This window comes from Aquarana catesbeiana, linkage group LG11, assembly GCF_042186555.1.
Source record: "Aquarana catesbeiana isolate 2022-GZ linkage group LG11, ASM4218655v1, whole genome shotgun sequence".
In the NCBI taxonomy this organism is placed as follows: Eukaryota; Metazoa; Chordata; class Amphibia; order Anura; family Ranidae; genus Aquarana; species Aquarana catesbeiana.
Window position 1 is genome coordinate 42,254,432 of NC_133334.1, and position 288,358 is coordinate 42,542,789.

Genomic DNA, 288,358 nt, shown 5'->3' on the forward strand with positions numbered 1-288,358 from the left:
CCAGCAGGTGGCTGAAAAACAACCTTAGAACATGGCGTCTGTCCCATAAATACCCCCTTTCCAGAATGCAACTCGGAGGACCACCTCCACCGAGCTTGTCTCCGAGACAGAGGAGCATCTATACACTTCGACACGTTGCCTTTCCAACACTGACCAGTGGCAACAGTGACACCCTCCGGTCAGCATGGAAGCACACACAACATCAGCCAAGCTGGAACAGAGGCGAACTTTTAACCTTCCTAACACACAATTTACTAAATTTACCTAATCTACGGTAGATTGCAAATCTACCAGCGCTACATATATATACTATATATATATTAGACATGTGCACTGACAAAAAATTCAAAAAATTCAATTGTTTAATTTTTTTTTTGCTTTTTCAAACTTCCGAATTTCTGAATTTAGAATTTCTAAAATTTAGCAATTTCCGAATTTCAAATTTCCAAAATTTCACATTTCTGAATTTCCAATTTCCGAATTTCCAATTTCTGAATTTCCAATTTCCGCAATTTCGAATTTCCCAATTTCCGAAATTTCCAATTTCCGAAAAATTTCCAATTTCCGAAACTTCTAATTTCGGAATTTCCAAAATAACTAAATTTTCGAAATTTCTGAATTTCGAATTTTCTAATTTCCAAATTTCCGAAATTGAAAAATTCGGAAATTAACAAATTTTTCAAAATTCGTTAAAAAACTAATTCGGAACTAAACGAATTGCACATGTCTAATTAATATATATATATATATATATATATATATATATATATATATATATATATATATATATATATATATATATATATAAACTGTGTCCAGCAGCACCCGCCCCCCCAGCAGACTCAGCTGTAACTCGGTGCATGCCAAACCCCCTGCCCTCCTTATTACAGCTCACCTGCTCACAGCTCACCTCAGCACCTCGGGCGGCGGTGGACACCCCCATTGCAATCTGCCACCCCCCTCTTATTACCGCGCCATTTCAGGGCCAGGGCGGGTGGCTCCGTCCCTGGTACTCGTGGAGAATAGATAGCTGCTCAGCAGAGCAGTAATGCGAGAGGAGGAGGAAATCACAGGCCAGGTGCGGCCGTGACGCTGGAGGTGTTCCGGCAAAAAAAAAAAAAAAAAAACTGCCAAAGGAGGCCAGGGCTTTCGCTACACTTGGGATGGTGTCACCCCTCCAGCAGGTGTCACCCGGGTGTGGGCCGCACCCCCCACACCCCCATAGTGACGCCACTGCTTACACCGGAGACAAGACTTCCTGCTTTATTGTTCTTAACTGCTTGACGACCAGCCACTGTCATTATATTGCGGCAGGTTGGCACAGCTGTGCGAAACGCCGTAGGTGTACGTCGGCCGCTTTCAGATCTTTAGGGAGTGCACGTCCACAGCGTAACACCAGAGCTGATGTGCATGGCCAGTGGCCGCAATGACCGCGACCCGCGATCGCTCCACAGAGAGCCGCAACAGGGATCTGTCAATGTAAACAGACAGATCCCCATTCTGACAGGGGAGTAGAGAGAGATCTGCTGTTCCTAGCGATCAGGAAAAACGATCTTTCTCCTCCTCCAGGCAGTCCCATCCCCCCCACAGATAGAAACACCTCCCAGGGAACACATTTAACCCCTTGATCGCCCCCTGTGGGAAAAAAAAGGACATAAACTTTGTTTGGGTACAGTGTCGCACTACCGTGCAATTGTCAGTTAAAGCGACGCAGTGCCGCATCGCAAAAAATGGCCTGGTCATTAAGGGGGCAAATCCTTCCAGGCCTTGAGTGGTTAAAGTGGAACTAAACCCTCCTATCCTTTTCAGCCAAGGAAGCAGCCATCTTGGCCACTGTTTGACCTGCAACTTCCATGATGCTGCACATGTGATCAGTTATTATACCAGCCATTGGATGGTTTGACAGTTTGTTTGAGAGCATAAGCAAATGTGACAGTTAGCATTTCTGGCATGCCGGGAATGTAACAGTTTTTAGAAACTGTTAAATTGATGGGTTTAGTTCCGCTTTAAAGCGGAACTCATCTGTAACTGAGCAACACAAACTGAAAACTGTTTATTTCATTTTTTTTGTAAGTTCTGAGAAAATTACTCAGAACCCCCAAACAGTGTTTTCAGTTTGTGGTGCTCAGTTACAGTTGCGTTCCACTTTAAAGCAGAACTAAACTCATCAATTTAACAGTTTCTAAAAACAGTTACATTCCCGGCATGCAGGAATGCTAACTGTCATAATATATATATATATTAAAATAGACCATAGAGAATAAAATGACCGACATTGCAATTTTTTATGTCACACTGTACTTGCGCAGCAATTTTTCAAACGCAATTTTTTGGGGAAAAAAAAAACACTTTTATGAATTAAAAAAAGAAAAAAACAGTTAAGTTTGCCCAATTTTTTTGTATAATGTGAAAGATGATGTTACGCCGAGTAAATAGATACCTAACATGTCACGCTTTAAAATTGCACACACTCGTGGAATAGCGCCAAACTTTAGTACTTAAACACCTGCATAGGCTACGCTTTAAATTTTTTTACAGGTTACTATTTTAGAGTTACAGAGGAGGATTGGTCCTCGAATTATTGCTCTCGCTCTAACATTCGTGGTGATACCTCACATGAATGTCGTTTACATATGTGGGTCGTGACTTACGTATGTATCTGCTTCTGCCTGCGAGCACGAGGGGACGGGGGCGCTTTCATTTTTTCTTTTTTTTTCTTTAATTGTTTATTTTATTTTAATTTTAAAAATTTACACTTTCCCTTTAAATCTTTTTTTTTTTTTGATTCCTATTACAAGGAATGTAAGCATCCCTTGTATTAGGAATAGGACATGACAGGTCCTCTTTACAGTGAGATCTGCGGTCTATAAGTTCCTACATCTCGCCTGTAGGCTGGAAAGCCTAAGAGCAAAATAAAAAAACGATCTCGGCTTCCCAACCGAAAAAACTTACATTTGCAGAGACCGGACATCATAACGTCACGCCCGGCCTCCGAAGGTCATAGAGATTGCGGGGGACCATCTGGTCTGCTGTATCCTTTATGGTAAATGGCCACCGGTGGCTGATTCATTCTCTGACTCGCCGAATGCATGGGCGAACCAGTAGAAGCACCAGAGGGTGGCAGGAGGGGCTGCTATGAACAGCCGCTATGATTGTTTTTATGGTGCAGAGAATCGCCGGCAGAAAAAATACATCATTCAGGTATCTCCACTAAAAGCCCAGGACGTCATATGACATTCAGTGCTATGGAAGTGGTTAATATTCAAAGCAAACTTCCCCATCTATGTCTCCATGCTTTATTTTGTTGGGGAAATCACTTTGGAAAACAGCCCCCTGGGATATCTACCTGCAGCAATCAAGTAGCATTTACTTCCTGAAATCCATCTGCCCTTAGCTCAGGCATGCAGCTGGAGGGTGTGCTAAGCTGAGAAAGCCCCTTCTCCCATACCTCCCAACATTTTGAGATGGGAATGAGGGACACCTACTAGCAAACGTATGTGGGCATAGGACACGCTCCTGCCACGCCCCTTAAATGGGACATAACCCCCCAAAAAAAGGGTTTATTAAATCCACAAGGGCTTTTTTTTTACCACCAATATTCCTTTATATTGGCTTTTAAAATAGACAAATGCAGCAATTTAGAATTTGTATGAAGAATTTAGCACTGGGAAACACTTTTTGAAATATAAAAAGTGCATTTTATATACATCTATATAGATCAGACCAAAATGAGAGACAAATGAGGAGGATTGAGGGACAGAGGGACATTGCTCCAAATCAGGGACAGTCTCTCGAAATCAGGGACAGTTGGGAGCTATGCCTTCTCCCCTTCTACAGATTAAGGAGAAAAACAATGCCCATGAAGACTTCTGGAATGAATGACAGCATTTGGGCCTAGGCTAGAAACCAGGAAGTACCTGAAAGAAAAGTAAAAAAAAGTTTAAAACAAGTGAATATAATATACCTTTCTACCTATTTACTAATGCTAGCAGCACAAGGATTAAACCTAGTTAGTGTTGATTGAGAGAGCTCAGTTCCGCGTTAGGGATATGCCTACCCTTCACTTGCTAGACTAAGCCCGTTTCCTGCAATGCATTTGTCTGTTTTAATAGTTGTGTACTGATCTTAAAATCAATAATTATTTTTAAATGCTTTTCACTCTTTTATCATTTTATTGCTTTCAAAATGAAAATAAAACCATCGGAATTTTCCAAGATGACCTGTAAGGGCCTTTAACCCTTTCGCTGCCAGACCCCATTTTTTTCCCTCTGATCTCTCACCTGTTCCTGACTTGGACTTCTCTGGATCCCTATATTTCTCCGGCTCCGGTTCAGGTAGTCTCTGGGGTAGGCCTCAACCATGGCCGTGGGAAGCCTTCACATAGCCCACCTTCCTCTGGACAGGTGCAACAGGGATAGGTGTAGAAATCAAAGTAATGTCCGCTGATGAAGTAGTGACAGCGGTATCTCCCTTAGGAACACTCTTGGTGGCAACAGACGAAATCACGGCCTGTCGTTCTCCAGAAGCAATAGTAGCAGCTTCTACTGTGGCAATACCTGTAGCCCAGTCCACCCAATAAGCACAGGGCGACGTAGTAGGTCGCTCCACTATGAACAAATATTCTCCGCACTGCAAACAACGACCAAATGGACGGAGATGTATGGCCAGTCCTTTACACTTGTGGCAAAGCATGCCCAGCCCTTCAATATCTCCGACTGTATAGAGAACAAACCTCCCCTGCGGTTTCAGACGAATACCGGTATTTGTCAGCAAGATTCCGGTCGGCATAGCACCCGCAGCGGCACTCGTAGGGAACATCCTAGGTCCCACAGTTGGCTGTATCAATGAAAAAGACATGGCCGCAATCTGATCTTCTCAGCGCGATCACAAGGCCTCTCTTCTTCTCTGGCACCAACACACACACACGCGTCCCACGCGGTAACAAGAAGGCTAGGCTCCTCCCACTTGTTCTTCTGATCACGTAGCTCCCGGGCTTTTACTTCTCACCCACAGCCTACGCAGTCAGAAATAAAGTCCTGCAACTTTAACCCCTTCTTCTCCTGAAAAATGACAATGTCCAGTAATTTATTCCAACGTAAACTCCCGGTGAAATACTTCTCAGGGTTGCGGGAGGTTGACGGCTAACAAATCCTGGACAACGCCCCCACATGTATCAATAACTCTCGGTGGAGCTGCTGGTTTAAAGCGGGCTGTTACTGTCACCTTCTTTACCTCTATTTCACCGGAACCGGGTCTAAGGTCCTGTTGAGTTTACCATATACACTGTAGGCACCGGACACTTGAGTATCTTTTCCCATGCTTTAATAAACGTAAATTGCAGGAAGTAGCAGAAAAGAGGTAGAAGGAAAGTTGCAGGGAAGCTCAAATACCTTTTCTTAATGTTCTTTGTGTAGTGTTAGGGATTGAAACTTGTAGCTGAATATACTCTCTCTGTAGAGTTGAATCTTTGCCCGCCTGGATAGGTTTCTCTCACTAACCTAGCAGCCAATATGCAGCACGAACAAAAGTCTCTGCCACAGACTTGATTGAAACAAAACCCGTACGATTCTCTGCCACAGGATGTATTGGTTCTCGATGAACAACGAACACAGCACCAGGACCTTTAAGCCAACCCGGCAGTGCTATGTGGTAGAATTACTTTAGGATACGTCCTCCAACTGAGACACCAGGCCCCTCTCCAGACCAGCACTCTGCATGATCCTTCCATGACGGGTCCTCCCCTGGGATCTTCTCAGTTGTCCAGCTTCTTCACACAGGATAGACAGCCCAGGACCATTCCTCTGCAGCTGTAGTAGGCCCCAGACAAGCCTCTGGGCCCACCCACATGCCGCAGCGCCACGGGCCTCCCGATCGGAGGACCACGAGGTAGTACTCTTAGCGCATACCTGTCGGCCAGGAGGGTAGCATTAGGGATTGAAACTTGTAGCTGAATATGCTCTCTCTGTAGAGTTGAATCTTTGCCCGCCTGGATAGGTTTCTCTCACTAACCTAGCAGCCAGTATGCAGCACGAACAAAAGTCTCTGCCACAGACTTGATTGAAACAAAACCCGTACGATCCTCTGCCACAGGATGTATTGGTTCTCGATGAACAATGAACACAGCACCAGGACCTTTAAGCCAACCTGGCTAGCGCATACCTGTCGGCCAGGAGGGCCAGCAGGTGGAACGAAACGAACCCCTGAAACATGGCGTCTGTCCCATAAATACCCTCTGCCAGAATGCAAATCGGAGGACCACCTCCACCGAGTTATCTCCGGGACAGAGGAGCACTTATACACTTCAACGTGTTGCCTTTCCAACACCAGCCCATAGTAACAACGACACCCACAGGCACAGTGCGAAATTACATGCAACTCAGCCAAGCTGGAACAGAGGCAAATCTGACCATGTATGAACAGATAACCCACTAAATTTACCTATCAGCAGTAGATTAAAAATCTACCAGCGCTACATTTACATTGTAGCAAAGTGTCATTTCTTCAGTGTTGTTACATGAAAAGGTATAATAAAATATTTACAAAAATGTGAGGGGTGTACTCAGTTTTGTGAGATCCTGTAGCTATACCATTATATAGTAGAAGATCATTGCTGGGTTGTAATAAAGAAGGAACAAAATGAAAGAGCATGGTGAGCCATCTAGTGTCTAATTTATAAACTGCAACTGGTAATAGACAAAGTCTACACGTTTTATATTCTTTTTTCATGTATTTTTTTTTTTAATTAGAGAATTTTAAAACATAAGACAACTGTACAGCTTGTAAGCTTGGAGTCTAAGTACATGTTGGTACATTGCAGACATTAAATGAAAACAATTCATGAACAATTAGTGAAAGTCCAAAAAAAGTGAATGATGTGTTCCAATATTTAAAGTGCAGTCGTGCTCCAAATCTCAAGGTGCGCCACACTCCGTCCTCTGTCTCCCACTCACCGGAGGGAATGGACCCCTAGCTTTTCAGTCTGGGGGTCATTCAGGCTTTGATATGTTGGCCAGGGATGGCTGAGAGACATCAATGTACCAAGAAGATCTCCAGTGTTTATAACCATCACATGTGGATCATGATGCCCAAAATAATGAAAAGAGAAGGAACCATAGTGAAGTACTGTTAACCAAAGAATTTATTTCGCAAGTGGACAGGTACTTACAAACTGAAGGTTAAAAATAGGCATGGATTCAGCAACAGTTTAAAACAGCAAGCAAACACCACCAGCGTGCGTTCCACCCCGAAAACTGGAAGTGACGTCTTGTGGATTAGGAACCGGAAATTCCGTCAAATCCATGAGACGTCACTTCCGGGTTTTCGGGTGGAACGCACGCTGGCATCGTTTTCTTGCTGTTTTAAACTGTTGCTGGTCAAATTTCTTATCTTTTACCTATACAGCAAGCTTTATATTTTACATGGTATACTGAAGAAAGTACAGGTCTGATTTAAAGTGGAACTAAACCCATCAATGTAATGGTTTTAAAAAAAACAGATACAGTATATTCCCGGCATGCTGGGAATGCTAACTTTCACATTTGCTTATGTTCTCAAACAAACTGTGAAACCATCCAATGGCTGGTGTTATAAAGGATCACATGTGCAGCACCATGGCAGTTGCAGATCAAACAGAGACATGGGCGTCCGCAGGTAGGGGCAAGGGGGGCAATCGCCCCCCTGGAATCGTCAAGAAGGTGTTGCAGTTGCCAGCTGCAGTGTCCACCATGGCCGCCACTGACTTTTTCTGGGTCAGCTGGCTGCTCTCTGTCCTGACACATCTGATGTCCCTCCCTCACCTGCGGCCTGATCATGAGATGGCTTGGCCGCTTGGCAGCTCGGCCATTCTGCCGCTCCTCTTCAGTGATTGGCTGCCTGCCTGTGTATGTATTCTGTAGATCCAGCTGGCAGCCGGCACCACCCACTCAGTGAAGTCAGTGGCCGAGCCGCTGAGTGATACGCTGCCTGTGCCTACTCATTATCACATCACAGGAAATCCTAACCTGAAGTGAGTGGCATATACAGTGGCAAACAAGTTTTTTTGAAAAAACAAACAAACATGTTTCATAGTTTGTTATAAAATTTTGCAAATGGATATTTTTTTTCCTTCATTGATATTTACTGATGGGCTGCACAGATGGGCACAAATAAGGCAACATTGATAGGCACTGATAAGTCAGGACTAATGGGCCCTGGTGGGTGGCACTAATGGGTGGCACTGATGAGTGGAACTGATGTGTGACACTGATGGGCACTGGTAGGTGTTATTGATGGGCACTGGTAGGTGGCACTGATGGGCACTGGTAGGTGGTATTGATAGGCAGCACTGGTGATGAGGCACTGATTGGTGACATTTATAGGTGGCACTGTGGGCACTGATAGGTGGCGCTGGTGGGCACTGGTAGGCGGCACTGTTGTGCACTGGTAGGTGGCACAGGTGGGCACAGAAGCCTCTGCAAAGGCTCTCTATGATTGGGACTGATGTCCCTCTCACAGCCGCCGGTGATTGGCTTTTTTATTTCTCCTCACGCTGCCAGTGTGAGGATAAAAAATAGCCGATTTCCGGCTCTGTTTACATCACATGATCAGCTGTCATTGGCTGACAGCTGATCACGTGGTAAGGGGTCGGGATCGACCCCTTACTCCGATCTGTGATCAGCCAAGTCTCATAGACTCACTGATCACAGAGTGTGCCGCGTGCGCCCTGCAGGGGGGCGCTCAGGCCGCTCGAGCACAGGAGGACGTCTATGGACGCTCTCCCGGAAAAGTAGGTCCGCGCTGCAGCCATCTTTCGGCTATAGCGCAGACGGGAAGAGGTTAAGTTAAGTTCTGCAATAAACAATTAGATAAAGCTTGTAAATGAATAAATAAGAAAACCTTACTATCTTTTTTGGGTTAGTTCACCCCTTTTCCCAAAAAATGAAAAGATTAACAAACTCACTACACCCTCTCCACCCCCGCTACACTAATCTCTATGGATCTGATCCTTCAGACGGATGGAAAATATGGTCACTGTCCGTCTGTATTTCACAGACAGGATCGGATAGGATAGGGGCGTGTGTCAGCGGACATGTCACCCTGCCCAAAAAGCATTGCCTGGTGTGAGAGAACTGGGAATTAGGGAGCAGGGTCTATGGTGCATCCAAGGCTTAAGTTGGATCATACTATGTAGGACGTAGGTGGGCAAACCCATAGGTTATTTTTAATATAAATATGTAAATTTGTACTTTAAAGATGAATTCCAGGTATGATAATTGTTCCATCAGCCCAGTTTGGATCAGTGTAAGTTTGTATGTACCATACATCGGTTGCAGATCATGTGGTATACTCATGCTTTAATCTTTTTGTTTATTTGGGTTTGGGACCGTGCATTCACTCTTGCATCCTTGGACCCTTTGTATATAAAGAGCCAAATAGGCATGTAAATTAAATCTCATTGGCAGGGGATCCAATTTGAACACCGTCTCCAGGGGGTCTAATACCACCTCTTATGCCCTGTACACACGATCGGACATTGATCGGACATTCCGACAACAAAATCCGTGGATTTTTTCCGACGGATATTGGCTCAAACTTGTCTTGCATACACACGGTCACACAAAGTTGTCAGAAAATCTGATCGGTCTGAACGCGGTGACGTAAAACACGTACGACGGGACTATAAACGGAGCAGTAGCCAATAGCTTTCATCCTTAATTTATTCTGAGCATGCGTGGCACTTTGTGAGTCGCATTTGTGTACACACGATCGGAATTTAACCGATCGGATTTTGTTGTCGGAAAATTTTATATAAAAAGTCCGATGAAGCCCACACACGATCGGAATTTCCGACAACACAATCCAATCGCACTTTTTCCGTCGGAAAATCCGACCATGTGTACAGGGCATTAGTCTCCAGACAAGAACTGCTTATTAACCCATCCAGTGGCTCAAAGTAGTTCACCATGCCATTAAAGCAAGTCAGGGAAACTCAAATAGTGTAAAACTGTATAACTTTTTAATTATATTACAAAAATTACACTACTCACAAGGTTAAAAAATTACAAGCGCTTAGTAAGAAATACCCTTCCCAAGAATCGATCCAAACACTTCACAAAGTACAAGAGAGCGTGGTGACGTCAGGTGCATAAGCTCCGCCCTACACACTCTCGTCAAAGCTGACGTCACTCAAGCATAATAGATAGGGGTGTATGAGAACGATTGGGTACAATATCCAGGAATGTTAAATAGTAAATTACTACCAAGTGAATGCACACAGGAGGTGTGCAAAATACAAAAGCAATAACCATAGGATAAAAACAATAACAAGTCCTGATACTAGAAAGTTCATAAGTTGCTGGGTGCCAGGGTTGGGCTCAGCCCTTCCTTCTCAGAGCTCTGTGCTCAGCTGTCGATTAATTGCCAGCACTCTTCATTCCACAGTGACTCAACTGGTCTTCATTTCCTGCTCGTCAGCTAGCTATTTAAACTGCATGGATCAGATCTTCTGTGCCTTCGCCTTGGTCAACATATCTGGACTCACTCTGCTGTGTTTTACTGTGAAAGACTTTTGCCTGGCTGACTTCCCTTCTGGTTCCTGATCCTGTTTGCTGCACCCAACTTTGCTGATCTCTGGACTCCTGTTTCTCTGGCTTGTTCTGATTACCTGTCCTGGTTACCGAACTCTGGCTATGTTTTGATTATGTTTGCTCTGTTTATACCATTTTATTAAATAGTGTGATTTTTTTACTGCACTTCTGTCTCAGTCTGATTCATGGTTCCTGACACTGGGATAATCCTAAAAATTAGGGTCACTGTGAAGGCGGCCAGCTGTCAGAGTAGAAGAAGTCTCTGAAATTTTTCTCTCTCCTTTCCGTCACTCCTACATGGCTGTCAAATATTAAAATGCGGTTGTGTCCGTGCAGCCACTGCGTCTGCATCTACCTCTATAGGCTGCCTGCATGCAGTTTGGGGCGGATGCAAGTGCAAAAACAAAGGCAACCTGCACGCAGGATGGGTGAGAGCGCTGATCTGAACAAAGACTTAGGGCTTGTTCACACTAGCTTTAGTCTCTGAAGAGAAAACAGGGTTTAGATCGCTCTTCAGAGAGCATTTGACTGCTTTACCCCTAGAACCCTGTGCTAGCGTGCTGCAACTGCACGCATTGCATGCCTGCTGCAAGTGACAGGGACTATAATGCCTGCTGGGACTGCGAAACAAAGCGCCATGGCATGTGTACATCTCAGACTGTTGCCTCTGCAGCTAAACAGAGAGTGGTGGAGGGGCGGTAAAAACGCACATTTTACCAACCCTCCAGCTTCAGTTTGAATGAACCCAGTACATGCCTAGTGAGGGGTAGGTCTGACCTCAGTAAAGGATATGAATACTAATATAAAGGAGAAGTGTCTGGGTACTGACTGTTCTGTCTCTAGGACAGAGAGCTAAACCTTTCTGCTCTATAAACTCCAGATAACATATTTCTTTGATCTTAGATTTATTGGAACAAGCCAGGTGAAACTACAAATTGATAAAATAAACATCAATCAGTACAATTTTGCATATAATAAAGGAACAATGCACTATAACACAGAATGAGATAACATGAACTCACTTTTTAAGTTCGCTGAGGGGTGATGGCAAGGGATTGAAGAAAACATGCCTTCTTGTAGATTCTTAAAAGGAAGCTGAGTCATTTCCTCTAGAAAATTCTCCCAGAGTGCACTGGTTCCTAACAACTTTATTAACACGTTCTAAGAAAATACAATATGTAACTTCTACAAACAGCAAAGCTATACCAGAAAGGGAACAGTAGGTGGCGCCTGCGCTCTGCAGTTAACTAACTTGGGGTACATCAAGATAACTCAACATGTTATTTCAGGCACATAAACATAAGTAAACTGAATAGAGCCCCGGTGGGCAGAACATTGACAACACTTGGCAGATCAGCCATTTCATTAGCGGCATGTCCACACTGTCACTGGGGCTCAGGAAGTCAGGAAAGGTTAGAACAGTGGCGGCCGCTCCATTAGGGTTGCAGGGGCCGCCCCCCTAGTCCACGCTCCTGGCCTCTAATCTACATGCAGGGCGCGGACACATGGATTTCAATGTTTTTTTGAACCATGGGATTAGAGCCTCAGGCTCTTATTGGCTTCAAAAAAGGGTGGGCTCGGGGCGCAGAGCACTGTGCCCTGAGCTCACCCAGTTGTGTGACAATAGCGAATTAATATTCACTATTGTCCTCCTGCTTCTCCCGGCCAATCAGGAAGCAGGTCTTAAGACCCGATTGGCCGAGAAGAGAAGCGACCATATTGGTCAGGAGCAGGGGGGGAGCCGGGAAGGAGACACGGGGGAAGTCGTCAAAGCTGCTTGCGGAACTGATGGGCAGACAGACGGACTGATCGATTGAGCAACCAAACGAATGGGGAGGGGTTGGGTGGTTTGTTTTCCGTCCCCCCCAAAAAATAGAGCACCAGCCACCACTGGGTTAGAAACACATCTGTAATTGAAGGATATGGAAGATATTGTAAGACTTCATACTTACAGATGTACAGGAGCTGCACAGTGCACAGGGCCTGTGCAATGCCTCCCCTAGGATCCGTTGCTGCCATATACAATTGCCCATGGAGATGAATAGGAAGTGACAGTGTGCATTTTGAGCTAGACATGTGCGGTTTGTTTCATTCCGAATTGAAATTCAGACGAATTTCTCGTTATTTGGAAATTCGGATGTATCCAAATTCTCAAATTACAACAGTAACGAATTTAAACTAACTTCGGACGAAATTCGAATTTGAATAGTTTGGGAATCGAATTCAAATAGTTTTCGAATTTGAATAGATTTCAAATTTGAATAGTTTTCGAATTTGAATCAATCATTTTTCAATCGAATTTGAATTTCCGAAGAGAATAAAACAAAATAGAAAAAAAGGAATAGAATAGAAAAAAATATACAGTGGAACCTTGGATTACGAGCATAATCCATTCCAGGAGAATGCTTGTAATCCATAGCACTCGCATGTCAAAGCGAGTTTCCCCATAGAAGTCAGTGGAAACAAAGATAATTTGTTCCGCACTGACTTCTATTGCATGCAGTACTGTGTTTGGCCAGAGGTTGGAGGGGGGGGGCGGCGCTGGAGAGCCTTGTAAATACTCGGGGACAGCTCGGATGAACTTGGAAAACCTCGGAAAGGCTCGGAAACACTCAGAAACTGAGTATTTCCGAGTGTTTCCGAACAGCTCCAAGTGTCACCGGCGCCCCCATACCTCTGGCCAAATGCGGTACTGCACACCCCATTAGCTTGAATTCTGCTTGTTTTGCGAGACAACTCTCGCAAACCGAGTCAGAATTTTAAAAAACAGTTGCTCATCTTTCAAAACGCTTGTTAACCGCGTTAATCGTAAACCAAGCTTCCAATGTAATAGAATTGAAAAGATCAGAATACAAAATAAAAGAATAGAAAAAAATAGAATAGAAAATATAGGGATAGCACAGAAAATAAAAGAATAGAACAGAAAAGAATAGAGTAAAACAGTACAAAATAGAAAATAAAATAAAAGAATAGCATAAAATAGAATAGAAAATAAAAGAATAGCATAATAGAATAGAATAGAATAAAAAATAGAATGGAATCTAAAAAATATAACCATCTTCTGAAACTTGAATTTTAAATAGAATAATATTGAATTTGAATACAATAGAAAATAATAAAATAGAAAAAAGAAATGAAATAGCATAAAAAAGAATAGAATAGAAAAAAAAGAATAGACTAGAATAACATAGAAAGAATATAACCTTTTTCTGAATTTTGAACAGAATAAATTCAAATTTGAATAGAATAGAAAAGAATAGAGTAAAAAATAAAATAAGATAATATACTAGAAAATAATAGAATAAACAATAGAAAAGAATAGAAGAGAAAGAATATAACTGTTTTCCACAAATTGAATTTTTGAATAGAATAAGGCCCCTTTCACACCTGGGCGGGGGCAACGTTGGCTATTTTTAGCGGTGCTTTACCATCGTAATTGCGGAGGTATTCGGCTGCTAGCTGGGCACTTTTAACACCTGCTGGCAGACCTAAAAGGGTTAAAACCACCTGAAAAGCGCTGCAGTAGCGCTTTGTCTGCGTTATAGCCGTGCTGCCCCATTGATTTCAATGGGCAGGAGCGGTGGAGGAGCAGTATACACACCGCTCCTTCACCACTCCAAAGATGCTGCTAGCAGGACTTTTTTTACCATCCTGCCAGCGCACCGCTGAAGAGACAGGAGCGGCTCTTTCAGGGCGCTTTGCAGGCGCTATTTTTAGCACTGTAGCGCCTGCAAAGCGCCCCAGTGTGAAAGGGGTCTAAATTCGAATTTGAATAGAATAGAAAAGAATATAATAGAAAAGAATAGAATAGAATAGAAAAAAAACAATATAATAGAACGGAATAGAAAAAATATAACCATCTTCCAAAATTCGAATTTCAAATAGAATAATTTTGATTTCGAATGGAATTTGACTTTGAATTGATTAATATTTTCTGAATTTGGAAAATGCAAATTGATTCAAATTTGGATAAACAAAACAAATTCAACTAATTGAACTAAACAAATTCATGTAAATACCAAATCTAAAGGAAACAAATGTTTTCATTCTGCATGTCTATTTGGAGAACACATCGGTCTGCATGTAGGCGTTTTACATAACGCACAACCGTTTCTTCCCATGCGTCTTAATGGACGCCTGAACTCAGTACCAGCAGGTTCTGGGGGAGGCGTTACCCAGGGCCCCCCCGTGTGTCCATATGCATGAAGCCTTATTGATCACATGTACGCTTTTTATTGCTTTTCTATGTTTATTGAGAAGACTCTTTCAGTCGCTGGCTGGGGGAACACTTTATATACTTTAGCTCTTCCCCTGTCTACACAAAGCGAGCTCGGGCTGCAATTGATATCAGCAAACAAAGACAGCTAGCAGCCATGGATGCTCAGTGAGGCTTCCCTTGTGTGAAGGATGCTGTCACCATGACAACCAGGGAATACCCCGCCGCCATTGCGGATAAGGGCAGCAGCCATTCAGTACTATGGCCGGGCCTCAGTACAGTGGGCGGGGACCTGGGACGTCACCGCTCAGCTGCTCGGCTCCTGATCCTATTCCAAGATGGCTGCCGCTGGGATCTGAGCTGCAGGTTGTGGGCAGAGAGCGTGTGATGGCAGCAGACCCCCCCCCAATGTGTGACCCGGATATGAGGCTGTAGTGGGGCCCCGGGGCCCAGGTAAGGAGGGGGGCTGGGTAGGTGGGATATGGTGGTTGTATAAGAACTTGTTCAGGTAATACAGGTAGTCACAGGCCTGAGGGGGGGAGGTGGAAGAGATCCTCCCATACATACACATTCCTCAGTCAGCCTGAGGAACTACAACCACCAACGTGGCATGCCAGCTGCTGGTCCAATGGCTGTGGCACTACAAGTCCCAGCATGGCCTGACAGACGGGTACACTGCAGGAGAGGGCAGCCAGGAACAGGCTGAGGAACTACAACCCCCAGCATGGCGAGCAGAGCGAGCGCGGAGGATTATGGGAGATGGGGCATTACAGGTCCATGCGTAGTGTGACCTTTATACAGTGTCTGAGGAACTACAGGTCCCAGAATGCCATGAGAGTCAGGCACACCAGATGGCAGCCAGGAGCGCGTCGGGGAACTACAACCCCCAGCATGGCAAGCAGGAAGGATTATGGGAGACGGGGCGTTATAGGTTCATGAATGGTGTGACAGCCGGAGGTGACCTTTATGCAGTATCTGAGGAACTATAGGTCTCAGCATGGAATGACAGCCCCTGATGCTTCATGTCTAGGTTTGGGGTGTCAGCCTGGAAGGGGGATATAAAGTGTCAGCAAGGCATGACAGCCTGAGGGAACAGTGTCTGAGGAACTACAAGTCCCAGCATGCCATGACAGCCTGTCCTGATGTGAGATCCCAGCCTGGGGCATTACAGGTCCGTGCGTGGTGTGACAGCCAGGCGTGAGCCTTAGTATACAGCGTCTGAGGAACTACAGATCCCAGCATGCCATGACAGTCTGTGGCTCTACATATCCTGAGATCTCAGCCTGGGGCTACTTCTGCAGGTGGAATATAAAGTGCCAGCGTGGCATGACAGCCTGGGGGGTAGGCATTAGTCATTCAGTGCCTGAGGAACTACAGATCCCAGCATGCCATGACAGCCTGTGACTCCTGGCTTGGGATCCCAGAATTGGGGCTACTTCCGAAGGGGGAACATAAAGTCTCACCAAAATTTGACAGTCAAAAGTGACCCTTAATTGTACAATGCCGAAGTAACTACAGGTTCCAGCATGCCTTGGCAACCTGTGACAGCATATATATAAAGCTGGAGCTGTCCTTGGAGGTGTGACATCGGATGTCAAACTTTGTTGAGACTTAAATGTACAGTGTCCGTGGAGCTACAGTTCCCAGCATGCCATGACAGTCTACATATATCAGCCTGGAGCTGTCCTTGAAGGTGTACCATTGAGTCTCAGCAAAGCACGACAGCCAGAAGTCACTCTTTTTTTTTTTTTAATACAATGCCCCAGGAACTACAGATCTCAGCGGGCAATGACAACCGGTGACTCCCAATATCCCGTCCTGAGATGTCAGCCTGGAGCTATGTCTGAAGATAGACTATAAAGTCACAGTGGGCCATGACAGCCAGGAGTAAACCTTAGTACTATGATGTCTGAGGAACTACAAGCCCCAGCATACCAGGACAACCTGTGACGGCATATATCAGCCTGGAGCTGTCCTTGGAGGTGTAACGTGGTCACTTTTGGCTGTCACACTTTGCGGAGACTTAGTTGTACAGTGCCTGCAGAACTAGCATGCCATGACAACCTGTAACTCCCCATATCTATCCAGACTCAGGACATCAGTCTGGAGCTACACGTTGAACATAAAGACTCAGCATGACACAAAAATGTTTGAGGAACTACAGGTCCCAGCATGCCATCTGTAACTTTACATATATCAGCCTGGAACTGTATCATTAAGTCTCTGCAAAGCATGACAGCCAGCAGTTACTCAGGACAATCTGTGACTCCCCATATCTCAGCCTGGGATGTCAGCCTGGGGCTACTTCTGAAGATAGACTGTAACGTCACAGCAGGGCATGCCAGCCAGGGGTAAGCTTTAATTCTATGATGTCTGAGGGACTACAGGTCCCAGCATGCCACGATTACCTGTGACTCCCCATGACCCAGCCTGCAGCCTTTAATCCTCATTTGGGCACAACCACCAAGAATAACCCTTACTGTATCTGTACCATGGTGTGGCAAAGTGATGGCCGGAGCTTACCCTTCTACAATGTCCAAAGAACTACAGGTCCCAGCATGCCATGATAACCTGTGACTCCCCAAGTCCCAGCCTAGAGCTGCCTCTGGGGTGGGAGCATGAAGTCTCAGTTGGGAACAACCAATCGGGGGTTACCCTAACTGTATCATGGTTGTGGTACTACAGTTCCAGCATGGTATGGCCATCCCTGACACTACCTGGCCAGTCTGGAGCAGTATCTGAAGATGTTCCATAAATTCTCTGCATGGAATTAGAGCCCAAGGTGACCCTTAGTTATGCAATGTTTGAGGAACCACAAATCCTAGCATGCCATGACAGCCTGTGACTCTACATAACCCCATCCTGAGATGTTAGCTTGGAGGTACTTCTATAAGTAGACTGTACAGTGGCAGCATGGCATGACAGCCAAGAGATAAACCCCAACAGGTCATGTTTTCAGGATTTCCCTCAGATGAAACGACTGTGGTGATTACTAAGGCAGTAAAACTGATCAAATCACCTGTGCATAATAATGGTAAGTCTGAAAACATGACCTGTTGGGGCGCCTTGAGGACTGGCGTTGAGAAACACTGACCTATATAATGACCATAGGCAATGTGAGCCATAGTCTGGATCCGCATGCTAACAAGTCCTGGAAAAGCCTGGCATTCAAGTGCCATATATGCCAGTATATTATATATGAGGCCCCCAGTGACAACATTACCAGATCTAATTTTGGTGGTCACCATAACAATTCCGCATACATATCAATCATTCCCCACTCTCAAAGTGTAAGTTCAGAAGAAACACATTTTAGTTTTGGATAGAATGGGGAAGAATTAGAACCCCTATTGAGTTTTTAAAGTTATCTGGGGATCAGTTAGAGAGTTTTCCCCTCACTTCCTGTCTTCTGACAACGTTTTACCAAACGGGAAGGGAGGAGAACTCTCCAATAACACTGGGCTTTGTTTTTTGTTTTTTTTTGTTTTTACTAGCCACTTAATGACCGCCCCATAGTAGCTTTACTGCTACAGGGTGGGCGCTCTGCACAGAATGGTGTATACATACGTGATTCTGCTTTTCCAGGTAGGGGGCGCACACGCTGCTGGTGTACCGCTTCTGCTGTAATTAGTCACAACAGAAGCTGATCAGCAGGTGCCAGGCCAATCGATGCCCGCTGGCACCCGCTGACTGGTGTGGAGACGCACAGGACAGAGCTTTGCCTATGTAAACAATGCAGAGCTCTGTCCTGTCAGTTGGGATGTGCTGGATTTTGTTTCCCTGCAAAGCAGGGAATAAATATCCACACATGATGTAAAAAAAAAATAGATGAATGCTGCGCTTGTATCCACTATTATAGAAATATGACTAAATAAACAGCAGCTAGCACAATATTGTTGAAATAGCAATAGAGAAAATCATAAGAGTGGTGCAGCGCTTAAAAAAACAAAAACAATTAGTTCATAGTAAATGAATCCAAGGAGGGTGTTCAAAACTTTTCACACCAAGGGTGATTAAAGGAGGAAGAAACCATTACGAAACACAGCTGTTTACCCACCTCAGTGGACCCTCATTACAAAGGTCACACACGCATTAGATAATCAAGGAAGCCCTTCAATTTCCATACATTCCAATCAGGGTAAACCACAAGAACACAGATAAAGCTGCCCCAGTCTCCGCTTTTCCACTTCAAATACTCCAGTAATTGCCCCCATGGATTAGTTCATTCCATATAAAAAGGGATAAACCTCATGGTGCAGTATATCAAAAATAGGTTTATTGAGTTGAAAAAGAGATATACACTCGCATGCTCCGCATAAAAACAGGCTTTTTTTAGTTGTAATATCCAGTGTTCCCCACCAACAAGATGGACGCCACATCCCTGCATACACCAGCGTCACGCTGCCATCTCCTCCCTACGCGTTTCATCATAGAATGACGTTGTCAGGGGCAGGATACAAGACAGTGTGAGCTGCTTAGGCTTTGAAGGAGTGCTAATCCTCTCCACACCTGTGAGTGCTGGCTGAGGAAGGGGCTCGTCCCGGCTCCTAACATCAATATAGAAGAAGAAGCATGTCCTGTACACCACACATCCTCACCGCCTATGTTAACCCCTAAACGCTCACACCACCGCATTGCAGGGTGTGGCTTCAATAGGTTGTGTGATAAGAAGCATGTCCCGTAAGCCGCACATTGAGGCAGACCTGCTGTGAAGTGGTGTATGGCAACCTCAGCCTGGGCTCCAACCAGGCCATGGCCCAAACACGTTTCGCCCCGCTTCTCTATGCTCCATAATTAAAGTGATTGTAAAGGTTTGTTTTTTTGATAACAAACATGTCATACTTGCCTCCTCTGTGCAAGGGTTTTTCACAGAGTTGCCCCAATCCTCCTTTTCTGGGGTGCCCCGGCGGCACTCCTGGCCCCTCCTCTATTGGATGCCCCCACAGAGAGCCAATCTCCCTGGGGGACACCCGTACGGGCGAGCTCCAGGGTCCTGCTGCTGCGTCCATTGACTCAGACAGCAGGACTCGCCCCCTTGCTCCCGTGTCAGTGGATTTGATTAACAGTAGGAGTCAATGTTTCCTGCTGCTATCAATCTATCCAATGAGGACCCGAGACAGCGGCCGGAGCTGCTGTGCTCGTCCCCGAACGATCGTGTTCAGGTAAGAAAAAGGGGGCTCTGGAGGGCATCTGCAGTACAGAAGGTTACTCACCTTAATGCATAGGTGGAAAACCTTGAGACTTTACAACTCCTTTAGCCACTTGCCAACTTGGCCATGTAAAAAAATGTCCTCGGTTGGCAGTGGAATACCAGGATTATGGCTGCAGCAATATGCCATAACCATGTTCTTGTTTTTTTTTCAGCCGGAAATTCTCTAACCAATAAAAGTGGTCCTAGCAGTGAATTTGCCAATGGATCACTTTTAGAAGCGGATTGAGGGGTACACACCCCCCCCCCCCCCCTACTGCTTCCCAGTGGTTATCGGGCTTCTTATTGACCCCAGATCTCTGCATTAAGAGGACCTGTCACTGCTTATTTCTATCAGAAGGAATGTTTACATTTCTTGTGATAGGAATAAAAGTGATCAACATTTGTATTAAACGGAAAGTGTAAAAATAAAAAAAAATGTAATAAAAGAAATAATAATAAAAAAAAAAAAGTAAAGCACCCCCGTGCTCATGCGCAGTGGTGAGTGCATATGTAGGTCACGCCCACATATGTAAACAATGTTCAAACCACACGTGAGGTTTCGCTGCAAATGTCAGAGCGAGAGCAATAATTCTAGCCCTAGATCTCCTCTGTAACTCTAAACCGGTAACCTGTAGAAATTTTTAAAGCATCGGCTATGGAAATTCTTAAGTACCGTAGTTTGCTTCCTTTCCGAGAGCATGTACAATTTTAAAGCATGACGTCTTAGGTATCTATTTACTTCATCTTTCATATTTTACAAAATTGGGTTATATATTTTATTTTTTTTAATTCAGTAAAGTATATTATTTCCCAAAAAAATGTAGTTTTAAAAACCGCTGCGCAAATACTGTGTGACATAAACAATTGCAACGATTGCCATTTTATTCTGTAGGGTCTCTGCTAAAAAATTTTTATATATATATATATATATATATATATATATTTATAAATAAATAATGTATCGGGGTTCTAAGAAATTTTCTAGCAAAAAAAACATTGATTTTTACAGATATGAGCGAAGTGTCAGAAACGGCCCGGTTGGCAAATGGTTAAGCTCCGAAGGGCGTAGCGGAATGTGTTGGGGGCGTGGCCTGGTTGAAGTCCAGACTTAGGTGGCCATGCACCACTTCACAGAGGATCTGCTTTGATGTGCGGCTTACGGGACATGCTTCTTATCCCACAACCCGTTGAAGCCCTACAATGCGGTAGTGCGAGCGTTTAGGGGTTAACATAGGTGGTGAGGAGGTAACATACCAACTCCTCACCACCTGTCAGATGCCCTCTGAAAAGCGATCTACCGCAGATTGCACTTAAGAGGGCTGCCTCAAGTGTAAACAAACTCTAAATGCTCACCACTGCAGGCATTATCTGTACTATATCTAAAGCTGCCCATAGATCAGGTTTTTTTGGGGTTTTTTTTTTTTCCCTATTAGCCAGTTGGCTGATCAGAAAAAAATGAAGAGATTCCTCCATCCATCCTCCTCCCCGCTGTGCTTTTGTATTCTGACAGCGGGGACTTCTTCGCTGTCGGAATACACTGATTGGCCTACAGCTGATTGGCTGCAGTGCTGATCGAAGAAGAATTTTCCAGCGATCCCGATTGTTAGTTTGACTTATTTCTAGCGGTAACGGCCAAAGACGGATCGACATTCGGTCCTTACTGAATCAAGTGGGAAGCCCCATGTAAAGCAAACCAGAGGGTGACCGCGCCTGCAGCCGTTCTCATGCATTCGGACGTGCAGCAGTTACCTGTGGATAATGGGCACTGGGTACAAATGGCTTGCGCCCGTTGCCGATCATCCACAGGCAATCATTGCAGCTCTGATTACATGTGATTTGCTGCGGGTGCTGTCATTGCTTTGCATTGGGCTTCCCACTTGTATCTGTTTGCAGAAACCTGCTAAGTTTTCCACAGAAGTCTGCCTGAAACTGACATGTGAATGAGGCCCAATGCCTGAAATTGACTAACTTGCTGAGATGCTTGATGAATTTCCAGCAGAAATAGAAGGCTCCTAGATTATCCTGACTGGTGCCATCATTCTATATCCCCCCCCTTATATAGTATAGCAGCAGGACCCCGGATGAGTGCAGAACCAGAATAGATGTGGTGGAAGTCCTTGCAGCGGGGTGATAAGCATTGTTCAGGCTATTTCTATTCTCCTGATTGTAGGACAGCTGCAGAATAATCCTCTACCCACACAAGTCTTTTCAGCTGTCACTGTGGGAGACATGATGGAGAGAACGAATGAACAGAATTAGATTTGCATGACTTGCTTTGGTGGGCTGTACAGATTCTTCGCACTCCCAGACCTCAGCGAGGACAATTCATGGTCCCTGTTGTCATTGACTCGTCCATATATTTCATAGTGACGTTGCTTTACGGCCTGTTATTTGTTGTAAGGTGGACGATGCTGTGGAGCATTTTATGCAGCAATTTGCGTTAATGACAGCAGAACATTAATCAGTTCACTTTTCCTGCAGATGGGTGGCTGTGCTGTGACGTGTTTAGCATGGTAAGAGATTAGAGAAGGAGGATGCTGTTTCCTGTAGAGAACTGGCAGAACTAGTTAAGCTGCGTTTTTAAACAGCGTTGTCCTTGCAGTTTACATTTAAAAGAGGTCCTGCTGGTTTGGAAAGGCCTTGTTCATCTGGTTGCAGCAGGGTGGGTTTGATTTAAATCAACTCGATTTTCATCATCATTTTTAAAGAGCAACTCTCATCTCTGTCCCGCAGCGGCTCCTCCTCCTCGCTGTTGACTCACCGACAGTTCCATTCACTTTAATGGGACAGCTGGTGATGCGGCAGTGACACAACAAGGTGAGGGACATGGCGGCAGCAGGTGAGTGGATGCCCGCTAGCGGGAGCTGCCATGCTGCCATTTTGCTCCTTAAATGATTTAAAGGATCGTTTTTTGTTTTTTTTTAAATAACAGACATGTCATACTTGCTTCCACTGTGCAGCTCATTTTGCACAGAGTGGCCCCAAACATCCTCTTCTGGGGTCCCCAGCTGCCCTCACGGCTCCTCCCCGCACCAGATAACCCCCTAGGAGAAGCGCTCTCCGGGGGGGGGGGGGGTGTTACCTTGCGGGCGCACTCCCGAGTCTAGCATTTGCGTCCATAGACACGAATGCCGGACTCGGCCCCGTGTCATTGGATTTGATTGACAGCAGCGGGAGCCAATGGCTGCACTGCTATCAATCTACCCAATCAGGACACAAGACACCAGCTAGAGCTTGTGTGCTCGTCCCTGGGGCGGAAAAGACCGGGTTCAGGTAAGTAATAGGGGGCTCTGGGGGGCTGCAGCATGAGAGAAGGTTTTTCACCTTACTGCATAGAATGTATTTTGGGGTGTAATTTGTGGTATGCATATGCTGTATGTGAGAAATAACCTGATAATATGACAATTTTGTGAAAAAAAAAAAAATCTTGATTTTGCAAAGAATTGTGGGAAAAAATGACAACTTCAAAAAACTCATCATGCATCTTTCTAAATACCTTGGAATGTCTTCTTTCCAAAAAGGGGTCATTTGGGGGTATTTGTACTTTTCTGGCTTGTTACTGCCGGTTCACACAGGGGCGACTTGTCAGGCGACCTAGCCGCCTGACAAGTCACCTCCCGTTCTGTACAATGGAACCGTTCTAATAGGAGCGACACAAGTCACTCCGACTTAGAAAAAGGTTCCTGTACTACTTTGGGGGCAACTTGGGGCGACTTGCATAGACTTCTATACAGAAGTCGTTTTGCAAGTCGCCGTGGCAGTCGTGTGCAGGTCGCCTCGGTGAGGCGACCTGCTAGTCGTGCTGCCCCTGTGTGAACCGGGGCTTAGTGCCGGTTCACACTACCGCGACTTGGGATCCGACTTGTCAGACCTCAAGTCGCCCCAAGTCGCTTGACATCTGAAAGTCCATGTAAGTGAATGAGAGCCGTCTATATGTACGCTACTGAAGTCGCTCCGACTTCAGAAAAGGTCCCTGTACTACTTCAAGGCGACTTGTAGGCGACTTGTACCCATTGATTTCAATGGAAGTCGCCTACAAGTCGGATCGTGGTCTATAGTGAAGCGACTTCACAGGAAGAGAAGATGTTTTTTTCAAGCAAACCCCTCCCTCCCCCAGAGCGGATTGTAGTTTGATTGGCCACTGGAAAGTCGCCTGTCCTGGAGGCGACTTGAAGTCGCCTTGTAAGTCGCCCCAAGTCGCGCTGAAGTCGCGCTGAAGTCGCCTTGCTAAGTCGCGCTGTAAGTCGTGTTGCCCCTGTGTGAACCAGCGCTTAGGGTCTCAAGAAATGAGATAGGCCGTCAGTACTTCAGGTGTGATCAATTTTCAGAGATTGGCACCATAGCTTGTGGACTCTATAACTTTCACAAAGACCAAATAATATACACCGATTTGGGTTATTTTTACCAAAGATATGTAGCGGTATAAATTTTGGCCAAAATATATGAAGAAAAAATTACTAATTTGCAAAATTTTATAACAGAAACGAAGAAAAATGCATTTTTTACAGAATTTTTGGTCTTTTTTCTTTTATAGCGCAAAAAATAAAGAACCCAGCAGTGATTAAATACCACCAAAAGAAAGCTCTATTTGTGTGAAAAAAAGGACAAAAAATTCATTTGGGTACAGTGTTGCATGTCTGAGTAATTGTCATTCAAAGTGTGAGAGCGCTGAAAATTGGTCTGGTTATTAAGGGGGTTTAAGTGCCCAGTGGTCAAGTAGTTAATAGAAACCTGTCTTTAGATAGATTTTTACTCCAAAAGCATTTTATTAAAATAGGATAAAAATCAAAAAAATCTGGTTTAAATTGATTTTTATCCACCCTTTACCCTTTTACCTATCTTTAAAATGCAGCTGGAAAGTTTTTTTTTTTCTTTTTTTATTTGTGTTGGATATAGTGGGAAAGGGTTAGAACCTGTCAGATTTTTACTGTTGTCTGGGGCCAAGTTGGAGAGATTTACTATCGCTGTCAATTTTGGTAAAATTATTACAAGAAAGGAAACCTGCAGCACAGGGACACCTTTAGAAACCATGGTGCTCCATTCACACTTGTGCGACTTGTCATGCAACTTTGGACAGCAAAGTTGCATGACAAGTCATTCCCCATGTTTTCCAATGATACTCGTTCATATATGCGGGACTTAGAGCCCTTGCACACTGGGGCGGGGGGCGGCGTCGGCGGTAAAACGCCGCTATTATTAGCGGCGTTTTACCGTCGGTATGCGGCCGCTAGCGGGGCGGTTTTACCCCCCACTAGCGGCCGAGAAAGGGTTAAATACCACCGCAAAGCGCCTCTGCAGAGGCACTTTGCCGGCGGTATAGCCGCGCTGTCCCATTGATTTCAATGGGCAGGAGCAGTAAATGAGCGGTATACACACTGCTCCTTCACCGCTCCGAAGATGCTGCTGGCAGGACTTTTTTTACCGTCCTGCCAGCGCATCGCTCCAGTGTGCAAGCCCTCGGGGCTTTCACACTGGAATGAAAGCAGCGGCACTTTTGGGGCGGTTTGCAGGCGCTATTATTAGCGCAATAGCGCCTGCAAACCGCCCCAGTGTGCAAGGGCTCTTAAAGTTGCATTTTTCAACTTATCGATATCGGTCAGAAACGTACCGATACTGATATTTGGTCAGGCCTCCTCCCCCTGTCCCTGCTCAGCACTCGCTGCAGTCTCTGCCAATCTCTGTCAGCGGTGTAGCGGGCAGCAGAGAGATGATGACATCTGTCACTGCCTGCCTCGCATCACCGCTGTGACAAGCTGCATATGGGTGGCAGGTGACAGTGGCAAGTGTTGTCTGGGGCCAAGTTGGAGAGATTTACTATCGCTGTCAATTTTGGTGACATTACCAGAAAGGAAACCAGAGAAAATCTGCAGCACAGGGACACCTTTAGAAACCATGGTGCCCCGCACAACCTACCTAACATGGACAACCCCATAGCAACCCCCACCCTCCAGCACAGGCTCTATTCATACTTGGGCGACTTGTCATGCAACTTTGGACACCATAGTTGCATGACAAGTCGTTCCCCATGTTTTCCAATGATACTTGTTCATATATGCCGGACCTAAAGTTGCAGCAACTTCACAGTAGTTCATGCACAACTTTGGTCTGACTTTCATGCAACTTGAGGGCCATAGACTTTAATGTTAACCCTGAACCAGTGTTCTACAGTGCAACTTGAGTGCAACAGTTGTCCATTATCACTGCTCAAAGCCAAAGTCATATGCAAGCTGCACTCATCAAAAATTGGGTCAAGGTTGCGCTCCAATGTCGGCGCAACTTTGAAGTTACAAAAGTGTGAATGGAGGCGCGGCCGATATGCACATTTTTCAAATTATCCGTATCGGTCAGAAACGTACCGATAATACTGATATTTGGTTAGACCTCCTCCCCCTGTCCCCGCGCAGCACTCGCTGCAGTCTCTGCCAATCTCTGCTAGAGGTGCAGTGGGCAGCAGAGAGATGAAGACATCTCTCACTGCCCGCCTCGCATCACCTCTGTGGCAAGCGACAAGCTGCATCTGGGTGGCAGGTGACAGTGGCAAGTGACACGCTGCATCTTGAGCAAGCAGCTTGCAATGGGGGCACCTGAGCAGGCTCGCTCCCAAGCCACGGCTCTGCATGTCCATTCACACACACAGCTGCAGCTCCCCCCCCCCCCCCCCCCCCCTCCATTGTCTCACTGGCTGTGATTGAGCCAATAGCTCCTGCTGCTGTCTTAGTCCGTGAGGGGTGAGAGTCTCCGGAGAGCCAAGGCTCTTGCGCACGACAGTGGATGTAAATTTTGCGTGGGGGGGGGATTGCCCCCACGGAGAGCCGCTTTCCAAGAATCCAAGGGCCCGAGTCCTGCTGCTGCGTCCATGTGTCACTGGATTTGATTGACATCAGCGGGAGCCAATGCTGCTATCAATCTGTCCAATGAGGACCTGAGACAGCGTCTGGAGCTGCTGGGCTCGTTCTGGTCGCTGGTAAGATCAGGTTCAGGTAAGTACAAAGGGGGGCTTTGTGGAGGTGCTGCAATACAGGAGGTTTTTCACCTTAATGCATAAAATGCATTAAGGTGAAAAAACACGAGGGTTTACAACCCCTTTTAACCCTTGCACTGTTTGCACAGCCCAGTATTTAGTTGCCCAGAGTTGGACTTTAATCTAGCTAAATACATTCCAGGTTCATCAACACAATAGGTATTCAATGTCTTGCTTTTTGTTACCTGAGTAGAAAAGCCTGTCCCCTGCCAGCGTGCTGCAAAGTGGGAAGCAGTGATCTCTCTGCAGAGGTCTGACATGCCTATTGCTTTAAAGAGCAAAAAATATATAGAAGCATTGATGTGTAGCAGTGCTTTAATAGCAGTGATCTCTAGTAGTCCCATGTAATGTGTCTCCAGTCTATGACTGTTTCCTGAAGTATATCCAGAAAGTTGGCCGCCATTGCCTTAGGGGTTTAGTCTCACGATCTCTGCTGAGGGTTATCCGCACTGAACTCGGATTACCTTTTATTCAGAGAAATCATGTGACCAGATACAATAGGCTTTTGGTTCCTAATCATAAGTTTAGGAGGGGGCTGGTGCTGCGTAGTCAGGTGAGGACGTATTTCTGCTCTGGTATTGCACTTTATTTCTCCATCATAGGAAGACAGTGAACATAGACGTGTGATTCAATGTATAGGTCACTATGGATGAAGAAATTGTCGCCTATATCAAGTAATCACATTCTCTCATTCTGCGCCAACAGAAACCAATTTTTTTTTAAATTTTGGCAGATTGATAAATGGGGCTCGTTGTGTACTGTTGATGTAGATTTGTGCTATAAAGAATTGTTGCTGTCAATAGCACTTTCTTTTATAATGAAAAATTTCCCCAGGCATCGCTGACGGGATTGATTCTTTTATCCCCCCCGCAGTGTAATTATATGTGGCATCTGATTGGAGGAGGCAGGTATTTATTTTCCAGTCTCTGATAGTGAGTGATGAGTGCAGAGATTACAGATTATATCACCGCCTGTTCCTGAGAGATCCTATACACACCAGATAATGATGGGTTTGGCGGGGGGGGGGGGGGGGGGGGGGGAATAGACATTATTTAACTAATATGGTGTTTATTGTGTCACTCATTACAATGACGGAAGGTAATACGGCTTCATCTCACCTGCAGGAAGGCCGGCTGGGTTTTAGGAGACGGATGTGCAGAGATTTTCTTTCACTAACTGGTGTACATAATGGGGAATTTTTATACGATTTTATAATTGGGGGAATCTGTCGTCCTGTCCATGTGGACCAGAGTGACAGCGAGGTTGATTTACCAAAACTAGAGAGTGCAAAATCTGGTGCAGCTGTGCATGGTAGCCAATCAGCTTCTAACATCCGCTTGTTCAATTAACCACTTCAGCCCCGGAAGGATTTATCCCCTTTCCTGACCAGAGCACTTTTTACGATACGGCACTGCGTCGCTTTAGCTGACAGTTGCGCGGTCGTGCGAACAAAATTGACGTCCTTTTTTTTTTTCTTCTCACAATTAGAGCTTTCTTTTGGTGGTATTTGATCACCTCTGCGGTTTTTATTTTTTGTGCTATAAACAAAGAAAGAGCGACAGTTTTGAAAAAAAAAAAAAAGCCATTTTTTTGCTATAATAAATATCCCCCAAAAAATATATATAAAAAAAAAATAATTCTTTCTCAATTTAGGCCGATATGTATTCTACATATTTTTGGTTAAAAAAACAACAACCTCGAAATCAGCGTTTGGTTTGCGCAAAAGTTATAGCGTTAGATTTATGGCATTTTTATTATTAGCAATGGTGACGATCTGCGATTTTTAATGTAACTGCGACATTATGGCGGACACCTCGGACACTTTTGACACTATTTTGGGACCATTGTCATTTATACAGCGATCAGTACTATAAAAATGCATGGATTACTGTGTAAATGACACTGGCAGAGAAGGGGTTAAACACTAGGGGCGATCAAGAGGTTAAGTGTGTCCTAGGGAGTGATTCTAACTGTGTGGGGGGGGGGGGTTGTCTCACTAGAACATGACAGAGATCACTGCTCCCGATGACAGGGAGCGGTAGATCCTTGTCATGTTGCTAGGCAGAACAGGGAAATGGCTCGTTTACATAGGCATCTCCCCGTTCTGCCGCTCTGTGATACGATCGCGGGCCCTCGGCGGACATTGAGTCTGCAGGGCACGCTCACGGAGTATGTGGCGGGTGCGCGCGCCCCCACTATGCCGCAATTTAAAGGGGACGTACCTGCACGCCCATTTGCCCAGCCGTGCCATTGTGCCGACGTACATCGTCGTGTGCTGGTCGGCAAGGGGTTAAGCTTTGACAAGAAAAAACTGGAAGCTGATTGGTTTCTATGCAGAGTTGTACCAGATTTTGCACTCTCCAGTTTTAGTAAATCAACCTCGATGTCTCTGCAGGAGACACCCCCCCTATCACCGTATACTCGCATTCTGCTTCCTTGCAGCTTCTTGCTACCCAGGCAGCACTGAAATCAGCTGTGTTGGCAACAGGGGTAAGCGGTGATATCCCTCCCCACGTCATGGTCAAGGAACCTTTTCAAAAACAACTCCCCCCAGCCACCTCCTGTACTGCAAGGGTTACTTGTTTGTTTAGTCTACGGGTGTAGAGCAACGGTCTCCAAATATTCTTTACTGTCCTTCAGACTTTAGGGGGGCCGCACTGTGGCCAGTGGAAGTAGAAAATACTCCAGCATCAGTGGGGGTAAAAAAACAATTACATAGTGCTTGTAGTCAGGAAGAATAGTGTCTCATCATTAGTGGAAGGAATAGTGCCTAATTGTGCATATCAGTGGGAGGAATGCTCCATTGCTGTTGTTGGTTGGAGGAAAAGTGCCCCATCATTGGTGTCACTGGAAGGAAAAAATTGCCTATTGTGGGTGTCGATGGGAGGAATAGTGCCCCAAGGGCCGGATAAAGGCAAGCAAAGGGCCGCATTCGGCCCACGGGCCACAGTTTGGAGACCACTGGTGTAGAGGATTAGGAAGTCAATACTTACCTTTATTCCTCACCCCAGCAGGCTCCCTCAGGTTGCACTGCAGTCGCCTGCCCATACCATACAGAGTTAGGGCTTGTTTACACCTGCTGTTGGTGGGGGCTAGGCAAAAAGGCTAATTTTTTTATATAAAAAGAAATAATAAATGCACATGATTTTGCAGGTAAAAAAAGTGAAATTTATAATTTTTTTACATTGCAGCCTGCAAAGCATTGCACCCCCAATCAGTGGATCGCAGGTGCAATGCCAGGCTCCAGTCTGCCTGTACCTCCCTTACATTTAGACAGGCTGCATTTACACCTGGGCATTTTTGAATCGCGGTCAGATTTGCCATGATTCTGCCTGCAATTTCATAATGCCCAGGTGTGAATGACAAATCGCACAACATACATTTCAGATGCCATTCATTTGAATGGCATCTAAAAACGCAGCGCAGTACTGCTGTGATTGTCACGCAATAAATCACGCTGCAATCACGCCAAACTGGATCGTGTGAAGCATGTCGTCCAGAAGAACCACTGAACTTTTTTTTTTTGGGTGACAAGCTTCACGCAATGCGGTTTGCCACAGGAGAACCGCACCACATTTTTAGGTGCCATTCAAATTAATGGCATCTGAAATGTGCCTTGTGAAATTTCTCATTCTCACCTGGCCGCTTTGAGATCGCGGTCAGAACTGTGGCAAATCTGCTTGCGATTTAGAACGCCCAGCTGTGCGTGTAGCCTTACCGACTGTGAGGGTGCACATCAGTGCTCTGGAAGTTCATTGAGAATTACAAGACATCTGCTGCACTGGCAGGTGGGACTCTCTCATTCATTCACTGAACTCTGTGAATGAATTGATGCAACTGTGTGGGCTGAGCTGCTGTTTTTAAAATGTGATAACGGGTGTGGGGAGAGGAACCCCCACCTGCTGTCACGGGGCGGGGGGGGGATGCGGGGGACTGTTCCAAAGTAACATGTTATAAAGGGTGAACCTATCCTTTAACTGCTCCCCTTTAGCTGGGAAGGCAGCGGCTGGGAGTGTACACATGCTGCAGCCCTTCTTCTCAGCTTTGTGGCCGGTGGTGCAAAGGGCAATACTGCAGCCGCACATAACGAACATGGATGCAGCAAGCTAGTCCAGCATTTAGGGGTTAAAACAAGTCATGGGGAGGTGATACAACACCTGTAAAATGCTCTATGTAAAGCATTCCAAATGTGGATCGCTCTTCAGACAGCAAAGCACATGTAATGGAGGCCTTAATGTCCTAAAATTGTAGGTTCTGATGCTTCGGCTTCGGCTCACATTTATAACTATGAAGCAGAGTGGAAAGGTCTGTATAGTTTGGAATGGTATGGTAGGAATGTTTTATAGTGTGTAATAAAAGGATAATTGTATTCTTTGAAAACTCTGGCTGGTAGTTAATGAATGACGTGTAATCACAGTTTTGTCTGAATGGATGTAGGGAGTATATTCTGTAGTGATTTCTCCCAGCAAACATCATCTCGGTTTTTCCTGGAAGCGGGGAAGGATACAAAAGTTTGATATAAGCGTGACATCTTTTATGTGCATTTCAGATTGGAAAATTAAACAACTGCTAAAGAATATGAAGACTGTAGCTTTCAGTACAAAAGAAGCCGGTTGAAAACCACAGTACTTGCCCTATAGGAGTCTTTACAATTATGGCTGGGGAAGGGGGTGGTAAAAACAAGCAGTTGATTTTCATTAGCAGCAATGACAGCCGCAAGTGTAAACGAGCCCGAAAAAAAAAAATGAGGCTTACCTATAGGTACTAGGGAATCAGGATGCACCGATACCATTTTTTATACGACGAGTACGAATAGCGATACTTTTTTTTTTTTTACTCGCCGATACCAATTACCGATACCTACCGCAACTGTTTTGTTTTCACTTCAGCTGTCAGCAATGGTGGTACAAAGCATTTACAAAATGAAATACAAATGAAATAGATTTTTTTTTTTTTTTAATGTTGCACTTTTTCAATGTGAAATGTGTAAATATATGTTAATCTATATGTGTAAAAATATTCACCAACAAAGCAAACAAAAAAAAGTTTTAATTGTTTATCGTTCATAAAATAGACATGAATAAAAAAAAAAGCAGGAAAATAATTAAATGGAGGAGAATAGGGAGTAAATTAAGGGGTTAAACAGAGGAACATTTGTTCATCCCTTTGATCTGCAGATGAAGAAACAGAAAGATTCAAAAAGAAACAATATTTTTTTTTATGTTAGTGTTTCAGCAGCTGAACAATGTTGTTAATAAACATGGCTGCTTTTTTTTTTGACAGCTCCAATTACCGGACCTCTTTAACACTTCAGCTGTCAACAGGGGAGACCCACTGACAGCTCCAAGAACCGAGCCTGAAAGTATCAGTTTCAGGTATCTGTGCATTTGCACTACTACCGATACTTGTGCAAATACTCAGTATCGGCACCGATACTAGTATCGGTGCAACCCTAATAGGTACTGTAAATATCTCCTAAACGTGCGCCGTTTAGGAGATATGTACATTACATGCAGCAAGTGACATTACTGGCACTTGTGCTCTGGCCAGCAATGCTGTTCCTTCCTGAGCCCTGTGCCGTAACCGGCGGCTCAAGCACAGGAGTGACGTTATCGTGACTCTGGCCAGTAACAGAGCCAGAGCCTGTGAACACGGAAGGAAGACGGGAGCCCGCTGCAGGACTGAGATCTCGGGGCGGGGGGGGCTTTGTTTTAAGTTAAGTTCAACAAAATGTGCTAGTATGCGTTGCTAGCACATTATGCCTTTACTTTGCAAAAAAAAAAAGTCTAGCGATTTACAACTGCTTTAAGAACACTTTACATGTTCCAACCGTTTTCCTGCTGCACACAGGTTTTTAACCTTCTTGCATAGAATGCAGGAAGGTAAAAAATCCTGAGCCTTTAAAATCACTTTAAGGCAGCCATAAGACGGAGTTTTTCTTTCCTGCAACCACTGACTGTGTTGATGGGGAGATCCCACCCATGGAGCCATTGTGTACCCCCAGCGGGGTGTAAGGGGGTGGGAGCCGTCCCCAACTGAAGAATACAGTGATTACTGCTAGCGGCTATAATAGACATGAAATATAAACAAAGCATATCCCTCTATAGTGTGTACTTCTCTCAATAAAGAGCACTAAGTGTCATTTTTGTCTACTATCAGCTTGAATCACTTCTGGCAAGTCTAAATGACACCAAGAAAAAAAAAAAAGGTTACGGGTGGAAACTCCAGTACTCAGCCCGTGATTGAAAGCCTCAGCTTTGTCCCTGTGTGTTTTGTGAAGGGGGGGTGTCCCTTCCCTCCCCTCCAATCAACTCTCCTCACTGAGCTCTGCAGAGTGTAACTTTATCTCTCCGCACCCTTTTTTTTTTTTTTTTTTTTCCTGACCGCTCAGACAAACTTTATACATTCTGGGATGAATAATGAAGGGGTATAGAGTGGAGAAGACTGCAGATAAACGAGTACAACCTATGTAGGAGGATTTGTTTATTCTCTGTGTATCACCTGAGACCAGTCACTTCACTGGGTATATGTAAGGGATTACAACCATTTTATCTTAGAGGGTACAGTGTTCTGATTGAGCTGCCTGCCCACTCAAATGCAGGACAGATGTCCGCACCGAAGATGGGTTTAGTTGCTATAGTGATTGGATATGCTTACAGGTAATCCCCTTTAAAGCATCTCTCTATGTTCTCTGTGTATTGATCTTGTATGGCTATGTTGTGCATTAAAGTGCTCCTTTACCTCAGTGTTGGCCTTTATTACAAAAACACATCAATTGCTTGGGTAACAAACAGTTGCCTTTCTTGCCAACCCTCAATGACAAGCCAGCAGCGTATTGACAGTTTGTGTTTTATCTTGCAGTGCCCATCTGACATAATGTGGAATTGGTACTCTGGGGATGGATCGCAACCCTCTGCAGCAGTAAGTGAATATCCAAGAATTAAATTGTGACTCATGCCAGGCAACATAATGCCCCAGTTATCATGTCCAGGAACGGTTTTATCTGGCAGAAACTTTGCACTGCACAAATTCTTCTCATTCAGCCATTGCGTTATGTGGCTGCATAGTTACTGGAAAGTGAAAGCTCCATGTAAGTGTGTTTCTTTTGCGGATTGTGTGTCACTGTGGACTGCTAGTCTATATTGGCACAATAACTATTCCCACTCTTGGGTAATTGCTCCCTGAAAATAATCTCCAGACAGTAAAATCATAATTTAAAAATCTTGGGCTTGTGTATGGTCCTACCTTACCCTTCACGGCTGTCAGGAATTTTGATTTACACTTTGTCTGCATTTTAATAGAGCCTGGGGAGAAGATCTGGAAATTCAATTTTAACAGGATTCTGGAGATGGGCTTTAAAGTGTAACTCCACTTTCGTGGGTGAAAAAATAATATACAATTGCGATATAAGTCGTATTTTAATTAAATGTTATTAAAAATGACCTTTCCTTTTCAATCTGCAGCCGCTGTAATGTTCTATAAATGCAAAGCAATATGGCTACCTGGAGTTGTTATATACACAGAATGTGTACTGAACACTCCCCAGAAACATAATTTCCTGCTTGTGTGATTGGCTCACCAATTTTCCCAGAAGTCTGTCCAAGATACAAGTCAGATTTCAGGCATCTCCTGCAATAGGAACAGTTGTAAAGGGATGCAGGCCCAGCAGATTTCCTTGTTCTCTGCAGCTGCCACAGCTGACTGATAATTCTGAAACCACTCCCATTAGACAGACTCAGTACAGAGGCACAGACAAACACACAGGGATTTCTTCAGAATAACGAAAAGTAGGAATCTGCAACAAAGGTTGTTATAATCCTTGCAATGTACATATATCAGCCAGAGGGGAATATTATTTTTTTTTTTTTTTTCTCAACAAAAGTGGAGTTACGCTTTAAGTATTTGCATAAAGTTGGGTTTATGTATCCCACTCCTTCTACCCATAAGCTTACAAAGCTGACTTTCCCACTGCATGCCTGATATCAACTTTTAGTATGCATTTTGGGTTATTTCTCCATCTATATTAAAGATGGTTTCATGCTTCCTTCTAGTTTTTTCTAATGTTATGCATGCCATAGATACCGGTAGTTATTACAGGCTTTGCCCAGTTTTGCTGCCCCTGAAAAACATCTTTATTTAGATTACAGTTGAATTACATGCATTTCCGAAATTGTGCTGGTTTAGTTAATAAAAGGGAGCAAAGGTCAGTGCTCAATAACTCACAGCAACCCATACTAAATCACTTTAAAAACACTATGCCTAAATAGATTTTGATTGGTTGCCACTAAGATTGCACTTTGCAGCTTTTTCTTGAATAACATCTGATTTGAATGAAGCGCCGGCAAAACTTATTTTAGATAAAAGGGGATTTTGCGAGCCACAATGGTATATTGCCTCAAATGTGGAAATCACTTAGCTGCCCGCGCAGAACACGTTTCATATGCCGTGCAATACAATGTATACAAAAGATACGCTGCGCTAAGGTGAAAATATCAAACAAATATCTCTCTCTCTCTCTCTCTCTCTCTCTCTCTCTCTCTATATCTATAGATATATATATATACATACATATGAGGTATATATATATATATATATATATATATATAAAACAAGTGATTTTAAAGTGCAATGTGTAAATAATATACTAGATGTATACCATTAGAATGAGAGTAGCGATTACTGAACTACTACCTGTATATATAATGGATGAAAAATCATTTATATAGTCTGATATGTACCGTGTAAAGAAAAATAAATAACAAAAAAATAAATATATATATATCTCACAGTGATAAGTGCCAAGTGCCACACAATGAGTGTGACTATCAAATCCAAGATGTGGTACGTGATTATTAAAGTCCAATATATGAAAGAAATGCACATAAAGTCCATAAAAACAGTTCATAAAAAATCCAACGTGCGTGCATTAATCTTAGTGCTTAGTGCTCAGAATTCCATGCTCAAGTGCCATCCAGTGACCCCCCGGGGACAGCAGCTCACCTCAGAGCATGCGACTCAGCTGTGAGATTGAGTCTAAACACACTTATGAGCCATCCCACGGCTCAGTGATGGAATCCAGATGCACAGTTTTCAGCAGCAAGTCCACAGTTAGGAATAAAGGAAAATAAAAACTGGATAATGTGATATAGTTTATAAATATTTATTATAATAGAAGCTCCCTACATTAGGGTACTCACATTTGCAAGGTGCGTGAGTGCACCAATCTGATAACAGTCTCCAAAGTTTGCCTCAAAGTTTGCCTGTCAGGAGGGATAAGCTGTGCATCGCATCTCAGTGGAGTGAAAGGCTCCGTGCTCCGTCCTGGCCCTTCCCCTAAACTTAAAAAACGTAAAAAACTTATTTTAGTTTTGTCCATATGGTGTAGTTAAAGTAGAACTCCAGGCAAAATACAAAAGTTCCCCAAATAAATCTTAAGCTTTTCTCAATATACATGTAAATATGCAATTTGTAATCTCACCACCTTTTCTATGTTTGTACTTTTTGATCTTGCGAGTACTGCTATTGTGGCCTCATTTCCTGTACTGGGTTGACAAAGCCACATTAGCACTTCTGAATCTGTATCATTGTCCAATCTTTTTCTCCCCATTCAGCTATGTGGTGAATGCTATGACGTCATCACGTCACCATGCCCATCTTCAGAGGTGTTGTCAGCCAGCCCTCCAAAGCGCCTCTCTACATTCAGCTATGTGATGATGCCATCACATAACCGCATCCATCTTTACAACATTATCGGCCAACCCTCCAACCTCTTCCCTCCAATCATCTATGCGGTGATGTCATCACATCATTGTGTCCATCTTTACAAAGGGATTCTCAGCCAACCCTTCAAACTAGGGATGCACCGATACCATTTACCATTACTCGCCAATACCAATGACCGATACCTACCGAAACTGTTCTGTTTTAACTTCAGCTGTCAGCAATGGTACAAAGCATTGAAAAGTTGTTTACAAAAGAAATAGATTTTTTTTTAATTTAGCGCTTTTTCAATGTGAAATGTGTAAATATATGTTAATATATATATGTAACAGGCATTTCAAGTCTCCCGGAAGATTCGGGAGACTCCCGCAGTTCTGTGGCAGCTCCCGCACACCCGCAAGCGCCTTCCGATCTCCCGGGAATGATCGGTGCGGCGGGGATCAGCTGTGATCACCGATCTCCTTTGTTTAGATTTTTAGCTGACAGCCGCTTCTCCTTCTCTTCCTCCCGCGGCTGTCAGCTAAAAAGCTATACAGGGAGATCGGTGATCACAGCTGTCCCTCCAGCCACACCGATCATCCCCAGCTGCTCTGTGTGCTCCTCCCGGGCCCCCTCCATGTCCTTCTCTGCACCCCCCTTGTTCTCCTCTGGCCCCCCCCCCCCATCCCCCGCAGCCGGCTCCCCTCCTCTCCTACCGGCTGCGGAGGGAACTAGTTAATGGACACAGCGAGCGAGATCGCTCCTCTGATAAATGAGCAGAGTAAACTGTGTTTTACTCTTCTCAGTTTATGAATGGACAGGAGCCTCTGTCTCCTGTTCATTCATCTTTAGTGCCGAGAAAGGGAGGGAGAATATGTGTCCTCAGTCCCTTTGTCTGTCTCAAAGGGGAGATGTCAGGGGTCTGTTTAGACCCCTGACATCTCACCAAAGCCCCCCCAAAAATATAAAAAAAAAATTCTAAAAAAATGAAAACTACTGACATCACTCTCCCCTGTCCTACCTACCAACACTGTCCACTGCCCCAACCCCCTCCCCCCCAAAAAGCATTGTGGAAAAAAAAACAAAACAAATTAAATTGTAAAAAAAAGTCAATTATTAAAAAAAAAAAAAAAACTACTGACACCGTCCACATACCATCCACCCCCACCCCCTTCCTCAGAAGCACTGTGAAAAAATATTGAAAAAGTGATTTAAATAATATTTAATAATAATTTAATTAATTTAATTCCTGAAATGAGTTTCTGCAGGTTGGGATGTCTGATGTAAAAATATTCACTAACAAAGCAAACAAAAAAAAAGTTTAATTGTTTATCTTTTTATAAAATAGACGTAAAAAAAAGCAGGAAAATAATTAAATGGAGGAGAATAGGGAGTTAATTGAGACTGATTAGAGTAAATTAAGGGTTATTAATGGGACATTTGTTCATCCCATTGATCTGCAGATGAAGAAACAGAAATATACAAAAAGAAACCATGTTTCTTTTTATTTTAGTGTTTCAGGGCTGAGGAAAGTTGTTAATAAATTGCCGGCTGTTATTTATTTATTTATTTTGACAGCTCCAATTACCGGACTTCTTTAACACAGGGGAGACCCACTGACAGCTCAGAGAGCCGAGCCTGAAAGTATCGGTTTCAGGTATCGGTGCATTTGCACGAGTACCGATACTTGTGCAAATACTCGGTATCGATACCAATACTAGTATCGGTGCAACCCTACATCAAACCTCTTCTCCCCATTCAGCTGTGTGGTGACATCATCACATCTCTGCGATGTGTTGTCATCCAGCAGACAGTTTACTTTCTGTTCTGCTCCTTCTCCTATCTTCAGTGTCATAACACCTGCCAACTGACCCAACAGGAAGAAGAGAGTGAAAGGTATCTGCAGTCACGTGAACTGGATTAAAAGAAAAAAATCAAGGTTTTTACAAGTTTTTATTTATATAAAGTGTCTCTGAATACCAATAACAATAAAGATCTTAGTAATTGGTGATTAATTTGGTTAGTAGACTTTGTGGATACTTGCCTTCTACTTTTAATGCAGGAGAAATATGGAACTAATCTCTGATTACCTTGTGTTTTTGTAGGGCTCTGACAATCCCACTGCTGGCACCATGTCAGTGGCAGATCTATCGGAGCAGCTGGCACAGACTCAGCAGCTGGTGGTACAGCTGAAAGATCTGATCAGAGAGAAAGACAATGACCTGCGCAAGAAGGATCAGCAGCTCAAGGTCTGTTCTTACAGTGGTAATAGCTGTGGAATGAATGGGTTCGTAAGCAGAATATTTTGCTTATAAGCAGATTATGTGACATTTTTGCAGCGGTGTGTGTAATGAGTACATATGACAATGCAGTTAGTATACGCTCAGCTTGTAGGCTGAATTTACAGTATCTCACAAAAGTGAGTACACCCCTCACATTTTTGTAAATATTTTATTACATCTTTTTATGTGACAAAACTGAAGAAGTAACACTTTGCTACAATGTAAAGTAGTGAGTGTACAGCTTGTATAACAGTGTAAATTTGGTGTCCACTAAAAATAACTCAACACACAGCCATTAATGTCTAAACCGCTGAGAAAAAAAAAAGTGAGTACACCCCTAAGTGAAAATGTCCAAATTGTGCCCAATTAGCCATTTTCCCTCCCTGGTGTCATGTGACTCAATAGTGTTACAAGATCTCATGTGTGAATGAGGAGCAGGTGTGTTAAATTTGGTGTTATCGCTCTCACTCTCTTACTGGTCACTGGAAGTTCAACATGGCACCTCATGGCAAAGAACTCTCTGAGGATCTGAAAAAAAAGAATTGTTGCTCACATAAAGATGGCCTAGGCTATAAGAAGATTGGAAAGACCCTGAAACTAGCTGCAGCATGGTGGCCAAGACCATACAGCGGTTTAACAGGACAGGTTCCACTCAGAACAGGCCTCGCTATGGTCAACCAAAGAAGTTGCGTGCACGTGCTCAGCGTCATATCCAGAGGTTGTCTTTGGGACGTATGAGTGCTGCCAGCATTGCTGCAGAGCTTAAAGGGGGGGGGGGGTCAGCCTGTCAGTGTTCAGACCATACGCTGCACACTGCAACAAATTGGTCTGCTTGGATGTCGTCCCAGAAGGAAGCCTCTTTTAAAGGTGATGCAGAAGAAAGCCTGCAAACAGTTTGCTGAAGACAAGCAGACTAAGGACATGGATTACTGGAACCATGTCCTGTGGTCTGATGAGACCAAGATAAACTTATTTGGTTCAGATGGTGTTAAGCGTGTGTGGCGGCAACCAGGTGAGGAGTACAAAGACAAGTGTGTCTTGTCTACCGTCAAGCATGGAGGTTGGAGTGTCATGGTCTGGGGCTGCGTGAGTACTGCCGGCACTGGGGAGCTACAGTTCATTGAGGGGAACCATGAATGCCAACATGTACTGTGACATACTGAAGCAGAGCATGATCCCCTCCCTTTGGAGGGCAGGGCAGTCTCCATCTTTTAGTCTCCATCAGGGGCATGTGTGTGAGGGTGACAACACTGGAGCATAATTGGGGGGCAGTTGTCACCCCATTAATTGCGGTGGCTGACAATAACGTTTATGACATAATCATTATTTGTTCGTTTAATGAAAGCTGCAGATTAAAAAAAAAAAGTCAAAAGGAAAAGACTGGCTGCACTTCATGCACTAGTACCGTTCTTCATCTGGACAACATGAATCTGGGACCTACTGATGAATTTAACCCAAAAAGCTGGAGGTAATCATAGATCTTGAAGGTTAAGGACAGCATTTTGGGTGAAAAACCTCTGGGGAGGTCCTAGTCAGGGACACTCTATTCATGTTGTCCAGATGAATAAGTTTACTAATGTTTGAATTTTCTTTGGAGTGTAGCTGGTCTATTCCTTTAGTTTTGTGCAGTCTGTGGGGAGTAGAATGAGCGCCTGCTTTCCTTCAGAACCCAATCTTCCATCAAAGGATAAGTTCACCTTCGGGAACATGTTCCATCTGGTTTAGAGGGTGGAACATATAACATGTTCCCGCTTCTGCAGCCAGGGATCCACTGCCTCTGTGTGACAGCAGTATGGGGAGAAGTTCCCTGTACCAGCTGTCACTTTTTGAAAAGAGCGTAGCCGTGTGCATCATCATTCAGAGAAAAGATATACCTGTTCTCAAATCCCAATAGCTTGTACATGTATTTGAACTATCAGGTGCTAAAGGGGTGTGACCACATAATAACACTACAATTTCTGGATGGACCATCTGCACATTGCTACCCCCTTCCCAGCAAACTATGAAAAGCAGGGATATTTAGTTCACATATATTGCAATACAAGTTTAAGCAGACCAACAGCGTCAAAGTATTAGTAGTAGCAAGGCAGTGTGGGAAGGCCAGAAGAGGGATTACTTTGTCGCAGTTGGTCAGCTTAAACATGTATTGCAATGTATGTGAACTAAACATCCATGTTTTTCATTGCATAGTTTGCTGGGAAGGGGGTAGCAGCGTGTAGAGGGTCCATCCAGAATTAATTCACAGAGTTCTGTGAATAAATGAGCTACAAGTCCCGACATCCTTTGCGGATGTTGGCTTGAAGTTCTCAATGAGCTACCACGGCGCTGTTGAACTCTGTGGTAGTTCATTGATTTTACCTGTCAATGTTATACTGTTTGGCCATACGATGTACGGGCAGACAGCTCACACTGACAATCTGCAGTAGTCCTGCATGGCACCAACAATCTGCTGATCACTGGTGCAATGCTTTCCAGGCTCCTAAAAAAAAAATTTAAAAAAAAAGCAAATTTTTTATATCTGCCACTTGTACCTACAAGTAAGCCTATAATAAGGCTTACCTGTAGGTACTGTGAATATCTCCTAAACTTGCATAGTTTAGGAAATATTCAGAGTGCATGTAGGCGATGACATCATCGGTGCGTGCACTCCTTAAGGTCCGGCTTACAGTGCGGTGTTCTGTCAAAAACTCCAACCCATCAAAAACTCCAACTGCGTCATTTATGGAAGTCGTTTTTGACGAGTTGGCTGTATTGCCCATGCACGAGAGCGCTGCGGGCACGTGCACAAGTTTGTCACGTAAAAGGCATCAAATACACCAACTGCTCTCGCCGCTGCAACGCGCTTGCGCGTACTGCATATCACAGACTAAAAGAATGCCATCAAATACTCCAGCTGAACTTGCCGCAGCGCGCCTGCGTGGGGACAATGATAGAAACCCCTGTCAGATCTTCAACATTTTGAACTGATAAAATAATCTACAGAACAATGTGTGGATATGTATGCGAGTAGTTCTACAAATAAATCAAATACAATTACAGATGGCTGTATACCTGCGCAGGCGCACTGCTGCGATTTCAGTTGGAGTATTTGATGAGATTCTTTTAGGCTGTGAAAAGAAAGGCGTGCTGCGGTGGCGAGAGCAGTTGGTCTATTTGGCTTTTACGTGACAATCTGACATGCAGAAGAAACCCCTTCTTGTGCTCGCGTATGGGCAGTACACCCATCTATGACGCGGTTGGAGATTTTGTCAGAACACCGGACCTTCAGAGCCCATGCCGGAAACTATTTATTTTAAGTCAAGATAGGCTAAATTGTATTAATTTGGTTTTTGGAGTATATGATCTCCATTTATATAACAAGCTTTGGTTTTTATACAATAAAAAACAGCTAGATATCAAGTTTGATTTTAAGGTGAATTATTGAAGAAAGCTTGATATTAGTACCAGCCTAGGATTGTATCTGCTTTCCAATATATTTATGATATTTCTGGTGTATTATTTACTATTATGTGTCCCAAAACAATCAGAAGCAATGTATGAACTTGTGTTGCTTGTTAGCTGTTAGATAAAGCTGCATACCCACAGTGCCAGGTTCACTTCACATTCATGTGATAATGCTATGCAGGAGGAAAAGGAATCATCAGAAGCCAAGGTCTCTAAGGCCAAGCTCCAGAGCAAAGCCAAGATTGCATCATTAACTTCTCAACTAGAAGAACTTAAGAAGCAGGTGGCTTCACCCGGGACACCAGGAAAGAAATCTGAGAACAAAAACAAAAAGGTAAGCGTTTTCCTGGAGCTTTCCAAGTGCTGCTAAGCCTAAAATGACCTTTCAGGTATTTAACTGCTTCTCTGACCAGGAATTCTGGGAGGAACAATGGGACCTGTGTGAAATATTAACATACTACACCAAATGTTATATTAGTGTTGTAAGATAATATCCCTTTCTTTTCATACATCAGGGAACACAGAGCCATAGTAATTACTATGTGGGTTATAGGCCACCTTTAGGTGATGGACACTGGCACGCCCTAAGACAAGAAGTGCACTCCCCTATATAACCCCTCCCACTACTGGGAGTATTCCGTTTTTTCAATGAATGAATTGGTCTATCCCCCAACATGAGAAATCAAGACACTGGAACAACTGAAATGCCACCTCTTAAAGAGGAAGTAAACCCTGGTAGGTTTTACTTCCGCTTTATTTCCCTGCAAAGGTAAAGCATAATGGGCTACTTACCTGACACAGAAGCCCTTGCTGTCGCTGTTGTCCCCACGAGCAGGGAGCTTACATCTTCGCCCCTCCTCCTTCCGGGGCAGCGAACTCCGGCTCTGTGACTGGAGTCACGTGACGTCACTCCCGCCAGTCACGGCTTGACCCCTATTGGAAACGGCACGATGTGTCCTTTCTAAAGGGCAGATGCGCTGATGACTTCGGCAATCGTTTTTTTAGTAAATATCTCCAAAACCGTGGAGGTTTAGGAGATATTTCAAGCACCTACAGGTAAGTCTTAATATAAAACTGGTCTATATTAATTTGTAAATCCCAAAGAAATTAATATAAGCGGCGCTATTATTAATATAGGCTTACCTGTAGGTAAAAGTGGTTGTACCGGGTCTACAGCCACTTTAACCACTTAAGGACCGCCTAACGCCGATTTACGTCGGCAAGGCGGCACGGGCAGGCAAAATCACGTACATGTACGTGATTTGCCTCTCGCGGGTGGGGGGTCCGATCGGACCCCCCCCCGGTGCCCGAAGCGGTCCCGTTCTGTTCCCCGGCGATCCGAGATGAGGGGGAGGCCATCCGTTCGTGGCCCCCCCCTCGCGATCGCCGCCGGCCAATGGGAACACTCCTTTGCTGCTGTATGCTAAACAGCAGCAAAGGAAATGATGTCATCTCCCCTCGGCTCGGTAGTTTCCGTTCCAGCGCCGAGGGGAGAAGACATCAATGTGAGTGCACAACACACACACACACAGTAGAACATGCCAGGCATACAAAACACCCCGATCCCCCCCCCCGATCGCCCCCCGATCCCCCCCCAATCACCCCCCCCCCCTGTCACAAACTGACACCAGCAGGTTTTTTTTTTTTTTTTTTTTCTGATTACTGCATAGTGTCAGTTTGTGACAGTTACAGTGTTGGGACAGTGAGTATTACCCCCCTTTAGGTCTAGGGTACCCCCCTAACCCCCCCTAATAAAGTTTTAACCCCTTGATCACCCCCCGTCACCAGTGTTGCTAAGCGATCATTTTTCTGATCGCTGTATTAGTGTCGCTGGTGACGCTAGTTAGTGAGGTAAATATTTAGGTTCGCCGTCAGCGTTTTATAGTGACAGGGACCCCCATATACTACCTAATAAATATTTTAACCCCTTGATTGCCCCCTAGTTAACCCTTTCACCACTGATCACCGTATAACCGTTACGGGTGACGCAGGTTAGTTCGTTTATTTTTTATAGTGTCAGGGCACCCGCCGTTTATTACCTAATAAAGGTTTAGCCCCCTGATCGCCCGGCGGTGATATGCGTCGCCCCAGGCAGCGTCAGATTAGCGCCAGTACCGCTAACACCCACGCACGCAGCATGCGCCTCCCTTAGTGGTATAGTATCTGATCGGATCAATATCTGATCTGATCAGATCTATACTAGCGTCCCCAGCAGTTTAGGGTTCCCAAAAACACAGTGTTAGCGGGATCAGCCCAGATACCCGCTAGCACCTGCGTTTTGCCCCTCCGCCCAGCCCACCCAAGTGCAGTATCGATCGATCACTGTCACTTACAAAACACTAAACGCATAACTGCAGCGTTCGCAGAGTCAGGCCTGATCCCTGCGATCGCTAACAGTTTTTTTGGTAGCATTTTGGTGAACTGGCAAGCAAGCACCAGGCAGCGTCAGGTTAGCGCCAGTACCGCTAACACCCACGCACGCACCGTACACCTCCCCTTAGTGGTATAGTATCTGATCGGATCAATATCTGATCCGATCAGATCTATACTAGCGTCCCCAGCAGTTTAGGGTTCCCAAAAACGCAGTGTTAGCGGGATCAGCCCAGATACCTGCTAGCACCTGCGTTGTGCCCCTCCGCCCGGCCCAGCCCAGCCCACCCAAGTGCAGTATCGATCGATCACTGACACTTACAAGGCACTAAACGCATAACTGCAGCGTTCGCAGAGTCAGGCCTGATCCCTGCGATCGCTAACAGTTTTTTTGGTAGCATTTTGGTGAACTAGCAAGCACCGGCCCCAGGCAGCGTCAGGTTAGCGCCAGTACCACTAACACCCACGCACGCAGCATACGCCTCCTTTAGTGGTATAGTATCTGAACGGATCAATATCTGATCCGATCAGATCTATACTAGCGTCCCCAGCAGTTTAGGGTTCCCAAAAACGCAGTGTTAGCGGGATCAGCCCAGATACCTGTTAGCACCTGCGTTTTGCCCCTCCGCCCGGCCCAGTCCAGCCCACCCAAGTGCAGTATTGATCGATCACTGTCACTTACAAAACACTAAACGCATAACTGCAGCGTTCGCAGAGTCAGGCCTGATCCCTGCGATCGCTAACAGTTTTTTTGGAAGCTTTTTATTGAACTGGCAAGCACCAGCGGCCTAGTACACCCCGGTCGTAGTCAAACCAGCACTGCAGTAACACTTGGTGACGTGGCGAGTCCCATAAGTGCAGTTCAAGCTGGTGAGGTGGCAAGCACAAGTAGTGTCCCGCTGCCACCAAAAAGACAAACACAGGCCCGTCGTGCCCATAGTGCCCTTCCTGCTGCATTCGCCAATCCTAATTGGGAACCCACCACTTCTGCAGCGCCCGTACTTCCCCCATTCACATCCCCCAAGGAAATGCAGTCGGCTGCATGAGAAGCATTTTTATGTGCTCCCGAGTACCCCTACCCAACGAACCCCCCCCAAAAAGATGTTGTGTCTGCAGCAAACGCGGATATAGGCGTGACACCCGCTATTATTGTCCCTCCTGTCCTGACAATCCTGGTCTTTGCATTGGTGAATGTTTTGAACGCTACCATACACTAGTTGAGTATTAGCGTAGGGTACAGCATTGCACAGACTAGGCACACTTTCACAGGGTCTCCCAAGATGCCATCGCATTTTGAGAGACCCGAACCTGGAACCGGTTACAGTTATAAAAGTTAGTTACAAAAAAAGTGTAAAAAAAAAAAAAAATATATATAAAATAAAAAAAAATAGTTGTCGTTTTATTGTTCTCTCTCTCTATTCTCTCTCTCTATTGTTCTGCTCTTTTTTTACTGTATTCTATTCTGCAGTGTTTTATTGTTATTGTTATTGTTATTGTTATTATGTTTTATCATGTTTGTTTTTCAGGTATGTAATTATTTATACTTTATTGTTTACTGTGCTTTATTGTTAACCATTTTTTTGTCTTCAGGTACGCCATTCACAACTTTGAGTGGTTATACCAGAATGATGCCTGCAGGTTTAGGTATCATCTTGGTATCATTCTTTTCAGCCAGCGGTCGGCTTTCATGTAAAAGCAATCCTAGCGGCTAATTAGCCTCTAGACTGCCTTTACAAGCCGTGGGAGGGAATGCCCCCCCCCCCCCCACCGTCTTCCGTGTTTTTCTCTGGCTCTCCTGTCTCAACAGGGAACCTGAGAATGCAGCCGGTGATTCAGCCAGCTGACCATAGAGCTGATCAGAGACAAGAGTGGCTCCAAACATCTCTATGGCCTAAGAAACCGGAAGCTACGAGCATTTTATGACTTAGATTTCGCCGGATGTAAATAGCGCCATTGGGAAATTGGGGAAGCATTTTATCACACCGATCTTGGTGTCATCAGATGCTTTGAGGGCAGAGGAGAGATCTAGGGTCTAATAGACCCCAATTTTTTCAAAAAAGAGTACCTGTCACTACCTATTGCTATCATAGGGGATATTTACATTCCCCGAGATAACAATAAAAATGATTTAAAAAAAAAAAAAATGAAAGGAACAGTTTAAAAATAAGATAAAAAAGCAAAAAAATAATAAAGAAAAAAAAAAAAAAAAAAAAAAAGCACCCCTGTCGCCCCCTGCTCTTGCGCTAAGGCGAACGCAAGCGGCGGTCTGTCGTCAAACGTAAACAGCAATTGCACCATGCATGTGAGGTATCGCTGCGAAGGTCAGATCGAGGGCAGTAATTTTTGCAGTAGACCTCCTCTGTAGATCTAAAGTGGTAACCTGTAAAGGCTTTTAAAGGCTTTTAAAAATGTATTTATTTTGTTGCCACTGCACGTTTGTGCGCAATTGTAAAGCATGTCATGTTTGGTATCCATGTACTCGGTCTAAGATCATCTTTTTTATTTCATCAAACATTTGGGCAATATAGTGTGTTTTAGTGCATTAAAATTTAAAAAAGTGTGTTTTTTCCCCAAAAAATGCGTTTGAAAAATCGCTGCGCAAATACTGTGTGAAAAAAAAAAATGAAACACCCACCATTTTAATCTGTAGGGCATTTGCTTTAAAAAAATATATAATGTTTGGGGGTTCAAAGTAATTTTCTTGCAAAAAAAAAAAAACTTTTTCATGTAAAAAATAAGTGTCAGAAAGGGCTTTGTCTTCAAGTGGTTAGAAGAGTGGGTGATGTGTGACATAAGCTTCTAAATGTTGTGCATAAAATGCCAGGACAGTTCAAAACCCCCCCAAATGACCCCATTTTGGAAAGTAGACACCCCAAGCTATTTGCTGAGAGGCATGTCGAGTCCATGGAATATTTTATATTGCGACACAAGTTGCGGGAAAGAGACACATTTTTTTTTTTTTTTTTTGCACAAAGTTGTCACTAAATGATATATTGCTCAAACATGCCATGGGAATATGTGAAATTACACCCCAAAATACATTCTGCTGCTTCTCCTGAGTACGGGGATACCATATGTGTGAGACTTTTTGGGAGCCTAGCCGCGTACGGGACCCCGAAAACCAAGCACCGCCTTCAGGCTTTCTAAGGGGCGTGAATTTTTGATTTCACTCTTCACTGCCTATCACAGTTTCGGAGGCCATGGAATGCCCAGGTGGCACAAAACCCCCCCAAATGACCCCATTTTGGAAAGTAGACACCCCAAGCTATTTGCTGAGAGGTATAGTGAGTATTTTGCAGACCTCACTTTTTGTCACAAAGTTTTGAAATTTGAAAAAAGAAAAAAAAAAAAAGTTTTTTCTTGTCTTTCTTCATTTTCAAAAACAAATGAGAGCTGCAAAATACTCACCATGCCTCTCAGCAAATAGCTTGGGGTGTCTACTTTCCAAAATGGGGTCATTTGGGGGGGGGGGTTGTGCCACCTGGGCATTCCATGGCCTCCGAAACGGTGTTAGGCAGTGAAGAGTAAAATCAAAAATTCACGCCCTTAAAAACGCTGAAGGCGGTGATTGGTTTTCGGGGCCCCGTACGCGGCTAGGCTCCCAAAAAGTCCCACACATGTGGTATCCCCATACTCAGGAGAAGCAGCTAAATGTATTTTGGGGTGCAATTCCACATAGGCCCATGGCCTGTGTGAGCAATATATCATTTAGTGACAACTTTGTGCAAAAAAAAAAAAAAAAAAAAAAAAAGTGTCACTTTCCCGCAACTTGTGTCAAAATATAAAATATTCCATGGACTCAATATGCCTCTCAGCAAATAGCTTGGGGTGTCTACTTTCCAAAATGGGGTCATTTGGGGGGGGGTTGTGCCACCTGGGCATTCCATGGCCTCCGAAACTGTGATAGGCAGTGAAGAGTGAAATCAAAAAGTTACACCCTTAGAAATCCTGAAGGCGGTGATTGGTTTTCGGGGTCCCATACGCGGCTAGGCTCCCAAAAAGTCCCACACATGTGGTATCCCCGTACTCAGGAGAAGTAGCTGAATATATTTTGGGGTGCAATTCCACATAGGCCCATGGCCTGTGTGAGCAATATATCATTTAGTGACAACTTTTTGTAAATATTTTTTTTTTTTTTTTTTTTTTTTTTTTTTTTTGTCATTATTCAATCACTTGGGACAAAAAAAATAAATATTCAATGGGTTCAACATGCCTATCAGCAATTTCCTTGGGGTGTCTACTTTCCAAAATGGGGTCATTTGGGGGGGTTTTGTACTGCCCTGCCATTTTAGCACCTCAAGAAATGACATAGGCAGTCATAAAATAAAAGCTGTGTAAATTCCAGAAAATGTACCCTAGTTTGTAGACGCTATAACTTTTGCGCAAACCAATAAATATACGCTTATTGACATTTTTTTTACCAAAGACATGTGGCCGAATACATTTTGGCCTAAATGTATGACTAAAATTGAGTTTATTGGATTTTTTTTATAACAAAAAGTAGAAAATATCATTTTTTTTCAAAATTTTCGGTCTTTTTCCGTTTATAGCGCAAAAAATAAAAACTGCAGAAGTGATCAAATACCATCAAAAGAAAGCTCTATTTGTGGGAAGAAAAGGATGCAAATTTCGTTTGGGTACAGCATTGCATAACCGCGCAATTAGCAGTTAAAGCGACGCAGTGCCAAATTGGAAAAAGACCTCTGGTCCTTAGGCAGCATAATGGTCCGGGGCTCAAGTGGTTAAGAGGAACTAAACTGTGTTTTCTAGGCCTAAGAACCTCATGTTGCTTTTTTTTGAGCACAGGCTCCAGTGTTCCCGTTAGGCTCCCTGCATCTGATCTCTTCCCCTTTACTGATTTTATCATTCCTTGTTCTGCACTGTTTATCTTTGTGTCAGTGATGCTACCCTGATGACTGATCCACAGAATGAATAAAGCAGACGCTGGGAAATCCTTGCATCTCAGGTCCCCAGGTACAGTTTTCTCACCAGCAAGGAGAGCATTGAACAGCACAGTAATGACATCTCCAATTCTGGTGAGACTAGCAGGTAGAGGCAGCAGCCTTAGATCTCACTAAAAACATGAAGCAGAGGGGGCACAGGCCTTGCGCATTATCCTTAGTCTAATAAATATAGAGGTAAGTAACATACTCACAAACAAACATTTGTAACTTAGCTTGTCATAAAACCATTAGCTCAAGTCTACGTAGGAGTGCCCACATCTCAAAGGACTATATTGCAGTACCAAAGGCTAATGCGTTTTGAGGTTTCCCTCTTCCTCCGAGCCAATAGGTACTTTGGACAAGCTATGTTACAAGCGTTTGGGAGTATGATACTTACCCCTGTATTTATTAAAAGACATTTACTAAGGATTGTGTGCTAGGCCTGTGTGGCCTCTGTTTTGTTTAATGTTTTTAGTGTTGTGAGACTTCTCCAGTCTTTGAAGGGAAGCGAGGTGTGTGTTATCCTTCCAGATGTGTCTGGCCAAGAGACTATAATTGCGTTTGGGGCCCACTACTTGGCGCAGGAGATCGAACATTGAGAATTCTAAAGTGCCTTAGATCTCACACTGCAGATATACAACTATGAGGATGTAAGACAGAGTAAAGCTGGATACACACTATACAATTTTCTTGTACAATTTTCCTTTAGATTTACCAAAACCATATAATATAAGGTCAAACCTAAACGCTTTCAATTTGTACGCAATCAGCCAGGCCCTTGCACTACATAGCTGAAGGTAAATCTAAAGGAAATTGAACAACACAAACTGTATAATGTGTATCCAGCTTTTTTTTTTTTTTTTTCAAGGAAGGATTCAGAACAAAAGGTATGGGGTGTCATTGCAGGTGTTCGTAGCAAAAAACAGTTGTTTGCATCATTTCCATTATTTGGTTCCGTCCACTAAATTATCCTACAAGATAGATTTTATAAATTTAAAGTGGTTCTAAGGGATGCTTTTTTAAAATAAGAAGTTATACTTGCTTGCTCTGTGCAATACCTTACCTTTTCTTTGGCGGTCCCCCTCCACCTTTTCTGCTCTGCGGGTGCCTCGAAAGCAAGCCATGCAGGTGCACTCCCATGATGGGTTGTGTGTGCCCATAGACACATACAGCGCTGGTAAGCCGTGCCACCTGCTCCCTCCTCACAGGAGTTTGAGTGACAGCAGCGGAAGCCTATGTCTCTTGTGAGACCACAAAGTAGAGGAGTGGTGCTGCAGTAGTGATGGGAGCCACATAGATGTGATGTGATGGGATAGGAAGGGGAGGAGGGAAACGGTCAGTGGGATGTTTTTTCCTTAATGTTAGGAATGCATTAAGGTAAAAAACAGACTTTTTAGAACCACTTTAAGTAGCGACATGTGGTTTGTTAAAGCAATTCTGTTGCTAGGTGGAGAAATTTATAGCTTCAGCCACCTGAAAATGCTTTTATATTTATCTGTCTAGTGGGAGGTATGTTGAAATTTTGCCTGCAGTAGTGATGCTGGGGTTGGTGAGGGTAACATGCTATCCATCACACCCAGAAGAATCTGATAGTAGGGCCAGAGCTTTTCAAGAGAGCTAAGCTTCAATGCACCACCCACTGCAGAGGTAAACCTAAAACGTCTTCTTTTATAGAAGGCTATAGCTGTAAATAATCCCACCTGGCAACAGGGTCACTTTTAAATAGTTTGAGGCTAGGACTGCATTGAATACCCAAAAGCAACAAAGCTCGCTGACGTCACAGAGCCGGTCCAGGCTTCGGAAAGATCGTAACCATATGGCCGGGATCCGCCCACATGCCTGGACCGCCACCCGGCTCAGCCTCTCAGCGAGCCATAGAGAGCCTGTGCCGGTCACTCCCACCCCCTCCCCAGCGCTCCAGTGAGAGCTGAGAGCCATCAACTCTCCGCTCGGGGAGCTCTGAGAACCAAGCGATCGGTGGTGTTTGATTGCTCGGTTCTCAGTCTTAGAGCTGGCGGGGTTACAAATGCATCCACCTAGGTAAGTAAACATTCCAATACTTCTCTTTTTAAAGTCTAATGCCGCGTACACACGGTCGGACTTTTCGGCTACAAAAGTCCGACGGACAATCCGATCGTGTGTGGGCTTCCCCGGACTTTCAGTGGACTTTTCCAGCCACAAATCTGACAGACTTTAGATTCGGAACATGCTTCAAATCTTTACGTTGTAACTCTGCCGGATCCAGAAATACGCTCGTTTGTATGCTAGTCCGACAGACAAAAACCCACGCTAGGGCAGCTATTGGCTACTGACTATCAACTTCCTCATTTTAGTCCGGTGTACGTCATCACGTACGAATCCGTCGGACTTTTGTGTGATCGTGTGTAGGCAAGTCTGGTCGTTAGAAAGTCTGTTGAAAGTCCGCCGAAAGTCTGTCGGACTTTTGTAGCTGAAAAGTCCGACCGTGTGTACGCGGCATTAGAAAAAGAAAACTGACAAACTAGGCTGTTTTATTGCAATAAAACAAACTTAACTGCCTGTTCTCAGTTTTCTGTAGAATGAAAACTGAATGCAGGTCAATTGACATTCCTGGGTCAATGCTTATTTGCTGGGATTCATGAACTCCCACATTGGCTAATTGGGAGATAGCTAAAGATCGGCAACCAGAAGAAGCTTAGGAGAAAATGCCATCCCTTACGGACCTCATGGGCATTGGACCTTTGGAGCAGCGGCAACTATTTTGGACTTTAGTTTCATTTTAACTATTGCAACTGTCATTGTTCAGTGCAAGTCTGAGCTTGTTGTGTCACAGTGCACTACAATTTGCAGTGGTGAGCAGATAACAATGTCCACTCTTCACTATAAATGTTCCCTATGGATAACCCAGATGTCTGTGTTGCTTGAAGTTGATAGAAGGGCCACATATAACAGACAATCTTAGCTCCTCTAGCATTGCTTTGTCAGTCACTTATGTCAATGTATTAAAAATTGTAAGGTAGATAACTTTCTTTCTTAATTATTTATCTGCGGTCACATGACCACTAACCCGTTACCTGCCCTTTCTCTCTGCGCAGTGGGTGTGGACTTTTTAGGAAATTATATCATAGGAGGAAGTTATCTATTGCTGAATTAGACTTGCTACCTGCTCCCAAAATCCAGAAACTGAACTGTTGGGACTGATCTTTATGTGGCACTGTCGGAGCTTGTGCGCATTTGCATTGGAGAAGGCATTGATGTATGTTCATAATTGACAGCCGCACAGTGCGGGGCCAACAACGCAGGGATGTCTTCAGTGGGAGCCAGGAGGTTTTTTTTTTTTGTTTTTTTTTTTGTTTTGTTTTTTTAGATCTTTTTAGGTATGACCTAGACATACTACTTTCTTTGTGGAATATGAAAATATAATAATAAAATAAATGGGGTTACACGGAATGGAATTTTCGGATCATGCCACGTTCTGTCACTTCACAGTGTACATTTGGTAACAACCAAGGTACTGAGAGATATAAAAATGAGAAGGGCTGAAAAATATGCAGACAATGAACCAATAAAATGATAGAAAAAGGAGCAAACATAATCCGTGCCATTATTTCTCATAACCCATCAGTCTGAGGTAGCTTTATACAGTACTAGAAGGATTAGAAGCTCACGCTGTAGACACAGGTAAAATGGAAAACCAATCTACGTTGAGGATGTTATTGATAAAGAATGTGACTCTCCTACTATATGAGATGACATATGAGGCTAGGGGTGGCCAAAATTTTTTTAGAAAAATATGGTCCAGGTGGGTGGACTCATCTGAAACAAGGGAAGACCGCCCCGTTGGGGACTAAAGTCTTGTACCTGTATGATCTTTGTGCAAGTGGAGTACTCCGTATGCCTGATACCTCTGCTACCCTAGAGTACTGTAGAGCTCTGGTATTGTTTTTTTGATGATGGGGTGGGTTGGGGTTCACTCTGGTGTGTTTTTGTTTTCTGTGTGTGTTCCTGTTTTTTTTTGTTTCTCTTATATAAATATTACAATTAAATACACAGGAATGCTATATGCGATTATGGTAACTGTGCTATTCTATATTAGTTGAGGCTCTTTGTAAATGTCCTATGGGAATGTAGAAGCAGGTACGGTAGGAGTATTGGATGGTCTGGATGTTGGTATTAAATTGTAACTTGGCTATGCATTTTTTGCTATGTACAACTTTGCCAACTGTATATTGTTTGCTGTATAAATACTTGCATATGGCAATAAAAAACCTGTTTCTAAAAAAAAAGAAAAAAAAAAAAAAGAAAAGGAATGTGACTACATAATTATCACAGCCAAGCTACCACTCTCTGCCATAAAAGGAAACATAAACAAGAAGCTGATAGTGTCCTGGTGGGATGCGAGCCCAACAATCAATGGTATTTATGCCTTCAGCATATCCCTGTGGTCTAGCAATCTGAAAAACAAGGGTGTAAATAGACTGAACTCCTACCTGAGTTAGCTGTCTAAGGCTTCTACTAGGGGAGTTCAGGGTGGCATCTGGTCTAGGTTCCCTAGCGTTTGCATTTGAGGTATAATGCATCCAGGTAGCCCATTGTTAAGGCATTCACATTTATCCTTACAGGTGGCTATCCAGTCCTCAGTATCCATATTATATATTATCCTTTTCTAATAAATCAGTATAAGGTGTGCTTAGCTACATTAGGTAGATGTGGTACAGAGCCAGGAGTTTTAATGGTTCTAGAAAGCATTGTTGGCCTTCCTCTGGAAATATAACACGCAGCTGAAACCTGTCAGGGTCAACAGGTATTTACAATTGGATATGAAAGAGGTAAAATCTGTCCATAATATCAGCTTTTTTTTTTTTTTTTTTTTAGGGTATACACTATGAATTTTTGATTTTGGCAGGAGAAAATTAAAAAAAAAAAGTTTAGATTCTTAAGGCATCTATACGTTTTTGTTTTGTCCCAGGGTCCTGGAGAAGGAGAGCAGGAGAATGCCTCTGCAAATCGAGGGAAGATTCTAGTGTTGCGGAAACGAGTGGAAGAATTGGAATCTCAATTGGCAACAAAAAATGAGGCACTGCAAAAAAAGGTTTCTGTGATAATTCGTGGTATAAAATGTCAGCGTTAATAAGATGTTTTCTTTGTTGTTTGGTTACTTGTTTGGAGCCTTTAGAATATAAGTCTGTAAAAGGATAGTATTTGCTTTAGAACTTTGGGGCATCCAGTGGGTACTTCCAGAGTTATGACTTTAACCAGAATGGTACTATCTAGTGTGGTATCCAACAGTAGCTTAGCACTGGTTTTCCCACTACGGTGTGGCTAAATCTGTCCTCTAAATTTCATTTCAGGAGGCAGAGCTAGAAGCACAACTTCTGCGTGGGTCTGAAATGGATGCCATGCTTGTGACCAAGGATAAAAAATTGGCTGAAAAGGAAGCATACATTGTTGACCTGCAGATATCTGCGGCTTCACATCTCTCTCAAGATGCAGTCGTTGCAGACGTAAATGTGAAGGTACGGTGTGTGTTTTCCCCATAGACTTGTAAATCGTATAGTAGTTAATGCTTACATTAATATTCCTAATACGTTGTAGCAAGACAGTTGCCTTGCTGTGAAGTTTAATTAAAAATGATCATTGCATGTTTTTATTGTGGAACAAGCAGTCTTCATGTTTATCCTATCTGTTATCCAGAGCCCAGCATCCTCACAAGATTCCAACCAGGACCTGCAGATCCTCATCCATAACCTGAACAGGAAGGTGGGAGAAAGTGAAGAGAAGTACAGCCTCCTTCGTGAGCAGACAGAAAGCTTGAAAGCTCTTCTTAACAAAGAGAAGAGCCAATTTCAGGAGAAGGAGGCAATGTACACGGAAAATGTGAGTGATCTCTTCAGGCTGTTTACTTGTGATCACTATACATATACGCTTTTAAAGTGAACCTATCGTTAAAGATTAACTCCAGGCGCAAACATTTTCATTTAGGTATTTTCCTAAACGCCTTTCTTCCTTAACCCCTAGGTGGACAGGAACAGTTAGGAAATATGAAATATCCATAACCTATAACAAGCAAGAGACTGTCTTAGCCCACCAGGCTCTATCTATACAGGTGCATTTCAAAAAATTCGTCAAAAAGTTAATTTATTTCAAGTAATTCAATTCAAAAAGTGAAACTCATATTATTATATAGATTCGTTACACACACATTGATATAGTTCAAGCTTTTCTTTATTTTAATTTTGATGATTATGGATTACAGCTAGTAAAAACCCCAAATTCAGTATCTCAGGCAATTAGAATATTACATAAGGCCAATAAAAAAAAGATTTTTAATACAGAAATGTTGGCCTACTGAAAAGTTTGTCCATGTACAGTATAATATGCACTCAATAAGGAGTTTCACTTTTTGAATTGAATTTCTGAAATAAATGAACTTTTTGATGATTTTCTAATTTTTTGACATGCACCTGTAACTACAATTTCTCTTGTGGGTGAAATGACACACTTCACATGAATAAATGTGGCATAAGTCGACATTACCAAATCACATTATTATTTTTTTCTTTAAAAGTGCCCTTTATCATGAACCAAAAAGTGTTAAATTTCCTCCATCCCACATAGTCTGGTTGAAAAAAAAAGACACAGCCTCTCAATCCAGTTGCTCATTCCCACTTCCCGGATGCTTTTACTGTTTGCCTTTACATTTTGAAAAATATTTTGTTTGTATTAAGGTGAAAAGTGATGTTTTGTTCCCCTGTACGGGACCACTTTGTCGTCCTTTTCTTCAAGCCTGTAGTCTGGCATTGTTTTTCTCAATAAAAATTATTGTACCAGAAAAAAAGACACAAAGTCCATCTAGTTCAACCAATAAAATAGGGAAAACAAAAAAAATTGTATTTTATTTTGCTATCCTATTTACACAATCCCATACCCACATTTGATCCACCAGAGGAAGGCTGAAACCCCAGCAAAGTATGATCCAATTTGCTCCAGCAGGGGAAAATATTCCTTCCTCCGAGAGGCAATCAGATGTTCCCTGGATAAACTTTACCTATAAATGTTAGTATCCAGTTATATTATGTACATTTAGGAAAGAATCCAGGCCTTTTTTACAGCAATCTTCTAAACTGGCCAGAACCACCTCTGGAGGTAGTCTATTCCACATTTTCACAGCTCTTTCCTCCAGACGTAAAAGAGTGCCCCCTTTTTCCTCTGTGATGACCTTAAAGCGAATAACTGAACACAGAGTTCACTATATGGACCACTTATGTATTTATACATGTTGATCATATCCTCCCTAAGGAAGTGTTCACACGATGGCGCAGAGATGTCAGTTTTTCTGCACGCATTCTGCAAGGGCTCAAAAAAAAAAAAAAATTAATAAAATAAAAATAAACAATGATTCTGTATGTGCTTTGTTCACACCACACCGTGCATATTTTTTTTTCTGCACAGGAATCTGCAACGTGTGCGCAGTTTTCTGCATGGGAAAAAAACTGACATGACATCCACATTGGTGAGGATAGGGCACATAACTGAGGTGCATAAAAACTGAGGTACACTGATGTGAAACTGATGTAAACTGATAGTTTCTCATCGGTTCCCAAAAGTTTTCATGCATGTATGGTGTGAACGAACCCTTAATCTCCTTATCTCAAGAGAGAATAAATTCAGTTCCTCTAATCTTTCCTCATAGCTGAGCTTCTCCATGCCTCTTATCAGTTTGGTTGCCCTTCTCTGCACTTTCTCCAGTTCCCCGATATCCTTTTTGTGAATTGGTACCCAAAACTGAACTACATATTCCAGATGAGGGTCTTACTAATGATTTGTACAGGGGCAGAATGATATCTTTCACACAGCCTAGGTTACATTTTCTTTGGCTACCAGTCATTAGAAACTGCAGTCTTCTTTAGCCCAGTAAGGCACAAAGGATTATAACCTGCATATGTCATGAGCAAATATGACAGCTCCATTGTACAAGCATGTTCAGGAAGTCCCCGAGTTACAAACACAATAGGGACTGTAAGTTTACATTTGTAAGTGTAACGTTCGCCTGTGCATGGATGCCCACACATGTGCCGGGCGCATGTTATGTTATCTGGGGCTCTTCTGGCCATATGCAGTACATGTAGTACTGCAGTATGGGATGTGTCCGGAGGTTTTCAGGACGAGCGTGGAGCACAAGTGGCCGGCATTTGAGGCCATTCGTAACTCGGGTGTCCGTAACTCGGGGACTGCCTGTATAGAATGAGGGTCTTTTAATGCATTATCGCACATTGATAAGATTGTGTGAATGAACTGGGTTGTGCTGCTCTTTGGTACCACACAGCCTCCTGTCAGAATCTTGCCCATCTGATTACACACACATCTACTGCACTCTCAGTTGAATCCTATTGGGAGTTATACGTATGTTAGGGTAAAATGAACATATACACGCTGACAGATGGCAAATTTGCTTCATTCATTTAAAATTTTTGTACTGTTGAAAAAGCTTTTTGAAAACAAAATTTATTTTTCTTTTTTTTTTTTTTAATGCAGTTCTCTTGTTTAACATTGTCTGTGTTCTTCTATTATTTAATTTTATATTATGCTGCATTAATTTATAAGATTTTTCATGGATGCTACATAAAACCAATGTTTGCATTTATGATCCATGATTCCAGATTCGGGTATATCAGAATATGATTCTGGAAAAGGAGAAAGAGATGAAGGAGTTATCGCAGAAACACGATCAGGAGATATTCAAGCTTGCTGCTAAATCTGATGCCACCGCCGACCTTCACCAGGTATACTGTGTGCCAAAATTGGAAATCCTGATGCCACGTGGCAGTAAAACATTTTGTTTATTTTGAAGATAAGTTTTTTGTAAGATGCTTTTATGGGGATCACCATAGGCTGGTATGAAGTAAAATGTGTTAGCATCACTCCAAGAGAAAGGCGTTACCCTACATTATTTCACATTATTTCTCTCTCCTGTCTCCCTTCTACTTAAAAAGAGGTGTTTTGTTATGATCCTCACTGTAGAGATTTCCCATCACTTTCTGCCCTGATAGTAAATGAGAAGTCTCTCCAGTTGGGTCAATGACTGCAGTAAAAACGTATAAAGCAAAAAATAACAGAAAGGAGCGCCTAACTTGAATGTAAGAGTCCAAATCCCTTTAATGATAACAAATAAATATAAGGACGCCAAATAACAAAATGAGTGCCTAAACCTATATAGAACAATATAAGGCTGCTGGCCCTTTAATAGTATCAACCGCACTATAGTGATAATCAAGATAAAAAGAAAAAGTAAGGCGCTGCCCCTTAACCACTTGCCAGCCAGCTCACGCACATTTACGGTGGCAGGCTGGTTCGTTCCCGTGAATACCTGTACGTTGACTCCTTTAAAAACCAAATAGCAGGCAAGCGTGCACCCTACGTGGCGGGGGACTCGATGCTTGTGGCTGGCCACCCCCCATCGTGGGCATGAGAGCCAGAACCGGGGATCTGTGTATGTGAACACACAAATCCCTGTTCTGACAGGGGAGGAGAGACAGATCTGCTGTTCCTAGTAATTAGGAACAGCGATATGCCTCCTCCTCCAGTCAGTCCTATTCCCCCCCCCCTCCCAGTTAGAAACACTCATAAAGGAACACATTTAACCCCTTGATTGCCCCCTAGTATTAACCCCTTCCCTGCCAGTGACATTTATACAGTAATCAGTGGCTATTTTTAGCTCTGATCGCTGTATAAATGTCAATGGTCCCAAAAAAGTATCCGATCTGTCAATCGCAATGTCGCAGTCCCGCTAAAAATCGATGATCGCTGCCATTACTAGTAAAGAAACAAAAAAAAAAGTGCTATAAATCTATCCCTTATTTTGTAGATGCTATAACTTTTGCGCAAACCAATCAATATACGCTTATTGCGATTTTTTTTTTTTTTCAAAAAAATTTGGGGAATTTTTATTATAGTAAAAAGTAAAAAATTGTTTTAGTTTTTTTTTCAAAATTGTCGGTCTTTATTTGTTTATAAAAAAACGCACAGGTGATCACATACCACCAAAAGAAAGCGCTATTTTCCTTATAAAAAAAGGACGTAAGATTTTATTTGGGTACAGCGTCGCACGACCGCAGAATTGTCAGTTAAATCGACGCAGTGCCAAATCGCAAAAAATGGCCTGGTCATTAAGGGGAAAAATCTTCAGGGGCTGAAGTGGTTAAAATCAGCCTAAAATGTGTAATCTATTACATCTTTGAAAACCTGTGTCAGCAACAATCTAGAAATAAAGTAATACAAAAAAATGCAATAGTGTCAGAGCAAATAATCAATAGCATAAATAGTCCATATATCTTTAAGGATAGCCAAACACGCGCTCCTTCAGGAATTATAGTGTTTAAATCTTCCAATGACTTTGCTCCACCAAGTGAAAAAAATATTTATGTATATGTGCTCACCAGAACCTTTCAGCCACCAAGTGACCATCAAGCAGAAAGTAAACAGATCCAATTCTCCAGCAGCTCTCCACACTCCCACTTTGCAACACTATAATAAAATGCTCCAGGAGAGACCACAAGAGGATAATACAGTGAGGGGAAAAAGTATTTGATCCCCTGTTAATTTTGTACATTTGCCCACTGACAAAGAAATGATCAGTCTATAATTTTATTGGTAGGTTTGTTTTAAGAGTGAGATACAGAATGACAACAAAAATATCCAGAAAAACTCATTTAAAAAAAGTTATAAATTGATTTGCATTTTGATGAGTGAAATAAGTATTTGATCTTCTATCAATCAGCAAGATTTCTGGCTCCCAGGTGTCTTCTATACAGGTAACAAGCTGAGATTAGGAGCACTCTCTTAAAGGGAGTGCTCCTAATCTCAGCTTGTTACCTGTATAAAAAACACCTGTCCACAAAAGCAACGGATCGATCAGATTCCAATCTCTCCACCAAGATCAAAGAGCTGTCTAAGGATGTCAGGGACAAGATTGTAGACCTACACAAGGCTGGAATGGGCTTCAAGACCATCACCAAGCAGCTTGGTGAGAGGGTGATAACAGTGTGATTATTGGCAAATGGAAGAAACACAAAATGACTGTCAATCTCCATCGATCTGGGGCTGCATGCAAGCTCTCACTTCGTGAAGTTTTAATGATCATGAGAACGGTGAGGAATCAGCCCAGAACTACGCGGGAGAATCTTGTCAATGATCTCAAGGCAGCTGGGACCATAGTCACCAAGAAAACAATTGGTAACACACTACGCTGCGAAGGACTGAAATCCTGCAGTGCCCGAAAGAAAGGCCCCCCTGCTCAAGAAAGCACATGTACAGTCCCTTCTGAAGTTTACTAATGAATATCTGAATGATTCTGAGGAGAACTGGGTGAAAGTGTTGTGGTCAGATGAGACCAAAATCAAGCTCTTTGGCATCAACTCAACTCGCCCTGTCATTAGTAAGACCTCATCTGGAATATGCAGTTCAGTTTTTGGGCACAAGTTCTCAAAAAGGTTATCGGGGAACTGGAGAAAGTATAGAAAAGGGCAATCAAGCTGATAAGAGGCATGGAGGAACTCCGTTATGAGGAAAGGTTAGAGGAACTGAATATATTTTCTCTGGAGAAGAGGAGATTAAGGGGTGATGTGGTCCATATGTATAAATACATAAGTGGTCCATATAGTGAACTTTGTTTTGAGTTATTCACTTTAAGGTCATCACAGAGGACAAGGAGGCTCTCTACGTCTAGAGGAAAAAAGATTTAATCTCCAACAATGGAAATGTTTCTTCACAATAAGAGCTGTGAAAATGTGGAATAGACTCCCTCCAGAAGTAGTTCTGGCTAGTAGATTGCTTTTAAAAAGGCCTGGATTCTTTCCTTAATGTACATAATATAACTGAGTACTGACATTTATATGTAAGGTTGATCCAGGGAAAATCTGATTGCCTCTCGGGGGATCAGGAAGGAACTTTTTTCCCTGCTGTAGCAAATTGGATCATGCTTTGCTGGGGTTATTTGCCTTCCTCTGGATCAACTGTGGGTGAAGGAATGTGTATATGGGATTGTAGGTTTTTTTTTTTTTTTTTTTTTTTTTTTCTTGAACTGAATGAACCTGTGACTTTCAACCTGACTAACGATGTAACTATGACTGCTGCCTATGACCCCAAGAACACCATTTCCACCATCAAACATAGAGATGGAACATTATGCTTGGGGGGTGTTTTTCTGCTAAGGGGAAAGGACAACTTCACCACGTCAAAGGGACAACGATGGACGGGGCCATGTACCATCAAATTTTGCATGAGACCCTCCTTCCCTCAGCCAGGGCATTGAAAATGGGTCGTGGATGGGTATTCCAGCATGACAATGACCCTAACACTTGGCCAAGGCAACAAAGGAGTGGCTCAAGAAGAAGCACATTAAGATCCTGGAGTGGCCTAGCCAGTCTCCAGACCTTAATCCCATAGAAAATATGTGAAGGTGAGCTGAAGGTTCGAGTTACCAAACAGCCTGGTGGCCAACTACAAGACACGTCTGACCTCTGTCATTGCCAACAAGGGTTTTGCCATCAAGTAGAAAGTCATGTTTTGGGAAGGGGTCAAATACTTATTTCACTCATTAAAATGCAAATCAATTTTATAACTTTTTTTAAATGCATTTTTCTGTTTTTGTTGTTGTTGTTCTGTCTCACTGTTAAAATAAACCTACTATTAAAATTATAGACTGATCATTTATTTGTCATGGGGGCAAATGTACAAAATCAGCAGGGGATCAAATACTTTTTTCCCTCACTGTATATAGTGTAGTATGTTTAATTGTAGAAAAAAGCTCATAACAGAATAAAATAATTGCACTCACAATATCATAGTATAATTGCGTGCTTAACATGTGCAGCTTCCAGCTGTCTTTAACTGTCGGGTCGCTGTATAAAAGCATTGCATGGATGTTCAAGGGAGTGTCCCAGCGAATGTATGAGACTGGTATTTCAATGCATTTCACATGTAGTCGTGAAGTGGATCTGTTCACTTTCTGCTTGATGGTCTCTTGGTGGCTGAAAGTTTCTGGTGAGCACATATACATATCTTTTTTCATTTGGTGTAGCACAGTAATTGGAACATTTGAGCACTATAATTCCTGAAGGAACACGGTGTTTGGCTATCCTTAAAGATATACCGACTTTTTATGCTATGGATTATTTGCTCTGACACTTTATTGCATTTTTTGCACTACTCAAATCCCTTTTAATGGTTTACAGTTAAAAAAAAAAAAAAAAAACTGCCATCGCATTTCAGGAGCCAAAGACATTTTACCTTCACAAGGGTTTCTGAGGTCTTTCCTATATTAATTTGTGTAGAAGAGGTGTTTCTGAATTTGGGGAGTCGGTAACCAGTAGCTCCAGCATTGAAGTAAAGATCTTTCATTGACATGAACACATTGTCTCCACTGGTTACTGAGTCCCCCGATCCAGTACCACCTTTTCTACACTGATTAATACAGAAAAGCCTTTATTTCAGTTCAATACATTTAGGATTTTATCTCCAGCTCTGATGGAGCTAAAGAACAGCAGAGGGCGTAATCTAAGTGTAGTAAAAACTTGTATTGATTAAAAAAACAACAAATGGTAATTCACATGTGAATGGTTTAAAAAGCGCTTATCATAAGATCTCAGCCTGGTAAGGTTGTCCTCTTAGTAGCGGCTGAAGACAGGAGCCCAGTCCAGATTATGTATTCACCGCCGCTTGCCTGCTCTGCTCAGGATGATGAGGAATTCTTGACAGCCCAGAGAACACAGGAGTGATGTCAGGCGCTGGGAGGCTTCAAGGTGGGACTGCTATACCTTCTGAGGCTGCCCTGCCTCTTTCTCAAGCCTGCTCCTTCCAAACACTGATCTACACTATATTACCAAAAGTATTGGGACGCCCTGCCTTTACACGCATAAAACTTTAATGGGGTCTTAGTCTGTAGGGTCCAATATTGAGTTGGTCCACCCTTTGCAGCTATAACAGCTTCAACTCTTCTGGGAAGGCTGTCCACAAGGTTTAGGAGTGTGTCTATGGGAACGTTTGATCATTCTTTCAGAAGTCCATTTGTGAGGTCAGGCACTGATGTGGAAGAGAAGGCCTGGCTTGCAGTCTCCGCTCTAATTCATCCCAAAGGTGTTCTATCAGTTTGAGGTCAGGACTCTGTGCAAGCCAGTCTAGTTCCTCCACCCAAACTCGCTCATCCATGTCTTTATGGACCTTGCTTTGTGCACTGGTCCAAATCATTTGGTGGAGGGGGGGATTATGGTGTGGGGTTGTTTTTCAGGGGTGGTTGGGCTTGGCCCCTTAGTTCCAGTGAAGGGAACTCTTAAGGCATCAGTGTACCAAGACATTTTGGACAATTTCATTCTCCCAACTTTGTGGGAACAATTTGGGGATGGCCCCTTCCTATGCCATCATGACTGCATACCAGTGCCCAAAGCAAAGTCCATAAAGACATGGATGAGCGAGTTTGGGGAGGAGGAACTTGACTAGCCTGCAAGAATGCAAGAATTTTTTTTTCTGATGTCTCTTCATGTAATTGGTGCAGATTTTACAATAGGGAAGCCGCCCTTTGATTTTTATATAGGATCTTCTGTCTTTTAACAGCTGCTCAAGGCACTGAAACAGAAGCTGCATGAGGAAGAAGAGGTGTTATCAGGGAAGAATCAGGTGATTGATGTTTTACAAAAGGAGCTGGATAATAAAGATCAACAGATCGCTGTAAGTAGCTGAATTTCCCACAGTAATGGGATGATGTATGGGCTTTCTTTAATAACGTGGTGTATAGGGCATGAGATTTGTAGTTATTTTATTCTAGCCAATCACATATCTGCTTACCAAAGTCTCACTGTTAAAGTGGTTGTAAACCTCAGACATGAAATATTAACAAAGCATATGCTTCTATAGTGTGTACATGCTTCTATAGTGTGTACTTGTCTCAACCCAGAGCACTAGGTGTCATGTCTGCTGTTTCGTTCTTTCCAGTTTTCCTGACACAAAGACATAAATTGGCCACAGATGAGGGACCTCCAGCTGATTGACAGCCTCAGCTTTGTTCCTGTGAGTTGTGTGAAGGGGGGGAGTGGTCTCTTCCCCCCTATCGGCTTTCAGAGCTCTCCTCACTGGGCTCTGCAATGTGTAACTTCAGTTTTCCGCCCCCTTTTTTTCCCTGAATTTTCGGATGAAGATTGCAGATAAACAGGTACAACTTATGTAGGAGAATTTGTTTCATCGCTTGTGTATCACCTGAGGCCAGTCACTCCACTGGGTGTATGTAAGGGTTTACAACCACTTTAAAGGATACGTTCACCTTTTCAGAAGAAAAATAAATGCACATTTTTTTGCAGGTAAAAAAATGTGCATTTAATAATTTTTTTAATTTTATTATTTTTATTAATTTTTGTTGCAGGAGCCTGTAAAGCACTGCACCAACGATCAGCAAATTACTGATGCCATGCAGGTCTCCTGCAGACCTGTCAGTGTATTGGCTTCCTCTTACGAGGACACTAAAAGACTATAACTTAATATGCAATCTAAATGTTATACGATGGATTCAAATATGTTGAGACATTTCTTCCCTAAAGTGCTTAAATAAATGAAGCGTGCTTGGTTTATTGTGACTTTACCCATATTTATAAGAAAGGTTTATACAGGTTCTGCACTGATTGCTGATTATGTCTTGTTGCAGCAGAGAGATGTATGTATTACATAACCTCAGGTACAGCCTCCTCTCCAGCAAAAACAGAACAATGGGCAGCACAGTAGTGACATCACCAAATTTCATGAAACTAGCCAGAGTTAACCCTGCCTCACTGATGATATACAGCTAGACACTCTAGCTAGACACGGAGTACACTGCTATGTTTTTAGGTACATTTTTCAGGGTGCTGCTTGGTTACATTTGAAGTGATATCAATGGAAAGATTTTTTTTTTTTCATAACAAACATGTCCTACTTACCTGCTCTGTGCAGTGGTTTTGCACAGAGCAGCCTCAATCCTCTTCTCTGGTCCTCCGCCAGCGCTCCTGGCCCCTCCCTACTGCCGTGTGCCTCCATAACGAGCAGCTTGCTGTGGGGGCTCTCGAGCATGCTCGCGCTCACTCTTCACTTTCTGAGTTCTGGTACATTTCTAGTTAGCCCCCTGGTGTTTAGTTTATTTCCTTTGTGCTTTCATAGTGTCATGATTTCAACCTAAGATAGTTGGCCTTGGAATGTGCACCATCAATGAGATTAAACAGATGCTCCCGCTGCTGTCCTTGGCATTGAGGAGGTAGAGACCTGGGAGAGGTGCTGCTCTCGTGTACATGGTTGGATTGAGATGGGGCTTGGGTAAGTATTGTGGGGGCTGGGGTGGGTGGGGGAATTTGTACACACAGAAGATTTTTTACCTTCATGCATTTAATGCACAAAGGTAAAAAAAAACCTTGAGCCTTTACAACCACTTTGACATTTTTAAATATTCCTTATAAGATAGCTAATCTTCTTTCTGAGTTCTGGTCCATATCTAATTAGCCCACCCGTGTTTAGTTTATTTCCTTTGTGCTTTCATAGTGTCATGATTTTAACCTAAGATAGCTGGCTTTTGAATGTGCACCATCAATGATTTTAAACAGTAGATGACTCCTTTGATATTGTAGGAAATGAATGAAAGATGCAGACGTCTGCTGTCAGAAAAAGAGAACCTCCAGTCTAAACTGGATGCAGAAAAGCACATAATGAGAGCTCAGCTCAAGGACATGATGGAGAGACATGAGACAGAAACGCGTACGCTGAATGACCACCACAGTAAGACACTGCTAGATATCCAGGAAAAGCACGAAGTGGAAATAAAGGAGAAATTCCAGACTATCCAACAACTTCAGGAACAAATGCAAGGCCTGGTGAGCCCAGGAACTGGATCCCATGAGACGGCAGATAAGGAAATGATCAAGTTACAAGGTAATGAATTTCTTACATGATCAATATTTGTTATCTGTAGGAACTATTTAAATTATAACTAAAGACATTTTTTTTTAAATTTTGTATAGAGTGGAGAGGGATTGTAACATCTCTCCAGGTTTTTATTGCTTTCTGTGACCCCATAAGAGAGATTCCCCCTCTCTCTATTTGTCCGCTGACAGAGCTTTCATCTTCACCCGATCTTCCTTTTGGGTTTGCAGACTCCGGCTGTCTGACTGGCTGAGCTGCGCTGACGTCACTCCCTCGCATGTGCACAGGAGTCACTGTTTACGACACAGACCTCTGAAGGAACGGCATAGTATGCCGTTCCTTCAGAGTGCATGTGCCGGCTGAGTGCAACACTGGCTGCTGCTCAGTTGAGTGTCTCCTAAAACAGTGCACGTTTAGGAGATATTCAATTTACCTATAGGTTATCTTTATTACAATATAAAAAATATGTAAGTTGCGCTAATCAATCATTTTAAACCAATAAAAATGATTCAAATTGATTTGAAAACCATCCACAAGTGATGTGATATATAATCCTGATGTCATTCCACACCGTCCACCACATAGTGATTGTTAAAACATCAGTGCCTCCACCAGCAGCTGAATGGCTCGCTTACCAGCTCCAATTGATCCCTCACTACAAGGGTTCATATGCGCCTATGGCTTTAGCCCAGCCAAGGCCTTTATCTGGGTCCGGATGGTCTCCTGTACAGGATTACCCCTTAGCACCGTATTAGATAAAAGGATTTCTGCAGAAGGCTTTTTTTTTTTTCTCTCTTGGCACCAACGTTCCAGCACCTCCTGGAATCACTGAAATTACTTTACTACCACTTTAAAAGAGAAGTATGGATTTTGTACATTCTTGCTTCTGAATTCTTTATCTTGTGGCCCTGCCTGTCTGTGTTTAACATTCCAGAACTGGAACTGAAGAGTCCTTATAAAGGCTTCAACAAAGATGCTTGATGCTTGCTGAAAGCTTTGCAGAAGCCTGTGTGATTAGGCCTAACATAACACACTTTTCACGGCATAAAGGTGGTTATTAAAATACGTACTTTAGTTCCTACATTTAGGTTGTAACTGCACATTCACAATGAATTAGAAGACCTCTTCTAAATCACCAAGTGAGGCACCTGCAACGAAGGACATATATTTAGATTTTAGAGAAACAATTTGTGATGCTTCTACTACCTGCTTTTCTATGACCACCTCTAGAGGGTAATATAGAATCCACTCTGACAGAGGTTGTAAGGCTCCATTCACATTTGGCATTTTGTGATCTCTGTCAGAATCTCTGCGATTCTGCCTGCAATCTCAAATCACATTGCAATCGCAAGACGCATGTTTCGGTGCCATTGATTTTCAGTGGCACCTAAAATGCAAAGCTTAAGCAGGGGACCCCAGAAGAGGAGATTTGGAGATGCTCTGCAATACCATTTAACAGGTAAGTATAAAACGTTTGTTTTAATTTAAAAATAAAAAGTAGCTCTACAATCAATTTAAGCTGACTAAGTGGCTATCTCCTGGGATAAGGCTATAAAGTAAATAGCAGGATGTACACACACAGCTAGGGGGGGCAACAGGCCATGTTGCTGGATATGGGATTTATCTTCTGGAAAGGTAATCCATATTATTGGCATATTTTTCTGCAGGCTGCAGGGGCAAGTACCAATCTATAGTTTATAATGAAAATGCTGCATTCTTAAACTGCTAACCTACTAAAAACTCAACTTTCTTTTTCTTTTCTTTTTTTGTTTCAGAGAAAGTAAAGTTGAAGACTGAAGAGGCAAGTAAATCAGAGGCTAAATTCCTTAAAATGAAGGCATGGTCAAAGTCCAGAATCAGGCAACTGGAAGAAGAACTAAAAATTGTACAAGTACCCCTATCATTTGCCCTGTTTTGAGCTGTTCTCTTCTGCCTGATTCTTTCATCTGGTAGAATCTGTATATTTGGATTCTCCAGTAATATCGCTGTCCCTCTATTCATCCAACATTCACTCTTGTACAGCAGTATATCCTATATAGTTTACTCTGTGTTCAAAAACCAAGTTTTTTTTTATCCTTATTATAACTGTTAACTCTTATTTTGTTTGTAGACTGAAGCAAAGAACCAGGAGTTGTCGCAGTTGAGCGCTCAGGTTGCAGAGCTGGAAGAAGATAAGAGAGATTTGGAGATGAAGCTTCAATCTGTGGCTGACTTGCAGGCATTCAATGGTAAATATGTGAATCTGGAAGAGTGTGTGTTTGTTTTTTGTTTTTTTGTGTGTTTTTTTACAAGTTTGTTCAGTTTTAAATCTATTGGGTATCCCTAACTGCAAAACCCTAGGCCGAACAAAGATTTTGACACCTTGTAGTATTGCCACTTGTCTTGTTGCATTTACTATGGTATACAAAAAAAAAAACGTTATAGTGGGGGCAGTAGAAGTTTGTTACGGCTGATGGAACGTCTGGAAACTCAAGCACAGAGTTCTTCCTGGTGTCCGAAAGGCATAAACTATTTGGTGGTTTAATTTTCCAATTAGTACTTTGACAGTGCAGGGCAAACTAAAAAAGCTCCAACCTCTGATTCTTAAAGTGGAGTTCCACCCACATTTCACATTTTGCGCCTCCACCTTTGTGATAACTGTACCATTTGTGATTGGACGCTGTTAGGGCAAAGGCCTCTCTAAAGTAAAATATAAAGGTAGCAAAGGTGCATATGTACCATCATCCAGAAATCAATATCAAAAAGGCGGTTGGAAGCCTGATCCCCAGTCAGGCGACGAAGAATGGGGCATATTGGACTATTACGGTACAGTAATTAAGGGTAACCATAAGAGCAAGTAACAACAGTAATAAAAATTATAATTCATTTATTGATGCAACGGACAGGACATGGTAATACAAGAACATTTAATAAAAGTACAGGCATATCACCAATGGATTCGATAGTATACAGTACAGCACAAAATCTCAGATATCATATTCCTCGACTAGTTTCGCGGACACAATCCGCTTCATCAGGAGGTTATCTGGAGATAAGTTTTTCTGACTAAACAGTCTGAACCTGACAATTAAAAATATACAAGATTTATAAAGATACATTATCATACAATTATTATTCCAGCATCAAATTATACAAATAGGTAATGAAAATAGGGGAGGGGGAGGGGGGAGAGAGCGAATCTGCTTACCCAGGTCCCAGCAGACCCCAGGCGCAAGGCCCCAACACCAACGAATGATCTCCCACGGCAGCCTGGGGGAGCTAACAAGATAACAGGATAGTAAGGATAAGTGTATATCGGAATTAAGGTAACCCAGGTTGCCATATACAAAAGGAGGTGATATATCAATTGGTGAGTATAGAGAGGGGGTGATGACAAGGGGGGTTGAGTGAAATTGTGAAGGATATCAATAATTGAAAGCGTATTATGTAAGGCATAAAAGATTACAGGGTGACCAACCAAATAGGAAAAGGCAGTGGTAAACGAGGCATAAAGTGTTATATGGGTGGAAGGGTAAACAAAAGAGGAAATGGGGCCGTGGAAAGAGAGGGGAGTGGAGGTGGAGAGGGGGATAGGGGAGTGGGGAGGAAGGGTAGTAGGGGATGGAAGGGAGTAGGGGGGGGAGGGAGGGGGAAGGGAAGGAAAGAGGAAGAGGGGGGAAAGGAAAGGAGGCGGGGGAAAAAGAATGAAAGGGTGGAGGGGGATGGGGAGAGAAAGGGGGAAAAAAGAGAAGGGGGGGGGAAAGAGGGGGAGGGAAGGCAGAGGGTGGGATAGAAGGTAAGAGGGGAGGGGGGAGGGGAGAGTGAGGAGGGGGGGGATGCAACAATGTGAACATATGGGTGAATAGGGGGCAAAAAATACCTGATAATAGTCAAAGCATGGAAGGGTTCCCGAAGGGGACACCCTGCCAGGGACTGGTTCCATAATAAGGTAAAAAAGAGGGTAATAATGAGGACTGCAAGCAATGGGCAACCACAAACCAGGGCATGTAAACCTAAGCCTAGGCCAGCTGCAAGGTAAAATACAGTAGTTTAGAGATACATGATGTTAGTGCCCAGGGGTATGGGACTTAGGTAGAAGGGTGGGTGGGTACTTACCATAAACTTGTACCAGGCTGGTTGAGGTAAAGGCACCCAAGAGCAGCAGACCGAACCGTCCGGTTAGCAGGCATAGCCCGCTATAAATAGCTCCCAACCCTGCGACGCTGCGCCGCACGTCAATGGGACGCCAGCGCATGACGTCACAGGGTCAGAGGTTCCACACGGCGCGCGCGCGAAGAGATCGCGCGCGCACGCATGCGCACCGGCCGCAAGGCCAAGGGGACACCGTCCCAGCCAAGGCCGGTGCAAGAGGAGGGGGCGGTCCCGTGTAGGAGGCCGATCCCTCCACCAGGGACCTCACCAGGCCGCCGCGGGAGAACACAGGGGGAGGGGCCCGCGCCGGCACTAGAAGCCAGGACCAGGACTGGGGAAGCAGAGGTCTCAGTAGAACAAATTGTGAAAACAATAATATGGGGTTGATAAAGCATAATAGAAGTAGAAACAAAATTGGAAAAAACTGAAAGGCTTTATTCAGGTGAACTAGGGATGGTAATACCCTAGATACCGGTGCAGTAATCCCACAGAGACATAAACCCATAACACCTAATTGCATGATATGCATATAAGTTAAGGAGGGCCAAAGACAATGCCACATGATTGGGTAAAAACATGTGGATAGAGGGCGGGTAGCCAGGGTAAGGGTGTCTGGCCGACCTATTGGGCATCTGTCTCGGAGGGTTGCATCGGGGCTAAAAATTAGCCATAAAGTAATATCAAGGGGTAAAATTGCGTATGCTAGAGGCCCCCCCAACAACACACAAAATTGTGTGTCAGTGGGGGTTGATTAAAATTGAGGGGTGGAACAGATGGGGTCCGCATGGTGGGGGGCATTGGTGGCCCTTCCACTAAGACAGCCTACCCAGGTGTCCCACTCGACAAAAAAAACGGGTGTGTTATCCACCCAATGTATACAATTAGGGCAAAGGCCTCTCTAAAGTAAAATATAAAGGTAGCAAAGGTGCATATGTACCATCATCCAGAAATCAATATCAAAAAGGCGGTTGGAAGCCTGATCCCCAGTCAGGCGACCAAGAATGGGGCATATTGGACTATTACGGTACAGTAATTAAGGGTAACCATAAGAGCAAGTAACAACAGTAATAAAAATTATAATTCATTTATTGATGCAACGGACAGGACATGGTAATACAAGAACATTTAATAAAAGTACAGGCATATCACCAATGGATTCGATAGTATACAGTACAGCACAAAATCTCAGATATCATATTCCTCGACTAGTTTCGCGGACACAATCCGCTTCATCAGGAGGTTATCTGGAGATAAGTTTTTCTGACTAAACAGTCTGAACCTGACAATTAAAAATATACAAGATTTATAAAGATACATTAACATACAATTATTATTCCAGCATCAAATTATACAAATAGGTAATGAAAATAGGGGAGGGGGAGGGGGGAGAGAGCGAATCTGCTTACCCAGGTCCCAGCAGACCCCAGGCGCAAGGCCCCAACACCAACGAATGATCTCCCACGGCAGCCTGGGGGAGCTAACAAGATAACAGGATAGTAAGGATAAGTGTATATCGGAATTAAGGTAACCCAGGTTGCCATATACAAAAGGAGGTGATATATCAATTGGTGAGTATAGAGAGGGGGTGATGACAAGGGGGGTTGAGTGAAATTGTGAAGGATATCAATAATTGAAAGCGTATTATGTAAGGCAAAAAGGTTACAGGGTGACCAACCAAATAGGAAAAGGCAGTGGTAAACGAGGCATAAAGTGTTATATGGGTGGAAGGGTAAACAAAAGAGGAAATGGGGCCGTGGAAAGAGAGGGGAGTGGAGGTGGAGAGGGGGATAGGGGAGTGGGGAGGAAGGGTAGTAGGGGATGGAAGGGAGTAGGGGGGGGAGGGAGGGGGAAGGGAAGGAAAGAGGAAGAGGGGGGAAAGGAAAGGAGGCGGGGGAAAAAGAATGAAAGGGTGGAGGGGGATGGGGAGAGAAAGGGGGAAAAAAAGAGAAGGGGGGGGGGAAAGAGGGGGAGGGAAGGCAGAGGGTGGGATAGAAGGTAAGAGGGGAGGGGGGAGGGGAGAGTGAGGAGGGGGGGGATGCAACAATGTGAACATATGGGTGAATAGGGGGCAAAAAGTACCTGATAATAGTCAAAGCATGGAAGGGTTCCCGAAGGGGACACCCTGCCAGGGACTGGTTCCATAATAAGGTAAAAAAGAGGGTAATAATGAGGACTGCAAGCAATGGGCAACCACAAACCAGGGCATGTAAACCTAAGCCTAGGCCAGCTGCAAGGTAAAATACAGTAGTTTAGAGATACATGATGTTAGTGCCCAGGGGTATGGGACTTAGGTAGAAGGGTGGGTGGGTACTTACCATAAACTTGTACCAGGCTGGTTGAGGTAAAGGCACCCAAGAGCAGCAGACCGAACCGTCCGGTTAGCAGGCATAGCCCGCTATAAATAGCTCCCAACCCTGTGACGCTGCGCCGCACGTCAATGGGACGCCAGCGCATGACGTCACAGGGTCAGAGGTTCCACACGGCGCGCGCGCGAAGAGATCGCGCGCGCACGCATGCGCACCGGCCGCAAGGCCAAGGGGACACCGTCCCAGCCAAGGCCGGTGCAAGAGGAGGGGGCGGTCCCGTGTAGGAGGCCGATCCCTCCACCAGGGACCTCACCAGGCCGCCGCGGGAGAACACAGGGGGAGGGGCCCGCGCCGGCACTAGAAGCCAGGACCAGGACTGGGGAAGCAGAGGTCTCAGTAGAACAAATTGTGAAAACAATAATATGGGGTTGATAAAGCATAATAGAAGTAGAAACAAAATTGGAAAAAACTGAAAGGCTTTATTCAGGTGAACTAGGGATGGTAATACCCTAGATACCGGTGCAGTAATCCCACAGAGACATAAACCCATAACACCTAATTGCATGATATGCATATAAGTTAAGGAGGGCCAAAGACAATGCCACATGATTGGGTAAAAACATGTGGATAGAGGGCGGGTAGCCAGGGTAAGGGTGTCTGGCCGACCTATTGGGCATCTGTCTCGGAGGGTTGCATCGGGGCTAAAAATTAGCCATAAAGTAATATCAAGGGGTAAAATTGCGTATGCTAGAGGCCCCCCCAACAACACACAAAATTGTGTGTCAGTGGGGGTTGATTAAAATTGAGGGGTGGAACAGATGGGGTCCGCATGGTGGGGGGCATTGGTGGCCCTTCCACTAAGACAGCCTACCCAGGTGTCCCACTCGACAAAAAAAAAAAAAAAAAAAAAAAAAAAAAAAAAAAATTTTGGACGCTGTAATCTATGTACCTTATTTTGAAGGTAAAAGCTCGGCTTCCGCTGTACCTTGCCGCAGTGAGGTACGTCATTTCCGCCTGCGCGTTGGCTCCTGGGATATGAGTGTTCTCAATCCCAGGAGTCAATAGGCAGCCTCTGCTTTTATGTGCTATTTCCAAAGCCACGCTTTGTACGCAGAGCACATGAGATCGGGAGGTGCATGCTGGGTAGCAAGCAGCGCCGTATCCCAGAAGGAGGAACGAGTGGGTCTTCAGATGCCCACACTGAAGATGGAACTGCGTTTCTCTGGGGACAGCTGACTGTTTTTTTTTTTTTTAAAAGGGATGATAAAAACGTACATTTATTACTAGTACCATTATGTATAGGATTAGTCGCAAGTATCACGTGGGTGTTATTTAAAAAAAAAAAAAAAAAGCTGGAAGTCTACTTTAAATCTTGCATAGAATGAACCCCCTCCCCCCAGCTAAGTGACCAAATCCCCAATTATCCGCACTGTAACATGGGAGGAATAGTCATTTCTTTTCAAAGCACTGGGCATCTCTTTCCCTCAGTAGCCAAAAAGAACATAAGGGGAGCGAATGGAAAAAGTATTGAGTCACATTAAGCTTTGAAAATGTGATGTATCCAGTAACTTGAAGCTCTTGCTTGCTGTGTAATATACCTGTACTTGAAAAATCAGGCCTTCTTTGATTTTAGTTCTTTTTGCAATCCATTAGAGCAACTCCTGGCCAAACTTGTACTTTATGAAGAACAGCAAAGAAAACTGCAGGCCGACCTGGAGCAAGTTACAAAGAGAGCAGATTCCCAGGTAAACCTCTTCTATGTCATACTGTATTTGACTTTTTATTTACTTATTTACTGTGCCTCGCAAAATTGGGCTAAATTAGCAGGCATTTATAATGGATTGAGGAAAATCTTGAAATATGCATGATTACTTTTTGTTGTTATTGTCTGCATATTTCACACAGACATGTAGAATATAAAAAAATAAATAAAAAATTAGGGCACTTTGTCAGCACTATTGTTGATGTAGGGTTGCAGAGGCTCTACACATCAGCTCACTCCTTCAGTCTCCTCACACATTACTTATTTAGTAACAGACATATTAGATTGGATGTCACATCACTTCCTCAAACTCCATCCAAAACCGAGCTCATACTTTTTTCCTCCCCCTGTGCCCCTTCACCTTAGCTCTTTAGCTATGATTAAGCACCTTTTGGTGTGAAATGTGTTAGCTATACGTGTTGGTACATGTGTACTTAGATGCCTTGGACCTCTGTTTTTTTTTTAATGAAATAAAAGGTGAATGTATGCGGTTGTCCAGCATATTTTTGTTTCTATGCCACTGTTGAAACCAGAGCCAACACCCATCTCAACTCAGAGACAGCTGATCCGAGGAGAGGTAATTGTTTTAGAGCGGTAATCTTTTGTTTTTGCCCCTTCCCCTAACTTCTCCATCAAAATCAGCCGCTCAACTATCAACCCGTCCATGCGCACCAAGGTTCTAGATGTAATACTGGACTCTGAACTATCCTTTCTGCCCCATATCCAATCACTGTCCAAAGCTTGCTGCCTCAACCTCTGCAACATTTCCAAAATACGCCCCTTCCTAACCAATGTCACCACAAAGCTCTTAATTCACTCCCTGGTCATCTCCCGCCTGGACTACTGCAACTCCCTTCTCATTGGTTTACCTTTACATAGTCTATCCCCCCCTCAGTCCATCATGAATGCTGCTGCCAGAATCATCCACCTTACCAACTGCTCAGTGTCTGCTACCCCTCTACTAATCCCTCCACTTGCTTCCACTCACACCTTCAACAAATTTACCACTCAACAAATAAAATTCAAGATACAAACAACTTACAAAGCCATCCACAACTCTGCCCCCAGCTACATCACAAACCTTGTCTCCAAATACCAACCAAATTGTTCTTTGAGCAGACCTCCTGCTCTCTAGTTCCCTTGTCCTCTACTCCCATGCTCGCCTCCAAGACTTTTCCAGTGTCTCTCCCATCCTCTGGAACTCCCTACCCCAATCTGTCCAACTGTCTCCCACTGTGTCCACTTTCAGACAGTCCCTGAAAACTCAACTCTTCAGAGAGGCCTACCCAGCCTCCACCTAACAATTGGAACTTCAGTCATTTTTTTCAACTTTCCATCTATTAAATCTTCTGCCCTTGTTGTTTCAACTTTGGATGGTAAAACATTTTTTTTCCGCCAGTAAATACCTTATACAGCCCACTTCCTGTTTCTTGTCTGGTCATTAGCCTAAGCTTATGACATCATGCACAGCTCTCTCTCCCTCTTGTGAGAGTTTGCCAGGAAGGGAGGAGGGATGAGTCGTAAGAGGGCCAATGAGAACTGGTGGTGTGCCTCTGTGTGTTTGTGTAAATCCAGGAAGTGAACAGACAGCAGCTTCAGCTGCCCACAGTTAAAATGGTTGCAGCCAGACTCAGTGGAGGGAGATTTCTGCAGAATATTTGGCAAGTACAGAATCCACAGAATCTGCATATAAAATAATATGCAAAGTGGTTGGAGGGAAGCTTCAGACTGACTGGTTTCAGAACAGGGACTGGGAATTTAAATCTATTGGTCAGCATAACAGTGACATGGAGTTGTGTTACACCATCAGCATACTTTTGTTACGGTTGCAGACCAGCGAGTCAGGCAGCGTTGATGAGATGCAGCACCAGCTCCTGGAATGGCATGAGATGAGCTCAGAGAGTGACATAACACCGGAGCAGGAGCGGGAAGAGACGTCTGCTATGGCTCTTAGGATGGCACAGATAGAAGAGGAGCGAGAAGGTAAATTCTCCTATTTCCAACTCATGATAAAATGTCACTGTTCAGTTACATGTGTCTGGATGTGGGCCATATACTGTCCATTATCTTTCACTGAGCTCATTTCCTAAGTGCTGGGTATCACTTTCTCACAGCTGTAGAGAACAGACAGAGGCTTGCCTTTACTAGCGTCCCATCGATCAGTTCGCAGAGCAGTGTTGGTTAATAGGCAGCGGTTTTTCCTTTAAGAAATTAAATAATCATCCTAGAATTTAGCAGTTGAGTTTTATCCAAGTGGAAAGATATGCCCGTGTAATGTGATCATGCATTATCAAGATCTTTAAAAAAAAAAAAAAAAACTAAGCTTATTCTGTAGTCATAACATGCATGGACTGTCTGAGCACCCTGTAATATCTATGGGTTACTTTAGTGTGTATGTCTGGGCAAAATAAAAAGCACCTGTTAAAACCTGCCTAAAATCCGGGGACCTCCAAACGTCCCATAGTAAGTTTATAACTCTACCTCTACTGTGTTGAAATAGCAACAGGGTTGTCAGCCCTGTCCAATTCTCGTCTGCTGGATTTCAGGACACCCTCCCTCCCTTCTTCTCTTCATGGTGTGTTCTGTAGTCCAGCGAGAGAGAACTGGCTGACATCGCTGCCTGGGATTTTGGTGCAGCAGAATTAGCATTGTCAACTCACTACAGGAAGATAGGAGATTTCTGGCAGGTATTTTTTTTTTCTTCCATTGAGGGTCACAGGAAGTCTCAAAGAATAAGTTCATCTTAAGGGTTAGGCTGAAACATATTCCAGCTCTTGCCCCTTTGCCCCCTGATCCCCTTCTCCTGGGATGTTCCTTTCATTGTCTTAATGTTGTTTGGGCTTTCAGAGTCTCTGGGCTTCTTTCAGCTTATTGTCGTCCCAGTTAGACCCTGAGAGGGTGCATCAGCTTCCCATTGCACCATATATCGATAGCTTCCTCCAAGCTTATAGTCTCAAGGATTGAGTTCCATCCTTTCCTGTCAAGATGCACACTACTAGATCTGTGAGTGCTTCTTGGGCTTTTCTAGATTAGGAAACTGTTTCTCAAATTTTCAAGTTTGCCATGTGTTCTCAAAGTTCTACCAGGTTGATGTTTCAGGCTGGGTTCACACTAGGTTCCCCGCATCCAATTCGCAATAGCAGGAGATTGTGACCGGCTCTCTATGAAGCCGGTTCACACATATCCGCAGCGGCTCCGATGTGATTTGCGCAGGAACGCTGTGTGTCTTTGTTCCGTTTCAGGTCCGAATTCAGCCAAAAATTCGGGCTGAAATCGGACCTGAAACGGTGAAAGAAGACACACTGGACCCCTGCTGTGAGCCGCTGTGTGCTCATATGTGAACCCAGCCTCAACCTCATCTCATAGCTTTGAGCATTAGGTCCTTCAGACCGCTGTTTAAGCTACAGGCAGTCCCTAGTTCTGTTGCTTTTTTTATGGGCCTGTTAGGGTTTGTTTGCTGTGTTCCCCATACCAATCCTTTGGACTGCTTTTTGATTTATGCTTTCCTGTGCCTCCAAGTGGACGAGAAAAAAAAAAAAAGATTTTTGTATTCATCATAAAACAAATTTTATAACGTCCATTGAGGCACACAGGTCTCTCCATTCTATGATCCTGTTATTGGTACTTTTAAGCATGAAACTGCCGCTCCCCATAGCCGGTCCTAATATGGATGTATACATGTGAAATCCTCAGTCAATGCCGCTCCATTTTTTTTTTCATATCTTCCTTTTTTATTTTTTTCATTTTTTTACACACCCAATTTTCACTCATACACGCACTGTTTATTTTTCACACATTTCATTCATGCACATTCATTTGCACTCTCAAAATTCATTGCATTTCAAAATATTTCTTATTTTGTTTAATTTTTTTTCACTTTGTAGTCTTTATCTTCTCTGCTTTTTTTCATCCACTCAGGAGGTAGCTTCACTTTATTTCTCACACCTTATCAACATATCTCTCATTGCAATCACATGCACATGTGTCACACTTACATTCATCACGGCCGATGATGCGTAAATTATATTATCCTGCTCTCACTCCCTACCCCTATGATTAAGCCCGGATGGATGAGGCGAAAAATGTCAGGGGGGCGTGGTCTGAAGGGAGCGGCACTGACTCAGGCTTTCTATCAGTGGCGGCTGGTGCTCTATAATATTTTTTTTGGGGGGGGGGGGGGGCGCAAAAACAACACCAGCCCCACATTTACCCCATCTAGCAGCTTTGGCTCCTACCTGCGTCTCCTCCTCGGTGACTTAACCCTGCGTCTCCGCACCACGAGCCCACACTTTTTTAAAGCCAGTTAAAGCCTCAGGCTCTAATCATGTGCTTAAAAAAAAACAAAACATTGAAATACATGCATGTAGATTAGGGGCCGGATGCATGGGTAGGGGAGCTGCACCCCTAATGGACGGGCCACCACTGCTTTCCACAATAAGGAGGGGCTGCTCACTGGATGAGTTTTTCTTATGTTTGCATCCTTGCTATCCTGAGTGCCGATGGAGCTCTACAGCCTGAAGCGGCACCACCAACTTCTTATGACCTAATGTTCTTGATACTGCTTTGCTGCAAAACTGAGGCACGCTGGTAGTAGAAGGGTTTATACCCAGGTTTGGCCTGCATTTTTTTAATTTGCCAGTGTCTAGGCCTTCTGTAGGCAGCAGTATAACGCAGAGGTTTAAGACTTGCTGTGTTCCCAAAGGACTCCAAGAAAAGGATTTTACAGTAAGCACAAAAATCCTACTTATGTACTTTTAAAAGAGACAAAGCATAGGAAAGTGTATGGGTGTTGCAGAGTTGTACCGAATGTGTGTTTTTTTTTTTTTTTTTTGCCCAGACATTCAATATGAAAAATATATTGGACCCATAGAAAAGGTGCTGCACGACTGTGGTATTATTATTATATTATTATTATGTGGATTTTTATACTGGCCAAAATTGTCACTTTTTAAAAGAGTGTAAGAACTCCAAGGTGTTCAAGTGGAATAGTCTCTTTAAACCTCAAATATGAACAAAGCATACCCCTCTATAGTGTGCACTTGTCTCAATCTAGAGCACTAAGTGTCATTTCAGTCTGCTGCCTCATTCCTCTGTTATCAGCACAAGTTACAAGTTTTCATGGCACCAAGATAAAAATGGTGACAGGGGAGGGATTTCCAGCTGATTGAGAGCATCAGCTCTGTTCCTGTGTACAGTGTGGAGGGGGGGGGGGGTGTCCCTCCCTTCCCTCCAATCAACTCTCAGAGCTCTCCTCATTGAGCTCTGCAGTGTGTAATTTCAGCTTTCCTACCCTCTTTTTTTTTTTAGATTTCCCAGACTAGCTTATAAATTCAGCACTTTGGATGTAGAGAAGACTGGAGATAAACAATTACAACTTATCTTGCAAGATTTATTTAGTCTCTGTCCCTTCACTGGGGATATATAAGGGTTTACAACCACTTTAAATCTCCTTAGTTCCCGTGGCTCTCGCTGGTTCCTCTTGCTGACCTTCAAGAAACTGTTGATTCCTGTAATGATTTGGAGGTCAGCAGCTTGAACAATTAAGTGCAGCTTGGGACCCAGAAACCAGTTACTTCCGGGAAGCGTCCATATTTCAGCAGACTTCAGAAGGCCATTCCACTTGAACAAAGTTTAGAGGGTGCAGACAGCAGGAAAGGAAAGATATGTTTTGGTCAGTATAAAAATTAAGGATGAGCTCAGGTGTGTTCGCAAACAGCATGTGCAGAGCCCGCCAGGAAGTTGGCACTGCACAGCGCTAATCGCAGGCAGTGAGACATTTCCCAATCTCTGCAGCCGCACATCGGGACAATGTCTCACTGCTTGTGATTAGTGCTCCGCAGTGCCGACTTCCTGGTGGGCTCTGCATGTGCTGTTTGCGAACACGCCGGAGCTCATCCTTAATAAGAATCATGAAGATGTGGGATCAACACAATGGTAGGAGAGGTTCGGAGCAGCTTCCTGCTTTTTTCATTGCAGCTTTCCTTTATATAGGAGAAGGTCATTTTATTTCAGTTCGGCAGATAAATGTGCAGCAGCCTTAGTCCAAATGGAGGATTTTCAGGGTTGTTTATGTATAGCACTTATTTTATGATCATACTCACCTAATTTCTGTCTAAAATTGTATTTTTATCTTAATGCAAAAATCAACATAACTGTGGTGCTGGGGCTTTAACACGTAGTGCTAGTTCTCTAATGCATCCTATTTCTAGGTCTGCCTTCACTAAATCACTGTAGAATACCAAGGTCTGCTTCATAAGAGGCCCTGTCACCTTTAAGATATTAGTCAATTAATCAGTCTGATGCTCGTCATTTAATTTTCATTCATATATATATATATATATATATATATATATATCCAAATTGTTGGCTTAAAATCTAACCCACAGAGCCTCTTGGGAACAAGCCTTCTACGTGCCTCCTTTATCCCCCTTAGCAAAGCCATTTTGTAAAATCATCGCCTGCCTGGCATTGTTTAATGCAGAGTGAACGCAGAGGCTGAGCAGTAGCCTACAGCTTGCGCTACACAGAAAATTTTTAGTAGCTTGAGCTTGCTGCTAAATCACTAGGAATAGCAATTACTAAATGGACGTGCATCTTACTCCAAAGGAAGCTTTTTGTTCCGAGTAGCATATAATAGCTGTTTTTGTCTTATTGTGCTACTTTATGCAAATAACATACCATCTGAGACCCAGTCTGTATATATAGTATAGGCAACTTACTGATTTGACAAGATCCACATGCAGAATCAGCTCACTAAGAAGACTTGGCATTACAAGGTTTTATTTTTGGGTTTTTCTTGTTATTTCTTGTTATTCTTTATCCAAGTCTAGCTCTGCTGGGGTGGATATCAAAGCAGAAGCATAGCGGGGCTGGGAGTGTACAGCCGTGGCCAAAAGTTTTGAGAATGACACAAATTTTAAAGCGGTTGTATACCCTATTTTTTTAACTTTTACCTACAGGTAAAATCAATATCTCCTAAACCTGTATGGTTTAGAAGATATTTACTTTGCATGCAGGTGCTAAAGTCAGCGGCGCATGCGCTGTGAAGGCCCAGCTGATGCTGCCGGACCGTGCCGGGAAAAAGACTCCCGTGCGCAACCCACTCACAGCGCCGGAGCCGCGATACCCGGAAGAAACGCTGAAGAAACATGTTGGTTCCCTTGGCGTGGACCACGATCAGATGTTGAGGCCTTGTAAGGTGAGTATTTCATAATGAGCTAGTATGCGCTCCATACTAGCTCATTATACCTTTGCCTTGCAGGTTTTTTTGTTTAAAAAAAAAAGTGCGGGTATACAACCGCTTTAATTTTTATAAAGTCTGCTGCTTCAGTGTTTTTGGATCTTTTTGTCAGATGTTACTATGGTATACTGAAGTATAACTACAAGCATTTCATAAGTGTCAAAGGCTTTTATTGACAATTATATTAAGTTTATGCAAAGTCAATATTTGCAGTGTTGACCCTTCTTTTTCAAGACTTCTGCAATTCACCCTGGCATGCTGTCAATCAACTTCTGGACTGTATCCTGACTGATGGCAGCCCATTCTTGTATAATCAATGCTTGAAGTTTGTCAGAATCTGTGGGTTTTTTTTTTTTGTTCAGCCGCCTCTTGAGGATTGACCACAAGTTCTCAATGGGATTAAGGTCTAGGGAGTTATCTGGCCATGGACCCAAAATTTGGATGTTTTGTTTCCCAAGCCACGTCTTATGGCAAGGTGCTCCATCATGCTGGAAAAGGCATTTTTCCTCACCAAACTGTTCTTGGATGGTTGGGAGAAGTTGCTCTCGGAGGATGTTTTTGTACCATTCTTTATTCATGGCTGTGTTCTTAGGCAAAATTGTGAGTGAGCCCACTCCCTTGGCTGAGAAGCAACCCCATACACGAATGGTCTCAGGGTGCTTTACTGTTGGCATGACACAGGACTGATGGTAGCGCTCACCTTTTCTTCTCTGGAGAAGGTTTTTTCCAGATTCCCCAAACAATCGGAAAGGGGATTCATCAGAGAAAATTACTTTACCCCAATCCTCAGCTGTCCAATCCCTGTACCTTTTGCAGAATATCAGTCTGTCCCTGGTGTTTTTCCTGGAGAGAAGTGGCTGCTTTGCTACCCTTCTTGACGCCAGGCCATCCTCCAGAAGTCTTCGCCTCACTGTGTGTACAGATGCACTCACACCTGCCTGCTGTCATTCCTGAGCTAACTCTGCACTGGTGGTGCCCTGATCCCACAGCTGAATCAACTGTAGTCCTGGAGCTTGCTGGACTTTCTTGGGCGCCCTGAAGCCTTCTTCAGAAATGCAGTGGAAATGTTTATGAGATTTTCATGGCAAAGAGGGACTTTGCAGTTAATTCCAATTTATCCGATCACTCCTTATAACATTCTGGCGTATATGAAAATTGCCATCATAAAAACTGAGGCAGCAGACTTTGTAAAAATTAATATTTGTGTCATTCTCAAAACTTTTGGTCACAGCTGTATAGCTCAGCTCTAAGCTTAACTAATGTCATACAGGAATGGGGGGGGGAGGTAAGATCAATCATGTGTGATTGATCGATACAGGTTGTTACTGCATGCTATGTTAGTAGCTTACACCATAAGGAGCCATTGGTTCCATCAGCCCGTGATATAACTACCAGCAAGTGGTTCAGTCTCTAAGTAACTAGAGATTTACACCAGTCAGCCATAACGTTATCACCACTGGCAGGTTGAGTGAATAACATTTATTACAATGGCAGCTGAAATTCAGTGGGATATAGTAGGCAGCAAGTAAACATGTTGTCCCTGAAGTCGATGTTTTAAAAGCAGAAAAAAATGGGCATCATAGTTTGTTGTGTATGGGGCTGTGGGTACAATAGGACACAACCTGACAGCACTTTTAAAGCAGAACTCCAGCCAAAAATAATAGGATAAAAACAAAAAGCCCATTAAAAAAAAAATGAAATCAACTGTGGCTGTAATGTTCACCTTTGATCCTGCAGTATTTTTTCTGCCACTTGATGTCCTCAGTCACAAAACCAGCAAAGTTCAACCCGGGAACCTCTGATTCCAGTTTGTCCTGGAACCACCCCCAGCTTGTGACTGGACAGTAAAAGGAGAAGCAGCACAGTTATGCACTTGTCTCTCTAGCACTGTTTTCCCCTTCCATGAGCATGCTGCTTGTGAGCATGTTACCTAATTGGCTCTTTGTGCTGCTTCTTCCTCGCACTCCAGCCCAGCTATACATACTGTATAATGATTAATGATTACAGAGCCACATTCACTTGTGTCTTTTAAATCTGCCATTCCTTACTCTCTTACTCTATTAAAAATGAAAATAAACGTTGGCTTTAGACATACCTTTTAGTGTTTTAGAAGATGGCTTTCTGAGGTGGATTGAGGTAATTTTAGTAAGAAGATCGTTGTATTGCAGTGGCACGTAGGATGCATGTCCCAAAATTGTAGATAAAAATCCATAGCTGAAAGTTTGGACAGTTTTCTATGGAAAGAGGCTTCAGATTTAGAAACTTGTATCACATTGATGAGTATGATATTTTAAAATGGACAGGTTATCTCTTGAGAATTCCACCTTTATCACACTTAGTAGAATCCACAGTAGTATATCAATAACTAATATATAAATCTTGTTGGTATAGCTGTTCGAACCAAGCATGTTTCCCATTTCTTTTCTTTTTTTGTTTTGTTTCACCATTAAATGAGCCCAAACGCTCAGCATTGCTCCACTCCATCCTTCTACCCCACACTGTGATTTGGTCAGCCACCGAGAACATAGTTTCCCATCAGTTTTGTGCATGCAGGTTCCTTCTCATCAAGCTGGCTGGTGCTGTACTGCTGATGCGTTCCCCTTAGAGCTTTATCTGGAGTGGGAAACAGCCAGCAGTGCAGAGCTGGCCACAGCACACAAGTCGTCTGCTTTTTTTTTTTTTTTTTTTTACCTTTCTGTTTAACATCCTAACCAGTTCTTTGTCCTCCGTTTATGATTCTGTCTAACTTCTAGTTTTTCCAACTCATCCCTGTCTTGTCTGCTTGGTATGAATCGATTGTGCTTGCAGGGGAGTATAAATTCATGCAGTGTGATTCTCTAACAAAAGAGTCTGTCGATGAAATTAAATTTTGAATCTGGTGTATTGCCCTGAAACCTTGATGTACGACTTTATTTTATAATTTGTGGCATCTGATCCGGCACTTGTGAAACTAAGGAGGCCATGCACAACAATTCTGTTGGAGAACCACTTTTAAGTCTGCATCCATTTTTAAAAGCAGAAGCGAGATCTGTGCAGCCGCTGAGTTCAGCTATAATTTAAAGGAAGACATTTTTGATTCAACTCAGGACCAGCTGTCTGCAGGTACATGTGGCGGCAGTTTTGTTCCCTGATTTGGTATCAATACAATTATTCTGCTATTACAAACTGAATTGATGTTTGTCATATTGTATCAGTACATTTATAGATGTCTCACCTAAGCCTACTGGACACCTACGTGTAAACACTGTATATTAAAGGCTAGTCCAAATTTCATACCATGTTATATTTTACACCCATATTTAGGGTGTAACCTGGTGCCAAGTAACCTTGCCCCCTCTTATAGAGCCTGGGGTTTCTTCTCCACAGCAGCTGCTCTCACTTTGAATTTTGCCCAGCTTGTGCATTGGTCTGCTTGCACAGCTGTGTTATTCATTCACAGAGATCTGTGAACGAATAAACTACAAATCCCATCTGCCACCTCACCAGAGAGACTTGTAGTTATCATTGAAACACAAATGTAGTGATCACACTCATAGTCCACTGACACTTCCTCCAGCTCCATAACCAAAAGTATGGACACTGAGCTGGAGGAAAAGTCTGCAGGAGTCTGTCCATTGCTTTGTTCTCAGTCTTAGAGCCAGCGGGATACAGATGCAGCATCGGACCAATGCTGCATCCACCTAGGTAAGTCTAATTCTTAAAAAAAAATACTTTTTAAGTTGTAAGTGTATCTATGGGCAAAAACAAAAATTGCATTTATAATGCAGACTGTCAAAAGCATTAACACAGCTGTTTTTATTTTTTCAGAGTCCTATTTGTAACAGTGTTATTGCCTGTTAATTCTGCCAGTAGATCCAAAAAAAAAAAAAGAGTCTGATTGTACTAAAGTCGATCAATCTATCAACTTCTGTACAACCAGCCTGCCCATAGACGGCTTGAAATTTAGCTGGTTCCTATTGACCTGGCCGAATTGTAATCCATCTGTGGCTGGCTTAAAGTGGTTGTAAGCCCTCTCATATACCCAGTGAAGTGAATAGCTTCAGGTGATACACAGAGATAAAACAAATGCTCCTGCACAGGTTTTACTTGTTTATCTGCAGTCTTCTAATTCTCTATAACCCTTTCCAAAGGGCAGATTTGTGATAAAATCCTTCTGCATCCATGATGAGCAGAGAGGAGGGATGGGGGAGCTGCAGTTGGTTTGTAAGAGCTGATTGGAGGAAAGGGACATCCCGCCTCCACGCACAGCACAGGAACGAAGGAACATACAGAGCTGTGTTCTGAATAGACAAGCTGTGCGCTGAGCTCTCCTCCCTGTCACAAATTGATCTTGTGTTGGAGGAACGAGGCACCAGAGAGAAACGACACTTAGAGCTTTGGAGATAGACAAGTAAACAGCACGGATATATGTGCTTTGTTCAGGTTTACAACCACATTAAAGGATAAGTTCACCTTTCCTTTAAAAAAAAATAAAATATATGCACATCTTTTTGCAAGTAAAAAAAATGTGCATTTATTACTTTTTTACACTGGAGCCTGTAAAGCATTGCACCAGCAATCAGCAGATTGGGGGTGCAATGCCAGGATCCTTCAGACTCTCGGTACACTGTCTGCCCATACATCCGATACAGGCAGGTAGTTACTGAATTGCAGGAGGAATCGACGAACTACAAGGACACTCGCCAGCGCCCTCTCAGTTTATTAAGAACGACAAGCCGTCGGCCTTGGTGGCCGATGGTACTTGTAGTTTATTTATTCACAGAACTCTGAATGAATGATGTGGCCGTGTGGACAGAGCCCCACAAAACTGCACTGTTTTTAAATTGTGACAGTAGGTGCAGAGAGGGGATCTCCCACCCACTGTCACAGGGAGGGGGGCATAGGGGGCAGAAGAGGCAGGAGCTGGAATATTGTTGCATGTTCCACCCTAAATACGGGTTGAACATGTAACATGTTCCAAAGGTGAACTTTAGTCTTTAACTCCATGTCTACTGCCACTATTTTTTTTTTTCAACTATTATTCTGATTGACTGAGATGAAGAGCGTGATGTCATCCATATTTTGGGCTGTCCCCAGAATAGGAATGGTGGGGAAATCTTCCAATGGGGACACTAGTGCTGGTGACAACCAGGGATTCCCTCACTTTGGAGGGATTTCCTCTCACTTTTCCTTTTTGGCTATGGGACAGGAAATGAAGGAAAATCTCCCCAAAAGGACACAGATGGCAAAAGAAAAACTGACAGGGGTTATAACCCTCCCTTACTTTTTTTTCCTAAAAAATTTGCAAAACTGACACGTTTCTGCATCACAATCGTAATATGATTGGGTGGGGGGGGGGTGTATTTGCAAGATAGATTTAGATAGACACTGTTCTAATGGGGCTTGAACTAAGCAAAACACATCTCGCTTCTGTTTCAGTAATTTGTTTCCCCCAAGCTTTGCATGATAAATATTACTCACCAGATTAATATTTTTTCAGATCACAAAACAGATGGGAATGTACTTTCTACCATTGTAGAATTTTTTTTCTCCAACAAAATTCACTTTTCACTGCTAATGTGTGACTTTAAAATGATCTATAGTTATTTCCATCACAAAAAAGTCAAATTGTTATCGAGTAATTACATTGTTTGACGCCTTGTATCCCAGTCATGTAACTTCCTCTGAATTAACAGACATTGTTTGCTGCACTAAAAATGAGATTTATTTTTTATGTGCATACGATGCTGAATAATCATCTGTATTGATCTGATCCTGTGTACTTCCCTCTAATTGACTGAATTATTTAATGTGCACGTGGTAACAGTTTTTGCAAGGCAAGTCCAGGTTGCTGTTTGGCAAAATATGGCACGGTTTTGTCAAAGAGCTCTTTGGTGACTTGTGTAGTGTGCTGTGTGGCTAGGGGGAAACTCACAAGATGAATGAGCTGGGGTTGGTAGTGTGGGCTGGTTGAGCTTTGATGTAAAAAAAAAAAAAATACTGCTTTTCCTGTGGCACAAAACTGATTGAGGATGACTGGTTCTTTCCTGGCTGCTCCGATCCAGCCATGGACTCAGGGCAGGTGGAACTGGAGGAGGAGCTGAGCGCAGCGGGGAAAATGAGACCACCACGGAGGAAAGGAAGCAGAGGAGTCACCAAACTGCAGGTCAGTTCTTACATTCTCTGTTTTTCTTAAAAAAATGCTTAAAATGTTACTAAACCCAGGACCCTGCATTAATTATATCTGGTCTCCCACAGTACACGGAAATGCAATTATTTTATATCTGCAAAAGGGGCCAGCCTGAAGTGATCTAGATCTCCTAAACTGACGATTTTGTGTCTTTTGGCTTTTTTTTTTTTTTTTTTTTTTTTGCCTAAGCCCCGAAAGGCACCTCAGTAAAAGCCATTGTGTCCATGCACACATAGACTTTATAGGCATTTAGAAGCAACAAAGTTTGGAAGAAGCCAAAGCTCCATCTCCTGAATGCAGAAGAATCACGTTTAGGAGAGGAGATTTTGGGCATTAAAAAAAAAAAAAAAACGCTAAATGCAGTTAAACTTGTCTAAACGCGCATTTAGTGCTTGAGTGTTCATTTCAATGGCCAGAATAAATTAAAATTCTGGACAATTAAATAAATGCCCAAATCTCTGCTGAACGCGTCTTCATGCGTTTGAAAAAATTGAGAGGCGCTTTTGGGCACAAAAAAAAAAAAAAAAAAAGAAAAGGGAAATGCAGTTAAACCCATCTAAACGCCCCTAGGCCACTAGGCGCATTTAGTGCTTGAGCGGTCATTTCAATGGCCAGAATAAATTGCAATTCTGTAATTCTATTTTCTCCTGTCAGGATAAACAGCGTTTACAATAAACCAATGCATGTGAGGTCTTCAAGAAAGCTTTCTAAATACATTTTTTGTGGTTCGTAAAGCAGCAATGTGACCATTGTAAATTTTATTATCGATGGATCGTGAGGGATGGGGTAAAGACTACTTTGCTTACCCAGATAAAACAGTGACCTCCTCCTTGTTGCCCATTGTTTTGCTGCATTGCCGTTTTCTGTATGGGATCCACTGCCACTCAGTGTGGAAAGAGCAAGGCTATGGGCAGTATTTTTGCAAGCTGAATTATATCTTTCAATGCTACTCCGGGTCTGAACCTGTAGATTGTATTGACAGAATACAGCAGGAAACTGTGAAATAGGAAAGGAGATTGGCAGGATCACCGGGTAGTTCTTCATCTTTGAAAGCTAAAGCTATCAAGGATATCATGTTGTAAAGCGCTGCACAAACTGTTGGCGCAATGTAAATCCTAATATAAAAGTTTTAAAGGAAAAAGAGTGTTTTTTTTGTGCGGTAACATTCTATTTTGAACCCATCCTGATTTCACCTAAAAAAAACAAGTGGGCTTATAGAGAATGCAAGAGGATGACCAATAGAGAGAAAATGCAACTATATTTCAAAAAAAGGATTTAGAACAGGATGAACTTTGATTGTGCCTCAGAGGAGTATAATAAAAAATATACACATACTGAAATTTATAGAAAACTATACAAATTTTATTCATCTGCCATACGAAAAAATCTTCTAAGAATGAGCAGGTTAAAAAGGAGATACAATTTTGGAATTTTGAAGTCAGGGTGTGCCAGTCCCAAACACACTAAAGGAGATATGGCCTACGTGTTTCGCGGACATTTTCGCTTCCTCAGGGCCTTGAGGGTAGCAGCACAGTAGATATCATATAAATTCTAGAAATATCAATGAACAATATATAAGAAACTTGATATATTGAGAACTTAAGTTACTTATATACTGTTCATTGATATTTCTAGAATTTATATGATATCTACTGTGCTGCTACCCTCAAGGCCCTGACGAAGCGGAACTGTCTGCAAAACGCGTAGGGCATATCTCCTTTACTGTGTTTGGGACTGGCACATGTATGACTTCAAAATTCCAAAATTGTATCTCATTTTTAACCTGTTCATTCTTAGGAGATTTGTATGGCAGATGAAAAGTTTGTATAGTTTTCTATAAATTTCAGTATATGTAAATTTTTTATTATACTCCTCTGAGGCACAATCAAAGTCGCGTCCTGTTCTAAATCCTTTTTTTAAAAATAGTTGCATACTCTTAGGGGATGGTGCCTCTGCAGGAGTACCTGTGACTCCACGTCTACCCCAACCTCTATACAATAGGGAGAAAAATAATCACAATCATTTTACAAATCCTACTCTTCTTTTTTTTTTTTTCTGCCAAGTAGAGCCTACTATGTCTGAAACCTAACTGTTTTCTGCTTAATTTAGGATGAATACAATTATGGCAGCAAGAGTTTTGAAGAACAGAGCCTTACCATGGAGAGCAGCGATACCATAGAGGGCGAGAACATGGGAGGTTGGTGGCCTGAATTCGGTTCTCCTAACTCAGGTGTGACCCCACTAGACAGTTTATTGCCCTCTTGTCTGTCCCACCCAGCAGACAAGGGCCGGAGCATGCACTGCGTCACCTCGTGCCTTTTTTGTCCACTCCTTTTTGGTTTGGGTTTTTTTTTGTAAACTAACAGCTCGTTGAGTATTGGTTCCTAACGTTTTAAAGGGACACTATCTCTAGAATAAGGAAACATTTGGCAGTACTGTACATACAAAAATACATATTTTATTAGTATATTTTTCTTTAGTGCAGATCAGATTTGATAAAAAAAATCTAATGTTTTAGTAATTTGTTAATAACATAGATGTTTAGATATGAAAGCTAGGTTCAGTGACTAGGCCTTCCATGCATTTCTGTTTGTAGTAATTTTTCCAGTGGTGTGGTACTTCAGTAAAACCAAGTGTTTTTAGATGTGTAGTGTTAAATTAGTAAGGATTCCTCCATTCTGAGTCCTTGAGAGATAGATACACCAGGGCGGATCAATCCATCCAGCAACTCTCCAAGGTCAGATCATTGCATTAGATAGACTAAAGCTGTCCATACACTGATCATATTCTGCCAGTTCAGCAGGGACTGGTCGAATTTAGATCAATGTGTGGCAGCCCCTGCTCGACAGAAGTCGATCAAAGGATTGGCTTCTCTCGAGCAGGGATGGCCATTCATTGGGGGGCACTCCTCATCTACCTCATGTGTGTCGATGGAGGAATCTGTTAATTTGATTTTCTTTCTTCTTTCTTTTATTCAGTCCGCTACCTAAATGGAAAAAACAAACCACCTATGGGCAACTTTACCATTTCATTAGGTTAAAATAATATGCCTGATTGTGAGCTGAAGTGAACGCCTTAAAGTGTTTCCAATGGCAGAAGTTTTTTTTACCTTAATGCATTCTATGCATTAAGGTAAAAAACCTTCTGGGTACAGCAGTTCCTCCCCCCAGCCCCACTTATACTTTCCTGAGCCCCATCTCGATCCAGCGATGTGCGTGAGAGCAGTGGCTCTCCTGGATCTCTGTCTCCTCATTGGCTTACACAGCAAGGGGAGCCATTGGCTCCTGCTGTTGTCAATCACAGCCAATAAGCCAATTAGGAGAGAGTGGGAGGTGGGGCCAAGCCACGCTCCATGTGTGAGTAACAATGTCCATTCATGGGAGCACACCTGCTCGAATGCCCCCATGGCAAGCTGCTTGTTAGTGGGGTGCACTCGGCAGGGGGGAGCCAGGACCACCAGTGGGGGACCCAAAAAGAAGAGGATCGGGGCTGCTCTGTGCAATGGTAAGTATAACATGTTTGTTTATTTTTTTTTAGTGTAAACCTTTAGAGCCACTTTAAAGCAAAGGGCAATGTAATATAGTATAATACTACTTAAACATTTGCTACATGTGCTATAAGTGTACGTCTGAAAAAAACAAAAACATATGCAGTACATCTCTAGAATACATGCATATGTCTGCATGTTTTATCCTTTAAAAAATGCTACAGGTACAGAAAATACATGTTTATTTTTTTTGTAATCCAGTGAGCTCCTCAATTCCTATTTGAAAGGACAACACAGTGTCTCTACCACACTAAATTCGCAAAAAGGGTTGTCAGCCCTGCCTGTTGGACTATAGACCACCCCTTATATTATGGCAATGCAGCAGTTGGTGGATTGGGGGGGGGGGATTCTTTGGTTAAGCAGGCAGAGCTGATAAACCTGGTTGGGATTTCAGTGCAGAGTCTGCTCCATCGATAAGTCAGGTGCTCACTGGATTCTGGTGGGTCATCAGCTATTTCTCTGTACTAGCCACATTAAAAATAAAAAATGTGCATGCATTGCAGAGCTGTACTACAAATGTTTCTATGCCCTGACACACATTTTGAGTCACACAAGAGTTGTTTGGCAGGGAAGAAGGTCCTCAGTCCTTGATTATATGATTTAGTTCCCACAAAGTATGATGTCACATAGTTAAATTAAAAGAAGACAAAAGTCTATTGAGTTCAACCAGTAGAAATAAAACGTAAATACATTGAAAACCTCCATAAACAGAACCCCATATCCACGTTGATTAAGAAGGTGAAAAAACACTATAAAGCATAGTCCAATTTGCAACAACAGGGCACAAAAATGCTTCCTGATCAACAATCCTGGATATATACTGGATCAATAGTCTCTGGTGTTCTTACTTATAAATTTCCATCATTTATAACTAAATATACCATTAAGCAGCTGTACGGGAATTGGCTTCTGAATAAACAACAAATGGGAAATGAAACTGATATTATATATGCAAAATAGACATTTATAGACAAACCATAGTACTAATTTTGGTATGAACACTGATGATCGATAGTGTCCCTTTAAACTAGTTTATTTTGTGAATATTATTTTGCTCATTTGTTCTGTTTTTTTTTTCTTTTTTTAATTTTGAGGCATGTGCAAGCTGGATGAACTGCCTAGTTTGGCTCATTGGTATTGTGCAGCATTTCTTGTGGGTCTGGTAATGTTTTGTCTCCACTGTTGTACGCTAGGCTCACTGCTGAATATGCTTCCACTTCTCTGTGTGTCGGTGAAGGTAAAGTACAATTTATTAGGGCAGATGGGTGACATTTACGGAGCTGGGTGTCTAGTCAGATCAAATAATGCCCCCACCCTTGATTTTTAAAATTTTTTTCCAAGAAAAAAATCCACCCAACGCTGAAAATGTCAGTGATTTAGATTTGCAAGTTTGTGTTTCTGTAACCTACTTTATTACTGATAACAATCCTCTAAAGATTCCATGACACCATTTCAGGTATCAAACATGAAAAGTTATGTACAGCCAAAATTGTTTGTGCTTTAATAGTGTAGGGAAAGGTTAAAACTCCTATCGGAGGGTTTGTTTTCTCTGTCCCTCTTTCGGTCTTGGAGAAGCAACAGGGAATGAGAGGAAATCTGCCAAAAGTTAAGACGGCCAAACATGGATCAAAATTTGGCCAGTTCAGCAGGCTGATCAACCTCTGTACAACCACCCTGTTGGATTTTCCCCACTCAATCAGTGCTGACAGCTACAGCTGGTAGTGCTGATCAGTGTATTCTGATGGCGAGGGAAGTCTCCCCACTGTAATAGTACAATAGCTAAGCGGGGAGGATCCCCCCATCCACATTGAGTGTGTGGATGGGGGAATCAAGTACTCTTCTATGGACTGTCTTGGGCTAAAGCTGGCCATAGATTATGCAACAGGTATGCATAGGTTGCCGGACAGAAGATCGCTCGATTTCCCCATCAACACCATCAGTGTTGTTGGGGGAATCCCTCCTGCGGAGCTCTTGTGTTCTCCCTGTGGGGAGCCATCCCTGCTTGGAGAGCACAGTAATTTGGCAGTAATCGCATGCTAATAATCCAACATGCTGGTTGTACCCAAATCAGTCAACGGAATAACTAGGGTAAATCAGCCTGCCCATAGATGGATCGAATCTCTGCCAGTCCCTGCTGAACCGGCCAAGATTCGATCCATCTATGGTCGGCTTACGTTCATTCAGAGGCGGCTCTAGACTTTGTGAGGCCTTAGGCAAAACTTAGACATGAGGCCCCACTGTATTATGAACTGTATTAGGAGTGTACAGTATAGGGGAGTGGACAGTACAGGGGGTAGGTAAGTGGGCATAATAAAGATATATTTTCCTCAAGCAGAGCTGCACAGGAAAACTGCTCTCACAGATCCTACCTGTTCTGGTAGGAAGAAAGAAAGAAGGAAGGAAAGAAGGAAGGAAAGAAGGAAGGAAAGAAGGAAGGAAAGAAGGAAGGAAAGAAAGAAGGAAAGAAAGACAGATGGACAGGAAAGAAAGACAGATGGACAGGAAAGAAAGAGAAAGAAAGAAAGAAAGAAAGAGCATCCCCTACATCAGTGTACTCACTTGGAGGCAGGAGGGACTGGATGGATGGATGGATCAGACTCCCCTTTTCCTGGGTTCCAGCTTGAATCTTCCCGCCCACACATCCCCTTCTCTGAGGCAGAGCAGAGAACACTGCCGAGGAGAGTGGGCGGGGCAGACACAGGAGGAGAGGGCGGGAGGAGGAGGAGCAGAAGCTCTCTCTCCTCTTCTGTCTGGCTGTGCGGGCAGCAGGGGGAGGGGGGAGATCTGTCAGAGCTCTACTGAGCGGCTCTCCCTCCCTGTCTGTGATCCGGAGATGTATGTGAGCTCCGATCACACACATCTCACTCACAGCCTGTTATCTCTCCCTGTAGCAGGGCGAGGGGACTCAGGACGGAGATCTCTGCTGCTGAACGAGGCGGCTCTCTAATTAGGTAAACGAGCCAGCTGTGCGAGGCCCCTATGACTGCGAGGCCTGAGGCCACCGCCTATTTCGCCTAATTAGAGAGCCGCCTCTGCGTTCATCTCTTGGCGGTTGCTAAATAAATGCATGTCCTGATCAATGATTTACCCACATTTTGGCCTTTACATACCATTTAAAGGCACATTCTAGTTCAGACAGAACACGAGTCACAGCCCCACCCAATGCACAAATCAGGGATGACATTTGTGGGGTGCTGGCTATTATTTATCTGATAAATTGCCAGGAACTAGCAGTAAAGCAAATAAAAATACAAGCAGAGCTCAGTTATCAGCATTATACTAGAAGCTAGACAATACCTAATAAACATGCAGTAATGTAATGACAACTTGCTGCATGTGTTTTTTACACATGTGTTTACATGTGCTTTTAATATGAAAAATGTTTCCATTTAAAATGTACTGTTCAATTTTTGTTTATGTAAAGGAAAAAACACTCAATGTCAATTTCTATATTTTGGCAGACATTAAACCACACAAATACTTATTAGTGTGCCTGCCATTTATTTTAAAGGGCCTGCATAACACATAATAAACTAAACCTATCATGGTAGACCTATGACTGCCATTGTTCAGTTTGTTATGAATATACTAGTTACTGTGCTATGTCTGGTCGCAGACATGCATGCAGGAAATGAAAGTCAGAATAATGGCAGGATTCTTGGTATGCTCTGGGGCTCATTTATTAAGAGAGAGGATTTTTCTGTCCCCTGTCTGTTATACTTCACAGTACTCGCATTATAACGCAGCCTGCCCATTCCTAAGAGGCGGGTCATTATATACAGCCTGCAGCAAAGAGAAAACCTTGTGATTGGAGGAGAAACTGTTCATGTGTGCTGCCAGAAAAAAAAGGATCAGCTTTTGGTTTTTGGCCACCCTGAGGTGCATTGGGAGCTCATTTAAAATAAACGGGCTGCCTTAACACAGAGCACATTAAGGTTCAACGTAATACTGCATTTAACATGCGTGTCTTACCCCACTGGACAAGTGCTAGAGAGTGAGATTTCTACTTAAAATGCACTTTCATAAAATAATCACAACTTTCAAAAGAGGTAATAGAAATGATGCAGAGAAGTTCACAATATTTTATATATTTTCAGTTCTCACTGTATGTAAGCAATTTATTCTATATATTGTAAGTCGCGTTCTACTTTTCTGTGCATGCTTATGTGATTGCTGTTCAATTTGCTTTGCAAATGTGCGGCTGTAAGTTCTTTTTATTGGCTTTCTAGACTTTGGTTTTTTATGAGTTGCAAGCTTTATTTTAATGTAATACTTTATATTAACGTATTAATTGATTGATAGAAAGGATTGTAGCTTTGTGAACTACCTCCATGTCTTGGATGCTGATGCACTGCTTTCAGATTCTGGTCCACATGAATGATGAAACTTGTGCCAATGCATCTCCATCTGTTGGGAGTCAAGGCCATCATAGTGGGGAGATCAGTTGCTTGTGGAGAACAATAAAAACTTGTCTTGTGAGAATTACACAAACTGCCATTGCTGACATTTCCTTTACAAAAATACACGCTTGTATGCAAAGCAAATGGCTTCAATGTGAATTGCTAAATCAACACAAGCATGCAGATCAGAAATTCGGGAATTATTGGCTACATGTTTGTTCTGAGTAAAGAATACATTTTCAGGGTCAAGTCAGCAATGGTAGCTTGTGGTTTTCCTTTTATAACTGTTTTTCTTCAAAGCAAGGCTACAGATGTCACTTGGGCTGAGACTTTTAAGCATTTGAGACATGGCTTTGCATTGTTTACATGCTATGTTTACTTCCCCACTAGATTAACACAGCATAGTCCTTCTTAAGGATAATTCCACTCAGTCGTGTAAAGTCAACCTTGGATGACATCCATTGTGTTCAGAAACCCCTTAAGCTGGCTTAGGCAGGCCATAGATGGTGCAAATTTCTTTCCTCCAACCACGGATTGCAGGAAAGAAATTTGCATTATTCCCCCATCGGCACAGACAGCGCTGACAGGGGAATCCCTCCTGCCGAGATATTGTGTTCTCCTGGTGGGTGTGGTGGGGTTAGCTGTCCCGCCGGGAGGCAACCATGATTATTGCTGATAGCTAATCTCAAGTAAATCCGGCAGGCTGGTTGTACCCAATTTGATCGATTTAACTTGGTACATTCAGCCTGCCCATACACCGTTCGAATCTCAGCCTGTTCTTGCTGAACCACTGAGATTCGAACCAACTATGGTTGGCCGTTTTTATTTTCTTATTTTTATTCAGCCAGCGAACAAAAAAAAAAAAGATTTATCTATCCACACCAATGAGGTGGATATTGTTATTATTATTGTACAGGATTTATATAGCGCCAACAGTTTATGTAGCGCTTTACAACTTGAGGGTAGACAGTACAAATACAATACACTTTGATACAGTAGGAATCAGAGGGCCCTGCTCCTTAGAGCTTACAATCTAAGAGGGAAGGTCAAGAGATACAAGAGGTAATAACTGTGGGTGATGTGCTGATTGAGAAGATAAATGTACAGTTGTTAGGTGGGGGCCAGATAGGCTTCTCTGAAGAGATGAGTTTTCAGGGATCGTCTGAAAGTGGATAAAGTAGGAGAAAATCGGACAGATTGGGGTAGAGCATTCCAGAGGATGGGGGAGGCTCTGGAGAAGTCCTGAAGGCGAGCATGGGATGAGGTGACAAGGGAGTTTGAGAGCAGGAGGTCTTGGGAGGAGCGAAGAGAACGATTAGGTTGGTATTTTGTGACTAGGTTAGAGATGTAGCTGGGGGCCAGGTTGTGGATGGCTTTGTAAGTTATAGTTAGTATCTTGAATTTAATTCGTTGACTGAGTGGCAGCCAATGGAGGGATTGGCAGAGGGGTGTAGCAGACGCTGAGCGGTTTGTGAGGTGGATGAGCCTGGCAGCAGCATTCATGACGGACTGAAGTGGGGATAGCCTATTTAGAGGTAAACCAATGAGGAGGGAGTTGCAGTAGTCGAGGCGGGAGATGACCAGAGAGTGGATTAGAAGCTTTGTGGTGACATTGGTTAGGAAGGGCGTATCTTGGAGATGTTGCGGAGATTGAGGCGGCAAGTTTTGGATAGTGATAGAATGTGGGGTCGAAAGTTAGTTCAGAGTCCAGGATTACACCTAGGACCTTGGTGTGGGGAGATGGGTTGATAGTTGAGCCGTTGATATTGACAGGGAAATCAGGGGAAGTGGCACCTGAGGGAGGAAATATCATGAGCTCGGTATAGAGGAATATATATGGATAGAGGAATTTCCGCAGCCAGGACATTGTATTCTGACAACGGGACTTGCCACTGTCCGAATGCACTGATCAGTGGTTGATCATGGAAAGTTTTCCAGCATGTTCCTTTGATAGAAGTCGATGTTGACCAGGGATGGTCCCTGCTGAGCCAGCTGAATTTTAATCCCTCTATGGCCAGCTTAAAGTGGTTCTAAAAACTTTTTTTTTTTTACCTTAATGCATTCTGTGCATTAAGGCAAAAACCTTCTGTGCTGCAGAATCCCCTGCAGCTCCCCCTATACTTACCTGAGCAGGATCTCGATTCAGCATTGCTCAAGAGAGTAGAGGCTCCCTCCGCTGGGGCAGATTAGTAGAAGCTGGAGCCATTGGCTCCTGTTGCTGTCAATCAAATTCAGTGACAAGGGAGTAGGGGCAGGACCAAGCTGCCCTGTTTGTGTAAATGGACGAAGATAGGGCAGTTCAGAAGTGAGCACGCACGAGTGCCCCCTTAGCAAACTGCTTTCTAGGAGGGCAATCGCCAAAGGGGAGGAGCCAGGAGTGTCGGCGGTGGGGCTCCTGAAAAGGATCGGGGCTGCTCTGTGCAAAACCATTGCACAGAGCAGGTAACTATGACGTTTATTTTTTTAATAAAAAATAAATAAATCGAAGCTTTAACAACACTTTAAAGCCCTCTCCCCCTTTACTTACCCGATCCAGATCTCGATCCACCACTGTGCATGAGAGCAGAGGCTCTCTCAACTCTTTCCCTCCTCATTGGCGCAGACACAGCAGCAGGGAGCCATTGGCTCCTGCTGCTGTTAATCACAGCCAGTGATGAGGGGCGGAGCCAAGACATGCTTTGTTTGTCTTATGGACACACAGAGTGGGGCTCGGGAGGGAGCACACACAAGTGCCTCTATCGAAAGCGGCTTGCTATGGGGGCGCTCTGTGGAGGGGGGGAGCCAGAAGCAGCAGCGGGGCCCCTGAGAAGAGGGTCGGGGCTACTCTGTTCAAGCAGGTATGCATAGCCTGTTTATTTTAATTTAAAACGGAATACAAGCTTCACAATCACTTTAAGTCACTTAAAGAGAACCAGTAGTTCAGTAATAAACAAAATACTGTGGAGAAGCAGTAGTTTTGAGGTTCATCTAGCCGTGTGTGTTGTTTCACAGTCAAAGTGTGGTGTATTTCTAGCTAGGACACATTTTTAGTTAATTGCTTTGTCACTAGAATTCATTTTATGAAAAAGATACAGAAAATGTTGGAATAGCCAACGTTGTAGCCTTTTTCAGTGAAATAGATGGTGATGGGAAATCTTACAATTAGGTTAACAAAAAAGATACAGGAACTGTTCTGAGGGTATATCTCTGTACTTTGAATATATCTTCTATTACTTTCTGCTGTGTGTCTAGAACAGGAAGTTAAAGGAAATCCTAAACTCTGATGTTGCACATGCAATGACGGTTGAGTGCTTGTATGTGAATTTTTTTTTCCCCTCTAAATTCTTCAGGCTTGCGTGCTGTTGTGGAAGAGCTAGAGCTGGAAAGAAACCAGCTTCAGGAGCAGATCATGACACTGGAGGAGCGATGCCAGGAGCTAGAGGACAGGCTACAGCTGCAGCTTCGTATTGAAAATTTACAGGTATGTTTTTGTAGTAATCATGCACATGGGTGACTGCACAATGGAGGTTTTCATATGAGTAATCTGGAGCATGATGCACCTTGATTTTATCCACACTGAGAAAGAGCCTGTTTTGTCCTACTTTTGCTGCATCATTGTGTAGTTCATCACTTTTAGCTTAAAGTATACCTAAAGGCAATTTTTTTAAAATTTTGGATAGAGTAGAGAGGGATTAGACTGCTTGTCAGGTTTTATTGCGGTCTGTGCCCCGTTAGAGGTTCGCCCCCTCTATTTTGCCCTATTTACCATTCTCGAAAGTGAAAGTAAAGAAAAATGCCAAGTTTTGGGTTGTGCCAAGAACAGTAAAAAGGGGGAAATGTTTCAGTGGGGACACTAGTTCTGGGGACCCTAAGGAATTCCCTTAACTTGCAGGGATTTCCTCTCAATTCCTGTTTGGCTAGGGGACAAGAAGTGAAGGGAAATCTCTTTAATGGGACACAAATGGCGAAAAAAAAAAAAAATTCTGTCGGAGGTTATAACCCTCCCTTGCTCTATCCAAAAGAAGAAAAAAAAGTCTTGCCTATAACTCTACTTTAAGTATGAAGTCCTTCGATACCTGCCTTTCCTCTAATACAGGTGACCAATCACTAGCTGAGCTTTCTGCCTCATTTTCTTTGTCTTGTAATCGCGCCTTTTAATACAGGTAACATTTGATGTAGATGAAGAGACGCTTCCCTTCTCCAAGGTGTGTGTTTGGCGTATAGGGTGAAAGTAACACCATATGATCTGTGTGTGTCGCACTTATTTCGTATGCACTGTTCCCATATACACTTCATGGGCAAGAGTTTGTGGGCCCTTCACCACTCACATCTACACGATATGAGCAAAAGTATGTGGAAGCCCCTCCGAATTACTACATTTAGTTGTTTCCAGTGAAGGGTACTCAATTCTACAGTATACAGAGACATTTTAGACAATTGTGCATTTTCACCCTTGTGGCAGCAGGAAGGCCCGTTTCTGTTCCACCTTGAATGTATCCCTGTGTACGAAGCCAGGTCCATAAGGATATGGTTTGGCAAGTTGTTTTTTGTTTTTTTTTTTTGTTTTTTTTGTGGAGGAACTGGAGTGGACTGCAAAGAGTCATAACCTCAACCCTACTGAACACTTCTTAAATGAATGGGAACACCAAATACAAGCCAAGTCATCATTTTCATAATTGGTGCCTGACCTCATAAATGGTGTATTGGGTGCATAGTCAGAAATTCCAACACAAACACTTCAAAATCTCGTGGAACACTGTAGACTGGTAGAGGTGGTGGAGAGAGAGCTCTATAATAAAGCAGAACTATACTGCATCTGAGCGCTGCAAAGCAAAAATGCTGTTTTGATACATTTTTTATATTCAGAGCAAATTCCCCCAAAAATCCATGTCTCCATGCTTTATTTTGACAAGAAATCACTTTGAAAAACCCCACCTAGTATTTCTGGTCATGGCCATCTTGAGGAAGGGCAGATGATTCATGTAGCATTGACTTTCTGCCCAGGCATACAAGCAGGAGGGCAAGCTTAGCTGAGAAAGGACTCCTAGGATGTATGACATCATTTAACTAGGCAAGAAACCAGGAAGTAACTGAAGAAACTTAAGAAAAGTAAATATGATACACTTTCCTATTTATTTACTAATGCTATTAGCATAAGGATTAAAAATCGTCAATGTTGATTGAGAGCATGAATTTTCACTTTAATGTCTGTGGTTTCAAAAAAAGAATGTCCAACAAGCTCATATAGATGTGATGATCAGATCCCCACAAACTTTTGGCCGTAGAGTGTTGCTGTGCTTTGCTTTGCTTATAACACGTTTGATGCTACCTGTCAAAACAGAGTTTTTGTGACAAGCGGCTTAGATTTAACAGCCCCTCTTTAATCAAACATGCCTACCATGAAATAAAGTTGTGCTCATAACCTGCTTGATTATTGAAGCCATGAGCACTGTGTATGCGCAAGAAGCATGTGAGCACCTCCAGTAATACACATCTTTGAAAGCAAAACGTCAAACAAACAGAATTATTTTGGTGGAGGGGGGCAGAAGAGAAATAGGAAGTTTAGTTGGGCCCCTCCTGGTCTTTATGTACTGGTAGAGGCCCTGCACTTTATTGTTCTCCCCTGTACTTCTGTCAGCTGGACCATTATTGTGTAACTGCTTAGCCGTACAATGCATGGCCAAACAGCTTACACACACAGCCTGCAAGAGCCCTGCATTGCACCCATGTTCTGCTGATCGTGGGTGCAATGTTTTCCAGGCTCCCAGTAAAAAATGAATAAATGCACTTTTTTTTTTTACCTGCAAAAAGATGTGCATTTATAATTTTTTTTTTTTTTTCTTAAAGGTGAACTTATCCTTTTAACCATTGCACCACAGTTGAGCCCCACTGCAAGGTGGAATTTTCAGATTTCCTTTAGTTAGGCTTTAAGGACACCCAGGCTGATAAGGCCTCATATGCAGTTATTTAATCTTGACTTGTAAGATCAAGCAGCTGTTTTCAAAACATTTAACAAGCCTTGGGGCCAATAAAGTACTTTTAGATCCAGTTTGAGAGTGCTGCCTATAGCTATAAATACATTTTTATCAGTCTTCCGCAGGCTTTTAACAAACGTCAAGCTGCAGACATGCATACAAAGGCCAAAATGCGCAGTGTGTGCCATATAAAACAGCAAAGGTTATATACATGGATAGAATCCTTAAACACAGCTTTAAAACTGGCAGTTTAGGCTTTGCTTAAATTAGAGTTAAAATATTATCCACATAATGAAAAAAAGAAGATGAAACAAGGTTGGCATTGCCCTTTATGCCCATTTTTATAAAAGAAATAAAATAGCCGTACATGGCTCGAAATTCAGCCTGGCTTGACAAAAGTAGATTTAAAAATTGACAGCCAGGTGTCAAATGATTGGCCAGATTGGCAGTGCCTGCATCTAATTAGAGATGTGCAAGATGAAAATAATTTGTTTAATTTCGGATTCGGTCATTAAGTTAATAATTTTGTTTTCTTAAATAAACAAGGTATTTGAAAAAAACAAGAAAAACTCATTCACCATTGCACCAAAGAAAAAAATAAGCGAAAAAAGTCCTGAGAAAATAAAATGGTGAAAAAAAGCCGTTGCTTGTGAATGATAAACTGATGAACCTAATCACTTAAAAACTAAAAGTGAACAGCAGCACTAAAATATCAAACAATTAATTGTAGTGATGAAACATAGCAAACATAATAAACATCAATATGTGTTATAAAGGTGTTAAATTCTTAAAGCTAACACAGTAAACCAAAGAAAAATGGTGTAGTAAATAGAAAAATAATGTGTAAAAGTCCACAAAGAAATCACAAAAAGTAGTGCAAAAGATGCCAAAGTGCAGATCTGATCACCCTTTGGAGGATCGCTTCCATGCACTTTGGCATCTTTCGCAATAATATTTTGTTTTCTTTGTGGACTTTTACACATTTTTCTATTTTCTACACCATTTTTTCTTTGGTTTACCATGTTGGCTTTAAGAGTTTAACACCTTTATAACACATATTGATGTTTACTATGTATGCTATGTTTCATCACTACAATTGTTTTTTTCATATTTTAGCACTGCTGTTCACTTTTAGTTTTTAAGTGATTAGGTTCAGTAATTTTGTTTTGTCATATTTGTTATGTTAGAATGATTTGTTTTCGGATTTAATTTTGTATATTCAAATTTGTTTCACATATTCGTTATTTTCAAATTGATTCAAAATTCATTTGAATTTAAAAATGGAAACCTATTGCAAGAAATATAGTTGTGAAATAAGATGATGATTCCTACTTAGGCTGCTTAATAGAATAGAAAAGAATAAAATAGAATAGAAAATATGGGAAGCCTAAAATAATAAGGCTGTCATCTGTGCAGAAGTGGAGAGAAAATCATCCGTTGGGGACAGCTGCCTGAGGCTGGATTCACACCTATGCATTTTTAGTGCTTTTTGCATTTTGCAGATTTGCACTACGGAACGTATTCCATAGGAAACCATGTTATATGGACTGTAGTGCAAACTGCAAAATGCAAAAAGCACTAAAAATGCATAGGTGTGAATCTAGCCTAAGAGAGTGTATTTTTCCCTCACTTTGGGAAGATTTTTTTCTTGTCACCAGCATAGAAATTGAAGCCATTTCCTACCCCTATCCAAAACCTTGATGGAGATGCACTTGAATTTTTCCAATATGAGCAATTTAGTGAAGGCTAATAGAAAAAAAGGGACCACATCTCTTTTAAAGGCTTTTTTTCCTCTATGTGGATGGCATATTTGATCAAAGAATGGTCTTTCAGGACTAGACAGTAGTTTGAGTTTGTGGTTTTAATTGGATTTTAACACAACATTTGAATATGAAGCACTGTTGATAATTTGTGGTATTAAAATTTTCTTTAAATTTATTGTGTTTGCCCAGTTTATATTTTTTAAAAGTGTGATGTATGAACAGCAAACAGTTCTGGTTACATCCATTTTCCTTGTCAAAGATGAGGAAGCTAGATTACTTTTCCTTTCGAAACCTCTTAATATTGTGAAGAGTACTCCTGGTTGTTCTGTAGTCTGGTGAGGGGTTTACACTCAGGACGTTACCTCTTTTTCTCGGTTTCTTGAACTTCCCTTTTTTCAACAACACGGGTGATAAATGTTTGGTTTGTGATCTGTTTTGTGGCCAGGCTTAAAGAAACTTTGAATTCCTTTTTGTTTCAGGGTGAAAATGAGCGGCTGCAGTTACAAGTCTCCCAGATGCGACATCAGCAGACCCAAGAGTCTGAAAAACACCATGATCTCATATCCACCTTGAATGACCAACTTAAAGGGTATGTCCCCACAAATGTTATCACTTTGGGTAATAGAAGTTGCGTCAATAGAATTCTGTTTTGTATTGGAGTAAGGAAATGCCAGTACCTAATTGAGCAAATGGTGCTGCCTTTATTTATTTGTGTCTCTTGGGCTTTAGTCATGAGAGTTAATTACGGATGATCCTTTACTGGTCTTAAGACTGGCAGTAGTTGTGTTTAGTGTGATTTTATATCCTTAGGATATGAAATGATTTTTGTGTGTGTGTTTTCGTGTTTACTATACATACAATTTCTTGCCCCACATCAAAGGGACTAAATATATACATTTATTAACCTGCAGCCACTAAGGGCCTTAATAACCTGTTTGTGCGTAGACTAAAATAAGGTTTAAGCTACCGCTCACCCAACCTGATCCATGTAGACTGTGTATGGTGGCCTCAGCCAGAGCTGCTCCATTGACCACACCCCCTGATGTGTTTTGCTCCGCCCATTGGGGCTCAGTCAGGTGGGAGGCAAGAACAGGACGAGAGAACTTGTGCATTATCAGCCATGAAAGCAAGTGAACAAATGGTGTGTCTTATTAATGTGATGATGGGAATGTTTGTGAAGTGGGAAAAAAACATGAGAAATGAAAGAATAAAGTGAAAAAAAGATAAAACTAAGAGCTTAATAATAAGAATAAAGGAAAATGACGAAAAATAAAAGTAAAAATAAGATTAATAAAGAAAAATATAAAAATAAAGTTATGAGGTGAAAATAAAAAATAAATAAAATCAAGAATTATTATAGGAAGACTACATACACTGCTATGTGAATAAGACCTGTGTATTCATAAATATTAAAGTTTCCTTCACACTATTTTCCTGCCACTATTTGCAAATTTACAGATTGTAAGATTGAAAAAATATCTTGTGTAGCGAAAGCTTATAGCTAGTTCTGGTCAGTAGATGGCATTGGGACAAAATTAAGCACGGGTTACTCTCGAGCCAAAATTATTTTTAAGATTTGAGAGGGAGGAAGATGTGAAGTTTAAAGGGGTTGTAAAGGCAGAAGGTTTTTTTTTTTTTTATCTTCATGCATTCTATGCATGAAGATAAAAAGCCTTCTGTTTGCAGCAGCCCCCCTAATACTTACCTGAGCCAGGTCTCTATCCAGCGATGCCTTGGCCATCCGGGACTCCCCTCCTCATTGGCTGAGACACAGTAGCGGCGCAATTGGCTCCTGCTGCTGTCAATCAAAGACGGCCAATGAGGAGAGAGAGGGGACGGGGCCTGAACCGCAGCTCCGTGTCTGAATGAATACATGGAGATGCGTTTCGTCTCAGGTGCACCCCATAGCAAGTTGCTTGCGTGGAGGCACTCAAAGGGAGGGAGGGGCCAGGAGAGCCGAAAAGATCGGAGAAGAGGAAGATCTGGGCTGCTCTGTGCATAATCACTGCACAGGGCAGGTAAGTATAACATGTTTGTTATTTTTATTGAGAAAAAAAAAAAAGAGACTTTGCAATCATTTTAACTCACAACAGAGACCTCACTAGTGCAGTAGGACTTGGGGTTGGGAAAAGGACTTTGCTGCAACAATAAAGAGCATTTTATGGTCAGTACAAAAATTCTGTTTTTCGGAAGGCAACCTAAAATTTCAGCCTCCTTATTTCCTCAAGACAGGTTTCCTAAAGTGAAACTTTAGGGGGGAAAAAAAATTGGCACACTGTATTTTTAATGCAGGGGAGAAGCTAACGGGGTAGCTCCAGGACATGACAGTGCTGGAGAGAAGTGAATATAGTTCTTTACAGTGCTTTAAGACTCTTGTTAGTAACCTCTGTACCATTACACAAAAACTTGAATGTGGAATATTTCTTAGTTTGACCAATAGGAATGCGTTTCTTGAGAATTCTCTTGTGGAAAAAGAGCAAACTATCCTGGAAGCAACATCACGGCTGGATCAGCTAGGAGCAGTGAGGAAAGCTTTGCAAGAAAAAGAGACTGCAAACAAAGAGCTCCTAGAGAAGCTGGACGAGTCTGAGCATCAGGTCAGCCATATATTACATTTATGGGATTGGTTCCACCTTAATTGTCCCTCTGTATGCTCTGTCCATGCTTTGTCTTATCTTGTTAAGAGATCAGAGATCATTGCTAAAATTTGTTATATATGTGTGTAAATTAACTCTTTAATGTAGAACTTTGAGTAAATATCAAATTTGGCCTTATTTATTTACTATCATTAATTATTAATATTTTTAAAGCATAAGTGCAGAAAAAAAAACATAAATATATTTTCTTAAAATTTAACTCAAACCCCCGAATGTGCGCCAGCCCGCCACATCCTTCATACTAGGGTTGTCCCGATACCGATACTAGTATCGGTATCGGCACCAATACCAAGCATTTGCCCAAGTACTTGTACTCGGGCAAATGCTCCCGATGCTTCCACCGATACTATGACAGTCAGCGGTGATTGGCGCGTGGGGGAGTTACAAGCTTCTCCCCCCGCAGCTTTCAGCTGCTTTAGTGACATACAGCGGTGATCGGTGCTTGTAACTCCCCCACACACGATCACCGCTGACTGTCACCTCATCCCCCTTAGTCCCCCTCCGTTCCTCTGTCCCCCTCCGCTGTCCTGCTCCGTTGCTCTGTCCCCCTCCGTTCCTCTGTCCCCCTCCGCTGTCCTGCTCCGTTGCTCTGTCCCCCTCCGTTCCTCTGACCCCCTCCGCTGTCCTCCTTCTTTGCTCTGTCCCCCTCCGTTGCTCTGTCCCCCTCCGCTGTCCCCATCCGTTCCGGCTTTCCGCTGTCCCCCTCTCTCTTCCTCTGTCCCCTCCGTTCTGCTGTCTCTCCACTGTGTGAATGGACAGAGTCAGCTGACTCTGTCTCTTCACATAACTGAAACATTGTAATCACCTGTGATTACGATGTGTCAGTTTATGAATGGATAGGAGCTGCTGTCTTCTCTCCATTCATTGTCAGTGCAGCTGAGGCTGCAGAGAAAGGGACTGGGGAATCTCTATCCTCGGTCTCTTTCTCTGTCTCAAGGGGAGATATCAGAGGTCTGTTAAGACCCCTGATATCTCACCAAAGCCCCCCAACAGGGCTGATTAAAAAAAAAAAACACACATAGTGCAATAAAGAATAAAAAAAAAAATTAAATTGTAAAAAATAATAAATGTAAATGAAAAAAAAACACACACACACACCGTTCACTCCCCCCCCCCCCCTAAAAAAAGCACTGTCACGTGACATTAAAAAAAAGTATCGGTAATCGGTATCGGCGAGTACTTGAAAAAAAGTATCGGTACTTGTACTCGGTCCTAAAAAAGTGGTATCGGGACAACCCTACTTCATACTATGCAGTACTGTTGATCCTGCATTGTATGTGATTGCGTTGGCAAGCAGTGTAGCACGTAGAGTGAGCTGCAAGGTGCTATACAGGGCTATCATCTGGAAGATGATCTGCAGCTGTATCAGCTAATGGCCCTTCCTTGGGCCCTGAGCATTGTGGACCTTTTCACTGGAGTCTAATCAACAATTTAAACTATGTGTTATGGCCATACGTGGCTCCTACCACCTCCTAAGGCATCATTTTTACTGTGTGAAAAGTGCTTGCATTTCTCCCAGGCCCCACTAGGGACTGTCATAGTACTGTGCAGGTTTCAGATTCCTAAGCCAGTGCATGCATGCACCATCTTTAATCTTGGCACATGGAGGGCTGACACAGAACTGCTCTGTTGGTAGTATTTCACAGTTTCACATTATGTTGTGTATTGACCCAAATAACCTAGACCCTCACCGCCATTGTCCCTGCTAATCTGCAGTGGGTTGTGAGTAATCTTTATTAGCAACACCTCACTGTATTCTGTTTTTCTCTTCAGCGGCTTGTGGTGGCTTAATGGCCCCTACTACTCCACAATGTTCTGCGAGTAATTCACATTGCCAGTATCTCACTAGGTACTATTGGTACAACAGCATTTGGCATCCTAGTCTTGTAGTCTGGTGGTGGTGGTTTTGCAGTCAGTGGTCCTGCAGTCTATAGTCCTAGGCATGAACTGCCCTCCTTTTGTTCTATAGTCATTTTTTTTTAGTTTAGTTGGTTACATAGCGTTGCCTTACATCCTGTGGTGACACAGTTACAAATGTCTTTTTTCCCCCTTTCTGATATGCAAATGGTCTGTGAGTATCCCTTGCAGGATTGTTCCATTTGCTCTATATTGAATATCATCCTGTGGTTCTGAACTGCTGATGGCCATTGGGCTCTTCTGTTCTGTGGTCAGTCAGTGGGTAACCTTTGCTGGTGCTGTCTTACTTTCTGTTGATATAACAATTCATGCTGGCCTAGGCATGCATGGGCTTTGACGCCTACTGCACTGCAGTGGGTTGGGGAGTATCCTCTTTTGCTACAGTTCCTCTGGGTCCAGTTAGTACAGCAATATTTGATGCCCTTCTCAGGCGACGCCATGCCCCCCCCCCCCCCCCCCACTGCTCTGCAGCAGGTCTGTGTATAGTTGTTGGTACTTTGGCCTGTGGTGGCTTCATCACAGCCATTCCAGGACAGGTTATGGTGCCCTGGCCATGGTTGACTTTGTCCCTCCCTTGTGGAGGGCCTCCAGTGTTTCCATTTTACTCAGTCACTGTTCCCTCCGCTGCAGCTGAGTCCTGAGCCCACTCTTTTGGTGCAGTCTTGCTTATGTGTGGGTGTGTTTTCCATTGACTATCTCGATATTGTGGGGTATCTCTCCACGTTACGTAGTCTCAGATTGCGTGAGTCTCAGTCAATCTGTCATTTTCTCTCCTCTGTTTCTTTCTACAGCCTCTGTTCTTCTGAGGCCAATGCAGAAGTGTACCATGTCCCATCAGATGAGTTGGTATGAGGGAATGTTTTGTCTACGGGCATATTCTCTAGACCTGCAGGTCATTTATGTTGGCGACTTAGGCCTTCTCTAGTCCTTTTATAGTTCTTATCCCTCACTCATCTCCAGTCTCCAGAAGTAGTCTGGATCTACGGTGGGTCTTGGAGCATTCTAAGGTCTAGTCTCAGTCTTAGTGATTCTTTTCAGGGGGCTGTTTGCCCTCTCCTCTTGGTGGAGGTCTTTGTACAGCGTATTGCTTTTCCTGTCTGTCTCTGGTGACTGTTCCTTTTGGACCGCCCATTAACTTTTCTCAGGAACTTTTCCCTCTTTTGTACTTGCACTCATTGCTGACTTCTTGTTCTTGCTTCTGTGCAGCGAGTTCTGAGTTTGTGGCTTTCACAGGTAAGGAATTTTTCCTTGTTCCTCCTTATGGTCTAAGTTGTTTTCAGGACAGGGCTTCTTTTACGTCCTAAGGTGTTTCCTTCATCTTAACCAGGACTTGGTTCTGCCTTTTCTCTATCCTGGTCTTGCTTTTCTATTGTCTGCTACAATTTCTTCTCTTCAGTCCGACTCTGATGCCTGTTTGGAAGGGCTTCTAGTTGCCCTCTGAGGGCTTTGTTCTCCTCTTTTCCACATGTTATGTGGGCCTTTTGGCATCTCTCTGTTTAGCCCACCCCTCAGTTGGTCTGCTTTTAGATTTCTTAGTAATGATGAATATCGTGTCCTGTACTACATGATTAAAAAAAATTTGGATTTTTCACTTGCAAGTAAAACCTGTCTCTTAAAAGTACATTACATGACACAGGTTCTTCTCCCATGTTTTTATGATTTGCCTATTGCTTGTTATAAAACTGGCTAGCTGGTAGTGGGTGGGGTTATATGGGTCATGGTCCTGCAGCTTTTCTTTCTGCTTGCCTCCAATCACCTGAGGATGTCAGCATATAACCCAGGATTGAAAAATACGGTTTTCTTTTCTGTGCTCTTTAAAAAAAACTGATTTTACTGGTAAGTGAAAAATGCTATATTTCAGGAGATCAGAAATTATAGCGCTCATATTTCTCTCATGGCTTACTTTAAACATTTGTTTTAGTTCAATGACTGACTTAATTTGAATTTTTCAGCTTGAAGAGGTCAAAAAGAAGCATAGGGCATTGGAAGCTGAAAATGCAACATTAAAACAATCCAACAGTGAGCTCACAGAGAAGGTGTCTGCATTCAAAGAGAAGGTAAGCCTTAAATTTTGCTTGGGGAATGATGATCGCTCTGTGTAGAATTTGTGTGTTGAATTAGTTTGGCAGGTTCGTTGATATTGACAGTCTTGATAATTGATCAACCTTTAAAATAGCCACCACCATATTGCTTAGGTGACAGTTCTGTTGGTTTTAACATTGAAGACATGTCAATGGACACTATTCAACTGTATCTGGAGACTACTTACTTGGAAGCAAGAAAAAAAGAAAACTAAGTGAAAATATAAGTAATTTTACTAGAGGTAAAATTATATGGTATATGGATACTTTTTTTTTTTTTTTATTGTAGTTTTGAATAAAGTAGGGATTGGTTAGAACATCTGTCAGGTTTTTATTGTGTCCCACCTCTTCCAGAGACAGCTGCCTAGCAAGGGGGTATTCCCTCACTTTTAAGAGATTTCCTTTTACTTCCTGCTACATCCCCAATCAGACACATACAGCAAAAAATACTGACCAAAGTTTATCTTTTCCCCACTCTATCCAAAACTGAAAAAAATAAGTTTGTCAATATATACATTTTGAGATATGTTTGAGGTCCCGGAGCATCAATAAATTGACTTTAGGCAAACCAGTATCTAAAAGGTGGAGTAAACCCTTGTTTTCCAATGGTGTGGTTTAGCTATGAACTCATCTAAATATTTATGTAATTTTACAGGATTTTTATTTTTTTTGGAGTTGACAAGCTGATGTAGACATTTAACTAGTGCTACTCTCTAAACACTTTCAGGTACTATTTCAAGATTCATCCTTGGAAAAGCTACAAATTGACCTCGATCAAACGAACGAGGATCTTGATCGTCTTAATTCAAGTCATCTGGAGGAGCGATCACAACTTATTCATGACCTGCAGAGGTGTGAGAGGGAGATGGATGTTCTTAAGGATCTGTTACAGGAAAAGGACAAAGAAATGTCCTCTTTGTCGGTCACTTTGACAGAATATACCGAGCAGATTACTGTCTTAAAGGAAACAATGGACTTTAAAGATGGGCAGATGAGAGAGATGTCTGATGCTCTAATTAAAATGGAGAGAGAACATCACCTCATAAAAGAAGCCCAAACATTGGATGTTCGGGAGACGAGCACTAAGATCTCCTCGCTGACCGAGCAGCTCTGTGAAATGAATGAAGAATTAAATAAAGCTAAAAGTCTTAACGAGAGCAAAACCAAAGAAGCTGAAGAGCTAATTAGGCAAATCAATGAAAACGGAATAACAATTAAGGATCTTCGTCAAGAGATACAGACACAGTCAGTTACATACAATAACCACGTAACTGAGTGTTCTGCACAGATTGCATCGCTTAAAGAGCAAATGAATGCATCTGCTGTAAGACTCAGTGAAACAGAAACAGAATATAAAAAGGAAGTTGAAAGCTTAAAGTTGCAGCTAGAGAATGATAACTCAGAGAAAGCTAAGCTCGCAAGCTTGCTGGAAGAGAAGACCAATAAAGAGCAGAGTTTTGAAAATGAGTTAAAAGCTGAAAAAGAGCAATACAACCACTTGGTTTCCGATATGTCAAAGAAAGATGAAGAACTACAAAAATTATTGAAACATCTCTCAGAGCAAAGAGACCTTTGTGATAAACTAAGCCAAGAATTGTCTGATAGTCAAGATGATGTGTCTTCTTTAAAGAAGAAGATAGAAACTTTTGCACAAGAACAGGAGATCTTGGTTAAAGCTCTTCAAGAAAAAACACACGAGTTTCAGAAGCAGATTGATGAGAAGTCTGAAATCAGTAAAACACTGCATTTAGAAAAGGAAGAGCTGCAAGAAAAATATAACGTCCTTAAAACTTCCATTTCAGATAAGGAATCCTGCATTCAAATTCATGTGAACTCTGTTGAGGAATTGGGTAAAAAGGTTCAGAGCTTAGATGATCAAAATAAACATTTGTGCAATGAGAAGGAAAAATTACTGGCAGAAGTCAGCCAGAAAGACTCAGAAATCTCTCACTTGAATCAGACTTTAAATGATGTCCAAACTAAATTGTCAGAAACAGAGCGTCAGCTATCTGAAGAGCAGAAAAATATTTCCAGTCTTTCAGCTGCTAAGGAAGAACTGCTTGCAAGAATTGAACACATTTCTGCTCAGAATTCCAAAAATAACAGCAAATTTGCAGCACAGTTACAAGAGAGAGAAAAGGAATGCCTTAGGTTAAAGAGTCAGTTACATGAAGAGCTGGAGGTGTCTCATAAGTTACAGAGTCAAATACAGTCTCTTGAAAATGATCTAGCAGAAGCTCAGAGGAACCTTCATGAAAAGGAAGATAAACTCAAGGTCACAGTGGATAATTATAATGTTACATGTGAAAATGTGAAAAAACAACAAGAAACAATTGCACTCGTGCAAAAGCAAGTGGAAGAATTAACCAAAGCTGTGCAAAATGAAAAGAAGGCATTGCAAGAGAAAGATATATTGCTTGCTGCAAAGCATTCGCATCTGGAGGACTTGACTTCAAAGTTAGAGAAGCTACAGAATGAAGAAAAGACTCTTAAAGAGACTAATCTAAAACGCACAGAGGACATAGAAGGATTAACTAGAGCAATGGCCAAGCTCCAAGAGGAGTTCAGCCATAGAATTAAAGAAAATACAACACTGCAAGAAAGATTAAACACAAGTAGCAAGGATGTTGAGAAGTTAACACTAGAAAGAGACTCCTCCATGCTGTCTGTCTCGAATCTAGAAAGTCAGTGTCACACCCTCCAGTCACAAGTGGTTCACCATCAATCAGTAGTAGACTCCTTAACACAACAAGTAAGCTTGTTAATCTCAGAAAGGGAAAAAATGAATTCTGACATGGAGTTGCTAAATGCCAACATATGCAGTAAAACGGAAGAGGTCAATGTTCTCAGTTCACATTTATCACAACAGGGCCATAATATTGCATCTTTGAAGGATCAGATTGACACAATCCAACTTGAGAAACAGTCTCTGCTTTGCAGTGTTAAAGAGAAGGAAGCACTTCTTTCACAGAAAGAAGAATTATTCCAGCAGGTTGAGAAGAAACTGGAAGGAGAAGGTTACTATTTACAGACTATCTCTGCTTTACAAAATAAGCTACAGAGTTCACTTTCAGAGTGCGCTCTACAGCAGCAGAAAATTAAAGACCAAGAGCAGGAGATGCAGAGATTGACGCAGCAGATGCAACTGTTGAAAGATAAAAGTGAGGAAGCAGGTTTGTTAAAAACACAGCTGTCCGAACATATGGAGATAATTTCCAACCTTCATTCTGAGTTGAAAAATCTAAGAGACAACTTAGATGAATTAAATAATGCTTTAACCAAAAAGGATGAATGTTTGAAGGAGAAGGTAGATGCTTATGTCAATCTGAAAACTCAGCTTTCTGAGATTCAGGACTCTTTAGAGGAGCAAAAGACCCATATTGAAGTGTTAACTCAGGAAAACGCACAGTATAAGGCGTCTGTGTCAGAAAAAGATTTGACAATAAGAAATTCTTTAAAAGAATGTGATGCATTAAAACAGAAGCTAACTGATAAAGAAGGACAATGCAATATGTTGATTCAGCAGATTACAGATTTAGAGGAAGCCAACAGAAAACAGAACAATGCGTTAAATGAGTTGAAGGTTTCCATAAAAGAACAGGAAACCTCCATTTTGGGAAAGCAAGAATTGTTAAATACTCAATTAGTGGAGCAGACAAAATTAGTGTCACATCTCCAGAACTCAGTCAGCGAGCTTAATAACACAATTAAAGATCTTCAGCAGTCCATTGTTGAGAAAGAAAATGCAGTGCAGAATTTGCAGGAAAAATACACTTCCCTCCATGACCGCAAACAAGAGCTTGCAGAGTCGCTTATCAAAAAGGAAAATGAAATTTCTAAACTTCTAAGCACTGCAGATGAAAAGGATGCTAGGTGTCAAGTTTTGGAAAGCAATGTACAAGCCTTTACCAGTGAGGTCAGTCTTCTAAGAGAAGAGCTAGACAAAGGTAATTCTAATGTCAGAAGTATTTCGGACACGCTCAGAATGAAAGATGAAGTCATATCTCAGCTTCAGAAAGCAGCGGAAGTCTTAAAAGCTGAACTAGAAAAACTGAACAGAGAATATCAAGAGACCCAAATTCAGATGCATGCATTAACGAAAGAAAAAGAGGAAAGCATCTCATTAAGCCACAACCTACAGGAAAATTTTAATTTACAGAGTCAGCTTATTGAAAACTTTAAGCATGATGTGGAAAGTTTAAATTCAGAGTTACTACAAGCTCGAAATATGACTGTGTTTGAGAAAGAACAGTTCCAACAACAACTAGAGACTGCAAAGCAAGAAAAGCTGCATCTGGAAGCAATCTGGCAGATGTCTCTGACAGAAAAAGACACCTTGTTGTCCACATTGGAAAAGCAGCTGTTTGAAAAAGCAGAAACTATAATGCAACTGAAAGAAAAGCTTCAGCACCAGCTGAAGGAATCAGAAGAACGCATTGGCTCAGACGCACGAGTCCTGCATCAGTTGAAGTCCGACAAAGCAGATCTCCAGAAGCAGGTTAGTGAACAAGCTGAAGAAATCCATGCTTTGAAAGTCTGTCTAGAAACCCTAGAATGCAATCTTAGTGAATTGAAGCAACAATCAGAAAAAGAGTATCAAAGAGTAAATGAGCAAAATGCAGTACTTAGGGAACAGAACAGCAGCTTAGACAATATACTGAAAGTAAAGGAGAATGAAGTACAAAGTATGCTAAAAGACTTGAGTTTTGTAGAGGACCAGTTATGTGTGTTAAGTAATGAGAACATTTCAGAATACAATTCATGTGACCAACAGTTGAGCTACAGTGGCAATGTAGAAAAACTTTCATCAATGTTGTCTAAGGCTTTGGATTACAAGTCAAAAGTGGCAGAGTTCATGAAGTTGCTTGAGGAAAGAGACCAGGATCTTGATCATAAATCTCAAGCAATTGTTACATATGAGAAAGAAAGTCAAATTTTGCAAGCTGAGTTGCAAAAAATTAAAGAAGAAAAACTTGGCAGTGATTATGCTGTGGGTGAACTGGCAGCTGCTAAAGAATCCTTAGCCCAACAGCAAAATATCTTAAAAGAAAAGGAGGAGGTTTTGGCACAGATGGGCAGACATATTGCAAGTTTGGAGGAAGAAATAAAGTTGACTAAGGAAGAACTACAGAAAAGTCAACTGACGGTGAGTGAAGAGAAAGCTAAAGCTCTGGAACTTGTAGAAGAGGTCAGAATGAAAGACTCAGTTGCTCAGAATATGAACCTGCAGCTCAGCCAACAGAAAGAGTTAATTTCCACACTAGGTGACCAAGTTAAAGAAAAAGATTCTTCCCTGATGCAGGTCATGGAATCGATGTCAAATCAAATGGTCAAATTTTCATCTGAGAAAAGCATGTTGAATTTAGAACTTCAGAATTTGCAGTCTGAGAAAAATTCTTGCCTCTTGCAAATATCTGAATTGTCAGAGAAGCTTCAAGCCCATGAACTGAAGTTACATCAATCTGAACAGATACTAGCTGATAAAGAACTATTTTTATGCAATTTATCCAATGAGAAGGACCTCCAATTGGAGAAATTTAATAAAGAAAGGGAAAACTTGAAAAGAAAGCTGCAGGCGGCTTTAGTCATTCGGAAAGATTTAATGCAAAAACTTGAGAAACTGGAGCAAAGCAAGCAAGATGATTTAAATGTTGAACAGTTCAAAATGTTGGAACTTGAAAAAACTGTTGAAGAGTTAAATGGCAGACTAAAGACCGTTATAATGGAGAAGGAGGATCTACAGTCTCACATTGAACTTTATAAGCAACAGATTATAGAGAAAGATGCACAAACGAGTGAGCTCTACAGGGCGCTCTCAGAAAAAGAAAATCTTGTGGTAGGACTCCAAAATGAGATCACTGAATTACAGCAGGGTTTCTCTGAGAAAGATGGCATGATTCAGGAATATATAAAAACCATGCAGGAGAAAGAACATAGCTTTTCTCAGACTAAAAACGCATTAAAAGAAAAGCTTAAGACTTTAGAGGAAGAAAATTCTCATCTAGTAGAAAATCTAGAAAACCTTAAATCCTGCCTTGAAAAGGCTCATGGAAAATCAGAAACTCCTACCGGCTCTCACCAGGTGTCACCAAATCCATCACCTACTGCTGGAATCTCAGTCACTCCAGAATCGAGTTCTATTGAAGGATCATTTGCACATACAGAAAACACGATTGTTCATAATAATGTCCATGCTTCACTTTTATGCACCCAAGGAAATGTGGAGAGTAAAGAAAAACATGCTGCTCTGTTAGAAAGTCTTAGTAGGAGTGTAAAAGAGTTTGAGCTGTTACAGAAAACATATGCGGAGTTGCAGCTTGCTTACAAGACAACATGTATGGAGTACAAGGAACAAAGAGAGCAAGCATTTTCTCTGCAAAGCCAGGTTGAAGCCCAAGGAGCACTGGTTTTACATAAAGAACTGGAGTTGGCCGACAAAGACAAGCAAGTAGATCAACTAAGGCACAAAATTGAAGAGGTTTCTCATAAATTAGAGAACAGTAAGGAATATGAACATTTAAATTTTGAACTAAAAGCATGTCTCCATGAGAAGGATGAAGAGTTGCTAAAGATGAGCTCTGAACAAGTGCAGTTATTGAGTGAGATCCAGTTACTGAAAAATGAAATACAAAGACTATCCCATGATTTGGAAAAAAGGCAGGAGGAAACCTGCTCCTTGAAGGCTGCAATGGACTCTCAGTCGATAAATGTAGAAACATTTGAAGCTATGAAAAATGAAATTTGTGTGTTACAGAAAGAGATTGAGGCATCTAGAAAGATGAAGGAGAGTGCTGAGCTCAACATTCAGCAGATAAGCAAAGAAAAGGATATGTGTTTTGAAGATTGCCAGGTGCATAAAATGGAAATAACCAAACTTAAGAATGAACTTGAAGTAGGAGTCTTTGAATTGTTAGAAAAAGATAAAGAAATTACTGTTTTAAAGGATTCCCTACAAATAAATGTACGAACATCTGGAGAAGAGATAAAAAGATTGTGCAAGCAATTAGAGGAGCGTAAGGAGGAAGCAAATAAATTGCGCACTGATTATGACCAAATGAAGGAAGAGCTGGGAGAATGCATTTCTAAGTTAGAAAAGGCACATGTGGAATTATCAGTTTTTAGAACAAAACAAATAGATTCTAGAAAAGAGGAAGAAATAATTATACAGTCCAACAGCACTCTGCTCTCAAGTAGTCCTGATCTTAATCAAGTGGTTCCTGAAACAAAACCTGCTTCGGATAACCTACAAGGAACAAGAGAATGTGCTCAGCTCACATGCAAAGATTGTCTAAGAAAGCAAAAAATTATTGAGGAATTTGAGAATCAGGTTATGAAAACAAATAAAGCCATGGATGATCTTGCTCAGGAACACAAGAGGAACATGTCAGAAGAGTCCAGCTCCAAAGAGCACATCCAGAGAAAGCTTCAGGCAGCATTGGTGTCCCGCAAAGACTTACTGAAAGAAAACAAAGCACTGAAACAGACTGTTGAATCTCTTAATCTTGAAGCAGGTGCACTTAAGCATTCCCTTGAAGAAATTCAAGAAAAGCATGAATTGGAAAATACCTTACTCACTGATAAAAACAAGGACCTCCTCTCAGAGAACGAAAGACTTTTAGTGGATAATGAGAGTCTTTCTGCTGCTTGTGAAAGCCTTAAATCTACAATGGAGACAATTGTTCAGGAAAAAGAAGCATTTTCCTTTCAACTAAATTCTCTTAAGGATTCACAGACAGTTGAGTTGACAGAATGGAAAGCCAAGCATGGTGAATTAAATAAAGAGTACGAGTCTCTGCTGCAGGCATATGAAAATGTAAGCGATGAAATTGATAAAATGAGGCAAGTCATAGACATAATAAAGAAAGAAAAGCATGACATTTTAATTAAGATTCATGACCTTCAGAATGAAAATCAAGTTTTGTCAAGACAGATTGAGGAGAATGAGGAAGACATAGTCAAACTTAGAGCTATGTTGGAATGCAAAGATGCAGAAATAAATCAACTAAATCAAGAAGCAGATGGTATACCAGTTATAGTAGAGAAGGCATCTCAGTTTGATGAAATAGCTGAGAAGAATTGTCAACTTCTAGAAGAAAATAGACATTTACAAGAATCTTGCGAAAACCTGAAGTTATGTCTTGAAAATAAGGAAAAAGAAAACAATAGCTTATTTATTATTAAAACCGCCTTGGATAAATTGCAAGTGGACATGAAAATGTACAAGTCTGATATGGAGATTAAAATTTCAGAAATGAGTTCTGAAAATGAATTGCTGTTGAAGAACATCAAAGAGCTAAGCATTAAGCTGGAGGAAACCGAACAAAGCTTTATGAAGGTTGAAGCTCAACGGGACAACCTTTTAGAAAAAGTAAGGTCTTCTGAGGATTTGTTTAAGCAAGAGAACGAAGCCCTCCGGAAATTAGAAAGTGACATAAATAACATGCAGCTCGAAAAAATTAACCTGGAGGAGAAAGTAAAAATTTTGGAGGACGATAAGGCACTTTTGTTAGATGAGATTGAAAATATACAGGAGCAGTTCTGTACGGTGAAGAATGAGAGAGAAAGTATGGAGACAGAATTACTTAAAGCTGTTAAAAACAACAGTTTGCTCTCTGACAAATTTAAGACTCTCCAGGCACAAACCAATGTTCTCAGCCAGCAGGTAGAATATCTTAGGAGTGAGAAAAACAATATTATTCGTGAGAGAGAACAGCAGCAGTTGCATGTTCTTCGAGACTTAGAAGAGAAAGTAAAATCTGCTCAGGATGATAATAGAGGAACAAAAAGCAAATCAAAAGAATTGCAAGAACTTCTCAGGGAGAAGCAGCAAGAGATTAATCAACTTCAACAAGATTCAATAAGATTTCAGGAGTTAATATTAGATCTTGAAGGCACTATTAAGGAATCTAACAGCCAAAATGAAATTCTTAAGAAAGAACTTGAACATACATCAGCTCAGTTAACTCAAGTGAGAAATGAGGTTTTGTTCCTGAACAGAGAACTCACAGATAAGGAATGCTCACTGGAACATGCCAATAATCAGAAAACCGGGCGTGCAGAATTTAGGGGGATCAATGGTAAATGGACAGTTGATAATCCAGCTCAAAATGTGGACAGAAAAAACATGTCAGCAGGAACTGCAGGCTCTGGCGGGATCACAAAGTCTCTGAATAATTTAGTTCAAGGAAGCCCTTCAAACAGAAGTATAGAAGTATACAGTAATGGTGTAAAAAGAGAGGTGAAAGAGCCTGAACCAGTTTCTCAGTCTAGAGCTGAAGCCCCGCCAAAATTAAAATTAGAGCAGGTTTCTCACCAACAGGTGTCAGGAAGCCCAGGAGATGACTTGAAGGCTTTGCAAATTGCTCTGTCAAATAAAGAAGAGGAATTTCAACAACTGAAATTAGAATGTGAGACAATTAGGGCAGATGTCCAAAAACAGGTCATCCTGTCTGAGCATATGAAACAAATTATCAATAATAAAGACAAAGAGATATCGTTGTTAATTTCTGCAAAAGGTGGCGAAATATATAGTTATTTAGAAGAAATACAAAGCCAATCTAGGAAGCAAGAAGGAGAGTATGAGCAGCGTTTATCCAATGTCCAAGCACAGAAGGAAAAGTCAGACATGGAATGTGAGAAGCTAGAAAAAGAACTACAGAATCTTCAAGTGACTTATGAAAAAGCTGTTCATGATAAAGTCTTGCTGTCAAATGAAATTGAAGCTTTTAGAAAATCAATGTCTTCTCTGCAAACTGATAGAGACCAACTATTTTCGGAACTACAGAAAATACATCAACGCAACGAATCAGTACTAAGTCAAAAAGACAATATCATCCTCTCCACCTCTGCTGAAAACAGTGCTCTGAAAGCACAACTCAGAAATGTTTTAAATCGGGTCGATGACCTCAATGCTGAGAATGCCATGCTGGGTGCACAACTTATTCGATACAGAGAAGACCTTAACCAAGTATTGTCTCTAAAAGACCACCAGCTAAAAGAGTTACTGAGACAGAAACTGGAACACATCAAGAATTTAGAACAAGAAAAATGTGATCTTGAAAAGCAAAACAGAGAGTTACACAATGTGTCTGTAGCACAACAAAGCTCTGCCGAGGCCTTAGAGCTGGAAAAACAGAAACTGATCACTAAAGTCAAAGACCAGGAAGATCTCATTGCTACAATCAACAAAGAGAAAATTATTTTTGAAACCAGTAAGAAAAAGGATTTACAAAATTATGCTGATGGCCAAATAAAGGACTTTGAGGACAAATTTAACCACAATATTGTGGCCTTTGGGCAAAACACCTTACTCATGGGTAGTGAAAGCAGTAAGACTGCAGAAAAGACTGAAAAGACATATTTAGACATGTTGCTTGAAAATAAAGAGCTTAAATCTCAGAATGAGTCTTTTGGTAAAGCAATGGCTGCCTTACAGAACAATCGAGATTCCTTGATAGGGGACTTTAAAGAGCTGCAGTGGAGGTATGCTTCTGAACTAAAATCGGAAAAGATCCGTGGTGAGGATCTGGAAAAACTGCTTAGTGATTTTAAGTTCCAACTTTACAGCCTGCTGAAAAAGAACGCCTTAGTTGATGAAGCTGTTCTTGCTGCTGAAAATCTAATAACAATCGATATGCTGGTTGCCGAAATAGATTCCGTGTGTAACCTTTTAATAAGCAGGGAATCAGAAATCGCTAGGCTATCTACGGAGTGTGCTGCCTACAAGCAACAGGTTGATGCTTTCTCCAAGGCCATGGCAAGTCTACAACATGATCGAGAGAGATTATTACATCAACTCAAGGAACCCACCATAGTTCGAGAGTCCATGCAAGGCATCACTTCTGTTAATCAGCCTCCCGAAGTCATGGAATCGGATTACCTTGCCACAAACAGATCACAGCCTGATAAATTAACTCAGGTATATTTATTACATATATTTTGTGCCATTTTTATCTTGAAAGTTTCAGCCGATGCATGAACTTCATCATGTTATTGTTTGATAGACGATATTACAGTAGTTATTCATAGTACTCCCACCCAATATCTTCTAGGAAAGGCAACAGACAATGAAAGATTTGCTCATGCTGCCTATAATTGTATTTTAGGGCTTGGATCTAGTTTTTACCTACAATTACTAATAGTGCAATTCATATATGATGAAGTCTTTTTTTATTTTTTTTATTTCTAAGCAGAAAGTAAACCTTTCCATATGTGTGTGCTATGATTCGTTAAATATTTAGCTATTAACTGGCTAGGTATAAAATATTGCATGTGAGTGTTTAACCACTTCCACTGGCTTGATGTTAAATGACATTGTGAACTTTGATTGGAGATATCTGGATGATACAGCTATAGGCATCATCCAGATACCGTATCTTTTTTTCAGCTGGCGATTCCCTGCAAATTAAAAGCCATCATAGTGGCTGTTTAGCTGCTTGATTGCTTTTATAGATGTCGGGAGGGGGCGGTTTACCATAGAGCTAGCCATGGACCAGATTGTCCCTGGCCATCTTTGACCCTCGGACATGTAAACACTGCCACTTTTTAGCTGGAAAGCCTGAGATCAATTTTTTTTTTTTTTTTCCTCAAGCTTTCCAACATAGAGGAGAGATGTGGGGACTTACAGACCCCAGATCTCTCTTTAAAGAAGACCTGTCATACCCTATTCCTATTACAAGGGATTTTTACATTCCTTGCAATAGGAATAAAAATGATAAAAAAAAATTAAAATTTAAAGGGAAAGTGTAAATATAATTAAACCATAAAAAAATAAAATAAAAAAAGTACAGATTTCCCACCCCCTGGTGCTCGCACGCAAAAGCATACGTAGGTCACGCCCAATTATGTAAGGGGCATTTAAACCACACACGTTGGGTATTGCTAAGGCTGGCGATACTTGTAGCTTTCACATTCACCAAACACTGTGAATGAACGATGCAGTGGGCGGAGCATTTTTTTTTTTTTAGATTGTAACAGCGAGCAGGGGGAGAAGATCCCTGCTGGCGGTCAAAATGTCGGATCGGGGTGCAGGGGGGCCATGGCATCTATAACATGTTACACCCGAAATATAGGTGTAACATAACCTTTTACAAGAAGTGAACTTATCCTTTCAATATTTACCAATTGTTGCCAACTACTGGAGCGCCAAGCATAGACCTGACTTTTAACACCATCTACCAAAAACTGTAAAGGTAGTGCTTGACTTTCATTTTCTGGGAAATGCTGTGTCATATACAGTGGGGAAAATAATTATTTGATCCCCTGCAGATTTTGTAAGTTTGCCCACTTACAAAGAAATGAAGGGTCCATAATTTTTATCAAAGGTGTATTTTAAATGATAGAATATCAACCAAAAATCCAGAAAAAAAAACACGTGATGCAAATATTATGACTTGAGTTGCAGTTCAGTGAGTAAAATAAGTATTTGATCCCCTACCAACCATAATTCTGGCTCCCACAGACTGGCTACAGTATGTGCTCATGTGGTACACAGATTAGTCCTGTCCATTTAAGAAGGTGTTAAGACAACTGGTTATATGTATAAAAGACACCTGTCCACAGAATCTCTTTCATCCGTTCATACCTCACCATCATGAACAGGATCAAAGATGTCAAAGGACGCCAGGAACGAGATTGTAGACCTGCACAAGGCTGGAATGGGCTACAAGACCATCTGCAAGAACTGTTGGAGCGATTATTTGCAAATGGAAGAAATACAAAATAACCATCGACAGCCCTCGGTCTGGAGCTCCATGCAAGATTTTGCCTCATTAGGTAAGGATAATCATGAGAAAAGTGAGGGATCAGCCCAGAACTACACAGGAGGAGCTTGTGAATGAACTCAAGGCAGTTGGGACCACAATCCCCAAACAAACCATTGGTAACACAATATGCCGCCATAGATTGAAATCCTGCAGCACCTGCAAAGTCCCCCTCCTCAAAAAGGCACATGTACAGGCCCATCTGAAGCTTGCCAATGAACATCTAAATGATGTAAAGAAAGTGCTGTGGTGAGCTCTTTGGCATTAACTCGACTTGCCGTGTTTGGAGGAAGGAAAATACTGATTATGACTCTAAGAACACCATCCGTACAGTCAAGCACAGAGGTGGAACATTATTGGTCCCACATCGAGGAACCAATGGATGGGGCCATGTACTGTAAAATCTTAGATGAGAACCTTCTTCCCTCAGCCAGAACACTGAAGATGGCTCGGGGATGGGTCTTCCAGCATGACCATGACCCAAAACATACCGCCAAGGCAACAAAGGAGTGGCTCTAGAAGCACATTAAGGTCATGGAGTGGCCTAGCCAGTCTCCAGACCATAGTCTTATAAAAAATTATGGAGGGAGCTGCAACTTCAAGTTGCCAAGTGACAGCCAAGAAACCTTTAAGGATTTAGGGAAATCCCTCCTGAGATGTGTGCAAACCTGGTAACCACCTACAAGAAAGGTCTGACCTCTGTGCTTGCCAACAAGGGTTTCTCCACCAAGTACTAAGTCGTTTTGCTTGGGCATGAATTACTTGTTTCACTCACTGCAACTCGATTTATAACCTTTGTATCATGTGTTTTTTTTTCAGGAGTTTTGTTTGATATTCTGTCTCTATCATTTAAAATACACCTATGATAAAAAAAAGTTATAGATCATTCATTTCTTTGTAAGTGGGCAAACTTATAAAGTTTGCTGGGGATCAAATCATTATTTTCCCCACTGTATAAATGTAATAAATATTTGTGAAATAAAGATGTTTTTACATTTTAAATGATTTAAAAAAAAAAAAATAGCATCAGCTGATAAACCCAAAAAAAATTTACAACTGACAAGCAACTATTTTATTACTGCCCCTTTAAACTAATCTTTGTCCTCTAAAATGCCATGACTGTCTGTTCCTAGCAAAGTGGGCATGCTCATAAAAATACTTGTTTGTTACTTAAAAATTAATCTCTCCTATTCTTGTGCATGTTTCGTCATTGTAAACTGTACATTTACTGAAAAATGAAACGTTTCGCTTTTTATACACTTTAAAAAAAAATGTTCTGACTGGAGTTGAGATTTAAAGGATAAGTTCACCTTATGGAACATGTTCCACCCTTAGCGTGGAACATATAACATGTTCCAGCAGCTGCAGCCTCTCCCCCTACCTCCCCAGTGATAGTAAGCAGGCACCTTCTCCAGGCGCCCGCTGTCACTGTTTAAAAACAACATGGCCATGTGGGGCTACACCCGCCCGGCCATGTCATTCATTCCCAGTGCTCTGTGAATGGGAAACTACAAGTACCATCAGCCTTTGCGGCTGTCGGCTTGTAGTTTCGATGACCTACCATGGCGCTGTTCAGCGCTCTGGTAGTTCTCTCTTTCTGTCAGTGTGTATATCTGCCCATACAAGGCATGAGCAGACAGATACACAGACAAGTCTGCAGGAGTCCTGCATGGCACCCGCAATCTGCTGATCGTAGGTGCGATGCTTTACAGGCTTGAAGTAAAAAAAAATAACTGCACATTTTTTTCAACTGCAAATGATTGATTATGGTTGGTGGGAATCTGTCATGAGATCACACAATTCTCACATCTCTTCATGGAATCTTTTGCTTAGTTGTAAATCTAACAGTACCATTTTCAAAATGAAGTGTTTATATACGTTTTTTATACACTTGTCCCGCTGCTCGTCTTTACTCTGTTCAACAGCTACAGTCACATAAAGAATCCTTACATCTAACACTTTGGTGTGTGTCAGATGCCTGTAGCCCCTTCCGCATACAGTGGTTCCTTCCTCTGAACCCTTTGTCACTACTGTGTCCCTGTAGTGATGTAAAGGCCGGTGAGATGAATCCGTGTGCTGCTGGGGACCAGAAATTCAACACTTCTGGTAGTCGGATGTGAAAAAGTAGTTGCTCTGCAAGAACACAGAGAAAGCCAAAGTAATGAGCTGTGGGACAGATGAGTAAATCGCTTCTTCTTTCTAGCTGGTGCTGTGATGAGTTTTTTTTTTTTTTTTTTTTTTCTTTTTTTAACAAAGCAACAGAGTGGCCTTGGGTTCCTGCACCCATCCATTACCCAATTGTTACAAATAAACCATGATTGAAATTTCTGTTTCAGTTTTGGATAGTGGTTAGAGGCTAGAAGCTCTGGCAGGTTTTCATCGGTGTCTCCGACCCGCTGGGAATATTTAAACTCTCTGTCTTGAAGACCATCGCCATTGGGACTGAACGTGATGGGAAATCCAAATGTTTAGTTGTCACCAGAAAAAGCAAGAGATATCTTCCCATAGGGAAACTTGTTGCCGTGGCAACAAGAGGGGATTTCTTTCACACTGGGGTAATTTCATTTCACTTTATGTTGTGTCACAGGAAGGAAAAGCTCCTCAATAGAACCCAAAAAAAATATTGACTGAATAATTTTTGGATACAATGGGAAAGAGACAGGACTTTTGTTGGGTCTTTGTTACTGCTTTAGATCCCTGTGGGGAGATTTCATCTCACTTCCTTTTCTGTTGACCTCAAAATAAGAAATGAGGGAAATGATTATCACACGGACATGTCAACATAAGAAGCCTCTAAAAGGTTCAAAACTTTTTTTTTTCCCATCCTTTTTCCAATTGGAGTGTTTTTCTCATAACGTTTTGTCCTTCTGATGGTGGACCACCCTAAGAGAAAGTAATGGTAAATCTCCCCATTGGGCACAAAGTAAGAGACCTGGCAGGATTTGTATCTGAATTATTGATTTTTTTTTGTCTTGAATTTTAACTTGTCTTTGGTGTCAGTGACTACTATGTCACTAATGCCCAGATGTTGATCAGCACAGGCATATAAGATATAGTGGATGTCTTGTGTCCCTTGTCTGGTTGACCTGGATAGTTATTATTACAGGTACTTGTGTTGCGCCGACAATTTACGCAGCACTTTACAAATATATTATACATTCACATCAGTCCCTGCCCTAAAGGAGCTTACAATCTAATGTCCCTAACTCACATTCATACATACACACACTAGGGCCAATTCACCTACCGGCATGCGTTTGGATTGTGGGAGGAAATCCGAGTACCTGGAGGAAACCCACGCAGGCACAGGGAGAACATGAAAACTGCAGGCAGGTAGTGCCGTGGTTGGGATTCAAACCAACGAACCAAGTCCTGCCAGGCGGAAGGGCTAAGCCACTGTGTTGCAGGATGATAGATGTCTTATCCCTTGTCTGGTCGCCTTGAATAATGCAAGTTAGTAGATACTTATGTCCCTTGTCTGGGATAGTTGTCATCCTATGTCCATTGTCTGGTTGCACTGGTTAACATACTTAGTCCTGTCCTATATATTGTAAGTTTAATGCTAATTTTCTTCCATTAGGTGGCAGAGACGATGAAGAGCTCAGCGGTTGAGTCCCTGAAACTGAGGAAAAAAGTGCAGGAGTTGGAGAGACTATTGCAGGAATCCTTATCTTTACAGGAGAAATTGGAAAAAGAAATCACAGGCTATCAGTCTGAGCTGCCTGAACTGAGGTATATATATTCCTATGTTATGAGTATTCTGAGCCAAAAATGTCACTGTTCATTTATAAAGGACTGCTAAATGTGAGTTAAAAAAAATAAAATAATAATAATCTGCATATAAATTGGTCTTCTGTACACCTGGTCCTCAAGGCTATCAGTGCATTTTTTAAGGGTCGTTTTGCCCAAAACTGAAATGCCATTGTTTGGTAGAAGCTGAAGAGTTAAACCATCTGACAGTATCTTCTATTTCTCTGGACTGTTTTGATGAGACCTCCTCGCTGAGTTCCCAACTCTGCACACCTGCTTTGCAGATTATAAAGGGTTCCCACTTAGCCTGCTGGATTTGATTATCTATTTAATATTATGGAGAAAATGACAGGATTTGCTGGAACACCCAAAACTCCCAGGTGGACATGAATAGAGCCAGGAATTATGTTAAAATGGATCTCAGTGTTTGTGTGTCAAAAACATAGACAATGAAGTTGAATTAATTAAAGGGAAATTGTTCACTTTGCAAGTGCAGTTGCAATTTGCAAGAGAATTATTCGAGGAGCTTAGTGTATAAGGTAAAGCTCTTCCAACTTATCTAATCGTGTGCAAGCAAAAATGCTGTTTTTTTTGTTTTTTTTTTTTTTTAGTTCTTTTCCTTGAACATAGTTGGGTATTTTTTTCAAAATGAAGCTTCACCACATTCACAAAGCTTCGGAGAAACTTCCCTTGCAACAATGAAAGGATAAGCTCACCTTTTGTAACATGTTACACCCATATTCAGGGTGTAACATGTTACTGTAGCGTTTTCCATGACCTGGATTTCTGCAATTTTCGCCCGCCAGTGAGCTACTGTAGGGGGATTTGTGCATTTCCATAAAGCCGGGATGCGGGCCTTAGCTGCTGTAAGTAAATGCCTGAGTAATGAGTTCTTAAATTTCTTGTTGGAAAGCGATGTATCGTTTAACAGATAAGCCACTGGTTTCTTAAGTGAAATCCCCATCAGGATCTTAATTGTGGATTCTACCTCATCCCAGAAACTGTTTAATTTAGGGCATTCCCAAAAGATATGAAAAAGGGTTCCAACAGACTCCCCACAGCACCCAGCAGGTTACATAGTAGGTTGAATAAAGACACCAGTCCATCCAATGTCTACAATTGTCCCTATCCCTGTACATTGTGTCTCATTAAGATGCTCATCTATTATATCATTATTTATTTAAGGTACCCATATAGCGCCATCAATTTACACAGCGCTCTACACATACATTGCATACTCACATTGGTCCCTATCCTCAAGGAGCCCACAATCCAAGGTCCCCAGCTCACATTCATATACTAGGGCCAATTTTGGACAGAAGCCAATTAACCTACCAGCATGTCTTTGGAGTGTGGGAGGAAACCGGAGTACCCAGAGGTAACCCACGCAGGGAGAACATGCAAACTCCAGGCAGGTAGAGTCATGCTTGGAATGCGAACCAGCGACCCTTTTTACTGATAGGTGAGAGTGCTACCCACTACACCACTGTGATGCCCAGGTGTCTGGACTCTAGCTGTACCACCGCATGAGAAGTTTGTAGCCACCCTCCTGGTATCTACTTGCCCAAGAGGCTTTTTTTTTCCATTTATTGGGTATGTTTTATAGCAGAAAGTAAAAAAAAATGTTTTTTTTTGTTTTGTTTTTTTAATTTTTGGTCTTTTTTTTGTTCATCGCAAACAATAAAAACCCGCTAATGATCAAATACAACCAAAAGAAGGCTCTATTTGTGTGAAAATTTTTTTTATATATTTTTATATTTGCTTGGGTACAGCTTTGCATGACCGAGCAATTACCAGTTATAGTAGAGCAGTACTGAATAGCAAAAAATGGCCTGGTCACAAAGGGGGTAAAATCTTTCCGAGCTGATACTACCCTCGTCAGAATGCCTGATAGCAGCATGAAGAAATTATTGCTTTTTCTGTAATAGCTGCTGTGGTTTTATTATGAGGCTGGGGGGGGAGTATAGATTTCCTGAACTAAAAAAAATCCATGCCATGTCAATAATGAACCAATGCATTTTACATTCTGCTTTGTTTGGCACATTTGCATGTTTTGTTTTTTTTTCTATAGATTTTTGACAGTTCTTTACAGTTTATGTAGCCTAGATTGTATTGTCTGGGTTATTCTTCAGCATCTTCATTGTTTGTGTAAGTCATATTTTGTTTAGCCTTTCAAGAGCAGCAGAATGAAAAAAAATCGCATTTGAATACTTTTGTCTTTGTGGCTGCTAGGATCACTGTTCTCTGATTCCATAAACAAATGTATCACATACTCATATTATGTTTTTCTCTTTTCAGAGCTGAGAAAAATTTTCTGATAGCTGAAGCACAAGCCCTTCGTCTTCAGTTTAACGCCGCTCTTGCTGATAAAGAGTTGCACAAACACCAGGAAATTGCCGTATTTGGCAGTGTGTTAGATGGCATAAAGGTAGGGCTTAAATCATTGTTTAGACGTTTTGATATTTTAATACCAGGTTATTCTTTTACCTATTACTACATTTTAAAAAGCCAGAGACAGAAGCTGGAGGAGTTAAGTAACACCGACATCCAGCAAAAAAAAAAAACATAAAAACTTTTAAACTTTATATCTATACAGTTCTCTAACTGTATAGTCGTACAGTACAGGGCTTGTAGTCTTAACCAATGGGTTATATGCTGCTTCCTTCAGGTGATTGGATGCTGGGGCAAAATCTTTGCTGGGAATGCTGCCAGTGCACCCTAATATAACCGTGCCCACTTTGTGAGTCTTATATGAGTCTGTGAGTCTTTTATATGGAGACATTTTTCTAAACATTCCTTTTTTATTTCATGATTTCAACTGATATTTCTATCAAGATCCAAGTGCTCATTGCCTTAGGGCTCACTAGAAGTTTCCAGATTGGGTTACTTTTTGATGTACATCATAAGAACTGTACCTGGACCCCACACTAGTGGGGCCAGCCTGTAATGGATCCTGCTTTCAGTGTGCACCTTGGCATATGTTGCGACCTAGGTAGTTGGCAGCATGGGGCTATAGAGGTCTGGGGCCTTGGTCCATGAAGATGGGGTATGCCACACCACAAGGGGGTTGGTTCTCTCCGGGAACCTGCAGCTTGTGTCGGGTAACACAGGGCTTCCCTGTAATTGTGACTTGGTCTAGTTTTACATTTTGGCTCTTATTTACTTTGTTTTTCCCTCTTTGTAAATTTTTCTACTATGTTAGCGGTAGGTAGTGTTATTTTTTCTAATTTGGTGGGTTTTTCCAACACAGTGTTGCTGCTCGGATAGTGACCTTGTTGCATTATGCATTTTCACTCACCATTTTCGCTAAGTACGCAAGAAAGACATCTGCTGGTTCACGACTGCCTACTGTTCCTGAAGTACAGCCTTAGGACATTGGTCAGCGCCTGGGTTACTGCAGCTCCTATCCCAGACAAGCTAATACCCTCTTATTTTGCATCCATTTTGTAAATGCCGCACATGGAATCCTCTCACTTAGCAATGACTAATAATAAAAAAAAAAAAGGGCCTAATGATGCCGCAGATGGCACTGGGGAAAACCAGCAAAACACTCAAGGTGATAGCTGTTGCCCTGCATTGGAGCAAGGTCTAGTATTGACACAGCTGGTTGTAACTGTAGATGCAAGCCTGACAGGATGGGGGTCTACAATCCCCGTCTGTACAGGGAACCTGGCCCTGGCTGGAGTCAATGCTGCCCATCTGGAAATCGGAGTCATATGTTTGACTTTCCTTCACTGGACTCCACTTCAACATGATCACCCAGTCAGGGTTTCCATTAAGACAATGCCAGGGCTGTGGCCTACCTACCATCAAGGAAGTATCAGAAAGTCGCTGCTCCATTAAAAATGAGTTCTCATCTTGATAACAGGCTTTGCTTATTTCAGGGCGGCCCTGAAATAAGCAAAGCTTTATTCTTTCCTACCCAAGAACCACATTCCAAATCTCTCTGCTGTCTACATACTGGGAGTGCAAATTTGACAAGGAAACTTTCTGAGTCACCAGTGGGTAGATTCAGGAAAATATTTCCACCACTCTGAGATCTTTCTGATGCTCTGTTAGAAACATCACCTCTTGATGTCATGGCCTCCAGATTCAATAAAACCTGGACAGGTTTGTGGCCAGTTCTAGGGATCCTTTGGCCTTCATGGTGGATGCTCTAGTGATTCTTTGGTCCTCGTGCAGGCTGGTGTATGCATTCCCTCCATTAAAAATTATCCCTTAACTGCTCAGCAAAATCTAGGAAGTACAGTGATTCTCATCACTCCAAATTGGTCCAGGAGAACTTGATACAGAAACTCCTGACGGACGGACCCTAGCCTCTTCCAAATAGGCCAGACCTCCGGTCAGAGTGCCCTCTGTTGCACCATAATTTTTCATTTGCTGGCCTTAATGGCATGGCTATTGAAACTCATGTCCCAAAGTATAGGGGTATTGCTGACTGTCATTCCTACCTTGCTCAAGGCGATAAAACCTGCATCTCATAGGATCTACCATCACACCTGGAGGGCCTAATTTGGCTGGTGTGAGAGCAGGAATCTCAGCCCCTGTGAATATTCTGTTTCTCACATCATGGCCTTCCTAGCTCTTAGGGCATAAATCTGTCCACTTCGAGTACTATCTGTTCTGTTTCAGAAACAGTTTGCTTCGCATTCACTTGTTTAAATACAAGAGTTGATCACGTAAATCCCCCACTTTGACCTCTTGTATCTCCTTGGGATCTGAATCAAGTACTTTTATGTCTTTAAAAACCTCCCTTTTGAACCAATTTGGGATATCCCATTAAGGGATCTCACAAGCAAGGTGAACTTCTTGGTGACCATTACCTCCATAAGGCGTGTCTCGGGGTTGGTGCCTGTTCATGTCTCTCCCAGGGACAAGTTGGATCTTGAGCCTGGACTCTCCTTCCTCCCCAGTGTAGTTTTCTTCCTTTCACCTGTACTACTCCGAAACACACCAAGGAGATTTTGCTGCACTGCCTGGATGTGGTCAGAGCTATTGGGGTCTACATAGCTGCAACATCCTACTTTTTGTCCTCTTGAAGATCCCAAGAAAGGGACCATCTTGCTTCCTCTGCTACCATTGTTAGATGGCTCAGGCTGCTTATTTCCAGGGCTTACGTGTTCAAAGAACTGTTTCCTCCCTCCCCATTCTGCCATATCTCTAGGTGTTTCATCGACTTTTTAGCATTAAGCATCCTTTTCTCAGGTTTGCAAGGCTCCTACATGGTCATGTGTTTGTACTTTCTCAAAGTTTTACAGGGTGGGTGTTCAGGCTTCTGCTGATGCTAGCTTCGACAACTAACTGCTTCATGCTGTCATCGGAGTGGTTTGGGTCCATTGTCTCTCTTTTTGTGGTCCTGTTTGTTTGCAATGATTTTTCTCACCCCTCTGTTTATTGCTTGGAGACGTCCTTATGGAATAATGAAAATTTTCACTTACCAGTAAATTCTATGATTTGGAGGTACCGTACAGAACACAGGTCCCTCCCCACTGGTCTCCATTTCTCCATATTGCTTGCTATAAAAGCCTTTGCCATTGTCCAACATCTTGAAGGTAGTGGCTTATAACCCATGGTCTCACTTCCTGTCGTGTACTGTAGTTCAGGGTATGGAATATACTAGTAAATGCTAAATGCTTTCTAATTAGGCCTTTTAGACTGACTTTATTAACAATTTTAGAAAAACTAAGCTGTCGCAAACCTAGTGCAATGTAAAGCACACATCTGTTCTCTTGTTTGCACTTTAAAACCCAACTGAAGTTTCTCTTACCATTCATTTTCTTTGTATAGCAGTCTTAATGAAGGTAGAAAATCATGTGTCATGTACAATGCTGCAAGGCAGATAGCTGCTTTCTGCAAAGAAACATCAGTTCTTCGGTTTCTCTACAGTAGTCTGAGACACCCCCACCCTCCATCATGCTGAGTCAAGCTTATGAACAGTGGGCATCGGACAGCTGCCAAGAGACCACTGCTTCCACACAGAGAGCAGTGTCCTCCACTGCCTAGTGCAGAGCCCAGGATTTCCACTTTCACTGGGGCTCCTCGACAAAGAAAAACAATAGTAAGACACTAAAAGCTTAATCTTTCCCTTGAAACTTCAGTTGAGGTTTAACTTGTTTTAAAGAAGGGAATATGTCCCTATGCTAAATTGGAAATTGCCTGCCTAACAAGCTACATACTGGTTCCATAGCAGTCCCTTCATTCACAGTGAAGGTGATTGTTTCCCTGTAACTGATATGCACCTTATGTGTCAGACAATGGCAATTTCTATGTATTTAACCTGATGGCAGGTTCACTTTAAACCCTTAAACAAAAGCATTCTTTCATCAGGGTGTGGAGAAAGTCGCATTGGTGGGAAACTCTGCAGCTCCAGAAAAAATGAGTTCTCATCTTGATAACAAAGAACCAGCGAAGCAAGATATGCAAAGATATGTCCAGGAAATACAGCAAAGAGATCTGATTATCCATCAAATAAATGCCAAGGTAAAATCCTGTGCCTACATTACATTTAAAACAACGGTAAAATGATTCTTTCTTGTGCAAAACTTAAATGCAGTAAGATGATCCATTTTATTATCACAGAGTATTTTGAAGCTTAATCCTCTTATTCATAGAGAAGAATGATTTACTTTCCATTGCCATTTTATCAGGTGCTCTTGCCTAGTACTTTAGTGGGGTGTATGTTGTCAACAACAATACTCTGCCACACTCTGGCATTCAAGTAATGCTCTTTTGGTATTTAGTATTTAAGTGCTCTCGCGCTACTATGGATTAGTGAGTAAAAAATGGGTATGTGATAAAAATATATAAATATAAGTGCAGCAAAATCTATAAGTGTAACACCTAACACTAAACAATTTAAATAAATAAAGTGATTTCGCGCAACTAGTGATGAACCATTCGAAATAAATTAACCTATGAGCTTCAGGAGAGTGTTTAAAATGATCTAAGGTGGAATTAAAATGAGTGATATGTTAAATATCTATCTGTGATATTAAAAAGAAATATCAAATAATTAAATGTAAATCATGAATTTCACTCACGTTAACAGTGAAATTCATGATTTACATTTAATTATTTGATATTTCTTTTTAATATCACAGATAGATATTTAACATATCACTCATTTTAATTCCACCTTAGATCATTTTAAACACTCTCCTGAAGCTCATAGGTTAATTTATTTCGAATGGTTCATCACTAGTTGCGCGAAATCACTTTATTTATTTAAAATGCTCTTTTGGTATTAGGTGCCTAAAATTTGTTAGTCCTGAACTTGGCACTCCACTCTGTACTACCTCAACCCCTTTGAGGCTTCCCTGTGTGTATTTTATTTATTTATGTTATTTTACACTTAGCTTTTTCGAATGTCTTCAGGCAGTCACTAGATGCACAGGGTCCTCTTTGGATCTTATCAGGATGATGATGCAGGTTGCAGCACTGACATTATGTCATCTGCATCATTTCACTGTGAGTGGAAGGTGCTCCATGGTAAAGCCTTCTGAGAGGGTTGGACCAAAGTCCTTGCACTCACTTTATGTCCTCGGTCTTCTGTGTTGAATGATGGTGAGTGTCCTGGAAGACTGAGCGCATTTTGTTGTCAAAAGCAGTGTTCATTTTGGCAGCAAATTTTGATTTAGTTTTAGTCTTAAGACTAAAATGGCATTTTAGTTTTAGTCCCATTTTAGTATTCTGCAAGTGTTTTAGTCGACTAAAATAATTTTTGTAGACTAAAATCAAATGGGTTTAGTTACATTGTAATGCATTATTTAAGCATTTCTCCACAATTTCCAAACGCCTTATATACTCCTGGAGTGAAAAATCCAATAGGTTATTATTTATGGTATTAAGGTTTGAACGTGCACTACAGACGCAGATTTAGTCATAATTATAAGGTCTTTAAGGTAAACCAAGTTTTGTTACAAAAATATTGCATTTTTGACAGAAGTGTAATGTTAAAATAAAAAAAATAAAAACTCTTTGCGTTATGATGCCACCATGCAGTGCACATTAACTTGTCTGCTTTAGGAAAATACATAATGTTTGAGGAGGGGGGTGTTTATGTAATCTTCAGGCCTAATATTGATTTTTTTTTAAAGCATGGGTGCAAAAACAGCTCTGGCAGCAAAAGGGTTAATCCTGCACAGATCAGACAGCGTGCTGCTCTCCCGTAGTGGACAAGCTGTGAAGCCTATTGACAAGGAGCAGGTCTCCTTCAGGGGGCCTCGATATATCAATGTGAAGTGTTAGAGGGTTAACTACACAACCCCAGCCCCCGCCATCCTAACAGAACATTCCCCTTCAGGCTGCAGATGACAGACATTGAACATTGCAAAAATTGCGCTGACGAAAATTATGACAAACGTTTTAGTTGACGAAATTAACACTGGTCAAAAGCATCCATTGTCAGAGACAGCACCAGAAAGGAGGTTAGCCAGAGCTGCTTTTATTTATTTTCTTCAAACCCTTAGGGAGTCTTTAAAAAAAAAAAACGTCTGGCCTGGATTCGGGCTTTAATAACCAAAATGTATTCAAACACAATGCTTTCCAAGAATTATCCTTTTTTTAAACCTACATTGGTTCAGCTTGGTTACATCTAATCCTTCATATCTCATATCCAAAGGGCTGATGGGAATTCACTGTAGTAGTCTGTGCTACATACAGTCTTCACTGGAGCTTCTGGGTGCTGCCCGAGCAACTTGCATCCTGAACACAGGGTTTCTTGCTTGGCACCTACGCCATTCGGAGAATGTCTTACTTTTTTTTTTTTTTTGTATGAATACAAGGCATTCTCATGTTGGATGAGTCGAATATATTTATGTAATTCTCCCCTTCCTTTTGACACGAAGAGATCTGGAAGAGACCAGCACTGACTATACTGTAGTAGCACAGGCTACTACAGTGAATTTCTGCAGCCCCAGTGACCCTCCATGTATTAAGCTATGAAGGATTAGAAGTATCCAGCTGGACCAATGTAAGTTTGAAGAAAATCATTCCTGGAGTTCAGCTTTAGGAATATAATGATCCGTACAGTCTTTGATGTAGTGTTAGTGATCATGTTCACTTTCCCTTACAGGCCATGGAATCGATGGAGATGAACAATGTGTTATCAGCTCAGCTGAAGAGCGTGTCCCAGGGATTAAAAGATACACAGATGAGATACACTGACCTGCAGAATCAGTATTACAAACTGCAGAGGGACCTGCAGAGCTCACAAGTTACCAGCCGCGTAAGAGCTTGTTTTCACTATAGCATACTGAATTTATTTCAGATCTAGAATTGACTGTCAGGCTGTATAACGGAGACCTCTAGATGCATACCTGCATGCATGCTCCGTAGTGCCCCATGAGTCTTAAACACACAGCATCCTGTTATTCAAATACTGACATACATGGTCACCCTCTGACCTGCTTCTTTCTCTTTCCTTGCTTCCCTATTGATCAAGGAGGCTTCTTATCACACTTAATTTACAAGGTGGTCACAGGGAAAAGCGGACTACAGTGTGACCATGCATGCTTTGGTCAGTATATCTATAATGCAACTAGCAGTGTCCTCTGGAGACAAACTAAAAATACATGAAGGCATCCAGCAGCAAGTATAGCATGCATAATAACACAACAGGAGTGCTTCAAAAAATGTATTGCAGTAAAATTGCTTTTCCAAACAAAGGAATTGTTTACAGGATCCCTTTTATGAGAAGCATGGTGGTGTTGGCCACCCTATCAAAATGCTGGTTAGCTTGTCGTGCAAACCTTGTGGCTTCAGTACATTGAGTCACTGACCTAAACATATATAGATCAAGAGTTCTTCACTGTCAGCATGCTTGCGAAGGTTCAACTAACCAGTCAGCAGGGCCAGTCCATGCAGTTCTGCAATGGCAGGTTTTTATGGAAGGTTCTGATAAAACTGGCACTTTTAAGGGCAATTATAGTATAATTTCAAGTGTACTGCTTGTATACTTGTGCTGTGCATATAAACTTAAAGTGTTGAATGCATATACACTATATGGCCAGAAGGGTGTGGACACCCCTTTATACAGGTGGGATTCGCCCAGGTGCCTGGAACAGCCACTGGAAGACTGAGTCAGCCGCTCCCGCCCCATCCACAGCCAGCGCTGGAGGAGCAGAGAGCTAGTAACTGACAAGCATGGCTCTCTGCTCAGTGGTGTTTCATTGTTCGGTGCAGAGGGGGCAGGTGCTGCATTGGATAAAGTGTGTATAACTATTGGAAACCCAATACTTTTATTAACGAATTTTGTGTAGAAGAACTCAAATTGTTTGCACAATGCCCGGTCCGCGACCCTACTGAACACCTTTGGGATGAATTTGAATGCTAATTGCCAGCCAGGTCTTCTTGTTCAACATCTTTACCTAACCTCAAAAATGCTCTTTTGGCTAACTGGGCACAAATTTCCACAGACACACGTCAAACATTTGTAGAAAGCCTTATACCAATACCAATGTCCATGGTTGCAATGGAAAGTCCAACAAGCCCATATAGGTGTGATGGTCAGGTGTCCATATTATATTTTGGACCTGTGTTGTATTAGAAGCAGAGATGGCTGCCTTTATGTACGTAAATAGAAAGTATACAGACAAACCTCTAGGTTTACACAAATGAAAAAAAAACATTTACACATTTTGATGTGAATATTTACATTTCATTAAGATGATTACATTCACCTGCATATTTAAAGAATTGAAAAAGTTAAGTCCTCAACATTTGATGTTTGAGGTCTTTGACTATGCAAAGTAAAATGTAATGTGCAGATCCCTACACAACCAAACATAAACATCCGTTGATAGGCATCCCTTTTGTTGTCTCCTTTTCTGTTCAAATTTCAAAGAGATTCTCCTGGCATTTGTTGCTTCCAGCGCACATTCCATCCTCCTGAGTTTGAAGTTTTAGGCTCATACACAGTGAATGTCACACAACCAGCTGTAAGTGTAGACAATGCCTTTCCACGTTTGGTCCCCTTCTGAACTGACATATTAGACTTCCATGCCCACAGGCATTCGGATACAGAACATGTGCAAGTCACAAATGGCTTGTTCTCCCAGCTTGTAATCAATGCTTTGTTCTTTGTCCATATAGCTGTACAAGAAACCACAGTTCTGCCACATGTATGATCCTTTAGATTGTGACTATAAAGTTTTACATATTGTGCTTTTTATTCCAAAGATTATGTATTGACAAGTTGCCATTAGTTGTATGTGGAGTAAAGATATAATAAAAGGTACTTTACTTTACAAATGGTAGAAGTCCTTAAAGCACAATGGTGAATGTGAATATTTCCCCTTATTTTTTAAAAGATGACGGTCGTAAGGTTAAAAATATTGGCTAATACATTTCCTTTAACGAAATGAATCATTTCAGCACCTATTTGTAAGTTGTAGATCTATGGTGGTTGATGGTAATGGTGGCAGTTAATTGGTTTCCTATACAATTCTACAAACGGGATTCTTATCACACAGTCGTACATAAATGTATAGAAGCCACGTATTGATTCATCCAGGAATTGTCTCTTTGTCTGTTGAATAGCTAACATGCTTCTTTTTCTTGCAGAGTGATGGTATGACTGAGGTGCCGCCTGGAGCTCCTCAGGAGAGAACCAATGTCATTGTGGAAATAGACAATGCCGAGCTGGCTGACCTGAGGAGAAGGTATGCCAATGTCGTGCTCTCTCCAGAGAACATTTTGTACCTTACAAGGATGCATATATTGTCCTTTGTCCTTGGGAAAATCATGAAAGGAACAGGGAGAGGAGGACGTAAGATTGCTATACGGCAATAAGATGTTCTTGGTTTACATACCATTTCAGCTTATAATGACCTTTTTGTTATTCCAAATAAACAATATTGTAATATTGTAGGAAAAGAAAAATAAATGCACATCTTTTGGCAGGTAAAAAAATGTTTATCTTTTTTTTTTTTTTTCAGGAACCTGTAAAGCATTACACCCGCAATCAGCAGATTGCAGGTGCAATCTCAGGCTCCTGCAGATTGTCAGTGTAGCTGTACAAGGCACGGGCAGGCAGTTACTGAGTGACAGGAAGGATCAATGAAACTGCAAAGCGCTCTCATCAGTTCATTGAGAACTACATGCCGTCAGCCACAATGGAAGACGGTAGTTGTAGTTGTCCCATTCACAGAACTCTGTGAATGAATGATGCGGCTGGGTGGGCGGAGCTCCACACGGCCGTGTTTTTTCTAAATTGTGACAGCGGGTGCGGGGAGAACATCCCTGGCCTGCTGTCACGGGAGCTTGGGAGGGAAGGGGGGCTAGGATGTCAGAGGGCTGCTCAGTTATGTGCTTATTACACCCTAAATATGGGTGTAACATGTTACTAAAGGTGAACTTATCCTTTAAGGTGCATATAATCAGCCCCACAAAAAGTATCGCCTACATTTTTACTTTCCTACTTAAGGCTTACGAGACTCAACTGCTATATTATAGGTAAATCAAGCAAGTTTGCACGTGTAATGCCTTAACTAATCCCATATTCCTGCTGTATCAGGATTATCTTCCTTTGTATGATAAAGCTGTAAAGACATAGGGCTTTCTGCATACGGATTAATATCATAGAAATCTTTTACTGGTATATTTCTAGATGTGCACAAAAGAAAATATCTGCCATTATACATGCATGGCTGGAACTTGTTGCTCCAGTGTAATTAGTTACTATCGGTTGGCCAAGTCTGAATTTTGATGTTTCTTTAAAGGCTTGCAGAGACTGAAGTCAGTTACGACAATGCACAACAAGAGCTCCTGCAGTTATCGGAGAGGCTGGCTGAGGAAAGGGTACGCAGAGTGTCCACTGAAGACACCCTTCACCGCACAGAACAGAAAATTAGGAGGTTGGATTTTCTCTTTACTTTAAATCTGTCCCTGTATGTTTCTCTGTGAGAAGGTTCAGCCTTACTTTGGCTTGTAAAGCTAAATTGCAGGAAGGTATAAAAGATGCAAATTAAAATCGAACTCCGACACACAAAAACTTTAATTTAAAGCGGTATTAAACCCAAAACCCCAAATTTTATATATTGCAGGTTACCAATCATTAGATGTGGTTGCATTGGTTTTCTTATTTCTAGGCTTTTCCCCTCTGTTTTCTCCTGGTGATCTGGCCATCACCTCCTGTATTAGAGTGCGCCCCCACTCTGGATGAAGGAGCAACGGTGACACCTTTTGGACAGCAGCTTTGTCAGTCTGGGGGAAGGGGAGTGTTAGATGCACTTGTAGATTTAGATACAATAACAACTTGATGCTAAACTCCAGCTCACACTTTATAAGCAATTACAGCAAACCGTTTTGTCCCTTTTAGGATTCAGGTTTTACATAAAGGCTGATCATGTAAGCACTCCTGTCAGTGTATCAGGAACCATGAATCAGAACGCGACAGAAGTATAGTTAAATCACACTTGTTTAATAATAAGGTAAACAGAGTAAGCGTAGTCAAAACAAGCCAGAGTTCAGTAACCGGATCGGGTAGTCAGCCAAGCAAATGTCAGAGAGCCAGAGATAAACGTAGTAGTACAGCAAGCAGGATCAGGAGCCAGAACGAACGTCAGCCGAGCAAGTCTTCAACAGCAACGCAGGAGATAGTTACTGTGATGTTGACAAAGGCGAAGGCAGAGATCAAGTGAGCTGGACAACTTTGATAGGCAGGACTGACAAGCAGAATCAACAACAGCTGGGTAACTGTGGAGAGAGATTAGAGCTGGCAATTAGCCGACAGCTGAGCGGCCAGCTCAGAGAAGGAAGGGCTGAGCCCAGCCCTGACATAGTGTTAAAGTGGAAGTTCAGTCAAACACTATATACTTAAATCTACTCCCACCTCCATTAAAAGCCTATTCGATCTACCCTGTACAGGAAAGATCTGATACTTTACCTATGCTGAGGGCACCCTGGCCCGGTTACATGATTGGCTTCCAGCGCCGGCTCCATTGTAGAGGAGAGATCACCGACAACGGCTGCATAGACTTTGGGGCATTTGTTGTAGGCTGTCCCTCATCTACACTGAAGCCAGCGCTGGGACCCAATGATGTTACCAGACCGGAGTGCCTAGGTAAGTATACAGATCTTTCCTATACAGGGTAGATAAAATAGGCTTAGAATGGGGTTGGTAGTAGATTTAAGTATAGTTGGTGTTTTACTGAACTTCCACTTTAGATGGTTTGTCTCAACCCTGTAACTGCTACACCTGCAAGAAAGCTTGTTCTGCTGAAAAACAACAGACTTTCTGGCCAGATCACCACATGAAAATAAGGAAAAGAGAGTCTTAAAAATGAAAATGAATGCAGCCAACACATCTAAGAATTGGTAAGCTGCAATATAATACATGTTTGCTTTTAGGTTTAACACTGCTTAAAATATATTTTTCAATCGCCGCAAAGGCTATAAATCCACCGCGTGTGCTTTTTGAAACTCAGATATTTCCTTGTAAAAGAAACAGTGACATCACTGTGTTGGGTATAGCCTGGACAGAGAGCAGTGCTGTGGGAGGGGCCCAGTAGGTCTTCCCACTACAGGCTGCCTGCAGATGAAAGACCAGTCACCCTGCATAAGGAGAGAGAGCAGCAGTGAGCGGTCTTTATTACAGGAAGCTCCTGCACAGAGGTAACGTCTCCCACTGGATTACTGCACAGATCTGGAAGAAATACACAAATCACTCCAAGATTCAAGAACATACATGTCTCTTTTATTCAAAAATATGTCTAACGCCGAGATTTAAACAAGAATACATACATGACTCTTGTGTTTAGAAATCTCTCTAATTAACCATCAAGGCAGTTTTATATGTAATAATAACCACTTGCCGATTGCAATACGTATATATACCTTGCAGTTTACCGGGATTATAGTTTTTGTTCAGCAGGCAGCCAGCTTTCTCATGAAACCAGTCCGAGCAGCTCATGAGCCACTGAGACGGTGTCCAAAGCTTCAGCTCAACAGTGTCTCTTGGGCTTACCGTTTCCACCGGTTCGCCTGAAAAACGAGACGGTGTCCAAAGCTTCAGCTCAACAGTGTCTCTTGGGCTTACCGTTTCCACCGGTTCGCCTGAAAAACGATCCGATGGTGTGGCTGGCTGCTCCCATAGGTGATCAAAGAGTTAACACTATTTGATCCACTCTATCGCCTCGGAGGACCAGAGCGAGGTCATGACGTTACTTCTGGTCCAGGCTGGAGGAAAATTTTTATTTTTTTTTTAAAGCGAAAGATTAAAAAAAAAGTCTTTTTGACCCCAGATCTTAACATAAAGTGGACCTGTGTAAAAATGAAAACCAAAATAAATAATAATAATAAAAAAAAAATTAAAGTGTATTATTACCAAAAAAAGTGCATTTAAAATTCCTGCGCAAACAAATGACATAAAAAAATTGCAACAATCGCCATTTTATTCCCTCTATATATTATATATATTTGGAGGTTATAAGTAATTTTCTAGCAAAAAATACTGATTTAAACTTGTAAACAAAAAGTGCCAGAGAAAGCCTTGTCAGGCAAGTGGTTAACTAATAGTTTAAAATGTAATACTTGCCTCCCAAGTGCCATCCTGTGCACTCAGTCAATGTTACCAGGAAGTGCTAGTACTGAAATACACCTTCCACTAGTACTAGGTTATGGACATAAGGGTAGAGGGGTTGTCAGTAGTCCCAATAAACTTTATTTCCAGGGTGACAACACCACCTCCCTAGATTTAGTGCAGTGAGTGTGGTCACCCTAGGACAGTGTTACTTGTGGGATCACCAGATGAAAATAAGGGGGAAAAAGAACTGTTAAATTGCAATATATTATTTGTCTTTCGTTCATTGACAGACACAGTGCTCCATTATTCAGAACCATAGGGTTATATCGCCCCCTACAAGAGTAGGACACTAGGCAGAAAAAAGACTTAGCTACGCCTATGGGCAGTTTTAGGTGATATACACCCCCCTCACTGGTACAGGCCTTCAGTTTTTTTTCTGCCTAGTCAGGAGTAAGGACCTAGTTCCCTGCTAGGATCTCTGGTCCTGACAATTTTTTGTGTTTTGCTTCTTAAACTACTTTTTTTCTCTTGGATTTTTTCCTGCGAGATCTACAGTCAACTGCCGGACTGGGCGACGGGCTGGACACTAAGATCAAGTGGTCTCCCCAGTCTGGCCAGCTAGCGCGTGCAGATCGCAGCTACGAGTTAGGTCGACCGCGACATAGGGGGCTTGCCCTGCGAGTTAAACGCGAGGATGCATACGACCGGGTCTCGGCCTGAGTCGCAGCGTACCTCATGGCCGACAGCCCCCCACTTCGGTGGCGAAGAAGATCTGCCTGGGAGCGTCACCCGGGCACTCGCTGGAGCGGTAAGTAAGGGGCCCCCTCCTCTCCTTCTGGAGTGGTGTGGGGCCCGGGTACTCCCTGGGGTGGTCGGTCCATCTGGGGTCCTCCACATCCCCTCCCCTTCCCCGGGTGAGGCCCAGGCCTCTGGCTTAGGTGCTTCGGACACTCTGTCCACCCTCCACCCCCCAAGGGTTGCCACTATGGGGGGGTACACCTTGGTACCTGCTGGATGGTTGGGTGGGTGACTAGGCATCCGCAGATCTGCGCTCCCTGCGGCGGCCCTCCACTAATTTAGGCCCTGGCTTTGTGGCCTACCGAGCACTCGCGGCGGGCTGGCGACCGAAAATGCTTTCCGTTGCGGGCATCCACCCTCCTCCTTCCAGGGGGACGGCGCTCTGAGGGCGACCCCTTTTTGGGGGGGTTGTTTGAGTGTGCCTTCCGTAGGCGCCCCCTGTGAGGGGCCTTAGTGGATGCCCCCCTGTGAGGGGCCTTAGTGGATGCCCCCCTGTGAGGGGCCTTAGTGGATGCCCCCCTGTGACGGGCCTTAGTGGATGCCCCCCTGTGAGGGGCCTTAGTGGATGCCCCCCTGTGAGGGGCCTTAGTGGATGCCCCCCTGTGAGGGGCCTTAGTGGATGCCCCCCGTGAGGGGCCTTAGTGGATGCCCCCCGTGAGGGGCCTTAGTGGATGCCCCCCGTGAGGGACCTTAGTGGATGCCCCCCGTGAGGGACCTTAGTGGATGCCCCCTGTGCAGGGCATCAGTAGGTGCCCTAGTGCAGGGTTTCGGCTGGTGCCCCTTGTGAGAAGCCCGTGGTTCCAGCAACGCTCCGCTGTGAGGTACCCCTTGTAGGGTCCCTCGTTAAAGAGTGGACTGTTCCACCAGTAGTGGATCCCCCTGTCTCTAGGTTGCGCAAGGCGACCATGATTCTGGTAGAGGAGTCTCCGGCTTTTAAGGATCCGGCTGACATACCTGGAGGGGGAGCAGATTCTCTCTGCTTCTGCTGAGTTGGCGGACCAGTCGGTCTGGGGGCTGCAGTTTGTATGCGATGCCTCTTAGACGCAGTTCCCTCGGTTGCTAAGGTCTCTGTTTCGGCAGTGGTGCTTAGACATGTATTGGGGCTTAAGTGTTGGTCTGCAGACTGGGCTTCTAAAAAAGCTCGGACTGGGTTACCATTTCAAGGCAGTGTCTTTTTGGGGCTACCCTGGATGACATCATTACGAGTCTCACAGGAGGGAAGTGTACATGTCTTCCACAGTCTGAAATGGGGAAAAGGACCTCGTAGTGGATGCGGTCCTTCTTCTCGGCACACAATGGACCTGGTCTGGTGAGCCAAGAGCGGGGATGCCTAGACCCACGCACAAGGCCCCTTCAGCATTAAGGCGTGCTCTCACCTATGTCCTAGTGTTCCAGCCAGGTCTCCTAAATGAGCTGTGCAAGCGCTGTTGCCTCAGGGTGTGCTTGTCCCGGTTCCAGTGGGTACAGGAGGTCAGAATGAAGGCCATCCGCACGGTGGTGGCGTCCTTTCATCATGGGGACTTTCGGGCTTCTGTCGACATCATGGATGCGGATTACACACTCCAATATGTGCCCAACACCAACACTTCCTCCATTTTACTGTGGGAAAAGAGCATTTTAAGCTTGCGGTGTTGACTTCTGGTCTCGCCTCCACCCCTCGCATACTCACAAAGGTGTTGGCCCCAGTTCTGGCGTGGTTACGTCAGCGGGGGATTGCAGTCCTGGGCTGCTTGGACGATCTTCTGCGAGCAGAATCCCTGAAGGGCGATGTAGCTCACTATACAGACCTCAGTTTTCAGTTGGCTTCTATACTACCTGATGTCTGCTCCAGCTCCTTCCAGAAAATTGGATTATCTGGGCCTGACTCTGGTTTCATCTCTGGCCAGAGTGTTTCTTCCTCTGGAAAACTCCAGAAGTTGCATGCTGCATTTCAACTACTGTTGTCTCTCAGGTGGGCCTCCCTGCAGTCCTGCATGTGGGTGTTGGGCCTGATGGTATCTACCGTTGAGGCAGTTCCATACAAGCTCATTTCAAGTGAGATCCTGGCGTAAAGTGCCCGAGGTCTCTGGACTATCAGATTCGGCTGAGCCTAAAAACTGGGGGTCCCTGGTAGCTTCACTCTCCAGGATTTCGGCAGGCGCATGCTTTCTCCCCTTGTATTGGACAGTGGTCACCACCGATGCCAGTCTGTCCCGGGGGTGTCCTGGGACTGGGTTCTGCTCAGGGACATTGGACGCTGGACGAATCCTGACTGCCGATCGATTATGCTGGGACTTCGAGCGATCAGACTATGTATGGATCATGGATGTTGACTTCAGGCACTCCTGGTACGGATCTAGTTGGATGATGCCATGGCGGTGGTCTACGTCAATCACCAGGGTGGAGCGAAGAGTGTTGGCAGCCACCCTGACAGTAGCCAACATCCTCCGGTGGGCAGAATGCTTTGTTTCGGCCCTCTCCGCCGTATGCATTTTAGGAGTGGAAAAATGGCAGGCGATTGCCTCAGTCGGCTAGTGTTGGTCCACGGAGTGGTCTCTTCACCAGGACATGTTTCATTGGATATGTCTCCGATGGGGCACCCCTGAGGTATACCTGTTGGTGTCCCGGCCTTAACGGAACGGTACTGAGGTTTCTGGCAAGGTCACGGGCTCCTCTGGTGGACACTGCAGACACTCTGGTGGCCCTGTGGGGCCTGTATTGTCGGATCTACGCCTCTCCTCTCAAGATTCTGCCGCAGCTTTTGCGCAGGATCAAGCCCGAAGGGTTTCCGGTCATTCTAGTGGGCCCGGATGGTCTTGTCGGTCTTGGTACGCCGACCTGGTGCACATGGTTGCTGACGTCCCTTGGCGACTGACTGTTGGCGAGATTCCACTGTCCCAAGGGCCGTTCTTCCATCCTCCTTCAGGCTCTGGTTTTGAAGGCCTGACTGTTATGAGCCAGGTGCGCAAGTTTACGACACTGCTGAAGGCTAGGAAGCCTTCCTCTGGGAAGATTTATCACCGGACATGGATAGCATACATATCCTGGTGTGAGGCGCTTGCCATTTACCCTTGTTCTTTCTCGGTGGCTCAGATTTCGACCTTCCTTCACCGGGGGGGGGTGTTTAACAGAACTTGGCCTTGAGTACAGCTGTCGGCCTTGGTGGTTTTCTTTGGCGTCCCCTGGTCTCGCACTCCCTGGTGCGTACTCTTAATAAAGCGGTTCGACGTCTGCCTCCGCCGTGGGATCTACTCTGGGTGCGTTCGGTTCTACAGGAGCCCCCGTTGGAAATATTCGGGAGGTTCCTCTGCTTGCTCTGTCCCAGAAGGTGGCTTTTTTGGTTGCTATGACCTCTGCTCGCAGAGTGTCAAAACTGTAGGCGTTATCATCTCATACTTCTTACCTGGTGATCCACAAAGATGAAGTGGTTCATCGCCTTTGTCTGTGGTTCCCTCCTCTGATTCCTTTTGACTAAGGACGTTGTATTGCCTTACCTGTGTCCCAGGTCAAAATGTCCTAAGGGATTTGCCTTGCATGCCCTGGATGTGTTCAGGCGATTCGGGTGTATTTGGCAGTCACAGGGCCTTTTCGGAGATCAGACTCACTGTTTGTGATCACGGACGGGTCAAAAAAGGGGCTGTCTGCTTCTAATGCGACCTTTCTAGGTGGATCGGACAGATGATGACTCTGGTCACTTCTGCTATTCTATCAGGGGTTGGGTTTCTACTTTCCCCGTTACGGCGTATTCTACTTGGCTGCTTGTTGCTTCTTGGGCATTCCATCATCAAGTGTCAGCAGTGCTGGTTTGCAAGGCGGCCACTTTCGGTGTACACTTTCACAAAATTCTACAACGTGGATGTGCTGCCACTTGTCTGCTGTTTAGAGGGTCTTTTCCCTCTTGAAGGGGTATTGCTCCAGTTTGTTTCTGTGTTGAGCTCCTGTTACCTGGTTGGCTCTTGTGTTAGCCTTGGAATTTTTCGTTGTCCCACCCCTCATGTTTGGCACTGCTTTGGGACGTCCCTGTGGTTCTGAATAATGGAGCGCTGTGTCTGTCAATGAACGAAAGAGAAAATGGGATTTTTGACTTACCGTAAAATCCATTTCTCTAAGTTCATTGACAGACACAGCCCCCACTTCTCTAAGGAGTATTGATGCTTCTGACACTGCTTGTTACTAAACTGAAGGCCTGTAACAGAGGGGTGTATATCACCTAGGACTGCCCATAGGCATAGCCAAGTCTTTTTTTTCTGCTTAGTGTCCCACTTCTGTAGGGTGCGATATAACCCTATGGTTCTGAATAGTGGAGCGCTGTGTCCGTCAATGAACGAAAGAGAAATGGATTTTACGGTAAGTCAATTTATTTTGTTCCTAGGTTTCCATACACTTTATTACCTAGAATGATAAAATTGTTTTTTAATTGTATTTACAGTGTCCTGTGTGTGACCACCCTAATTCCTGTTTACTCTGAAGTCACTGTAGAGGCTTCAATTAGAACACAGCGCTGATTTCTGAGGCTGTAATTTGTTTGTCACACAAGGCAAAACTTTATCTGGCTGAACTATTGTTTACTAATTAGTGCCTCATTATGGCTAATTGATCCTCTTGCTTACTGCATAGCTCATTTACCACGCTGCTTAATATCCCCCCTCAGGCACAGATTTTTCGTTCTCTTACGCTGTCTCTTATGTGTATGGTGGCCCTCATTACATTTAATATAATTTAAATTTTTTGGTTAGTGTGGGGGAGGATTTGCTCTCTTGTCAGTATTTACTGCAGTCAAAGAGATTCTTTCACTTCCTGTCTTGTAAATATATGTGACCCCCAAAACAGGACGTGAGGGGAAATCTGACAGAACAACAACATAGACAAAAGTAAAAATGATTTTTTAAGAAGGAACGTGCTAGAACATCCTTTTATTGTTTGATTCCCTCGTGCAGGTTTTCCCTCACTTCCTGTTCCCAAAACAGAAACAAGAGGGAATCTCTGCATCATTTACAATTGTGGCAGTCCTTGCCGCCCCTCTGGGGGGGGAGCGGTCTGTGGGGGATAACTTTAAGAAGTTGAGAGACAGCTGGGAAGTGAGACATAGGGCCTCCTCAGCACCTGTTCTTACCCTTAGGCTAGGTTCACACTATTGCAGTCTCCCTGTGGCTGTGTTTCATTTAAATTCTCCAACCCAACCGCAAGTCTAAAGTTCTAATGATGCCCCAGATATAAGTAATTTTTAATGGGGGTTCTGACCTTTTCACATTCTATCAGAAAAAAAAAATGCTTTTGCTATGCATTCATTTTAATAAATAAGAACAAAAATGCTGCGCTACCATTCAAAAAAATACTATCATATAATAAAGAGTGTATTGCCGCTAATGAATAAGGGTAATTGTTATTGATTAATAAGTAGTCCAATAGATATTAAAATATAACGATGTGATAGCAATTTATAACGGTGAATAAATGTGACTTCCAGCATTATCCAATCTTCTAGCTTCTTCCTACTTACCTCAGTACTCTCACCTTCAATGGTGAAGTCACATGGTGTGTGACGCAACGTGTAGGGTCGAGCCTGTAGGAGAGTGGACCAAAAGTGATGTTATACCAGAAAGAACAGTACCCCCATTTATGCTTGTCGATTTTTTTACTAATGTAATCATTATTTTAGAGAGTAATAAAGCGCATTTTAACAGAAAAAGTTTATTTAAGTTCCAAGATATACAAAGGCAAGCAGTGATACAAATAAAGCGCATTTTAAACATGCTACACTATAAGGCTATCCTCTCTGTTCCTACATGATACACGAGTACCTAATAGTACATGGGTCAAACGTTCTTAAAGGGACCACAGCTCCATTACTAAGGAGGAACTTCTGAGTGGACAAGAGCACCTTAGTGGGAGGTCATACTAAAGAGACAGCTGGGATCCCATAATGCAAATTGGATGAGAGAAAAGCTAGCTGAATACTATTACACATGAGTGTATACTACAACATTAAGGTGAGAGCACTGAGGTGATTGGGAATAAGCTTGAAGATTACATAAAGCTAGAAAAAGTCACATTTATTCACCTTTATGAATTGCCGTCATACCGTTATATTTTCATTGCTATTGGACTATTTATTTATTGATCATTGACAATTACACTTATTCATTGGTGGCGATACACTCTTTATTATATGATAGTATTTTTATGAAAATGGTAGCGCAGCATTTATTTCTGTTTGATTAAACACCATTTAATGCATGCAGCAACCTATTATTTTCTTACACGATTTATGGTTAGAGGTCCACCGAAACATATCGGCCAAAATTTGTGTGTTTTGCATTTGACCAAAAGAAGACAAGATGCCGACAATGGCACCGAAAAGGGTGCCGCACCTTGTGGTGATGTCATCCTGGCATGCCCCAGTCCTCCCCTCCTTTCCCTTCTTCCCTTCCTTTCCCTTCTTCCCTTCCTTTCCCTTCTTCCCTTCCTTTCCCTTCCTCCCCTCCTTTCCCTTCCTCCCCTCCTTTCCCTTCCCCCCCTCCTTTCCCTTCCCCCCCTCCTTTCCACTCTTCTTGTCACGTAGAGCGGCAGTCTCCCTCTGTGTCACAGAGCTGAATTGTTCAGCAGCCACTGTAACAAAGTCCTGCCTCCTGTAATAGATGGCACACTGATCTAATGCAGGGAAATTGAATCAGTGTGGCGTCTATCATAGGAGGTGGGACTTTGTTACTGTGTCCGCCTGGCTCAGACCATTCAAATCCAGCAATCCAGCTCTGTGACACAGCGGGAGATCACCCCTCTGTGTGACCAGGGCACTGGTGAGGCTGCATCTGATGGGCACTGGCGAGGCTGCATTGATCTCTTGTATCATGTCTGCTAGAGGTGCAACGAATGGAAATTTTGCTAATACTATTAGCAGTGTGTTTAAGTAAGAGATTACAGACATGATACAAGAGATGGTTAGAGACTGCAGAGTGCATTTTTCTTGAGCTTTTCTTGCACTAAAGGTGCTAATAATGGCAAACAATAAATTGATATTCATTTAAATTGATGATATTAATTAAAAAGTTGAATATAATACAATTTTATATCTAAAAATCTAAATATGTTTAAAAAACTGTAATTTTTGGTTTCGGCTAAGTGCATCCTGCATTTTCGGTTTTGGCACCAAAATTTCCATTCGGTGCACCTCTAGTTATGGTTCGTGGTATCCATTACCACTTAAAGTGGTTATTAACCCACTTATATAAAAACTTCCCATCTGCACTGTAATAAACCAGTAAATGTCCCTGTGCCTGTGTCAGGTAAAAAAATATGCTTGTCTGTATGTATAACGGCGGGGCTCCCAGCACTCAGCTGCCTCTTCGGGTCTCCTCTCTTTCCGACTTACAGCTCCAGTGGGTGGGGCCAAGCGCTCCCACTGACGTCAGCCGGGGAGGAGAGGAGAGAGTGGAAGCCGAGTCAGCTGAGCGCTGGGAGCCGCGCTTTTATACATACAGATAAACATATTTTTTTACCTAAGTGCAGTGCAGATGGGATTTTTTTAATGAAATATGAGAGCAGCAGGAGGGGGGAAGGAGGACAGAGGGGAGGGGGGAAGGAGGACAAAGGGAACACAGACACAGAAGAGCAGGCTGCGGACACCCTAGAGAATAAAATGGCTGTCGTTACAATACTTTGTCACACCGTATTTGCACAGCGGTCTTACAAACGCAATTTTTTTGCGAAAAAACAAGATTACAGTACAGTTAGTCCAATAGTTTTTTTATATTGTGAAAGATAATGTTACACCGAGTTAGTTGATACCCAACATGTCGCGCTTCAAAATTGCGCCCGCTCGTGGAATGGCGACAAACTTTGACACTTAAAAATCTCCATAGGCGATGTTTAAAAATTTCTACAGGTTACCAGTTTTGAGTTAGAGGAGGTATTTTGCTCTAACGATTGCGGCGATACCTCACATACGTGGTTTGAGCACTGTTTACATATGTGGGCACAACTTACATATGTATGTGCTTCTGCGCGCGAGCACGGAGGGACGGGGTGCTTTAAAGAATTTTTTTTTTTTCTTATTTACTTTATTTTTTATTTTTACACTGTCCCTTTAAAAAAAAAAAAAAAATTGATCCCTTTTATTTCTATTACAAGGAATGTAAACATCCCTTTTAAAAAAACATGACAGGACCTCTTTAATGTGAGATCTGGGGTCAAAAAGACCCCAGATCTCACATTTACACTTAAAAGCAATAAAAAAACAATAGTCCCTTTTAAGGCCGTTGGACGGAAGTGACTTTTGGCATTGCTCCCGTCATCCAATGGCATAGAGTCGAGTGGGGGCCATCATTCCCTCACTTGACTTCCTGCCTATCAGGGGAAATGGTTGGATCCAGCTAACGTGGATCCGGTAAACGGCGGAGATGACTGGGACGTGGAGGGAGGGGGGTGGGCACCTCTCCCGCCGCCGGTACAAGTGATCTCGTGGAAAATCCACCACGGAGGCCACTTTTATTCTAAAGCGGACCGCCCACCATTGAAGAAAATACCGGGTTTATGGCAGCTGCCTGCTGCCACAACAACGGTATTTAAAGTCAAAGTGGCGATGTAAATCCACGGTGGCCGGTTTGGAAGTGGTTAAGGTTGATTTGGATTAGAGCACAATTGGTAGCGCAGGAGTCACACACATCTTTATACATTTTAATACTTCCTCCTCCTACCATCCACATTGCTGATTATGAGCTATGCTGGCTGAAATATCTTCAGTATCAGGCACACTTCCGGTTATGTCGAATTCCTGGTCTTCTGTGGTTCCTTCCTCTGGCCCTTATAGTGACATAGGGACCAGAGGAGGGAACCAAGCATACAGTGAGGGACTCCTGCTTATTTTTCATTTAAGTTCTGAATATACATTGCACAGCTTTGCTGTAACATACGTAGAACCCATTTTCATTGCAAGCAGTCCTTTAGGGTTAAAGTAGGCTGAAGTCAGATTGTTAGCTCTTCTACCAAGCCTAACATTGAAACACAAGATGCAGGTACACGTCTATACCTGTAGCTCATTTTTTAACACCCCATGAAAGCGCCTGGCTTGGTAGTCACTCCTGTATTGTTTCCAGGCACATATTTTTTGTTTTTCTGCATTCTCAGGCTGAGTCTGCTCATGGTACTGTGTTTACAATTCTATCCCAATTATCTAAAGCTGGCACACGTACATTGCTAAAAAAAATATGTTGTGTCTGCTTGTTCTAGGTTGGAGACTAAGTCCTCTTCCAGAGAATACGAGTTCTCTCTCCAGATGGAGTCAGACGACGAACGGGAAGCCTTAATTATTGATCCCACTCAGAATGTTGTGGTGCGGAAAGTAAGTGTTGGGCTGATGTCTAAAACTCTCTGCGTTAGAGCAAAAAAAATGATGGATTGACATGATTTAAAGGTATAAAAAAGAAAAATATACAGTTAAAGTTTTTCAAGTGTTATCCCACTTATTACCCTGTATTATGGTTACAAGTAGAGGCAGTTGGGGTGGCATTACTCATTGACTACTCAAGTCTTTTAGGAAATCCAGTGCCAAGTCCTCCTAGGTGGAGTTCTCACATTTGTTTCTAGGTATGAGTCTCACTTCTCTTGTTACAAATGTTGTAGTGCTTTTTCTAATTCGTGCCTAATTGTACAAAGTAAACAACACAGAGCTCTTTTCACTGACAGGGGATCTTGCTGATTTTTTTTTCCTGCTAAGGGAAAAAACAACAAGATCCTTTGTAAAAGCAGCACATCTCACACATTACACATAGGCACACGTTTAACCCTTTGATCGCCCTAGATGTTAACCCCTTCCTAACCAGTGTCATTACAGTGCATATTATTCGCACTGATCACTATATTGATGTCACTAGTGATATCACAGTGGCAGTTAGTTCCCCCCAGTGTTAGATTGCTCACTGCACTATCATAGTCCCATTATAAGTCGCTTATCACCGCCATTAGTAGTATAAAAAATAAAATACAGTGTGTGTGTGTGTGTATATATATATATATATATATATATATATATATATATATATATATATATATATATATATATATATATATATATATATATATATATATATCCCATAGTCTGTAGTCTGACTACACCTATTGGGATTTTTTATTTTTTTTTTAACAAAGACGTAGCAGAATACTTCTTCTTTTTTTTTTTTTTTTTTTTATTTAATTTTTTTTGTTTGTTTTAGGCCCATTTCACACGATTGGCCCGCAAAGATCCGCCTGTCCATTTTTTCAGGCGGATCTGAGCAGGCCACCAATTGACTTGTATGGGCAGGCAGATGTCAGCGGAGATGTGTCCGCTGACACCCGCCTGCCATCCGATCCGACTAGATCCTCTGAAAACAGACGGATGGCGATACGTTCGCCATCCGTCCAGTGGATCGGAAGAAAACGGACATGCTGTTTTTTTATCCGATTTTCCCATAGTGAACAGCGGGGCTCTAACAGGTCCGTCCCTGCTCAGTGAGCAGACACGGACCTGTCATCTGCCTGCTCAGTGGGGATCAGTGGAGCCTTAAAGGTAGAAAGTAAAAAATAATAGTTTTTTCAAAATGTTTTGTCTTTTTTAATTTATATCGCAAAAAAATAAAAAAACCCAGTGGTGATCTACTACTAGCAAAAGAAACCTCTGTGTGGAAAAAATTATATACCGTATATACTCGAGTATAAGCTGACCCGAATATAAGCAGAGGCACCTACTTTTACCACAAAGAACTGGGAAAACGTATTGACTCGAGTATAAGCCTAGGGTGAGAAATGCGCAGCTACTGTAAGTGGAAAAGAGGGTCAACAATGCCCATTTGCATGCCTCACTGTGCCCATTTGCATGCCTCACTGTTCCCATTTGCAGCCATAGGTCCCCCGAACTTCAAACTCGGTAGTTAAGGGTTCCTAGATGCCCCCTAGCTGCAGCCAAAATTTGGGGTCTCTTGACCCAAAGGGTCCCGAAATGACATTGCTGCAGATGGACACAGTTGACCAACTTTGGGGCCCCGTATCTCTGGGCCACTTGGTTCTAGGAACCCCAAATTCTGAACTAGTACTACAACATATCCAAAGCTTGGGGTTCCTAGCACCAAGTGCCCCCGAGATACGGGGCCCCAAAGTCGGTTCGGAAAATGTCAAGCACTTTTCTGCAGCAGAGAATAACATTTTCCGAACTGAATTTGGGGCCCCATATCTCAGGGCCACTTGGTGCTAGGAACCCTAGCTTTAGATATATTATAGTGCTAGTTCCACTGGGTTTGTACACCAAATTTGGGGTTCCTAGCACCAAGTGGCCCCGAGATACAGGGCCCCAAATTTGGTTCAGAAAATGTCATTCTCTGCTGCAGAAAAGTGCTTGACTCGAGTATAAGCCGAGGGGGGCATTTTCAGCACAAAAAGTGCTGAAAAACTCGGCTTATACTCGAGTATATACGGTAAATTTTTTGTTTGTGTACAGTGTTTCATGACCATGCAGTTGTCAGTTAAAATAATGTAGTGCCAAATAGCAAAAAATTGCCTGGTCATAAAGGGGGTAAAATACGGTAACATGTTGAGAAAGGTGAACTTGGCCTTTATAGGGATCCCAAGGCCAGTGGGCGAGGTACCAATGATTGCCTGTCACAGTGATGGGTCGCCCGTCTTACTGGCTTCCAATTTTCAACAGTTACCAAGAGCTGTCACAGTGCTGGGTCACTGTGTTCCCAGCACAAAACAGCAATGATAGCTGTGCATATGTATGTGGCCATGTGGTGTTAAAGCCCACCACAGTGTCACCATGTTTATGTGTACAGCCAACAGGAAGGGGTGAAGATAGATTTGGGGATAGTTGCCCCAGTAAGGCCTGTGTCACAATAGTGGTTCTGTTATGGACTAGACTTAGCTTCCCTTATGGTGTTGCTCCCATACTAGCCAAAACCTTTCGCTCCATTGCTGCTCCCTGGCAAGCATTTTGGTGACTTGGCAGCCTCCAGTGAGTGACCGCTGCACCTCAATGATTAAGTTGCTAGTGAAGTGTCACCAGTGGCCAAATTACCAATGGGACGTAAAAAGAGAAAAAAACATTTCCTATCATTTCTTTTCCTGGAGAAAACACAGGAAGTGAGGGGTAATCTCCCCAATGGTCGCACAAATCACAGTAAAAGCCTGACTTGGGTTTGGTTCTGTCCCAACTTTTCTTTCATGCTGGATTGTAGGTAGTATTGTCACTTAAGTTCATATTGTACAATCTGATCTGTCATTTGAAATATTCACGTGGTGTCAGACCAATTGAATAAACACATGAGGAGCTAAAGTAAACCCAAAAGAAGAACTCAAAGAATTGGATTACGTTACACAATCTCTTGGGCCAACTTGGCACCAACAAATTACCTCTGTGTGGCTTATAGCGAATCAATAATTTACTGTTGTAGCCTATGCTACATAGGGAAGCAGGGTCCTCCTTTATTGGGTGTACCAGAAATTTCCCCTCCGTGTACTAAATAGTCTTACTTTGGCACCTACGCCACTTACAAGAAGACTTGTGGGTGACATTGTGGATCTCCACTGCCGCTTCCTGTATGTAGCATAGGCTACAACAGTAAATTACTGATTCACTATTGGCCACACAGCGGTGGCATCTGCATAATTAGTTTGAGCCAAGCTGGTCCAAAGTTAGTGTGTAAAATAATCCCATCCTTCGAGTTCTTTAAAGTATATGTGAAGCCAAACTTTTTTATTTCGGAGGTGGGAATGGGTAAAATCTCTTTGATTTGTGTTTTTTTTCTGATTTGGGAAGATTTTCCTACATTTCCCATCTCAGATGCAACAGGAAGTGAAAGGATATTTCTCCAAAGTGCAGGGAAATCCCTTCTTAGACAGTTGTCACCAGAACAAGAATCTCTATTGGAACGTTTTCTCTCAGCTGCCGTTCTGGTGACAACTGTGACATTTTGGATTTCCCATATTTTTCTATCGGTCATCAGGACAAATAGGGGGTTGCATTTCCCTGGCATGTGCACAGCAACAAAAACATGAGAGGTTGTAACCCTTCCTCACACTAGCCAAACATTAAAAAACAAAAAAAAGGTTTAGCTATAGATGTACTTTAAGCTTGGTCAGTGGTGTCAATAGGTGTGGTGTCACCTGGTGCTGTAAAACATGGTGTCACCCCCTGTCTCCAGTATAGTCCTAGTATCTGATATGTAAGTACTCTAGCATAGTCCTAATCACTGATCAGTAAGTACTGCAGTATAGTCCCATGTGTTAAATACTCCAGTACTGTCCCGGTGACTTATTGATAAGTACTCCGGTATCATGCTCTGTCAGTCCTGGACAGTCCTCTAGGGGTAATATGGGGGTAGTACTAGGAGGGGGAGGGGACTGGTACTCGCAGGACTAGGTCCCAGAAGGTGGCATGCCGTGTCCGGTCCCTGTGGCCGACAATGTGACGCTTCCGTCAGATCCCAGAATCTCCCACCTGGCCACTGCATCCCTCCGACACACAACACGGGGCAGGGGCTACATGTCACTAGCTGGGCTGGGTGGGTGGAGCGAAGTGAGTGAGGGCGGATGCTAACTCTGGGAGAAACCTGGTCAGTGACAAAGTGCACAGGGGCGGCAACCCCAAACCAGTCCCTGTAAATTATGCAGTCGTTTCACTGTCACGGATGGGGGTGACACCATCACGGTCGGATATCACTTCCTACTTGATGGTGTCACCTGGGTGCGGGCAGCAGCCCCATAGCGACGCCACAGAGCTTGGCCTTTCCAAAAGGCGTTGAACTTTCACCAATGGAAGATTCTGGTGCTGTTTTTCACCCTCCCTTCACTCCACCCTCACAGCATGATGTTTTAGTAGTGTGTTATTTCTTTGTTATTTCTTATTCAGTTATTTGTTTACATTTTTTCTGATTGTGTTACCAAGCCAAAAATTCTGCAAAATGTTTATTTTTATTTTTTTCTTTTCTAGATCAAAGGTGGAACTCTTTCCATACGGAGATGGCTGCGTGGTCGAAGCATCTATTGCTCGAAGCTTTTGACTTCCAGATCGAAATCTCGCTATGTATTCCTCACCTACCTGGTGGGATTACACATCCTCATCCTTTTGTGCCTAGCTGGAGTTCTATAGCAAGGGACATCCCATACAAGCACCAGACTCCATCTTCCTATGCTCTCATAACTTCCTTATGTTAATGGGACTTGTATGTAAAAGACTGTATTAATGATTAGTTCATGTCTCCGGCTAAACTGTGCAGCACACTGTGTGTTTGTAATGGGCGCCCGAAACAGAAGAGAAGCACAGAATGACACTGAGAAATAACACTACTGATCTGGTTGTAGTGAGTGAGGAGCACAGGAGGAGGACAATGGTGGGTAACGGATTCATTCATTACTTCTGTCATGTTAGGTCTACTAAAAGAGTCAGTCCACCCAAAACTGGTCTTTGTTATAAGATATGGGAAAGCTAAAACGCAATGCCAATACATGCATAAACACCTATAAATAAAGTATTAGAAGATTATTTATTACAGGTATGTATATAGTACCGAACATTCATTCACATCAGTCCCTGTCCTCAAGGAGCTTAAACTCTTAACATCCCAACGTGCACACATACTAGAGCTAATTTAGACAGGAACAAAATAGCTTGCTGGCATGTCTTTGGAGTATGGGAGGAAACCCACACATGCATATAGGGAGAGCATGCAAACCCCATGCAGCTAGTCTCCTGACCAGGATTTAGGTCTCTGGCTGCAAGGCAGAAGTGCTAATCACTAAGACATTGTGCAGCCATGTCAAATGTATGCAAAAGTTTCATATTTTCTATCCATTGCATTTTGAGGGGTTAGAATATCCCCTTCATCAGGGCTTGGTGAGCTGTAGGAGGTTGAGGATGGACTCGTGCACCTCCACAACAGGTTATAGCTGTGTGTTTGTTTGACAAATTCCCCCGGATTTTCTAACCTGCTGACTCAATGTGACCGTCACCTCAAAGGTCATGGTCAACAATAAAATAAAATCTGGGAAGGATTCAAACTCACCTCTATCAAACTAAAAATATTTTTTTATTGCTCTGAGTCAATCTGCCCTGTTGACGTAAAGGATAAATTCACCTTTTAAAGAAAAGAATAATGTCACATCCACGGCAGCTACGTTCCAGCTGTCTAACATCACCTTGGCAATTACAATAAAGTCGTCTTATGCCATATTTTGTACTTTAAAAAATTTTCAATAAAAATCTATTGAAAGTAAAAAAAAAATATTTGCACATCTTTTTTCAGTTAAAAAATGTGCATTTAATATTTTATTATATATATTTTTTAACTTGGAGCCTATAAAGCATTGCCACCCCGATCAGCAGATCGTAGAAGCCATGCAAGACTCCTGCAGACTTGTCAGTTTATCTGTCTGCTCGTACCTCATACGGGCAGGCAGATCCACAGTAACAGGAAGAGATCATGAACTACCAAAGCGCTCAACGGCGCCCTGGTAGTTAATTTTGAACTACAAGCAGACAGCTGCAAAGACTGTCAGTACTTGTAGTTTCCTAGTCACAGAACTCTGTGAATGAATGACGTGGCTAGGCAGGCGGGTGGACGGAGCCCCGTGCGGCTGCGTTTTTTTTTTTTTTTAAACTAGTATCAGCGAGCGGGCGGAAAAGGTTTCTGGCTTGCTGTAACTAGAGGCAGCGGCTGCAGGATTGGAAACATGTTACATGTTCCCAAAGGTGAACTTATTTAATGGAAAGGAAAGGAAAAGCTGTCACAGCAATTTAACCACTTCAGCTCTGGAAGGTTTACCTCCCTTCATGACCAGGCCATTTTTTGAGATATGGCACTATGTACTTTAACTCACAATTGCACAGTCCTGCGATGCTGTACCCATATAGAATTTATGTCCCTTTTTCCCACAAATAGAGCTTTCTTTTGGTGGTATTTGATCATCTCTGCGGTTTTTATTTTTTGCGTTGTAAACAAAAATGACAAAACGGTTCCTGCTCGGTCCAAGACTTCTAACTAGAGTACTGCTTTACTTGCCAGCTTCCTATATTCCAAGGAGCATAGCTAGGATATATCTGCCCCTGAGTTCCCAGTTCCACCCAACTGCGGATTAGGGTAGAACTGGGCAAGGAAATGTCTCTTCAGGAGATATAAGCTGGTGAGTTAGTTGTTCCGCCAGTTTGACACCCTTGACTGAAATATCCGTTTTGGGTGGACTGACACTTCAGCACTCCTTTAATCCTTCATGCCCGCCCTCCATATTTTGCTGCTGATAAATCTTGCACTGGCCACTACTGTGTACATAGACCCTTCACTGCAACGTGCAAGCTGTATACTGTATATTTTGGTTGTCTTATAATAAGAGATTATATATTATATTTGCTATAAAAAAAAAAAGAAATTGTTTCTCACTGTATAAAGTTTGCTGCTTCTAGAGGATCTATTGAGGATTAAGACTTGAATCGGTGTAAATTGAGTTTCTTTTCTAGAAAGAAGTTATTTTATCAGCTCCAATAAGAGATTCTGTAAACTGTTCTTCAGCTTCTTGGTGTGTGGCAGGGAAGCTTCAAAGTGCAATAAATAAAATATAATACCAGTCTGTTAATGTCTTGTGTTTTCCTATTTTGGCTGCAAGAGAAGGATGATATACACTGGGTTTAACCACTTAAGGACCGAGCCTCTTTTTGAGATGTGTTGTTTACAAGTTAAAAACAGTTTTTTTTGCTAGAAAATTACTTTTACACATTATAAACATTATCATTTTTTTTCCCAACACCCTAGAGAATAAAATGGCGGTTGTTGCAAGACTTTCTGTCACACCGTATTTGCGCAGTGGTTTTACAAGCGCACTTTTTTTGGAAAAAAAATACACTTTTTTGAATTAAAAAATAAGACAACATTAAAGTTAGCCCAGTTTTTTTTTTTATATTGTGAAAGATAATGTTACGCCGAGTAAATTGATACCCAACATGTCACGCTTCAAAATTGCGCCCGCTTGTGGAATGGCGACAAACTTTTACCTTTAAAAATATTCATAGGCGACATTTAAAAAAATTCTACAGGTTGCATGTTTTAAGTTACAGAGAAGGTATAGGGCTAGAATTATTGCTCTCGCTCTACCGATAGCGGCAATACTTCACATGTGTGGTTTAAACACCGTTTTCATATGCGGGTGCTACTCACATATGCGTTCGCTTCTGCAATTTTTTTTTTCTTATTTATTTTACCTTTTATTTTTTATTTTTACACTGGTTTTTTTTTTTTTTTTAATTGTATCACTTTTATTCCTTTTACAAGGAATTTAAACATCCCTTGTAATAGAAAAAAAGCATGACAGGACCTCTTAAATATGAGATCTGGGGTCAAAAAGACCTCAGATTTCATATTTACACAAAAGTGCAATAAAAATAAATAACTTTGTCATTTAAAAAAAAAAATGGCCCTTTAAGAGCTATGGACGGAAGTGACGTTTTGACGTCGCTTCCGCCCTGCATTGTTATGGAGATGGGTGTCTCCATGCCCAGCAAGGGTGAAGATCCGGACGGCTCCGGTAAGCGGCGGAGGGCACCGGAGTGCGGCTGGAGGGGGGGCCCTCTCCCACCACCGATAAAAGTGATCTTGCAGAAAATCTGCCACCGAGACCACTATTATCGGAAACCGGACCGCCGGCTGAACAAGAGGAAAATCCTCTTCAAAGTGAGGACGTATATCGGTGCGCGGCAGTCCGGGAGTGGTTAAAGCGGTACAAAGAGTAAAAACTCTACGTATACAGGTATATAAAAAAAATAAAAAATCAATGCGGTTATGTTCTGTACTAATTTAAATCATCTAACATAGTTTAAATGTATTTTTAAATAGTTCAAATACCTGCTGTACTCATGGCACCCTCCAGCCATCTATCGGATTGCAGCTCACCCATAGGAATGAATTGAGTTGCAGCATGCAGTAGGAAGAAGACTTGACTGGGATGTTATTCTTTGCAAGGACGGTGTAGCACAAGGACCACATAGTGAAGTTCATGGCAGTGCGGAGAAAGGTAAGTATTTTATCAGGTGGGCTGCATTTGGGGTGGGGGCTTTACTTAAAGGACTAGAAGTTAACCCCTTGACGCCAGCTGCATATGCAGGCACTCAACGGGTGGGCCTTAACGCAGAGCAGCCACATATATGCTTCCCTGTTAAAACAACTTGCTATACCGAGAGCACACTCCCAGCATGGTAGCTGGTGGGTACCGGAAAGCTCCCGCTGTATACTAACGTATGGGAGCTTTCCAATCATGTGATCACTATGACAGCCAATCACAGCAGTCACATGACACGAATGCCGCCGCCACCTCCAGGCTTTTAGAACTCTGAAAGAGCCGGGAGGCAGTCGGCGTGAAGAGGTTAAAGTGTTTTGTTATATATGTTTGATTAAAAAAAGAAAAAAAAAACCCTTGACTTCACCAGAAATCGTGCGAGCTGATCATTTCCTGTGCTCTCTGCTTGTGGAGAGGTCTGTGTTCTTTGTAATCCATCAGAAATGAAGTGGGCGGAGCTGACACCACGTGTTGGGTATTCAAAGCCAAAATTACAGCGCATTGTCGTGTCCAAGAGTAAGGTGGGATCACACTATTTTCCTGCCACATCAACAAATATTTTTCCTTACTCGCAGCATGTTTAAGGAGATAAACATGGGAAAATGTGCATGTATTGCAGAGAAATACGAAATATCTTCTCTTTTTTTCTTTTTTTTGCCTTGACATGTGCCTTCTGACCCTGTTTACAAGAGCAGCTGTATTTTGACAGCTTTGAAAAGTGATCTGTGGTGGATTTCCTTCCAGAACTGGTTGACAGGCTGTTTGATACAGTTTTTTTTTTTTTGGGGGGGGGTGTCCCACTGCATGCATTAGCCTCGGAGTCAGCAAGATGACTGGTAGATCGTGGTCTGGGCTTGCTGACCCGCCATTCCAGAGCATCAAAGTGCAATGCAGAGGGACTACTTGTAAGGTTGGAGCTGTAGTAGGGAGCAAGAGTTGCATAAGCAGATGCCTCCTCTGTAGTGTTGGCTCCTGTCCCATGCGGAGTGATACCTACTGCACTCCACCTCTTATCCCGGGTAGTGGTCTCCAGAGTGGTGCCACCAGCAGGAAAAAAAAGATCTTCAGGTCAGTGTGAAGCAATACACTGGGCATAATAGTATAGGGCTGCGGTTTCCCCACACCGCAGGTGCAGTGTATCTGCGGGTTTGCTGCACTTAGCCATAGACTTCTATGATATGCAGGAGTTTTGATGTTCTTTCAGAAATTGCACCACACCTGCAGAATATAATAGACGTCAATGGCAAAGTCCAGCTAACCCAAGAAGGTCGCAGATGCAGTGCACTCTACCCGCGGTGCAGGTATACCGCAGCCTTATACGGGGCTCAGAACAGTCAGAGTTCACTTACCCATGCAGTTTGAGAAGGTGGTAAAACTCCACAATTAAGATGTGTTTTCACCACCCCCACCCCAACCGCACCCCCTTTAGCTGCAACGGCCAGGGGTGTACACATGTACATGAGTTATAGGCCCTGTCGTGGTGGGTGGGTGTAGCACCTGCCAAGCATGACCCATTCAAGTGAATGAGGCCACTCTGCAAGTGCCCTGCAACCTTGTGCAGTAGAGCAAACAAGGGGTTAAAGCAGGCAGTGTTGTGTTGCTTTCTCACCACCTGCTTCAACCCTGGGGACCCCACAGAAGCATGCAGTTGTGAGGCACTTGCAGAGCGGCCCTATTTACTTGAATGGGTCACGATTGGCAGGCGGCAGCATCACTCGCCAAAAGCAACAGGGGGCTTAATTTGTGCTGTGGCATGTGTACACCCTAGCCTACTGCCCCAGCAGCTAAGGGGGGTAGAGATTGGTGGTGGTAAAACCACAACTCAACCACAGGGTTTTACCACCCCCAACTTTACGCGTGAATGAGCCCTAAGGGTGCTGCTGCCGAATTCAACTAAGGGCTCATTCACAAGTGCAGCAGGCGCTGCTGCTCCTCTAAAAAGCTATCCGAGTGTGTTTGACAGGTGGTGAGGAGGCAATATGTTTCCTCCTCACCACCTGATGTAAACCCCTGATTGCCATGCAATCCATGCGATTGTGACACGGTAGTATGGCAATTAAAGTTTTTAATCAGGTGTGAGGAGGTGACACTGTGCCCGGGGATCTTTGACTTCTCCCGTGTTGTTCAGGTAGATCTCCACCTCTTCAAGGTTGCCTACCCCTGCATTAGACATTGTTGCGGTGCAAACCCAAATTATTTGAATGGACGTGTTTGAAAGTGGTACTGCCTTCCAAAACTGACATGCTGTAAAAATATTTGCCATGATGCTACCGTGGCAATGTATAGGGACATTTCTGCCAGCGATGTTGGCTTGTCAAGGAGGCAGAAAAACACAGTAAAAGGATTTTAATAAAAAAATAGATTTCAGGACCATTAAGTAGTGGCTGTTTCTGGATTATTTTTGGGGAATTAGGATGTTGTTTAGTGTCACTTTTGTTTAGTGTTTTAAGCATTGGGGGCCAGTTAACAATTTGGATCGCTTATATGGAATTTGCTTAGGGCCACAGACTCACCTGTCAGCACTGTGGCTTACGCATACATTTGCCTCTATTTTAAACAACTTGCCTACTGGGCACTTTTACCCCTTTCCTGCCCAGGACAATTTTCAGCTTTTAGCTTTGTCACACTTTAAATGAGAATTGCGTGATCATGCAACGCTGTACGCAAACGCCATTTTTATCATTTTTCTTCACACATGTAGAGCTTTCTTTTAGTTGGTATTTTTTTATCGGCACTGGGTTTTTTATTTTTTGCAAAATAAACGAAAAAAGACTGATAATTTTGAAAAAAAAATTACTTTTTTCATAGTTTGTTATAAAATTTTGCAAACAGGTCATTTTTCTCCTTCATTGATGTGCGCTGATGAGGATGCACTTATAGGCAGTACTGATAAATAGCAATTATAGGAGGCACTGATAGGCGGCAATGATAGGTGACACTGGTGGTCCTTGATTATCAGTGTACCTGTCCCTTTTAGAGATGCCGGTTATCGGTTCTCTTCTCCGATCCTTATGCTGATAGCATGAGGAAAGGAGCGCCAATCACCGGCATCTGTTTACCTCCGTGATCAATTGTGATTGGCTCTTTACCTTAATCTGTGATCAGCACTATCCAGAGGACACTGAGATCACAGAGCACGCCGCCCGGCGAGCGCGATCATGGGACGCCATCATATGACGGCATCCCAGAACTGGACGACCGCACTGTAGCCGTCATTTGTCTCTAGTGCGGTCGACAAGTGGCTAACGTGAACTGTTAGAGAGGGCCAATTTGGATGTTTTTCAGGCTGGCCGGTAAGTGTGCTGGGAAATCTTTTGTTTGTGATGTGCGTTGCCCTTCCATGTGAACCTTGCTGCAAAGGCCAGTTATAGGTTGAGGCGGTTGCCAATTTTTTGTACAGGATGGAACTTGTAGTTTCGGAGGGGGAGATGGGCGGAGCCTAGCGGAGCAGACATGCATTGTTAGAGCTCCGCACCGCTGAGGAGAGAAGAGAAGGACAAAGCGGAGCCTGCAGGCTCAAAAGGTATCCATTTGAACCTTTTTGCCCCAGGGAACAAACTGTGAAAGTTTGGGCAGGAAATATGGTACTGGGAGGAAACCGTGGCAGAAATAAAAATCACCTCACAAAGAGCTCACAGGCACTCACTGCAGCTGAAGCAGCTCCAGTCACCTCACAAGATACAGCATCAGGGCGCTCTCACAGACAGAAAATGTCACAGCAAGACTCTCCATTTGAGTCAGATACAGAACAAATCCTCTCACAAACTTCTCCACAAGCCTCCTCAGCATCCCCAGTAATATTATTACAATTTGAAAAGATGCTTCATAAGGCTTTAAAACAAACCTCAGACCAAATAACAAAAAGCCTAACCAAAGAAATAAGAGAGCTGGGAAACCGCACCGCAGCCTTAGAAATAAAAATGGATGAAATTGAAATTACAATCCAAGTAAATATAACAGAATTGGAACAATTAAAAGAAGAGAATTTAATACTTCAAACTAAGCTCGAAGATTACGAAAATAGAGCCAGACGTTCAAACTTGCGCATAAGGGGAATACCTGAAACTGTGACAGACCTGCAATCTACTATTACTGCTCTATTACAAGAACTAAAGCCAGATATCCCTATTGAACGTTTAGAACTGGACAGAGTACACAGAGCCCTCACAGCCAAAAAGAAAGATGGACCCCTACGTGATATAATCACAAAATTTCATTATTACAGAACGAAAGAACAAATACTAATTGCTGCAAGAGAAAAAAAGGAACTTAATTTTCAAGGACACAATTATCAAATTTTTGCTGACCTATCCCAACTTACTATTATTAAAAGACGATCCATGAAACCCCAACTAATGGAACTGCAACACCACAACATTATGTATCAATGGGGCTTCCCCTTTTCAGTCAGATTTAACTACCAAGGTACAATTTACAGAAGCAGATCAGCAGATGAACTACAACAAACCCTTTTAAAATTAAATCTGACAGAACCCACAAGCAGCAACACTCCCACACGCAGAAGAATGGCATCATCTTCACCTTCAGGCAGCACTCAGAAAATTTCAGAACAAAATGGGAATCATCATTCTCACAAAAGAGGCCGTTATGCCACATCATCCATAGACCAAGAAGATTCAATGGACTGACATCCTAATTCCTGATATCTCTTCATTTATTATACTAAGAGATGGTTCTCTATAAAAAACCTGTATTTATAACGGAATGTAACTGCATTCTGATAGCCAAACACTGTGTAGGATCATGTTACATTCCAGTTATATTTCTTATTACTTCTGATTCATATAGCCTTAGTATATATAAGTGAAATAAGGAAATTCTTGTTCAGTTATATATTATCAGGTAATAACAATAGATTTATTACTTTTTAGGACAAATATGTTCAATAATCCAGAAGTAATGGAAGCTTTTTCTTTCTTTTCTTAAAACAAATATATTATTACCTAACTAGTTCCTAGAATTATGTTTTTGTTTATTCTAATCTGAAGCAATACAACCTCAATTTTATGAGTTAACATATCTAAACAGTTACATATGAATAAAATATGTAATTGTTTACTCTAAAAGGGTTAAAATCCCAAAATAATTCAAACTATCTTCATCAATACCAAAGTTATTAACAGTACATTTCTAACTGAATTATTTAGCCTAGGGCAAGACTAACCATATACAACCACCCTGGAATAAATAATTTCAACAAAAACTATATTCTGCACTCCAATTAATGATACATCATTTTGATGTCTTTTGACATAGCACTTCTCTCCTGTAAGCGGAAGATCCGTGTACCCCCATTAGCCCTCCTCATTCTCCCAACCATATTATGTGGGAGTGTGACGAAGACACTTATTCCCCTGAGAGAGATATTTATTCTCTTTCACGGGTAAATTGTGATTACTTGCAAAAAATAATTTATACAATGTATCATCTAATCTCATATGTTTTTTGTTTACTCTTTACTCCAGAATTCACTGGTTTCTTTTCTATCTATTCATCTCTTCAGTCCACACAGGTTGATCTGCGCAGTCAGCTCTGCATAACAAAAAGTAAGTCAAAACTATTTGATCTGTTGCCATGGCACCACTGAATATACTTTCCCTGAATGTTCAGGGAATAAATGTCCCTCAAAAAAGGACCAAAGCCTTCCGTACTTTCCATAACAAGAAGGCTCACATAGTATGCCTCCAAGAAACACACTTCACCAAAGATTCTACTCCAAAATATATTTCTCCTTTTTATCAACAAATTTACACGGCTTCTGCCTGTACCAAGCAAAGGGGAACTCTAATTGCATTTCACCGATCCACACCATTCACCTTATCATCAGAAATTAAAGACCCAGAAGGTAGATACCTGATACTCATGGGTTATATAATGGATACAGCAATCACGGTGATTTCCTACTACGCTCCTAACAAACAACCTACACCATTCCTCTCACATATATTACAAGTGATTAATACACACAAAATAGGAACAGTGATAATGTGTGGGGATTCGAACCAGGTCCTCCGCCCATTTCTAGATAAATCACCTTTTACACCATCCAAAATAACCTCTAGATTACCTTTTTCTCAACTTCTTTCCAAATACAATCTGGTAGATTCGTGGAGAGAAAGTAACCCAATGAAAAAGAAATTCACTTATTTCTCGCACTCTCATCAAACCTTCACCAGAATAGATCATATTTTTCTAACAATAGGAATGATACCAGAAATTATTGCATCAGATATAATTCCGATTCCGTGGTCTGACCATAATGCAGTATACAATACTATAGCCTCAGCCATACCAAAAGCGCATGACCCAACGTGGTACTTACCGGACATAATGCTCAAACACCCACTACATCAGATGGCCATTGAACAAGCTTTAAAGGAATACATATCAATTAATAATACAACAGACATCTCCCCAATAACACTGTGGGAAGCTCATAAGCCTGTCTTGCGTGGTACAATACAAGGACAAATGGCACTATTTAAACGGGAACGCAAAAATCTAGCAAAAAAACTAGAACTCAATTTTAATGCAGCCTACATATCATTTCAAGATAATCCATCTCAGAGTACAAAATCTCATCTGGAAAAATCTAGATTGGAATACGATCTATTTCTCACTGAGTCAGTTGATAAATCCCTCAAACGCTCCAAACACAATTTCTACATGAATACAAACAAACCAGGTACATATTTGGCTCGGGCATTAAATTCAACTAACAAATCTTTGAAACCAATACGTTTGAAATTATCAAAAAATGTTTACACTTGTAATCCAGTTAAAATAGTCCATAAATTTCACTCACATCTCGCAACTTTATACAAGACAAACAATGAATGTAATCCTACAGAGGCTGAATCCTTCTCAAAAATAACCTTACCTGAGTTATCTCAGAATCAAAAAAGCAGTTTGGATGAGCCTATAACCATAGATGAAGTTGCTAACGCCATAAAAGACCTAAAACTTAACAAAAGACCAGGCCCAAACGGCTACTCGGCTTTATACTATAAAACATTCTCAGAAATACTCTCTCCCATTCTCACTGAAACTTTTAACAAACTTCTAGATGGACATTCTTTTCGGCAAGAAACACTAATGGCAATTGTTTGTATGATCCCAAAACCCCTTTCTGATGATGCTTCCTGTGTGAGTTATCGGCCTATCTCTCTGTTAAACCTCGATATTAAATTATTAGCAAAAATACTAGCAAAACGCCTCAATAGCATTATAGGAAAATTAATACATAGAGAATATACGCAGGGCAGTGTTATTGGCACATATTGCTAAAAAACGGAAAATCCCTTTATGTTTTCTATCTCTCGATATTAAGAGGGCATTTGACACAGTATCCTGGCAATATATGCAATATTCATTACAAAATGAAATGGTTTTGGACCCCACTTTTTAACATGGATCAAAGCATTATATAATAAACCCAAAGCCTATATAAAATATGCTGGATACAAATCTGAAGCCTTTAATATCGAAAGAGGTACCCGACAGGGTTGCCCATTATCTCCCTTATTATTTGCCCTTATACTCGAACCCATGGCCCAATACATCAGAACAAACCAAACTATAACTGGCATTGAAGTAGGAGGTATTACACACAAATTATGTATATTTGCAGACGATATATTACTTTTTCTATCATCACCACAGGTCTCTGGTCCTAACTTAATACCAGCTCTTGATGGATTTGCAGCCCTATCCGGCCTTAAGATTAATCCTAAGAAATGCCTAGTGCTTAATATTTCACTCACAAACCTGGAATTGATCCCGGCTAGGGCTGCACTCCCATTCACATGGGCAGAAAAATCAATCCCATATCTTGGAATTCATTTAACAGCATCTCATTCTGACTTATTCTCAACCAATTATCCTCCTGTATTAAGACAGATCACAAATCTAATAAAACAATGGTCGCAACTTCCTTTATCCTGGATAGGGAAGATTAATGCAATCAAAATGACTATTCTACCCAAATTGCTTTATCTATTCAGAGTCCTCCCTATTCCAATTCCTTCCTATTTTTTGAGAATAGTACAAAAAAGAACAACTTCGTTTATATGGGGCTCTTCTAAACCACGTATACCTATACACACACTACATCTTCCCAAAAATAAAGGAGGCCTGGGATACCCTAATTTTACTAACTACTACAGAGCAGCATATTTGGCCAGTCTGTCCAAATACCATGCAAAACAGGAAATCCCATTATGGGTATTTATTGAGGCTTCAGAAAATGACCCTCTATTAATATCAAATTTATTATGGCTTGATCCTAAAGACCGCTTTAAAATTCATAATCCCATAACTAAACACTTCTTATCTCTCTGGGATAAACTAAAAACCAAATATCAGTTACAATTTCCACACAATCCTCTCCTTTCTTTTATCAGAAATCCGGCCTTTTATCCGGCATGGATCTACCCAAATTCTTTTAAAGCTTGGACAACATCAGGCATTCAGACACTAAATGACTTCATAGCATCTAAATCATTCCTTTCATTCCCATCGCTTAGAGAAAAATATGATCTACCAAACTCTGAGATATTTAGATATCTCCAAATCAAAAATTTCTATACACCATTCCTAAAGGGGGATACACCATTATCCCAATTATCCATTTTTGAATCAATCTGTACAAAAGATCCATTTGCTAAAGGTACAATTTCATCACTTTATAATCAATTATATGGAGTAGCAAATCTTAATAGACCCTCTTACGTTCAGAGGTGGGAGGAGGACCTGGGACGAACTTTAGAAGACACGGACTGGTCTAACATATGGCTCACATCTAAGTCATCTTCACCCAACATCTTTGCACTGGAGACAAATTATAAAGTCCTAACTCGCTGGTACCTTGTACCCGCTAGAGTGGCAAAATATTCACCTAATACCTCAGCTCTTTGTTTTCGAGGATGCCCAGAAATAGGCACATATTTACACATATGGTGGACGTGCCCAGTAATCCAAACCTTCTGGAAGGAAGTCTTCGCGATTGCATCTAAAATATTTAAAAAAATAATACAACCAGATCCATATTTAACTTTACTTAATCTAAAACCGGAATGGTTAACACTCTCTCAATTCAAACTTATGATCCAACTAATAACGGCTGCAAAACAAACAGTGGCCAAGGCATGGAAATCTCCTACATTGGTACTAGCAGAAACAATTCACAGAATGAATAATACAATGTCCCATGCTAAGATGGTAGCCATCGATCAAAATCAAATTCCAAAATTTGAAAAACTTTGGCATCCTTGGATAAAACAACAGTTCCTGTCAAACTTCAATGACTCTGTCCTGTTGCCATGGTAACAGATTAAATGACTTACAGAGACACCCATTCTAAGGCTTCAAAGAAAACTAAAAAGAATAATAAACTGACAAGCAGGACAACCTTGTGGACCATACCTCTACCTTTCAACCCTTTTTCTTCTTTCTCTTTCCTTTTCTCCACCTTACGATTAAAGCTCATTATCAGAATTTATTTGACCTATATACACTCTACCTGTAAACAATATGTATAGTAGGTATAAATCATTTAAATACCTACAAAAGTAACTAAGGAAATGATATATATCTTTAATTTAGGTTTACGTGAACCCAATGTTTAATATTTGAAATTTCATGATATTTACCTATATAAACCCTACTGTAAAACAATGAGCTTACTTTATAGATCCTTGTAAACTTACTTTATGTATCTTTATAACATTGTATACTCAATAAACTTCTTTTGACAAGGAACTTGTAGTTTCCCTATTGCTGGAGTGTCAAGGTTGCTTACCCCTGGACTAGGATATCTAGGAAGACCTGTACTCTGACTTAAGCTGCCATGTTTGCAAGGAACTAAAACTGGGGCCTGCAGCTGGTTTTAAAGAATCACAGCTAGCTGGGAATTAAAACTGAAACGCCATATTTAAAGAGGTTGTAAACCCTTGTGTTTTTAGGATGCATTAAGGCGAAAAAACACCTGGCAGTCACCCCCCCCCCCCCCGGTCTACTTACCTGAGCCCCTTCATCTCTTCAGCGGGGACGTGCTGTCCCTCTCTCCACGGGGTCCCAGCCCTTGATTGAATAGATTGATAGCAGCCATTGGCTCCCGCTGCTGTCAATCAAATCCATTGACGCAGGGGGTGGGGTCGAGTCTGGCATTCATGTCTGTGGACGCAAATGCTGGACTCGGTAGCGCGCCCGCAAGGTTACCACCTCGGGAGGGCGCTACTCCTAGGGGGTTATCTGATGCGGGGAGGAGCCGCGACAGCCACCGGGGGGACCCCAGAAGATGAGGTTTGGGGCCACTCTGTGCAAAACGAGCTGCACAGTGGAGGTAAGTATGATATGTTTGTTCCATTAAAATCATTTTAATAACCCTTAAAGGGGTTGTAAAGGTAAAAATTTTTGCACCTTAATGCATTCTGTCCTGTAGATGTTCTCCATTCTATGCATTAAGGTGAAAAAACTTCTGACAATACCGCCGCCCCCAGCACCCCCGTTTTACTTACCTGACGCCTCGAAAGTCAGCTTCTCGTTCCCGACATCTATTCCTCCGCTCACCCTGGCCGCTGATTGGCTACAGTGGATGGATTGGAAGCAGCGCAGCCATTGGCTCGCGCTGCTGTCAATCACATCCAATGGCGCGGCGCGCTGGGGGGGCGGGGCCGAGTGATACAGTGAGCGGCTATAGCCGCCGGCTGTATCACGGGAGCGCGCCCGCAAGCACTAACCACCATGCGAGGGAGCTCTCATTAAGGTGGTTAATGCTTGCGGGGAGGAGCTGAAACAGCCGCCGAGGGACCCCAGAAGACCAGGTTCGGGGCCACTCTGTGCAGAACGAGCTGCACAGTGAAGGTAAGTATAACATGTTTGTTATTTTTAAAAAAAATTAATTTTACCTTTACAACCCCTTTAATTACAAAATAGCTGGCAATTCCTTTATTGTTAAGGCAACATATATATTTTGTGAAAAAATAGGCTTGTAGCTGGGCTTGCTCAGGTTCACTGGCCCTCTGAGGATATACTTCATGTCTGCGTATACAGTTCATTGATTACATCAATATATTTTAGTTTGTAACAGATGAACACTTTGACCAGACGTACTGAATGATCAGAGAAGCCTTTCAGTCTTATTGTGATGTAACCATTCTGTGTGTTTGGCTATTACTCACGTACTGCTGAGCGTGTAATTATGGTGAGCGTGGCATGAGGAGTACTCATTTGCTTAGCTGTCTGCTGGATAAAACATGCGGCACAGTCAAGAGTCATGACCACATAGACTGGAGAAGTCTGAGCAGCGTACCAAGGACAGGCTTCTGTCCTGTAGATGTTCTCCTTCTCAGTTCATTGCCCCTCACTGGCCACAGTCGGGAGAAATTATGTTGTGGAAGATGTGTAAAAACGTGTATTGTCATAGTCTGAGAATCGAGCAGAGCCTGGAGGCTTGTCACAGATGCAGAGTAGATCTGCCACATGAAATAAGTCAGATAAGGATTTCCAGAACAGCTGACATTAACTCTTTCAGAGACTTCAAGTGGACCTGGCAGCAGGCACATCTATTTAGGTTAAAGCGGAGCTCTGCCGAAATGTTTTTTTTTTTAAAAGTCAGCAGCTACAAATACTGCAGCTGCTGACTTAAAACATGGACACTTACCTGTCCAGGGTGCCCGCGATGTCGGCACCCGAGGCCGAACTGTCTCTCGGTCCTCGGTCCTCGGGTGCTGCCGCCTCCATCTTCGGTAAGGGAATCAGGAAGTGAAGCCCTGCGGCTTCACTTCCCGGTTCCCTACTGTGCATGCGCGAGTCGCGCAGCGCAATACGGATGGTCCCTGCTGTCTCTGGGACCCGTGTGTTTCCCAGCAGACAGTGGGGAGGGAGCAGGAAGTGGCGTAAATAACCGCAGATTCTGCGGCTATCTATGCCGGGAGTGAGTACAGATACCTGTAATATACAGGTATCTGCACCCCCCTCCCCCCTGAAAGTTGCCAGTTGTGACACCGGAGGGGGGGGAGGAATCCGATGAGTGGAAGTTCCACTTTTGGGTGGAACTCCACTTTAAGTGTGTGCATGCAAAGTAAATGTGTATATGTAACACTTCCAAGTACAGTAAAACCTTGGATTGAGAGTAACTTTGTTTGAGAGCGTTTTGCAAGACAAGCTAATTTTTTTTTTTTTTTATTAATTTTGACATGATAGACAAGCAGTGTCTTGATATAAGAGTAGCATCATGTCACAATTGAGTATAAAAGAGAAGAGAGGCGCCTCTAAGTGTAGCAGTATGGTTACATTTAATGAAGGTACAACATTTAGCAACTCACATGGTTGATGATTAAAACGGGCACATCTAATGCCCCGTACACACGGTCGGATTTTCCAACGGAAAATGTTCAATCGGAGCTTGTTGTCGGAAATTCCGACCGTGTGTAGGCTCCATCGGACATTTCCCATCGGAATTTCCGTCACACAAAATTTGAGATCTGGTTCTCAAATTTTCCGACAACAAAATCCGTTGTCGTAAATTCCGATCGTGTGTACACAATTCCAAAGCACTGGCTATTGAGCTTCATTTTTCTCGGCTCGTCATACGTGTTGTACGTCACCGCGTTCTTGACGTTCGGAATTTCAGACAAGATTCGTGTGACCGTTTGTATGCAAGACAAGTTTGAGCCAACATCCGTCGGAAAAAAATCCATGGATTTTGTTGTCGGAATGTCCGATCGTGTGTACGGGGCATTGGCATGCAAGCATTCGGGGTAAAGCTGTCCATGTAGATCATCCTCCACCCCGCCATCTACGTCATCCCTTCCACACTGCTCTCCATGCCTCACTTTCAGATCGTTCTACTGCAGGGTAGATTGCAGACTGACAGCGGTGAGAGCCGGCGGTGCGGAGGATGGTCTAGATTTGGACAGCTTTACTCCGGATGCTTGCATACTTGGATGTGCCTGTTTTAATCATTAAAGTGGGTTGTAAACCTCCTTAAAAAAAAAAAAAAACTAACACCTGCTAGCATGCTAGCTCATTATGTAATACTCATCTGAGATCACAGCCCTCACTGCGGTACCTGTACACAGCACCAGTTGGCGACATCATTCTCGGGGGGTTACTTCTGGGTATCACAGCTCCGGCACTGTGATTGGCCGGAGCCCTGATGACGTCACTCCTACGCATTTGCCATCGGTAACGGCACACTCACTGAAGCAAACGGAACGGTGCTGGCTCCCGGGCTGCATGGATTTTGGGGGAACCCCATGCCATTTTTATATTTTGGCGTAGGGGGGTGTCCCTCCAAATCCATACTAGACCCAAAGGGCCTGGTCTTGACCTGGGGAGGGACCCCACGCTGTTTTGTTCCCATCACAAACACAACACTTGTGTTTCTGTGGCCATTCCTTTGAAGTCTATTACACGCATAATGCGGAAAAAAAGTCCCCAACCCTTTCCAGAAACGTACCGACCACAAAACGCATAGATGTGAACGTGTACCGTAGGAAACCACGTTAAACGGACTGTAGTGCATTTCTGCAAACTGCAAAAAGCACTTTAAAAATGCATGGGTGTGAACCTAAGGTAACTCGGATCCAAACAATCGGATTTTCAAAATCCACAACTATACTAATCAACCTTTAAAGAAAACCTAAATTGAAAGACATATACTATACAGCTGCAATTAAAGACCCCTCCTAAAAATACTAGTTTGCTATAAATTGGATAAATTAAGGGCAGGTTTGCCTGCAGGGAGCCCACTCCTCCTTAAAAGCACAGGGACACACTGGACCCCCAGCAAGAACATAGTGGCAGCTGAATACATCCTATGTGTCCATATGCCCATCCTATACATAGAGGCAGCAGAGAAAAATAGGAGCCTTTTCTCTGATTAATTACCCACCCCACTTTCCCCTTCAGTGGTGGAAACATGGTCATGTACCTTAACGTTACACAAAACCCATATAATAAAATAATTTGATACACAGAATCATATTGTGAGACGGCTGTAGGTGATCCACAGAGCTGTCTGCGCTCCAACACATAAACCAACAGGAACTTCCTACTGTCGTCACGTCACCGAGATTCCAGTTTGTTAAAGCCGACAATCACTGCAACAGTACCCATCCCTGGGAACTCCCCACCAATGAGTAAGCCCTTTCGGGTGAAACATGTTAGAGGGAAGGTCCCAGGGGGCGGCTTTAATAAACCAGGATCTGTGATATGCCATTTATGTGCAGGGAGTTTTCTTCTAGTATATAGGTTTCGTGTACCCTTTTAGGTCCCAAAAATATATATTTTCTTAGTACATGTCTATTGAAGTATCAGGGATGATATAATCCCATTAAAGGGAATGGGTTGTGGCTAGCATGTACAAATTTGTTTTGTAGAAATATGTATCTGATACACATTCACAATATACTATTCAAAGCTAGAACTAGTAAATCCAGAAAATTACTTGTAAAAGATGTGATTCACAGTACAATACCCCATAATGACAATGTGAAATAAGTTTGTTTGAAATCTTTGCAAATTTATTAAAAATAAAAACCACATGTACATAAATATTCACAGCCTTCGCCATGACACTCAAAATTAAGCTCAGGTGCATCTTGTTTCCACTGATCATCCTTGAGATGTTTCTACAACCTGATTGGAGTTCACCTGTGGCAAATTCAGTTGATTGGACATGATTTGGAAGGGCACACACCTGTCTCTATAAGGTCCCACAGTTAACAGTGCATGTCACAGCCCAAACCAAGCCATGAAGTCCAAGGAATTGTCTGTAGCCCTTTGAGACAGGATTGTATCGGGGCACAGATTTGGGGAAGGCTACAGAAACATTTCTGCAGCATTGAAGGTCCCAATGAACACAGTGGCCTCCATCATCTGTAAATTGAAGACGTCTGGAACCATCAGGACTCTTCCTAGAGCGGGACGCCCAGCCAGACTGAGCGATTGTGTTAGAAGGGCATTAGTCAGGGAGGTGACCAAGACCCGATGGTCACTCTGACAGAGCTCCAACATTTCCCTATGGAGAAAGGAGAACCTTCCAGAAGAACAACGATCTCTGTAGCACTCCACCAATCAGGCCAGTATGGTAGAGTGGTCAGAAGGAAGCCACTCCTCAGTAAAAGGTACATGACAGCCCGCCTGGACTTTGCCAAAAGGCACCTGAAGGACTCCCAGACCATGAGAAACAAAATTCTCTGGTCTGATGAAACAAAGATTGAACTCTTTGGCCTGAATGGCAGTCATCATGTCTGGAGCAATCCGGGCACCACTCATCACCTGGCCAATACCATCCCTACAGTGAAGCATGGTGGTGGCAGCATCATGCCGTGGGGAAGTTTTTCAGCAGCAGGGACAGGGAGACTAGTCAGGGTCCAGGAAAAGATGAATGCAGCAATGAACAGAGACATCCCTGATGAAAACCTGCTCCAGAGCGTTTTGGACCCTTAGACTGGGGCAAAGGTTCATCTTCCAACAGGGACAATGACCCAAAGCACACAGCCAAGATAACAAAGGAGTGGCTATGGGACAACTCTGTGAATGTCTTTGAGTGGCCCAGCCAGAGCCCAGACTTGAACCTGGAGAGATCTGAAAATTGCTGTGCACCGACGCTCCCCTAACAACCTGATTGAGCTTGGGTGGTCCTGCAAAAAAGAATGGGAGAAACTGCCCAAAAATAGGAGTGCCAAGCTTGTAGCATCATACTCAAAAAGACTTGAGGGTGTAATTGGTGCCAAAGGTGCTTCAACAAAGTATTGAGCAAAGGAAGTGTCGGATCACGTACTAGGTACGTAGTGCCACCTTGCTGCTGTATAAGTAAGTTATACAGGCGGAAAGTGGTTAATGTGCCTTGAACTAGTGCCGGCTGTCCTTTCCACCCCCTTCTCCATTCATAGAAGCTTTATTATAGTGAATTTAAATAATGAATTTAATCCATTTTGGAATAAGGCTGTAACATAACAAAATGTGTAAAAAGTGAAGTGCTGTGAATACTTTCCAGATGCACTGTATGTGTAACATCAAAGAAGGTCAGGCAGCTGGGTGGTAATCTCAGAATCGCTTGGAAACTGATTAGTGATGGAGGCTCTGGCCAAGCAGTAACTTGGGATGGCATCAAGACTTTAGATCAGGGGTCTCCAATTTTTCAAAAAGGGGGGGAGGTACCATCCAATAGTGTCACAAGAGTTGCCGCCATCCCTAACATACGGAGAAAAGAAAATAACCCCTCAAAAAGTGGTGGGACTTTGAAGGCAACGGAGTAAAAATAAAAACAGTTTTATTGACACAAATATACAAAAATATACATATCAAAAAAATTTTTCAAATACAGTCGTATAGATCAATTTAACAGTAAAAACAGGATTATACTGGTGAGCGAACCAAATGTGTGTTCATGTAGTCTTCTACCTGAGCCTACGCGTTTCGGGACTACAGGAGTCCCTTCATCAAGGGCAAATGGTAGGCGGACTTTACACTGATAAAACATGAAATAGCGTAATTAGAGACAAATGCATTGAACATGTTTACTGCATCTAACATCATTCTGAAAAAAAAAAAAAAAAAAAAACACATACCCAAGCATAACCAAGAAGAGAGGCCGACTGTTGGAGCAATTCTCGGGGGCAACAACACACAGGACGCCAGGAATCCAAAATAGGAAACGGGCGTGTCTCTGGCCCCGCCTTCTCCACACTGGTCCCAATGTGCCACCCCAGGAGGGAATTCCGGGAGTGATAACGCTACCCCAGGAGGGCCCAGCAAGCGAAGAACCAGAGGGGGGGGGGGAAATTAATTATCTGAAAGTACAAAGAAGAGCAGGCCTTATGTGCTGGAATACTAAAAAAAGGGCCTATAGAGTAGTTAAGTATACATATGCTAAAAACGCATAAACACCGCACATCGAAGCGGCAAACACCTATGTGCTGAAGATGCATAAACACCGCACATCATGCGGGTATGCATCCAGGCCAGGGGTGAAAAAATGGTCTAAATGTTCATGACTTACCCCAATATTAGTATATGAGGGATATGGTGATTAGATGTGGGTAGGTGTCCCCAATATGCAAGCAGGGGGAGCGGGTGTGCCTTGAGCGCAAGATCAGCTGCAAGTATTATCGGGAGTAGCAACTTCATACAGAAAACTCTGTAGAGAAAGGCAAAATAAAGGTGTTAACTATGTGTAGTGCTGCCCAATGTGCGTGAACGGGGTATTCCCCAGGCAGGCACATTAAAAAGCGTACCAGGATTGAGGGTTTCTGAAAAAGGAACAGTGTTAACGAGTTGATACGGGAAAGCTTTACCTTGTCTCTAGTGTTGTGTTGCAGTGTCATTAGTGGCTTAAAGCCGTCTCCAATCACCACCGCCGAGTCGGACAATGACACCGACACGGCGTTCGGTGGTTGAATATGAAGGGGAAGAGGAGGTAAGTGCGGCAATGATTGGCGTTTGAAACCCGCCAATCATACCGCTGCTCCAATCGGGGTGCGGGTGCCATGGAGATCCTACAGCGTCGATCCACGGACGCTGAGAAAAGGAATCCATGGCAACCGTCAGACGCTGCTCAATTTCGCGCCGTTCACCACTCCAATCAGGGTGAGGGTGCCATGGCAACAGCGTCGATACAACTAGGGACGCTGAAGGGAGGGATCCGTGGCAACACTGAGACGCCACTTAGTCTCGCGCCGCTTGCCGCTCCAATCAGGGTATAGGTGCCATGGAAACCCCACAGCGTCGATCCACCTATGGACGCTGAGAAGAGGGATCCATGGCAACGCTATAACACCGCTCAGTGTAGCAGAAAGGGGAAAGAAAGTTGCAAGCCCTGACAATAGGAAAACAAACAAAAAAAAAAAAAAAAAAAGAAAAAAAAAAAAAAGGGGGCTCGCACAGAGGTGATCTGCCCGTCTACCGATGTTTGGGCAGAATGTGCACCAAATGGAGTGCTGCAAACCATTCCGTAAGGGGGGCTACTAAAAAAATATTGCTACATACAGAATTGGAATTGGGGTGGGGGTAAGTAATTAAAGGGGCAAGGGAAATGAGTAGACACATCTGCCTAAATGAATTAGCGATGGAGTCATCGGCCTCATAAGCTCATATCTTCGGTTGTTTATGTGGAGTCGTGAACCTCATATATTGATACCTTCGGATGATCGCCAAATGGGCACCGCAGGGGCAGAGGGACCCTGGGCGAGAACTGCACGGCATCCCCCCACAGCGGACTGTGGGGGGGGGTCATGCAGGAAACGCCCACCGACGCATAAAAGGGCACCGTAATACGCAGGCACAGACAGGCAGCCAAAAGCCGCCTATCACTCCGCGAGTATGTTCCGGGTACCCGTAGAGAGGCCCCCCGACGGACAATAGTTCCCGGGAGGCCTGCGTGCGTCGGGCGGGACAAAGAGGGGTCAGAGCTGTGGTGAAAGGATGTTTCCCAAGTAAAGCCGACAGTGTGCCCCAAATGATGGCATGCCCGTATGGAAGAGAAAGAAAATGAAAAGTAAATGTAAAATGGTGACGCATGAAAATCGTATACAAAAAAGCAACCAAAAAGGACATAACAGCACCCTACAGATCAGCGCTTTATAAGTCTTTCTCGCAAACTCCAGAGGAGAAACCCTCTAAGAAAGGTCTAAAACTCAAATGGTCATTAAGGCCGGGGGGTGAGGTGGCAGCAAGGTCTGCAATCCAGCGGGCTTCCCGTTGTAGCAAGGCCTTGTTCCAATCCCCACCCCTCGGGCTGGGGTGCACTCTGTCCAAAATTAAAAAGTAAATGTTAGGAAAAGTACCATGATGAACATTCACCACATGTCTCCCCAGTGGGAGTTCAGGATTCGCTTTCCTCATGGTAGAAATGTGCCGTGAGGCTCGCAACGAGAATCTTTGTTTGGTCTTGCCTACATAGAATTGAAAACATTGGCAAACTAGAAGGTATATCACACCCTCTGTCTTGCAGTTTGCAAAGTGGCGTGGTCTATATGGATGTCCATTAGGGAGGGTCACATTCTGTTGTGTATTCATCAATCTACATATGGAACATCCTCCACATGTGAATGTTCCAAACCTCTTACAGGGGTCCCCACGTGATTCGCTGACAAATTCACTGCGGATCAAGTGGTCGCGCAGGGAACTGGTACGCCGATAGGTGATCGCTGGCCGAGCGGGTAAGTGTGGACGTAGGGTGGTATCAGAATGTAGAAGGTGCCAATGTTTGTTAAAAATAGATTTAATCGATTCATGTTGGTTTGTAAACCGCATAATAATCCTAGTGGTGGGATCCATTACAGCCTTTTTTTGAGGGCCAAAGAGAAGTTCCCGTCGAGTGTGTCTGTTAGCGCGTTTAAACGTTTTTTTTAAAAAAAAAATAGGTGGATCGACGCTGTGGGGTTTCCATGGCACCTATACCCTGATTGAAGCGGCGCGAGACTAAGTGGCGTCTCAGTGTTGCCACGGATCCCTCCCTTCAGCGTCCCTAGTTGTATCGACGCTGTTGCCATGGCACCCTCACCCTGATTGGAGTGGTGAACGGCGCGAAATTGAGCAGCGTCTGACGGTTGCCATGGATTCCTTTTCTCAGCGTCCGTGGATCGACGCTGTAGGATCTCCATGGCACCCGCACCCCGATTGGAGCAGCGGTATGATTGGCGGGTTTCAAACGCCAATCATTGCCGCACTTACCTCCTCTTCCCCTTCATATTCAACCACCGAACGCCGTGTCGGTGTCATTGTCCGACTCGGCGGTGGTGATTGGAGACGGCTTTAAGCCACTAATGACACTGCAACACAACACTAGAGACAAGGTAAAGCTTTCCCGTATCAACTCGTTTACACTGTTCCTTTTTCAGAAACCCTCAATCCTGGTACGCTTTTTAATGTGCCTGCCTGGGGAATACCCCGTTCACGCACATTGGGCAGCACTACACATAGTTAACACCTTTATTTTGCCTTTCTCTACAGAGTTTTCTGTATGAAGTTGCTACTCCCGATAATACTTGCAGCTGATCTTGCGCTCAAGGCACACCCGCTCCCCCTGCTTGCATATTGGGGACACCTACCCACATCTAATCACCATATCCCTCATATACTAATATTGGGGTAAGTCATGAACATTTAGACCATTTTTTCACCCCTGGCCTGGATGCATACCCGCATGATGTGCGGTGTTTATGCATCTTCAGCACATAGGTGTTTGCCGCTTCGATGTGCGGTGTTTATGCGTTTTTAGCATATGTATACTTAACTACTCTATAGGCCCTTTTTTTAGTATTCCAGCACATAAGGCCTCCTCTTCTTTGTACTTTCAGATAATTAATTCCCCCCCCCCCCCCCCTGGTTCTTCGCTTGCTGGGCCCTCCTGGGGTAGCGTTATCACTCCCGGAATTCCCTCCTGGGGTGGCACATTGGGACCAGTGTGGAGAAGGCGGGGCCAGAGACACGCCCGTTTCCTATTTTGGATTCCTGGCGTCCTGTGTGTTGTTGCCCCCGAGAATTGCTCCAACAGTCGGCCTCTCTTCTTGGTTATGCTTGGGTATGTGTTTTTTTTTTTTTTTTTCAGAATGATGTTAGATGCAGTAAACATGTTCAATGCATTTGTCTCTAATTACGCTATTTCATGTTTTATCAGTGTAAAGTCCGCCTACCATTTGCCCTTGATGAAGGGACTCCTGTAGTCCCGAAACGCGTAGGCTCAGGTAGAAGACTACATGAACACACATTTGGTTCGCTCACCAGTATAATCCTGTTTTTACTGTTAAATTGATCTATACGACTGTATTTGAAAAATGTTTTTGATATGTATATTTTTGTATATTTGTGTCAATAAAACTGTTTTTATTTTTACTCCGTTGCCTTCAAAGTCCCACCTCTTTTCTCCAATTTGTCAAAGGGCCAGTTTACTGTCCTTTAGACTTTGGGGGGAGGGGGGGCAGATTGTGGTGAAGGAAGAAAATGGTCCAGGCCCAGCATCAGTGAGAATAAACATGGCCTCAGGCTTGGTGGTCAGTAGAAGTAGTGTCCAATCATTGGTATTCATGGGAGGAATAGTACTCAATATTTGTTATCAGTGGAAAGAAACCGTGCCTCATTGTTGGTGACATTTGAAAGAATAGTGCTCCATCATTGATGTTAGTGTGAGGAATACTGCCTCATCATTAATGTCAGTGGCAGGATTTATGTCTCACTGTTGGTGTCAGTGGGAGGAATAGTGCCCAAGGGATGGAGAAAGGCCTTGGGCCACAGTTTGGAGACCACTGCAAATTTTGAACTGTGGTCTCTCCTTGTTGTACTCCCCATCCACCTGCCTTGCAACCCCGTTCCACAGCCCTCGTTTACCCTCCGCAATAAACTAACAAAAAGCTCAGCATGGTAAAGCAAAACTGGGACCATAAGGGAAGGGCAAAATTGTATTCTCTTTTACTGAAAGTTCATGGTGGGACAATAAACGGATCATTGGTATAGCAACTGGTCTGGGCGCCCTGAGAAGCTCAACCCCAGCTGTGATCCCTGTTCCTTCTCACCTGGATGAAGGGGCATGTGGACAGATTTTCCACCTTCTGTCTGAAAGTGGAGAATGCCTTTAAATGTCTTTTCTCTAATGTTGTTTAGAAAATGACACTGCCTGATTGGTTAGGTTAAATCATATATTTGCACACAGCCGTACTTGTTCCATGACTTCCATTTTTAGCCAGAGCTCGATATAGCAGAAAGCACAGTGTACCGGTGTGAAGGAATACCAGATGTTGGGAAGGTGACATTTTATTATCTTTATAGCTTATATATCAGACTTTTTTTTCATTGGCAAAGAATTTCATGTAGCAGCTTCTGAGGGAGGAATGTTCTGACAGTATAAAAACTGGAGGAAGGGTGAATAGAGTTCAGATCAGATGCATATGTGGATATTAATGTATATCTAAACTCAAAACTTTTGGATAGAGTAGGGTAAGTTTTAAAGCGGTTGTAAAGGCTTTTTACCTTAACCATTTCAGAACCGGAAGGATTTACCCCCTTCCTGACCAGAGCACTTTTTCCGATTCGGCACTGCGTCACTTTAACTGACAATTGCGCAGTCGTGCGACGTTGCACCCAAACAAAATTGACGTCCTTTTTCCCCACAAATAGAGCTTTCTTTTGGTGGTATTTGATCACCTCTGCGTTTTTTATTTTTTGCGCTATAAACAAAAAAAGAGCGGCAATTTTAAAAAAAAAAGCAATATTTTTTACTGTTTGCTATAATAAATATCCCCCAAAAAATATATAAAAAAACAAATTTCTTTCTCAGTTCAGGCCGATATGTATTCTTCTATATATTTTTGGTAAAAAAAAAATGCAATAAGCATATATTGATTGGTTTGCGCAAAAGTTATAGCTTCTACAAAATGGGGGATAGATTTATGGCATTTTTATTATTTTTTTTTTTTTTATTAGTAATGGCAGTGATCTGCGATTTTTATCATGACTGCAACATTATGGCTGATACATCAGACACTTTTGACACTATTTTGGGACCGTTGGCATTTATACAGCGGTCAGTGCTATAAAAAATGCACTGATTACTGTGTAAATGACACTGGCAGGGAAGGGGTTAAACACTAGGGGGTGATCAAGAGGTTAAGTGTGTCCTAGGGAGTGATTCTAACTGTGGGGGACATACCTGTACGCCCATTTGCCCAGCCGTGCCATTGTGCTGACATATATCGTCGCGCGCTGGTCGGCAAGGGGTTAATGCATAGAATTAAAAAAAAACCTTTGTTGCTGCATGTGTCCCCCCAGGCCGCCCTTATACTTACCTGAGCCCAATCTTGATCCAGTGATGTGCACAATTGTTTTCTATGTGTCCTTTCAGAGGCAGGCGTTTTTACAATGCAGTAAAATGCCTGTCACTACACTATGTGTGAATTCTCCCTTAACCACTTGCCCTCGCGAAGATTTACCCCCCTCATGACCAGGCCATTTTTAGCGATACGGCACTGCGTTACTTTGACTATTGCGCGGTCGTACGACTTTGTACCCAAATAAAATTGATGTGCCTTTTTTCACACAAATGGAGCTTTCTTTTGGTGGTATTTGATCAACTCTGCAGTTTTTATTTTTTGCTCAACAACCAAAAAAAGACCGACAATTTAAAAAAAAAAAAAAAACTATATTTTTTACTTTCTGCTTTAAAATATATCCAATAAAAAACTTGAAAAAAATCGAATTTCTTCATAAATTTAGACCAATATGTATTCTGCTACATATTTTTGGTAAAATAAAATCCAAATAAGAGTATATTGATTGCTTTGCACAAAAGTTATCACATCTACAAACTATGGGATTTTTTTATTTATTTTATTTTTTCACTAGTAATGGCGGTGATCAGCGACTTATAGCAGGACTGCGATATTGCAGTGGACAATCAGACACCAACTGACACATTTGGGAACCAGTGACACTAATACAGTGATTAGTGCTAAATAAAATATGCACTGTCACTGTACTAATGACACTGGCAGGGAAGGGGGTCAACAAAAGGGTTAACTGTCCGCCTAGCTAGTGTGTTTGTGTACTGTGGGGGAGGTGCTTTTACTAGGGGAAGGCATGGAACACAGGATCCGTACCTTCCCTTCCAACAGAACGGAAATCTGCCTTGTTTACAGAGGCAGATCGCCGTTCTGCCTCTGTGCTGAATGATCGGCAGGTGCCTGCAGACATTGAGTCACCGCAGATCAGCTCCTGCCAGGTCGTCGGCGACAAGCATGCGCGCCCCAGACCCTGAAGTGTCGGATCATGTACTAGGTACGTAGTGCCACCTTGCTGCTGTATAAGTAAGTTATACGGGCGGAAAGTGGTTAATGTGCCTTGAACTAGTGCCGGCTGTCCTTTCCACCCCCTTCTCCATTCATAGACGCTTTATTATAGCTTCCATGAATGAAAGACAATCTATGAATAGGAGCCGTAGACCTTTCATTCAGCCTGTCCTCCATTTTTAGATCAGCTTCTATGGATGCAGGTAGGGGGACGGGAATAGTTGGCATTCTTGATGAATGTGTGCCTCCACACCCACAGTGTTGCTGGAATACACGATGAGCTGTGTGTGGGTAGCTCAGTGTACAATCATCAGAAGACTGCAAGCAAGCAGGTAAGTGTGTCCTATTGCAAAAGAAACATAGCATGTCTCTTCTGCAATAGCTACCTGTTCACATTTTTTTTCAATTGTAAGTTCTACTTTAATTATAAGTACATCTGCAATTATAGTTTTCTCTTTGTCCCTCTGCAAAGTCCCACAAATACACTATATTGTCAAAAGTATTGGGACACCTGCCTTTACACGAACTTTAATGGCATACCAGTCTTAGTCCGTAGGGTTCAACATTGAGTTGGCCCACCCTTTGCAGCTATAACAGCTTCAACTCTTCTGGGAAGGCTGTCCACAAGGTTTAGGAGTGTGTCTATGGGAATGTTTGACCATTCTTCCAGAAGCGCATTTGTGAGGTCAGGCACTGATATTGGACAAGAAGGCCTGGCTCACAGTCTCCGCTCTAATTTATCCCAAAGGTGTTCTATCGGGTTGAGGTCAGGACTCTGTGCAGGCCAGTCAAGTTCCTCCACCCCAAACTCGCTCATCCATGTCTTTATGGACCTTGCTTTGTGCACTGGTCCAAATCATTTGGTGGAGGGGAGATTATGGCGTGGGGTTGTTTTTCTGGGCTTGGGCTTGGCCTCTTAGTTCCAGTTGGAGCAGGAAGGGGCCATCCCCAAACTGTTCCCACAAAGTTGAGAGCGTGAAATTGCCCAAAATGTCTTGGTATGCTGACACCTTAAGAGTTCCCTTCACTGGAACTAAGGGGCCAAGGCCAACACTTGAAAAACAACCCCACACCATAATCCCCCCTCCCACAGAGTCCTGACCTCTGACCGGGCAGGCGACGTAGGCCGTCCGTCCCCCGGGGGGGGAGTTAGTTTGATGCCCCCTCCTCAAAATATATATTGCACCAGCCACCACTCAATACCATTAAAGTTCATGTGCGTGGAAAGGCAGGCGCCCCAATACTTTTGACAATATAGTAGTATAGTGTATCTGTTGATCCTGCCAGTAAAGGCCACCTAATGCCTTTTCCTGTGATGTGACAATAATGCTGCACTGCTCATAAATTCAGAGAAAAGTTGCCACTCTCATGTAGGCTGTGTCCTATTGTACTATAATATGAGATATTGCAGGGGGTGTGCCTATTAGCAATGTCACTTTCACTGCTGTTTCAGAAGCCTGCAGCTTGTCAATCATCCAGTGGCCAGGCCTAGGCCCGCCCACCGCTTCTAAGTTTGACAACATTGCATTTGCAGCTGAAACCATCCCACTGTGAGCTGCAGTACCTTTGAGGGGGAGCGCGTGAGACACAAACAAAGGGAAATTAGAAAATCCAGGAAAAATTAAACTTTTTTTGTTGACTTGTGCATCACATAGTAACTGGATCTGGTACGTGTTTAGACTTTCATATAGATGTCTTTACTTGGACTTTAACTTACTAGAGATTTTTGCTTAGCAGGCGTAATGTGTATTATTTGGGCTGGTAGCCCTGTACTCTGCTGTCACCATTCTAAGCAATTTGAGGTTTGTATGAGACGTCCTCCTACTGGAATAAAAATGGAATTTCTGCTCTAACAAGCCATCTCCATATAGTGTATTTGTCATGTTTTGCTCTACCCCTGCTCTTTCTGTGATCTATTACACAAGAGATCAGAGCGCGCTGGCAGACGGCATATCAGGAGCAGACAGCCCAGCGCCCGCGTGTTCTAGAACATTTTACCGTGATTAGGCTAACTGCCTAAATGATTTGATTTCATCTATTTTATGTCCTTCAATAAGAATCAGGCCATTAGAACTTGCAAGTGAAATTCCAGGGGGTCGGAGAATTTGGATATTTCAGTTGTAATAAAATGTTAGCAGAGACACTCGCAATCAAATCTAACAAACATTGACCTTTCTTCTCTGCCTTTTTAATTACATTTAATCAATGAATCAAAGATTAATAATGTTAAAATGTCAGTCGTGGGTATGCTCCATGTATCCTTGACTGTTCATCTTATCATCGCTGTATATTATGACTATTGGGGAATGCCCCTGTATGCCTATGGATGTCTTGGTGTGGCTGCACCCCTCTCTGTTCTTCAAAAATTGAATAAATAATGTAAAAAATAAAAAAAGATTAAAATGTTTGGATGGATGTTTTGGACAACTTTTTTCATTAAAGCTGCATTCCAGGCAGATACAGTGTTCAGCATAAATCAGTGCACCCCTTTCGAAAAGTAAGATTTGAATCTATTTTTAATGAACAGAAGAACAATTTCCAAAATTTTGACAAAACTGCATTTTATAGAACATTTGTTTAGCTCATTATATCGAAACTAAATACATAGTGTAGGCATAGGACTTTTAAGGCACAGCATTACTGGTAAAAATAGAATGTATTCAAAATATAGATACAATTAGACAATTTTAGTCCACATCACAATAAAATACAATTGTATAAAACCAATCAATTGATATTTGCAGTATTGCGTATAGTAGTCTTTACAGCTCAACGCGTTTCTTGGACAAGGTCCTTTTCATCAGGAGCTATAAATATAGACTTTCTATAAATGCCTTCTAAATAGAATGACAAACTTTTAATGATTATATCATAATACAACAAAATTTAATTTAACACTGTTATACAAAGATGTTCCCTCAAGGATGAAACTGCAAGGGCTCAGATATATATATATGTGTATATATATATATATATATATATATATATATATATATATATGCATACATGTCTATGTGTGTATATATGTACATCTGAGGCCTTGCAGTTTCTTCCTTGAGGGAACATCTTTGTTCCCTCAAGGAAGAAATACTACTCTATATGAAGTGGTCCCAGACTTTCTTTACTCGCTATTAATATGGCCTCACTCCAGTCAGTACTGTATGGCCCAAACAATATCCAATTATTCAGCACTATGTGCATTTCCTAAAATGTTGCCACAATTCTTCAAATCACACAGTATGATACAGCAGATACTCACTATAAATAAAGAGACATATACCAAGTAATAAGGATCAGATACCCAAAAAGAAGGCAACCATGAAAGATGACACAGTTGCACCAACCACTGTACTCCTTTCTCCAATGTTTCCAAACAGACCGAATTTAAAGCGGAGTTCCACACAAAAATGGAACTTCCGCTTTCCGGAACCCTCCCCCCCTCCGGTGTCACATTGGGCACCTTTCAGGGGGGAGGGGGGTGCAGATACCTGTCTAAGACAGGTATTTGCATCCACTTCCGGCATAGACTCCCACGGGAGTCTATGCCTCTTCCTGTCCCTCCGCGCTGTCTCCTGGGAAACACACAGGTCCCAGGAGATAGCGGGGACCAGTTACGACATGCAGCGCGACACGCGCATGCGCAGTAGGGAACCGGGAAGTGAAGCCGCAACGCTTCACTTCCTGATTCCCTCACCTAGGATGGCGGCGGCAGCTGCCGAGAATCGAGCGGGTTATCGGCGTCGGCTGCCGACATCGCTGGACCCTGGGACAGGTAAGTGGCCATTTATTAAAAGTCAGCAGCTGCAGTATTTGTAGCTGCTGGCTTTTAATATATTTTTTTTTAGGTGGATTTAGGTGGACTCCCTCTTTAAACTTCAATTCCTTAGAACATGTTGTCTCCACACCACATCCATGTCAGCCATGATGACCTCTGCAAGTTCCCGTCCCTCGTCTCTTCATCTTCAATTGTGTGTTTATTGGAGCTAAAAGTTGCGATTCACAATATTGTTTGTTGAACATGCACAACCCATATACAAGAAGAAAAGAGAGGGGCAAGTGGGACTTTAAATGAAGCATGTCAATTGAAAGTATAATAATGAATACATGTGAGTAGGTAAAATGATTGGATTTAATTAATAGTCAAGTCCATGATTTTGATGCATACAGTACCAATAAAGTAGTATAAATACAGACATAATCGCATGAATTGATATAAACGCATATTTAGCAGTAACAATCGAGGAAACTCAGTAGTGTAAACAAATCAATGGACATACATATATGCAATTCATAACAGAAGTACATGAATTAAAATCGCCAATCAAAATCACAAAATCGCATGAAATGAGAAAACTCAATAAAAAATTGATAAATGTCAGGGATATGATTTAGGCTTGATAGGGCATCCTTAGTTTGCGAACCCGACGCGTTTCTTGGCTTCTTGCCAGTCATCAGGGGTGGGATGCATAATTTAACTGAGGAAAACAAAAGAATATCATAAATATTGATACATGTGGAACCTCCGGCCAATAGAGAAAATCGTATCAGAAATGTCCAAATTGTCTACTTTGAATGGAAAAGCTACTTACAAAAATAGCCCAAAAGTCAAGAGGGGTCACCAGCAATGGGATCTGTTAGGGTGTGAGATATAACCGTCTCAACACATTCCCTATGGGTTTCTTTACTTATCCTTTTTCATGTGCACTCTCATGCATCCATTTCATTTCCCCTTATTATCCTATTTTTTACACATTTACTTTTTTATATGCACCAAGCACATATTTCCTTCAGTCATTTCATTCATCCAACACTTTCTACTCCAGTTTTACTTCCTTTGACACACCATATTTTTTTCAATTTTCTGCAGATTTTCCCATTTACAACTCATTGACCAATATACTGAGGGCTCAGGAATCAGTCGGCTGTGGTCTCTCCTGGCCCACCCTCCAATTACTTTGGAAGGATGGTCGGTGCCCTGCCTCAACCCCGGTTGAGACGGTTATATCTCACACCCTAACAGATCCCATTGCTGGTGACCCCTCTTGACTTTTGGGCTATTTTTGTAAGTAGCTTTTCCATTCAAAGTAGACAATTTGGACATTTCTGATACGATTTTCTCTATTGGCCGGAGGTTCCACATGTATCAATATTTATGATATTCTTTTGTTTTCCTCAGTTAAATTATGCATCCCACCCCTGATGACTGGCAAGAAGCCAAGAAACGCGTCGGGTTCGCAAACTAAGGATGCCCTATCAAGCCTAAATCATATCCCTGACATTTATCAATTTTTTATTGAGTTTTCTCATTTCATGCGATTTTGTGATTTTGATTGGCGATTTTAATTCATGTACTTCTGTTATGAATTGCATATATGTATGTCCATTGATTTGTTTACACTACTGAGTTTCCTCGATTGTTACTGCTAAATATGCGTTTATATCAATTCATGCGATTATGTCTGTATTTATACTACTTTATTGGTACTGTATGCATCAAAATCATGGACTTGACTATTAATTAAATCCAATCATTTTACCTACTCACATGTATTCATTATTATACTTTCAATTGACATGCTTCATTTAAAGTCCCACTTGCCCCTCTCTTTTCTTCTTGTATATATGAACCCGGGATGGAAGCATGCCATTGATATTTAGTTCATGCGACTGGTCACTTTCTTTTGTTTATATATATGCACAACCCATAAACTGTTTTCTCTGAGAGGTTTTCAGGGATTTGATGAGTGTGCTGGAATCTCTTTAACCTTTTCCATTTCCTCTGTTTATACAGTTCTGGCGGTTGGTGAAGATGCATTCATATTAGATTGCTCCTTAGCAACCAGGTAATTGCAATAGTCTTAATTAGTCAATGCTTGGGCTGAGGTTAACTGATGTCACACGCCTGTGAATAGAAACAATGGAAATGTAATATATTACAATGTTAGAAGGTTTTATTAGACTCCGGCCTGGTTCACGCTACTGTGATTTCTGATGCAGCTTGAGTCAGACAGAATCGCATCAATTGTGGCCGTTCACATCAATGCGACTCAGCGCAGAGCGATTTTTGAGAAGCTTCCTGTACTACTTTTCTGTGATTCTAGCGTGATTTTCGCCACATTGACTTCAATAGAAAGGCCACATATCACATGAACATGCGATTCTGATGCAATTGGAAAAACAATACATTTTTTTAATTACCTCCCAGGGAAATCCTTGGTTTCTTGGTTCCTCACAAATAGTATTAATAGCAGGAGCAACCCAAAGGCATAAAATTGCGTAAAAATTGCAAACAACTCGTGCTACATAATCGCACCTGAAATTGCCGCCCCCCCCAGCTGGAGCACCAGCTGCCACTGGTCTAAAGGCAAGTTATTGCAAGAACCTCTAAGAACAGGAAAAAGTAATCTGGGAAATGTAAAAATTGATGATTTCTAGCTAGTGTGAATGAGACCCAGCTCTGCTTAGCAATGAATGGGAGTGCAGGGTGCATGCAAGACCCCAACAGCTCTGGATAGTATGGGGAAGCGGTCGAAAATCTGTAAGGTTTTCCCACTGTCTGTGGCTCCACTGAGGGGACTGTCCCTTACTTCCTGTGACTGTGATTCTAGGACAGGAAATGGGAGGAGCATTCATCACCGACACAGTCAGCATTAAAAAAATGTCTGAAGTTCTAATTCTCCTCCATTCTACAAAAAAAAAAAATCACTCTCCTATCAGGAAGTGTGGGATAAATCTCTCCAATAGGACAACACTAATATCCTGAGAGAGGCTCTAATCCCTTCCCCATTATCCAAAACAGAATAAAAAGTTCAGCTTTCACTTCTTGCAGACCAGGTAACACATATGTGCAGTGGTAAGGAGGGTGGACTTTAATACCCACACACCACACATATGCATCCATGGTGGCCAATGATTTTCTGCTGAGAGCACGCTCCCAGCACAGTGACTGAGCTGTAGCAGACAGCTCCTGCCGCAACAGGTCCCCCCACATGGGAGGCTCCCACCGAGTGACGCTTCTTCTCGGTGACAGCTGTTATATAGCTGAGGGCAGGCCACTCGGTTACGAAAACGGGTAACCCCCCGCCTTTCTCTCACGTCACGTGGCGTCAGAGGAAGGCGGGGTCACCCTCGGCTGTCACCGAGAAGAAGTGTCACTCAGCAGGAGCCTCCCATGGAGGCGGAGCTGTTGCGGCTTTTTTTTTTAAAAATCAGCTCGTCGGGCGGCGTGAGATGGATTTACATTGCGGGACATTTTTATTTTTTAATAAAGGACTTGTCCCAAAGTGTCTCCTGTTTTTTTTTTTTTTTACTATTTTTGACACTTTTTTTGTGAAATGGTAAAGGTACAATGTACCCGTTACCAATTCACATGGGGGCGGGCCGGGATCTTGGGGTCCCCTTGTTAAGGGGGGCTTCCAGATTCCGATAAGCCCCCTGCCCGCAGACCCCCACAACTACCGGGCAAGGGTTTTGGGGATGATGCCCTTGTCCCCATCAACATGGGGACAAGATGCTTTGGGGGGGGACCCCAAAGCATCCTCCCCATTTTGAGGGCATGTGGCCTGGGACAGTTCTGGGGGGGTCGCTCTATCAGCCCCCCTCTTTCCTGCGGCCTTCCAGGTTGCGTGCTCGGATAAGGGTCTTGTATGGATTTTGGGGGGACCCCTAAGCCATCTTTTTATATTTTGGCACAGGGTTCCCCTTAAAATCCATACCAGATCTTAACGGTCTGGTATGGATTTTATGGGGACCCCTACGCCATTTTAAAAAATAAATTGTCACAGGGTTTCCCTTAATATCCATACCAGATCTGAAGGGCCTGGTATGGATTTTGGGGGGACCCCCACGCAATGTTTTTCTTTTAATTTTGGTTTGGGGTTCCCCTTAATATTCATACCAGACCCAAAGGGCCTTGTAATGGACTGGGGGGGGGGATGTCATTTTTTTCAATGAGTTTTATCTATATTGCGAAGACCCGACCATTCATTACAGCCGCGATCAGTTTTAAATGACTTTTTTTCCTTTAGAAATGTCATTTTGCTGTGGTATTGTTCTAAACACAGGAAAACTGAGCCACTTTACAGGCATACTAAAGACACCCCCCAGGCACGACATTTAAAGGAATATTTCATTTTTATTGTTTCACTTTAAGCATTACTAAAATCACTGCTCCCGAAAAAAGGGCCGTTTTTAAAACTTTTTTTTGCATTGATACATGTCCCCTGGGGCAGGACCCAGGTCCCCAAACACTTTTTATGGCAATAACTTGCATATAAGCCTTGTTTAGAATGAGCACTTTTGGTTTTTCATGTTAGTGTCCCATAGACTTTAATGGTGTTTAAGCACCTTTTTTGAATTTGCCGCGAACACCGCAATAATGTTCGCTGCTTGGCGAACAGGCGTACACCCGGTGTTCGAGTCGAACTTAAGTTTGACTTAAACATCTGGCTCACCCCTAATGTGGTTAAACCACAGTGCATCAGTGTGAAAGCAGTCTTATGGGGGGCTCAGGACAGTAAGCGCTTTTTTTTTTTTTTTTTTTATATATATATTTGCGGTTTGGGGGGGGGCAGTAAACCCCATAGTTGAGCTGTGTTTTTACCACACACCCCAACCAGTGGTGTAGCATCAAGTGTCATAATGGTGACTCTGCCCCATGCTCCAGGTGAGCTGTGCGGCCTTCCTGTCAAATTCTGTTTTACACTTAGACAGGAGGGGTGGCGCGGATGGCATATACAGGACCTGATCCCCTTTTGTTTTGCTCCTGCAACTACTTAAAGCCTTCTTCCCCTCCTCTCCTTACCACCGACATTCAGTGGTCGCAGGAGGAAAATGTTCAATATACTAATCATAATAAAAAAAATTTACATTCTGAACCATTTCATTTCATTGTGGCCCGTGACCAGTTACCAAATCACTTAGGTGGCCCTCGCTCTTCAAAAGGTTGAGCACCTGTGCCTTAAATGAAATAAAATAAATGCCCCCACCCAAAAAAACACCCCCTAAATAAAGATAAAAAAAAGATTTTTTTTCTCAAGCATATCTCACTTAAGCTTCTCTGCGGGTGGAACTGAGAGTTTCCACTTCAGATAACTCATGTCGCTCATCTCTAATCATCACCTCATACCAAAATGGAAGAATGGCCATAACGATAGCTGTAACCAATCAGCTTCTAGAGTGTCTTTCCACACTTCAGCAATTCCCTGCTGTAAAGTGTATCTTGGTCACTGCAGGTTATCCTCAGCTCAGTGGAGTAATTCATTTAAGTCATTAGCACCGTTCACATGACTGCATGTAATTGTATTGCATACAGAACAGAAGTTTTGGATCTTGAGAGTTGCTTTCCCAGGTGATAACCCTTTCATAACCAGAAGTCATTGTGTCATAGAAGCCCAGACCAGATTTAGCCGCGTCGCGGCGTCGGTGACAATAACTCACTACTTAAATAATTTTACTGTTTTTGAAACATTTTGTAAGACAGGGTATTACATTGGTTACAACGGTTGATGTACATGTGCTTCATTGACTAGGTAGTACTAATTTACTGTATATAGATAAAAAATTGTGGGGTGGAAAAAAGGGAGAACACCCCCCCCCCCCCATTCAACTACAGTGAGGGAAAAAAAATATTCGATCCCTTGCTGATTTTGTACATTTGCTCACTGACAAAGAAATGTTCAGTCTATCAGTTTAATTGTAGGTTTATTTTGAAGATTAAACGCCACTTTTGTGGGGGAAAAAAAATGAGCAAATAAGGAAAAAATAATATAGAGTATACAATTGCGACACAAGTCATATTGTGATTGAATGTTATTAAAAATTACCTTTCCTTTTCAATCTGCAGCTCTGTAATTTTCTGAAAATGCAATGCAATATGGCTACCTGGAGTTGTTCTGTATACAAAATGTGTACTGACCATGAGAACGGTGAGGAATCAGCCCAGAACTACACGGGAGAATCTTGTCAATGATCTTAAGGCAGCTGGGACCATAGTCACCAAGAAAACAATTGGTAACCATAGGCGTGCGCACAGGGTGTGCCAGGTGTGCCTGAGCACACCATAATCACCCTATGTGCATTAGCATTATCCAGGGACAGTACCAGGTGGGTGCTAGTGGCCAGTGTAAAGGGCCCCATTATATTAAAGGCTAGGTTCAACAGTGGGAACACATTACACCCATATTTAAGGCGTAATGTAATATGCTCCCAATCAACTGTCTCCCAACACCAGAGCCTCCTTTTGTGACAGCAGGTGGCGTTCATGTGTGTTTGAGATTTGGGGTGCACACCCTAATGCAGTAGGCTGCGCACACCTATGTTGGTAACACACTATGACGTGAAGGACTGAAATCCTGCAGCGTGTGAATGATTCAGAGGAGAACTGGATGAAAGTGTTGTGGTCAGTTGAGACCAAAATCAAGCTCTTTGGCATCAACCCATGGTGTGTGGAAGAGAAGGAATGCTGCCTATGACCCCAAGAACACCATCCCCACTGTCAAACATGGAGGTGGAAGCATTATGTTTTTGGGGGTGTTTTTCTGCTAAGGGGACAGGACAACTTCGCCGCATCAAAGGGACGATGGACAGGGCCATGTACCATCAAATCTTAGGTAAGAACCTCCTTCCCTCAGCCAGGGCATTGAAAATGGGTCATGGATGGGTATTCCAATATGACAATGACCCAAAACACATGGCCAAGGCAACAAAGGAGTGGATCAAGAAGAAGCACATGAAGGTCATGGAGTGGCCTAGCCAGTCTCCAGACCTTAATCCCATAGAAAATACGTGGAGGGAGCTGAAGGTTCGAGTTACTAAACATCAGCCTCAAAACCTTAATGACCTGGAGAGGATCTGCAAAGAGGAGTGGGAGAAAATCCCTCCTGAGATGTGTGCAAACCTGGTGGCCAACTACAAAAAACATGATTGCAAACAAAGGGTTTTGCCACCAAGTACTAATGCCCTGTACACACAGGTAGACCTTTCGGCAACAAAGGTCCGACAGTCTTTCCGATGGACTTTCGATGGACTTTTGACGGACTTCCGACGGACTTTCGAACTAACGGACTTGCCTACACATGATCACACCAAAGTTTGACGGATTCGTACGTGATGACGTACGACCGGATTAAAAAGAGGAAGTTCATAGCCAGCAGCCAATAGTTGCCCTAGCGTCGGTTTTCGTCTGTCAGACTAGCATACAGACAAGCGGATTTTTCTATAGGAACTGGGTCCAGCGGAGTTCCGACGTAAAGATTTGAAATGCCCTGTACACACGAGCGGACTTTTCGACCTGACTGGTCTGACGGACCGAATCTGGTGGACAATCCGACCGTGTGTGGGCTTCATCGGACCTTCAGCGGACTCTTTCTGTCGAAAATCTGACGGACTTTAGATTTGGAACATGTTTCAAATCTTTACATTGGAACTCTGCCGGACCCAGTTCCTATCGAGAAATCCGCTCGTCTGTATGCTAGTCTGACGGACGCTAGGGCAGGTATTGGCTACTGGCTATGAACTTCCTTATTTTAGTCCGGTTGTACGTCATCACGTACGAATCCATCTGACTTTGGTGTGATCATGTATAGGCAAGTCCGTTCGTTCGAAAGTCCATTGGAAAGACTGTCGGACCTTTGTTGCCGAAAAGTCCGCCCCTGTGTACAGGGCAAAACATGTTCCAAATCTAAAGTCCATCAGATTTTCGACAGATACAGTCCACTGAAGCCCACACACGGTCGGATTGTCCGCCAAATTCGGTCCGTCGGACCAGTCCGGTCGAAAAGTCCACTCATGTGTACAGGGCATAAGTCATGTTTTGCAAAGGGGTCAAATACTTATCTCAGTGATTAAAATGCAAATCAATTTATAACTTTTTTGAAATGCGTTTTTCTGGATATTTTTGTTGTTATTCTGTCTCTCACTTTAAAAATAAACCTACTATTAAAATTATAGACTGATCATTTCTTTGTCAGTGGCCAAACGTACAAAATGAGGGGATCAAATACTTTTTTCCCCTCACTGTACCTACAAATAATGGAATTTATTGGCACAACATGGGACACATATAAAAAGATGAACAGTTTATTAAAGTCACAATAAAAACAAAACACTCATTAAAATTATGGGGGTGTAATCCTCCAATTCTTATAAAAACATACAGACAATACCCATAACTGGAGAGGGAAGCACATAATCCAATATGGTGTTTTTATACAAATATGCAACAAGTAGTAGTAGAGTAGGCTTCGCCAAATCTAGATAGCGTCCGTGCGTTTTGCAATGAAGTTGCTTCATCAGGACAGTGGGTATGTCAGTTGAAGCTACATAAATAACACCCATAAGTACAATGAATACATTTGTATACGTATAAATACATATATTAGCTTATTATTATTTTAAAATTTTTAAACTTATATACATATATTAGTTATATATTATTTTTAACAAAAAAGGCTCACATTTCATTTCTGGCTGCTTGGAAGATGCCACACACAGAGAAGTGTGTTTTGTTAAAATAATAATAAGCTAATATATGTATTTATACGTATACAAATGTATGCATTGTAATTATGGGTGTTATTTATGTATTCAGCTTCAATTGACATACCGACTGTCCTGATGAAGCAACTTCACTGCGAAAAGCGTGGATGCTCTCTGGATTTGGAGAAGCCTACTCTACTACTACTTGTTGCATATTCGTATAAAACCACCATATTGGATTATATGCTTCCCTATCCACTTATGGGTATTGTCTGTATTTTTTTTTTTTTTTTTTTTAGGACTTCGGGGAATACATTGTTTTTAATGTGATTTCAATAAACTGTTCATCTTTTCATATGTTTCCCATGCTTTGCTGATAAAGTCCATTATCTGTAGGTAGTTGAATAGGGGGGGTGTTCCCCCTTTCTTCCACGCTACAATTTTTTCTATATGATTTTTTGGATGTGGCACTTTGAAAGTCTCCAACACTTTACTGTAGTACTAATTTAGTTACCCTCTTGAGTCCCAGCGCCACTTATAAGCTGGTATAAAGGGCTTTTAAACACACTCCTGGCTGCTATAGTATAGGACACTGATGGTGAACCTTGGCACCCCAGATGTTTTGGAACTACATTTCCCATGATGCTCCACTACACTGCAGAGTGCATGAGCATCATGGGAAATGTAGTTCCAAAACATCTGGGGTGCCAAGGTTCACCATCACTGGTATAGGATGTACTCTTGTCAAGCCAACTGTCAGCTTTCAGGTGGAAATGGTTTGGGTGGCCCTAAAGCCAGCCAATCACTTCCAAGGAATATATCTCATATCAAACAGCAGTACGAGACAGAAGACGGAAGTGGCAGAGTGGTCTCAAGGCAGCAGAGGCCTTTTGCACACTGTTTTAATAAATAGCCTGCACTGATTTTGAGTGCAGGCTGAGAAATGGACCACAAATGTAAAAAAAAGTTATTTTAAAAATGTTTTTAAAAATTTTTTTTTTAAATACTGTGATTGTAGCGATCCATTACAGTAATAAACAGAGGCACACTGCCATCTTCAGGTTTCTGTGGCTTTTGCAAGCTATGGGCTTTGTTTGCAAACAAACCTCACAGCTTGAATGCAATTTTTATGTCAAGGCTGTAATAGTATTTACATGTTTTAGAACCTTGCTGATCAATTTCAATGTTATTAGAGACTCAAGCTGTCAGATACTTGTGTGTAATGTTAGCCATCAAAAAGAGAACATGAATTAATGTTACATCAGCACATCAGCTCAGCTCAAATACTTTAAATCACACCGGAATTTTTTGATAAAAATAGTATTCTGTGAGAAAGCAACAGAATGTTATGAAGAGCGATCAGATGAATTGCAATTTTTTGCAAAGTCCCTCTTTGCCGTGAAAATGAACTTAATCCCAAAAAAAAACATTTCCACTGCATTTGTGAAGAAGGCTTCAGGGCGCCCAAGAAAGTCCAGCAAGCGCCAGGACTACAGTTGATTCAGCTGCGGTATTGGGGCACCACCAGTGCAGAGCTTGCTCAGGAATGGCAGCAGGCGGGTATGAGTACATCTGAATGCACAGTGAGGAGAAGACTTATGGAGGATGGCCTGGTGTCAAGAAAGACAGCAAAGAAGTCACTTCTCTCCAGGAAAAAGATCAAGGACAGACTGATATTCTGCAAAAAGGTACAGGAATTGGACTGCTGAGGATTGGGGTAAAGTAATTTTCTCTGATAAATCCTCTTTCGGATTGTTTGGGGCATCCAGAAAAAAACCTTGTCCGGAGAAGAAAAGGTGAGCGCTCTACCACCAGTCCTATGTCATGCCAACAGTAAAGCCTCCTGAGACCATTCATGTGTGGAGTTGCTTCTCAGCCAAGGGAGTGGGCTCACTCACAATTTTGCCTAAGAACACAGCCATGAATAAAGAATGGTACAAAAACACCCTCCGAGAGCAACTTCTCCCAACCATCCAAGAACAGTTTGGTGAGGAATGCATTTTCCAGCATGATGGAGCACCTTGCCATAAGGCAAAAGTGATAACGAAGTGGTTTGGGGAACAAAACATAAAAATTTTGGGTACGTGGCCAGGTAACTCCCCAGACCTTAATCCCATTGAGAACTTGTGGTCAATCCTCAAGAGGCGGGTGTACAAAAAAACCCCACAAATTCTGACAAACTCCAAGTATTGATGATGCAAGAATGGGCTGCCATTAGTCAGGATGTGGCCAAGAAGTTGATTGACAGCATGCCAGGGGGAATTGCAGAGGTCTTGAAAAAGAAGGGTCAACACTGCAAAAATTGACTCTTTGCATAAACTTAATGTAATTATCAATAAAAGCCTTTGGCACTTATGAAATGCTTGTAATTATACTTCAGTGTACCATAGTAACATCTGACAAAAAGTCCTAAAAACACTGAAGCAGCAGACTTTGTAAAAATGAATATTTGTGTCATTCTCAAAACTTTTTGGAATAGCAGACTACCAAATCGCAGTAGGGATAAGTATGTCAATATAGGTATCAAACCCCTCACCTCATCCCAAAAATCTAATAGAAGGAATGAGAGAAGAAAAGTCCCCGGGATTGTATGGGTGAGGGGGAGGTGAAGTATTAAAGGGGAAGTAATGGGTGATGTGATTGGTATGACAAGGTACCCAAAAGTTATAAAAATATTCTTTATTTGAAATATACAAAATAAGGTAGTTATACAAAATTCCTATGCCATGTAAATGGAGGCTCTAGAGCCTCCATTTACATGACATAGGAATTTTGTATGAGCTTTTCATTGTTTTTTAACTACCTTATTTTGTATATTTCAAAGAATATTTTTATTACTTTTGGGTACCTTGTCATACCAATCATATCACCCATTACTTCCCCTTTAATACTTCACCTCCCCCTCACCCATACAATCCCGGGGACTTTTCTTCTCTCATGCCTTCTCAAAACTTTTGGTCACGGCTGTATATGAATGGAGGAGGTGGCCCTTTCATTCATCCACCCGTCCTCCATTCATAGGGTGCTTTTCATGAATGGAGGATGGGGGGCGTAAAGGGCGGGCATAGTCGGCACTCGTGATTAGTGTCTGTCACATGTCCAGCGCTGGTATTAACCCACACAACGCCAGAAGATTACAGCTCCAGGGTATGGAAGGGGGCAGTTGACTTTGGATTTTCACTTTGACAGCTAAAACAGGCACAAGGGGCATTTTTTATTAAATGTAAGTAACATCCCTGATTTTTTAAAAACAATTTTACCTACATTTAAGCTTGGTACACACGATGAGATTATCGGAGAAATGATTGTACACTTTATTGCAGCTAGTCTCCACATCGAAAACAAAGAGTTTTAATGTATTGTATTTTATTTGTATTGTATTTTTGGATGAAAATTGTACTGATTAATTGAAAATCATGTGATCTGGTATCATATGAGAAAAGTTTTCATGCTTGTCTCTTCAGATAATTTCACACTATTATTATACAGATTATAGCACAATCGCTTAGAAAGTAGTATTTTTGTACAATTTTCTGATCGACTGTATGGGGCCTTAGGCTTTAATATGCTTGTAAAGTCTCGTTTTTTTTGTTTAATAAACATGTTTTATTTCCCTCCTCTGTGCAGTTGGTTTTGCACAGAGCAGCCCGGATCCTCCTCTTCTTGGGTCCCTCTTTTCTGCTCCTAGCCCCTCTCTCCTATCAAGTGCCCCCACAGTCAGCAGCTTCCTATGGGGGCACCCGAGCTGAGTCACAGCTTCGTGTATCCATTCAGACACGGAGCCCCACCCCTGCCCCACACCCTCTCTCCTCTGATTGGCTGACTGACTTTGATTGACAGCCTCGGAGCCAATGGCGCTACTGCTGTGTCTCAGCCAATCAGGAGGAGTGTCCCGGACAGCTTAGACATTCGTGGACATCGCTGGAGAGAGATAGGGCTCAGGTAAGTAATTAAGGGGTGCTGGGGGGCTGCTACACACAAAAGGTTGCATAGAATGCATTAAGATAAAAAACCTTATGCCTTTACAACCCCTTTAAGCGGTTGTATACACAAAATACACAACAAATATTGTAGATTGAAGGGAGAGTCTGCAAACAGACAAAATAAATCAGAATGGGCAGAATATACCTGTAGTGGGATTAGATTACATGCAGCCTGTTCATTTTAAGATTGCCTCATTTAGATATCACATTAGTAGAATGCAGTGTTATAAGTTTCATTTCCTAAAACTGACTCAATTTTCTGCAATTATTTTGCAAAGTTTGACCAGAATCTATAAACTTTTTGACATTTTATAATGTCAGTCCTATAATGGCAGTAAAATACAAAAACTACCATATTACAAAATACATTTTAATAAAGTTGCAGTCTTTGTTAAATCAGGAAAAATGGCAGTAAAATACAAAAACTACCATATTACAGAATACATTTTAATAAAGTTGCAGTCTTTGTTAAATCAGGAAAAATGTTTGTGCTGGTGTCCTGTTGCTGTTCCACTTATCGCGTTGTCAGACACATCCTCACTTGACGCTTGGTTGTGGCCTGCCTTTAGGATGCATTATGCATACATCAGATTATGTAACAGTAGCTGCATTGCCTTAGGTAGAAATTTACATTTACCGGTATATATTCTTCCAGTATGAAAATTTATATTTTCTTTTTAAAATATAATGTGTATTTCTGTGCACTGGAAGCATATTTAGTTTCAAAGTCTCTTAGCCAGGAGTTTTAAAAGGAGTGTGTCAAAATAGACATATGGTAAATGCCGCTGCCAACTCAGTTTTAAAAGTGTATCTAAAGCCAAAGAAATTTTATTTTAGTTTTAAAAGGAGTGGGGATGTGTCAGAACCCGTGTCAGGTTTTTATTGCTTTTACAAAATCTGTGGCACTTCTTTTAGATTTTGTACATATAGTTCTTTAATTCTGGATCTCCTTCAATTCTGGGGTATTTCATTTTCATTAAGAGCAGACTACCGGAGCCACTTCACCCTAGCCCAGTGGGATCTATCACCTCATTTCCACATGTTTTAGGTGTTTATTACCATCACGTTCACTACTGGAGAGATCAGCTCTGTCCATTTTGTCCTGGTGACTAAAATGAGGGAAAACTCAAAATTTGGCATTGTTAACAGAACAAGAATATAGGGAAATCTTGCAACTGGGCACATTTTGCCCATAGCCTCCTGTGATTGACTGCTTGGCACCCCCCTTGGGTGCTTCTGTCAGTATACAGCATCCTCCATTCTGGAACTAGGTATTATAGCTAAATATTGCACCCAAGGACTAGACGACACTAGCTTAGAATCAAACTGGAACTCACTTTATTGTAAACTCACACAGAATATATATACCACACAACATCAGATAAGAGCTTGATCAGGTTATGCAAACAGATAATTAACATAGCTAAGGAACAGCCAACATAAACACAAACAGTGATCAAATTAAACCGTAAGCTAACTAGTCACCTAGACAAGCCTAGGTGACTCAGTGCCCAGCCAGAACGTTCGACACCAGTTTCTCTGTAAGAAGACCTAGGGCTGTTCAAATCTCTAAAGGATTAGCAGACAGAAAAGATAGGTGGCTCAATTAACAATGAGAATTCACACCTCGGAAGCTCACAATAGGGAAATTATACCATGGGAGAAAGACACCTTAGTAAACAGATTATAGCATCAGGTTGTCTTAAACTGATTATATTAACATCTGCTCTGAGTCTCACAGTCTAGCAATGGATGAAGCAGTCATTGCTGATTTGGGCACAAAGGCCCCAAATCTGTATCCAAGTCCGAGGTTCCCAGGGTCTGTGTGTTTTGGGAAGACATGGACCAGAATCCAAAGCAAGACCACTCCAAGAGTCCCCCAGTTACACACCCCCAGGAATAGAGCGCTTTCAAAAGCCAGGGTCCATAGTCCGAAGGCGAGAGGCTACCCTGCAGTGCCATCCAAAAGCCCCTGTTCCATTTGTTTCTCTCACACCACCTAATTAGATACATTGTCTAAAAATATCTCAAATTCAGGCTCTGCCTGCCCCCAAAATACAAAGTAGTTGCCTCACTTCTCTGGTGGCATGATTACCCTATATAGATAGGCAAATACAGGCAAACATGCTGGTTCCTCCAGTGGTTGCTAGGGGTTCCTTGATCAAGTGATTTCTAATTCTCAGTTGAGTAATAACAGATACCATTGATCTTTTTATCTATCTGGAAGAAGGGATTCTTCCCAATGACCACAAATGTAAGGAGCATTCTTCCCACTGATCATCACACTAATGTACTGTGAGCTGTAAATATAGAATCATTAGCAGCGGTTCTCTGAAGCCAAAAAGTTATTTCAATGGTTCCTCCATGTTAAAAAGAGAAAGGCTGTGCTAGAAGGTCATTTGGAGCTGAAAGCACACCTAAAGTTTATAAGTAAACATGAATGTCGATGAGCAAATTACCCATTTTTTTTTAGAAGAATGTGGTACGGGTATGACTGGAATTCCACTTTAACACTACTTTTCCTTATTCTGGCTTTTCAGCATATCAAGTGCAGTAATTCAAAGACTAAGTGGATTACTGTACTATAAAACTTTCAGTAGTTAGATAATATATATATATATATATTTTTTTTATAGAGGTTTATACATTAGAGCCAAAGGAGGGACAACTGAGGGACAGAAGGGTTTGGTTTCAAAGGACAGTCCTTTTCATAAGTGACCTGAAATTGCAACCTATAAGCCAAAAAAATAAAATGTTACCATTGTAGAGATAAATGGTTCACCACCCCTTCCTGGTTACGAGTTGGCTTTGCTTTCCAGGTTTATACTGGTTAGTTTGTTAGTTTGTGTCACCAAGCCTTGGCCCTGTAATTTGCCCAGATTTGAAAGGCCACTGAAAAACTTCAGTGAAAATTGGAGGCACATTCAAGTGAATCCAGACAAGTGGTGACAGTTACTTTCTTGCCTATTATGGATGCACACATCAATTTTTGTACTCGCTACAAAACGAAGAGGGTTGGGGTTCCATACTGCACTAATTGCAGCACTATGATTGGCTCCACACGTGTCATCTGCATGCAGGGGCCAGTTCACTATCTGCCATCGATACCAGCCTTGTCAGTCCAATAAGCCATGCGTTCACCCGTCTAGAAGACAATGAGCAGTCTGAGGAAGAAGACCTTGTCAGCCTCTAATTGCCTGTACAGAAAGTCCAGGCCACATGGGAACAAATTCCAAATGCCGATGTCACCTCATTTTCCAGTTACAGAAATAAGACATTCTGCATTTAAACAATTGGTTACGGCTTGGAGGATATTTCAAAAGGCCAAAGCATGAATAGGTCACACCGCAATTCATTTACAAAAGACTGGAGCAATCAAACGAAAGATTACATTACTCTTTTAGACCAAGAAAGAGTTGGAAACATCTGTTGCTAGGGGTTACTGCACTTTTGCACTGCATTAATTCAGTAAGCTTGAAATAATAATCCTGAAAGCCTTTTCTCTGTGTTGTTTAAAGAAATATTTAGTGTATTTTTCTATTTCAATTGTTTTTTATTGATTTTCAAGAGAGAAAAAGGGAACATATTACAATAATACAGAGCGGTACAAAGGAATAAAGAACACACACACACGTAAATACTTTTATTTTTATATATAGTCCCCGGATAGGGAATGTATCAGATAATAAACTGATAAGAACAGTTACTACACGTGTTCTTAGCCATTTAGTGTTTTTTCTACATTTTGTTTATTATGTTTAAAACTAAAAATAATACATTTGAAATATTGAACACAATTATTTCACATTTACTACCTGCAGTCAATGGGTGCTAAGTGTGAGGCTTATTTACTACTATATTGTGAATAGCCTAAACAGCTTGTATTGGGAAGAGACCAGGGTATCAGGTTTTCCGCACATACAGCCGAAAGAGTTCAAGAAGGGGCACCCTCCCCAACCAGCTCTGCTTAGATGCATGCATTAATCCATTCAAATGGAAAGTCTATACTGCTCAGGTCCCAGTGGAGCACAAGTTTTCCTTTGGAATGCATAAAGATCAGGTTGAAAATTTTCAGAGATGCTTGAAAGTTTCAGCGGAGTGGGGAAAGGTAAGTCTGTGACTTGTCATGGGGTGATAAGGGAGGGTATTAGAGCCTACTAATAGGCACTGATATTTTAATAACTGTTGAGATAAGATATCAGCCACACATGATATTGTTTTCAAGGGTCAGCTGACTCGTGAACCGGCATTGTAAGAAGGAGCAGTAAAGCCAAATAGTTGTGTAGCACTGCAAGTCAGCAACCAGAGCCTGTAATGAGCAAGTATGGCTGCCTCTGTGCACTTACAGTGGGGACGGAAAGTATTCAGACCCCCTTAAATTTTTCACTCTTTGTTATATTGCAGCCATTTGCTAAAATCAAGTTCATTTTTTTCCTCATTAATGTACACACAGCACCCCATATTGACAGAAAAACACAGAATTGTTGACATTTTTGCAGATTTATTAAAAAAAGAAAAACTGAAATATCACATGGTCCTAAGTATTCAGACCCTTTGCTGTGTCACTCTTTAATTTAGCTCAGGTGCTGTCCATTTCTTCTGATCATCCTTGAGATGATTCTACACCTTCATTTGAGTCCAGCTTCATTTTGAGATTATACTGATTGGACTTGATTAGGAAAGCCACACACCTGTATATAAGACCTTACAGCTCACAGTGCATGTCAGAGCAAATGAGAATCATGAGGTCAAAGGTACTGCCTGAAGAGCTCAGAGACAGCATTTTGGCAAGGCAGAGATCTGGCCAAGGTTACAAAAAAATTTCTGCTGCACTTAAGAGCACAGTGGCCTCCATAATCCTTAAATGGGACGACCAGAACCCTTCCTAGAGCTGGCCGTCCGGCCAAACTGAGCTATCGGGGGAGAAGAGCCTTGGTGAGAGAGGTAAAGAAGAACCCACAGATCACCGTGGCTGAGCTCCAGAGATGCAGTCGGGAGATGGTAGAAAGTTGTAGAAAGTCAACCATCACTGCAGCCCTCCACCAGTCGGGGCTTTATGGCAGAGTGGCCCGACGGAAGCCTCTCCTCAGTGCAAGACACATAAAAGCCCGCATGGAGTTTGCTAAAAAAAAACACCTGAAGGACTCCAAGATGGTGAGAAATAAGATTCTCTGGTCTGATGAGACCAAGATAGAACTTTTTGGCCTAAATTCTAAGTGTTATGTGTGGAGAAAACCAGGCACTGCTCATCACCTGTCCAATACAGTCCCAACAGTGAAGCATGTTGGTGGCAGCATCATGCTGTGGGGGTGTTTTTCAGCTGCAGGGACAGGACGACTGGTTTCAATTGAGGGAAAGATGAATGCGGCCAAGTAAAGGGATATCCTGGACGAAAACCTTCTCCAGAGTTCTCAGGACCTCAGACTGGGCCGAAGGTTTACCTTCCAACAAGACTATGACCCTAAGCACACAGCTAAAATAACGAAGGAGTGGCTTCACAACAACTCCGTGACTGTTCTTGAATGGCCCAGCCAGAGCCTTGACTTAAACCCTAATGAGCATCTCTGGAGAGACCTAAAAATGGCTGTCCACCAACGTTTACCATCCAACCTGACAGAACTGGAGAGGATCTGCAAGGAGGAATGGCAGAGGATCCCCAAATCCAGGTGTGAAAAACTTGTTGCATCTTTCCCAAAAAGACTCATGGCTGTATTAGATCAAAAGGGTGCTTCTACTAAATACTGAGCAAAGGGTCTGAATACTTAGGACCATGTGATATTTCAGTTTTTCTTTTTTAATAAATCTGCAAAAATGTCAACAATTCTGTGTTTTTTCTGTCAATATGGGGTGCTCTGTGTACATTAATGAGGAAAAAAATGAACTCAAATCATTTTAGCAAATGGCTGCAATATAACAAAGAGTGAAAAATTTAAGGGGGTCTGAATACTTTCCGTCCCCACTGTATATAATTGCAAATTATACAAAGAAGTAATGGCTAACATCATTAATAAAATGATTTAAAAAAAAAAAATACCCCAAAAGCATAATGTTTCCCCCTCCATGTTTGACGGTGGTGATGGTGTTCTTGGGGTCATAGGCAGCATTCCTCCTCCTCCAAACATGGCGAGTTAACTTGATGCCAAAGAGAGCTCGATTTTGGTCTCATCTGACCACAACACTTTCACCCAATTCTCCTCTGAATCATTCAGATGTTCATTAGCGAACTTCAGACGGGCCTGTACATGTACTTTCTTGAGCAGGGGGACCTTGCGGGCACTGCAGGATTTCAGTCCCTCACGGCGTAGTGTGTTACCAATTGTTTTCTTGGTGACTATGGTCCCAGTTGCCTTAAGATTATTGACAAGATTCTCCCGTGTAGTTCTGGGCTGACGCCTCACCGTTCTCACGATAACTGAAACTCCACGAGATCTTGCATGGAGCCCCAGATAGAGGGAGATTGACAGTTATTTTGTGTTTCTTCCATTTGCGAATAATCGCACCAACTGTTGTCACCCTCTCACCAAGATGCTTGGCAATGGTCTTGCAGCCCATTCCAGCCTTGTGTAGGTCTACAATCCTGTCCCTGACATCCTTCAACAGCTCTTTGGTCTTGACCATGGTGGAGAGATTGGAATCTGATTCATTGCTTCTGTGGACAGGTGTCTTTTATACAGGTAACAAGTTGAGATTAGGAGCACTCCCTTTAAGAGAGTGTTCCTAATCTCAGCTCATTACCTGTATAGAAAACACCTGGGAGCCAGAAATCTTGCTGATTGATAGGGGGATCAAATACATATTTCACTCATTAAAATGCAAATCAATTTATAACGTTTTTGAAATGTGTTTTTCTGGATATTTTTGTAGTTATTCTGTCTCTCACTGATAAAATAAACCAATCATTAAAATTATAGACTGATCATTTCTTTGTCAGTGGGCAAACGTACAAAATCAGCAGGGGATCAAATACTTTTTTCCCTCACTGTATGTGGATAAAATAAAGCCGGCAGCTCGATCTTCCGCAATGCATACATTTATTAATCCAGGTGTGGTACAAAATAATACAGGCCTTACATGTTTCGGTGTGTAGCCTTAAAGTGGGAGTAAACTCCCATGCATGATTTTTACCTATCGGTAAGCCTATATTAAGGTTTACCTATGAATATTGTAAATTTCCTAAACGTGCACCGTTTAGGAGATACAGTATATACTTTAGATGCAGCCAGTGACATCACTGGCGCATGTGCTGTAAACGGCATGCGTTTTTCTGGATATTTTTGTTTTTATTCTGTCTCTCACTGATAAAATAAACCTATAATAAGGCTTACATATAAGTATTGTAATTATCTCCTAAACGTGCACAATTTAGGAGATACAGTATATACTTTAGATGCAGACAGTGACATCACTGGCGCATGTGCTCTGAAGGAAGGCGCCTCTGTGCCGTAAACGAAATGTGTTTTTCTGTATATTTTTGTTGTTATTCTGTCACTCACTGATAAAATAAACCTATCATTAAAATTATAGACTGATCGTTTCTGTGCCATAATAAGGCTTACCGATAAGTATTGTAAATATCTCCTAAACGTGCATGTGCAGGAGTGACATCATTGCAGCTCTGGCCATTCACACAGCCGCGAACCCGGAAGGAAGAGTGGGTGAAAATGGAAGCGCCTTCAGCTGTGACAGCGCGCTGCTGGAGTGTTTTGTTCTAAGGTAAGTTTCCCATAATGTGCTAATATGCGATGCATACTAGCACAGTATGACATTGCCTTGCTGGTTACATAGTTACATAGTAGGTGAGGTCGCAAAAAGACACAAGTCCATCAAGTCCAACCTATGTGTGTGATTATACTGTATATCAGTATTTCATTGTATATCCCTGTATGTTGCGGTCATTCAGGTGCTTATCTAATAGTTTCTTGAAACTATCGATGCCCCCTGCTGAGACCACCGTCTGTGGAAGGGAATTCCACATCCTTGCCACTCTTACAGTAAAGAACCCTCTACGTAGTTTAAGGTTAAACCTCTTTTCTTCTAATTTTAATGAGTGGCCATATGTCTTGTTAAACTCCCTTCTGCAAAAAAGTGTGATCCCTATTGTGGGGTCACCAGTACGATATTTGTATATTGAAATCATATCCCCTCTCAAGCGTCTCTTCTCCTGAGAGAATAAGTTCAGTGCTCACAACCTTTCCTCATAACTAAGATCCTCCAGACCCTTTATTAGCTTTGTTGCCCTTCTTTGTACTCGCTCCATTTCCAGTACATCCTTCCTGAGGACTGGTGCCCAGAACTGGACAGCATACTCTAGGTGCGGCCGGACCAGAGTCTTGTAGAGCCGGAGAATTATTGTCTTATCTCTGGAATTAATTTCCTTTTTAATGCATGCCAGTATCCTGTTTGCTTTGTTAGTAGCAGCTTGGCATTGCATGCCATTGCTGAGCCTATCATCTACTAGGACCCCCAGGTTACTACCACTTTAGTTATAGCTATGGCTATGATTAAGGCTATGTGGCGAAATGCGTAAGCCTGTATTATTTTGGATTAACAAATGTATTCATTGCGGAAGATCGAGGTGCCTACATGTTTGCTCAGGTGCTAAGAGCACACTATAAGCCAGTGCACCAACCGCTCACCACCTTGGGGAATTACTACAGGTGTTTTCTACTATATTTAAACTGTGAAACTGTAACTAAATTCAAAGATTTCCTATTGGGGAAATCTCCCCAATAGGACATACATGACAAAACCCTCCCTTACTCTATACAGAATGGAAAAAAAAAGAGTTGTCTTTCATTCTACTTTAAATAAGCTACTCCAAGAAAGCCACCAATTGACTACTGACTTGTCCATGAAGCACGTGTGGGGCTTTTTATGACTGCAGGCACACGGGGCCCCAAGCACATGTTCGATTGTGTTATCAATATTGCGCATCTGCTGACGGGAATTATGTTCAGGAACTGGTTCTGCAATGTGTTCCTACAAAGTGTTCACCTTTTATCACCACAGGGAAAGCCAAGGAATTGATCATGAAAGATTAAACAATTTCTTACTACAATTACCAGCATATGCTGCTCAGTCCCGCTCACCCCTAGAGTCTGAATTATTAACCGCGGCTTTCAGAAGTGCAAGGCATTTTCATTACAAAAGCGGAGTGAAAAGCCTTGTTCTTCTTTTTTTTTTTTTTTTTTCTTTTTAACCCTAGTTTGTGTGAAATATTTACAAGCATGTGCTTGGTTACTGTTTAGAGTGAGATCAGATTTGGTTTCACATTGTGGATGTAAATTTGCTGTTGCAAGTACATTTTCAATGGCTGTAACCGGGGCAGAGAGTGTAACAATACCCTCTTTCCCAAAACAGCTCAACCTGTGTTTTGATCCCCATTTTCCATGTGACAGGTATGAGCAAAATTGAGGGTTTATGCTTTCCCAAGAATTTGGTAAAATTTGGAACAGTTCTGTAAAATTTGCTGTTTTGTTAATTGCATTATGCCCCGTACACACGGTCGGATTTTCCGATGGAAAATGTCCGATCGGAGCGTGTTGTCGGAAATTCCGCCCGTGTGTGGGCTGCATCGGACATTTTCCATCGGATTTTCCGACACACAAAGTTGGAGAGCAGGAGATAAAATTTTCCGACAACAAAATCCGTTGTCGGAAATTCTGATCGTGTGTTCACAAATCCGACGGACAAAGTGCCACGCATGCTCAGAATAAATAAAGAGATGAAAGCTATTGGCCACTGCCCCGTTTATAGTCCCGACGTACGTGTTTTACGTCACCGCGTTCAGAACGATCGGATTTTCCGACAACTTTGTGTGACCGTGTGTATGCAAGACAAGTTTGAGCCAACATCCGTCTGAAAAAATCCTAGGAACAAAGTCCGACCGTGTGTACGCCCTATTAGAGTGAGATGGGAAGTGAAATTAAAGCAAACGTGCCATTATGTATTGCAATTTATTATAGGCATACCTAAAAAAAAGCAAGGATATACTCACCTTTCCCATTTCCTAGAATTTGGTAAAGTGTGGAACATTTCTGTAAAATTTGCCGTTTTGTAAATTGCATCAGAGTGAGCTGGGAGGTGAAATTAAAGTGACCGTGCAATTAAAAAAATTGCAATTTATTATAGGCATACTTAAAAAAGAAGTGAGGAAATTCTCGCCATTCATATGTCCATGTTACCAAAACGCCACTCCATTTGCAAGAAAATGTATGCTCTCCCAAGAATTTGGTAAAATTTGGAACATTTCTGTAAAATCTGCCATTTTGTGAACTGCATTGGAGTGAGCTGGGAAGTGAAATTAAAGTGACCGTGCCATTAGGTATTGCAAATTATTATAGGCTTACCTAAAAAAGAAGCAAGGAAATACTCACCTTAACTATGTCCATGCCACCAAAACACCACTCCATTCGCAAGAAATTCCAGGCTGAAAGTGAAAAATAAACGGACATTTCTGGCAATATCAATCTTCTTGGTCCCCAGAGTGTTCAGCGGTTTCTTCTTCTGATTCCACAGCACTACCGAGTCCTGTCATGTGGTAGGAGAAACCACTAAACTCTCTGGGCGCCCAGAGGATGGACTCTCCTGAACGTGTTGGTTTCTCTTCAGCTCTTGGGTTTTCTTTCAAAAGGAGCAGCTTGAGGGTATGGCAGGCAGTGGGAAAGGTAAGAAATTACTTTCCTTTTTCCCAAATATTCCAGTTTTGATATGTAATACTTCACCCATCCAGTTTCTATTATTCCAGTCCTCTCCGCCTCCTCTTTTACAATTTAAACTTTATTGATATTGTCATTTATTTATTACCATTTCCAGAGATCACATCCCCATACTTTCTGTATTCTTGCCTAGGCGTGAATAACGTATGCAGTACCTGCCGCCTCTTGGAATACACGTCATGTATCCCAGGAGGCCATGGGGTATTCTACTGCATATGTGCCTCATTGCATCTTCGGGGGGCAAGGTCCCAGAAAAGACAGCCAGTCCCCCTGATGACAAATGTGCAGTAGACTACCCTGCAGAAGAAGAAGATGGCAACTTGCAGCGGTGCAGCAGATCCCTACAGGATACAACGGGGCATGCGAGTATATTGTTTTGTGGATAACTCAGCAAAAAGGTAATGGGAGGAAACATTAGGGAGTGCAGTTCAACTTTAAGCACAGGCTGTAGGGTAGTATTTTTATGGTTTTAATGGATGCATTGGGCTCTAAAGGGTTCCTGAAGGTTAGGGAAGCCCCTTTCAACTATCCTGGACATTTGACCTATTAACTTGAAACATGTTAGATTTTGAAAAACAAAATCCTTACCCACCAAACTTTTATACAAATAGGCAAAAAAGTTAAGAAAAAAAATATTTTTGGAATTTTTAAGTAGGTGCGCTAATAGGACTTGGTGTTTTAATTCCTGTGGTACATCAATGGTGTCGTAAAAGATGGCGGGTAGGTACGTCATCGGGTCATCGGGTGGAAACCCTCCTTCTTTGATGTTTGGTTGATGAACCCTCTACTTATTTAAATGGCATAAAGGTGATACCTGGCATCCTAGGTACACTCTCTCTGTTCCATACCCTCCTATCTCATATACCACAATTTTATTTATTTTTTTAATTTGCATTTTTTTTAAGAGTTCTGTCTTCTTTAAAACCCAAGTCTGGCTTGGACATAACAAACAAATATAGCCTTCTGCGCAACTTAACATTTGTAAAAAAAAATGCAGTTCACTACAATGTTCACATATATGCATTATGGTGCATTATCAATTAGATTTTTTGTGGCTATGTTGGGCTGCTGATTCGCTCCAATGCACAAACGTGGATGTGGTCATTTTGTCTCTGGCAAATCGTCTCTAGTGTGTGATGAGCCTGAGTTGCAGATCCCAAGATTTCAACCTCTAAGACGCAGTGATAAAAAAAAAAGGGAACCGAAAAAAAAATCAGGACCCCAGGGACACTTCAGTTTAAAAAGTCTACACTGAATGGGTTTCATTTTTTTGATGCTGATTAGGGTCCTAAAAATATGTATAAAAATAATGGTTGTCCTTTTTTCTTACTGATCCCCAGCAGGAGAAGCTCTCAGCTAGTTCAGTAGTTCCCAGCAGGCTCTGGCTGTGGCTCTGGTTAAGTACACTCGTTCTTCAGTTCTTCTATGTTGTGTCCCCGTAAACTTGTAGCCAAACGTAGAATATCCAGCTTACACACAATTTCGTGCACATAGCTTTAAATAATTTTAAACATTAGAACCAGCCACAAAAGGGCTTGAATATGAAATTGAATATTTCTTGTTACATTTTTATAATTGTGGAACATACCATATAACAAAATATGTATTTGCCCACTTATTTAGCTTTCCTTATTTTGTCTGATGACAACAGTGAACTACCTATCCACAAACAATTCAACATTAAATGGACATATCACAAGTCTCCTGCATAAGGTTGCAAGCTCCTTTCAGATGGCTTAGAACTGAGCAACCACCCTCTTATGCCAGTGTGGTTTGTCTATGAATACCATTTACTTCCTGCCCTGGTTGAGCCACGGTTTTACTGTCACCCTGGCTGCCAACTTAAATTCTAACACTACAGATGGACAGGGCAGCCTACCGCATGGCCATGATGCTTTGTGGGCACAACGCATGTAACTCACCCATTGAGATCTATAGGAGTGGCAAATGTTTGACTCGCGCTTGCAGTGTAGTATGTTAAAGTGGTGTGAAAGCCTGGAATTTTATATTTACCCACAGGCAAGCTTATAATAAAGCTTACCAGTAGGTGAGATGAATATTTCCTTAATATTTTTGCAAGCAGCAACCGGTGATGTCATCGGCACATGCGCTCTAAAGGAACGCATACTCGTGCTGTTCCTTCAGAGCTGGGTTGCCCCGGCTAAGACTCCTGCGTGCATGTGACATAATTACAGCTCGGCCAAAGTCCCCGAACCCAGAAGGAGAACCGGGTTAAGATGGAAGCCTCTGCAGCAGTGACAGCGTGTCATTGGAGGGCTTAGTTTTAATGTAAATCTTTCATAATGTGATAGTATGCAGTGCTAGAATCAGTATTCTAGTTCCTTACATGTGAACTATTACCACTCAATGCCATTCAAAAGAAAAAAAAAAAGAAAGAAATTCTGGATGCACAAACATTAGTGTACACTCATGACAAATTTTCTGGAATTTCTGGATATTATTATCCACATACCTCCCTACTATTGTGTTGATAACAAAGCTTATATTAGCGTAAACGACGCATAATGTGGTGCCCCCATCCCATAGGACACAGTCTGCTCCTATTGGGGTGTCTGGGTTGGCGGGAACTGCGTATAAAACGCAATAAGTTCATTAAACCAAATCAAATGGTATTGACTTGTCTTCCACGTATTCATGTATGCTGTAAAGAATACTTTATTAACAACTATACAACCCGAGCTTAATATGCCAGTGTGCCTACTGGTTTGCGCCTTGTTACCTCTTTGTCTTTTTGTGTTGATGAGACAATAAAAACTATTGAACCTAAAACAAAGTCCCTCGAGGCAAAATAAAAAAGCAGACATTTAGGAGGTAGTGAATCAGCGCCAACCCTTACTCTTCTGCCCTTTGAAAAAGGATCCCTTTTCAGCAGGCGGTAAGCATTGCTGCCCACGTCAATGGACTCTTAGTGAAAGGAAAACTAAAACAAAACAAAAAAATGTTGGCATTGGCTACAGTTTTAAAAACAGGGCAAGCAGCTACAAGACAAAAGGTATAATGGAAATAACAACTACTCTACAGTATGGGTAAGCTGTGACCCCATGATTAAAAGAGAAGTTTGTGAATTCAAAATAACAAACATACATACTTACCTAGTTGGATTCAGCATCGATCCCCCGCCACCTCTACACAGAGAACTCAAAGACTGCTGATCGCTCAGTTCTCGGTATTCAGCCTGCAATGCTCTGCCCCTCCAGTGCTCACTAGAGCACAGGGCTGTGCAGGGGGCAGGAGCAGCTGGCTCAGGCTCTCAGCTGTGTGCTGAACCAGCTGCCACTCGGGCCTTTGGGTGGATCCCTCGAGAGTCTGAACTGGCTGAGTGATGTCAGCTGACAGTGGACTTTAGCCCGCTCTTGGTTGAATCTAAGTGAAATCCTGTGACCCACAGGAGAAGTAGGGTCAAAAGAGCTTTGGCCCTGCTTCTCCTTTCAGTTAAGAAATGTTTAATATATGACTAGAGTTTAACTTTAACAACTTTTTCTGACATATAACAAATCCCACCAGGCATTACTTCCAACTCACAAAAGTTAGGATCTTTAGTGTTACCTGAATGCCAAATTAATTAGATGTCTGTATATCTGAAGAACCTCCTGCAGCGTTTTCACGTCTTCTTGTTGGTGAGTCAAGGATTGCTCACGTTACCGAACGGCTGTTGCTCAGACTGTTCACTCACCCTCTAAGTGCTGTATATTGAACTCATAACATTCTGAGAGGCCGCCGCAGAGGAGGAATCAATCACTCCTGCCTTGTACGATCCCATAAGCAGCAGGGTGTGAGAGCTAGAGGCTGTGGTCTAGGCCGTCACTGCGTCACGTCTAATTCGCTGATCAAATGTTCCGATTACAGTCAATTGTTTTTCCCAGCACTTCACCTGTTCTGGGAAGGAAAGTGAACATTTATTAATACTTACTTACAAAGAAAAAAGTTGGAAGTTTAACAATTGCGAGGGGGATTTTTTTCTAGAGGTTATGTAATGCAGAGTTGTATGGTCTGGACCTTTTGGACCTCCAGCAAAGGGAGTCGACCAGAACTCAAAAAGAAAAGCTTTATACATTGTAGGGAACATTTAGAAATGCTAATCGTGCCTAAATGGTACTAAGCGTGTGAGTGTGCCTAGGCACTCCTGTGCCTACAACCTGTATATCTGAAGTGTTAGATTTAAGACACTGTTGAGAGATTTGGCAAAGTCATTACTGTGCTGCTCATTGTCCACCTTGCTGGGGGCTCTGGCACGGGACGCAAAGATCCACCTGTACCAAAATGGCCACCTCCACACACAGACATAGCAAAGAGCAAGGCATAGTAACTCGGGGAAAGTAATGCCGCGTACACACGAGCGGACTTTACGGCAGACTTTGCCCGGCGGACGGGATTTCGTCGGACAATTCGATCGTGTGTGGGCTCCAGCGGACTTTGTTTTCTCAAAAGTTGGACGGACTTAGATTTGAAACATGTTTTAAATCAATCCGTCGAAATTGAGTCCGGTCGAAAAGTCCGCTCGTCTGTATGCTAGTTCGACGTACAAAAAGCCACGTTAGGGCAGCTATTGGCTACTGGCTATGAACTTCCTTGTTTTAGTCCGGTCGTACGTCATCACGTACGAATTTGACGGACTTTGGTGGATTGTGTGTAGGCAAGTCCGTTCATTCAGAAAGTCCGTCGAAAAGTCCGCTGGGCAAAGTCTGCTGTAATGTCCGCTCGTGTGTACGCGGCATAAGCTGCATGGAGACTACAGGCTATGTTGGTGATTAGTATTTTTCCCTCTGTCTGCCTTTTTTTAGGCACAACTTCCAGAGTTTAGTTCTTTAATTCAAAATCACCCTCCCAAAATATTTGGTTAAAGTATAACTAAAAACATTTTTTTTTCTTTTGGATAGAGTGGGACTAAAACCAGATTTTTAATGCGGTTTGTGTCCCTGCTAGGGAGATTCACTCTCTCTAATTGTCCTGATTATCAGTGTCACCAGGAATCAAAGGGAGGGCAAATCCCAAATTTGCTCAGAACAGGAAAAGAGAGGAAATTTTCCAATGGGGATTCTTGTTCCCATGATACATGTCTAACAGGGGATTTCCCTTACCTTAGAAAGAGATCCTATGACTCCCCGTTGAGTCTACATCAGAGTGTCTCAACCTGGTTTCCATGGAACCCTAAGGTTCATCCATGGAACCCTAAAGTTCATCCAGTGGTGGCTAGGGGTTCCTTGAGCAATAAGCAATTTCTGCAATAAGTTTCCACTTACACCAACTGATCTTTTTAGCTTTATGTAAGGGGGTAATACTTCCCAATGACCCAAAGTCTCTGCTCTAATTCATCCCAAAGGTGTTTTAATTTTTTGAGCTCAGGACTCTGTGCAGGCCAGTCAAGCTCCTCCACCACCACAAACTCGCTCATCCACACTATATTTCCAAAAGTATTGGGCCACCCCTCCAAATCATTTGGTGGAGGGGGGATTATGGTGTGGGGTTGTTTTTCAGGGGTTGGGCTTGGCCCCTTAGTTCCAGTGAAGGGAACTCTTAAGGCGTCAGCTTACAAGACATTTTGGACAAATTTATGCTCCCAACTTTGTGGGAAGAGTTTGGGGTTTTCTTTGTGGGAACAGTTTCCTGTTCCAACATGACTTTGCACCAGTGCACACTGCATCCAACAATGCTCAACGCGTTTCGTGGATTCGCTCCACTTTCTCAGGAGCGGATGCATAATATATATATCGGCTAGCGTACAACCTGTAGTACTGTAGACTGGGGACTGCTAAAAATGTCTATACCGGGAGCTGTGGTGATAAAGACCCGCGGGGAGACAGGCCGCACACATAAGGGTCACCAGGAGGATAAGGGTCTCCACAAAGTGGTCTGTGATGGTGCAAGGTAGTGACTTCAAGTTCTTGTCTTTCCACATAGAATCCAGGAGGTGATGTACAATGTGCACAGGATGTGCTAGTGAAAAAGGTATATATATATATATATATATAGAGGTGTATAACCCTATATGTTTCATTTAACCACCTCAATATTGGGCACTTTCACCCCCTTCCTTACCAGACCAGTTTTCAGCTTTCCGTGCTCTCGCACTTTCAATGATAATTACTCAGTCATACTACACTGTACCCAAATAAATTTTTTATAATTTTGTTCACACAAATAGAGCTTTCTTTTGGTAGTATTTATTCACCACTGGGGTTTTTATTTTTTGCGATGTAAGCGAAAAAAAGAGCGAAAATTTTGAAAAAAAACCCAATATTTTCTACTTTCTGTTTTAAAAGAAATCCAATAAAATCCAATTTTGTCAAGAATTTAGGGCAGAATGTATTTTGCTACATGTCTTTGGTAAAAAAAAAATCCTGATAAGTGTATGATAATAGGTTTGTGTGAAAGTTAGAGTCTACAAGCTAGGCTACATATCAGTGAAAATTGATCAATCCTGATGTACTGACGGCCTATCTCATTTCTTGACCCCCTTTTTGTAAAGTTGACAGTCCAAGGTATTTAGTAAAAGGCATAGTGAGTTTTTTGAAGTTACAATTTTTTGCCCACAATAGTTTGGAAAATGATTTTTTTTTCCCCACAAATTTTTTTTCTCACATATGGCATAGATAAACTTGCAATTGCACCCCCAAAATATATTCTGCTACTCCTCCTGAGTATGGTGATACCACATGTGTGGGACTTTTCCACAGCCTGGCCACATACAGAGGCCCAACATGCAAGGAGCACCATCAGGTGTTCTAGGAGCATAAATTGCACATTTAGTTTCCTGATTATCTATTACATTTTTTAAGGCCCTAGAGCACCAAAACAATGGAATTACCCACAAAATGACCACATTTTAGGAAAAAACACCCCAATGTATATTTCACAAGGCATAATGAGTCTTTTGAACATGTCATTTTTTTCCACAAGTTTTTGGAAAATGTGGAAAGAAAGTGAATGTGAAAGTGAACGTAATTTTTTTACACAAAGTTGTCAATTTATAAGATTTTTCTAACACATAGTATGTACATAGCAAAAATTACCCCTCAAAATAAATTCTGCTACTGCTCCTGAGTATGGCGATACCACGTGTGAGACTTTTACACAGCCTGGCCACATTCGGAGGCCGAACATGCACGGATCACCATCAGGCATTCTAAAGGCATAAATTACTAATTTCATTTCCTGAGTACCTATCACATTTTTGAAGGCCCTGGAGCACCAGGACAATGGAATTGGATGTGGCAGATGATCACGGACAGATGCGTGCCAGATGTGCGCAGATGCTCAGGGACAGATGTGGCAGATTATCACAGACAGATGTGCGCAGATGATCATGCACAGATGTGACAGATCACAGATGTGTGCCAGATGTGGGCAGATGATCACGGACAGATGTGCGCAGATGTTCACAGACAGATGTGCGCCAGATGTGTGCAGATGGTCACGGACAGGTGTGCACAGATGATCACAGACAGATGTGCGCCAGATTTGTGCAGATGATCACGTACAGATTTGCGCCAGATGTGCGCAGATGATCACAGATAGATGTGCGCCAGATGATCACAAACAGATGTGAATCGGATGATCACAGACAGATGTGCGCAAATGATTACAGAGAGATTTGCACCAGATGTGTGCAGATGATCACAGACAGATGTCTGCCAGATGTTGCGCAGATGATCACGAACAGATTTGCTCAGATGATCACAGACAAATGTGTGCCAGATGTGCGCAGATAATCACAGACAGATGTACTCCAGATGTGCACAAATGATCACAGACAGATGTACGCCAGATGTGCGCAGATGATCACAGACAGATGTGCGCCATATGATCACGGATAGATGTGACAGATGTGCCAGATGATCACGGATAGATGTGCCAGATGATCACGGACAGATGTTCAGTGTGGCAGATGTTCCCTGGGACAGATGTTTACTGGGACAGATGTGGGACAGGTGTTGGTGTTTTCACTGTTTAGGACACTGTTTGGGGACACTAGCTTGGTGATCAGTGTGTAAAAAGCTGTAAAAAACAGCTCATCCACACTGATCCCCAGCTCGCAGATCTGCTCTCCTTCTCACTGACTCTGTGTGAGGAGAAGCAGAGCCGATTGCCTGGCAACAACTCTCTGCTTACATTACATGATGGCTGTGATTGGACACAGCCGTCATGTGATCAGGAGGGCCAATCACAGGGCCCTCCTGCAATGCATGTTGCCCTGTCTCTGGGGGACACAGGCACATTGGGATTGCGGCGCTGCGCGGGCACGCGGCCATGCAATCCCACTTTTTATGACTCCCCCCGGGCTGTTTACATCATACGATGGCTGTGACTGGACACAGCCATCATGTGATCAGGAGGGCAAATCACAGAGCCCTCCTGCCGATCTGACACGGGGGACACCAGCGCATCGGGATTGCGCGGCTGTGTGGGCATGCGGCCGCATGATCCCGCACCTTCTGAAGGATGTTCAGGAATGTCGATTCAGAAGGGACGTATATGTGCATTGGTGGGAAGTGGTTAAACCCCAAAAAAAAAACCTCTTGTCCATAGACACTCCTAAACATTGTGGACAGCCTTCCCAGAAGAGTTGAAGCTTTTATAGCTGCAAAGGGTGGGCCAACTGAATATTGAACTCTACGGACTAAGACTGGGATGCCATTAAAGTTCATGTGCGTGTAAAGGCAGATGTTCCAATACTTTTGACAATATAGTGTATGTACCAATCTTGGTGTGCTTTGTGTATTTCTTCCAGATCTGTGCAGTAATGCCGTGTGAGACTTTCCCTCTGTTCAGGAGCTTTGCCTCTGTTCAGGAGACCGGTCACTGCAGCTGGTGAGTGGGGAGAGCCGCTACAGATGGGCACAGCTCTGGATTGATTGAGATCAGTATAAGGGAGGCTGAGGAGGAGATACCGATACCTAAACATTTTAACCTTAATGCAGGAAATGCTTTAGAGGGATTTAGAATCCCTCTATAGAGTGTGCTCGCCTCAATCCAGAGAACTAAGTGACATTTGTCTCTGTTGCCTCATCCCTATGCTATCTAAATGAGTGACTTCTGACTAGTGGCGGTGTGTCCATAAGGGCGCACGGGTGCTGCCCCTCTCTCCTGCCATGCCCTCTAGCACCAATAGATAGATTCATGCATTGCATGAATCTATCTATGGCCGCCGCTGCCACCCCCTATTCAGGCACCCGGCCCCTTTTCGGGTGCTGGGTGCCTGAATTACAGAGGCGGGGGGGTGTTTTTGAAGCACCTGATTAGAGCCATAGGCTCTAATAGGCGTCAAAAAAGGTGACCTGCGAGTGCCATCTAACACTAAACCGCCTCTCTGCCAATCAGGTGCTCGGATCTGTTACCCGTCACCTGATTGGCTGAAATGACAGGCGCTGTGATTGGAAGCCTATCAGTCGTCCAATCATAGCAGAGGACAGGAAGAGAGGATGGGAGAAGACATCAAGGAGCATCGAGGAGCTGTCCCACCGTGACAGGGTAAGGGTGGGCGAGGGGGCACACTGGCAGCTTTTGATATGGCACAGTGGGAGCATTTGATGGGGCACAGTCTGAGCATTTGATGGGGCACAGTGGGAGCATTTGATATGGCACAGTGGCTGCGTTTGATGGGCACAGCGGCTGTGTTTGATGGCACAGTGGTGGCAATTGATGGGCACAGTCGCTGCGTTTGATGGCACAGTGGCTGTGTTTGATGGCACAGTGGCGGCAATTGATGGGCACAGTGGCTGGGTTTGATGGCACAGTGGCTGCGTTTGATTGCACAGTGGCGGCAATTGATGGGCACAGTGGCTGCGTTTGATGGCACAGTGGCAGCAATTGATGGGCACAGTGGCTGCATTTGATGGGCACAGTGGTAGCGTTTGATGGCACAGTGGCTGCGTTTGATGGTACAGTGGCTGCAATTAATGGCACAGTGGCTGCGTTTGATGATACAGTGGCTGTGCTTGATGGTACAGTGGCTGCGTTTGATGGCACAGTGGCTGCGTTTGATGGCACAGTGGCTGCGTTTGATGGGCACAATGGCTGCGTTTGATGGTACAGTGGCTGCGTTTGATGGCACAGTGGCGGCAATTGATGGCACAGTGGCTGCTTTTGATGGTACAGTGGCGGCAATTGATTGGGACAGTGGCTGTGTTTGATGGTACAGTGAGGCTGCAATTAATGGGTTTTTTTTTCAGAAATTTTCAGTTTGTTTGCGCCCCCCCAAAAATTTTGAGCAGCAGCCGCCACTGCTTCTGACAAGTTTTCCTGACACCAAGAGAAAAAAGAGATAAAAATGTGACATGGGAGGTACCAGCACACAATCTGTCATTGATTGACAGCCTCATCTCTGTTTCTGTGTGCTGTGTGAAGGGGGGGGGGGGGGTGTCCCTTCCCTCCAATCAGCTGTGAGAGCTCTCCTCATTGGCCTGTGCAGAGTGTAACTTCAGATCTCTTCCCCCTGCTTTCCGAAAGCTTAGACAAGCTGTATAAATTCGGTACTTTGATTAGCTGTAAGTAAGAGAGGGCTGGAGATAAACGGGTACAACGTATGTGGGAGGATTTGTTTCACGTCTGGGTATCACCTGAGGCCAGTCACTTGACTAAGTATATGTTAGGCTTTACAGCCACTTTTATTATATTTTATATATAATCCAAACTAGTACATATACCCATTTGTGAAATCACAGATACAAAACCAGGAAGACCGTACACACCAGTGATAAATGCACATTATTTTTGAAGTGCAGATATTGGTATTCCAGCTTTTGATTGGTTGCTGTGAGTACCGCAGTTCGTGAAGCTACGCTGATATGCTGACGATTGATGCGAATGTAAATAAGCTAAGACGTTTCCTAAACATTTTTACTTCCTCTAATCTTTTATTTAACAGCAATCTAAATAGTGCATGTGTTGTAATGTATAATTCACAGATTGTAAAAGCACAACCTTCTAAATTTTATTTACAGGAGCGGAAAACACAGAAAGGCACATTGAGGATTGGCTTTGCTTGTCTGAAAGGCTGTTTCATGTTACCTTTCACACAGGATTTGCCCTCTATATTTGACTATTTTTTAACATCTGCCTGGCATTTGGCTATAAGCCAGATAGTAAGGATTAAATGATTCTTGTATAAAGTTGAAAGATAATCATGCTTTCAGATCTACCTTGAAAGAAAGGTTCAACTTCACCCTTGATAACCGTTTCCCGATGCATTTCGAAGCTATCCTCACCTTTACTGCATAGATACCAATTGGAAATGTAGGTGGACTTTTTGAGTATCTTCGATCACACTGGCAAATCCCTGACTGGTTTTAACTGTTTTGGAAAGGTCTTTTTTTAAAGGAAAATGATGGTTTTGTGCCAGTTTTATTTTATTGGTTATATACATTTTAAATTTATTGCTTTGTATCTTTTTTTTTTTTTTTTTAATACTGTTTTATATACCATGTACATTTTACCAAAAGACACCCACCTCTGGGCACCCCAGCTTGTATGTTATATATTTTTTAACACTTATGGTCTGTACACACGATCCGAAACTCAGACGAATGATCGTCCGTCTTTTTTTTTTTGCATGCTAGTCCCATATCGAAAGTGGAGAGGTTACGAAAATTCTCATACGGCAGAAAAAAAAATGGGAAGGGATGTAATGTGTTGTAGTGTATTTGTATTGTATTTTCGGATGACAACTGTACTGATTAAACAAAAATCATACGATCTGGTATTATACGAGAAATATTTTCTTGCTTGTCCGAGCTATATCGCATGTATGCTGCCATGTATTGGCATCAGGAAAGGAAAATGACGGTGGGTATTTGGTAGGTACTATGCATTAAGGTGAAAAAGCTTCTGTCACTGACCAGCCCCCCGTTTTACTCACCTGAGCCCCGTAATTCCCATGCAGGAGACGCGCTCTTCTCCTCTGCCTGTTGTCTCGGCTCTTGATTGGATAGATTGATAGCAGCGCAGCCATTGGCTCCCGCTGTTGTCAATCAAATCCAATGACGAGTCCGACATTCTGCGTCTATGGACGCAAATCCTGGACTCGGGAGTGCACCCGCAAGATAACCCCCCCAGGAGAGCGCTTCTCCTATGGGGTTAAGCGATGCAGGAAGGAGCTACTAGCCCAGATCCCAGAAGTCAAGGATCAGGGCCACTTTGTGGTAAGTATGACATGTTTGTTATTTAAAGAAAAAAAAAAAATGAAATTTTACAATCACTTTAAGATAAAGAAAAAAATGTCTGCCTTTACTACCACTTTAAGCGGAGGTAGAGTAGAGATGGCTGCAGATAAACAGGTATGTAGGAGGATTTGTTTCATCTCTGTGTATCACCTGAGGCCAATTACTTCATTGAGTATATGTAAGGGTTTACAACCACTTTATCAAGGTTTTTTTTTTCTTCAGCATAGCAGTTTAGGACACCTCTGTTAAAATGTGAAAAAAAGCCTAGATATTCTCCTGGAAATATACAGTGCCTTGCAAAAGTATTCACCCCTTTTGCTTTTTACCTATCTTGTTACATTACAGCCTTTAGTTCAATGTTTTTTTAATCTGAATTATATATGATGGATCAGAACACAATAGTCAAAGTTGGTAAAGTTAAATTTGAAAAATATATACATAAAACGATTTTTCAGAAATAAAAAACTGATAATTGGCATGTACGTATGTATTCACCCCCTTTGTTATGAAGCCCATAAAAAGCTCTGGTGCAACAAATTACCTTCAGAAGTCACATAATTAGTGAAATGATGTCCACCTGTGTGCAATCTAAGTGTCACATGATCTGTCATTACATATACACATCTTTTTGAAAGGCCTCAGAGGCTGCAACACCTAAGCAAGAGGCACCACTAACCAAACACTGCCATGAAGACCAAGGAACTCTCCAAACAAGTAAGGGACAATGTTGTTGTGAAGTACAAGTCAGGGTTAGGTTTTAAAAAAATATCCAAATCTTTGATGATCCCTAGGAGCACCATCAAATCTATCATAACCAAATGGAAGAACATGGCACAACAGCAAACCTGCCAAGAGACGGCCGAACACCAAAACTCACGGACCGGGCAAGGAGGGCATTAATCAGAGAGGCAGCACAGAGACCTAAGGTAACCCTGGAGGAGCTGCAGAGTTCCACAGCAGAGACTGGAGTATCTGTACATAGGACGACAATAAGCCATATGCTCCATAGAGTTGGGCTTTATGGCAGAGTGACCAGAAGAAAGCCATTACTTTCAGCAAAAAACAAAGGTGCTCTGGTCTGATGAGACTAAAATTGAACTTTTTGGCCATCAAAGAAAACGCTATGTCTGGCACAAACCCAACACATCACATCACCCAAAGAACACCATCCCCACTGTGAAACATGGTGGTGGCAGCATTATGCTATGGGGATGTTTTTCAGCAGTCGGGACTGGGAAACTGGTCAGAGTTGAGGGAAAGATGGATGGGGCTAAATACAGGAATATTCTTGAGCAAAACCTGTACCACTCTGTATGTGATTTGAGGCTAGGACGGAGGACAATGACCCCAAACACACTGCTAAAGCAACACTTGAGTGGTTTAAGGGGAAACATGTAACTGTGTTGGAATGGCCTAGTCAAAGCCCAGACCTCAATCCAATAGAAAATCTGTGATCAGACTTAAAGATTGCTGTTCACAAGCGCAAACCATCCAACTTGAAGGAGCTGGAGCAGTTTTGCAAGGAGGAATGGGCAAAAATCCCAGTGGTAAGATGTGGCAAGCTCATAGAGACTTATCCAAAGCGACTTGGAGCTGTGATAGCCGCAAAAGGTGGCTCTACAAAGTATTGACTTTAGGTGGGTGAATAGTTATGCACATTGACTTTTTCTGTTATTTTGTCCTATTTGTTGTTTGCTTCACAATAAAAAAAAAAAACATCTTCAAAGTTGTTCTGTAAATTAAATGATGCAAATCCTCAAACAATCCATGTTAATTCCAGGTTGTGAGGCAACAAAACATGAAAAATGCCAAGGGGGGTGAATACTTTTGCAAGGCACTGTATATATGAAACATTACTTGACATAAAAAAAATGATACTTTTTTTTTTTTTTTTTAGTTCTAAACATAAAGAACAAATTCTATATTTTGCCTTTGAAATTGATGTTTCATCCTTTCATCATTTTTCCATGGCAGCAAATGCTGGGACTGATGGTTCTTTAGTAGTGTTGCCCTAGGACCGATAACGCATGCTTAGTTATCGCAAACGACATGTGACATGTTCATAACAAGCTGAGCTGTGCAAGAGATGAGATCCTGGGATAATGACATTCATACCTGCCTGGGTTGAATGTGGGAGAGAACACGTGGAGTTTCAGTGTGGACAGAAATGATGAGAGGGATCTGTGTGCGGCTGAGAGCCCTGACGGGTGGAAGCTCATGTTTTATTCTCTCAGTTATGCATTTATTGTTCATTCTCCATTCCACGAATCTCATATGCACACACACACACACACACACTGCTCCCATCTCCATCAGTACAATCGCCGGCCTGTCTCTTCAACACAGGCCCTGAAATTATCAGTGATTAAAGGAGGAGGGACAGGCTGTGTTATCGCTCCCTTCCTATTCCCTATCCGCCCACTGAGCCGATGGAAAATCCAAGCATTCTGTCAATCACTTGCACCAGGAGACGTCAAAGCCTTTCAAGGTGGTCTTTTTATAGGGTGCCGCTGCTTCACCAGGCTGTACAATTTATAGAAACGGGAGTCACTGACATCTTATCATAAGAATTATTAGGAGGCATAGTTGCCAACAGGCCCGGACTGGGAGAAAAAATAGGCCCGGACTTTTTAGACTGTGCCGCCCATGACATATTTACCAGCCCCTTCCGCAATCTCCATCCTAATGGAGGCTAGGGGGACCAGGAAAGAGCACAGGAGAGGGGCAGAGAGCACGAGGGGATGGCAGAGAGCATAGGACATGGGGGAGTAAAGGGCACTGTGGGGGGATGGTGAACGGGGGGGGGGGGGGGGGCTGGACTTGTCAACAATCCTAAGCCAGTTCCAGGGACACACTGCCGCTGAACCAGGGAACTACACCAAATGTACCCAAACGTACCCCATAGTGTTTCAGAAAACCACAGCCTGTAACAGTCCTCATTGCATAATGAGTCCAGGATAGCTTCCTAAAGTGTTACTAAACACACAACAGTAAAATCAGTCTGTATATGCAGTAAAGCATGCTTGTTATACTCACTGTGGAACCTAAGGGGTTAATCCTCTGCATTGTGTAAAAAAGGCTGTTTGATCCTGTCTTCTCTTACCCTCTCCTTCTTCTACTGTCCCGAATCCATCTCCTGATAGAACAGGGTGCACTCTGAGCATGCTCAGTTTGGTGTGTATTGCTAGAGAGCAGGACCAGGACAAGGGGTGGGCAGGAGGTACGGTTTCCCTGGGCAGGGAGGGTAAGAATTGTTCTAGGAAAAGGGTAGGTGGGAGGAAAATGTTGGGGCGTTAGAAGATGAGGAATGGAGTGAAGCACTAGACCACTGCAAACTGGTATCTCCCAAATTGTCAGATCGCCTCACACAGATACCTTACCCCAACTAGAGTGTCGAGGTACAGACAGGACCAAACCGCCAACTGTCCTATGTGCACTCAGGCTTCGGGCACATTCTACCATGTGATCTGGGATTGTCCTAAGATACAAGGCTTTTGGGCACAAGTAGTCCAATTCCTGCACGACACCATGGGCTCCCCCATCACACTAAACCCCAAACCGTGCCTACTAGGCATATACCCAGAACCAGACATCAACAAATTCATTAAGATATTCCTAAATGAAACATTGTTTTCTGCTAGGAAAACCATAGCAAAACAGTGGATGAGGCCTACCCCACCTGAGTTTAAAATGTGGCTAATGAAAGTAAATAATGGTTTAAAATACATGAAACTCATATATCTACATAGAGGTTGTCCTTCTAAATATGGTAAACTTTGGGATAAGTGGCTACAAGCCCCGGAGACTATATAGTGAAGCCCCCTCCTTATACTTATACTTGTTTTTGTTTACAAATTACCGAGTTCCTAATATCATTCTCAGTGGAGCGGGAACCGTGAGAAGGATGAATATTTGCTGTACCATGCAAGCTATGTTTCTATATTTTCTGCCGTATCGCTCTGAACTGTTAAACCCCCTATTACTTCTAATTGTAATTTTCTTTCTACATGGGATGTCTTTTTCCCCTATGCCTCAGGGTGTAATTATTGTCACTCTTACTGACATTTACTTTGATAATGTTCTTACTGTATACTTCATTGACTGTACCAATAAAAGCCGGTTGAATGAAAAAAAGAATTGTTCTAGGAGGAGAAATTTGAAAAAATAAAAAGGAGTGGTCTGGTGTCACCGGTGGCCCACCTCCATCCCTAAAATACGCAACAAAAGATTCGCCCTAATGGGACTTTAAATGAGGTGGGCACCATTTGGCCAAAAAGCATCATAGCAGTAGTTGAAGTATAAAGTATATACGTTTATTCAGGTAAAAGTCATGCTTACATTGGTAACATCAGCAATGGCCAGTTGTAAAAACAACATACATATAAAATAGACAATGGTACATAAATGGATAATAAACATGTAATGCACGGGCATTGGTGTACCCTAAGAATAGAAAACATGTGATACACAAGCATCTAGTGTACTGACGCGTTTTGCGAGACCCAGCTCGCTCTTCAGGGGTTGATGCGTGTACAGATGTACCACTAAATGAGGCCAGGATAGCAGGTGTGCGATTCCCAGAGGTAGCAGCAGGTGTCTCAACCGGGAACTGAGGAGGCGGAGCCGAACGGGACCCCGGTAGGGCAAACCAGAGGACCAGCATGTGAGAGTGTATCCCCAGGAGTCTCACTGAATCCATGTGTAATGGAAACTGGAATTGGTGGAAGTAGGTGAGTCTGGTAAGTCTAGGCAGGTGAATCAACAGGTGTGTGTGTCCTCTGTCATGCTAAGACATCACAGAGGACACACACTCTTTGCATTACAGAGGATACACACACCTGTTGATTCACCTGCCTAGATTTAGAGCAGTCCCTTTAAATAACTCAAAAAGCAGGTAAATGTATCTTTTCATCCTGCATGTAAACCAACAGTAAATGTAATACAATGTTGTCTAGGACTCAGAAGGAAAGTCATATACAAAAATCTGTTCATTTTATACCCACCATTATTAATGATAGTAACAATACTGATGTTCAACCTTACTGTACCGATTTTAAATATATGAATTAAAATGTAGGGTATTAATAATGGGTTAATAAAGTATCATCATTCCAAACCCAGGTGTATTATCTAAACCCAAGGTCTATGTTGTATGGTCCGTGTAGGCAGGGCCGCCATCAGAGGGGTATAGCCGATAAAACTTTAAGGGGCCCGAGGGGCCCGCCCGGGCCAGAAGAAGGCAGGACGGATGAAGGGGAGCCATGTTGTGCACTATAGAAACAACTATAGTTGCCAACATTGTAAAAAAAAAATTAGGGACACTTTTTGGCTGTAGGCGGAGTCTTATAAATCGGGGACGGGGCATGCGTTTGTAGGCGTGACATAGCAAAAAAAGAAAATGTGGCGCGCAGTGCCAAAAATGGGCGTGGTTTATGCAAACAGTGGCCGTGGCTTATATGGGCGTGGTTCAAATAGGGGTGTGGTTACAGTCTGGGATGAATGAGAGATGGAGAAATAAAGGGGAAAAGAGGGAGGGAGAGAGAAAGAAGGAAAGAAGGAAAGAAGGAGGGAAGGAGAGAGAAGGAAGGAAAGAGGGATGGAGGGACAGCAGGCCTAGATCCTACACCACAATAGAAATGTGTATTCCAGAGTTTAACAAATCAGCAGATAAAGATATTCCAAACACCTGGTGTTAGCGCTTCAATCATCCCAGCACCATGGTTGTTGTGGTGTCAGGATGATTGAAGCGCATTATTACTATTATTACATTGTAATATAGAATGAAATCATTCAACTCACCATAATCCAGAATCAGTGGGACCCCTGAGTGTGTCACCTGCCACGTCGCCTGCCACCAGATGCCATCAGGTGCCCCCCAGCAGAGTCTGTTGTTGCATCAGGTGACCCCAGCAGAGTCTGTCCTTACATCAGGTGCCCCCAGTAGAGGCCCTCCTTACAGATCTGTGTCCCCGGCAGTGAAGCCCTCCTTTACATCTGGTGTCCCAGGCAGTGGAGCCCTCCTTTACATCTGGTGTCCCCAGCAGCGGAGCCTTCCTTTAAATTTGGTGTCCTCGGTAGTGGAGCACTCCTTTACATCTGGTGTCCCCGGCAGCGGAGCATTCCTTTAAATTTGGTGTCCCCGGCAGTGGAGTACTCCTTTACATCTGGTGTCCCTGGCAGCGGAGCCCTCCTCACATCTGGTGACCACAGCGCAGTGGAGCCCCTCCTTACATGTGTGTCCCCAGCGCAGCGGAGCCCCTCCTTACATGTGTGTCCCCAGCGCAGCAGAGCCCCTCCTTACATGTGTGTCCCCAGGCAGCAGAGCCCCTCCTTACATGTGTGTCCCCAGGCAGCGGAGTCCCTCCTTACATATGTGTCCCCAGGCAGCGGAGCCCCTCCTTACATATGTGTCCCCAGGCAGCGGAGCCCCTCCTTACATATGTGTCCCCAGGCAGCGGAGCCCCTCATTACATGTGTGTCCCCAGGCAGCAGAGCCTCTCCTTACATGTGTGTCCCCAGGCAGCAGAGCCCCTCCTTACATGTGTGTCCCCAGGCAGCAGAGCCCCCCCCCCTTACATATGTGTCCCCAGGCAGCAGAGCTCCTCCTTACATGTGTGTCCCCAGGCAGCAGAGCCCCTCCTTACATGTGTGTCCCCAGGCAGCAGAGCCCCTCCTTACATGTGTGTCCCCAGGCAGCAGAGCTCCTCCTTACAGGTGTGTCCCCAGGCAGCAGAGCCCCCCCTTACATGTGTGTCCCCAGGCAGCAGAGCTCCTCCTTACATGTGTGTCCCCAGGCAGCAGAGCTCCTCCTTACATGTGTGTCCCCAGGCAGCAGAGCCCCCCCTTACATGTGTGTCCCCAGGCAGCAGAGCCCCTCCTTACATGTGTGTCCCCAGGCAGCAGAGCCCCTCCTTACATGTGTGTCCCCAGGCAGCAGAGCCCCTCCTTACATGTGTGTCCCCAGGCAGCAGAGCCCCCCCTTACATGTGTGTCCCCAGGCAGCAGAGCTCCTCCTTACATGTGTGTCCCCAGGCAGCAGAGTCCCCCCTTACATGTGTGTCCCCAGGCAGCAGTGCCCCCCCTTACATGTGTGTCCCCAGGCAGCAGAGTCCCCCCTTACATGTGTGTCCCCAGGCAGCAGAGCTCCTCCTTACAGGTGTGTCCCCAGGCAGCAGAGCTCCTCCTTACAGGTGTGTCCCCAGGCAGCAGAGCTCCTCCTTACAGGTGTGTCCCCAGGCAGCAGAGCCCCCCCTTACATGTGTGTCCCCAGGCAGCAGAGCTCCTCCTTACATGTGTGTCCCCAGGCAGCAGAGCTGCTCCTTACATGTGTGTCCCCAGGCAGCAGAGCCCCCCCTTACATGTGTGTCCCCAGGCAGCAGAGCCCCTCCTTACATGTGTGTCCCCAGGCAGCAGAGCCCCTCCTTACATGTGTGTCCCCAGGCAGCAGAGCCCCTCCTTACATGTGTGTCCCCAGGCAGCAGAGCCCCTCCTTACATGTGTGTCCCCAGCGCAGCAGAGCCCCTCCTTACATGTGTGTCCCCAGCGCAGCAGAGCCCCTCCTTACATGTGTATACACCTGTATATATATATATATATATATACACACAGGTGGGGGCTGGCATATATACAGGTGTGTGTGTGTGGGGGGGCTGACATATATATACAAGTGTGTGTGGGGGGGCTGCCATATATACAGGGGTGTGTGTGTGTGTGGGGGGGCTGACATATATACAGGTGTGTGTGTGTGTGGGGGGGGCTTACATATATACAGGTGTGTGTGTGGGGGGGGGGGCTGACATATATACAGGTGTGAGGCGGGGGTGGGGCATGGAAGTTCATCTTTAATATCATGTCCATACAATCTATGAATAACATATTATTTGCTTTATTAGCAACATGCCATATTTGTCCACTGCTAATTAATGAGGGGTTTTAGGAAGCTTGGTTAAGGTAGTTGACCTTTTTTTGTTTTGTATCATGATGTTTTATATTGTTATATTGTTCTATTAAAAAAAAAAAGAACTACCTGAGCTTTGTATCAATCTTGGGCCACTTAATTGCATTGGCCTGAGGCTATGCTGGAAATGTTTACAGTGGATTTTGATATAACCTAGTAAACTTTGCTGTGTCGGTAGATTCCCCCCGTGTACTTCTTCGAAGTAACTGGCAGTTCTTGATGCCTTTATACATCGAATAATCTATTTACTGTAGGAACACACTGTGTATTTTACAAAAAGCACATATCACTAAATAGAAATCATCTATCCCACTCGTGGTTCCTTTCATATCTGGTAATGAGGAACATAGTAGTAGAATTCCATTTCTACTGTGCTGTAATGGCCTTTCCTTTATGTGTGGTGACCTTGTTCTGTCTTTTTCGGATGAACAGCCATTTATATTATTGCCATATAATTTAAACTGAAACAGCCTCCGGGTTACAGCCTTCTTCAGGCTAGTGCCCACATACCTCAAGGCTAAAGAATCTAGGCCCTGGGAGGTACTTTTATACAGGGGCATAACTATAGACTATGGAGGCCCATATCAAAATTTTGATGGGTCCCCTTGGCAACCTTCCTACTGTCATTGATCCCAGCATAAAGTATTTCTGAATCAAGGCCAAGTAGCCGGAGAGCTGTCAATATAGTCATCATCATCACGCTACTAGGGACCACTGCTGTGGGCAGAAATTTAATATTTCCCACCACTCTGTGCTAAAAGCAATAAAAACAAATTTATATTTCCCTATAAAAGGAAAAAAAAAAACCTGTTACAAAAATCAACAAAATTCCCATTTATCTTAATAAATAAACACCACCTGCTGCTGCAGTAAATATGTCGAAGCAATAAATATATCTTATGAATCATAGTATTCCCAGATTCATCCTGCAGCGCTATAAAAGTGGATAATTCATTAGCCCATATGAAGTGCAGATTTATAAATATATCCAAATAAAATGTTCAAACGTGAAAAATATATCAGTTCATAAATCCAAAAAGTTAATCAAACATATCAAATCCAGTTATTAATTACGTTTTCCATGTGCTGTACACCATTTCCTTTCCTTCTTAATCCAAACTCTGATCTTTCCTTCCACCGTGACCCACTCAGAAATACATACATTATCTCACAAAAGTGAGTACACCCCTCACATTTTTATAAATATTTTATTCTATCTTTTCATGTGACAACACTGAAGAAATGACGCTTTGCTACAATGTAAAGTAGTGAGTGTACAGCTTGTATAACAGTGTAAATTTGCTGTACCCTCAAAATAACTCAACACAAAGCCATTAATGTCTAAACCGCTGGCAACAAAAGTGAGTACACCCCTAAGTGAAAATATCCAAATTGGGCCCATTTAGCCATTTTCCCTCCGCGGTGTCATGTGATTCGTTAGTGTTAAAGGGTCTCAGGTGTGAATGGGGAACAGGTGTGTTAAATTTGGTGTTATCGCTCTCACTCTCTCACACCGGTCACTGTACGTTCAACATGGCACCTCATGGCAAAGAACTCTCTGAGGATCTGAAAAAAAGAATTGTTGCTCTACATAAAGATGGCCTAGACTATAAGAAGTTTGCCAAGATCCTGAAACTGAGCTACAGCATGGTGGCCAAGACCATACAGCGGTTTAACAGGACAGGTTCCACTCAGAACAGGCCTTGGTAAGGACGACCAAAGTGGTTGAGTGCACGTACTCAGCGTCATATCCAGAGGCTGACTTTGGGAAATAGATGTATGAGTGCTGCCAGGATTGCTGCAGATGCTGAAGGAGTGGGAGTCAGACTGTCAGTGCTCAGACCATACTTATTTGGTTCAGATGGTGTCAAGCGTGTGTGGCGGCAACTAAGTGAGGAGTACAAAGACAAGTGTGTCTTGCCTTCAGTCAAGCATGGTGGTGGGAGTGTCATGGTCTGGGGCTGCATGAGTGCTGCATGAGTGCTGCCGGCTACAGTTCATTGAGGGAACCATGAATGCCAACATGTACTGTGACATACTGAAGCAGAGCATGATCCCCTCCCTTCGGAGACTGGGCCGCAGGGCATTATTCCAACATAACGACCCCAAACACACCTCCAAGACAACTATTGCCTAGCTAAAGAAGCTGAGGGTAAAGGTGATGGACTGGCCAAGCATGTCTCCAGACCCAAACCCTATTGAGCATCTGTGGGGCATCCTCAAACAGAAGGTGGAGGAGCGCAAGGTCTCTAACATCCACCTGCTCTGTGATGTCGTCATGGAGGAGTGGAAGAGGACTCCATTGGCAACCTGTGAAGCTCTGGTGAACTCCATGCCCAAGAGGGTTAAGGCAGTGCTGGAAAATAATGGTGGCCACACAAAATATTGACACTTTGGGCCCAGTTTGGACATTTTCACTTAGGGGTGTACTCACTTTTGTTGCCAGCGATTTAGACATTATTGGCTGTGTGTTGAGTTATTTTGAGGGGACAGAAAATTTACACTGCACAGGGCCGATCCTGGGCGGGTGCACAGGGTACCCTGCGCCCAGGTGCTGCAAGCTTCTGCAGAGGGGAGGGAGCTGTAGCACACTTACTTATTGTTACATTCAGGCAGCAGTGGTGCCATCCCGAGACCCTTTTGTTGCACCGTTCTTCCTCCTGCGTCTAGTCAATTAGCTCCACCCACCACCTCCTCGTCTTCAGCGTAATTTATAGCCGAGAGAAGGGAGCGCGTCTGAAGAGCTGCCTGAGATGTTGTGGCCTGTGTACATGAACTGGAGGCTCAGCATTGACCCTGTTCCATTCTGCATCAGGCTGTTCTGCAAGCTGAAGGTAGGGCATGCTGTGTAGGAGTGAATCATTCAGATATTTAAGGAGGTCAATTTAACATTCATTTAAATGTTCCAGATGCAGCTGCATTCCAAAAATGTTCTGTCGGTAAATAAAGAAAAAAATGTTCACCTTCGTAATATAATGTGACCCCTTTCACACTGTTGCTGCTCCACATTAGCGGTAATCTTTTACTCCCCGCTAGTGGCCGAAGAAAGGCTTAAAAGCGCCCATGTTGCGGCGCTTTGGCAGCGCTGCCCATTGACTTCAATGGGCAGGGGCAGTTTAGGAGTGCTGTATACACTGTTACTCCCAAAGACGCTGCTTGCAGGATTTTTCTTTCCATCCTGCAAGCGCACCGCCCAAGTGTGAAAGCACTCAGGCTTTCACACTAGGGAGGCATGGGAGGCGCTTTACAGGTGCTATTTTTAGCGCTAAAACACCTGAAAAACGCCGTCAGTGTGAAAGGAGTCTTAATGTACACACTGCACCTGGATTTAGTAAGAAGATCCCTTTACCCATTATATTTTGTAGCTCCAGGCCTTTAGCATAATGAAAAGACAAGGGCATAAAAACAAGTAAACTTACATTTTTATGCATTATAAATCTTTGCCAAGCTTTATTGCATTTCATTGGCCTTATACAGAGCCGATCCTGGGCGGGTGCACTGCGCGAGGGGTGCGTGCACTTACACGCAGCCTCCCTGTCTCTGTGGCCAGGGATGTGAGATTTGGCAGTGCGTGCTCTCCTTGCTCCTAGGCTCGGGTAGGCTTCAGGTGTAGGACTGCAGCGAGCGGCGCCTGCGCACAATGGTCACATCGGCAGGAGCGGCTGGCGTTTTCCGGTGCGTGCGTAGTCAGTGAGGGAGGCTAGAGCAAGTCTCGCGATGCTTGTGTGGCAGCCAGCCGAGTGTGCGATGTGTGAGCCTGCTGAGGGAAGCAGCGTTTGCTCTATTTTGTGTTGTGCTCGCATGTAAAAATCTGATATGCTGGTTGCACCCAAGTAGATCGATGGATCCACTTGGATACAATCAGCCTGCCCATAGGTAGTTTGAATCTCGGCCAGTCCCTGCTGAACCAGCCGAGATTCAAACCATCTATGGCTGGCTTCAGTGGTTTGGGTACCATTTGTTCTGGTCTAGTCACACTCTGTGAAACTGCTGAAATGCCTTTCTTTATTCAAATTTGGCATATGGGTTAAAAGCATTTACGTGTTTCAGCGCTTCCTCAGAGCGTTCATACCTCATGGTTGCCAATCACACAGACAATCAATGTCAATCAGCTGCCAATGAATGTATTGGTCAAATGACAGCTGGAATTCCCCTAACCTGATTTCAACTGACAGTCGAATAAAACGCAAAACAGAAATTCTGAATGAAAAGCAGTATGTGTGTTGAGAATTGAAATTTTTTTTTTTTAATGTTTAGCTCCACCCAGATAACAAAACAGGTACAGACCTGTATATAGAAAGACAAAATAATCGTATGAAATTTTCAGTTACAAATATATCTGACTCCTCCTGTATTGAATTGTATTGTAACTGTACTGTCTGCCTGCACAAATTGTTGGCGCTATATAAATCCTGTATAATATTAATAATTATAATACCAAAAAGAAGATATAAATATACCAGAAGCATGTTAAAATCATCTATGGTGTTTATATTTTCTCGGGTGGACTTATCCTTTAAGAACAATAAATAATCTATAATTTTCTACAAATATGACATCCGCAAACATGACAGGGGACATGACTGCAAACAATCAGCTGAAAACGACCCTGCAATTCTGGTTTAACTTCTCTGCAGAGAAGCCGTGCCATTTTTTTATTGGGTCACAAATTGCAGCTGATCTGTATCAGATCACCCCCCGCTCCTCATCTACTTCTATGAAATTTTCAGTGTTATAACAACATATTCTGATCTTCCTTCACTCTAATGGGCCTCCAGGGAAACGGACGACCCCTGATCCACCATCTTTCATCTGATTTTGATGCGTTTTACAGCAAGTAGGCGGCTGTGCGGGAAGCCCGACATATGTTTTGATGAAAATGCTATTCCTCTGTAGAACTGACAGTGTGTAAATGGACCTCATAGGCAATGTTTATACTTTAATGGACAGCAGGCCTTCATATTTGGATGTTCATTGGTATTCATTTCTTTGAAATACATTTTTCTGATTAAAAGTATACACTTGAAAAGTAACTGCAGGCATAAATCTTACCCACTTAAAAGAAACATAGCATTTAATATATATTTTTTCATAATATGTGAGCACAGGTTAGCCACTTCAGCTCCAGGAAGATGTACCCCCCCCCCCCTTCATGACCAGGCCATTTTTTGCAATACGGCACTGCGTTACTTTAACTGACAATTGTGAAATCGTGAGACATTTTACCCAAATATTTTTACTTTCTGCTATAAGACATACCCAATAAAAAATTTAAAAAATCTAATTTCTTCATAAATTTAGGCCAATATGTATTCTGCTGCACATTTTTGGTAAAAAAAAATCCAAATAAGCGTATATGAATTGGTTTGCACAAAAGTTAAAGCATCTACAAAGTATTGGATATTTTTATTTCATTTTATTTATTTTTTCTACTAGTAATGGCAGCGATCAACGACTTATAGCGGGACTGCGATATTGCGGCAGACAGTCGGGGCACTAACCGACACTTTTTTTGGAACCAGTGAAACTAATACAGTGATCAGTGCTAAAAAATATGCACTATTACTATACTAATGACACTGGCTGGGAAGGGGTTAACATCAGGGGCGATCAAAGGGTTAAATGTATGCCTGTACTTACTCACTGTGTGGGAGGTGCTTTTACTAGGGGAAGGCAAAGATCTGTGTTCCTGCTTTGTAGAAACACAGGATCAATACCTTCCCCTCTGACAGAATGACAGTTTGCCTTTTACATAGGGAGATTCTCGTTTTGCTTGTGTCCTGTGTAATCGCGGACATCGAGTCCATGGTCCCCGCCGCTGGGCTCCCGCTGTGTATAATCACAGTGGGAGTGGGTCGCGAGTCCCAGACCCGGAAGTGTCAGATCACGTACTAGGTACATGATCTGGCACAGAGTGGCTGTCCTGCTGCAGTAAATGTACGGTGGGCAGTCTGCAAGTGGTTACAAACGTGTATGGTATTTACTATCCCTCAGAGACATCAGAGTACGCTTCAGTGGCATCATAGTAAGGCTCATCATACATATTACAAACCGTCCACACCATCTATGTACGATCAACTATAGCTCTATAAAAACTATGTAATATTGGGACCTACCTAATCTCTTCAATCAATATGGATCCAATCAGGCAGACCCTTGCATTACACAGTTGTTGGTAGATCTAAAAGAGATTGTACAATCAGACTGTAACATGTGTGGTGAGCTTAAAAGATACAATATGTCACAGAATGAATGAACAAAAAGCAAAATACAGTGGCACTCGGGTAAGGGGGGAGAGAGATAGGGAAAGACAATTGTCAAATAAAGGCACTAGCCCCAATAATGAATAATGATCATGTACAATAATAATAGTGATACAACAATTAGAGGAGAAATGTCAGAAGAAGTCTGAGAGCCTAATTAACTTGCAGCTAATACTGATTTAATGAGAGTAGTGCAGCCAGCAACCAGAGGGGGAGCTCCAGTCTATAATCTATCGGGACAAGAGATAAAAGAGTGGCGCAAACACTGCCATAGTGAAGGATTTTAATGTAAAATTTACTAATAAAAATACATAAAAAATGCACTTAAAGTGGTTGTAAACCCTTTAAAAAAAATCCATTAAAAAACCCTGCAAGACAAAGGCATAATGAGCTAGTATGCATAGCATACTAACTCATTATGAATAACCTATCTGAGATAGAAGCCCCCGCATCAGTCCTCATTCACCGCTCCGGCGGCCGACATCTCTCCAGGGGGGTTACTTCTAGGTATCTTGGCTCCGGTGCTGTGATTGCGCGTGGGAGCCGCCGGTAACGGCACAGTACAACTGAAGCTATGACACATACGTGCACATGTGCAGATGATGTCGGCACATGCAAATACAGGGGATGTCTCCTAAACCGTGCAGGTTTAGGAGATATCCAGTGTAGCTACAGGTAAGCCTAATTATAGGCTTGCCTGTAGTATAAAGTGGTTGTAAAGGGTTTACAACTACTTTAAAGAAGGTGGCAACCATCCCAAAGGATCCATCAGGTAGGTGAAACCAGTCATCAGGCATTGTATGGAAGGAGAGTGGTGACATTGTGCTAGACTCCTCCTCTTCTGGGTATGACATCACAGAGATGGAACGCGTTTCGAGGATAACACATCTGCACTATCAGCCTCTAATGCTGCCTCTCACCTTTAGAGCAACCAGAAGGTTACAATGCTCTCACAGTCCTAGTGAGTGGGGAGAGGGGACTAAGGAAATGCTTCCTTTTGCCTGCAGCAGACTTACATCACTCTCGTAGGATGCCCTTCTCAGCCTAGGCATTCAATGACTTGGGTTCAATAACTAATTTTTCTTAAAATGTACAGTAATGGAAAAAAATTAAACTGTTACTGTAATTGTCAGCAATTTAAATATGCCAGTTTAAAAATGATAGATGTGTTTACTTTAGCATGCAGGCTAAATGGTTATTTTGTCTTATAGTTTTAGGATCTTTGTTTCAACTTTTCCCAACCAGAAACTACATGGAATTTGTATTTTATTTTGTTATATGTGTTAGATTTTGTTTACAGTGTTTGTTGCTTTTTTCTATGTGCTTTGATGTCTTCCCAAGTTCCAAAGATGTATTGACACATTTATTGGTTCTATCCAAACTGGCCCTACTGTTTTCCCTTTGGGGACATGGACTGACATAGTTTAAAATGATCAATATTCTCTGCAAATTGCTGTGAAAAGGATGTCTACACTTTGTCAATGTAATACAAATTGTGAGGATGAGAGTGACAGTACAAGAGTCTGGTAGCAATAAAGTAACTGCATCCTTTTTATGGTTTTGCTAAATTAGAAAAAGTCTAGAATGGTAAAAGGACACCATGGCAGGAAGAGGGTAATTTATTTTAGCTTTGCAATAACTTAATTCTAGACTGTCGCTGAATTTTTTTTTTTTTTTTACATTTTTTACATTTTTTTCTTAGTATTGGTACAGTTTTGTATTTTACAAATAAATATTTGGTAAAGGGTCTCTGCTTCACACAAGACCCACAGAATTTGTAAGAGCACAGTAGTAGCTGTTTACTTTCTGACTGTCTCTCTCTAATTCAAACTCTTTACAGAACTATACAGAGGGCATAGGCATGGGTATGAGTCACTTCTCTGAGCATCAGTTATTGAGCTTTGTTAACAAACGCCTTTTTTGAAAATAAGCCTACAACACCCCCTGCTGACTGGAAATTCTAAATATGAAATATTCATAAGCATTACATTATATTCAAACTGAAAACACAGAAAAGTCTTGAACATAATAAAGAAAGTATATACAAAATACAATACATTCCCTTTTACATAGCATTGAGTTTGCATTTAGGTATAGATCTTTTTTTTATATTGATGAAAGTATCATTATTTTTTTAACATTAGAAAAATCTTGGTGTGCAAAATCACCTTTGACCACCTTTGATTAGTTGCCACCATACTAGTATTGGCTAATAAGTGATATGTTATACAATGTGCTGGTTTCCTAGGTTCTAATCTAGAGTCTAGAGCAAGCATGTATTCTGGTTAATTAAGCCATATGCAATTCAGTCAATAACAATATCAATGTATTGCACTTTCTGCTGTTAACCCCTGGACCCCTGCTATACAAAACAAGTGCATATTGAATTCCTGCTACAGAATGTAGTATTAATTATCTTAGCTTTTTGAGCATATGGTCAATTAGCAGACTTCACCAACACTGCAACTCCCATGGAACCACCCTTATAGGAATACACTATTAGGTCTAGTTTGCTTTCTAGTCTGACATTGGACTGGCACTGGCAGTGCTCTATTACAAGCAAACTGCATTTTGTTGGGCATTATTGTGTGTTATGTCTTAGTTCATTCTACTGGTTCCTCCTCCTGTTATACAATAGTTATACCAGCCCCTACTTACTTTACAATGTTGAGTTTAGTTTCTTCCTTGTGGTGTTAAAGCCCATCTCTATTCAGCATTTTTTATTTTTTTTTTAAAGAGTTTTATTGTCATGGTCAGGGGTCAGGCTCAGAAACCTATAGCTACAGCAGTAGAGAGGCTCCCACCAACCATCAGGGTAAATACGCAGATGACGCAGGCTCGCCTGAGATGCAGAGTCTAAGCACTAACCAGTATTCATCAGAGCTCCTTATGGTGGAGATGGGTTTTGCTGTGTGTTAGTACCAGGTCGCGGTCCTCAGATTCACTCCACCAGGAGGTGAGCAAGCTGGGGTTTAGTAGCAAAAAGAGTAGGTAAGGATGAAGCAGAAGTGTAGTCAGTAAACAAGCCAAAGGTCAGTAACAAGTGGCTGCAGGTTGGGATTAAGCAGCAGCATAGTCTAGGGACAAGCCAAAAGTCGTTAATGACTGGTAGAGAAGATACGGACGGCAGCAGGAGTGACAAGAGTGAGATATTGGTTGAAGAGATCACAATAATCTGGCAAACAGGAAGACATGGTTAACCACTTCAATACTGGGCACTTTCGCCCCTTTCCTTCCCAGGCCAATTTTCAGCTTTCAGCGCTCTCGCACTTTCAATAAGAATTGCGCGGTCATGCAACACTGTACCCAAATAACATTTTTATCATTTTGTTCACACAAATAGAGCTTTCTTTTGGGGGTATTTATTCAGTTTTTTATTTTTTGCGATATAAGTGAAAAAAGGAGCGGAAATAAAAAAAAAAAACAATATTTTCTACTTTCTGTTTTAAAAGAAACCCAATAAAATCTAATTTTGTCATAAGTTTAGGCCAAAATGTATTCTGCTACATGTCTTTGGTAAAAAAATATCCCGTTATGTGTATAACAATTGGTTTGTGTGATCACGGACATGTGTACGCAGATGATCATGTACAAATGTGCACAGATGATCGCGGACATATGTTTACAGATGATCATTGGCACATATGATTTTACTGTTACATATGTGGGGCACAGGTGTTTTTACTGTGTAGGGACATGTGTGGGGACGTGTGTGGGGACAGTGTTTTGGGGACGCTATTTTGGGGACATTGTGTGTTTACATTGTGTGAGGACATGTGTGGGGACACTGGGCCGGTGATCAGTGTGTAAAAAGCCGTAAAAAAACAGCTTATACTCACTGATCACCGGCTGGCCTCAGCGATCCGCTCTCCTCTCCTCACTGACAACTTCCGTATGAGGAGAGTCGAGCCGATCGCCTAGCAACTGGCTCTCTATTTACATCACACGATGCCTGTGATTGGACACAGTCATCATGTGATCAGGAGGGTCAATCACAGAGCCCTCCTGCCGATTGGAGATGCGCCGTGTCCGGGTGACACAAGCGCATCGGGATCGCGCCGCTGCACGGGCATGCCTCCTTCTCAGGGATGTTTCTGAAGGTCCACTCAGAAGGAGGAAGTGCCCACCCAGCCGTATATGTGCAGTGGCCAGGTGGGAGGTGGTTAAACAAGGAAGTTCATGGGAGAAGCAAGGGGTTCAAAGTTCAAGAGAAAAAAGTTCAAGGCATTATCATTCAAGAACTTGTCCAGGGAACTGTGCAGTAACCCAGGTGGCTCAGCAAGATGAGACATTGCCAGACACATCAGAGGTTGCAGGTTCAGACCTAGGTCCTGACTTTATACTCCACTGAGCCGGCTGTCCAGGTCCCTCCCAGAGCCATTTCTGGGTGCCGGGGGTCTAGTATTCCAACTCTGCAGATGTGCCCACACATCTAGTCCTCTTACACTGACATCATTGCCTGCAAGACACTCTCAGTGAGAAAACTCCAGGGCTGGACAGCGAATAGGAAGAGTCTATATGGTTAAGGCAGTGATGAGAACACCCAAAGGAGGAACCCACCTCCTGTAAACATAGCAAGAAGGAAGACTCAGGACTGGAGCGTCACATGACCAGGCATTTAGGTGAGTTAAAGGGGCAATTCGTTTTTTTTTGCCAGTGATTAGTTAGGAGGTGGTGTGGGAAGAGGTGGAAGAAGAGTATCCCAGAGTTCAGTTTTAAGAGCTTTTTTTTACAAAGGTTTTCAGAAGCAAATGTTTTGACAAACAAGTCAGATTTTTTTTTTTTGTATATGCAGGAGTGCATAAACTACATTGGATTCTACTCTTAATCTTTTTTGGAAAGTTAGAAACTGTCTGTAGATCTTGTAGCGTTAGCAAGCTGCCATACTGTCCATATAGATTGGGCCACAGGAAGTAAATCTGTCGCACCCAGCAACATTTGAATTAGAGAACATGAGAAGGGCGCACCTGCCTAAGGTAACATTTATTGGAATATATGGAATATATACTAATGCATTTCAATGGGTATACCCTCTTCTGCAGAGCTCTGAGGAAGAGGGTATAATCCTCAAACATGTTATATCTGGTTCTGCTTTGTAATGTTGTTGATGCACACCTAGAGTGATGGTTCCAATCTATTGTTGGAGTTGGTTTCACTTAATATATCTAAGCCCGATAACCAACTGGGTTTGTGAGTATATTGCATTGTTTTGATATATTCATATAAATGGTACTTTAGGTAATGCATGATGCTGATGTGCTCTTCTTGTGTTCTTTAATTCAATTTTCAGGATCTCACATATCCAAATAGGGCAGCAAGGCCTGAGGTGCACCTGGATTGCCATATATAGTAAAACCTTGGATTGAGAGCATAATTCATTCCGGAAACATGCTTGTAATCCAAAGTACTCGTATATCAAAGCCAATTTCCCCATAAGAAATAATGAAAACTCAGATAATTCGTTCCACAACCATTTATTCATAAGCCTTTCAGTTTATAGTCCATATAAAAAGATTATAGCAATGTGATAGGTTGTGTAACCATAAAATGTCCATCCACAAATGGAAGCCTCCACAAAGGGATTGGAAGCAAAATCCAGCAGGAGCTACAGAGTATAAAAGAGAAGAGAGGCGCTTCTAAGTGTAGCAATATGGTTAGATTTAATGAAGGTACAACATTTAGCAACTCACATGGTTGATGATTAAAAGAGGCACATCTAAGTATGCAGGCATCCGGGGTAAAGATGTCCATGTAGACCATCCTCCTCACGGCCAGCTCTCACCGCTGTCAGTCTGCAATTGTGACCAGGAAGACTACTCTGCAGTAGAGCAATCTGAAAGCGAGGCTTGAAGAGCTTGTGGAGCGCAGCATGGAAGGGATGATGTCGATGGTGGTGCGGAGGATGGTCTATGTGGACAGCTTTACCCCGGATGCCTGCATACTTAGATGTGGCTGCTTTAGGGCAGCACAGTGGTGTAGTGGTTACCACTTTCAAACCTGTCACCTTTTGTTTTTTTCATACATTACAGTTACATTCTTTGTCAAGTTTTTATTGCTGTCTGTACCCTGCAGGGGAGATTCATCCCCAAATGTATTCTGCTGGCCATTGTCACAGAGACAGAAAGTGCAGGAAAATCAAAACTTTTGTGAAAAAATTAAAGCAAGAGGTGAGGTAGCCACTGGGATTGGATTTTTTAAACACAATGGGGGAGATTTACTAAAAACAGATCCCCCCCCCCCAGGTGCTTACTTATCTCTCTGTAATGGCAGGGTCTTGTAGGGGAGATTTACTAAAATTGGTGCGCACAGAATTTGGAGCAGCTGTGCATAGTAACCAATCAGCTTCTAGGTTTTATTGTCAACGTTTAATTTGAAGAAGCTAAAGTTAGAAGCTGATTGGTTACTATGCACAGCTGCAGCTGATTCTGTGTGTACCAATTTTTAGTAAATCTCCCCCACAAGATACTGCCATTACAGAGAGAGATAAGTAAGCACCTGGGGGGGGAGTGGGTTCCAAGATTGATGGGTTTAGGGGGCTGCGGCTCCTAGGTTGATAGGATGCAGGCAGCTCCTGCCACCTAGCCTACTGGGTTGGTAGGACGCAGGCAGCTCCTGCCATCTAGCCTCCTGGGTTGATAGGATGCAGGCAGCTCCTGCCACCTAGCCTCCTGGGTTGCCAAGAAGCAGGCAGCTCCTGCCACCTAGCCTCCTGGGTTGCTAGGAAGCAGGCAGCTCCTGCCACCTAGCCTCCTGGGTTGCTAGAAGGCAGAAAGCTCCTGCCCCCTAGCCTCCTGGGTTGGTAGGACGCAGGCAGCTCCTGCCACCTAGCCTCCTGGGTTGGTAGGACACTGGCAGCTCCTTCCACCTAGCCTCCTGGGTTGCTAGGAAGCAGGCAGCTTCTGCCACCTAGTGTCCTTATTATTCAGGGCCAATAGTGTAAATTTATTCTAAATGCTGTACGCATTTACATATGAATGTTATACATAGTCCGTACACAAGGTGCCCTGATTTTTTTTTTATATACAGCTGTGCACACACCATATGCATATAACATTTGTGCTAATGTTTACATGTGTACAGTGAGAGTAAAGATTTAGGCAACTTCTGCCACCTAGTGTGCTTGGTATTCAAAGAAAATAGTGCATATTTATGCTAAACACTGTACGCATGTAAATGTTAGCTCAAATACCATTAATCACGCTCCATACTCAGGACTGTGGACACAGATTTTATTTATTTTTTATACAGCTGAACATAGCAGCAGATCATGGAACTGTACGCAGCTTTCTGGATGGTTCCATCATAAAACATATAGCTGCATTCACATCTGTAAAGAATGTACGCATTACAGATCTGCATGCAGTGTATTTTGCACCCATGTGCAGGAGTACTAAGTAGCATTACACTGTCCTTCAAAAATAACAGGTGTTCCTTTTTTGACTAGACCAGCCAATCTCAACCAGGATTCCATGAAGCCCTAGGGTTCCTCCAGTTGCTAGAGGTTCCTTGAGCTGTGGCTGATTGACCCCCTATCTGATAGTGCCTGCACACTTCCGGGTCTAACATCAGGCAGGAGGTCAACAAGCCATTCTCAACTAGGGTTCCTCCAGAGGTTCATAGGGGTACATTGGGGTTCCTTGAGCTGTGAATGATTGACCTCCAATCTGATGCAGTCTGCGCAGTTTCGGGGTCAATGACACTTGGCAGAGCCAACTACATGAAGCCAATGATCTTTTTTAGCTGTCTTTATAGGTTGCAGTTTGACCAGCCCTATAAAGGAGGCATTCTATCTACTGATCACTAATGTAAGGGTCAGTTTTCTCCTTGACCACCAATGAATTGGTTTTATCAAGGGTTGCCCAAGACCTGCAAATCATTTCAAGGGATACTCTGGGGTTAAACGACTAAAAAAGGTTGGACTAGAACCTCTGATTTAGGGTCTTCTGTACACAGTACTATGCACCTAAATTACTATAATGTGGTTCTAATGATTTGAGTATACTAGGAAAGGGTTATTCTCTATTTTACGCTTGTCTGTACTAGAATCTCTGGTTCAGCCTTTTCATTGTCATCGTAATAATAGAAATTGTATCCTCCTGCCAGTCACAGCACTCTGCAGAGAACACTATTTACACGAGAAAAGATCAGGAACAATCAGAGTATTTTCTATTTTATATGCCGATCTATTTAAGCATAATTAGCATAATTAGGTTTCACGTTCTTGAATGACTACAGGTGTTGCTCTATATTTAACAAAAAAGGACAATGCGGTCAGAGAGGAAGACCGGGAAGTAACACTTTAGCAAAAAGGATTGTATTTCTCATGCTGGCTTCATTATAATGCTGATATAAATAGCCAGGCTGCTGTTTGTGATTCAGTGAGCAGATACATTGTATAAAATGTATACAACTGAATTTAAAGGGTCAGTACACCTAGGACTAAAATTTGAATTGTTGTGTGTCAAAGGTTTGTATAACCAAAGATGACCTATAAATGTTTTTTTTTTTTTTTTCATTCAACCATTGGGTTGAACAAAAAAAAAATGACTTAATTCCCCCATTCAAACATTCGAAGTGGATGAAGAAATCCTCCCTGCTTAGCTATTCTGTATTCTGACAGCGGGGAGGCTTCTCTGTTGTCAGAAAACACTGATCAGCTCTGCCGGCTATAGCCCGCGGCATTGATTGAGCAGAGAAAACCCGACAGGGTGGTTGTACAGAAGTCGATCAGAAGATCGACTTCTGTACAATCAGCCTGACCATACATGGAACAAAATTTGGGTGGTCCTTGCTGAACTGGCCAAATTTCGATCCATGTTTGTCCGGCTTAAGGGTTTCCCTTAAAGCGATATGTGATGGAGATTTTGAATTCCATATTTATATCAAGGAGTTCCAAGCGAACCATTGCAAGGACTCTAATTACATTGCTGTGCCCCATAGGATGTATGTATATATGTGTGTATATGTTTTTAATATCATGATAGGGCCTAGCTCACCAACAGTAAGCATTTTTATGTCCTTGTTTGTATGTCTGTCTCCCCTGTCTGAACACCCAAACTAGCAAGCTTCTTTGGACATTGTTTATCTTTTTGCCCTGTTATCGTTCCTTTTTATTCTAATATAGACAAAGGTTTAATCACTTATTCCTGTATCGTTAATCGTTTAAGTGAGGTATAAACATTTCCAACACAGATATTAAAGCCTTATTTTTTCTTTTTTTGTTTTTTTTAAATAACAAGCATGTTACACTTAACTGCTCTGTGCAATAGTTTTGCATAGAGCAGCCCGGATCCTCCTCTTCTTGGGTCCTACACCAGCGCCCTGGCTCCTCCCTCCTGCCAGGTGCCCCCACAGCAAGCAAGCACGTGCCTGAGCCGTGGCTCTATGTGTCCATTTTCACACATGGAGTCGTGGCTTCGGGCCGCCGCCCCCCCTTCTGTCTCCTGATTGGCTCACTGCCTGTGATTGACAACAGCGGCTCCCGCTGTTGCCAAAAGACAATCAGGAGTGCAATGCTCTCGTGCACATCGCCAGATCGAGAGGAGGCTCAAGTGGATATCGGGGGGGGGGTGGATAGACTACTGCACACAGAAAGTGTTTTACCTTCATGCATAGCATGCATGAAGGTAAAATACTTGTACTTTTAGGCTATGTTTCCACTATTGTGTCCCCAAAGTTGTGCGATTTTTTGCCGAGATTTTACCGTGACTTTTTGCTGCGACTTGAAGCAATGCCTGTGTCTATGGACCTCAAGTCGCATCAAAGTGGGACCAAAGTAGTGCAAGGACTACTTTGAAGTTGCTGCGACTTGAAGTTGCACAGATATGAACGGTACTCATTGGAAATCATGGGGTACGACTTGTCATGCGACTTTTCAGTCCCAAGTCCCATAAAAAGTCGCACTAGTGGAAACATAGCCTTACAACCACTAAGGTGGTTGTAAGGCTACAACCACTTATTATTATTATTGTACATGATTTATATAGTGCCAACAGTTTACACAGCGATTTACAACTTGAGTGTAAACAGTACAAATACAATATACAGTAGGAATCAGAGGGCCCTGCTCCTTAGAGCTTACAATCTAAGAGGGAGGGTCAAGCGATACAAGAGGTAACAACTGTATGGAATGTGCTGATGGAGAAGATAAATGTACAGTTGTTAGGTGGAGGACAGATAGGCTTCTCTGAAGAGATGAGTTTTCAGGGATCGTCTGAAAGTGGATAAAGTAGGAGAAAATCGGACAGATTGGGGTAGAGCATTCCAGAGGATGGGATGAGGACTCTGGAGATATCATGAAGGCGAGCATGGGATGAGGTGACAAGGGAGTTTGAGAGCAGGAGGTCTTGGGAGGAGCGAAGAGAAGACAACGATTAGGTTGGTATTTTGAGACTAGGTTAGTGATGTAGCTGGTGGCCAGGTTGTGGATGGCTTTGTAAGTTATAGTTAGTATCTTGAATTTAATTAGTTGGCTGAGTGGCAGCCAATGGAGGGATTGGCAGAAGCTTATAGCAGGTTTGAGAGGTGGATGAGCCTGGCAGCAGCGTTCGTGATAGACTGAAGTGGGGATTGCCTATTTTCGAGGTAAGCCAATGAGGAGGGAGTTGCAGTAGTCGAGGCGGGAGATGACCAGGGAGTGGATTAGAAGCTTTGTGGTGACATTGGTTAGGAAGGGGCGTATCTTGGAGATGTTGTGGAGGTTGAGGCGGCAAATTTTGGACATCTATAGGATGTGGGGCCGAAAGGCTAGTTCAGAGTCCAGAATTACACCTAGGACCTTGGCGTGGGGGGACAAGTTGATAGTTGAGCCGTTGATATTGACAGAGAAATCAGAGGAAGTGGCACCTGGGGGAGGAAATATAATGAGCTTAATTTTGGATAGGTTGAGTTTGAGGAAGTGATGTGACATCCAGGCTGATATGTCTGCTAGTAAGTTGGTGATGCGTGAGGAGACAGATGGAGAAAGAAGCCTTAAGGATAGAAGCCCCCTGCAATGTGCTCCCCCTTTATTGGTTCGTATTGGGGGTTCTTCATTTTGGACTTTCTGACCTTTGATTCGGATTTGGACTTTCTGTTTTAATCCAATATCTGGTGATGCACATTAATATGTATTTTTCGAATGACTGCGATGCACGCATTTCTTTGATTTTTATTTTGGCGCTTCTGTCTTGAGATGCTGGTAGATTGTTTAGCTTCTGTCTAAAGTGGCCCTAGTATATTTATGTATGAATGTGAGTTAGGGACCTTAGATTTTAAGCTCATTGAGGGCAGGGACTGATGTGAATCTACAATATACAGTATCTCACAAAAGTGAGTACACCCCCACATTTTTGTAAATATTTTATTATATCTTTTCATGTGACAACACTGAAGCAATTACACTAGTGAGTGTACAGCTTGTATAAGTGTGTAAATTTTCTGTCCCCTCAAAATAACTCAACACACAGCCATTCATGTCTAAACCGCTGGCAACAAAAGTGAGTACACCCCTGAGTGAAAATGTCCAAGTTGGGCCCAATTAGCTATTTTCCCTCCATAGTGTCATGTGACTCATTAGTGTTACAAAGTCTCAGGAGTGGGGAGCAGGTGTGTTAAATTTGGTGTTATCGCTCTCACTCTCTCATACTGGTCACTGAAAGTTCAACATGACACCTCATGGCAAAGAACTCTCTGAGGATCTGAAAAAAAGAATTGTTGCTCTACATAAAGATGGCCTAGGCAATCAGGCCAAGACCCTGAAACTGAGCTGCAGCATGGTGGCCAAGACCATACAGCGGTTTAACAGGACAGATTCCACTCAGAACAGGCCTTGCAATGGTCAACCAAAGAAGTTGAGTGCACGTGCTCAGCATCATATCCAGAGGTTGTCTTTGGGAAATAAACATATGAGTGCTGCCAGCATTGCTGCAGAGGTTGAAGGGGTGGGGGGTCAGCCTGTCATTGCTTAGACCATATACCACACACTGCATCAAATTGGTCTGCATGTCATCCCAGAAGGAAGCCTCTTCTAAAGATGATGCACAAGAAAGCCCGCAAACAGTTTGCTGAAGACAAGCATACTAAAGACATGGATTACTGGAACCATGTCCTTTGGTCTAATGAGACCAAGATAAACTTATTTGGTTCAGATGGTTTGAAGCGTGTGTGGCGGCAACCAGTTGAGAAGCACAAAGACAAGTGTGTCTTGCCTACAGTCATGCATGGTGGTGGGAGTGTCATGGTCTGGGTCTGCATGAGTGCTGCCAGAACTGAAGAGCTACAGTTCATTGAGGGAACCATGAATGCCAACATGTACTGTGACATACTGAAGCAGTATGGGCCGCAGAGACTGGGCCAACATGATAACGACCCCAAACACACCTCCAAGATGACCACTGCCTTGCTAAAGAAGCTGAGATTAAAGATGATGGACTGGCCAAGCATGTCTCCAGACCTAAAACCTATTGAGCATCCTCAAACAGAAGGTGGAACAGTGTAAGGTCTCTAACATCCACCAGCTCCGTGATGTCGTCATGGAGGAGTGGAAGAGGACTCCAGTGGCAACCTGTGAAGCTCTGCCGAACTCCATGCCCAAGAGGGTTAAGGCAGTACTGAAAAATAATGGTGGCCACACAAAATATTGACACTTTGGGCCCAATTTGGACATTTTCACTTAGGGGTGTACTCACTTTCGTTGCCAGCGGTTTAGACATTAATGGCTGTGTGTTGAGTTATTTTGAGGGGACAGCAAATTTATACTGTTATACAAGCTGTATACTCACTACTTTACATTGTAGCAAAGTGTCATTTCTTCAGTGTTATCACATGAAAAGATATAATAAAATATTTACAAAAATGTGAGGGGTGTACTCACTTTTGTGAGATACTGTATATACACTATACAGCAGCCCTTAAAAATTCCACTCACCTGCTCGCATTTCCTGGCTGATTGCTTCTGGCAAAAGCGGTGCGGCCATCAGAGCGGCCCGGAGGGGGGATTCCTTGCCCTCCCCGCCGCTCTGATGTCCTGTAAAAAAGCCTGCACCGCTTCTGCCAGAAGCTATCAGCCAGGAAACTGTCAGCCGTAGGACACAGAGCGGCAGGACAGCTTTGAGCTGAGGCTGCAGCGCTCCCCTCCCTCTCTCCTCCTCCTCTTGTGTATCACACACACAGCCAGCATCTCCCGCTGTGTGTCACGGAGCTGGGTGTGTTTTTGGTGGCGCTGTAACAAGGTCCCGCCCCCCTAGACTGGCTCGTGTTATAGTAGATGGAACACAGATTGAATCAGTGTTCCACCTATCACACAAGCCGGTCTGGGGGGCGGGACCTTATTACAGCGCCGCCGAACACAGACCCAGCTCCGTGACACACAGCAGATGCCAGCTGTGTGTGTGTGATCCATCATCCATGGTGAGTATAGTGATGGACACAGTGAGCTGCATTTATGGGCACAGTGAGGCTGCATTGATTGGCACAGTGAGCTGCATTGATGGGCAGTGAGGCTGCATTTATAGGCACAGTGAGCTGCATTGATGGGTAGTGAGGCTGCATTTATGGGCACAGTGAGTTGCATTAATGGGCACAGTGAGCTGCATTGATGGGAACAGTGAGCTGCAGTGATGGGCAGTGAGGCTGCATTTATGGGCACAGTGAGCTACATGGATGGGCTGTGAGGCTGCATTTATGGGCACAGTGAGGCTGTATTCATGGGCACAGTGAGCTGCATTGATTTGTAGTGAGGCTGCATTCACGGGTAGTGAGGCTGCATTGATGGGCAGTGAGGCTGCATTTATGGGCACAGTGAGGCTGCATTCATGGGCACAGTGAGGCTGCATTCATGGTCAAGGGGAGGCTGCATTTATGGGCACAGTGAGATGCATTGATGAGCAGTGAGGCTGCACTTATGGGCACAGAGAGGCTGCATGCATGGGCACAGTTAGCTGCATTCATGGGCAGTGAGGCTGCATTCACAGATAGTGAGGCTGCATTCATGAGCACAGTGAGGCTGCATTGATGGGCACAGTGAGGCTGCATTGATGGGCACAATAAAGGCTGCATTTGATGGGCACAGTGAGGCTGCAATAATGGGCACAGTGAGGCTGCATTTGATGGGCACAGTGAGGCTGCACTGGTAAGTACTGATATGCTTTATGTTAATATTGTTAAGTTGTTGTTAATATTTATTTTTGGAACTTCATTCTGCATAAAACATTTAACAGTGTAATTTCATGAGATAATCTATTGGGCGGGACAGGGGAGGGGCGGGGCAGGGGAGGGGTTGGGCAACTGGATGCAGGTAACTCTTAAGGCCTGACTAGTGGCTCAGGACTTGAAATTTTGAGCCCTGATATACAGTATATGTAAAGTGCTGAGTAAATTGTCGGCGCTATATAAGTACCTGTAATAAATAAAGTCAGATCACAGCAGCAAAAAATGAATTTTGAAGAAAAAACAGTGCAGCTCTTAAATAGTTAGAAAACTGTTAAATGTACCATAAGGTATAAACTACACTAAAAATCATGTCATTAAGTAATAAAAAATATGTAAAAATCAAAGAAGTCCATATTTAAATATACAGTATAAATATCAGTCTTGACTAGTGATAATCCATTAAGGTGTTAATGCTTTACAGTGATATAAATGTCTCTCTGAATCACTTCCACAAAGTAGTTCAATGTGTCCCACCACCAATCCAATCCACTCACCAGAATATATTGCTGCACGGATTATAGGCAACAAACTGGGCTCAATGATATCATCCAAACCCAACGGTATAACCCTGGGGACGGACTTTCAGATGAGTTGACCTTTTGAAGATGACAGCAAATTGCCTTTGAGGACAGCGAATGGATGGCAGGACTTTGTGGGACAGATGCTCACCAAAAAATAAAGTCAAAGAAAAGTGCAATAGTATAGTATATAACAGTTTTTTTCGATTATATGTGCTAAAATAAAATGATATGATAAAAAAAATAAAAAGACACAACAGTGTGTTCAACCATCAATCCAATGCACTCACCAGATCGAATGGCTGCACAAAAAAGTGTGAACAGCAAAAGAGCACAGTGAAAAAAAAAAACACCAAATCACAGCAGTCCACAATTAAAGGACAGTCCCATTTAAGGGAGTATCCAGTGATAAAATCACCACAATGTGCACCACCACCAGTATATTGTGCTCACCAGATCAAATGGCTGCACAGAGATGTGAACAGCAAATATACACCATAAAAAGTCACCAGGTCCCGGGAATCCATATATATTTAAAAGTCACCACAATGTGCACCACAACCAGTATAATACACTCACCAGATCAAATGACTGCACAAAAATGTGAACAGCAAATAAGCACCAGCGACCCGCACTTTTAAGGATTGTCCCCTGTAAGGAAAAGGTCCTCTCGCAATGACACCAACCAAGTATATGGCATGTAGTAACATCAGTGGATAATAGGGCTGTATGGGACAAATGCTCACCACAGACAATTATGGAATCATCAAGCGCTCAGGAGGTGGAGCTGCTGGCAATAAAGGTGACCAACCCAATATAGCAATATAGTAATAAAATCCAAAAAAGTGCAGCGCTTATAAATATTAAGTGATATTCATATAATAATCATAAAATAAGTGAAGAAAAAAAAATCTAAAATAAAAAATAAACCAAAATAATTAGTAATAGGGCACCATGCACATGAATAAATGGTGTCCATAATAAAAGTCCAAAAAGTGAAAGAATTTCCAGTGACAATTAGAGACAAAAAATCCTCTGTAGATATTACTTTCTAGTGCAACAATAAGAATACACAACGTGACTCCAGAGCTCTTCCTCCACCAATATGCACTCACCAGAATGCTATTGGAAAACAGTATATAAGTATCCATCCTAGAAGAATACACAGCAGCCATTTAATCAATCCTCCAAGTAACACAGTGCTCAATCAGTGGGAATCCTAATTGGAGAAATGCCCACCAATCAAGTGTGGTCACCTGGCTCACAGTCACCTTCTAAACACCAGGACTGCTGTACTAAGTCTCCTTAGTACAGCAGTCCTGGTGTGTAGGAGATGAGTCTGTGAGCCAGGTGACCACACTTAATTGGTGAACATTTCTTCAGTTAGGATTCCCCCTTATTGAGCACTGTGATATTTGGAGGATTGATTAAATGGCTGCTGTGGATTCTCCAAGGATGGATGGATACTTACAGTATATGCTGTTTTCCAATAGCATTCTGGTGAGTGCATATAGGTGGAGGAAGAGCACTGGAGTCACTTTGTGCACTGGGAAGTAATAACTTTAGAGGATTTTTTTTTTTCAATTGTTACTGAAATTCTTTCACTTTATGAACTTTTATTATGGACACTATTTAATCATGTTCATGATGCCCTATTACTAATTATTTTGGTTTACATCTATATTTTAGATGTGTTTTTTCTTCACTTATCTTATGATTATTTTATGAATATCACTTAATATTTGTAAGCGCTGCACTTTTTAGAATTTTTTCACTACAGACATAGCCAAATTGAAAATATATAGTGTAGTATTTCATTGAAATAAGGATAAAAACAGGCAAGGATAAAAACTGCAGTGTCAAGAACTTAAAGCTGAGGCCGCCTCAAACACGCCATGTAGCAGCGATGACAGCGTTCTTTCTCCGCCCAACACGTTTCATGCTCTAGCACATCTTCAGGGGTCTGGATGATATCTTTGAGCCCAGTTTGGTGGTAAGACACATTGAAGTACTTTGTGGAAGTGATTCAGAGAGGCATTTATATCACTGTAAAGTGTTAACACCTTAATGGATTATCATCACTAGTCAAGATTGATATATATTAATAGACTTCGTTCATTTTTACATATGTTTACTACTTAAGGACATAATTTTTGGCTTAGTTTATACCTTATGCTACATTTCACAGTTTTCTAACTATTTAAGCGCTGTGCTCTTTTTTCTACATTGTTTCACTAAGGTTTGGGCATATTTTACATTTGGTGCTAGCAGCGTTTTTCCATGAAGCGTCAGCTTTTGTTTCTATTTTTTTGAATTTGGAGATTTGGGAGGCGACACAATACAAGGGATAATTCTGAGTTAAGAACATATACACATATAGTTTTTTTTAAAAACAGAGTTTAATGTCATTTTAATAATCATTAATGACAACTTACCGTGGACATGGAAAAATATATCTGATGTAATATCCACTTTAAAAGGACCAGGCGATTCTAGACTGTTAATATTCATTGTTAAAGTGAACCTGTCAGCATTTATTTTAAAAAATATATCACAGGAGGGTACTTTCAGCAGAGACTGTCAAAATGTCAAGACAACTGTGTCAATTCAAGCAAATGGAAATCGAAAGTGATATCCAAACCTTATTTTTAAAGTCAAATTCAACCCTGTCACCTCTCTATTGATCACTGTGTCTGTCCATCACATTAGGGGTTAATTAAAATGAGCGCTGAGACCTGTCCTCCATGCTGGACTGCTTTTTGCTGCATGTGCATTCACCTCGGAGTGAAAGGACACTGTGTGTTTGAATCAGTGTACCCGCTCATGTCTGCTGCAGATCCAAACCAACACTTCAGTGCTGGGTTCATTTCTTCTACACAGAACAATTTCTTGTTTTACTGGTTCAAAACTGTTCTAGTATGTTGGAATAATGTGCCAGAATAAAGGAGGTTACAGTATCTAATGATAATGGGAAAAATATATGGCAGACTTGTGGGCAGGACCTACTCACCCTGCTTGTGGGGGTAACTTTTGCCATGGATGAACTTATCAATGCCCAGAACCAGGCGGGGACCATGGTCATATGAAAGTCAAACATGATGGTGGTTCCCTGCTTTAGAGATGAGCTATATGCTGTGTGCAGCAGAAAATGTATAGAGTCCTTCTGTAAAGTGCTGTCCTGTGTCACTACACGCCTTCCTCATTGTATATTGCATTTAGGAGGGACATTACTGAGCCATTGCCCACTCCACCAGTCCAGCGTACCTCTGCCACCTCACTCCCAGTGACAGAGTTGGGTCCCGCCAAGCACTAGTGCAGACCTCATGTGTGTTCTCACTTGACTCTTCTTTCTCCTGTACCATGCAGCGAGGCATACAAGGTCTCCGTATCGCGGGTTTGGTCCTGGATGATTCTGGGGAACTGACCACTAGGGAGGGAACTAGATTACCAATCCTCTACTACTGGAGGACCTGTCACCTACACCAGGTACCACGCTTCATGACAGGCTGCAGTGTGCATTACAGATCAAGTTCTTTTGATATGCCATAAACTACAATGCAACCCTTGGAATAACTTCAAACCAGGCTTAGAAACAGTTCTGGTATAATCATTTTTATTGAAAGATTTGCAATAACAAGTAGGTCCAGTAGGTCCTGTAAGAACCTATGACCCCAGGTTTAAAAGGGAAGAGAATAACTTTTTAAGTCAGACTGCTCTCTTCAGTTCCTGATGCCATGGGCCCAACAAACTTTGTGGCACAATTCTAAAACAACAAGTTATAAGGAATGCAAAACTTAATCTCTGAGTAGCGTTCTCCTTTAAGTGGGGAAGAAGAGGAGAGTCTGGGAATCCTTGTGATGTAGATGTTCAGTTTCTTCAGCTAGCTAAACAAGGGCCCAGAAGGATTGTTGTTCAATGGCGACCAGCAACAGAAAATAACATGTGCAAAGTGTTTCCTTTTTAATGTAAAGAGATGGGATAACGGTGTCTGCATACAGTGTTTTTGTAGGGTGTACACAGGGTGGGCTTCTACCCGCTCACCAATCCTGATGATACCAAGGCTCAAGGGAATAGGATGTCCTGGAACAGGCTCTTGAAGAATCTGCAACCAGTGAAGGGAGCCTGGCCGTGTACCTAGTGATGGAGGGATTCAGCTGGGACTGTACCAGTGACAATGAGAGTGACCCCCAACAGTCACTCGGCCAACAGGGAACCGGCAATGGTGGATCTGCCTGCTCGCTCGCTGTTGACTCTCTGCGCCGTCTAGACCAGCGCCTGCTTGCAGGGTCCCTGCTCTCAGCTTAAGGCCGTGGTCCCAAGAGAGAGACTCCTCCCCAGACCAGGCTATTTATGTCCTCACCCAGCATTCTTCTCTCTCTGCCAGACGGCTGAAAATTGTAGTCTGGAGCAGTCTGGCTCCAATGCAAATCCTGGCTCCTCAGACCACATATCCTATGATCCCTTGCTCTCAGCGGTGGTCTCTGCTTGCTCTACATTTAGGAGATAAATAAGTAATAAATGGTGCTGTGCTGTGGACTCTGACATGAGTGATTAAAGTGAACTATAGTAAAGTGCAAATACAAAAAAATAGCAATGTGAATCTCAAATACTGATGAACAAGGTCTATAATAAAGTGCAAATCCAAATTACTTAACTATAAATCTTGAAACATGACATATTATGCATAAAACATACACAACGGTGAGTTGGTGCTAAAGTGCAAGGTGCAGATTATGCCGTGTGAGACACTGCATAGCACGGGAAAAAAACAAAACTTAGCACATGGTGATAATACAAAGCATTGAAATTAATATCAATCAAACAAAACATCCAATGAGCCACCCCTGGGCTCAAATACAAATACACAGGGTGTGGACAAGTCCCAAAAATTATTATTTCAGCTCCTGTGCAAGATAAAGTAAAACAGTCCAAAACTGATGAATGTGTGATATTCCCTTCACCTTGAACCGTGAAACAAAACTGGCCGATGCCTGGCCAATCAGCTGTGGTGGCACCTGAAAGTACACTAGCCCCTCACCTTACTGCTGTAAGGTTACAGCATGAACTGGATCTGATGCCTCAAACAGGGGTCTTCAGAGAGTCCCTCTATGGGTGGATGCAGCAGGAGATCCTTAGAGTGGGTGGGTACAGTCTCCTCTCCACTTAGCTCGATCGGGGTGGTAAAAGTGGAAGAAAGATCCCAAATAGCATAATACCGCTTAAAACTTAGGTTTATTAAAAATACCCAGAGTTCGGGGGGCAGGAGGCGGAGCCTAGCACAGCAGACATGCATTGTTAGAGCTCCACACCGCTGAGGAGAGAAGAGAAGGACAGAGCGGAGCCTGCAGGCTCAAAAGGTATCCATTTGAACCTTTTTGCCCCAGGGAACAAACTGGTACTGAGAGGAAACCGTGGCAGAAATAAAAATCACCTCACAAAGAGCTCACAGGCACTCACTGCAGCTGAAGCAGCTCCAGTCACCTCACTAGATACAGCATCAGGGCGCTCTCACAGACAGAAAATGTCACAGCAAGACTCTCCATTTGAGTCAGATACAGAACAAATCCTCTCACAAACTTCTCCACAAGCCTCCTCAGTATCCCCAGTAATATTATTACAATTTGAAAAGATGCTTCATAAGGCTTTAAAACAAACCTCAGACCAAATAACAAAAAGCCTAACCAAAGAAATAAGAGAGCTGGGAAACCGCACCGCAGCCTTAGAAATAAAAATGGATGAAATTGAAATTACAACCCAAGAAAATATAACAGAATTGGAACAATTAAAAAAAGAGAATTTAATACTTCAAACTAAGCTCGAAGATTACGAAAATAGAGCCAGACGTTCAAACTTGCGCATAAGGGGAATACCTGAAACTGTGACAGACCTGCAATCTACTATTACTGCTCTATTACAAGAACTAAAGCCAGATATCCCTATTGAACGTTTAGAACTGGACAGAGTACACAGAGCCCTCACAGCCAAAAAGAAAGATGGACCCCCACGTGATATAATCACAAAATTTCATTATTACAGAACGAAAGAACAAATACTAATTGCTGCAAGAGAAAAAAAGGAACTTAATTTTCAAGGACACAATTATCAAATTTTTGCTGACCTATCCCAACTTACTATTACTAAAAGATGATCCATGAAACCCCAACTAATGGAACTGCAACGCCACAACATTATGTATCAATGGGGCTTCCCCTTTTCAGTCAGATTTAACTACCAAGGTACAATTTACAGAAGCAGATCAGCAGATGAACTACAACAAACCCTTTTAAAATTAAATCTGACAGAACCCACAAGCAGCAACACTCCCACACGCAGAAGAATGGCGTCATCTTCACCTTCAGGCAGCACCCAGAAAATTTCAGAACAAAATGGGAATCATCATTCTCACAAAAGAGGCCGTTATGCCACATCATCCATGGACCAAGAAGATTCAATGGACTGACATCCTAATTCCTGATATCTCTTCATTTATTATACCAAGAGATGGTTCTCTATAAAAAACCTATATTTATAACTGAATGTAACTGCATTCTGATAGTCACACACTGTGTGGGATCATGTTACATTCCAGTTATATTTCTTATTACTTCTGATTCATATAGCCTTAGAATATATAAGTGAAATAAGGAAATTCTTGTTCAGTTATATATTATCAGGTAATAACAATAGATTTATTACTTTTTAGGACAAATATGTTCAATAATCCAGAAGTAATGGAAGCTTTTTCTTTCTTTTCTTAAAACAAATATATTATTACCTAACTAGTTCCTAGAATTATATTTTTGTTTATTCTAATCTGAAGCAATACAACCTCAATTTTACGAGTTAACATATCTAAACAGTTACATATGAATAAAATATGTAATTGTTTACTCTAAAAGGGTTAAAATCCCAAAATAATTCAAACTATCTTCATCAATACCAAAGTTATTAACAGTACCTTTCTAACTGAATTATTTAGCCTAGGGCAAGACTAACCATATACAACCACCCTGGAATAAATAATTTCAACAAAAACTATATTCTGCACTCCAATTAATGAAACATCATTTTGATGTCTTTTGAAATAGCACTTCTCTCCTGTAAGCAGAAGATCCGTGTACCCCCATTAGCCCTCCTCATTCTCCCAACCATATTATGTGGGAGTGTGACGAAGGCACTTATTCCCCTGAGAGAGATATTTATTCTCTTTCACGGGTAAATTGTGATTACTTGCAAAAAATAATTTATACAATGTATCATCTAATCTCATATGTTTTTTGTTTACTCTTTACTCCAGAATTCACTGGTTTCTTTTCTATCTATTCATCTCTTCAGTCCACACAGGTTGATCTGCGCAGTCAGCTCTGCATAACAAAAAGTAAGTCAAAACTATTTGATCTATTGCCATGGCACCACTGAATATACTTTCCCTGAATGTTCAGGGAATAAATGTCCCTCAAAAAAGGACCAAAGCCTTCCGTACTTTCCATAACAAGAAGGCTCACATAGTATGCCTCCAAGAAACACACTTCACCAAAGATTCTACTCCAAAATATATTTCCCCTTTTTATCAACAAATTTACACAGCTTCTGCCTGTACCAAGCAAAGGGGAACTCTAATTGCATTTCACCGATCCACACCATTCACCTTATCATCAGAAATTAAAGACCCAGAAGGTAGATACCTGATACTCATGGGTTATATAATGGATACAGCAATCACGGTGATTTCCTACTACGCTCCTAACAAACAACCTACACCATTCCTCTCACATATATTACAAGTGATTAATACACACAAAATAGGAACAGTGATAATGTGTGGGGATTCAAACCAGGTCCTCCTCCCATTTCTAGATAAATCACCTTTTACACCATCCAAAATAACCTCTAGATTACCTTTTTCTCAACTTCTTTCCAAATACAATCTGGTAGATTCATGGAGAGAAAGTAACCCAATGAAAAAGAAATTCACTTATTTCTCGCACCCTCATCAAACCTTCACCAGAATAGATCATATTTTTCTAACAATAGGAATGATACCAGAAATTATTGCATCAGATATAATTCCGATTCCGTGGTCTGACCATAATGCAGTATACACTACTATAGCCTCAGCCATACCAAAAGCGCATGACCCAACGTGGTACTTACCGGACATAATGCTCAAACACCCACTACATCAGATGGCCATTGAACAAGCTTTAAAGGAATACATATCAATTAATAATACAACAGACATCTCCCCAATAACACTGTGGGAAGCTCATAAGCCTGTCTTGCGTGGTACAATACAAAGACAAATGGCACTATTTAAACGGGAACGCAAAAATCTAGCAAAAAAACTAGAACTCAATTTTAATGCAGCCTACATATCATTTCAAGATAATCCATCTCAGAGTACAAAATCTCATCTGGAAAAATCTAGATTGGAATACGATCTATTTCTCACTGAATCAGTTGATAAATCCCTCAAACGCTCCAAACACAATTTCTACATGAATACAAACAAACCAGGTACATATTTGGCTCGGGCATTAAATTCAACTAACAAATCTTTCAAACCAATACGTTTGAAATTATCAAAAAATGTTTACACTTGTAATCCAGTTAAAATAGTCCATAAATTTCACTCACATCTCGCAACTTTATACAAGACAAACAATGAATTTAATCCTACAGAAGCTGAATCCTTCTTCTCAAAAATAACCTTACCTGAGTTATCTCAGAATCAAAAAAGCAGTTTGGATGAGCCTATAACTATAGATGAAGTTGCTAACGCCATAAAAGACCTAAAACTTAACAAAAGACCAGGCCCAGACGGCTACTCGGCTTTATACTATAAAACATTCTCAGAAATACTCTCTCCCATTCTCACTGAAACTTTTAACAAACTTCTAGATGGACATTCTTTTCGGCAAGAAACACTAATGGCAATTGTTTGTATGATCCCAAAACCCCTTTCTGATGATACTTCCTGTGTGAATTATCGGCCTATCTCACTGTTAAACCTCGATATTAAATTATTAGCAAAAATAATAGCAAAACGCCTCAATAGCATTATAGGAAAATTAATACATAGAGATCAAGTAGGCTTCATGCCAAATAGACAGGCAGGCGATAATATACGCAGGGCAGTGTTATTGGCACATATTGCTAAAAAACGGAAAATCCCTTTATGTTTTCTATCTCTCGATATTAAGAGGGCATTTGACACAGTATCCTGGCAATATATGCAATATTCATTACAAAAATGGGGTTTTGGACCCCACTTTTTAACATGGATCAAAGCATTATATAATAAACCCAAAGCCTATATAAAATATGCTGGATACAAATCTGAAGCCTTTAATATCGAAAGAGGTACCCGACAGGGTTGCCCATTATCTCCCTTATTATTTGCCCTTATACTCGAACCCATGGCCCAATACATCAGAACAAACCAAACTATAACTGGCATTGAAGTAGGAGGTATTACACACAAATTATGTATATTTGCAGACGATATATTACTTTTTCTATCATCACCACAGGTCTCTGGTCCTAACTTAATACCAGCTCTTGATGGATTTGCAGCCCTATCCGGCCTTATGATTAATCCTAAGAAATGCCTAGTGCTTAATATTTCTCTCACAAACATGGAATTGATCCCGGCTAGGGCTGCACTCCCATTCACATGGGCAGAAAAATCAATCCCATATCTTGGAATTCATTTAACAGCATCTCATTCTGACTTATTCTCAACCAATTATCCTCCTGTATTAAGACAGATCACAAATCAAATAAAACAATGGTCGCAACTTCCTTTATCCTGGATAGGGAAGATTAATGCAATCAAAATGACTATTCTACCCAAATTGCTTTATCTATTCAGAGTCCTCCCTATTCCAATTCCTTCCTATTTTTTGAGAATAGTACAAAAAAGAGCAACTTCGTTTATATGGGGCTCTTCTAAACCACGTATACCTATACACACACTACATCTTCCCAAAAATAAAGGAGGCCTGGGATACCCTAATTTTACTAACTACTACAGAGCAGCACATTTGGCCAGTCTGTCCAAATACCATGCAAAACAGGAAATCCCATTATGGGTATTTATAGAGGCTTCAGAAAATGACCCTCTATTAATATCAAATTTATTATGGCTTGATCCTAAAGACCGCTTTAAAATTCATAATCCCATAACTAAACACTTCTTATCTCTCTGGGATAAACTAAAAACCAAATATCAGTTACAATCTCCACACAATCCTCTCCTTTCTTTTATCAGAAATCCGGCCTTTTATCCGGCATGGATCTACCCAAATTCTTTTAAAGCTTGGACAACATCAGGCATTCAGACACTAAATGACTTCATAGCATCTAAATCATTCCTTTCATTCCCATCGCTTAGAGAAAAATATGATCTACCAAACTCTGAGATATTTAGATATCTCCAAATCAAAAATTTCTATACACCATTCCTAAAGGGGGATACACCATTATCCCAATTATCCATTTTTGAATCAATCTGTACAAAAGATCCATTTGCTAAAGGTACAATTTCATCACTTTATAATCAATTATATGGAGTAGCAAATCTTAATAGACCCTCTTACGTTCAGAGGTGGGAGGAGGACCTGGGACGAACTTTAGAAGACACGGACTGGTCTAACATATGGCTCACATCTAAGTCATCTTCACCCAACATCTTAGCACTGGAGACAAATTATAAAGTCCTAACTCGCTGGTACCTTGTACCCGCTAGAGTGGCAAAATATTCACCTAATACCTCAGCTCTTTGTTTTCGAGGATGCCCAGAAATAGGCACACATTTACACATATGGTGGACGTGCCCAGTAATCCAAACCTTCTGGAAGGAAGTCTTCGTGATTGCATCTAAAATATTTTAAAAAATAATACAACCAGATCCATATTTAACTTTGCTTAATCTAAAACCGGAATGGTTAACACTCTCTCAATTCAAACTTATGATCCAACTAATAACGGCTGCAAAACAAACAGTGGCCAAGGCATGGAAATCTCCTACATTGGTACTAGCAGAAACAATTCACAGAATGAATAATACAATGTCCCATGCTAAGATGGTAGCCATCGATCAAAATCAAATTCCAAAATTTGAAAAACTTTGGCATCCTTGGATAAAACAACAGTTCCTGTCAAACTTCAATGACTCTGTCCTGTTGCCATGGTAACAGATTAAATGACTTACAGAGACACCCATTCTAAGGCTTCAAAGAGAACTAAAAAGAATAATAAACTGACGAGCGGGACAACCTTGTGGACCATATCTCTACCTTTCAACCCTTTTTCTTCTTTCTCTTTCCTTTTCTCCACCTTACGATTAAAGCTCATTATCAGAATTTATTTGACCTATATACACTCTACTTGTAAACAATATGTATAGTAGGTATAAATAATTTAAATACCTACAAAAGTAACTAAGGAAATTATATATATCTTTAATTTAGGTTTACGTGAACCCAATGTTTAATATTTGAAATTTCATGATATTTACCTATATAAACCCTACTGTAAAACAATGAGCTTACTTTATAGATCCTTGTAAACTTACTTTATGTATCTTTATAACATTGTATACTCAATAAACTTCTTTTGACAAGGAAAAATACCCAGAGTTGGTACACTCACTTAGATTAAAAAAGCTCAGGTAACACTCCACGAGCCACGAGCTTGTACGTTTACGTCACTTCTGGTTTCCGCCTGTTGCTCCAATTCTGACGCGTATCGTCACATCACGTGACTTCATCAGGGGTCAATTTAGGAGATGATGACACAGTGTTCTGAGCACTAGAGGGAAACAGGCTCACTGGAGCTGGTGTTACAGAATGTCCCACAATGACACAAGCAAAGTTAGCCAGCACCTGGCTACACTGTTATAGGGTGACAACACTCTATCCCTGTGTCTCCAATGTGTTCTTTCCTTGTCACCCTGTAACAGGGGCTTCCCATGGCTACAAACAGCCGTTTTAATACACGGGCATTGTCCACTGCTGTCACCATAAGCAAACCAGCCCCAACAAATGTCATGCAGCCATCACTGGAGTGCATGTAGACAGGAAGTGGCTGCTAGGAGAATTGAGGAGATCAGTAAGATTCAATATTATATGTAAAAGTGCTTTATCAAACTAAATATCATTTATTGGGGGTTCTTTCTGACAAGCTCTTGAAACATTTACATACGGTCTGAGATATGTTATAAGATGCATTTATGCAATTATAATAAAAAAAAATGTTTATATTTACTATTCCTTTCTAAATCTCTAAGATAAAATGTTGCTGCAGTCTGCATCTCATAATGCTACCTGTCTGGCTCCACTTTATTTGTATGTAGCTATACATGTGTCTGTGCTTATGGGATTAGCTGTGTTTCGTTCACATTGTCATTTGAGAATAGCCTTCTGCCGGCATTTTAAGTGCATAAAAAGATTATAGATATGAAAATTCACTAAACCACAGGACTGAATTATTCATCTTCCTACATTATTTGTAAATATGACTTGACATGTGCTAAAGAAAATTATTGCATATAATGCCGCCTATTCTGAAGCTCTATACAATGGGGAATTAACCTCTTTTTATCACACAGCCCTTAGGCACATACCTATAAATATATGAACCTTAGCTTTGATTAACAAAGATCTCCAGGCGAATCTATAACACCCTTTAGTCCTACACATTACTTCAGCAAGCATTAAAAAATATATATATTTCATTCAGGTATTGCAATATCCTGAAATAGGCAAGCTGAAAGACAAAATCAGACTTGTAATGGGGGAGGTGGCGATTGAGGGCTGTATTTTGGCAGGGCAGCTATGGTGATTTAAGGGCTGGAGCACTTGGTCAATTTTTAATAGCATAGTTTACTTTGCTTTGCAGTATTAAAGTGTAACTAAAGTCAACATAAGTTGCAACATATTACATTTTTCTTTTCAGTTTCAGGTCTCATTGACACGGCGTACTTAAAGTGGGGGTCCACCCACACCGCCAAAAAAAAAGAATATTAAAAGCCAGCAGCTACAAATACTGCAGCTGCTGACTTTTAATACATGGCCACTTACCTGTCCCAGGGTCCAGCGATGTCGGCAGGCGACGCCGAGAACCCGCTCGGTTCTCGGCAGCTGCCGCCGCCATCCTAGGTGAGGGAATCAGGAAGTGAAGCGTTGCGGCTTCACTTCCTGGTTCCCTACTGCGCATGCGCGAGTCGCACTGCGCATCCCAAGTGGTCCCCGCTCTCTCCTGGGAGCTGTGTGTTTCCCAGGAGGCTCAGTGGGGATGGGAAGAGGCGTAGACTCCCATGGGAGTCTATGCCGGAAGTGGGTGCAAATATCTGTCTTAGACAGGTATCTGCACCCCCCTCCCCCCTGAAAGGTGCCAAATGTGACACCAGAGGGGGAGAGGGTTCCGAAAAGCGGAAGTTCCATTTCTGTGTGGAACTCCACTTTAAAGAGGAAGTAAAGCCTTCCTGCTTAGTTATACCTACGGGTAAGCCTATAATAAGACTTACCTGTAGGTACTGTAAATATCTCCTAAACTTGCACTGTTTAGGAGATATTTACTATATACGCAGGCACTCTAAAGGAATGGCTGCTCGTGCCGTTTCTTCAGGGCATGCGCGGGAGTGACGTCACTACGGCTTCGGCCAATCACAACGCCGGAGCCTGCGAACCCAGAAAAAACACCGGGGAAGATGTCAGCCGTCTCAGCGGTGTGCAGGCACAGCTGCAGGGCTTCGTTCTAAGGTAAGTATTTCATAATGAGATAGTATGCGATGCATATTAGCTCATTATGCCTTTGTCTTACAGGTTTGTTTTTTTAACCCACAACAGTAAAATTTTTCTATATATGCAGTAAAGCATGCTTGTTATACTCACTGTGGAACCTAAGGGGTTAATCTTCTTCATTGTGTAAAATGGCTGTTTGATCCTGTATGCACAAATCCTCCTCTTCTTCCACTGACTCCAAAACAGGTCCGGATAAGACAGAGTCTATGGAGTCAGGCTGCACATGCTCAGTTTGGTGTGTATTGCTAGAGAGTTTTTTGTTTTTTTTTCTTAAGAGAGTGCATGTGATCAGCACAGGGCCAATCAGCACTGTCCAGACATGTCCAGGCAGAGGGTCCTGCATCCTAATAGGACAGCTCAGTGCACTATGAAAACTCCTCCTACAAGCTTTAACCAGACACTGATAGAAGTCACAAGACTGCCATATACTGCTGATGAGAAAAGATATTTATCAGTTTATATTTACTAAAATGATTGCATTCCTGTACTGTAGGAGACCAGATATAGTGAATGCAGGGTCCTGGGTTTAGTAACACTTTAAGCGTACACCTGTGTGAGGGATATGCTTTACCTGCACACATCTGCTGCTCCCAATTTGACATCCGAGTAAGTGCGGGTCCCTGAATGTAGATAGTGTGAGTTCAGGGACATGCACCCACACACCCACAAATTGTGTGCAGGGGCTGTGTCCCAATTGGCATGAATGGGACTGTACACACGCTGGTGCACAGAACACCTGTGCATCCCATGCACTCCCAAGTACGCCCATGTGAATGAAGCTTAAGATACACTTTAAGGGTAGCGATCGATTGCTACACTGATGGAACAAATGGTGTGGGTTATACATGTAGCTCACACCATTTTTTTAAGTAGATTGCTTGGTCATCTAAGAAAAATGATGTCAGTTTATAGTAACAGCAAGCCTAGCAATAGTCAGAAGTGTAAAGAACAATTATGTGAAACAAGAATTTCCCAGATATTTTCTATCATACAAATTATCTTTCAGCATATCTATTTTGCCATCTTACATGACATTAATCATTCCGCTCTTCTAGTTCCAGTATAAAGTACACTTAGTAAAACTAAGCTGTGTGGGTGGCAGCAAGCACCATTCAGTGACTGCCCGTATTCTAGCATCTTGAAATAGCTCTACACTACCTGCCTGGAGCTGGCTGAACCTGTGTACAGACATAATGCTTAGAAACCTCCCCCAGTGCAATATGGAAGTGAATGAGAGATGCCAGCATGGTATTATTTAATGCCATGTAGGCATGGGAGTGTTGTTTAAAGCTGAACTCCAGGCAAACAGCTGAAATAGATATATAGGACCTATTTTACCCATCAAAGGAAGTGTAATTCTGTCCCTGCCAGTGGGGTACTAATGGGGGTGCAGTCCATTCCAGGTGCTGACTCTCTGGGGGGGCTGCGACCTCCCAATGTGCAACTCAAAAACAAAAGAATGTTGGGTGGTCACAGCACCTCCAGAGAGTTGGCACCCAGTGCTGCCCTGACAATGGTAGTTCAGAGTGAGGGGAAGCCTCCTTCCCTGTACAGACAGAGCTGAAAGGAGGTCTTCCCCTCACTCTAAACTGCCACTGCATCTGGTCTGGTGAGTACGTTTAGGGAGGGAGGAGTCTTTTATTGGAGGTCTCTACTGGAAAGGGGGGAAGATAGAAGTGGTGTCTGAGGGAGCCCCTACTGGGGCAGGGGACGTCTGTACTGAGGAGTCTGTACTGGGGTAAGGGGGTGTCTGTACTGACAAGATTGTATTGGCGTGTGGGGCAGGTCAGGGTAACAGGATGGTGGTCATGTCCTCCAAGTTTCCCTCCTCATTAGCCGCCAAGCAAAGATCACATGAGAGACCTACCCTGCGGTTGGGACTTCTGGTCTATGCTAGGCACCTTGTACAGTGTCACTTTGTTCACATGGGGTACCTTTGGTTTGCAAAGTCTTCATCAATGCCCTAGGACAAGGCTGAGACTGCGTGGGGGAATACTCAACATTAAGGTGGGCCTCAACTGTACTGAGAAGTCTGTACTGGGGAGGGGTATCTGTACTGAAGGGTCTGTGCTGGGAAGGTGTGTCTGTACTGAGGGGTCTATACTAAAGAGAAGAGTCTAGACTGAGGGTTCTGTTCTGGTGAGGGGAGGGGGCTCAGTCTGTACCGAGGGGGTCTGTATTGGAGGGGTGTCCTTACTGAGGGGTCTGTACTAGAGAGAGGTGTGTGTGTGTGTGTGTGTGTGTGTGGGGGGGGTTGGCCTGTACAGAGGAGTTTATGCTTGACTGGTAGGGGAATCTGTACTGAAAGGTTTGTTCTGAGCTGGGGGAATGTATGGCTGTTGAAGTAGATCTGTCCTGTGGGGGATGTGGACTTGGGGGAGGTAAGATTACTGAAGCATACTGTATGTGTGCAGTGTATAGAGGGAGTAGGTTCATATTTTATTTAACCATGAACTTTGAAGCCCCTTTCACTGTTTTGGGGGGGTGTCGGATATCCTAAGTATGCCACTGGTTCCTTGATCCAGCAGGGTCCCTCTTGCGGTGCAACCTGTCTCCTAGGGCACTCCCACACTCACCCATGATGAGTATAATGCAGGGTTAATAGCCCTGCACTGTACATGATGATCCTGAGGGACTGTCTACAGATGGGAACTTCAGAGAAAAGAGGGCAGCACCAGTTCTGGCTGGAGCGTGGGGATATATTACGTAACAACGCCTGTTCTTCTACCCCTAGACATAACAAGCAAATGGAGTTCCCCCTGCACCGCAAGGGTAGATTGTTTCTTTTTGTCAATTCTTTATGTATCAAAAGTACAGAGAAGATATCACACATATTTGCATGTATTACAAGGGTTACAGCAAGAAAAGCTTACAATACTGTAATAATCAAGAATGCGTCACCTGGGACACACATAGGGTAGGCAACATAGAAAAAAAGATCAAGGAAAATAGAATCAGTTGGTAAAAAAGAAGACAACATAAGTACTTCAGAGAACTGAGGGGGTCTCCGTACCCTGCTTTGACTTTTACTTTATTTTTTAAGGTCTAGAACACAGAGAACACAGAGAACAAAGGGGAAAGGGAAGAAGCATAAGAAAAGGGAAATTGGAAGAAGGATGGGAAAAATAGAAAAAACAAGGGGAAGAAAGGCGATAAAAAAAGGGGGGGATAATGGGCTATGGAAACATTGCCTCTTCACTCCCTCACCCACCAGTGCACCCCACGTATGCCAAGGTATAGGGCCAGAATTAGCATTCCATAGACATGGAATATGCAGTTCAGTTTTGGGCACCAGTTCACATGTTGGGGAATTAGAGAAAGTGCAGAGAAGGGCAACCAAACTGATAAGAGGCATGGAGGAGCTCAGCTATAAGGAAAGGTTAGAGGAACTGAGTTTATTCTCTCTTGATAAGATTAAGGGGAGATATGATCCACATGCATAAGTGATCCATTTAGTGAACTTGGTGTTGAGTTATGCACTTTAAGGTCATCACAGGGGACAATCTTTACATCTGGAGGAAATGAGATGTAATCTCCAAATATGGAAAGGTTTCTTCACAGTAAGAGCTGTGCAAATGTGGAATAGACTCCCTCAAAAGCTGGTTCTGTCCAGCTCAGTAGATTGCTTTAAAAAAGGCCTGGATTCTTACCTAAATGTACATAACATAACTGGATACTAACATTAGGTATAGGTAAAGTTGATCCAGGGAATATCTGATTCCCCCCCCCCCCTCGCTGGAGAAGAAATTGGATTATGCTTTGTTTTTTTTTTGCTTTCCTCTGGATCAACTGTCGGTATAGGATTGTGTATATAGTATTGCATGATTTTTTTTCCTTTTACTGGTTGAACTAGATGGACATGTGTCTTTTTCCAATCAGTCTAACTATGTAACTATATGTAACCATAGACGCATACTCCTCTGAGTATCTAAATTCATTCCAGTAAAAACATTTCTTAAGAAATTTCTCTCATTTGCAACCAAGGGTAGATTGTCTCTAATTGTTTCTAATTCTTGGAGTTGGGCCACAAAATCTCTCTTCACCTGTATCAGAAATATCCTCCCTAACTGTACTTCCTACCGGGTACAAAACCTATTTTGTATTTGCACAGGAAGGCGAATGAAGGTCACTCCATCAGAGGTGATGATTAATTGCTGTAGCGAGACTGCCCCAGAATTGCAGATGGAAATTGGGACACTTTGCTTCCCAGAGCTACGTTCTGGCAAACATCTGGGCTCCCAGAACGCATTTGTGCTTCAGTAAGCCTGCCCGTCACGGCAGCGTGGAGCTATCAGTGATCGGAACTGACCTGTCAAACATTCTGCTTGTTTTCCTGTGCTATATGGTGGCACCAACCCTCAACATCGCGGTAAACAACCGGAGATTGCGTCACTGAATGTTCAGCTCTTGTCTCTGCAGATATTCCCCCCAGACACGCTGCTATGAATATTTTCTTAACAAGATACAAATGACAGGGAGGAAGATGTACATTTTGTTACTATTACATCCAACATGAGAAAATCAATTAGAAAAGAAATGTCTTAAATTACACAGTGTGAGTTTCTGGTTTACGCTCAGAAAAATACAGTATGTAAATGCAGAGAGAGGAAATTAAAGGTACACTCTAGCCCTAGTGACTGGTATTTGCTCTAGCCTTCACCTTGCTAACCTGCAGTTGTTGTACTCATATCTTCTAATGGTCCCCCCGATTATGTACCTTACCCAGTGGAACAATAGCTGTAGAGTCACACATAATTGTGTGAAAAGAGGCCTATCTTGAAGCACATTTGATCGATTTTACTAAAACTGGAAGGTCAAGGTTTTAGTGGGAAACAGCAACCAAGACCAGAAGGTTGGACAGCAAATAAAAAAAAAAAAATTCTGGCAAAGGTAGTAGAAGACACTTTACATTTCCAGTTTTTAGGCAGTGCTATTTTCTTAACATTTTTCTGAAAAGGTCACTGTAAAATAGATTACTGTCATAATTTGCATCTTGGGCGACGTGCTAATAATACATATTATCAGACTTAATCAATAGAGAAATCATACCCTAATCCACCCCCCCCCCCCCCAAAATACATATACAGTGCGGAAAATAATTATTTGATTTCCTGTAGATTTTGTAAGTTTGCCCACTTACAAAGAAATGAAGGGTCTATAATTGTTATCATAGGTGTTTTTTTAAATGATAGAGACAGAATATCAACCAAAACCCTAAAAAAAACACATGGTACAAATGTAATAAATTGAGTTGCAGTTTAGTTCATTTAGTAAAATAAGTATTTGATCCCCTACCAACCAAAAATAATTCTGTCTCCGACCAACTGGCTACTGTATGTGTTCATGTGGTACACAGATTAGTCCTGTCAATTTAAGAAGGTGTTCCTAACAACAACTCATTAGGTGTATAAAAGACTCCTGTCCACAGAATCTCTTTCTTTCATTCAAACCTCACTATGATGGGCAAGACCAAAGAACTGTCAAAGGGTGTCAGGGACAAGATTGTAGACCTGCACAAGGCTAGAATGGGATACAAGACCATCAGCAAAAAGCTTGGTGAGAAGGAGACTGTTGAAGTGATTATTTGCAAATAGAAGAAATACAAAATAACCATCAATCGCCCTCGATCTGGAGCTCCATGCAAGATTTCGCCTAATGGGGTAAAGATGATCATGAGAAAAGTGAGGTTCAACCCAGAACTACACAGGAGGAGCTTGTGATTGATCTCAAGGCAGCTGGGACCTCAGTCACCAAACAAACCATTGGTAGAATAATAAGCTGCCATTGATTGAAATCATGCAGCGCCCGCAAGGTTTCCCTCCTCAAGAAAGCACATGTACAGGCCCGTCTGAAGTTCGGCAATGAACATCTAAATGATTCAGAGAAGGATTGGGAGAAAGTGCTGTGGTCAGATGAGACCAAAATGGAGCTCTTTGGCATTAACTCGACTCGTCATGTTTGGAGGAAGAAAAATGCTGACTTTGACCCTAAGAACACCATCCCTACAGTCAAGAACGGAGGTGGAAACATTATGCTTTGGGGCTGTTTCTCTGACAAAGGTGCAGGCCAATTTTGCCACATTGAGGGGCCTATGGACTGGGCCATGTATTGTAAAATCTTGGATGAGAACCTTCTTCCCTCAGCCAGAACACTGAAGATGGGTCGTGGACAGTGGGGTCCCATCCATGGGGGGTGCACGGGCGCCACCCCCCCCCTCCAGACAGTCACAAATATTTTTTAATTTTTTAAAAATGGCCCTTTTAAAAAAAATAGAAAAAAGGGTCCTTAAGTGCACTGTGTTTGGGCGTTGGACACAGTGCACTATGGGAAGTGCCACGTCTATGCAATCACGAGATTGCAGATGAGGCACTTCATTTGCGGGCCTTTAACCCGCCTTGCGGCGCAATCCATCGTGCCGAGCAGCATCCGCCCGTAGTAATACGAGAAGTTACTTCCGGCTTCCCTGTTCCAGAGCCCAGATGGAAACCGAAAGTGACGTCGACAGCTCCGTTGGATGCACGGCCCGAGCTGCCTGTGTAAGGTAAGTATGATGGCTGCCAGGCTGTTGTATTATATTTGTAAGGGGGGGGCCGGAGTGAATAATATTATAATTCATGTGCGTATCTCCCTCTTATGCTTCACTTACACTGCACAGTGGGAACATTTAATATGGCACAATGGGAACATTTGATATGGCACAGTGGGAGCATTTGATATGGCACAGTGGCTGCATTTGATGGTCACAGTGGCGGCAATTGATGGCAGAGTGGCGAAAATTGATGGCACAGTGGCAGCAATTGATGGGCACAGTGGCGGCAATTGATGGGCACAGTGGCTGCGTTTGATGGCACAGTGAGGCTGCAATTGATGGGGTTTTTTTTTCAAATTTTTTCAGTTTGTTTGAGCATGACAATGACCCAGAACATGCTACCAAGGTAACAAGTAGCTCAGGAAAAAGCACATTAAGGTCATGGAGTGGCCTATCCAGTCTCCAGACCTTAATCCTATAGGAAATCTATGGAGGGAGCTGAAACTTTGAGTTGCCAAGTGACAGCCAATAAACCTTAAGGATTTAGAGAAGATCTGTAAAGAAGAATGGACCAAAATCCCTCTTGAGATATGTGCAAACGTGGTAACCAACTACAAGAATAGTCTTACCTCTGTGCTTGCCAAAAAGGGTTTCTCCACCAAGTACTAAGTCATGTTTTGCTTGGGGTTTAAATACTTATTTTACTCACTGAACTGCAACTTAATTTATAGCGTTTGTTTTATGTGTTTTTTCTGGATTTTTGGTTGAATTTTTGTCTCTATCATTTAAAATACACCTATGATAAAAATTATAGACCCTTCATTTCTTTGTAAGTGGGCAAACTTACAAAATCTGCAAGGGATCAAATAATTATTTTCCCACTGTATATATTTTTGCGAATTTCACCTGTTTTGTTTATCTCTTGAGGAATTTATTGATGAGATTACTGAACTGGGCCTGCACACCTGCTGTGGCCATTATGAGGGGTTCCCACTCCCCCTGTTGGATATTATTTTAGTATTTTACACTATCAAGAATGCAACAGGAGGAGAAGGAATACACAGAGGTGTGCAGGGACACCCAAAACATCTATTTATTTATGACAGGTATTTATATAGCACCAACAATTTATGCAGCACTTTACCATACCTCCCAACTTTTTGAGATGGGAGCGAGGGACACCTATTAGCAAAAGTATGTAGGCATAGGACACACCCCCTGCCGCACTCCCTTAAAGGAGAATTATACAAAAAAAATTGTTAAAACCACAAGTGCTTTTTTTTTACTATTATTATTCCTATATTGGCTTTTGAAATTTACAAATGCAGCAATTTAGAAATTGAATGAAAAGTTTAGCACTTGTAAACTCTTTTTGAAAGACAAATATATAGATCAGACTAAAATGAGGGACAAATGAGGAAGAAAGAGGGCAGAGGGACTTTGTTCCAAACCAGGGAAAATCCTTCGAAATCAGGGACAGTTGGGAGCTATGGTTTACATATACATTGTACATTCACAGCAGCCCCTGCCCTCAAGGAGCTTACAATCTAAGGCCCTAACTACCATTCATACATTCACACACTAGAGCCAACTTACCTACCAGCACGTCTTTGGAGTGTCTGATGGCACTGTCTTTGGACAGGTAGTGCCGTGGTTAGGATCAGGGGCAGCCTGCCAATTAAGGGCGCACAGGCGCGGCCCCCTCTATCACACCACCTATCCATGGCCGCCTTTTTAGACGCCAGGCGCCAGAATTACAGTGGTGCGTTTTTTTTTAAGCACATGATTAGAGGCATAAGCTCTAATAGGCTTCAAAAAAGGTGGACTCAGAGCGCAGAGCATTGCGCTCGGAGCCCACCCAGTTGTGTTAGAGAAACAAATGAATATTTGCTTTTCCAACACTGAACCGCCTCTCCACCAATCAGGAAGCGGGGGTCTAATACCCGTCACCTGATTGGCTGAAGGCACGGGGGATCCTATTGGACGCCTAGCAGAAGGGTAGAAGAGACACACGGGAAGCATGGAGAAAACAGGAGCCGTCGCCTGACCCGCTGCCCGTTCCACAGCTCGCCGCCGTCTAGCCACCAAGATGGGGTAAGTGCCGGTCAGACAGCGAGTGGGCGGGCGGGCAGGGGGGGTCACAGTGAGGCTGCATTTTATGGGGCACAGTGGCTGCATATGATGGGCACAGTGGCTGCATTTGATGGGCACAGTGGCTGCAATTGATGGCACAGTGGCTGCTTTTGTGGGCACAGTAGGGCTGCATTTTATGCCACAATGGCTGCATTTGATGGGCACAGTGAGGCTGCAATTTATTTTTTTCAGTATTTTTCCGAATTTTTCAGTTTGCTTGTGCCCCCCCCCCCCCCCCCCCAAAAAAAAATTTTGAGCACTAGCAGCCACTGGTTGGGATATAAACCAACGACTCTAGTGCTGCCAGGCAGAAGGGCTAACCACTTAGCCACTCTGTTCGTTATTGGTGGGTCAAAGACCAGACCAGAGGATAACTCAGCCTACCTCCCTTAGCTTAAAGCTGCAATTGATGGCACAGTCGCTGCAGTTAATGGGCACAGTAAGGCTGCATTTGATGGGCACAGTGGCTGCATTTGATGGACACAGTAAGGCTGCATTTGATGGGCACAGTAAGGCTGCATTTGATGGGCACAGTAAGGCTGCATTTGATGGGCACAGTAAGGCTGCATTTGATGGGCACAGTTGCTGCATTTGATGGGCACAGTGAGGCTGCAATTGATGTTTTGTTCAGTATTTTAAAGAAATATTTCAGTTTGTCTGCGCCCCCCCCAAAAAAAAAAAAAATAAATAAAATTTGAGCACCAGCAGCCACTGTTGGGATATAAACCAACAACCCTAGTGCTGCCAGGCAGAAGTGCTAACCACTTAGCCACTGTGTTCATTATCAGTGGGTCAAAGACTTAACAAGCCAGAGGCTAACTCAGCCTACCTCTCTTAGCTTAAAGCTAAACTCTAGATAAATATAAAAACATAAATAATGCAAATCTGTAACCATTAATACATCATTACATTTTTGTTTAAATGCAGGCAGTATACGTACCTATAAATGACCAGGTACTTACTTGCCTATTGAAGTCATTGTGCAGCAAGACTAGAGTGTGAGAGGAAGAAGCAGCACAATGAAGCAGCACAATGAAGCAGCACAATGAAGCATGCTTATAGGAGGAGAGCAGAGCGACAGAGGCATGAGCTCATCACTGAGCTGCTTCTCCTTTTACTGTTCAGTAGAAGGCTGGTGCATGGCCCAGGACAACCTGAGATCTGTGGAAGTTTGTTAAATGATGTCGGCTATCAGACCAAGAACATCAACCAGCAAAAAGAAAGCACTGCAGGGATAATCTGTGGATTGAAGGTGAAAGTTGGTTTTGTCATGTTATTTTTTTATTGGCTACTGCCATAGGTGTGCGCAGCCTATTGCATTAGGGTGTGCACCCCAAAGCTCAAATACATATGCATGTGTATATGTACTGATGGTGTCAGTAGGGCAGTGGACAGTGTCAGTAGTTTTATTTTTATTCTTTAAAAATTATTTTATTTTGTAACATTTTTTTTTTGGATCAAATATCAGTGGTCTAAACAGGGGGGAATATGCACCACACAAGGCGATTAGGGTGTGCCCAGGCACACCTGGCACACCCTGTGCGCACGCCTATGGCTACTGCTTTTTACCTTTTCTTGTGGGTGGATTTCTGCTTTAAATATCACCGTTGGGTGGACTTTAAAATGCTAAATCTTGTATGCAGTAATCCACAGCAACCAATCACAATTCATCATCTCCAGCATCATCTAGCTCTCTCCTCCCCATCACTACGTCCAAAATAAGATATACAGTATAATGAAAGGTTAAAAAAGGCATTAGCATGTTGATTAAAGGGGGAGAGTCAAACCAAAGAAGGCAAAATCTAAGCAGATTAACCACTTAAGCCCCGGACCATTTGGCTGGCCAAAGACCAGAGCACTTTTTGCGATTCGGCACTGCATCGTTTACCTGACCATTGCGCGGTCATGCGACGTGGCTCCCAAACACAATTGACGTCCTTTTTTTCCCACAAATAGAGCTTTCTTTTGGTGGTATTTGATCACCTCTGCGGTTTTATTTTTTTGCGCTATAAACAAAAAAAGAGTGACAATTTTGAAAAAAAGCTATATTTTTTTACTTTTTGCTATAATAAATATCCCAAAAAAATATATAAAAAAAACATTTATTTTTTTCCTCAGTTTAGGCCGATACGTATTCTTCTGCATATTTTTGGTAAAAAAAATCGCAATAAGCGTTTATTGATTATTTATTGGTTTGCGCAAAAGTTATAGCGTCTACAAAATAGGGGATAGTTTTATGGCATTTTTATTATTTTTTTTTACTAGTAATGGCGGCGATCAGCAATTTTTTCATGACTGCGACATTATGGCGAACAGATCGGACACTTTTGGCGCTATTTTGGGACCATTCACATTTATACAGCGATCAGTGCGATTAAAAATGCATTGATTACTGTGTAAATGTGACTGGCAGTGAAGGGGTTAACCACTAGGTGGCGCTTTAGGGGTAAGTGTGTCCTAGGGAGTGATTCTAACTGTGGGGGGGATGGCCTATGTGTAACACGACACTGATCCCCTCTCCCAATCACAGGGAGCGGTGATCAGTGTCAGTGTCACTAGGCAGAATGGGGAAATGCTTGTTTACATTACATCAAGTCTGCGGGACCCGCGATCCCGGTCACGGAGTTCCTGGCGGGTGCGCGTGCCTGCAAGCTGCCTCTTAAAGGGCAATGTACATGTACGTTAATCTGCCTGTATGTGCCCTTCTGGCGGCGGTCGATAAGCGGTTAAACCTGGAATGGAAAATACAATTTTATTTGTTGCTGTGTTTAATAAGCATAGCTTGTATTTTTAATTAAACATTTACTAAGTATGTAAATGTAAATATTAATGTTCTATCAGGATATAATATTTCAAAGCCAATGCAAGATGCTTCAATTTTGAAAATCCTTTTATTCGGATTTGCTGTTACAGGAGTAACAAGAAAACATATCTATCAGCGAGAAAAAAAAAACATTATAATTATTTGTTGACTATGGAATTTGTTGTTATATATTTTTATTAAATTTAGCGGGAGATGGGTAAATGAAAAGTCAGCAGCTGCAAATACTGTAGTTGCTGACTTTTAAAAAATGCATATGTTCCAGCCCCTGGAGTCCCCTGGCCGGGCATGCAACCAATTTTCCCCAGGGCTTCTGCTTATCCATGCCGCCATCTTGGTTTTGGGAGCCATCTGTGACTTCCTGATATCTCATAGCTGGCTCCCCTACTGCACATGCGTGAGCTGCACCCTGCAGTAAGACTGGCCCTCCCGCCTTCTGGAATGTGCAACATGACCCCTGGAAGTGCAGCTCCTTCCCCTGCCATGTTTCCTGGGTTCTTCTATCCCAGGGTGTCAAACTCAATTTTCATGGAGAGCCATTTAAGCATTAATATTTGCTCTCAAGGGGCCGGTGTATTTGTAAGACTAGATGTGCAGAGCACCAAACTTCCTCTTTACATCAGATGTCAAGAGCCCCCCCACTGCTGCTGGAGTCTGCTAAATGCTGAGATCAGGGGAGGCAAAGAGGAGGGGGTGATGTGGCTGCACAGAGAGGTGCAGGATCTGTAGGAGGAGTTCTGTCCTCTTCTCTGCTGCCAATTGCTGAGATGGAGGGGGAGAGACTAGCCTCTCCACTGCTGCACAGAGAGCCACAGGATCTGGCAGAGGAGTTCTGTACTCCTTAGGGCTCATGCACACAGGGCATTAGAAAAAATGAACAGTAACCGCCGCTACCAACGCCAGGAAAAAGCAGCTGTAAAAACGTGCTTTTAGCAGCTTTTTTTTTATTGGCGTTAATGCAAGTTTAGCTGTATTGGCTTTTAGCGGCATTTCTCTGCCTCTATTCAAAATCAATGGTTCCTTATGAGAGCCCATTAATTTGAATAGAAGTCGCTCCAGAAGTTAGATCATGGTAATCCGACTTGCGGTGCAACTTGTGTGCTGAGGATCTTGAAGGGGAAAAAAAATGGTGTGGGGTACCCCCCAAAAATTCATACCAGACCCTTATCCAAGTACGCAGCCCAGCAGGTCAGGAAAAGGGGAGGAATGAGCGAGCCCCCCCCGACCATACCAGGCCACATGCCCTCAACATGGGAGGGTGGGTGCTTTGGCCCTTGGTTGTCGGGGTCTGCGGGCGGGGGCTTATCGGAATCTGGAAGCCCCCTTTAACAAGGGGGCCCCCAGATCCTGGCCCCCCCACCCTATGTGAATGAGTATGGGGTACATTCACCTAAAAAAAAAGTGTCAAAAATAAACACAGTACACAGGTTTTTAAAGTATTTTTTTAAGGCAGCTCCGGTGTCTCTTCCGATTTCTTCTCCCCTCTCCAGCTCTTCTCCCTCCTCTGGCAATGTCTTCTCCCTCTGCTGGTTCTTCTTCTCTCTGCGCTGTCTTCTTGCTCTTTTGCCAGGTCTTCTCCGCTGTCTTCTCCCTCTGTTCTTCCTCCGATGTTGACTCGACACGATCTCCTGGTGTAATGCTGGGTCCGCCGCGTACAATGACTTATATTGGCATGGGGCGGGGCCACCCGGCGACGTCACCTGAAGGCGCCGCCCCCTTGTGACATCACCGCCCGGGGCATGATGGGGTGGTGACGTCACAAGGGGGCGGGACAGCCAGAGGAGAAGAGCAAGGAAGCGGGACCGAGAACCATGAAAGGAAGGCACCTGCTCCCTAAAATTTTTTTTAAAAATCTGCCTTTCAGGAGATGAAAGCAGTAAGTGTAATTTTTGAGTGAAGGTACACTTTAATAAACAGTAAGAAGCTCAGAAATAAATGAAACGTATACTGTTCAAGTCTCAGTTGCCTGTCTATGCACTCATGCCCGCTGAGTGTTGTTCAGCCCTGGTGAACGATACTCCAGCATTGAGGTGCGGGTGGAAGGCACAGGAGAACCGTCCAGCCCCGCTGCTGGCAGCCTTTAAAACTATGACAAGCTGACAGCTGCTGTGGCTGGACATTGCACCGGGTGCTACTAACATTTAGGATAGTATACACTCAGTGAGACGAATACCTGGAACACAGGCTGCTTGCATTCAGTGCAATCGTCCCTGATCGCATAGCACCCTAAATGTTAGTAGCACTCGGTGCACCATCCAGCCGCAGCAGCTTTCAGCCTCTCATAGAGTTTTACAGGCTGCCATCAGCAGGGCCTTATGCAAAAAAACAAACAAAAAAAAACAAAAAACCATACAGTCTCATGCACCGATGCTAACACTCAGTGTGCATTAAATCTATAAAGTGCCAAAGATATGTCTATAAAACAAGAAAGAGGTTAACAAATGGAGCTGTGTGTACCTACATGCGGTCCTGTCAGGAATGACACTCTGATCACGCAACCCATATATTCTATTAATAAACTGAATCATCATGGAATCCCTGCATGTGTTCGCCAAGGGGTGGGTGGGGGAACTCTCATATTTTCATGACCCTCAATGCAACTATACAAACCAAAAGACCACAGGAGCAGCTCCCCTATTCTTCCAGTTGGTTACCGTAGTTTCTGTTGCTGTGGCAACCCTGTGAATGGATTGCGTGAAGATGGTTAATTAGTGAATCAACTGAGGAAGACCCTGCAAGGGGAGAAAAAAAAAAAGTTTCAATGCTCTGGAGGCCTTGAAAGGATTTATGGGCACAAAAGGGTTAAGATGGGTAGAGCCAATCAGATCCTTGATTCTGCCATGTATTGAAGTGGATGAATGAGATTAGCATAGTATTCCCTGCAGTGCTGCCAACTTTTTGGGAGTAAAAAAAATATTCCAGTGGTCTAGCGGTAGCTGCTGAGCTGTTATTTATTACAAATGTTCAGACATAATAAGACTAACAAGGGATATAACTGCAAGTGGGGGAGAGAGGCCTGCAAGGTCAGGGGACCTGAGTGTAACAGTAGATGTTCTCACATTGCATTCTGTATTGTATAAAGCAGCATTTCCCTTTTATGTATACCATCATCCAAATCTTTCAGTGTTCCATAGGCATATTTGCATACCTGGGAACTACAGTATCTCATAAAAGTGAGTACACCCCTACATTTTTGTAAATATTTTCTTCTATCTTTTCATGTGACAACACTGAAGAAATGACACTTTGCTACAATGTAAAGTAGTGAGTGTACAGCTTGTATAACAGTGTAAATTTGCTGTCCCCTCAAAATAACTCAACACACAGCCATTAATGTCTAAACCGCTGGCAACAAAAGTGAGTACACCCCTAAGTGAAAATGTTGCAATTGGGCCCAATAAGCCATTTTCCCTCCCCGGTGTCATGTAACTCATTAGTGTTTCAGGTCTCAGGTGTGAATGGGGAGCAGGTGTGTTAAATTTGGTGTTATGGCTCTCACTCTCTCATACTGGTCACTGGAAGTTAAACATGGCACCTCATGGCAAAGAACTCTCTGAGGATCTGAAAAAAATAATTGTTGCTCTACATAAAGATGGCCTAGACTATAGGGAGATTGCCAAGACCCTGAAACTGAGCTGCAGCACAGTGGCCAAGGCCATTCAGCGGTTTAACAGGACAGGTTCTACTCAGAACAGGCCTCGCCATGGTCGACCAAAGAAGTTGAGTGCACGTGCTCAGCGTCATATCCAGAGGTGTCTTTGGTAAATAGACATATGAGTACTGCCAGTATTGCTGCAGAGGTTGAAGGGGTGGGGGGGTCAGCCTGTCAGTGCTCAGACCATACGCCACACACTGCATCAAATTGGTCTGCATGGCTGTCGTCCCAGAAGTAAGCCTCTTCTAAAGATGATGCACAAGAAAGCCTGCAGTTTGCTGAAGACAAGCAGACTAAGGACATGGATTACTGGAACCATGTCCTGTGGTCTGATGAGACCAAGATAAACTTATTTGGTTCAGATGGTGTCAAGCGTTTGAGGAGTACAAGGTCATTATGAAAATGCGGGAATGGGACTGGTGGGAGTAATGGGTATGGTAATGACATGGCAGGCTTACTGTAAAAGAACAAAGTTTAATGTGGAACACCAGGCAGCTAAATATACAAATGAAATACATATTATATATAGAAATTGTTTTACCTGTCAGAGGAGGTGTTTTTCTGTCTATCCAAGAACATATTTGGGGGGCACACCATACAATGCATTTAAATTCAAGATGGTGCTGCTATAAGACCTACAAACAGTACAAAATATTTTACAGCGCACACATACAAGAATGACATTTCCTGCAGGGCTAGTTAAAAACACCTGAACATATTCAAAAAATACGGGGGTTTGGTCACACTATATGGTCATATAGTGCTAAGCCCACTTACTGCGACAAAGTACCCCGAATTAGTGGGTCTTACCCTAGTAATAGAATGAAAGATTCTTTGTCTCAACCATGGGAGCTGAACTCCTCTATGTGGGAGAACTGAAGGGGATACATCCTATGCCATGGTGGCCACTAAATAAGAGGTAATGAGGAGGGGGAGGGGTGCTCCAGCCCAAAAAACCTGGTCAGGGCCTATTACAATATACAAGAACATATTTGGGGGGCACACCCTACAATGCATTTAAATTCAAGATGGTGCTGCTATAAGACCTACAAACAGTACAAAATATTTTACAGCGCACACATACAAGAACGACATTTCCTACAGGGCTAGTTAAAAACACCTGAACATATTCAAAAAATACGGGGGTTTGGTCACACTATATGGTCATATAGTGCTATCCAGTCCTGAGATTTCCACAGCTCAGCCCTGTGAAAATGGAATGTCAAACAAAATTCCTATCAATCCACAAAACTGAATTGCTACTTGATGGATGAAAACTCGATGTCCAGCGCCTTATATCTACTTTTTCTTTTATACAGCACAACCCTGTCTGCCATGGAAGGAGACCTGATATTTATTTTCTGCAGGTCAGTAATACAGTTCTTATCCCTCCCCTAGTCTGTGATTGGGTAGTGAAAGGAGAAGCAGCAGAGTGATGAGCTCATCTCTCTGCTCGCTTTCTCCTCTATCCTCTGTAAGCACATGACCACTGCAGCTACATTCATTTATGTCTTTTATATCTTGCCTAGACTTCAGCTTTAACAATTGTTATCTGACCAAGCAGAGCCATTCTTAAAAGTTAACATTTTGTGTAATACAGAGGCAGCCAGAGATTTGTGTCTTGTCTCGATTTCTCATCCTTCAAGCATTTCTTGACAGATTGAAACATTTGGAAACAGAGCAGGGATGCACAATGTGAATGAAATCCACTGCCTCTATACTATTGACTTCAGACACGAATGTGAATCTTGTGAAGGTATGTTCAATCTGGCCAGGGAAAGGTTGTCTTAAAGGGTATTTACACTTTCGCAGTCAAATTCGCCAAAACTCCACTAACTGTTTGTTATATGTTTCCACCCACACAGCATCCAGACACACGAAGACAGTCTCTGGGCTTGTTTTTGTTGTTTTTATTAGGGGTAATAACTTAGATGGGGTAGAGGGGTCATGGGATGCCCAGCTTTACGGAAAACAATGACTGGGGACAACTTCCTTCCTATGTACAAAGTAAGGATTCTGGACTGTTTTCCTTCCAAGACAACCTCAGTCATTAAAGGATAAGTTCACCTTTTGGAACATGTTCAGTTTTTAGGGTGGAACATGTAACATGTTCCCAATGATTCCAGCACTCCCTGTGACAGCAGTCATTTTAAGAAATCAGCGGGGCTCCGCCCACACGGCCGCGTCATTCAATTAAACCAGTTCTGTGTGTAAATCAACTACAAGCCCCAACATCCTATGCGACTGTTGGCTTGGAGTTCTCAATGAACTACCAATGCGCTGTGGAGCCTGTGTCTTGCTCAGCGGCGGTGTGCGTGTCAGCCTGGAATGCATTCGGTGCGATCCGGAAGTGATCTGAGGAAAAAGCGGAAGCTTTGAAACGCGCCATCTGACACGCCCCTACGTCACTTCCGGTTCCGGATCGCACCGAGTGCATTCCAGGCTGACACGTACGCCACCGCTGAGCAAGACACAGGCCGGCTGATATGCTCATCGCTGGCCAGCAGAACACAGGTCGGCCGGCTCCATGCTCCAGATCCCCCCCGCATCATCCATGATTAGTTCAGCGCACTGGGACCATACTCAGGATGTATCCCCGGACTACAGAGTGACCGCACACCCCAATTGGGATTCACCCATGCTTGTTTCTCATTACTGTTATGTGAGTAGCCATTTGGGTGATTATACTATTAATAAATCATAATTTTTAAACATATTGCACTTAGTAGGCGCCCCTTTTTGTTCTTTTAACAGAAAGAACATAAACAAGGCACTTCAATGTTTGCATGAGTCTTTGAAATGTATTAGTAATGTAGACTTGTAGAGTTACCTAAAGGCCTAAAGTGTTACTAAACTCACAACAGTAAAATCAGTCTGTATGTGCAGTAAAGCATGCTTGTTATACTCACTGTGGAACCTAAAGGGTTAATCCTCCGCATTGTGTAAAAAGGCTGTTTGATCCTGTCTTCTCTGATCCTCCCCTTCTTTTACTGTCCCCAATCCATTTGTTGATAGAACAGAGCCCTAGGAGTCACTCTGCACATGCTCAGTTTGGTGTTTATTGCTAGCAGGTTTTTTGTTTTTAGGGGGGAGCGTGCATGTGATCAGCACAGGGCCAATCAACAATGTCCAGACAAAGTCAGGGGTCCTGCAGCCTCAAAGGACAGTCAGAGTAGAATGAAAACTTGGCCTACAAGCTTTAACCAGACACTGATAGGAGTCACAAGGCTGCTATATACTGCCGATGACAAAAGGTATTTAGCAGTTTATATTTGCTAAAATAATTGTATTTCCATGTTCTGTGTACTGTGGGAGACCAGATATAGTGAATGCAGGGGCCTGGGTTTAATAACACTTTAAATAAGGCTAGCAATGATTATATTATTTATAATAACTAGTATGATTTTTTTACCATGTGGCCTAAAGTCTACTGTCCACACTGCACACATTTCCCATACATTATACAGGATCCCTTCAGCCCACATCACAGTGCCTGAATGCGCTCGTGCAAAAATTGACATGAGCTGAATTAATTAAACAAAATGAAGACATCTTAAAGCGGTTGTAAAGGTGTTTTTTTTTTTTTTTTAAAATAACAAACATGTTATACTTACCTTCACTGTGCAGCTCGTTCTGCACAGAGTGGCCCCGAACCTCGTCTTCTGGGGTCCCTCGGCGGCTGTTTCAGCTCCTCCCCGCAAGCATTCACCACCTTCATGCGAGCTCCCTCGCACGGTGGTGAGTGCTTGCGGGCGCGCTCCCGTGATACAGCCGGCGGCTATAGCCGCTCGCTGTATCACTCGGCCCCGCCCCCCGGCGCGTCGCGTCATCGGATGTGATTGACAGCAGCGCGAGCCAATGGCTGCGCTGCTTTCAATCCATCCACTGCAGCCAATCAGCGGCCAGGGTGAGCGGAGGAACAGATGTCGGGAACGCGAAGCTGACTTTCGAGGCGTCAGGTAAGTAAAACGGGGGGCCTGGGGGCGGCGGTTCTGTCAGAAGTTTTTTCACCTTAATGCATAGAATGCATTAAGGTGAAAAAATTTTTACCTTTACAACCCCTTTAATGCATGTACATTTCAATTCATTAGTGAAGTAATGAATGCAAATGAATGGAAGATTACATATATGGATGTGAGTTAATTAATACTGGGATGAGGGGCTTACCAGGGAATTTGTGAAAAAAGGACGACACAAGACGGAGTCGGGCAGACCAAGGCTCTCAGCAGGAGATTCAGTAACAAAAAGCATGCCTGTCTGACAATGGTGAAACATATTGACACCAAAAATGGGGAGCGGTCCTAGTTTTAGAGGCTTGCTATTTGGGAGACCAATGAAAAGTTGGAGTCAAACTAATGAAGGATTGTAATCCAAAAATTATAGATAATGGAACCATAAGACCTTGCCAAAAGCCCTTGGAATGTACTCCAAAGATGATTTTTATGATCGTATGCTTCCCACAGATTTAAATATACACAAACTACTGCTATACATTTGCAGCCCTTTCCTGTGTGCGCCCCAATCATTTCAAGTTAGCATTTTGTAGCAGGTGGAAATTTTAGAAACAAATCTATGTATGGGTCATTGTAAACAACTAGGGGCCACCAGAAAAGGGAAAAATTTACTATTTCGGTACCCAAAATATTAACAATAACATAGTAAAAATCTAAATGTTATTTATACAACAATATTAAAAGGATACATGTCAACATATACAGTATGAACAAAAAAAGCAATTCATAATAACATCTTCAGAACATACACTATATTGTTAAAAGTATTGGGACAACAAAGCAAAAGTTTTCACCCCCCCCCCCCCTTGGCTATTTACCTACTTTGTTACATTACAGCCTTTAGTTCAATGTGTTTTTAATCTGAATTATATGTGATGGATCAGAACACAATAGTCTAAGTTGGTGAAGTAAAATTAGATAAATATATACATAAAAGTATTTTTCAGAAATACAAAACTGATAATTGGCATGTGCGTATGTATTCACCCCCTTTGTTATGAAGCCCATAAAAAGCTCTGGTGCAACCAATTACCTTTAGAAGTAAAATAATTACGTGTCACATGATCTGTCATTACATATACACACCTTTTTGAAAGGCCCCAGAGGCTGCAACACCTAAGCAAGAGGCACCACTAACCAAACACTGCCCTGAAGACCGAGGAACTCTCCAAACAAGTAAGGGACAATGGTGTTGAGAAGTACAAGTCAGTGTTAGGTTATAAAAAAAATATTCAAATCTTTGATGATGCCTAGGAGCACCATCAAACCTATCATAACCAAATGGAAAGAACATGGCACAACAGCAAACCTGCCAAGAGACGGCCACACACCAAAACTCACAGACCGGGCAAGGAGGACATTAATCAGAGAGGCAGCACAGAGACCTAAGGTAACCCTGGAGGAGCTGCAGAGTTCCACAGCAGAGACTGGAGTATCTGTACATAGGATGACAATAAGCCATACGCTCCATAGAGTTGGGCTTTATGGCAGAGTGACCAGAAGAAAGCCATTACTTTCAGCAAAAAACAAAATGGCATGTTTTGAGTTTGCCAAAAGGCATGTGGGAGACTCCCAAAATGTATGGAGGAAGGTGCTCTGGTCTGATGAGACTAAAATTTAACTTTTTGGCCATCAAAGAAAACGCTATGTCTGGCTCAAACCCAACACATCACATCACCCAAAGAACACCATCCCCACAATGAAACATGGTGGTGGCCGCATCATGCTGTGGGGATGTTTTTCAGCAGTCAGGACTGGGAAACTGGTCAGAGTTGAGGGAAAGATGGATGGTGCTAAATACAGGGATATTCTTGAGCAAAACCTGTACCACTCTGTGTGTGATTTGAGGCTAGGATGGAGG

General features: G+C 42.6%; 1 protein-coding gene and 1 pseudogene across 5 annotated transcripts; one reads left to right on the plus strand and one right to left on the minus strand.

Annotated features, from left to right (window-relative positions):
* Positions 1–15,089: 15,089 nt before the first annotated feature.
* On the plus strand, positions 15,090–159,964 carry LOC141111973 (uncharacterized). 5 transcript variants are annotated; one of them, XM_073604222.1, is made up of 30 exons: positions 15,090–15,234; positions 33,855–33,914; positions 38,542–38,631; positions 38,798–38,941; positions 42,600–42,752; positions 54,680–54,802; positions 55,062–55,226; positions 55,405–55,587; positions 58,371–58,493; positions 64,318–64,431; positions 66,348–66,648; positions 68,415–68,524; positions 68,750–68,867; positions 74,730–74,821; positions 76,671–76,821; positions 88,123–88,223; positions 90,357–90,477; positions 99,524–99,654; positions 104,391–104,500; positions 106,340–106,508; positions 110,438–110,542; positions 111,294–121,484; positions 126,908–127,059; positions 129,376–129,505; positions 133,405–133,557; positions 136,151–136,303; positions 138,640–138,737; positions 139,797–139,931; positions 152,603–152,714; positions 157,335–159,964. In XM_073604222.1, the coding sequence occupies exons 4-30, from the start codon at positions 38,825–38,827 to the stop codon at positions 157,491–157,493; spliced, it is 13,770 nt and encodes a 4,589-aa protein (XP_073460323.1). In that variant the 5' UTR covers positions 15,090–15,234; positions 33,855–33,914; positions 38,542–38,631; positions 38,798–38,824; the 3' UTR covers positions 157,494–159,964. The 5 variants fall into 5 exon arrangements, with proteins under 5 accessions (XP_073460323.1, XP_073460321.1, XP_073460322.1 ...); XM_073604220.1 differs by lacking the exon at positions 38,542–38,631; XM_073604221.1 differs by lacking the exon at positions 38,542–38,631 and having other exon boundaries at positions 90,357–90,444.
* A 45,324-nt stretch (positions 159,965–205,288) lies between these two features.
* Positions 205,289–205,439, minus strand: LOC141113060 (U2 spliceosomal RNA; annotated as a pseudogene).
* Positions 205,440–288,358: the final 82,919 nt, after the last annotated feature.

Bases quoted from the DNA above. Each gene is read 5' to 3' on its own strand.
- LOC141111973 (XM_073604220.1), top strand. From the start codon at position 33,870: ATGTGGAATTGGTACTCTGGGGATGGATCGCAACCCTCTGCAGCA. The intron at 55,227-55,404 runs GTACGGTGTGTG...TCTGTTATCCAG, and splicing joins TTGCAGACGTAAATGTGAAG to AGCCCAGCATCCTCACAAGA. The intron at 106,509-110,437 runs GTCAGCCATATA...TGAATTTTTCAG, and splicing joins TGGACGAGTCTGAGCATCAG to CTTGAAGAGGTCAAAAAGAA.